Consider the following 212604-nt stretch of genomic DNA (forward strand, 5'->3'; position numbering starts at 1 on the left):
TGTGGGTCTCTCACAGGGTCACAAGTCCTGCCAGCAAACCTGCTCCAGTGTGGGCTCCTCTCTCCATGGGTCCTGCCAGAAGCCTGCTCCAGCGTGGGCTCTCCACAGGGTCACAGCCTCCTTCAGGTGCATCCACCTACTCCAGTGTGGGGTCCTCTACGGGCTGCAGGTGGATATCTGCTCCACCAGTAACCTCTACGGGCTGCAGGGGGACAGCCTGCCTCACCATGGTCTTCACCACAGGCTGCAGCGGAATCTCTGCTCTGGTGCCTGGAGCACCTCCTCCCCCTCCTCCTTCACTGACCTTGCTGTCTGCAGGATTGTTACTCTTAGATATTCCCACTCTTCTCTCCAGCTGCAATTGCTGTGTGCACAGCAACTTTTTCCTCTTCTTAAATATGTTATCCCAGAGCTGCTACCACCATCACTGATGGGCTCGGCCTTGGTCAGAGGGGGGTCCATCTTGGACCCAGCTGGCACTGGCTCTATTGGACATGGGGGAAGTTTCTAGCAGCTTCTCACAGAAGCCACCCCTGTAGCCCCCCTGCTTCCAAAGCCTTGCCACACAAACCCAAGACAGGTTTAAATTCTCTGCATCCAGTGTTTACAGAATGAGAAATAAGATCTTAATTTGCAGTAGAAGATTTATGTAGTACTGTCTGGGCTAAAGGAGCTCTTGTTCCTGCCAGCTGTCTGCTGTTACGCTTCCTACCCTGGGTCATCTTCACCCCAGGAGGTGCCAGCAGGTAACTGACAGCTTCTTGATATTTGGGCATTGTTCATGTTTAACAAGCTGGCAAGGAAACAGGGATCTACTGATTGAGCAGTAAAGAAAACCCCTGTGGTGCCATCATACACAATGCAAAGCTTCTGGTCTGTAGGTAAAGACAGTTTGTGGGAAATGTTTTTCCCCATTTTTCAGGGGCTGCATCATATTCAACTCAGGTTTTTCTTTTATTACCAGTAATTTTTAGATTAACTGCTAGAGTTCCTAGAAATTATGGGAGTCACCTTTGTCTTCTTACAGAAAAGAAAGATTTTCAACAAAGGTGTCACTAATTTCAAGCTCCCTGACCCAAGGAAAAATTCTGAGAGTTACTTGAAGCAGTGAGAAATAAGTGGGACAAAGGAAGTCACCAATACTGAAGATTCAGGAAGATTAATTTCAGGCAAAGGTAATGTTTTCTGTAGGTTTCCTATTCTGGGATGTAGTAACCCGGGAGATGCACAAAAGATGCAGGAAATAATTTTTTTTTACTTGACCGTGTTCAGCCTTAGCTGATGCTGTGTGTTGAAGTTGAGGATAGTTGGGGGTATTCTGAGAGGAGTGAACACCACCTGTAGAAGGTTTAGAAACCATAACCTATAAGACAGGGAACAATGGAGGCATTATGCAGAAGGTAGGACTCTTTGGGTGGGGTAAGTAACGTTTTTTACAAAAGGAATTGACACAGACAATGGCTAGCAGTTCCCCACATCCAGTGGTGACAGGAAAAGAGGTAACTAGCTTAGTTTGTGGTAAAGGAGAACTGAGGTGATGGATGGAAGAAAATCCTGGCCTAGGCATGCTTGATCCTGAGCTAGATGATTATTTGTCCCTTCCAGCCCTACACTGCTATATTACTTGTTCAAACCATCTCCAGTAAAAATTCCACCTACCTGAGCGCTGATCTGCTGAGTGTTATCAAGAGATACCATCTCTGAGGAACTTTCTTGGCTTATTCTGTCACAGAATTTGTGAAATACAAATGCCAGAAAAGGTAATTGAGCATGGACCCTCACATGAACATTGTGAAATTCAGTGAAGATCCAACTACTTGTTTCACCTGAGGCACTGGCTCAAGATGTGTTCCAGAAAGTCACTTATGCAGACTTCCCTAATATTTTCGTTTATTGTATTTATCTGAGGTGTATTTATTTTGGGGATTATTTAATCTAGTCTCTAAGTGAGACAAACCTGAAAAAATTTATGGATGTCTATGTATTGATGATTATTGTCCTTCATTCCCCTTTAGAATCTATTGGCCAGTTCAAGCCATAGTTGCTGAAATACTGTTTCTTAACAAGTTTCCTGTAAAGAGGCCTCACAGAGGACAGGGACTCTGTTAGTGCCTCCACTGGAGGAAGCATCACCATCTGAGTACTTACTAAACAGAATAGTCCTTTGTCTAGATTACAGTTCATGACCATCTTACCCTTCATTTTAAAGCATTGATGTCACTGTGAATGAGAGGTATTGTGTATTGGGACTCATTTAGATGATTTTGCAGGGGATGAATGAAATGCATTGGGACTTGATTCTCCTGGTTTTAGAACAAAGACTAATCTTGACATCCTGCAGACACTTGAGTGATGCCTGTAGATCTGGTCTGTAAAATTCACAGTCACAGATATATATAACTGTTTTGAACCTTAGTGCAGCATATTAAGGAAGTCAGTCACTTACTGTCGTGAAGAATCACCTACTGATTCACTCCTCACAATATATTTCACATTAGATTGCTGTCCCATTTACTGCGTTTCCTGTAAGGGCAAAAAGAGACTACACATTCCTATTGTCTGTAGCCTAGCATTGCTCACTTTTATGCATTGATGAATTAGTTCATATGGAGTGATGTTAAAAAAATTGTCATAAGTAGGAGAAGAAAAGCAGATGTTTGATACGCAATGAGACTTCTTTTTGATGTTTGTTACGCTGAGTCAGGCTGAAATGAAAGCGATCAAGGGAAAGCATCAGAAGTAAGAGATGACAGAGAACTTGACAAAAGCAAGATTTGGAAAATAAGTCTGAACTGCAAAAAATAAAGCTTATATTCCCCCTGGCCTTGCAGGAAAGAAGGTATCTTCCTGTTAGTGATACATTAATATCTGTCCTGAGGTAGTATTCTTCTTGAGCTTCTTCACACAGAAGTACTTGTCGGCTGGTTGCCCAAAAACTTCTTTGAAATTTGCCTCTGAAAATGAGGTTAGTTAAGCAAGATTTCTTCATTGTTACTGATTTCTAAGAGATAATTAGTTATCTTTCAAATAGAAAATAACTTGTTTCTAACAACAGATTCTTCCCTATCTGAATTCATTGTGTCTTATCAGAGATGCTCCAATCTTGAGCTCCCCTTTGTTCTCTATGTCTTTATTTTTAAGTAAGGTTTTTTCCAGCCTACAAATGGTTTCTCTCGGATAAATTCTTTGAACTCTTTCCGGCTCATGTTATTGAACACTGCACAAATCTTCTCACAGTGACAAAATTTAACAAACAGGAAGAGTAATAAAGAGGTATGTACGTTGAAATCATGAGCAGTTGAGGCCAGAGAGAAGAGCCGGGTCCAACTGCAAATAATCAAATTTGAAGACAGTTGCTAGCATCTCAATGGTAGGGTGGCGGGCATTTTATGTGCTTTGTGGGTATATGAAGCTGAGGTGTATGAAGCTGATGCAGTAGCTCTCATATTCAAAAGTTACAAGGAAATGCTGTGAGTTCAACTCTGGTATGACCAGATCACACTTTTAAGGGCTTTAAATACCAATTTAAGATTTTAGTGTCAGATGTTAATTTTGTTCCAAAATCTTGCCCTAAGTCTTGAAGAAAAGCAAGGAGAAACTTTGGGGCTTTGTTGCTTACCTAGAGTCAGTGGTATAGGAAATTCGTTTTGAAACTGTGTTGTGGTTTTTCAGCTTACGGGGTTTGTTTTGTTTTGAGGTTTTGTTTTTGAGAAGAAAATCTTTGTACATGGTTCTAGGTAGGAGAAATGTCTCCCCAGAGATCACCGCACCAACACATTTAATCTCTAGGATTACATTGCTTTGCACATTGTCATAGCGCATTGTGGTTGACAGATTACCTTGTCTGAGGCTTTATCCTGTGAAGACTTATGAAAATATTGGTGAAGGGAAAGTGTCAGCCAGCTGAACATTTCCAATCCTTACTTTTTCACAATGCACCCTGCCATTAGCCTGTTAATATCAGGCTTCCAGTTACAGCTCTGTATGATGGTACAGAGATACTTCATCAAATAGCACAAGGGAGCCCTGAGTATACAAGGAAAAATAAATGCACAAGTACAGAACTATGGCGATGAGCAAAAACTCAGACTTGATGCAATCTCCCAGACTTGATGCAAACTCAGACTTGAAGCAATGCAAATTCAAAAATGTTCTATTACTGGCCAAGTACAGTAATTGTAGCCAGAAATGGTACACAGAGGGAAAAAAAAGAAAGAAATACTTTATTTTAAAGAAAAGGAGTAGTGACTCAGAAAACAATACTTTGGTCATATCTGGTGTTAACATAGTGCAGATAAGCAAAACTTAATTCAGGAGTAGTCTGAGGAAAAATGCTTCCTGTACAAACAGGGAACAAAGCACCAAACGCGCAATTTGGCAGTGGTTGAATGTGTGAAGAGGTGCTCAGCACTGTGCAAGAGAGGATAGCAAAAAATTACAATGTTTTAGAAAGACGACAAATAACATCTCCTGGATAAGTTACTCCAAAAAGTAGGCTGCTTATGTCACTCAATCTGGCAGAGCTTTACAGACCACTTACTGAAGGAAAAAGAAGAAAAAACCAACAGTATTTCTAAAGCAATTGAAGAAATTAAGCAAATAGACAGTATCCTTGTCCTGAATTACATAGAGTCAGGTGGCCACCTCTGACAGCCCAAGGAAACTCAGCCAAGATGCATATTTGCCTAGGCTCAAACAATTTAAGCAGAACTCCCTAAAGAGTTGATTGTCTGATGCATGCCATGAAAGAAATATGATCTGATTTGGGGAAAAGCCACTATACTTTTACAATCTGGTGCAAAAAGGAGTATCAACAATTTGGATAGAGTGTTCCCTTAAGAACACTAGTAACTGGGAGGAGGGGTTGAGAATGCCCCTGGAGACCTGATTTAGGGAATATATGAACCCTCACAGCACAGTAGCTGCTATATTAGAACATCATCTACCATGAAAATTTGTATGACTGAGGACAACTGGTGGAATGATTCTTGTGTCTCCTAGAAGGAGCCAACAAAGCAAAACTAAAATGTCTGAGGAATAAGCACAACATCATACTTGGCAGACCTGCTCATCACCAGAGCCTACGGCACAAGTCAGGAAAAGTCACCACAAAAAGCCCACATGACTGTAGCTCTTGTGATATGGTAATATGCTGGCTATCCAACAGGAGAATTTGAGAACCAACCAAACCTATGTCCTCAGTCCAACAGAAGTAGGAGTAAATATCAGTCAAGCTATCTGTGAGACAATTTCCAGGCAGAAGCAAGGAAGAAATTATGAGCAGGCAAAGAAGTGGCATGAGCTTTACCCGTGTTCACACTTGTTCTGACTGGAGAGAAAAGAAGCTTCATCTTCCTATGTGTTTCAAAATATCACTATGGCTTGATTGTCCAGTATAGCATAGCTTAAGAAAATACTCACACCTTCAATAAATCTTATACCAGAAAGTTCAGGAGCTCATTGCAATGCATATTGGAGCTGTTCGGAAGGAGAAGAATGCCTCCAGGCAGAGACAGATGCTGCTTACTGTGCAAATATGACCATGATAGAGATCAGGGACTTGATGTCCAGTGGGATATACACATGGGGACAAGATAGAAAGAGAGACATGAAAATACACAACTTCCAAATGTACTACAGAGAAGTGGGAAGGATGAGTGGCTTAACTGTGGGAAAATATACTGAAGTTGAATGTTGCCATTTTAACTAGGGCTATTTGGCCTGCTCTTTGCTGCCTAGCCCAGAAGGCCAAACACCCTGTATGAATTTACCCACTACTTTATCACTGCAGATCTTTTTCCTGCTAACTCTACAAGCATTCTTCTTGTAGTCACTTTCTTGGTGTTCTGGGAACTGCGTGAACTCCTGAATTCCCAAGAGGTGCTGAGTAACAATGAAGTGATAAGGCTTTTTAGCAGGTACAGACTGCTATCTCACTCTACCATATCACAACCAACAGCATACTAATGATAAATTAGCACTTACAGTTTTAATTACATTATGTCCTTCAGTGTGGTCTTAAGTTTACTGTAAGTACCAGGACGGGTGTGAGAAACAGTCAAATGAGCCAGATAAAGTTTGAAATCTCCCTATACTAGTAAGCAAAAGACTACATGAAATCATAACCAAAATGCCTTGTTAGGATTATTTGCTCAGCATAAAAGAGGCAGTTTTACTGGGAATTGAGGAGATGTCTCTGGGGCTGGGAGCTTCCCACATTGGCAGTTCCTCACTTGAGGGCTGTTCGTAACCTCTCCTTGGGCACAAAGGTACAGGCTTTGATCAGATAAATCCTTGTCATGTGAGGGAGAAAAGGACTGGCACTGGGACTGCAGGTGTGGTCAGTTACCCACTAAAAGCACAAAGCCTGAAGATGAGATGTAATACACACAGCATGCCCTCAGCTGGGGGCTGGTCAGAAAGGAAAGAAGCACAAACCAGCTAGGTGACCACAGTGACCAGCTCAGAGCATTGCCTCCACAGCAGCACAAATTGCAGAGCTGTCTCCTCTTTTCCTCCTGAAACGTGGAGCTCTTTTGACTAGCCCAATGTTTTTTCCTTTTCTTTTTTTCTAATACTTTTTGTATACCAAGTATGAAACCCAGAGACAACCATTTCCACAGCAGTGAATAGGTGATGAGTCATGAAACAAAAACATGGTAGTGGTGGAAAATATGAGCGTTGGTGCAGGGATGTACACATGTATAGAAAGAGAGAGGGTTTGAAGGGCCCCTGAAATAATATTAACTGTCTAAACAGAGTACAGTATTTGAACTTGGGCTTGATAATTCAGATTGTGATTGGGGAAATGGTAAGGAAGAGTTTCCCAATAGAGTAATAAATATAAGCTTAATTGTATGTCTCTGTAGGGGTTAACAAAAGCCTAGCCTGATGAACAGCAGAGGGATTCCAGGAATGCTTAAAAACTTGCTATATGCAGCACTGGTTGATGTCAAGAAAGGAGAACAGCTAAACCCTTGTTCTACAGTGCCCCTCCTAATAAATCTGCAGTGGTAGCCTTGAGCTCATGGCCAGCCTTCAACAGGGCTGCAGGAAAACAGATCATGAATCATCATAGTAGCACCTGCTTGATTTCACGTTTCCTGTAGGAATAGGAATACCCCCTGTACACTGCTTGCATCCTAATAAAGCAATCTGGATAACGGGGTGGAGGTAGTGTAATGTATATCTACTTTTTTTCAGGAAGTCTCTAATTACCTGTCCTTTTAAAAGTGGAAGTTCAGAGCTCCCAAGTGCTCCATGACCTAGACAGGACCGACTGCTGTTACGAATGGAGGGCTGCAACAAAAAAACACTTTTCTCTGGTGGTACCTGAGGTTGAGGCAGTTCCAGTGTGAGTCTTCAAGCTATTTATGATGTTGTAGGTAAAAGTGGTAAGCTGGGACAAAAGGTGGAAGGAAAGAAGTGTGAGATGGCAAGTGCAGAAGCGAGAGCCTCTCTGTTCCTGAGTGAGCCTGTCCTGCAGGCAGCAGAACAACTGCTTGCTCTGCAGCAAAAGGGGAGTTACAGGCAGACCAGACGAGGAAATGGATACTTCTGAAGGTCTGAGCGTTAAAGACAGTGTCACCAATACTTGGGGTGGGAAGTCTGTTAAAGTCAGAAAAGTCTTGACACTTCCAGTGACGAGAGAACAAGGCAGGTGGGCCAGTCCCCCCACGCAGCAACTGTACTCCCTCACAACCTCTCTCTGCCTAATGAGAGAGCAGGAGGACAAGGAAGGGACACCTGCACCCCATATTTATTCCATGGGTTGTGTCTCCTCTCCCCATGCCTTGGGGAAGGGATATGTGAAGGGATGCAGCTCTGGGTTTTGTGTGTCATGAATGGAGTTTGAGGGGTAACAGATACTCATGAGGGCCGGAGGCAGCCTTGAGGAGGGAAAGGAGCCTGCCAGGGTGGTGTAACTCTTCCCTAGCATGTGGCCCACAATGTTTACCCAGCATCCAGCAGTGGATAATAAGGAGGAAAATACTGCTCCCTCAGCATCTCACATCACCCCCCTCCTTCAACAATCCATCAGTTCCTTTATCCCAAACACAGGAAATTTCATGTGGAAATTACTTTTGAGGGGAAGGACCACACAGTCAGCTCAGGAGACAGCACCTTCTGAGACAGTGCTGGGAGAAAACTGCCACAGTAAAAGCCTGAGAGAGGTGGCCTTACTTCTTTGCCACCAGAGGATGGTTGTGGGTGTGTGACTGACTATAGACAAAAGCAAGCACTGACTTTGAGAGGGTGCTGCAGGCTGGAGCCATCCAGCTTCACTATTCAGAAATGTCACCATCAATATGAGACCCGGTGCACAGCAGCACTGAAGCTTAAGGAGATACATACTGGACACCCTCAAACCAGTAGCCACTCTTAAAACTTTTATTTTGGGGCTGAGTTATAAACTGAAAATAATAATAATGTTGGTTTTCTCATGGAAGTTTTGCTAGGCTGTGTCATCACTAAAGCATGGAGAGACCTTCCATGCAAGCCGATATTAAATCAGAGTGTTTACTTAATATGTTGTTGTATTAACTCCATTGCTTCTATAACTGGTTATGTAACCACAAATCATGTGGAAGTCTTAGATATGGGTGGTTTTTTTTTCCTCTGAACAGGTAATGTGGGGTTTGTTTCCCTTTAGAACGGATTTTCTCTTCCAGCTCCCACTACCCAAACTGTCATACTGTATCCTTGAGTGTCTTTATCCATCCTCCTGTAAAGCAGCAGTCTTTGCGGGAGCAGTTCCTTTAGGGAACCTCTAAAGCCCATAGCACTGCAGGAAAGCTTCCTCTGCCCCTCGTGGGAAAAGCCCTTCTCCTGGCCAGCAAACACATCATTGAATCTGCTGGTGCTGACCAGAGACCTCTTCTTGCAGTTGGCAGTGACATCCACAGAGATGACTGGGTATTTCATTTGAGGAAGAACAGCCTCTGTGGGATGAAGGACAGCCCAGCTTCTACAATAACATCTGACAGTTTGGGTAAACATTATTAAAAAATGTAGAGTCCTTATGAATTCTTCTCTCCTTCAGCTGAAAACTTTTCCCTAATAGTGTCTTTCAACAATAAGAAGCCCCCATAAGCATGAGGTAGTATCATCCCTGAGAGCCAGCTGCTATGGTGGCGCAAACCAAAGGAACTCTGTTTTTGACAGAGCTAGTTCATCTGAAGAGATAGCCCTCCAACAGTATGGACTGATTGCCCCATACAAGTGTCCTGAGGCTCAAAGTACATTTATTCCCTATGCAGTTTTGGACAGCCAGTGGTCCATATAGCTGCGTTTGCTGAGGTGATATCCAACACCCTCGTGTGCTGCCTCTTGCTACTAGTGAAAAGTGGAGCTCAATCAGTTTACATACAAAATGCGCGTGAAGCGGCGGGATCAGGGAATTCATTTTGTCTCCCTAAGCAGTAACAAAAATGCCCTCATGATCCCAGCCCACTCACCATAATATAGTAAGACCACGATTAGCACTTAATACTATTTAATAAATATGCTGTTTAACTTAATCAGTAATTGCACAGATAAATAACAGACTTGACCAGTCAGCGAGGTGAAATAATCATAAGGAAACAATACGCTAATTCTGCTTTCCATTTTAAGGTTGCATTTGGGCTTCCCTCCCTAATATCCTGCAGAAGTCGTCTTCCAGCATTGCAGATACATTTGGCTATCAAAGGGGTCTGTGTTTCTTTATTTTGTATTTATTGCTGAATGGGCGACAGAACCTTCATCTATTATTTGGGGGGCAGGGGGCTGTGAGAAAGGGAAGAATAAAATTAAACTGTGGTCCGAAAGTTCATAATACCTTTTTTGATCGGGTTTGTAATTCAGGAAGGCTTTGAAAGAACAAGATTAAAAGTATGTTTCAAAACGAAATTACTTTGATAAATTCAAGTCATAGAGCAGACTCTTATGAGCACTCAAAGGCATTTTGCTGGGCTCGAGGACCCTGGGATTCTGTAAAGCATCTGCAGAGGTTCCTCACACCTCCCCCTTGGTCCCCACTTAAGAACATGGCCTGCCAGGTATCTGTCAGTGCTGGAGCTTGCTCTAACAGGGCATCTTGTTCAGATAGGCACACAGTGACTTAAAACCTAACTTCTTTTCACTTCCCATTTTGAGAACCTCCATCCACAGAGCCCTCGAATACAGCACACCCACCTTACAGCATCCTCCTTCTGCAAACTTATATTCTTGAGGTTAAATATTAGCCAGCAACAGCTCATGTACATAGAATTTGGCATTATTACTTGTGTAAATGTATAATCATTGAAGGGAGTTTCCGAGGGAGGAGGTGTAAGCTGCGCAGCTCCTCCTGGGTCCCTCTGATGTTGCAGAGCAGTTGAGGCACGGAGCAGCTGCGTGAGTGGTGTGCTCACCTCACCCTCCTTCCTTGCCTGCTGCCAGCGCACAGCCCATCACAGGGGCTGTGATGGGCAGGGGATTTCAGACTTACAGTTGTCATGAGATTTACCCAATTCTGCTGTCTCATTGGCCCTGTATCAAAGGCACCCGATATACACTGTATCTTGAAAATTCAACAGAAGGCAGCCCTATAAATGACTCGCTGCTGACCTTTGGTTCGAGTACCAATATTTAGCAAGCAAATATTTAAAACTGTGCCGTTAAGAAGGGAGGCACAGCTTTACTGTGGGGTGCTGCTGAGAAGCACCCAGCCTGTGCATGGGAAGGGGCAAGCAGCCTTCTTCCCCTCCTCTCCCTCCCAGCAGAGCAGCCAGCCCTGCCCACCATGCCCGCACCGGGGAAGGGGCAGATGCTTAGCCCCCAACAAGGCAGATGGCTGCTGTACCAAGCAAGTCAGGAGTTTTAAAGCTCTGGAGGGCTGGGTGAAGCTGTTTCAATGCCAAAGGCAAAATAACCATGGCCATGGCAGACGCGGAGGCTCTGTGATCCACCTTGCCGATCCAGCTGCCCGGTGTGACCAGAGCACAGCTGGCGCCAAGAGACTGTCCCCAACCACTGGTCTGTTGCCGTGGCTGGGACCCACATACTGATGAGTCTTCAAGAAATCAATTGGTCTCAGTCAGGTGCAGCAACAGGCCAACAGGGTATTTTTCCCTTGGGAGTGGCGCAGAATTAGCTCTGTTGGTCAGTGTATAATTAGATACTTGCACCTAACAGTATTCTTTCTGTTGGATTTTTATAGTTTTGTCTCTTCTTTTTTAAACATGAAAAATAATCAGTCTTAAAATAAAATAATAAAAAAAATTACCCTGGAAAGAGTCATCTATAAAAAGAGAAAATCCTTGCCAGGGGAATGCCACAGCAGTGAGCCCAAGCCGCAGAAAGCCTCATTGCAGGCTTCGCTTTTCCACAGCTACTCAGAGGTTAACCAGGGTCTGTAAGCAAACAGCTTAAAGAAGGAGCCCAGCTTAGTGCCTGGGTGTCTGGGTCTGTCCCAGGGACCGCCAGCCTAATGCCCTCCCAGCAGCCCCTCCCTCCCAAAGGCGATGCTGGGCAAACAGAGCCAGCCCTCGCCCTCTCCCTGCGCAGCAAGGAGTCCACGGCGGGGGACGGACTGGACCCAGGCTGGGGCTCAGGGACATCACAGAAGCGGATGTTTCACTTCAGATGGGTGCGGAGCCATGTCTATATAAACCCTGGAGCAGCAGCCCGGGAGGATTGTTAAGCACACCCACACCTCGGCTCACTTGGCAGTGTGGCGAGGTGCTGTCAGCTGTCCCAGTAGCTGCACGCTGGTGTACAGGAGCTCAGGAGCATGGGCTCCCGCCTGCTGCTGATGCTGATGCTGCTTCAGGCAGGTGAGTACCACCTCTCGGTCCCTCTCCCTTCCCATGCCTACCCCCATCCGGGGACAGCCTCTCCCCTTGCTGTCAGCTTTGCCTGCTTCATGGCAGGCACTTTGATGTGGTTTGACCAAGTGAGAAAAAAAAAGCACTGCTTGACTCTTTTCAAATGTGTTTCGAGGGGCTGTGTAAGTGAGCTGCCTGCCTGCTTTGCTTCCCTGGCGGTTTGCATAGCTGGGGCTGTATAAACATGGGTCATTTTTCCTTTTGGATAGTTTTTTGCTACATGGTTGTCGGCGTCTGTGTTTCTTCATAGAAATACCCTCTTTTTATACCAGTGACCATGGAGTCAGCAGTTTTCAATTTATCTGAATTTAAAGTAATTTAAAATAAAAAAAACACATCAATGTCTGCTAACATAAAGCCCCTACACACAGAGACAACGTGACAGTAAACCGGCAGGTCTGAGGTTATACCTGCAATACAGTTTTAAAATAAAAAACAAAACCTTGCCTTAATCTACAGCAAAGGCTGTCCATTTAAGCAGGAAATAGAAAGTGTAAGTTGTCAGATCCACCTCCACTCACCTCCCTGCAGGTATGTTCTCTGCTAAGGTGCCCCATTAGTAGTATAACTAATGATTGGATGTGCTCCTAATGGGAGATGTGGCTAAATGCAGGCTGCTGTGGAGACTCAGACTTTTCAAGGCTTTCCCAGCTGCGTTGACTCGGCTGCACAGCATAGAAAACGCAATTTCAGTTCTTGGTCAAGTTATTAGCCATGTACCTGAATATTGAAAGGTACTTGCTGGGGCTGACCTCTCAGCTGCAGTGACCCACCGTGGGGTCAAAACCCAGCCATCTTTCAAAGAACAAAACAGGAACATCAGAGGCTGCTTGGATGCCCATGTTATTTCAAGCTCTTGCAGAGCATGCAGCCCTAAGCACACTAATTGAGTCTTTTGGACTTAATTCCCTTTGGGGCTTTCTCTCCAATTTCATGAGCAGCTCCACACTGTAATTACAGTTCCTTGATCCTCAGAGATATCCCCAAAAGAAGAATGGCCTTTCTTCTTCTGGGTGAGGTACAGTTACCTTAGACCAGCTTTGGCTGTTTTCAGCCAGTGGCCAATAGAACAAGTCCATCAGTCCTGGCTTAAGAGGTCAGCAAAACACAGCTGAAAATTTGCAGGCTGCTCATCAGGAGGCCTGAATTCTTACAAAGAAGTTTTTGTCTCCATCGGAACATTTTCAGGGTCTGCAAACTGCAACAGGTTGAAAAAGCAAGATTTTTAACCCAAAATCCTGAGCAACTCTCTGCTTGTGATTTCCCCTGGGGTGCCTGAGGGCTGAGCACCCTTCTAACTCTGGAGCCCTGCTTTTTAGACAAGGGAAATAGGTCACCTCTTTAGTTTCGCATAACACCCGTCTGATGTGTTTTTAGCACAAAAACTGAACACTCAAGTAGTGTTTAGGTGAGTAGAGCAGTTACTTTTTCAGGAATGTGCATTTAATCCCTGAGGAATGCCCCAGAAAGCATAAGGAGGCTGTGCAAAACCCTGCACTGGGACAGCCCGAAGCATCGATCCCCAGGGCGAAAACGGTTGAGCGCAGTGTTTGTTCCTGCTGCGGGCTCAGGCTGCAGAAAGGGAGCAAAGCCCTGCCTTCTCCTGCGTGGGGAGAGACCCTCCTTGTCCTTACTGGCATTTGGATCAGGCTAAGAGGACATGCCAGCCCAGGAGATGCAGGGAGAAGCCCAAGCAAGGCGATTAGAGGCTAGGTTTTAAAAGGAAAGCAACCGTTTTAATAATAGTATTGAGTTCTTGGATGGTTTAGGGGATTAATTAGTCCGTGTTTGCACAACACTGAAGAGGTCAAGCGTGCTGCAGTAGCTGGGGGCAGGTGGCAAAGCAACTTCACTGGCCATTTCCCAGCTCTCAGGCATTACCTCCCTCTCCATCCAAGCATGCAGCAAAGTCCCTCCATTTCAGCAGGCTTTTCTTTTTGGAGCGGCTGTGCCAGGTGGGATGAGCGGATGGATTAGGCCGTTGGTCTTGAGGGGTTTGATGCTACTGGTGAGTAGCTTTGCCATGTAGGACAGATCAGTGCAAAGTGCACTTGGTCCTTCACAGTAAATCCAGGCAATATATGTACTGTCCTGTGCTGTGGTTAACATGATAAGCACCAACATTTGTAGCTGAGCATCACAGTGATTTGGATGTTAGGGGCAGGGTACTCTTGGTTTCTGTAACAGTCCCTGCAAGGTAGAGTCTGTGGTTTCTAAAAAAGTTGCAAATTAACATGTGAAATCACAACACTGTTGGAAAGACTTTTAACTCAGAAAAGTTCAGCCTGGTTTGGGTGGCCATCAGCTCACTTCAGCTAACACAGAGCTCCCTTTTTTTTCCCCTCAAATTAATGCAGCCAACCTGATGTTATGACCTAAATGGAACATAGTAATGGAAGCAGATATAAGTGTTGCCAGCACCTCCAAACTCTCAAAAGAAAGCTGGTATACATACATCTTGGCTAACATAGGCACTCTATCCTTGACAAAGTATACCTTACAGGCTCAGGGACTTGTAGCTATCCCTCTACGCAAATTAATAGTACTGCCAGCTTTTTGCCTTCTGGAGAATGTGTTAAAATATCCTCACTAGTAGGGGAAACTTGGATAATGTAAGACATCTTGGGCAACATAGAAACCACATTTTTTTCCGTAGAACCCAGGTTAGGTCTGATTGTGTGCTTGTCCTCTGCTGCTTCACATCCCACTTGGGACCACAGCGTAGCTAGTAAGCTTTCTCAGGTTTGTGAGCTCTGGGGTGCAGTGAAGGCTGGCTGGCTCTGTGTGGTGCTGGCACAGGCCCTGCAAAAGCTTTACAGCTCAGGCTGCATGGTGTGCAAAACTGAGCACACTGCTGCCAGGTGCAATCCAGCTGCAACCACACACACTAGCGCACCAGAGCTAGTAAGTCTTGCTTGAATCAAGCTCCCTCTGCAGAAACAGCCTGCGTGGGTACTTCTGCATCTGCCTCCTGGTTATCCCAGCCTGCAGGTAAGGCCCCTGCAGAGTGCCCTTTGCAGAGTGAATGTCATGGCTAATTAGATTGTCAAGGCTGCACCCAACTAACCAGTCAAAACCAAAATGCCCCCCTTAAGAACTTTAAGAAAATCAGCGTCAGGCATGTTTAATCTTTGTGTGAAACCATGTCCTGTCTTTGCAGTTTGGAAAGGTGTTCTGGGAAAATCCCATTCACTGCACACCCGAGGAATCGTCGAATTGGCAGGGGCTATATCATGTGGCACAGGACGGTCTCCCTTGGCATATATTGGCTACGGATGCTACTGTGGACTGGGAGGACAAGGCTGGCCTAAAGATAGAACAGACTGGTAAGAACTTCAACTATGTGTCCAGAAGCAGTGCAGACCTCCCCGCTCTTCCCTGTTGGTACTGCTGTGACCCCATGGATTTGTTGCTGCCCTGTGGAGAGGGAACCTAGTACATATGAACAGCACCGGGGAATTGTGAGTGAGGACCCACATATCGCTTGGGGTTTGAATGAGGGTTTATCCACCTTCTGGATGAGCCCAAAGCTCTTGGGACCTTGTACTATGTGAGGTGGAGGGCAAAGGAGAAACCAGGATATGATTTAATGAAATAGCTGCATATTTATTCAGAGGGCAAGCCCTGCCTGAAAAAAAAGGGGACTGATCAAGGTATTTTGGAGGGTTTTTTCACCCTGGTCCTGAAAATGGCAGTGATGGGAATATCACCGTTTATCCTCTGGAAGAAATCCAGATCACTGCAAGGAGTCATCAAACCTGTTGCCTTCATTGCCTCTTAGTTCACACTGATCAAGGAGAACAACAACAGAGGAGAGCATGGTGTTATTTCCCCTTTTCTTTGTTACTGGGGAAGATGCTGTGCTTGTTATTCCCGAGGCTAAAAGAAATTAGTCTAGGAGGTGTTGTAATCAAAGGTTTCTTTCTTGTGCTTTGCGATTAGCATACATGCAAATCTTGAGCATTGTGGACTCTTGTGTGCACTGAGCCCGTTATTTGCAGCGTTTTTTGGTTTGAAACCTCAGAGACGGAGCACACAAGTCTATCTGTTTATCTATAGTCTACAGGCCAGGTGTTACTCATAAGCAAGCGCTGCTTTTAGCAGGGGTGAAGGCAGTGTGTAGCTCCCTGGGAAGGAAACCGAGCTTTGCAGAATACCCAGCTGTTGGAGACACTTCACATTGCTACAAAACCAAACTTTGCTAAGTTGGCAGGAAAGAAAAAGGGACAAAAATGAAGAAAAGGTGCCAAAGTTAAAGACCAACTCTTCTGTGGGCATGAAAGGGCAGGTGTCCCTTAAAACTAGTGGAGCTGTCTTCATTAATGCAGCGAGATGTTTCAATCCCAAAGCCCTCTCGTCACATCCCCGTTTTGTATCTATGAAATATTTCATCAGTGAAAGAGTCAATGTGGGACTTACAAATGATGAGTAACTGCCTACAAAGTGTCATAACTTTCAGCTGTAAAGATTTCTTTCAATTTTCAGTAATACCTCTTGACCTGCTTATCACCATCTACAGCAGTCTCTTTACGATGTTTATTATTTTTGTTAGCCCTTATCCAGCTCTCATAATCAGGCCTTTAAAGTAAAACATGACTTCACTAGTCTGGAGTACTTATTTTACTGAAGGGATGAGTGGAGTCACCTAAAAGCTGTTTTCACAGAGGCTGAGGGACCCCCAAGTTTAGGCGACTTTGGGAGATGCAAGTGGTCAGCACTCCTGAAAAACAGACTGAGAAAAATGTGGACACATGTTCATCAGCCGGTGTTTCTCCTACTGTTTGATTTCCATGGGATACAGATTTTGCCCTAAGGGCAGAAAATGAGACTCTGCAACTAGAAATGCCTCAAAATACCAGATAGTTTGTAACGGGAAGTTTGGTCCTTTAAATGCGTTCATTATTATTCCTTAGCTGCAATGCTTGGCTGAAAAAAACAAAACAAAACCCAAACGAAAACAAAAAAAAACCAGAAAGGTTTTTAGTTAGGTTCTTAGCTAGGAAGAATGGGCAATGCCCCACTAGATTTAGCCCTAAAAATTTCCTTTTTATGTTTGCTGAAGGAATCTTCTGATATCTGTTACTGAGAACTACTGGCAAAAATCAGTGTGTTTGAGTATCTCACGCCTATCAAAGTGACCACATTATTTTCCATATTTGCTATTCTAAAAAATAAAGAAGCAGAGTGGCAAAACTACTGGCTGTGAGTGACAAACACTCTTTGAAATTACCCTCTTGACACTTCTAGGTTTGTTACTGAGACCCTTAGAAGGGGAGTAATTTTCTTGTGAGTAACTCAGTCAATCTGTCTAGACAGAGCTAGAGTGCTTCTAAGCACCTCTCCTTTATGGGAAAAGAAAAAAAAGCCATCGAGCTGGTAATCCTTTTATAAGGTTTATTCCACACACTGGCTTTGATGTGGCATTGTCAGTAATTACCTTCTCTCTTTTGTTCCACTCCCACAGTCCCATCACTTCAAGGCATAATGGCATCTCTTCTGCATAGAGCCAGTAGGTTTGTTTCTCCTTCCCCTTTCTTTTCCCCTGGATTGCTGGCAGCACCCATTTTGTAAAGCAGGACCTGAGGATGCTCAGCATCTCCCTGAAAACACCAAATGCCATGAAAGGCAGGGTGGCATATATGGCTCATCTAAATCCTGGCAAAATCATAGGGAAGAGTAAGATTTCCCCTCAGCTGCTCAGTTAAAGCAAAACAAAAGGACACACAGTGGTGACGGTGCGGTTGACATGAAAAACACAACGTGACAAATTCTTAGCTTAATGGCATTTGCTCAGCAGCAGGGGTCTGGCCAGCTGATCCCTGTGGGGCAGCCAGTGCTGTCTGTAGTGATTAGGGCTGTCTCATAGCCCAGACATGATTAATAGGTTGATTGCTAACTAGATGACATAGTTGTATTTGTTTTCCATACCTGTTGACCAGTGCTTTGCCATAGTGTTGGCTGACTCTGTTTGTGTTGGTCTAACCAAGCGTTAGCAGGTTATTAAAAGCTTAACACCACCTCTGACCCAGGTGCAGGAAGGGGCATTTCCAGACAGGAGGGGACCATATGAAGGTGGGAAAAGACAACGATAGGTTTCCTCACTCTTCATTCCCTGGCAGATCTTTCAACGCATCTGAAAGATGTTTGTAAAATAGGAGCCAAAGTCTCCTCACTTTGTGTTGGTGTAAGCTGCATGACATCCCACTGCAGTTATGGGCATCATCAGGAGGAATTGGTGTAAGGGAAAGCAGAATTGTGCCCCAAATCCTGTGGTCCTGCAGAATTTATGCAATCCCCCTGTTTTTGCCAAGCCAGATAAGGAGCAGCAAGTTCCCACAGCTAGCTAGCACACCTCTCTAGTGCTCATTTGCTTGTCCTTGCCTGATTCACAAACCATCTTTTGCCCCCTCCAAGGTCTGTTCTCACTTCTCCTACCTCTTTTTCTGTTTGTTCCCTCTGGCTCTCCATGAAGAGCAATTTCATTCCCTTGGCACACAGGCTTCTAACTCCTCCCCTTGCCCGTCTACCTCCATGTTGTTCCTCCTCCCCACACTCCTCCATCACTGACACCAACTTTACCAATTTGACTACTCATTCACTCCCCAGACCTCACCAACCCTACAATTTCTACAGCTGGCACTCTGCCTCAGCTCAGTCTGATTCATGCCTCTCCACCATGGCCTCTTGTGCTCTGTGTTCCATATACGAGATGTCAATGATAGGCCTGCTCTGCCATCTGTCATCCCTTTGAGGATGGATGAGGCAGCTTCAGGCATGTTAGCCAGGGTGCCCTGGGCTGCAGCAACTCCTCCAGACAACACATGTCCCAGTTGTAGCTCAGTGCCATAGTCCATCCCTGTCATATCATATGACACATGGCATAGGGACTCAAACGTTCAAGAAAGCTGAGACTTTCACGCTTTCTACAAGTTTGGAAATTCTTCTCTCCTTTCACTTCCAACCTCTTCAGGACAAGACCAGGAGTGAGGTGTTACTGGACCAACAAAGATCTGACCCACAGCCTGTTACTGCAGCTATATCCAACAGAACCAGTTGGGCTGAATAAGCTCTTCTCAATTACAGCAATTGCTGTAACTTCTCATGGGAAAACTTCTGGCTAGGTATATCCCATAGGGCTTATTCCCATTCTGAAGTCCTTTGAGGAGGCAGCATGGAGGGGGACACTAGTCCGCTCTGCTAACTTACATTTCTAGGTTTCACAGTGCAGTGAGTAGTCTGGTTGTAAACATCACACAGGTTTCATCACTACAAGCTGAGAAAAAAAAGCATTTAGTTTGCAGACCCATCTGTGGGCCGGAATTCCTACTTTTACTACTAAATAGGGAGCTCAATCATTAGGGAAAACACACTGGACTAAATTCAACTTGTGTGTAATCACAGGGTTTACCTGAAGGCTGAATTTGATCTGACTGGTCTGATTCTGTTGTTTCTTTAACATGATTCACCTGATCTAGTTCCAGTCATTTCATGAGTTTGCATCTTCTTTGAACTTCAGAAACTTTTTTTTCCCTGGGCTTTATCACCTCACACAGCCCACCAGGCCTCATATCTGTCCTCCTGCAGCAGCAGGTGATGAAGTTTGTGATGTTCCTGAGCTCTTGGGTAAGGTGCTGGCAGCTTCTGTCAGGTCCCCAGAGAAGCCCCACTTCCTGCACAAGGGACTTTTTTCCTTCTTGCAGGGTTGTTCCACTTTTCCAGAGGGATATAATGACGGATCCCAGACTTTCATTGGCTTTTCAGGTACACTGGCCTCAGTCCTTGAAGAAAAAAATCAAGGTCTTCAACTGGATTTGGTAATCTAGGCAGCCAGCACAGCCATGTTCCCTTTTAGCCAGCTCATCAACCTCTTGAAGACATTCAAATCTAGGATGCAAGAACTTCTCTAAAAGCTGTCTGTTCTTCATTTACCCCTAAGATCAGCCTGCCTCAATGCTTCCCAATCAGTAGAGCAGTTTCTGCGTAGTGTCCATGTGATCTTTCATGGACAGCTTCTGGAAATGCAGTTCACTCCTATGGCTCAGGCCTCTGGCCTTGCATCTTTGTTGAAACAACCTTTGTTATCTGGCAGAGGACCTCTCTAAGTGCTGAATCTTTTCTTGATGTATTTTGAGCCGCTAAATTACCAGAATAAAATTCAATTGGGGTCAAGTTTTCCTATAAATTCTGAAGTAATCAATAGTGGAAATTATCTCACTGACTAGTCTGTAGGGCCGTTATCACCACCTGAGCTAGTCGCCCTCCACTCCCTCTATGGTGAATGAAAAGCAATTGCACATTCAAATGCAATGTTTTTCACCTATGTTAGCTCTCTGCGGTATGACAACATGAACTGTGCTCCAGACATGCATAAAGGCAGTATAGATTGATATCTTAGATGTAGATGTTTACATTTAGGGATCTGAAATTAACTTATATGAATCCCACCACTGAGGCTGATGACTTTGTAGCCTCAGAAACTGGATGGGCCAAGAAGCACGTGGCAGGTCCAGGTGAACTGAAGAGATGAAGCTGCTTGGTGATGCTGAGAAAGGCAAAAACCATCCTGACTCCAGATTCTGAGATGGGTCTAAGCCTAAGCCAGTGAGCCACGATCATGCATCCCACAGGAACGCTTCAGCTCCCTTTGTGTGGGATTATCATGTATTGACCATACCTGTGTTTCTGAGGGCAAAAGCTTGGAGGAAGAAGCAGGGTGGTCATAGGAGCAAATATGGCATTAATGAGCTCCTGAGCCATGTGAGCTTTCAAAGAGATGCCAGGAAGCTGGGTTCATCAACAGATGATGTACTGACTGCTGGGGCAAACATTGCTGTTGTGAGTGGTGCGTAAGTGGAGCACTCCTGGAGTACATCCAAACACCCCTGAGCAAAACATGCAAGATGCAGGAGGACGCCCCAACTCTACCTTTTATTCTCTTCCAGGTGCTGCCACAGGCACGACTGCTGCTATGACAAGGCAGAGAAGGAAGGTTGCAGCCCCAAGGTACAGCAGTACCAGTGGGCGTGTGAACAGAACACTGTGCAGTGCGGTAAGGAAAAGTTTACTTGCGTTGGGTTCATTTTACTCCCTCCTCCGCAGATGGTAGGCTGACCGAAGAGCTTTTGTGGGCCTCAGAGGTAGGCCAGTGTATACTGACCTGGTTTTAAAGCTGCTTTAGGCAATGTCCATAATCCCCTGAGCTCTCTTCCCACCCCTTGTCTGGATTTCTAGGCTTGCCCATAGTCCCCAGCTGGAGCTGGGAGGAACGCTGGAACCCCAGCACCACCCATTCCAGGTAACCTCAGTCCTCCCCAGGCTGAAGAGTGGGAGTGTGTGCCATGGAGCTGAGAAGCCATCTCATTTTGGCAAGGATGCAGATGCCTCTCTGGAGGCCCCCTGCCCTCCTGCATTACCTGCTTATCACTGTCGCCTTCCCACAGCTGTGCAATGGTCTGCAAGGGTGGTCCTCCTGTGGCAGTTTTGGCCCTCCCTCCAGCAGGACTGTTCACTTTTTATTTATCATTATGTACAAGCTGTTATGCATGGCTGCAAGAAAAGTTAAATAGGGCACCATCCTGCATCTCTGCCTCTCATAGGGCTCCAACCTAAAGCCCTAGAGCTCCAGCAGGGATTTTGAAGCTTGCAGAATTGAATGCTCTTGAGTGCTGCAGGCATACAGCAACTGTAGGCTGTGCTCAGCTCTACAGTTGGTACCCAGTCAAGAAGGTCTTGAATTGCACAGTCACAGCCCGTCAGTGGCTCGCACCAGTTTGTTTTGACATACACCAGATGACTTGAGTCTTAGAATTTGTCACATCTATTTCTAAGTCTCCAAAATGTCCCTGATGGTAAAATCCATTGTAGAACACTTCAAAAGTTTGAAAAGAAACTTGTCCCCATAGCATCAAAGCTACTTGCTTGAACAATAAAAGACTCTTTCTACCTTGTCAGAAGACTATACTCTACTGGTGCCATCCTCAGCCTCTCCAGCAACTGAAAATGTGCCAGCAGATACAGGATGTGGCACAACACATCCTCAGTTGCTCTTTTCCCAGTGCCAGAACAACCTATTAAATACCAAGTGCTGGCTAAGGAATGTATTGCTTTAGTTTCTAACTGTTCTCCCTCCCACTTACCCATATTTCCATAGCTGGCTGATGTTTTCTGCTAGCTATTTTTATATGAAAAAAAAAAAATCCTGGGTTTTGTTTGTTTGTTTGTTTTTTGCTATGAAGGAACAATCCTAGTTGCAGATGTGAGATGTGTCATCAAGTCCATGAGACATGTGCAAAGTATGTCCCATAAGAGCACACTGGGCTGCAGTTGCTCCAACCTGGCTCACAAGCATTAAACCAATGCCATTAATTCCTTAACTGATGCCCAGGCAAGGCCTGAGAAGCATCCATCAACTGTTCTCCACAAGCCCTCAGCAGGCTTCACTTCCCCTGAATCCCACCACGGGGAGGAACAATAGAATTGCATTCTGAAGGCAAATTTCCTACCCCAGGCTACAGCAGAGCAGGTGTTACTGAGGTGTGAAGATATAATGCCTGATCCCATTCAAACAAAAGGATGAAGAATTAAATTTCCACGTGTGTTTGCTGGGCCTAGGGTAACAACGTCCAGAAACATTAGAAGCAGACCTGCTTGCGCTGTCCTTTCTATGGAAGAGGAAGTAAATGCCTGTTACCTGGCACTGTATCACACAGATATTTTCAGGTAAATTAAACCAAAACTCATTTTACCCGGGACTTCTCCTTTTGCTACCGTTAGGCAGTTTTGTTCATGGAATGAAAAAAAATTGGCAAAAACCATATTTTTCAGTCCAGATATGCCATCGTGTGTAGGCAAATTCCATTCGATAAATATCTGGAATATAGAAACGGCTTTAAGTTGTGGGGGCTGCTCAAAAAAAATTTTCTGCTTTAACAGAAATGACTGCCAAGCCAGGCTCTTGTACCCACATTAGACTGACAGTGGTTGGCACAGCATAGGAAGAACTCAAGGGGCAGAGGGCGAGGAGGAAGTCAGGCAGGACTGGTAGCTGCGAAAAAAACTTAGTGCTGAGTCCTTATCAGTGGCACCCTTGAAACACTTTTTACTGGTAAACATATGATTCTCTTCAGAAAAGCTTAAGAAATATAGGCTTTTCTTATATATCAGATACAGGGTTGATCCAGCAAAGTCCAGTGAAATCTGGAAAGATTCCTGTACTCTTTGCAGTTGCTTTTGGAGCAAAGCCCATGTGCACTGGCATGAAGTCACACTTTAAACTTTGCCTAGTGCAGAGTATGATAGATAATCCATAGGAGCAGCCTCAAATAAACAAGGCACTGTGCTTTGAAATAATATTAGCCCAACGGCTTCATTTAACCCACCTATAGGTGGGATTCGGTTCATCAACCCAAAATCAGTCATTTGCAACCTGAGCTAGTTGCTTTGATATTCCTTATGGTCCTTACCTAGTCTTGTAGTCATATAATTGCATTATAAATAGTTCCATACATATGATTTTGATCAGCTTCATTAGCTGCTGACTCATAAAAGTCAGGTACCTGACCCTGCTGTGGAGTTCCTTGGCTCCTCTGCCATGATCTAAGAGATGTAAGAGCAACTCATGGAGCATGAGTGAATGATGCCCAGTGGGTGCTTCTATACCCTCAGGTTTCCGAATGTCCCTCCAGGATACTCTTCCTTTCAAAGCAGTAATTTTTTCTTTTGAAATTGGTCTGATTTGCAGAGGGAGAAGTAAAAAGGGAAGTTGACTGACTGAAGGAAAATTGAATATTTTTAGCTCAGGCTAAGCGAAAATAATTATTTTTTTAATCTTCAGCCACTGAAGTTTTACTTCATTGTTCACGCAGCTCTAGAAGCAGGGAGCACTCTGTGCTGGGCAAATTTTTGTAAGTATTGTCAATTTACATTGAGCTGCTACTTTTTGATGCTCTTGGTCACAGTTAAGGTCAGACTTGTTGATGGAGATAGGAAAAGGGAGGGTCAGATCCACACACAACACGACATGTTTGTCCTTCTCTCTTCCTGCTACCACAGCCTCTGTTCCCTAAAAATTCCTTTATTAGGGAATTGTTCCTCTTGAAACTGTTTTTTCCTTCAGTGATACAGAATCTCTCATCCTCCACTCACATTTTCTTTTGCAGATAACCTGACTGACCGATGTGAAAAAATGGTGTGCCTGTGTGACCAAGAAGCAGCCAAGTGTTGGGCAGCCGCACCGTACAACCCACTCTTCATCCTCTGGCCAAACTTTTTATGTGGACAGACTCATCCCACCTGCCATTTCAGATATGGGGGGCCAGAATAGTATTTTTAGGACTTTGCTTCTAACCCTCTGAATCTGTAGGTGCTGGAATAAAATTTTACCTCTTTTACCAGAGCTAATAATGGTGTGAGAGAATTTCTATCAGGCCAGGGTTTATGGGGAAGAGAGACAGGGTAAAATATATGCTGAAGTAAGGATAAGATCCTGCTCTGATTGCTGCTTTTGCAGAAATGGAGGGTTCGGTCTGCAGTGCAGTGAGAGCACATTACCTGTCACCAAATGGCTTTTTTGTCCTTTCACATTGCCTGACCTTCAGCTCCCACACATTTGCACGTGATCTGGAAAATATGTAGGGACTTCTGCTGGACTGTTTTTTTTAAAAAAACCCCAACATCTCTGTTGAAAGATATGCTGGCCTTTGAAGACCCTCCTCTACTTTTTTGTTAAGGATATTAGGAGCTTATATTGAAACACTATGTTTCCTTCTGGCAAGAGTAAACCAAAATCCCATTCTTTCAGCCAAGGCTAGCTATGTTGAAGCAGGCCTTCTTTGCCTCTTGGTTACAAGCCTGTAGGCTGGAGCAAGCCAACGGGTCAAAAGCCTCTACACCAAGAGGCACAGACGGGAGCCACTGTTGCATCCCCAGAATCAACACATTCCATTTCCTCGGGTAGGTGACAGCAGCTGGGGAGCTGGGGCGCTCAGGAGGGCAGGCTCCTCTGTCTCTTCCGAAGCACAGCTGACAACCTTGGACTACCACCTTTAAAATAAGAAGTAATTGCAAGGAAAGACCCAAGGTACCTCATCAGAGTCTAGAGTCAGAGATACGTGGCCAAACTAAGTGGGGTTTTGGCGGATGATAATAAAAATTTCTTTACAAAAGCCTGTTTTGCCCCTCGCTGCAGGAGGATGCTGAATATGCCACTGTGGCTGCCAAAGCTGCAGGAAAAAGCAGCAGACTAACAAAAATTAAAATGCCAAAGACAACATGTACTAAGGTGAAAGCTTTTATTCCATCTAGAGCTCAATTTTTGGCTTACATCAGAAGTTGTTCCACCTGTCAGTTTTCCATCTTCCAGTGACTCCTGTAATGCTGCACCTCAAGCTATGCAGAGCAAGAAGGAAAAGATAGTGATTGAGCAACACAGAGTTAGTACCACGCAATAAGATCTTCCAAGGCTTTCTGGCAAGTAAAGAAGTGATGAACTCTGTACCTTCAGAGGATTTGCAAAGGGATGATGCTGTGTGAGCAGCATCAGCCTACGGGTGGGGGTGCGCTTCTCAGCAAGGGTTGGAAGACCCTTCCCGATAAGCAGGGGCAAAGCTCCTGGCCATGTCCCTGTCCCTGCCAGGCTGGCCATCAGGTGGCGGCAGCGCTCCAGCGAACGGCAAAAGCAGGTCCTCTTTCATCCCTTCAGGGATGGGATTTTTTTCAGCAGGTGGAGCAAGCTTTTTGAGTGCCGGGAGAAGAGGTGCAAAACACACGGCTCCCCACTGAAAGCAAAAAGTCAGCTGAGCTCGGTCTGAAACGCAGACCACATTTTGGGTGTCACAAAGCGGGAACTAAGCTTGTTTCACAATCCAGCCTTCAGTGTCAGACTACTCTAATAAGACCAGCTGACAGAGCTGGAAAAAACAGGCAAGCTTTCAGGTACTTGAGCCTCTTCTCGGGTCATTCTTTTGGCTCGTGTGACGAAAACATCTAGTTTTCCCAACCTGATCAGTTGATCTAATAAAAGATATTACTGGGCTTTACAAACCACACCTCAAACATTCACTTAGGCCATCACAGGCTTTCTGTAAGCGAGCATGACAAGAATATGGATATAAACATGTAGTTGGTGGGAGGAAGAACCATCCTTCCTCATAAACCTAAAAGAACCGAAGGAGACCCAGGACTTTGTTAAAAGAAGAAGAAGCATCTCATTGAACAACTCTGCCAAAAGTGGCAGTTAAAGAAGATCCTATTATTTTGTTTATAGGTAACTCATTAGGCCCATGCATGAAGCTCTACCCAACATAAACAAAGAACTATTTGAAAAAGAGATGGAATATAGAGCCAGCCCTCTTAGAGTTCCAGCCACACCACTTATTTCCTGAACCAGATGCCCTGCCTGACCAGAGGTAAATAAATGGCTAATTCTTCCTTAAGTTAAAAAAAAAAAGGTACCTTTGGAAACAGGCAATTGGGTTCATCTTTCTAGCAAGGGATTCCAGAGTTTGGTTTGTGTTCCTTACCTTGGCGAGAGCCTTGTCTCATGCAGAGGACGCACCTCCTCAGCTGTGGGGTTAAAACAATGATCAGAACCACTACGCCTCCGATACCAGCTGCCACAACCCCAATGATGGTTCCAATGGATTCTTCTATACCAAACAAGCCTGGGGGAGACAGGAAAGTAGAGAGAATAATGTAAGATGTCGTCCAGGCAGGTATATGCAATGCAGCCAGCACACTTTCTGCAGTGGCTGCAGAGGAAGTTACTATGATATTGATTATGCTGATGTCTTGTCTGACAGGAAATCATGGGCTTCTACATGTACTACATGTACTATGAGTTACTGATTTTTTTTGTTCCTTTGTAGGAAACTGCTACGCTTCCTGGGGATTTAGGGATAGGACAACCCCATCTCCCTAGCAATCTCCCTTAACAGCTGGGTGCTGTTAGGATGGCAAAAGATGCTGCTGCCTGACTTAATGGGACTCATGCCCATATGCTTTATTTTCAAATGGAAAAAAAAATACTTTGACATTTGAGAAAGTTATCAGCCTTCCTGTCTACCTCCAAAGGAGAGAGCAGCAGAGGGTGGTCAGAGCTCCACTGAAGTCCTTTCTATGATTTGATGCTCTTTGGGCCTGTTGCATGGCAGAGGTGGGATAATTCCATTTTCTTTGAGATAAGAGCATATCGGTATTCTGGCTTTTTAATTTGTCAGGACTGAAGGATGATTCAGGAAGAGCCTTCAGTCAGGTGAGCACAATAGGATGGGATGTTACAAGGGTTATGGAATGCAGCATGGAGAGCATCTGTCCCATAGAGTCGAGGCCATCGGAGTAGGAGTGTCTCTTTAGAGAGAGGGAGCTGACTGGGCAACAGCACAAGACTGACCTGATCAGATTTTAAGTGACTGCCTCGTGCTCATGGTAGTCATTTTGCCATGTGACTCACCCAGCAAGGGTAATAAAAGAATGCTTTAAAAGCCTTCCAGTTTTATGTACAATTACAGTACAATCAGGCATTTATTACATATCTCTGTGTGGTTGTATTTAAGCTTCACTAGAAAATTTGGACAGTTTTGCTACCATATTCACATGCAGATTTCCAAGCATCAGGCCACCCGTTCACAGGAGTAGCTGCTACTCTGTGCTACCTAGCCAAATGGATGGACAACAAGCAGCCCACCAGTAAACCAGCTGTAGGTCATCAGTAAACCCCACTCCTCCCCTTCTTCTGCATACAGGGAGGTATCCTGTAGCCTAAATCTGTTTGTGGGGCTGCTCATTTCAGCAGGGAATTGAGGGCAATGAAGGTGCTGTAGAACCATTACTTACCTTACTCCAAGATATATGTAGTTTGCTTCCTGTAATGGACAAGTTAATAGAGTCAGCTAATTTCTCCCTTTAATTTAAGGTAAGTTTTTGAGCTGGATTTGTGGCATGTAGCTTTTCTTTATGAACTGTATTTCTCATGTTCTCTTGTCCCTTTAATTCAGGCATAGTGCAGAAATTATATATTTAATCTTCTTGGAAACACAGGAAGACAATTACACTGGCCGGGGTGCACACATTGCAAGAGTAACCTGTGCTACTGAGACTATGAGATCAAGCCAATGGGAGACCTCATCAGACACATGACCAAACCCTTGCAGGGGGGCACAGTTTTCTTGCCTTGTTAGTGCTATGGTTTAAATTGAGTAGTTCTATAAAAATTAGTAAGGGAAGAACTTGGGCTCAAAAGGGCAAAGGTTTAGTGAATCTTGGTGAGCTAGAAGCTTTGGTAATGAATAGGGGAAATGGCAAATGCATAATTTACTCTGGACACAGAAGGTACTATTTTTTGTTAATTAGATAATAAGATAATAAACCTTCTGATGTGTTGATTTATTGAGACCGTAATGTGTTTAGCCTATGTAAAAAGGAAAGCTGCTTTGACATTTCCAGCTGATAAAGGCAAAGCAAATTATCTCCTTACTTAATATGCTTAGTGTCTATTTGTGAGGCTAAGAAAACATACCATGGCACTTCTAATGCTACTTTGATTTTAATGTGAATGAAGTTAAGCAGAAATGATGCAATGTGATCCTCATGTTTATTGTGGGATTACTTATGTCGTCCAGAGCTAAGGAATGAATATGCAAGTTGATGGGTTGAAGAGAAGTAATGTTGAAAAAAAGGAGTTTGGAGCTGTTACCCAAGACAGTATCTTGACATTTGTCACTCACAGCGGTTCTGCCACATAAAGCTGTGAATACAAGAGAACTCGTCTGACTGTTTCATTCTTAGCACTGACACTGATTTTAGTGACAAAATTATTCCTTCTTCTTTTGATTGTAAATGCCCCTCCTTATAATAATACCTGTGTGACTGTTTATAGAGGCAAGCCAATCCAAATTAGCTGGCCTAACAAAAAGCATGAGAAATCCTATAGAGCAACTACACTCCACGACACCAGGCCCTACTTGGTAGAGGCCAAACAGGCCAGCTTCCCTCTTTCTACTAGCGTGCAGACCAGCTTTGGAGGAGAAAGAGGGAGAAAAGTAAATAACTTCAAATATTACCCAGAGCCCTCCTGATCCTGAGCTTTGTGCCATCTCCTGTCACCACCTTCCCGTCTGGAAGCATAACCTCACAGAAATAAATACCATGGTCACTGGTTGTTACATTGAGGATCACCAGGGAGGCATCCCCTTGGGACAAGTCACCACTCATGAAAACCCTGGAGTTATTTGGCAAAACGGTCATGTTGTTTTCTAGCAGGTCCGTCTGCCCCTTTTCATCTTCTTTGTACCACTTCACCACCAGGTCAGTCAGGAAGGGACGTCGTGGACTGTTAAAGTGACAGTTTAAGACCACAGTTTCACCCTCTTTGGCTTTTTCCTTGGCTGGTGTTTGAGTCACCAAAAGGTTCCATGGCTCAGTTGTTGTCAACAAAGAAGGTTGTGCTGTTATATGAGTTACAGCTGCATCCTCCTTGCTTGCACTTCCACCACTAACACCAATATCTGTACCAGGAAAGAGAAAGAAGAGGAGGGTTGAGGGTGATAGATGATAAACCTTCGAGCTGCTCCTGACCTCTAACCAGCACAAAGAATGGCTCCTGGAATTATGACTTGAGGGTAGTCTCTGTTATGATGATAGGGATTTTTTTTCCTAGTTTCTGCTTAGATTATGTTCATGCATACAGACTGGTCTTTTCCTGACCCTCAGTTCCTTTCTACTGCCATACCAGAGGAAGATTAATGCCATTGTCCAATGGCTTTGGGTGAAATTTAGAGTTCATTCAGCCACATTTCCACCTAGAACACTAACGTCTTTCTTCCTGCCCCAGACAGTCTCAACTGCTTGTGAGGCAATGCAAAAAAATCACGTACCTTTACACACAGACAGCTCTGTTCTGGCAAGTACAGTGAATATGTCTGCATCCTAATGCAACTGCCTGCATCCCCAAAAAATAACATGAGCTTCTTAGAAGTTTTGGCATGCAATTCCAGTTTCAGGATAGGAAATCTTGAAATTGTGAGAAGAATCTCCATTGCCAGAGACTGAACCCCCAGCAGAGGCTGTCAGCCACCTGGGGGATGGCACTTTAGCATTCTGTGGGTACCGATACTGAGGGTGACACCTATTCTCTGTGAAGGAGCCCCATTGTGCTGTTACCCTTTGTTAGAAAAATACGGACAACACATCTGTAGTAGAGATTTAAACCTGCCTTCTCTCACTCAGCTGTTAATTGTAGTATCGAACAGCCTTGAGCTAAGAGTAGTGTGAGTGGATCTCATTTCTGGAAACAAGCTTGGGCTCAGAGATAAGGGGAATAGTTGCTGCCTCAAAAAGAGGGAAAACAAACTCTTAAAAATAAGCCAACAGCTGTCACCAAGAGTTCAGACCAATTTTTGGAAAAGTTCCTTCTGTTGTTTCATTTTCTTCAAGTGAAATAGTCTCCCGTCATACTAGTCGGTGCCTTCTCAAGGGTTGCAGACCATTCCACAGTGAAGGTCTTGCCTTTCCATTGTCTTGAGTCTTCCATTGCCATCCAAAGGGTGTGAAAGGCTATTGTCTGGTTCTGGTAAAGCTTCACAATAACAATAGCCTCTCTATGCTGGGGGACAAATGTCTCAAGGCAATGGAAAACCAAACCCCTTGATGACTGGTTTGAGAGTTACTTGAATGGCTCCTCTAGGCAGGCTTGTACACAAAATCATAGTTGCATTCGTAGTTATTATTATTTATGACTCGTATGGGAGTAGCACTGACAACTTATGTCAGACAGCAGGGCTCTGTTGTTCTAGGTGCCTTATAAAAGGATGGTGTACGGAGCTTACAGTTTAAATATCAGATGAGAGATAACTCATGGATGCAAAAATATAGAAAATAGAAGCTGGCTATGAAACTAGGCAACAACTTAGCATGTGAAATCCCTTCAGAGCTGTTCGGTGCTCCAGGCTTTTATCTCAAAGTCAAAATTTTGCCCTTGTAACTGGAATACTCTGTTCATTAACCATTATCTCCACTGGATACTGCTGCTCTAGCTAGAGCAGTATGAGCTGCTGCTACCTTGTTTTCAAGGAATGGCCACAGAAATTTTTCTCCACTGTAGCTATTCCAGCTTTACCATACACACCCTCTGCAACACAATTATAATTTTTATTCCTTTCAGTGATATAAAGGGTCTCATTATTACACAGTCACTTCGTGGCATAAAGAACAAAACCGAGCAGGAAACAATGTGCTTTGATGTTGCATCTGCTCAAAGTAAGTTTTATTTGCACCTCCTGTCATGAAATAACTGGCCTTGGCATCTGTGTTATCCCACATTTTTGATTCAATACATATCATGTAACTTACAGATAATCAGAAAAATGAAAACACAAGAGGAGTAGGCTGTACCGTTTCACCTCAGCTCTGTTTGGGGGTTTCACTGAGAAGGTCATAGCAGAGCCTCTCTTTCTTTCTCTCTTTCTGTCTCTCTTTTCCTCTTTCCCCCTTCTTTCCCTCTTCTTTCCCTCTTCTTTCCTTCTTTCTCTCTCCCTTTTTCTCCCTCTCCCTCCTTCTCTCTCCCTTTCTCTTTCTCTCTCTCTTTCTTTCTCTCTCTCTTTCTTTCTTTTTCTTTTGTAAGGTTGCAAAACTGGAACATACTAGTTCACTGGTACTCAAATACACAATTCCCTTATCACATTGGCATCTGGGAGCATACCATGCCAAATGCTTTGTTGACTCTGTTTCAAAGCTCTTTTTAAGCCAATCACTTCATTAGCAGAGTGATGTGTAGGTCCCAAGCCACAGAGGTTGTAGGGCTCAATCCCAATGGAGAGGAATGCAAGGCTTTTCGGTGAAAGCACTTGAGCTAGACACAGTCCAGAGAAATACAGCATGGATGATCTTGTCATGACCTGGAAAAATGATTAGATGATCTAATAGTTCATTTTTGATATGAACTCGGTAGTTCATGACCAGTTTTCAACAATGGAGGGGAGAAAGCTCTCTGGGACTCCCTGTAATGTGACAGTATGGCCCCATATTTGCCGGTACTAGTAGGGCACCTCCCCTTTACGTAATCTGGAGGTTGATACTTTCCCATGTAAGGCCGTATGGTTGGTTGTGAATGAGAAATACACGAGGCAGACTACAGGAGGTGGGGGGACAAAAGGAAAGAATAAAATTCACCTGTGCTCCCTTCCAGTCCTGGAGCCTTTAACTTATTCTTTGGTGTCTGGAGTAAACCTGAGCAGCCCTGCAAGCTTGTTCTGCCAGCTGCCAACAGCATCAGGGAATCAAAATGTTGGGTGGAGGTTAGCACAAAATTTGCCCTTCCTAGTTGAGCCTCCTCTCCTTTGTTCACATACAATACATGGAGGAGAGTTTGAGGACAAATAGGGCTTGATTTCCAACCCACCCATGAGAGGATAAATCCTCTCATGCTGGAATGACCATTTTTCAGATTTTTTTTTTGCTTTAGAGCTCAGCTTCACACTCAGCTGGTGTGAAGCCATGAGGGTGCTCTACAAGCTGCATCCAGCTCCCAGTCGTCTATGATTAAGTGATCAATGACTGCACATTGCTCATCTTAATTTATATGACTTTTGCCCTGGACTGAGGTTGGCTTTCACAAATGGATATGAATAACTACCTTGTGATGATAACCGGTTGCTAATACATCAGAGAACCAAAATAGAAATGAAGCTTCTAGCAATGATGATACACAGCCCTTCATCTTGAAAAAGACAGGCAAACATACTCTCTCTGAACATTTGTATTAGCTAAACAGGAATGTATCAATAAAGAAAAGCATGTTTTAATGTAGTACACAACACTAGATAGTTTTCCCGCATCCAGAGGAAACCCTCAGCAGAAAGCTGCTTTTTGAAAAAAAAAGAGAACCCCTCAAGCCAAACTCTAGGATTAAGCTATATTTCTTCTAATTAAGGAAGGTGGTTTAGTACTCACCCACCAGCAGGAAGAGGAGGAATGAAGGCATTGCAGATCTATAGAGCTTCCCAGTGTGCTGGCTCATAGCTGCTGAAGTATATGGCCTCACTGTCTCTCCCTCCAGTAGCACGGGTGAAAAAATATGTGTGTGTTATTGCAACAGGACCTCACATTCTGCCCAGTGAATGTCATGCTTACTAAAGTTACCACAGCTCCAAGCTCACAGTGGTCTGTCTACTGCCTGGATGACAGCCACATTTGAAGTGACAACAATGACTTCCTGGGGGCTGTTCTGATCTCTCCCAGAGAAGATGCCGAAAATGCTTGTGGAGAGAGCAGAGGGAAGATTATCTGTTGTTTTTCGCTTTGGCCTTGTATAAACCAGAACTCTGGGCTGAGTACAGAATATCCAGGTATTCGAAAGGAGACCTTTCTTCTGCTTAACCCCTCCCTAGTGGAGGTGAGAAGAAAAAGACCATTGGCTTAATTTTCTGAGCAGCTGGACTCCTTACATCCTAATACACCATGACAGGAAGTCACAGGAATTCAGTATCTTTGTGGCTATATGCACACAGTGTTTATAGGTGAAATGTAGTCCCCAAAGCATTTTTTTTCAGTGTGGAACAAGTCCCTTTGCACCAAAAGTTGATTACTTAAACCCCATTTAAGTAAAGCTCGTCCATGCCACCAGGGTGGAGGGGAAAACTGCTAAGGCAGGTGGCCTGTCTGCAAAACTAGTGCGGGTGCTCTGGAACAGTCTCCGTTTACACAAAGGTACAAACACAGCGCTGCTTTGTGGGAAGAGCTGCAGCAGCTCCAAACCCCCACCTGTAGCATCTCACCCTGCTAGCTGTGCTACTGCTATACCAAGCAGGTGCCTCTCTCTGCTCTCACTAGCTGTCTGACATCTCTTCCCCCAGGCTCAGGACCAGGGATTACGGCACACCTTATCTAAGGACTTTGCATATCTTTAAGACTCTTCAGATAATGGAATTGTACTTGAGTATCCAGTAAAGACTCAACTCCCAAACCCCTTAAAACACATACAAAACACAATTCAGCTGAGAGAGGCACGAGTATTTCTGCTTTTCTTTGCCTTTGAAAGCAAAAAGGACCCCCAAAAAGCCCCCACCACACGGAAATCTGTCATCATGCTACTGTCATATGGCTTTCTTGAATAGACTTTTAATAAATTCTGTGGTCTGCATCTTTGCTTGTGGATGCTCCACAATAACTGCTTAAAAAAATTCCACACCTGACTTGCAAAACTCTGCTGACCAAACAACGTAAAGAGAAACAACCCATTCCTAAGTCACCACTTGTTGCTCTAGCTTTGATGTGGTGACACCTCTATCAGGGAAAGAGGAAGTATGTCTAAAGGAACCTAAAAGGGAAATATTTCTTCTCTGAAATGGGTTGGGAGAGTTGGAAGACCTGGGATTACCAGGCAGGAATCACTCCAAAGTAAACGAAGGGAACAAAGTAAAAGAAGGGAACTGGGACCAAGTGCAGAGCAACACAGCACTTCAGCAGAAAGCTGGAAGGTAGATTGTGAGAGTACTTCTGAAGGAAGTACTGACAAAGTGTTAGTGAGAAAAACCAACGTATCTATGAAAGGAAAAAGTCAGATGAGTCAAAAACAATCAAGAGTTTGAGGAGGGAATAGCCAGGAAAGTCAAAGACACCTAGCCGATCAAGAGGAGCAGGGACCTAGTTAATGGCTTAGAGTACTGGCCTGACTACGTCAGAAAAGTCAGCGTGGGAAGATGGAGCTTCACCAAAGGCATTCCAAACAGTGTCTGATTTAAACCCAAGTATTTGGTGTGTTTCTAAAAAAAACCTTCAAGAGTGTTTTGATGGACATACTACCGTTGTTCCTGCAAATGCTGTTTATCTTAATTTCATGCTGTAACAGCAATTCTCTTGTGAATCCTCCATTAAACAGGACATGCCTGAGCAAAACTGTCAGGCCAGCCAGCTTTTAACTGAGGGAATACAATGGGTTTTTAGTGTTGCTGGCAGCCATCAGTTGGATGTGAAGCTTCTCCCACTTGGATAACCCAGTATGAAACAGAGAGAATCTCAACTTTTGGGCAAAAAGAAAAGTAAATTGGTCCCCTGAGGGTTGTTGAAAAAAGCCTAAAAAATTTGAACTTCAGAGGTCTAAATCAAGATAGCAAGCAACAAAAATGAAATAAAAAACACATTCATTTTTGTACTGACCATAACTATGACTCGCAGTTGGTGTGTTACAGCTCTCCTGTCTGGGCTGATGGCTGGGAGGGGATGTCAACCACAGGGACTTCTGTCACCTTTGCTAACACACCGGTGGGCAGGTATCATAGAGGCCAGAGATGTCCCTCAAACCACTTTCTGGGGAAGGAGTGACAGAAAAGGAACAGCAAAAAGAAACAGCGCTGCCAGGCCAGGCCGGTCTACTCCTCCTTCCCTCAGCTATTCATCCATCCCTTGTCATCAACTACCAGCCAGCCACCCAGTAAGCTAGAGGTTTCTTTTAATGTCACAGGGCTTTTTTTTTTTTCCCCTCCTTCAAGGTGTCCTGAGGGCATAAATCTGCAACCCATCACCGCTCCACCTAGGTCCCCTAATCTGAGGGTCACCGTTTGGTGCTAACTTGGAGTCCAGCTTTCCAAACCCCTGGGCGCTCACAGCGTGGGCAGAAACTACTTGGCTGTGCTCGGCAGCCATAAAAACGAAAGCCTCGGTTTCCCGAGATGAGTCCCCCACCATTTATTTCCGTTATTTTCCACCCCATCCCGGCTCGGCCTGCGGCCGGCCCCCACGACGGCTGCTGAGGAACGGCGGGCAGGCTTTCCTTCCCCTCTCCCCCCCTAGGTGTCCCCCTGGAGCGGCCTCTCGGCGAAATTTTGCGCTGAACCCCAAATCCCCCTCGTCAGATTTAGGAACTGTTTTCACTCTCCGGACGCTGTTTTAACCCACTGCCGGGGCGTTGCGCAAGGGGAGGGCGGCGAGGCTTTCCCTCAAGGGGGAGGCAGATAACACACACCCCCACCCCCCACTCCCCCGATCCCCGCAGCCAGGAGTTTTTCCTGCCACAGTCCTCAAACTTTCCACCGGTTCTGAGGCTTCGTAATTAACCCTTCTGGAAGCCGCTGAGGGGTTTCCCGAGCTGGCCGAGGAGAGGATCAGAGCTGCCGTGGCCCTCTCCAGTCGTCCCCCCGCCCTCGACGGCTTCCCCTCCTCAGTAGCGGCGGAGCCGCTCGCCCTTGGCAACCGCCTCGGGTCGGCGCCCCGCGGCCCGGCCGGCGCCTGCCCCTTTAAATGGCGGCCGCGGCCCCGCCGTGCGCCCCGCTGAGGCAGTTAGCGGGCGCCGCGCCGCCCTCGCCCCCCTCCATGGTAAGCGCTGCGGTCTGCGCTCTCCCCGCTCGCCCCTCTGGCCCCGCCAGTGGGCTCCATGCCCCCGGCTGTTGGCCCGCCGCCGCGCCGACCCCCGGGCAAAAGCCGGGCGGCGGCGGGCTGCGCAGGTAGGTGGGGGACGGGCGGGAGCCCCGTTCCTTCCCCCGGGGGATGGGACGGGACGGGCGGGCCGAGGCCCGGCGGCGGGGCGGCCCCGCGGGCAGCGCTGGGAAGCCCGGCGCGGGGCCGCCTCTCCGCCGCCACCCCCATCCCCCAAAGTTTTTAGGGGCGAGGCGGGCACGGCCCAGGGTGGCCCCGCCGGCGCTGCGGGCCCCCGGTGAGGAGGTGCGGGCTTTCGGGTGCCCGGAGCCTCCTGGGGAGAGACCCAGCCCCGCTGCGGGGTGGCGGCCGCTGAACTCCGGCGACATGGTGGGTCGGGAGCGCCACGCCCGCGGCACGGACGGGTCCGTGGGCTGTGTGGGAAGGCGGGGCGGTGGAGCGGCCGCGGATGGGGGTTGCAGCGAGTCGTGTTTGCGTGGAAGACCTCCGGATAGCGGCCCTTCTCTTACGCCGCGCAGCGTGGGGTGTCTCGTCGGGGTGGTGAGGGGGACTCTGTGTTCTGTGCTTTCCCTCGCCCCAAGCCTGGGCCGCGGGCTGGGCTGGGGCCACGGGGGAGCGCTGGCCTGCTGGCGCGGTGGTCGCGCCCCTGCCCGCATTGGTTCGGTTTTGGGTCGTTCTGGACTTGAAGCCCAACTTTGTCTTTTACTGGTGGATCCTGTAGTGCAGGTGGTGGTAGTTATTGGTTCGGGCCCTGGACTGGTTTTGTCCCAGTTTGTTCGGTGGGTTGAGACAAGTGTCTTTCTGTGGTCCAGCTTCCCTTTGTAGAGTAGAACCGACCTCCCAAGTGAAGAATATTGATATCAAGGGAGAGTGGTACCGAAGAGTGCTTATCTTTGTAAGTGTTACGGGTAGAAGTGCTTGCCTCTGAAGAGTTGCCCTTGTATGTATGTATATGTATATATATGTACATATATGACAAAATTTATAGTGTAACATTAAATATAAATATTTGATGTATTTGTATAATAATACTATACATAAGTGCTCTGGTAAATGCCACACCTGCATGTCCTTTCTCAAGTTTTGAAAGGTCCCACAGGTTCTAGAGACATGCTGCATGTCATGCACTGATGTCTCATGTTGATGTTATTCCAGCTCTAAATGTCCGTGCAGCTTCAACGTGCAAGTTGAGGGGCTGCTGTGGAAATAAAATACTCTGATAAAAATGTAAGTAATAATTAAATATAGTATACTCTGGACAAAATGTAAAATCAATGAAAAGACTGTCAGTGGGAAGTTTCCATGCCACTTGCTTGGTGAAACTAACATGTCAAGTTTCATTTAATATATAGTTGTTAAGTGGATTAACCATCGTCTTATTTCACCTTTCTCCTCTGTTGTTGAATTACATACCTTGCATCTTTGTTCACAGGAAGTTCATGAAGTGGATCATGGTCTTATTAGCCAGCTACTTGCTGATTCAGAGGAGACTCTTAGTTCGTGCACAGAGAAAATGCAGGGTCCTGCTCAATACAGCTGGAGTGCTGACTGGAGCTTTTGGGTAATGTGTTTTATTTTTCTTGTAATTTGTGTTTTTTAATAAATATATGTTTTAATTTATGTATTTGTGCATATATACTAGCTTTATGTCAACAATTCTCAAGTTGCTTTGTAGTCATAAATTAGTAAAGTGTTCTCCACCCATGTAGTGAGCTAGGTAATTTTATCATTATCAGCTTACTAAAGTGTAAAGTGAGACTGAGGGGGGTGTGTGAATTTGTTTACCTGATGTCATGTATCAAGTTAGTGACAGGGCTTCTGGCTTCTGTGCCCAGTCCTGTCTCCCAGTTACTTCAATGGTTCATTAACCTATCTGATGTCTCTTTATGCCTTTAGTAAGACAGGGTTGATGCTTTTTAACAGTAAGGGCTGAATTTTGATTCTCAGTGTTAGGTAGTACTTCTGATGTGCTTTCCTAGTGTCTGGTTTTTGTCAAGTAAACATATTCGTTTACCAGAAAAGTAAATAAGCTTCCTGTGTTCGGTGTAAAGAATGGGATTTGAGAATAAGAAGGGCAGAAAGGAGGGGTTTAATTTTGCTCCTCTCCAGGGGCATGCCTCACTGAAAGTGGAGGGTGTAATAATAAATGCTGTCTTTAATACTCTTGTTATGCTTTTGATAAATTTCTCTCTCTCTTCTTCCCCCCCTCCCCCCCCCCACCCAGTGCCATGAGAGAAGATAAACTTACAGGTGTAGACTTAGAGCATATTTTTGCTGTTAGTTTAGTGGATGGGTTGCTGCTGTTAGATAGGAAAGGGGAACACCTGTGTGTGTGGAGCCACAGGCAGGCTAATACCTGATATCATGAGATGTTGATTCCCTTCCTCACAGCTCTGACAGTCTGACTCAGGTGCTACATCAGGTGGCTGAGTAAATTGGCGTGCTTCAGCTTGTGCATAGGAACATCATCTAGACTACTGTGTCCTTGTCCTGATGAGGTCATCAGAGTATCCATTGTGTTCAGCAGGTGAAAGATTAAGTAACTAGCTAAGGCCATAGTGAATCTGCGACAGAGCTGCGAACACAACTGGGGGGGTCAGATTTCCCAACTCCTTATTTATAAACCTAGCTTGTATGTCTCTTCATCCCTCCTGTTCAAACTCAGCAGATGTCCTAGTGGTCAGAACATTGATTTTTGCATCTCAGGCCCTAGCATAAACTTCCTCTAAAACGCATGTGTACTTTTAAACTGAGCAATGGTAGTCTAGAGCCAATGGAAATGGGACAGGCCAAATGAATCGCAGTAGGTCATAGAATTATGTTGCTAGACAGTGAGTGCTTGGATTGTTCATTATTTTCTCCACTATCCCTACAGCGTCAAAGGTGATACAGAGCCGTCCTGCCTGTGCCCAGCTGTATCTCTGTACTTGATAGCAAATCGTGCTTCGCAGGCATGGTAACTGCCAGCTATGCTCTCATTAAATGGCAAACTAGATTGTGTAAACTAACTCTTGGTGGTTTGTATACAGCAGTTAATGCAGTTGGTAGTCTATGTGAGGAAGAAACTGTTTAGGTTTTGGGGTTAGTTTGTTGGACTTGCAGTTAGCACCTCAGTCTTTCCTTAGTAAGCTTGACAATCTAAAATAAAGTCAGTCAAGTATAATATGTGAAGAATATAACTGGCTTTGCATTTTTAGGTTTGAGACGTGTGCTGAAGGTTAGAAGTTTCTTTGAGCAGAGCTTTAGGTGTGCGTCTGCTCAGGGTATTGACCTGAGGTATTGCACCTCACAGTGCTGCTTTCTGCTTCCCATAGTAATGTGTGCCTGTAACTTCAGGGGACTGGGATTCCTCAGTGCAGTGACAGCTGCTAAGAGAGTGTGAGGTGTTTTCCAGTATGATTAAATGGTTGCCTTCTGTCTATGATTTATACTTCAAGACCTCAGTATTTGTTTGAAGTTAGCATTTATTTGGTTCTGCAAATATGACCTTGCAGTTAAAACAAAGGAATTGTGTAAATACTTGTCTCTTGCAAGTCAGTGCTGTGGCTTGTAAATTTCTAGCTATGCTGTTTATGTTGCTGATTAGTTTTAAAAACCTCTATCAGTATGGTGATAGGAGGCTGTGGTACTCATTTTCTCAGCCTCAAGGGGACAGAACTTAGAAGTAGCAAGAGACAGAAAGTCACAAATTCATAGGTGCAAATTAAGATCTAATTAAAACGTTATGTCATTGGCATCTTGCCCTGCTGCTGTAGACAGAAAATGTGTTTTAATAACTTGCATGGTTGATGATCAGCTGCTGAGTATATAAACAAATCATTAAAACTCTCTAAATACTGAGTCATAGTAAATGTGTAGGTGATAACATGGAAGGCACCTTGTTGCAGTGTGCAAAGCATGTGTCACTAACATTTGGCAAAGGATGATCTTGGTGTCCTGTGGCAGGCGTGGATTTGTTATGCTCCTTCCTACTCTTAAGTCAGTAGAACTAAGGAGTTACTACAACAGCAAGGCTGGCCTGCAGTAGCATCCAGGGATCAGCTTTGGTTGCCTGGGTTGTTTGCTTTGAGAGGCTGCATGTTTGACAGCTTTGGTTTGCTCCAAGGATTCGTTTCTTCCAAGTAGGTGCTCTTGCTTCTCTGATAGAAACCAAATGTGGATGTTAGAGCCTGACTGGTTTGACTTCAATTTTTCATGGATTTGAGTGGGAGTAGGCAGTTGTGCCATGCCTCTGGAAGTCAGGCCAGGTACCTTGAATGCTCAATAGGTGCTGTGAGCACATGTAATTAGTAGCAAGCTTGGGTTGGGAGCTTCTGGGATATAATCTCTTTTCTGATGAGGATGAGTGGGGAGAAGGAAGGGTAGCAGAAAAATCAGCAGGGAAGGAAGAAAAGAGAATCTTACTACACATAACTTTCCCCATCTCAAAAAAAATACTTTGGATAGCTTGATTGAAAAATTTTGAGAAAGAATTAATTTTCTGACTACTGTAAGCAATTCTTAAACTGGTAGTGTTAATAACTGCTGTTTTTAAGGTGTACTTTTTTGTGTTGGGTTTCTTTTGTTGTGTGGTTTTGGTTGGTTTGTTTTTTTAAGATCATTCCCTGGAAGTGGAAAAAGCTAGGTTCTTATAACCTTACTGGAGGAAGAAGAAAGCTTGCTTGCAAACTTAATCTCAGGGGTTTTCCTCTTTACTGGAACCTGCACCTACTTTTGATTAAATGGTTCTAGTTTTGGCAACTGCAAATAGAGATGATGAGAGTCAAAGACGCTTTGGAAATTAAGTTACATCTGGAAGCCCTATCTCAAGATTCTGAATTAACTTTTTTTATCCTTTTGACACTCTTCATACTGAAATATAATTAAATTTAATATCCTGGGAAGAAGAAACTTGGGAAAATCTTAAGTGTTAAGTTACTGTAATGAAGAAGGTAAAGGTGAATGAGGAAGCTAATGAAAAGGATCCTTATATCAAAAGTGAGGGTTTTCTCTCAGGGGACTCTAGCTTCTCTTAATAAACAGTCAAAGAAAGTTCACATTTGTCTACAATAAGAAGAATGCCTGTGGAAAGAAAGAACAAAAAAGTAAGTCCTTCCCTTGCAGTGAAAAGGTAGGTGGAAATTGTTGAAATCAAATGAGCGTCTCTCAGAAAACTGCTTTTATCTGGATGGTTTGTTTAAGAATTTGGAAATGTGAGGTGCCAAAAAGGCATTGGAAAGAAAATAATAAAAGAGGCTTTAGAAAAGCCACTTTGATTGCAATGTAATGTCAGTTTAAAGGGTGGGTTAGTGTGAAGGAGCAAGAAGCAGCAAACAAATAGTACAGTGAAAAGTGGAAGTAAGCCTTCTATTTTTCATAATACAAGAACAAGTGCAGATGCACAAGATTTGGAAAAGGATTTTGAATTCTGACAAACATGGATTTGGTTTCTGTGAGGAAGAGCTAGTCTGTGGGAGCGTGTGAGAATATGGATGCCAAGAGTGTGATAAACATATATGACTCAACCCTGCACAGGAGGGATGCAGATACACATTACAACTTGAAAGATAACTTTTTGCAGCACAGATAGAAGTTTGGGGCCCAAGACTAGTGAGGGTTAGATGAAATATTTCTTGCATCTATAGTTGTTGGAATGCTCCTGTCACCTTTCTCTGACTAATGTTCACTCTGGGAATGGTTTACTGGGCTTGTTAAATCCGTGCCTGTGTTTTGGCAGACTGATATTTAAGGTTGCTTCATCTCCTGTGTTGTGTATTTGGTATGTTACTTCTGAAGAAAGCTTTTCTCATCTGTGCCTCTGAATGCATGTGTTGTGAAGGAGAGACATTATAGCTTGTGACATCAGAGGAGGATTTTTAGCCTCCTTTTTATTTGCTGGTATGAAGCAGTCTGCTAAGGAGGATGAGAATTGGATAAATGCTGTAGGTCTCTGAAGAGAATAAAAATCTTAAGCACAATTATGCTGTTTTTTCTGAAATGTCATAACTTCAGTATAGTTTTTGCTGTACTTGTAGCACTGGTAGTTTGTTTACCTATCTGGAATTTCTAGAATAGGTGCTTTTATAGCCCTGTGATAGCACTAATTTATACAGAAGCAGTGTTTTAGAATAGTAGAAAAAGGTAAACTGTAGTTCTGACTAGCCCTTGAATATGGCTGATGAGGCTGAAGTGTTTTTCTCACTTATTTTCACACTGGGAATCTCTTTATTGCTTTTGATGCAGCTCCAAACTGAGCACTTGAGTAGATCTGACTGCCATTGAGTTTCAGCCTGGTCTTAAAAACTGGCAGTTGGTGCCCTGTCTAAATAAGCTTTCCCCAGCTGCAGCAGCGGGAAGTTTTATGTAATATGAATTACTATTATGCACACCTAAATAACTAGTCTAGAATCTGAAAGTTAAGTTTAATAGATGAGGAAGAAAATACTTCAGATTTCTGTGATTTACTTATTTTGTAAGTCACTGGGAGCAAAAATGTCAGAAATGCAGTATAGTTCAGAAAATCAGCATGAAGTTGGTTGAATTATGATATCCATTCAATGAAAGAGGAGTTCATAGCTTATGAAGTGAAAGCTTTGATAGCAAATGTAGTAGATGGGAGTTAAGCTCTTTTTTTATTCTTTGGTTTGGTTACAGCTTTGTTGTTCAGTATTTCTGCAAAGAAGCAGTGGTGTAACATTCTTATTCCACTCTGCTACAGGTGAGCTACTTGCACCCCTTTGGAGGGAAAGACAACAGGTAAATGAAACTGCATAGGATGTGGTTATTCAGTGGTACATTTAATTAAGTAATTAGCAGCAACTAGGGGTAGAAAATTCTCCAGGACATGTTTAAGAAGAAAAAAATTCAAAACCTGAAATCTTTTGAGGTTTAGATGATTTGGGACACATATGTACCTATCAAAAAATATAAGAGCATTCTAGACAAGAGTATATGTCTTTTCTGGTAATGACTACGCTGGAAGTTATATTTTGTCTCATCCTACGTGGCAGATGCTTATGCACTAATTGAGCTATGTCAGGATTCTGTGGTGATATCAACAGTGCTTTAGAAATTACATGGAGTAAATGTTTTTTTTAGGTAGTGCTTTTTCTTATGAAGTTGCTTGCAGAGTCTGTAAAACCTACACTTGGGATATTCATGCACAAGCTTTAACTTTGGTAATTGTGTATTTGGATTGTGTATTCGTTATGGCATCCTCCTAAAGCCCCTAGGAAACTGATGGATAAAGTCATTCAGGACTTCAGCTTGCTCATACCACTTCTCAGTTTCTCCTTCTGTTTTCTGCTATGCCTACCTGCCAGGACTCAAGATATCCCCCCTCGTTCAGAATGAGTGGAGGTATGTGATCATGAACCATGGTGTGTATGTAGCTCTGATCAGCTTGTACTGATATACGTCTCCCAATAGCTGACCCTTTATGTTCCATTTTTGTATAAAGTTCAAGAAAAATTATGTATGGCCTGTCTTTGAGAATGGTTCAATCAAATCTGGTAGCATCTTTTAATATAGAAATGACTAAGTAAAACCTATGCTTGGTTCCAAGGTGGAAAAGGAAGCGATCAAATTATATATTTCATAGGAAAAATAGTTTGGGGTCAGTTGCTTGTTGAGTGTGATTTGCTGTGTCATTTCAAATGCAGTAGGGCTTAGTGACATGACTAGTGTAAATTATACCAGCACAGTTAATGTAGTTGGCTGCAGTCACTACTGCATTAACTGTGTAACTACTGTTGTAATTTGTCTAATATGCTCCTACAGGTTGTCATCATAGTCCTGATCCAAAATATTTGTGTATCCTTCTATGATTTGCTGAAAAGTAAAAGATCAGTTATTAAATCTGAAGTGCTAAGTGAAAGTAGAATAAATCTTTTGAAGTCATATTTTTCCAAAATATATCTTGTTAGCACTCTTACTACCAAGAGGATTGTTTGTTTTCTTCATGACCTTTTCTCTGCCCAATATTTGGGAACTGTTACTGAACTTAAACACAGATTGGAGATACCAGAGTCCAGTTCTGGGAGAGGAAGGAGGGAAAAGTGCAACTGAGGTATACCATGCTTTTGCTTCTGTGTTTAGCTACTTTTGTATTAAGTAATGTTGGTGGGACCTTGTTGCAGGTAAGGAAGCTGAGAGTTCGGGGGTAATGTCTTGTAGCTACTTTATTGTATGAGGTCCTCATTGTCATATGTGTGTGGTGTCTGTCCAAACACACCCCAACCCACACACCCCCTCCCCAGTCTGGATTTTTTCCCCCTAATTATTCAGTGGATCAAATAAGTCTAAAGGTAAGCAGTCTGAATTTTTTTCATTACTTAGGCGGTCTACAGTGAAAGATCAGGTGAAGGAACAGATGTTCTTAACAAATGACGTTGGCTAATTGTTTCACACACATGCTGTAGGAAGAAATATGAGTCAGATGAAACTGCTGTTCAGAAAGGAATGTATTTTTTATCCTAAAGGAAATCATCTTGACTGAGCTTTTAATTGCCATTGCATCATGTTAGTTAGTACGCTTATGGTTGTTGAAACCTGGACAATGTAGTTACAGGACTTGAAATTAAACTGGGGAGCAGACAAATTATTTGAGCTAAAGGATAACTTGGTGTTGGGAGGGTGACAAACTAATTTTAATTGCACAATGTTAAAATAGGAACTGCGGAGTTTATACAAACACACTTGTTTTATTTGTGTTAAGTTTGTTTTAGAACTTGATGTATCACAGGATTTGGGGGGTATTGGTTTTTAATCCCTTAAATCCTTGAAAAAAAAGCCTTTTTTAAAAATACTCTTAGTAATTTTATCACCAATCCTGTGATAAAGTTACTTGAAAAAAAATTGCTTGAATCGTAGGTCCACATTTTTTCCCCTAAAATGAGAAGGAGCTAGCTACTTAAGACTCTCGTGAACTTGGCTTGGACTAGTGCCTTGGGGAGGCAGTATGGGACATGGTCTCTGGCAGAGGCATTATAGGTATAACTTTACTACCAAGTCCAAAGAAGTTATTGTCAGCTTCGCATGGTATTGTTGAGGATGTTGGCTAAATCTGAGATTGGAGCATCTTGCCTCCTGGAAAAGCTAAAAGCACTTTAGTTTCCAGTTCAGAGTTGGGGAAGATGTTTTTCTGTGGAAGTGTCCAAATTGAACATTTTGTGTAACCTTCTTATTTAAAATGTAAATGTTTTTCATCCCAACTCTGAGTTACTTGGTAGCAGTTACATATATAATTGTATTTGAAACTGGAATTATCAGCCTTATTGCTAACTGCAAACTTAGACTCAGGTGTTTAATCAGCTGAATGTTGTGTTATAAACAGGAAATGCACTTAAATTACTGTATGCTTATGCTACTTCTGAAGCGTGAGTTACGTTGGTACTCAGGCTTTTGGGAGGGCCTTTCCGGGATCACCTGGAGTCCTCTCACTGTCTTTCTGATGTAAAGAAATCGCCAATGAATATTTTTCTGTATAGATTTGCCTTGCAATATCTTGCTCTGCTTTGGGATTCAGGCAGAGATTCCTTCTGATGTATCCTAGCTTTGCTTTGGGAAGGCAGAAGAGTTGCCAGTTTTACTGGTGAAACTAGTTCCTGCTATTTACGTACTTAGCTGATCTTGACGACAGAACTGCAGGCCATCTAAAGCACCACCACCCAGCTAGGTGCACAAAGACAACGGCTTAATCCTAATGAGCAGCTGTAGCTGGCAAAATGACTAATTGAATATAGTGGGGCCATATTTATCTTTTCCTTTTAGACATTCAGCTTTAAATCTGATTATAGGAGTGATTAAAATGCCTTGAAATGTGTTTTTCTGTTTCTTCTTTTGGCTTTCTCTGTAGAGCTGTGCTAGGACAGGGATCTGTTTCCTGCTGTTGAGTGAGTCATTAGCTCTATCTTCAGCCAAGTGCCCAAGGGGATCAACCTGTAGGAGGCTGGGCCTTCAGTGAGGGAGGTGGATGCAGCATAGAGGCACTACAGGAGAAGAGCCTGTAGCTCTGAAACTGTATGTGTGTTGTGATAGCTTCTAGGGACCCAGTCTTGCAGCTGGGGATGGGTGGGTGGTGCCATGCAGCAAAGAGGGGCTCTGCAGCCCCTCGCTGCTGTAGTGGTTTGTGGTCTGTGTGAGGTGAAACTTGTATGCATCCTGCTGTTTCCTATGTAGTCCCCCTCACTTAGAGAATGGTCCCGTATGCAAACTGCAGCTGGAGCCTGACTTCATTTAGTTATTTGCAGAAATGCAGCAGACAGATCCTAGGTAAGACAGATGGAAGGGGACAGACAGCACAAAGAAAGCAGAGTAGATGTGTGCCTACTGTTTTTGTAGCAGGCAGAGGGGTCTTACAAGCATGCAAAGACCTATATGTCTTGCCTCAAAGTGTCTGCTCTGTGCCCACAAAGAAGTGGTGGTAGCATACTCATTTTGGGAGCTTGGGTGTGCATTAAGCATGCCCTGATCTCCTCCCCTCCCTGCTCTGGAGCTCAGACTGAGGAGGACTCTTAGCCATTGTTCGCTTTATAAGTCAAGCCACTGCTAAGTCTTGTGTAAGAGTAGATTTGGGTCCACACTGAGTTACCATGTATAGATGTACTCTAGCTTTAAGACTGGTGCACAGTAGGTCCATGGGCTGTAGCCTTCAGTGTTGCAGAGAGGAGGAGCGCTGGGCGTGGAGTGTTCCTTTCCAAGCTGGTGTTTCCCTGGTGATGGTGCTTTCTTCTGCTGTCCCCTTTGGGACTTTAGTGAACTTGAAATGACCTATGCCACTGCAGTCTGCCTCCCAAAATCTGTTTAGATGATAGCGGTTTTAGACTAGAGCTGGGCAGCTCTGTGCCCTGCCCTGCCACTTAAGTTTTCTTTGACCACTTGCTGCAGCATTTGTATGCAAGTTCTGCAAGGCTGGTGTGTTTCAGCCTGTTTTCCAAGCTGGCATGCAAGCAGAGGCTGGCAGAACACTAGCTAGCTCTGCTGGATGGTGTCCAGTACTGGCTCTGAGCAAGTGGGTGAGAGAGGGGGGAACTGTAGAGGCTGCCCGAGTGTTGGCCACAGATTTGCATGGGTTGGAACAGGCTGCAGGCAGCTGGAGGAGGAGGAGGTATGTGTAGGGGGTGTGTGTCTTCTGACTTTACATTAGCTTCATGCCTCAGTTTTATTTCTGAAATGGAGCATATGCTTTGATCCTCACTGTACATGTCAAACTTGAGATTTTATATCCGAATCAGAGTTGTTACGAAAGTGCATTGCCTTCACCACTTAAAAATGCTTTAGAACACTTATTTGCAGAAAGAAAGGACTAAATACTACAAAGCAATTTCTCCAGAATAAGCAGGGGATATTCTCAATCCCAACTACTTTTTTTCTTTTCAGGGAAAAGTCTACAATACTACTAATGACAAGAGGCTTTCTTATTGTTGATAAGGAGGCCTTCTCAGCTGTAACATGTTCCCAGCAGGCTTATTTTTTTGTATGCTTGAAGTGTATTTCTTCCTGTGTTTGCAAGATGCATATTTGTTAGGTGCTGTTCCCTTTTGATAGAGGGTACTTGGGAAAACTGTACCCTGAGCTGTCATCTGGTAATGTGTATAGTTAAATTGCATCTCCATTGAGTGGAGAATAGAGCCCTGTGAGGTTAAATATAGACTTTGTTGGAATAGCTTCAGATGAACCCTGAATCAATGAAATGTAATGGCTGGTGAAACTGGGCTAATTCCAGTGCGATCTTGAAGGAGAAACTTGAGAATGGTCCTCATGTTCTAAACAGAAATACTTTGTTACAAAATTATTCTAGACCTTGTCTACTGTTTTTTCTAAAGAAAGATATTTTTTTTCTTTAAATGTTAACTGGTTGCACAGTTTATAGGTGTGTGTTTGGAGAACTTTACATTTTTGATCTTTTTAAACATGAAGTCTTTGAGTTTTCTGCTTGGGAAGGAAGCCAAATTTAAAATTCTTCACAAAAATGATACTTTTGTTCTATTTCTAATTATATAACCTGATGTTAGCAGCATAGTTCCCAGTATATCATATGATGTTAAATTTTCTTGTCTGTCGAGATCGTGACAACTTTGATTGTAGATCTTGTAGGCTGTTTTCCAAGCCGTGCTCCAACGTGATTTGATATTTGTACTTAAATAGGCAAAGCTCAAGTATGAGACCACCTTTCCTACTCTCAGAAGGGCAAGGTGGCTCATGAGGTGCAGGAGATGACCAGGCCTTTTGTGAGCAGGATAGCAGTTAGCTGAGTTCATGTCACACTGCGGGGGGGAAACAATTGTTAAGACAGGCCTCCCTGGTCAGTAGTCAACAAGAACTGCTTTTCAGAAAAGCAGGGTCTTACTATGTGCCAGGTCAATGATGGCTGATGAGACTGATGTCCGCAGTGGAGCAGGTGGGGGCTGGACTACTGTTGAGGTGCTGTGGGGCCCAGGACTTTTGATGTGCGTAGACCCAGTCTTTAAAATAAATAGGAGCAGTCTCCCTTTAGGAATTACCTAATTTGGTCCATTTCATTTCACTGAGTGTCAAATACTTTGTAAGTGGGCATCCAGTATTTTAGTAGCTCTCCATAATTAAATAGTTCTGAAGAGTTTCTATATGGATTTTTTGGAAGCCACCAGTGTTAGTGGTAAATAATCTTAACATTTTTAGTGTGCCTGCCCATGCATCTGTGAGAACTAGTTAATAGTAATGCTCATTTTGGGGGTACTAGGGACTCTGTCTTTAGCCTTGTTTATGGAATCTGATAGGATTTAAAACAAATAAACATGTAGAAAACAGAGTAACTCATGACCTGTATTTCGGTATCCCTTCCTTGAAATTTTAGATGGTGTGCTTCCAACAGAAGAAACACATAGTTGCACCAAAATTCGTATTGGATGCAGCTCTGCCTGTAAACAGATGCCACTGAAGGAGAACTGCCATTGGTTTGTTTTCTGCTCAGTCACGAAGAAATGTTAAAGTCTGTTTCTTCTATAGCCTCTGCAAATAAGAGGGGGGCTGGGCCACAGAAGGGGACATAATGACCCTAGTGCACAGCCATGTGCCTGTCAGTGGCCCACTGGAAGAACGCCCTGTGCTTATGAGATTCCCCTCTCCAGAGAAGTTAAGGGTGAATGAAGAAGAGCATACAAAGAATGTAAGTAAAGTAGTCCTGGCTGCTTAAACTCTTCCCCCTCCCACTGTGGCCATGAGCTTGTTTCCATTTCCTTGAGAGAATGGGAACTTTTGGAAAGCAGGCTCCTAGGGAATACAGTGTCTGAGCCAACCCTGGCAACAGTTGCTTGCTATTCTTTTTTTTTTTTTTTTAGTTGGTTGACATGTCTGATATGACCTATGAATTAAATACAACTCTGTGGATCATCAGGTATGATCAAATAGCTCCTTATTAAAAAAAAAGTGGACACTGTACCCATCCAGTCCCAAAGTGCACAGTGTACTGTACATGGCACAGTAAGTCACCCTAAGTAAGGTGGTATTGTTCTTCAGGTCCTCTGAGTGGTTCTTTCCCTGGGCAAATGTAATGTTTTTGTGCTTCAAGAGAAAGAAAAGAACAGTAAGTTACTGCTAGTAAAGCTTATGAGTACTCAATAATTGAAAATTAATTCTAACCCAAATTTTTTCTGTGGTTCTGTCAAGGAATGGTTAGTGAAAATAGATCACTGTAGCAGAGTGGATCCAGACTGTTTGCTTGTGACAGGGTAAACAGAGAACAAGTCTGACACTTTCAACATACATCCTTGTGCTTGTTTTCAGCAAAAATGGAAAACCATGCCCTAGAACTGTGAAAAGATAAGGGATACTGGTAGTCACATGGACGTGAGCTTCCACTGTGATTCTGTGCCTGAAAGCAAATGTGAGTCGGATTTATTTGCAATGACTCCTGCAATGCTATGGCTAGCTCTCAAGAAGCACATTGAAAATAGGAGGGGATTCAGAAGAGCCATGAGGATAAATCTGAAAAATATAATTTTTCCTAATCGATTTGAGAAGCTTAATCCCTACCCCAAAAGAAGATATGGGGTAACTTGCTCACAATCTGAAAATAACTCACAAGGTGAAGATAAGATTAACCAACAGACCACTAGAAGAACTATCGATAGCTAGGATGGATTTATCCATCAGTGGTGGCTTTTAAGAAGGTAAAATATTTTTTTTTCCTTTCCCAAGGGGAAATTTGTCGATTGCAGCTCAGGTTTTAAAGCAGGACCTAAACTGTGGGATAGCTGTGGCCTGTGCATCACAGATTAGATTGGAGGGTCATAATGAACTTTTCTGGACTCAAGAAATGGCTGCAGTGAGATCAACATTTCTCTGATGGAAAGGCTTGTCAGACTTGGTACGTTTTACAGGTAGCCTCAGCAGAGAGACCATCATCTCGGTGTGCCATGGGAGTTGTTCTTAGGCTTACAGATAAGTCTACCTGAATCTATTTTGGAGTATGTGAAACCTTAAGTTTGCCTGCCTTATACTGCTAAATGAAGCTCTTGTTTGGGGCTGTTAACTTAGCTCTCTCCTAGCCTAGTGGGGCTTTAGACTCACTGGAAGTGGAGTGTTGGTTTGTTTTGGTTTGGTTTTTTTAATGCCTTCCTTACCAGATAAGTTTCAAGAATACTTGTTGGGTTTGGTTTTTTTGTTGTATAAAATCAAACTCCTCGCTGACTGTATGTTGTTCTTCTGGAGGCTATTTTCTTTTTCTTTCTCCTGATGCTAAGCAAGGTTTGAGATGAACGTGAAGGGGAGGAAGACAATGCATTCTTCAGTAGAAATGCAACAGTTTTTGCCAGGATACTTAATGTTTGTTTTAATGTGTTAGGGTAGAATTATAAAGTACTTTCATCCTCATCTTAGTATCCAAATTTGTTTTCAACGATGTCTAGAAACTTCATATGAAAGTAGAAGTCAAGCTCCTCCATCTTTGGAGACTAGCACATCAGGTGGTCTTTTAAGTGGGAGGTAGAGATGGTGTGGATTTGCTTGCTTGTAGACAGAGGAGCAAAGCCATGTGTCCCATTAGCTGTATTTTGATGGTTTAGTGAGGTTTCTGAACATAAAAGGGGAGCAGGTCAGGCAGCTTGCTTATAGGCTTGTTTGATTCTGGGACCCCATGTATTTGGTGGTAGGTGATACCCAAGGCTGAAGCTCAGTGAGAGGCACACGTGCATCTCTAAAATGAGGTGACATCAGAGTTGTGTTACTCTAGTGGTGAGGTCAAGTTAGCTGTGTTCTCAGCTGTTTGTATTCACAGCTGCATGTCAGAATTCTAGAATGCAAATTGTCAGTTAATGTGGTTTTCGTGGTGCCTCAAGACAAGGGGAAAACACTAACAAAGCAAGTGCAAAATTACTGTCATTAGCAAATGATAAAAAAAGGTGTGCACCATTCCACTGAGGTTGATTGACTATTTGCATGCTTAGTTATATGTGCAATCAAATAATTTCCTAATGATTAGCATTTTTGCTGTACTCTTGGGAGAAAGTCTAGCTTAATTTTCTTCTGCAGTTTACTAAATGGCTCCAATTATTTACAGTGTCCACACTTTGAAGATGTAAGTGTGAAGGGAAGCTGTTATTTATATGATAGAAGTCTGTTAAAAAACTCAGCTTAGTCCTGTTTAACACTTTTTTTTTTTTCTGGAAGAACATGATTTTATATAGCTGGACTCTGGTCCATTTCTAAACAAAGTATGAGAATCGCTTGGGTTATGTGTCTTCAAGTAGTACCTGGTTCTTGTAGAACTCTCTTCTGTAAAACTTCCTGGATGAGGCTGAAGGAGTTTTTCTGCTTATGCTGTTTTACAGGTCTTTGGTGTATTTTGTGGCTTCAGATAAAGAATGCTAATACGTTGTTGTCTGGACTTAGTGATTAAATATAGCATACCCAAAAATGCCTAGGATTATATGCAGGCAAAGTGTTTGCTGTTGACTTACAGTTAAACTTAGAAGTGTGCAACTGTTAAAAATTAGTTGCTGTTTTCATCTCTTATATATCTTACTACAACCTAATTTATGCCTTTCTTTTAATATTTGATGGTAAGTTTTATAACCCAGAGGTGGCAACCTGTCTCAAATGCAGTCATGTCTTGGATATTATAATGGTGATTGAGAGATGCTGTATTCATATAAATGGGAATGTTTTGTTTTCCTCACTTTAAGGAAATTGATCATGCCAATAGTGTTAATATTGTCCCTGTTGTTTCCCAAGGCCATTGAGTGATCTCTTAATCACCAAGCCACATACTGAGCATGTAATAATTGGAGATCTAAGTGAGCTAGTTAGTTTTCATATGAAATAAGGAAAAGATAAGGTTAAACTTCAATGTGTTCACTTCCCCCCCCGCCCCGATTAGATGAAGATTCAGAGCTGGCTCTTCATAAATGTCATAAGAGCTTAGTAGAAATCTACAACTAATAAGAGGATGTCTTATAGCCTGTTTGTCACTTGTGACAAGGAACACTTTTAAATGCCAGCAAGGGTTTCTCAAGGAAGCTATAGCAGGTTTTATGCTCTAGAGAAATTCTATTTCTAAGTAAAACACAAGATATCTTGGGTTTGGATTCTTGGAGATGTTGAACTGGCTGATTCGGGCATTAAAATAAACACATCTGTGATACTGTAATGTTCCTATTCTACTCTTCCTGATTCCTTTCATTTTATAACCACAAAAGTGATTCAGTGTCGCTCTTATCTCTTATCTGTATTCAGCGTGTTTGAGAAAGTACTTCCCTCCTAAAAGCTTGGCTTCTTAAATCATGGCTCTGTAAATCAGGCTTGAAGATTGTGAACTTTCTTTTGCTCTCATGGCAGACCAGTTCTTTTTTCCCCCCCTTATTTTGTGTTAGCGCTGTCCTCGTAAGCTCAGACTTCAGTGAGTTGAGGTATGACTCTAAATTGTAGGGTCTCTGGAACTACAAGTGGCAACTTTACAGATCCACGTTAGGTTTTCATTCTTCTCTCTGTCTCTTTCCAGAGTAATCGCAAAGAACTCCGGGTCTTGAAAGTGGTGCAGTCATTGGATGCCTGTTTCAGATGATCAGTTAAAAGCATGCATTTCAGGGCACGATAAGGCTATGGTTTCTTGGCCTTGCCAATCTACTTTAGTAGATTTCATGCTCTAAGAATGATACTTTTGTAATATCAGAAATAACTGAAATATAACTGGAAGCATACAGCTTAGAGGGCATGTTGCCCTCTTAGTTGCACCTAAAGCTTTCATGGTTACTTTTCTCAGAAGGATAGGAATGGATGTATTTTCTGTCTCCTTCCCTCACTGCCTTTTTACATAGCAATGCTCAGAATATACGTACATGCTGTCCATGAACTTACCAGTGGTCAGACATAAAGACTTTCTTCTATTGGTTGTAACAGAAGATAACGTTAACGTGTTTCTTCAAAGCTAAACTGAGTCAGGGTGACGTTGCCCTCTCCTGTGTTACATGCACTTAAACGTGAGCTTGAAGTAGCACTTATGTGTTTTTGGAACCAAAGAGCTTGATTCTCAAGTATAGGTAGATGGCAGACCATTGTAGGTTGTGTGCGTGTAGGGTGGCGCTCAGGGAACTTTTCTGAACTGCAAGAAGCAGGAATATCTTCTGTGGAAAATAGCAAAATGTGACAATGTTGTTGAGGTGGGGGCACTGTTAGTACTAGTTTATTAAGACTCTCAAACTGAAGACAAGTCTATCTTTGTTCTGGGATTGTTTCGACAACCAGCACAGACATAATGAAAGGGTAATGACCAACGAACATACTCTTAGTGTGCTAAAACTGGGTGGCTTTTCAGTAAACATGCTGCAAGGTCATACAGTTAAAAGTATTCTTTGCTTCCTTTCTTCTTTCTTCCCTACCTTAAATGTAAATAGGCTCTGACCTTATGGTAGAGATAGGTTTAACGGCGAATGTCAAGTTTTGGAGTAATACAGGTGCTCAAGAAGAGAATAGCAGCCATGTGCTTAAGATCTTTAGAAAGGTTAAAAAGAAAAGTGTAAAAGAGGCCTTTATAGTATATCTTTATACCTGATTTTGGTAACACTTGAAAGTGACTTCTTCCTGTCTTAACTATAGTCCAGCTGAGTCATTGCCTTGTACAGTATTTGGTTAGGAAAGCCCCTAAAATAAGTGGCCAACATCTGTTAAGAAAAAAATATAGCCTTGTTATTACTGAAAATGAAAAACAGGGTATTTACAGCAGAACCATTTCTGGAGAACATGCTGAAGCTCTCCATTTGAATGGGAGCAGGGGCATTTGTTTATAAGAATAAGGAGTTAAAGTCCATCAAGATTAATATCCTTTGCTGTGAGTTTACTGCCCAGTTTGAATCTTAAATGAATGATAGACAATGATCTCTTTAAATATGGGGTAAAATGTAGAGCAGGGTAGGAAATCAAGAGGTGATGGTGGTGCTGCTATTTGTGTTCACTGGAGGAAACTTTGGTCTTTATTCCTGTAGGTCTAATCACAGCAACTGGCAAAAAAAAATCCACCGCATTGTAGCGTTCCCAAAATGGTACTCACATTAGAAATTGGTGTTCTAGGTTGTGCTTCTGTGTCCAGCTAGTGGCGTGTATGAGGGCTTGTTCTGTTCTGCCACCCCATGTGTTGTGGCCTCGATACCTCTTTAGTCTGTGCTAGAGGACTTAGCCCTGGAAAGGGCTCTTTTGCCCTTATGAGTGGAGTAGGTTGCCGTCATACAACTGTAATACCTTGTGATTGGCAACTGGCCTGAATTGGGGAACAGTTTGGCCCATCCTATCCTAAATACTGGAAGCATACTCTTACATAAGCAAGCATAAAGTTACAGAGATTATCACATTTAGATACCACCTATTCTTCATTGCTCTTTTGATGTTCATTTGTTCTTCAAGATAAAATTACACATCCAGTATAAAGACAGTTGATGGCTGAAAATAGATGTTTGCTTAACCTTTTACCATTCTTTGTTACAGCTCTCAAGTTCTACTTACAAATATAGGAGCGAGGAATTCAAGAGACAGTTTTCTCATCTGCCGGACTCAGAGAGACTCATAGTAGGTAAGATGTAATCACACCAAAAGTGCTTGTCTTCTGGCTGATAACTCCAGTTTGCAGCAGTGCCAAGGTGGTGTTTTTTTATGGCAAGTTGTAACTACAGCTGATATGTTCCTATTCTCCTGTCTCTGAACTTCAGGGAAAGTCAGGGCCATATTCTGCTCCTGTAGTGCCTGCATGGTGAAAAAAGATTCCTTTTGGGGGTTGAGAATTGAAGGAGAGGATGCAAAATCCTTCAGTTCATCTAGATACAGGATGGGAGCCTCTTAATGTCTCTTCCTGCTGCTCCTTTTTAGTGTTTTTTTAGACAAAATGCTTCCTGACAGCAGTGGAGATGTGATTGTCAGACAGCTATTAGCTGACAAGCTGCAAAGAAAGATCACTATGCCAGGTCAGGATGAACACTGAGCATGTGAACTCGGCTTACATGCGTTGGTGGGCCTGTGTGATGCAAGTGTGAGAACAACATAGGTAGAGTTAAATCCTGAGAGCATTGAATTTGTTTTAAGGTCTTTCCAGTGTGGACAACCAGCTTGGTACCTCTTGCTGTGTTATAATAATTTATTTTCTATCCTGTGAGCGTCTGAGTGGTGTCTCTTACTTTAAAGAGGCAACTAATTATGGCAGAGTCAGTTGCTGTAGATATTGAGGGAGGAGGGAATGATTCCACAGTTGTAATGGTTTGGTACTTGGATGCAAAGGTGAGGGATGTTGCTTCAGTGACCCTGCTAAGTAGGTAGATCATCCTTAGCAGAAGCTTTTCCCTTGCTCCCTGGAACTAAGCCTAGGCCCTTGCCCTAGGTACGTTGATTAATGTGACTTCTGAGATCAAGTGACACAATTGGTGCTTGTAATTTAAAAGACTTTTAAAAGAGACAAATGCCAGCTATGTGGTATGAGGACATAAAATTCAGTATTGAAGCATGTAATTCCCATCAGCCATCATAGGCCATAATTGGAAAACACAAACCAGTCTTCATTTTATCCTGACTTATAATGCTGTGCACTCGCATGGATTGCATTTGTCAACATCGTATACTGAGGGCAGATAAAAACGTCTTATGCCACAAGCTGGTCTGTGCCGTTGTACTACTGCTCAGGCTAGCAGGCTAGCACTGAGCATTAAGTATGTTATCTGTTGTGGTGCTGTGCAAACCTGTTCTGGGTTGGCTCATGCCTTGAGCGGAGGTTTTTCACAGCCCAGTGTAACCAGGTTAGCTTATCCTTATCCATAGGCTGATGACATGGGTGTAGGCATAGTAGTACAGCTCAGCTGGAAGAGCAGAGTTGATAAGTGCATGAGGTGGGAGGGGAGCGAAGCAAGTGGCAGAGAATATCAAAGTATGGTGCATAACTTCTTAGCACTGAAATGTTCCCTTTGAGCTCTGACTCCCTGTTTTGTTCCACTGCAAAATCCAAAGAAGGCAAGTGTATAACCCTGCCTCCTTTGCATGCAGTGATGTACCTTATTCCCTCTTTTATCACTTGCCTTTCAAGTAAGCCTGCCTGCACTGCCTCAGCGCTGTGTGACAAACGTACTGTTCAAGAATTGGGTGTTATTTTTATACAAAAGTGGCAGTGTAACTGTTTAAAGTTCAAGTCTCATCTTATGCAACCCTTAAAGTGAATATTGAGAGGCTGTCAGTATATGCTTGCAGCACGCTCAGTTCCTTCCAGGTTAATGGAAGAGAAATTAGAGCTTTCACTTGCAGAGAGTTAAATCCCTATGTCTTTTTCTATACTCAGAAGGAGGCAGTTGTCTGAAATGCCTTCTGCGTTTTTAAAATACTTGAGTTCGCTACAGAAGTAAAACAGAAGAAAAGGATGTTACTTCAAAGTGTTGGTTTGATGTTTCTCCTTACACAGGATTGATTTAGAAAGCCATGGAGCAAACTGAAGCACAGTTTCAATGAACAGACTGCCAAGGACTTGAAGAAAGATTTAATAATGGGTTAATCCCAACAGTGTAGCACCTGTTCCATCAGAAGCAAATTAATTATTTTATATACCTTTTTTTTACCCCATAAAAAGCAGTGCTCCTTTGGAAGGACTTTTTCCATCCTCCAAGCAAAGAGCTGCTCTTTTGCTTGATGCAAAGAAACTTATCACAGACTTTGCAGTGCTCAAAGAAGCAACTACTTGCTGCTTTGCAAAAGAACTGTAACTGCTCCTGTTCTGAACTTAGCTGTTAAAAAAAAGGCAACTATTCTACCGTAATGAGCACTGTACATAAAGATCATATGAAATGTGATTCTTTTCTTATAATGAAAGAGAAATATCTTAGACTTTTGACATAGGAGTTTAAAGGAGTGCCGCTAACTTTAATTTGTCTGAAAATGTTTACAAGCAGCATCTTAAGTTACTGGATCTGAAAACTTAGAAGAGGAAATGTTAATCTCCTCCATTTTGTTTTGATATTTGCTTTTGTTTAGATAGGTCATGGTGTTGCTCATGACTTCCTCAGTGCTCCAGTATTTATAGGTCTAAATCCCTCTCCCTCCCCTAAACATGGAAGTTGGATGCAAACTTCCTGGTAATGCTTTCCACTAGTCCTTAACCTCAAACTCCTGATGCCTTCCCTCTCCCTCCTTTCCCAGCATTTTGGCATCTGACTTATCTTTAAACATGCAGTTACAACTTACTGGTTTGTATTTCTTTAAGTTTATGTAATTCTCCTTACAGTTATGCCTCCAAGGGCTTGTATACATGCCTTAAGCTTGTTGCAAGAAACTTTATTTCCACTTGATTATTTGAGGGGAAAACCCAAGAGAATTTTAAAAATCATAATAAAAGCTTCTGTAGGTGCAGGCTTACCTTGAAGTTACGATGGTGAGAGACTCCTGAACCTCTTGGTACTTCAGTAAGAACTGTATTCATCTTCCTGTTGTACACAAAATCAAAATTCTGGTTTAGACAATACCAGATAAATGCTTTTCAAAGTAACTTCAGAGGTTTCAGTGTTTTGTTAAAATCATTAACATCCTGCATGAATAGGTACATTCTAGGTATTTTCTATACATAAGGTAGCCTTGTGTAGGTTGGAGCTTCCAAAAGGGGTCTGCCTGCCTTAACTTTCTAGCAGTAGTGCTTCTGAAAATTCCTCTTGTTTGAATCTTCAGGCTCTGAAATGATGAAAGTTCTCTCAAAGAGGTTTTTAAAAAGTGCAACCAAATCCTCTGCTTGTGTTCTTAATTAGCAGGTGTCTGATGGTGAGTAGTTGCATTCTAGATTAAATCTGTTTCTCAGTAGGGATGTTGCAGCCAGAGGCAGTATCAAAATAAAAACGACAGTCAGCTTCTGAAAATATCCTCTGCCTGAAGAACTGGATAGCTTCAGGCTGCTGTTTAATGTCTCACTCTAGATAGTTTTAGCTAGTGATAGGATCTGTTTAGTAGAAAACGATTATCTCACTATAACTATGAACTACCGTTATGTAGGAGTTGACAGTATAATCTGTTATACTATAAAATGTTTCTGTATTCTGTTGTTTAGGTGCTTTGAAGTTTGACTTATGAATACTTCTCCCATATATTCCTGATCTTGCCTGATACATCTTCTCTGAAAACATAGGATAATGTGCAGAGGGTCGATACGTGGAATGCTGTCTTCAGGCAGATGCTTCCATCAGCTCTGGCATTGGGGTGTTCCCAGAACAATGGTCTGGACACAACCCAGTACAAGTCTGCCATCACAGACTTTTGAAGAGTGAAAGGAATAGCGTTTTAATTGTACTGTAGTACCTTATCTCATTTTAAGTTAAGTTTGGGTCAACTGAGCTGCAATAAGTGAGTAAATTTGCTCTTGTTCTCTATGCATAGATTACGCCTGTGCACTCCAGAAGGATATCCTGCTGCAAGGACGCTTGTATCTCTCTGAAAACTGGCTTTGTTTCCACAGCAACATTTTCCGATGGGAGACCACAGTAAGATCTCTTAGCTCGTTTGAATCCCACCTCTTCTTTGTCCTGTACTATCAGGATGTGAGAGTCCCTCCAACAAATCTTATCCTGTCAATCTCATGCTAGTAACTGTGCTGAAAGAAACAGCCTGCATCCCTGAGTAGAAATGCAGATCTATTTCTCTGTAAAGTGGGAGTAGCAATGGAGACATCTGAATGCTGAAGTAAGACTGCTCAGTCAGTCATTCAGGATAGAAAGGAGTTCAGGACTAAAGTTGATTCTTTACATTTCTGGATGATTCTCTGCCTCTCCTTACCAAGAAGAGTTGCTCTATAAAGAGATGCAACATGTAACGTTCTCCTGTAAGACCAGGAGCATGATACAGTACATGGTGTTGCCCTGTTCAAGAACTCTCCAGTACTGAACCTTAACTTGGTTTAGTCTCACATGTAAATAACAGCATCTAAGAATAGCTGAAGAGAATCTATAAATGACCTCTGCAAGTTCTCATATTGTGGTATGTAGCTTCTGAACAGTGTGAGCAAAAGTAGATATTCATGACATGTTGGCCCTCTATTTCTGTCAAATTACGTTAATGAGTTGAAATTTCTCATTCAAGCGGTTGTTCTATCTGCTGTAGAAATAGCATGAGGCAGTGAATGAGAAAGGAAAGATAACCTAGTTAATAGCTGGTGGAGACGTGTCAAAATGTTCTGTGGCAGTGAGACTGCGCATACCTTAACATCTTAAGTTCTACTCTGTGTACTCTGAAGTACAAATAGCCCATGTACGTAAGCATTTCTGCAGCCCCTCTTTGTCTTGACTGAAAACCAAGCTTAATTTCATCAGATGGATTTGATGATGGAATGTTCCTTATCGTAGACTTGAGATCAAAAAAAAAAAAAATTCCCTTTGAGGTGACACCCTTGAATATATAAACTGTTCAAAGACTGATGTTCAGCCAAAGCAGCATACCTCCTGGTATCTTTTTCCTGCTTTGCTAGCAGAGTGATATCTTAAGCAATATCTTAAGGCAATCCCAGCTCATCACCTACAGCGGTAGAGCCAAGTTTTGGGATCTGCTTAGCAGTCTGTGTTGATGTAGACAGAATAAGTGGAGGACCTTCTGCACACACAGGGAGAAGCAAGATCCAGCTATATGTTCTTACTCTAAGCTGAACAGCAGCACAGCCATATCTTCAATGGAAAGGGGGTAGCCTGAGTGGAAATGGCTTGTTGCAGCCAATCGGACCATGCTCTTCTAAACAGAAACATTTCAAGTATTAATATGCAAGGCAAACACACACAGCAGGAAGATTTCTTTGAAGTGTCTGGACTGCAAATAAACCTCTGTGAAAATGGACTAGACTGCAAACTTCTGTGAGATGACATAGACAAGGTAGTCTGTTATCTGATCTATGTCCTGCCTTACGTATAGTGTACCAATTGGGATTGGCTTTCAGGTCTGTGGTTTGTATGTGTCTGAGATTGTGCCCTTGATCATCAAGTGTTGCTGGAGGAGTGGAAGGAAAGAAGAAAGAACTACTTGCTTCCCTAGTCCTAGCATGAAAGAAGAGGAAGTTACTCTTAAGTCATCTTAAGTCATCTTTGGAATGCTTGCAGTTAAGATAGGCAAGTAGAGATAGTAATTGTCTTTATGATCTCAACTGAACTGCATCCTGGGGTTTGGGGTTAGTTTGAGTTCCTCTGGCACGTTCTGTGACTTCGTAAATTTTTAGTCTTAACACTTATTTCTAATATGTCTCATGAAATCTGTTTCTGCTTAGATTTCTATTGCCTTGAAGGATATCACTTTCATGACAAAGGAGAAGACTGCTCGGCTCATTCCAAATGCCATACAGATAGCGACAAAAGGAGAGAAGGTGAAATCTGTATTGAAGTATATTTGGGTTTGTTTTTTTTAATGATAGTGTCTGGGGCAGAGCACTTGTTGTAGAATTAAATTTGTATTACTAGCTTCCCTGTCAAATCTTTAAATGCGATTAGAAGATGGACTTGGTGGTTTGATCCCTGTGTGCATTGGCTTGATAATTCATCTTTCATTTCATTGCAGAATCCCCTATTAGTGTGATGCAGTAACCAGAAAGTAAGAGAATTTTTGTCCCACTGGTTCTCGAAGGCTATTTGAAAACTAAAAGTTCAGGGCCTGAATTCAGAATGTGTATCCTTCAGTTTGATATTTTGTGATCTCACTGGATTTAGAGTGGCCCTGGAAGAAAACTGCTGAAAACAAAAGGACTGTGATATCATGGGTTTCAAGTCATGGAAAAACCTACCCATAGAATATGCAGCTTTATGTTCTGGGAAAAGTAGTTTTTTGGGTGTGTATTTGGAAATACTGCAAAACATTATGCAGAATGTTCTTATGTGCAACACACTTCATGATACTTCTGTAAATGCCTTGAAAATAGTAATTCTTGGCTGAATACAGGTAATAGCTTTCCAGGGTGAATCTGGAGCTGCTGTTTGTGAAGGGACTGCGATTCCTCATATTTGGCTGTTCCCTCTCTATTTATTAAATGCTATCTTTGATCATCAAGGAAGATAAACCTCTTTCACTGCTAAACAAACTTTCAGATGATCTCTAGAGGTCCCTCCCAATCCCTGGGATTCTGCAATCCTAGTGGGAAAGATTTTAATACTACAAGTGATGCATCTAATTTGATTTCCTATTTTAATTATTTTAATTTCACATCTTCTCATGTGAAAAGATCAGTAAAAGTAATATGTGGCAGAAGAATGGAAAGGGCTGTAGCCTGTTAGAAATAGGCATATGCATCTCTGACTTGTTCCACCTCCTGTTTGGAAGTGGGAGGAAGATGTAACTGTGTATTTAATTGAGGGGGAGCTCTTCCTTTATGCCAAAGGTACAAAAGATTGTGACTGGATGCCCGGAAGAGCAAGTGTCTTTATATATTATGTGGGTATTGGGGAACTAACTCTTGCTTATTAAAAGTGATAAAAAGTATGGACTGTGAGGAGTATGAGCCCAGGTTTGAGTGAGACGAGCATGCCATTGCTGAAAAACTTAGGATATTCAAGATACAAGAAAGCATTCTGGTTTTCTTGAAAATACCTACAAGTGAGCTCTTTGCACCTTTTTTTTCCCTGCAGTTTTTCTTCACGTCATTCAGTGCAAGAGACAGAAGCTACCTCAGTATCTTTCGTTTATGGCAGAATGTGTTGCTGGATAAGGTAAGCTTGTAAGTGCCAGTACCTGTGGCTAAGTAACAAAATAATCTTTTTCTAATGTAAGGACATGCAACTTTGGAGGATCAGAGACTTTGCTTAAGAAGTTAGCGTTTCCTTTCTTACACAGAATTCTAATCTGACGTTCCCTTCATCTCTTTGTACTTTAGATCCCAGATAAACTTTTCCTCCTTTCCTTCTCATGCTGCCATCTACTACCTTGCTGTTGATGGGGCATTTTGTCTTTGAAGATAGGTTGCATGCTTCTCTTCACTACCAACTCAAACAGATATTACTAAACTGGCATTCATATGCTTCACACTTTCTATGGCTAATTTGCGACCAAAAAGGCAAGACGCATTTTTTCTTTTTAGTGAAAGCTTTTTTTTCTTGTCAAGGAAAAAGCCAAAAGTCACCTTCTCAGATAAGTTAGCTGAACCTTTGCCAACCAACTCATTACAGCTCCCTTGACCTTGAATAAATGCAACAAAGCCAGGCTGTATGATATGGAAGTGTATTTTGGCAACCTCTGCTAGTTAGCTTGATTTATATTGCAATTTATGGACGCTTAAGCTAATCTTTCTAAAAATGTACTGACACTTTTGCAGAACATCACTGTAAGTAATGCAGTTTATGTAAACCAATTCCTTCCTGTTATGGCTCTTGTTGCTTAAATATTTCAAAACAGTTGCAATTGAACACTGAGATATCCATATATAACTCTGCATTACAATGGTCCCCAAAGGCTTAAAGCTGTTGTACTACTTATATATAGTACCCACACAAGTTTTTTTAGATGAATTTTAGGGTAGACTAGAGGCATTTTATCAAACAAAAGCTGAAAATGAAGTAAAGTGCCTTTTAAGACAAAACTAATGTCTTCTGCAAATATCCTTTATACAAACACTATTTGCCCATAACATCATAACCATCTTGTCTTCAATCCATCAGTAGCACTGTAAAAACCTGTACAGTGTCATCTTTTGACTGGAATGTACAACTGGAACTAATCTTGTTTTCTTTTGTTAGGCAAAGTTTGTCAGGAATGGTAACTGACTTAGTTCATAGAATCATAGAATGTCCTGAGTTGGAAGGGACCCACAAGGATCATCAAGTCCAACTCCTGTCCCTGCACAGGACAACCCCAAATTTACACCATATCTCTGAGGGTATTGTCCAAGTGCTTCTTGAATAGTGTCAGGCTTGGTACCGTGACTGCCTCCCTGGGGGGCCTGTTCCAGTGCTCCACCAGCCTCAGGGTGAAGAACCTTTTCCTAATATCCAACCTAAACCTCCCCTGGCACATCTTCCAGCCATTCCCTTGGGTCCTATCATCAGTAACTAGAGAGAAGAGATCAGCGTCTGCCCCTCCTCCTCCCCTTGTGAGGAAGCTGCAGACTGTGATGAGGTCTGCCTTCAGCCTCTTCTCTAGGCTGATCAAAGTTGATTGTTTTGTGGTGCTGGACAATGAATGTATGGGCGCTGGACCAGAAGCAACAAGCTCTGTGCCATTCAGTATTAGTTTTTTCCCATGTGTTTCTACTCCTTGCCACTGAAAGTGTCACATTAGGAACAATTTTTCTCTTCAGAGCAGCAACAAAAGGATAGATCTGAACATAGAAGGGCATGGACTTCATGCAAAATGAGATGAATTAAGCCAGCAGGTTGTAGGGACCAGTGCATCTGAGTACCTTGGGAATTCTCTTGTACTTTTTGTATCTAAACTTGTTATTAGCTTTTTTGCATCCTCACTGAAGTATGTTGAAAGAAAGAAGTCTGTTATGTGAATTTGTGCCTGGAGTTCTCAGTTATAAAATAGAACATTGCCATGAGGTGTATGCAGGGCTCTTAATGTGGTATGTTTGCAGCTACTTTTTGAAACAGGATGTCTGTTAGGTTAAGTTCCTGCTTCTGCAATGTAGCGGTGACTTCTGATTCTCAGACAGAAGGAGTTTGAATCAAATCTCGGCCTCCTTTATGATTCTTTACTTCTGAACCAAACTAGATCAAGCTATAGAGGGGGCACTGAGGAGGTGGAAGTAGAAATGGATGTTGCTAGAGATGGGTCCACTGACTCTGCTACAATGACAGCTCTCCGTTGGTTTGTTGCTAAAAGAAAGCCCTTGGTGCATCCAAGCAGTTTTACTGCTTTTTCCCCACCCTTGCCCATGGCAGGGACAGCATACATTTGAAAGACATCTCATATGTCTGAGGCTCTGGCATGGTATGCAGCGCCCTGAGTACGTGAAGCCTGGTGTTACTGGGCTCCTGTGGTCAAAGGGATCCTGTCAGAATTTAAGGCTTGTAACCAAAAAAACAAATCTCATTCTGGAACCAGTTTCAAAAGGAGTTGGTTTTAATGTTTCCTCTGCAAATAGCGAAGTATTTTAAAGACTATGGATACTTTAATTATCTGGAGTACATCTGCTAGACCTGGAGATGACATCCAAGTATAACTGTGAATGTGGCTTTCATAGTGCTGATTTGCGCCACCTGATGGTAGATACTCCCAAATTTTTAGGATATGGGTGCAGGGGATCGGAATTGCATTTGCTTCAAATCGTGTTTGTGCAGAGGTCACTTTCTGTCACTGGCTCTGGCATCTTCAATGCTTCCTGGGCATAACTTTGCGTTACAAGGTCTCACCTCTTCAGAGTTACTTATCTGCTTTACCTGATATACTTTAAGCTTTCACCCTCTTGCAGTAGGGTCAGTATGCCCTTTCCCAGATCTCCATCTTGTGGCCGTTCTGCCTTGTACTTCATAAGTATCGCGTGACCTAGACAGTTGAACAAGTAGTCTTCTGTAAAGTTTGCCTTTCTATTAGAAATTACTTGTTGCTTACCTTGCACTGTGTAAGAAACAGTAAATGGTTATATGCCGTTCCATGCCTAAGCTTACTTAGTCCATCAGGATGCTCTCCCGCAACTTTGTGTCACTGTTCTGATAGGACTGCTGGTCCCCTTAGCTGAGTAATTGCAACTCTAGCTCATAGCTGCTTCTTCAGATCTTGCCCAGAGTCCTATACTGTGCATTTAGCACCCTTTAACTTTGGCTCCTCTGGGAACTAGTGGGTGCCTTCCTCTTAAGATGGTCCTTTCTTAGTCTATTTTTTTTTAATGTAAATGTGAAGACTTTTTTCTTTCAAGGAAATCTTGACTTTTTTTCTATTCCTATTGCAAAATGTGCTCAGAGTGAGTCTCTTAGGCTTTTGCCTTGCCATTGTCTTTTAAATGCTCCTGGTCAAAGGGGAAGCATCATGGAAAATAGTCATTAATGTAGGTCTGGAAGAGATATGACACCAGTCTTGATAAAACAGATAGCTGCTTCCCCATCCACTGAGGCTTTCAATAATACATCAGTTTATAAAATCAGCCAACATTCCTGTTTTGCAACAGACTTTCCAGATTGATAAAACAAGTTTACTAATGGCTGCTACTGATAACAGAGCAATGCCATTTGTACTTTTTGTTTATTTTCCTGAAGTTTGTGGGTGTCAAATATCCTTCCAGTTTAAGGGAGAAGGAACAAATTAAAATCTAATTAGGCAGGTCATTCAAATCCTGAACAAACAGAGTGCTCCTTATTTCTAATGGAACAAGGTCTTAACTTAATCAGTCTCAATTCCCATGAGTCCTCTTCCTTAGAGTTGGATTTATTTTCCTGTTGTTCTTATACTTTGCTGGGTAGAGATTTGCACCTGTCTCCAGAGGTATTGTAGTAGGTAAGTCTAGAGGTGTGAGAACCCCAGCTCATCAGAAATTCTGTGCAGTTGTTGTGACAAACATCTACCAGGACAGCAGTTCTACTTTCCCTGGCAGCTTGTTAGGGAAGGTTGTGAAAAAGAAATGCTTGTTTGCACCTTTGTGCACAATGAGGGTTGTTTTAGAGATTAAAGAGGGCTTGGGTTGATTCTGACCTTTGTGTTTGGGCAGCTGGGGGGAGAGTTCTCTGTATTCCCTCGCAAACAAGCGATCATACAGAATTCCACGTCAGAGTTGCCTGGTGGGAGTGTGGGTTGTGGTGGGCAGTTGTCTCTGGAGTAAACCTGTACAGAGTGTCTTGTTCTTATTTCTGCATCTGTCCATAGTGTGTGAAAGTGGTTTTGCTTACGTCAGGGGTATTCTGCATTATTGCTTGTGCCATGCCACCACTTTGTCTAGTGTGAAACAGAGTGCTGATGTTTATGCTCCCGATTGAAAAGACAAAAAAGTACTTGCTGATTCTTGTAGCCTTTGTTTTTGTTTACAAAGAGAACTGAGGAAAAACGCAGCACAGACCATCACCTTGGGATGGCAAAGTAATTCATGTTTAGATTCAGCCTTTCAAGCTTCAGGGTTCCTCAAACCATCCTCTCAGATGCAGAAGTCTAACCCAGAAAATTTGTGCCCTTTGCCTTCAGAACTAATCCTTTCTGATACAATAAAGCAAGTCTGGTTTGATCTTGGGCTGTGACCATTAACAACTTGTTATATCTAGCTCAGCTAGGAATAGTTGAGCAGTGTGCAAGAATCCTGTTTTAGAAGCAGAAGTTGGTAACACTGACTTCACAAAACCAGCGGAAACAGCTTTATAGATTCCTGAAATGCGTAGCTTAGTTCCCCTGCTTCCCTCAAGCCATTGAGCCCTCTGTGCAAGGGCAGTCCAATTTGCCCACAGACTGGTGCCAAACATGCTAGTGAATTTAATTAGCAACATGAGCTATTTCCTAGCTATTTTCTTATGACTGGAAATAAAGGCACTGGCAATATCGGGCAGTAGAAGTGAAAGTGGCTTTGTTTCTGTCCTTTAATTTCTGGTTGAAAGGTGTGCTGTCTCAAGACACATGGTTTCAAAATATGACTGAGGTGAAATGCCTACTCTTGTTTTTAGCCATTTAATGAAAACAGCTGTAGGTAGTTGTTTGTGGTTGTGAGTTTACTGCTCCTAAGTACAGCATGCCTGGGGAAAGTGAGGCAGGTGTGTGTCGATGCTAACGCGTGCACTGCGTAGCTCTGCTGAGCAAACCCCCGTGGCAGAGGGAGGCTGGCATTAGCAGTTATGACCCTTGCTTTATATGTGCTTGTCCTGCGTTTTAATGTTTACTTTGTCCTCGTTAGGTTCAAGTACCTTGTAACTGATCTTTGCCAATAGGATGCTTGTGCCAGCCGCTTGCTGAAATGCCTGAAACCTTCTTGTGTCGGAAAACACCCGAGGGGCGAAACCCCAGTCGGAGAGAGCGAGTTGGGGACAGCCGCCTCCTGAGCTGGCCTGGGGTTGTCCTGACCCTCGCACGCTTTCCCCCTGTTTTGGGGGGGGTTCCCTTGCGATGCAAGGCGGGGGTGCCGCATGGAGGGCGAGGGTGCGGAGGGACGCCCGTGGGCCGCCGGGGAAGGCGGGCGGGCGGCGGGGGGGTGCGGCCCCGGGCGGGCCGGGCCGGGCCGTGCCGTGCCGGGCCCCGCCGCCCGGCAGGAAGTGGGAGCGCGGCGGCGGCGGCGCCCGGCGAGGCCGGGGCTGTCCCGCGAGCGCCAGGTTTGTCGCGGTGCGGGGGGACGGGGCTCGGGGGGCGGGTGGGCGGGGAGGGCGGCCCCGGAGCGGGGAGCGCCGAGGGTGTACATGGGTGCGCGTTTGCATTGCTGCTTGTGAGTCAGCTCGCTTATGTCTGTCTGGAGCTGCGGGTAGTGTAACACTCCACAGGTGGAGCAAGGAGGTGGAGGGGATCGTTTAAAAGAAAGCGCTTTAAATAATGCATGGGTATTTAGTGTGATCATTTCATGCAAATAGTAAGCAGTGCTTGTGTTACCACCTCATTAGCATAGCTCTGTTCCCTTGATCAATATGGATTGTGGCTGAGGCACGTTTTTTTTTTTTCTTCTTCCCCCTTTACAGCTGAAGTGGACTTTGAAACTAGCTGCTTACGTTGCTGGTATCAGTTTGTCATGCTGCTTTCACTTCCTGACTTTCCTGATGATCTGAGAAAACTTAAATGTATCCTCGTAGAGGATACATTAAATGTATTCCATGAGAATTCATGGAGCAGGGCAGAGAGGTTGTAGAGAAAGAGAGGAGTAGCTAGTGATGAGTGAAGGTAACTTCTATTACTGAACAAAAGCAACTATTTCACGTAAAGGGAGGGGGGGTGTCTAGTGCAGTTCCAAAGCAAGGACCCCTGTCCCACCTTGGCAAAGCGGGCAGTTGGCTGACCCAGACACCGCTGTCTGTAGTGACTGAAACGCTAGCCTGTCACCATTTGTAAAGCGCCCTGAGCATCCTGAGGAAACAGGCATGTATCTATTAAGCAGTTTGTCCAAGATCAAAGAGGGAGTCCCTGGCTGTCTACTAGTTACTGGTGTTCTACAGTATCGAGTGAAATTCAGGAGGGAGCTACGTTGAAGATATCTGTGAAAACACTGGTCTACATGAAGAAGCAAGTAGTGGCTACAAGTGTGTGTTTTCTTGAAATAACAATTTTTCTCATGTCTGATGTTATTGGTTGAACAGCGATGGGTTGGGAATATGGAGTAGGTGGGAGTACAGTTCCCCAAAATGCTGAAATCCAATCTTGAAATGTGATACCTAAACACTTTCAGTCCTTGTCAGAATTGAGGTTAAAGGCTGTGGCGTAACTCAAACTTCTTACTGTTTTACCTCCTATGCCTTACTATCCCATGCTGTAGTTCTTGACTAGTTTGCTTTCTTTCAGAGGCTGACCAAGCAGGAATTCTGGCAGCTGGTGCACCAGAGCTATGGCTCTGAGCTGGGCCTGAACAGCGAGGAGATGGAGAGCTTCCACTCATCATCTGAAGACAATGGGCAGCCTCGGTAAGGAGAGGCTATAAAGCTTATTGAAATACTCAGGGAGAAACAGTGTCTTTTTTAGAAATCCTTCCTCCAAAGTGATGCTGTAGCCTTACCAGGAAGGTTAAGTCTACACTAAAAGGATTCAAAGAACCAAGCTGCATAAACTGCGCATGCATAAAAACTTACTTGTATTCGTTGTCTAAAATATGAGGAGCACAGCTGAGGCCCCTTAAAGGAGGGAGATTGGAAGACACTGTTCTCCCTGGATCTGCTTGGGGATATCAGTAGGATAGCTTAAAGAGCAACATTTTCTCATGATGATATCTAATTAGGATCTGTATGCCCGTCAACAATATGGAAGGGCTGAATGGAATGGAGCTGTATATGATGTTCAGACATTTTTTCCTCTCTTCTGAGAGAATGAAATGCTTGTTTTGCTTTGTTCTTCTGATGTCTGAGGTCTTAGCTTATTTTTTTGTTGTCCTCAGCTTGAATTAGGAAAATGGAATAATCTATCTGTATGTGGATTTTTTAAACGATTGCCTTGATTTTTTTTTTGAACAAATATAGACTAACTTATGAAGTGCCAGTGTCAATGTAATAATGGGGCTTTAATTTTTGTATCTGTATGTAAATAAGTATGGCTCTACAAAATGGAACAAGGTCATTTTTGTCTCTTTTCAATCCTGTGTTATCTGAGTATGTTTGATAGGGGAAAAAAAGTCTTGCAAGCTTCAAAAGATGTGCTATCAAATACTTCCTGGGTGTTGGGGTTTTGTTTGTTTTTGTTTTTCTGTAAAAAATGCACTACTTTGCAACTCTGGAATAAAGGATGCAGGAAAAAAAAATTTCTCAAACTTAAAACATTTTCTTTCCAAATTTGTTCTAAGCTATCTATTTCCTCTTTTCCCACAGCACTCACTTTCTCTCTGATTCACCAGTGGTTGGTTTTATTAGCCTTACGTTCAGAAGCTGAACCTTCTGAGAGCTGGCTAGGATGAGGAAAATGGCTTGAGAGATTAATGAGCTGTATGTGGGAAGAATGACTTGGTAGTTTTTACTATTAGCTGAACAGCCATGGTTTGAATGTAAAAATCACACGTGAGAAGCTTCCTCAGATTTTTCAGCACTATCTCCAAAGGTATCTTCCTTTTTGCTTTGGACAGGTCCAGTATTTGTGATGATTCCGGAGAAAGGGATGAAAAACTACCTAAAATGATTGGTTTAGTTCGGGAACCCACGCTTCAAACAGAAGGAGAGTCACTCAATAGCCACGCGTTGCTGGGAGTAAGTGCTGACAGAGCCTTTCTTACTATTTGTAAATGATAAGCACGTATGCTTAGCTTGTATATCTGTAAGCATGTATCTGTAATGCATGGGGATAGTAATTTCTAAAGAAGGCTGTGAGAATTCATGGTAGTCCAGAAGGCTTTCACATCAGAAATTTAAGATTAATATCTTCAGGTTTCAGGAATGCCTTTAATTTGGAAATGAACGAACTTCTATATAAGAGAATATTGTTGGTGTGAGTTTCAGCAATGTCCTAGCACTGACTCGCTGCATAACCTGGCTAGAATGCCAAGGCTATGCCTTGGTCTTCCCAGCTGCAAAACCAAAATTAACCATGTCTTATTCACCTTCCTAGGGACCACGTGCATTTTTATGCACGTACCTTTATGAAAGTAATGCCTTTGTTCGCTTCCAGTGCTTTCTTGTTTGTGCTATTTGTTGTTAAAATATATTTCCTCTTATACCTCTCTCTCCTATACATGAGGATTATTAGACAGTAGTTATGCTGTGTTATCCTTGCTTTCAAAGGTCAGTTAATCTGCTGCTGTGAATATATGAAACCTTTTTTTATTTGGATTTGTGGAAATGTTTCAGAAGAAAGGAGGAAAAAAACACACTTGATATAATAAAGATGAGTTTTCCCTTAATGCCTTGGGTTAATACAACTGAATGAGCATGGGTTCCTCACTTATGATGTTGTATGAATTCATAAATCTATTTGGCTGGTTGGGAAGGCAAGCGTGTTATTAGTGGCATCTGAGGTGTGCACTGTGTCTAACACAGTTGCTGGGACTCCTGCGTGTAGTTGTACTCCTGAAAGGTTACAGACGTTTTCTCTTGATTGATACTCCAAGGGAAAGATTCTGGAAAAGCAGATAAAGCACTGAAGTGTTTCTAATAAAGTTTGCTAGGGTTGGGTACCTAATTGCTGTTTCTGCTTTGGAGAATTTTGGGGGAGAGAAGGAAAGAGTCACTTGTAATAGTTTTTACTACTATATAAATGTTCTGACTTTTGTCACTTGCTAAAACTGATCTGGAGGTTAAGCAGGCTTTAAATAGTTTTGCCAAAATCCAAGCTAAGGGCTGTAGACTCAAACCCAGTAAACAATACTGGTATTTGCTTGTCAGATATTAAAAGCTTCGTTAATCAAGATGATGGGTATCCCTCATGGAAATCCTAGCAGTATAAAACAAGATTTTTATTTTTTTTTTTTTTGGAGAGCTCTAAGGGAGGCCTGTGGATGCTGCTGGAATTTGGGTTCTTTAGGATAACTAAAAAGCTACCCAGGTAGCCTTGGTTTGGACTTGTAAGTCTTATTTGCACAAGAACAAGCCATTTAAAAATAATTGCTCTGCCTGGAAAAGTGTTTTGTTTACCTACTGGGTGCCACACCCAGAGGTGTCTCTTGCAGGTGCTAAATCTGACTGGGCATGTTAGTAGGCAGTAATGCCTAGGGATTTGGTTTGTGTGCAAGGAAAAACGCTAGAATTCACCCTTGAATAAACTGCTTTTAAAAAGTCCTTTAATTACAGTGTAGAAGTGCAGTCTTGATAAATGTGTAACTAAACTATGTAGCTTACTGTTCAGTGTAACTAAAACATATAATGATTGCGTTCAGCTATGTGTGTCGCTTGGCTCTTTTCAAAAACGTTGACACACTTTCTACAACCCTAGGATTACAGCGTATGTTGTAGAAGCATGGGGGCAATAGGAGGAGGCAGTAATGCTTAGAATGTATTTATCAAAAACCATGGTGCTGATGACACAAAACACATTTAATTACCTTCTGAAGACTGGACAGAAACAGGCATAACCCCTTCTGTCCTGCTCTGATATGCAAAGTAAGTCCCAAAGCTCTCTTCAGGGGGAGATCTGAAATGATGGAGGTATTGGCTGTAGTGCTTGGCCTGTCTTGGAAAAATACTGTTGATAGCTGTCTGTAGTTGATTAAAGAAAGTCCGTGTGTTAACAGCAGTCATGGCACATGTTCACAATGTGGGAATCACCTTATTGCCTGTCTGAATCAACCAACACCTTCCTTCCACCCCTTGTAGGGAGATCTTAGTCTTCCAGTCCTGGAGCCTGCTGTTCACAGGTTAAACTGAAAAACCTTGGCATGGAGTTTAACGGTACTGGGCTAACTCAGGATATAAATATACATAAGGAAGAAATTATGCATCTTTTGTTCCAGCTGACAGATCTTAAAATCTTTATTCTTTAGGGGAAAAAAAAAATAAAAGAAACAAGAAAACTGTGTTTCAGTCGATGAGTTATTCCAAAAGCCTCAACATGAATTTCCTCCTCTCTGATGTTATAAAAGGCTTTTTTTTGTAGGAGCTGTTGCTCTAGCCTTCTGACTTAAGCCTGACTTTCCTGCTCCGCATATGGCATAGTGGGGCTGCTGTTGTGCTGGTGGTGGTAGCTCCAGCCGTTCACCAAATCCCAATCTTCATAAAAATGCTATGAGAGTTCCTTGAATTTGTGCTGGATCTGTGTCAGTTTTTAGACTGTTAAACTGCAGCTAGCTCCTTTCTGCCTTCCATATGTATTGGTAGAATATTTTTGATATTGAGATCTTGGTTCTGTCCTAGTTCCTCTTGTGTGATTGAGTATAATCTCAGGCATGGTAGCTCCTATTCAGTAGGAGCATTTGTTAATTAATCTGCTTTTCTGATGCAGTCTGTCTTTTTTTTTTTTTTTTGACCTTGAGGAATTATTTTTGCCTGCTTATACTGCAGTCATTCATGCCTGTCACTGTGTTTCAGCCACCCACCTTCTACTAATGGCCCTTAGTTACACAAAATAGTAGATGGTCTTTATTTTGAAAAAAGCCAAGTAGTACAGGAAGTACATTATGACTATTCAAGCAGTGGATGCTCTTGCTTTTTTGAGTCAGTGCTGAATAATCTTTAGGGATAATGGTATTACAGATTAATTGGAACGACTCAGTTGAGGAGGCCTGATCTTATTTAGTATGGTCCATGTACTACTGTATATGGGGGGCCTGTACTACTATTGATCCCAGCTATTCCACTGGAGGTGATGGGAGCATTGAGGAAGGGTTTAGAATGAAAACTATGATTCATAGCTAGTAACCAAGCTTTTTCAGTGGCATTTTGAGATGTACAAACCTTGGGCATACGGTTTCACTAGAAATTACTTCTTGAAGTGTACAGGGGCACATAAGCTTAGCCACCAGTTGTTATAATTCAGGGTTAAGAGCTGCATCATTGATTCAGTGACTGATGTTTTGGGGGCTGTCCTGCTTATATATTGGAGATGGCAAATGATACTCCATTGCTTTGTTGCCAAGAAGTAATGTTTTATAAGTAGGGTGGCTCTAGACGGTGTTTTAAACCCCGTTTTTGTCAAAGGGTAATGGAGCCCTACAAAATAAAAACACCTTTCAAATATATAACTGGGATGATCTAATCCTGCTGAAAAAGGACCCCCTTGCTAAACTGGTGGGGGGGGAAAAACTAACCTCATCGATAAAAAGTAAATAATCTGTGTTAATGAATTTATAAATGCTAGCGTTGGTGCAGGGAAGGGGACCAAACCATGCAGGTGGGTGCAAGGGGCCCGGATGGGGAGTAAACTGTCCCTTTTAAGGCAGCTGTAGGTAGGACAGTACAGATAAGTAAGTCTGTCCCTTGTTACAGGGTAAAGTGAAAGTTTGAAATAAAGGGGGAGGTTGGTTGGGGTAGGGGAACAAGGTAGAAATTACTGCCTGACAGTGTGGTAATTGAGTAGGTAGAACTTGTGGCTTCCTTGTATATGGGCTTCCTTTTTATGGCTTTCTTCTTTGAAAGTAACTTTCTCTCCCTTTTAAATCATCTGTGATTACTGATTGCAATTTTTTCTTGGTTGTTTCAGGTGGAGGAGTCCCCAAGTGAGAAGCAAATAAAGAAAAGCCCTCTTCTATCTTCAGAAAGAAAACCTGTTAAGCTAGTCAGGAGCAGGTCTTTAGAAAAGTCCTTAGACCTGAATGAGAATGAAAATCTTCCAGACAAGAGCAGTGCCTCAGATAGTGAAGAAGGTAAATCTCTTTAACAGTTGAGATCTGTAAGACAACCCGACTCTGGTGTTCCATCTCACTTGTGGAGCAAGTTAAAGAACTTTCTGATCGTATGAAACTTGTTTGCTCATTTGTTTCCCAGAATTACAGCAAAAACATCTTTGAGTCTTACTCAGTTTCTGTGGAGGAAAAAGTTCCTGTTGAGGTGTTTAGAATGAAGGCAAATTGTGATTTTGCTTTTTCTTCTTTGGGTGGGTAAAGAGTTGCTAACAGCTTAAACAAAAAACTCCCACAACTTTCTTGACAATGTGGTGGTGGTGATTCACCTTCCATGCTTTCACAGGTATTTCAAATATTTTTCTTTCCTTTGTTTTTACTTCTTGATAAATGAGGGGAAACATTTCAGACTGTCCTCCAGTTTCTGAAAGATTCCCTCACTCTCCCCACCACCGCTTCTTTACACTTCCACTTTCTTAAGGCATATAGGTTCAATGCTATTGATTGGAGTTAACTGGGGAACTCACTGAAAGTCCAGGGAAGACAACTTCTCAGCTTTCAGGAGTATATTTTGCATATTCTGAATCTGGTCTGAAGATGAAAAACCTTAACATGTATCTTGGAGCAGCTTATACTTTGTGTGCCAACAGAGTTAGTTATCTTAACGGATCCTAATATACCGTCCTCATAACTCATACCTCATTACCTACTTACTACAAGATGAGAAGAAACTAGGATACCACAGTAGTGTAGACATTGTAACTTGGCTGTTATGCACTTCCTTTCCCCTTCTTACCGTAGAAGAGAAAAGTGTAGCTGTATGTCTTGTAGTGGTTTTGGTACGTGTGGTTTTTGTATGTCTGGGGAGATAGGCCAGATCGTGGCTTCCACCCGGGTTGTATGACAGTGAGGCTTGTGCTGAGGTCTGTGGGTGCTTGTTCTGTGGACTCACAGTAGCCCCAGAGAAGTTCTTGCTCTATAACGTGAGCTTTTCACTTACCGTGGGGAAGTTTTCTGTGCTAAAGGGCAGTAATTGTTCAGACAGCTCACTGAAGTTGTGGTGGATGTTCTGTTAAATATCCCAATCTTGGACTCTGTAAGTGCCTTTAAAACGAGGTGTGCACAACCTGGATTGGCTCCAGAGTTGTATGGTGGTGTGCAAATGAAGGATAGAAAAGCTCAACAGTAGCAGTGTGCTCAGTAGCAGCTGAATATTTCTTTCAAATGCAAAGAGGTAACATACTTTCATCACATCTTGGTGGGAATAGAACAGTTGTTGAGGCCAGTTCTTAATCTGGCTGAAAAACTTTGTGTCTCATGGTTTCAAACACAGTTGGCAAATGAAGCTGCTTGCAGGTGTCATTATGTTGGGATCGCTGAGGTGTCCAGGAAAGCTTTCAAAGTCATGGATTGAATTGACTGCCTGCAAGTTGATTGTTGCCTGAGGATATACTTTATATTCAAGTAACTTTTTTTTTTGGCTTACCCACACTACTCCTATGTTTGCTTGAGTTCAGATTCAGCTCCATGCATGTGAGGTTGTATTGTTTTTGTGAATATACCTGCTTGAACAGCCTGCTGTTTATGCTGTACTCCTACACACTTAACAAGCTTTACACATTGTTTACTCCATCACAGGTGTATCTTTTAGAGCAGTAGAAAGTTTTGGCCTTTGAATGTTTTAGAGGACAGGAAAACTGCAAGATATCTTAATATCACACCTCTCTTCTGTCTCTGGATTTTATTTTTTCTTATGGCAAAGGTCTCCAGCAAAACTGATTGAAAATTGTCCTGTTGTCTTTCATGCTGCTGTTTGCCTAAATGAAAGCAGTAAATACTCCCTGTCATCCCTGCATTAGTGGTGTTGAGTAAATAGAGCATATTAAACTGGAGATGTCTCTTCAAAAGAGAACCACTGCTTTTCTTATTTCTCCTCCCTCCCCCAAGACTAGTCTTCCTTATTTAGAGCAGGATTTTCTAGTCCCACAACATTAATCTCTTCTCTCAGATTCCCTTCCTCATGATTAGAATTTTTTTCTTCTGTTTCTCTGTCTGTTTTCTATTGCAGTTGCCCCCTACATTTACAAGGTGAATTCCTTCATGCAAACGAAAGTAGCTTTCTCGCATGGCAAAGGTTTACCCATGCGATTAATCTCTCATGTCCTCTGGCTCATACTTAGGCTGCCCATGGAGGTGTCCTGGCAAATAAGGTGAGGGGCAAGCTCAAGACTGTTGTTTTCCAAATCGGGGCTCACCTGACACCCAAAGCTGGAATGCTGGAGCCTTAGCAACAATAGTTCCCTTGCCCTAAGCAAATCTTAAATGGCTTACTCGGGGATGGGGGTGTGCACTCACTTCATGCCACTGGCCTGTTGACCTGCTTGGTGCTCTTGTTGACTTTCAAAAATTGGAGTGTAAATCTTGAGACGTGACAAACTTTTGGCTTAGCTAAAAACTGTCTGCAGACTTGATTCCAAATTTCAGAAAACAAATCTTAGTTTAAGCACAGAATATACATTTCCAAAATAGAGCTAGGAGCTTCTGAATTTCCTCAAATGACCCTTTTGTTTGTAGGGTTTCTGTATGCAGTGACAATGTTCAGCAGCCTAAAATACCTAAAGAAGGGGGAAGCAGGAAATTGGAAAACAGTCTTTTCTGTTAGAAAGCTTTACTGTATATGGGGACATCATAAATTTCTGATCTCCTTGCACAACTGGACAGGCTTACTGTGATGTTTCTATTTGTACTAATAACCACCCTAAATGTGTGGCCTGCAGGAGAGCATAACTGCTTGCACTGTAGTGATGTGAGATGAATACAGTGGTGGCTTGACTTTTCTTGCAGGTAGGGGTATATGGGACAGAAAACATTTGAAATACAGACTGGTTGAGATTAGTTCAGACCTGTTTGTTGTTTGGGTCTTTTTGTTGAGTGTTCCCACCCCCCCCAAGATATGAAATTTGGGACATGCAATGTACGTAAGGAAGGAGGAGCCCTGTTGTCTTGTTGGCATTTTAATCAAAAAACTGAAAGCACGTGTTTTGTTGAATATATAACTACTAGCTATTTGATGCATTGGTGTTTGGAGGATATATGCTTGGGTTATCTAAAGGCAAAAGGCACACATTTTTTTTTATCTTGTGAACTGGAAAAAGCTAGCATTGTCACAGTATTTAGTACCTCCTCAAGTTAATTTTGTACTTAGTATTTTAAAGTATAGGAGGACTCTTTGATATGATAATGGTTAATATTGCTGTTGCAGTCTTTAAATAAATGGCATCTGGAACATGTTCACTCTAGGAATTGGTTTTATTTACTTGATCTCAGGTGTATCTGGTTAAAGGCTCCTACCTGCATATTCTTCATGCAGTGTGCAATTTTCCCTGTCTGCAGTGGCAGAGAAATCCTCAACAGTGCCAAGATTTGCATATATACTTTTTTCCTCCTGATCCTCCCCCAACTCCATGGAGTGGAAAAATCAGCCATTTTATTAATTTGTTTGATACCGTCTGCTTTTATCGGTTCAGCTTTCCTAATTTGATTGTGGTGTGTTTCACTTCAAGCTGTTGGCTCTTAAAGGGAATTTTAAGGACAATTTTTTTCTGCCCCTTCCCCCCGTTCAGTTTTCTGTCTGTGTTTTCTTGCACTGTTTTCAAGATGTTTTCAAACCTGCAACCACTGCTGCATAACAGTATTATATTCAAACATTATTTCACAGCTTACCTTGCAGTGATGAAAATGACGTTATGAAGTGCAAGGCAGTAGTGGGGGAGGGAACAGACTTGCTGTCTTCATGCTGAACCAGGACCCTCTGTGTAATGTGTTTGCTTCTGGATTTTTGGGTCCCTAGGGATCCTAATTTAAAGTCGGAATAATCTCATGTTCTCTTATCAGGCAGTAGCTCCAATTAATCTATAAATGTGTTCAGGCTAAGAGAGTTAGTGGTTGATAACTGCATGCTGCTGAGGGGTTAGAACAGCATTAAAAGTTAAGGAGTTAGACTGATATCTAGACACCTGCACAAAACATTTTGGTCATAAACAGTGTTTCTAAGCCATTCCTAGGTAAAATGCTTGATGTTGCTCTAGTATTGAGATAAAAGGCAGGTAGGTTTACATGTGGGAGTTAAAACAAACAAAAGAGTAGACCAACATGCATATTCATTTGTAGCAGAGATGAGCTGTTAAAGCTTTCTATTCTGTTCAAATTGTGTTTATACTGTACACTTATCTGTGCTATGCTACTGTTTCTGCTCACTGCTTCATCTAGGATTTGTACACATAAACTCTGAGAAGCCCAGAGGGAAGTGACTTGAAGCTTGTCAAGCTCTTGGTGTGTGCAGTGACTTGCTTCCACAGATGTGGAACTCACAGCAGCATTCATACTTGCACTTTCCAGACCTATCATCTGAAAGATTTCCAGGCTTTCTGGAAAACAGTTACTTGAATCCTAGCCTCTAAATTGGCTGATGGGCCTGATATGTCAACCCAGTTTCTGTTTGGATTTTCTGAAAATACTGCTTTGTGTGATAACACCATTTTTTTAAATTGTGTTTGTTCCAAGAACTGAGAGAGACTGTAAGTAAAAACATTTCTCAATAGATACTCTGATGCACTTGGCACTTCATTGACTATTCCTTATTAGAGACATGACTAGATAGAAATAGTGTAGGTAAATCAACTAAAATGAAACTTTGTATAGACCCATGCATGCTCTTGCTTAAGACTTAGTGCAAGGACAGGCTTCATGCTTGAAGAGTAAAACATCTTAGTAGCAAGATCTGCACCTTAAGGTAATAATGCATGGGCTTTGAGCATATCATAAGTTGCTGTGGCTTACCAAATTACCTCACATCAGCAGAAACATATTAGCTGTCCTCAGGCATTTGAGGTGAACATAATGTTACGTCATTTAGCGAAGCCTCACTGAGGCAAAGGTAACTTGTATTATCTTGTATTCGCCAAGACATATACAAATAGCTGTCAAAGCTTATCTGATTCATGGTGACTTGATCATGTGTCTGGGCCTTTGTATTTTTTTTAAGTGGTAGAAGATTCCTTGGGCATGTCAAGGTCCTTCTGAATAAGACTCAATCAGAGTAACTAGGTTTGAATTAGCTGGTACCTGACTCCATGTGTGTTAGCTGATGTGCAGTAGGCAAAGGGGATGTCAACATCAACATCTGAGGCTTCCTGTCTCTGAGGAAAGAGAGGAAGTGGGGAGTGCACTCTGAAAGGAGAGGTCTGTAATGTTGAGGTCTTGTTAGCTGAGGTCAAACTTACAGTTCAGTTGGACTGCATTTTACTGGAATTAGGTTCAACTCTGAGACGAAATACAGTGAACATAAGCTGAAAACCCAGGCTGAATTTCTGGCTTCCCCCAGAACATTTCAGCACAGCAGAAGCTGTATTCTAGCATGTAATGACTGCATATTGGCTGGTTAAATAACTCTTAAAATGTGTGCTTGATTTCTGCCCCACCTCGCAATTATATAGACTTGTATCAGCAGACCATGATGTGGGAAGGAAGTCTTTCTCTTGTGCATGACAAAAACATGGCACTCATGCTTCACTTTTTGGGGCCCTGCACTGGAGCCTGATTAGGTCAAAGAGAACTTTTTTGGAGGCAGATGTATAACAGGGACTTCTAGCAGGCTAGAGGCAGCACTAGAGACAAAGTCTGCTCAGAGTCAGAATTGGATTTCGTTGGGGCCTGTTGTGGTGGTTAGTTGCTGCATTTGCATTTATCAATACTGACTGTTACCAAGCAGTGTTTTAAGTGTTGTAACCTTAGCCTATAGGCAGCTTGTGAACTATAGCTTGATATTCAAGCTACCTTTGCATTGGTGGCTGGCACTGACCTTTGCTAGCTCTGAGCATTCATTTGTATCAGTTGAAAGGTTAGGCATCCTGACTTCTGCCTTGTGTTCCCCTAGATTTGCTTTCAGGCTTTGTTTTGTTTTAGTGATGTGTGAGGGTGGGTCTTTTGGTTTTTGGGTAGTTACAGCTTAAGATGGACTTGTTTCTAAAGCATAAGGCAGATTGAGTTGGGGTTGGCATAGGAAACTGCTTGCCCTCCAAGATGATAATTTTATCCCTTATCTCTTGGAAGAGTGGCTGAGACAACCACAAAGCTGAGTCGTGCCAGCAGCAAACAAGAAGCAGAAATAGCAAAGATCGGTGCTGCAGCCACAGAATGTCACTTGGGCGCCTGTTGGTGGTTTTGAAATAGGGAAGGGCGATTAAGCATCTTGGTGTGCTTTTCAGGACTGCAAAATGGAGCAGGGTACCTCTTGCATTCCTCTTATAAACAGGTATGGAGGGAGGAACAGTTTGAGGATCTGTTTGGGAGTCTGTACCTGGTCTCTTTATGCTGTGGGCAGTACCAGCGTTAGAGACGTTAAAAGCAGAATTCTGAAACTTGCCACAAGTAAGAAGAAAACTAGTATGGTTTCACTGTCCTACTTCTTATGCATGTGTCCTTTATACAATAGATACACATACTAATGAAGATTATGGTAACTTTTTGTCTTCCCCAATGTTTCCTGTAGGATTAGTAGAATAGTGAAGGCAAAACTAAAGGGATGGGACCTTGTGATGTTGATTTATCAATTTACGTTTGTACAGGGAAACGGGTGAAGGGGCTGGAAAAGCAACTCTAGACTCTGCTCCTGAAGACAACCTCCCTACCAAATCATGTGCTGCTATCATTACTGGGTTTCTGAGAGTGAGGAACAAATGCTGATGCAAGCTTGGGAAGGATTTGAGCTGTAATAAAGCTTGGGATATTATAAAGTTTCTTCATAACACTGGTCTTTTTGTAACCTGATCTCTCTGCCTTTCCTTAGCTGTGAAGGAGACTGTCTCTGAGAATGATCTCTATGGGAGACTTTTTATCAACAGAGTTTTCCACATCACTGCAGACAAGATGTTTGAAATCCTTTTCACCAATTCCCACTTCATGCAGAGGTTTCTCAGTTCCAGGAGTATAGTAGGTAATATACTCTACTCCCTCCTGTCCATGTTGCAAATTATCCTGAAAATTTCAACCTCTGAGAAATGTTAAATTAGGGCTAAGTTGAATTTTAAGTTTCTTCTTGCTTTAAAATAATTTTGAAGATTTAAAGTTCCACTATGAGAGAGAATATTTAAAGCTAGCCTGTTGTATCTGTAGATCAGTCACGTTTCGAGTAAAAACCTCATTTTAGTGCGCCTTAATGCCTGAATTTTGGGTAGGCTATAAAGTTGATGCATTCTGTCAGACATTTCTGATTACTTTGTGTCCCAGAAATAGTGAAATGTGTACAGCTGGCACGCAGACAAGATCATTGCATCCTCCTAAACGATACTCACAGGCTTTAATTTTCTGGATGAAGAAATTTTATTCACTGAGAATATGAACAGAAAATTAAGTCAAAAAGGGTAATATTTATTCAGTGTCAGCTTGGAAGGCAAAGTGGCAAAAGCTTTTTGATACTGCTAAGTGAATCTATTAAACTTTAAGCAGATGGGAAATGACATATTTTCTTTTCATGGCTTACTCTTCTCCCCACCCTCAAGTCTCTTTTGGTAGACTCACATTTGGCTACTTAGTGCCTCACTTTGTTCATCAGCGAACTACAATTTTCCTTTTTCCTGCAAAAAACACATCCATTTGGAATCAGTTTTCTATCTGTTTCCCCACCACTGTTCTTAAACTGTTAAGATATGAAAGGGCAGAGATAATGCCTTTTAGGTAATCTGTATGTGAGATTTTGCATAATTTCTTCTGTAGATGCTGTATCAACCCCTTGGAATAGAGATTCCAGTGGCAATCAGTTGAGGACTTTGACATACACTGTAACAATTAACAATCCGCTGTGTGGGAAGTTCACAACTGCAACTGAGAAGCAGGTACTGTGTTGCGTGTGTGTCTGTTTGCCCTCTAAATCAAGGGAGAGGTCAACTCTACAGTCTGTCAGAGATCTAACCATGGATTAAAGTTCAGTGAGCTGCATGTGGATCTGCAGTTTAAACGTAGTATCTCTAAGGGTAGCATGCTGCCCCTGTCATTAGTGAGCAAATGCTGATGAAATCAGAGAGGCTTTCTACCCTTACAAATGGCTGTAAACTTCTCTGACAAAGTCTGTGGGAGGAAAAAGTGTTAACATCTCTTATGAATTGCGGGGTGAGAAGAAGCAATGAAATGCTTTCAGTCTCCACTTCTAGGCTCCCCAGTACAAGGGAGGGATGGAAAGAGTCCAGTGAAGGGCCACTAAGATGATTAAGGGACTGGAGGGATCTCATGTGAGAAACAGCTGAGAGCTTGGACTGTTCAGTCTGGAGAAGAGAAGACTCAAGGGGGGGATCTTACAATATATATAAGTATCTGAATGGAGGGTGCAAAGACCTAGCTGGGCCTCCACCACCAAAGGCCACACCTTTCAGTGGTGCCCAGTGACAGGGCCAGAGGCAATGGGCACAAACTGAAACCACAGGTGGTTCCCTCTGAACATCAGGAAATGCTTTTTTTACTGTGAGGGTGACGGAGCACTAGAACAGGCTATGCTTCTCCTTCCTTGGGGATATTGGAAAGCCATCTGGACATGATCGTGGGCAACCAGCTCTAGATGGCCCTCCTTGAGCTGGGTTCTTGGACCAGATGACCACCAGAGGTGCTTTCCAATCTCAACCACTCTGTAATTCTGCTTTGGGAAAGGTCTTATAGGCCAGTCTCAAAGAGCAGCTGTGGTCATAAGTCAGTGGCCAGCCTTGTATCTCGTACTTGAAATGGCAGTAGGGAAGTACTGCTGCTGCCTGTGTTGGCTTTGCCAGGAGGCATCTTCTCTTTCCCCACTCCATCTATACTTTCCATTCTTAACTGCTTTTTATTGTGGTTATTCAGGCTTTCTCCCTACTCTACTTCACTTGGAGCTGGTTGATCTAGCCTAAGGAACTCAGGCCAAGGGGCGGGGGGTGGTAGAATGTGGTACCATGAATATACCTTCTTATTTTTATTTTCTTTTATGGTAGATCCTGCATAAGCAGAGCCAGAAAGGACAGTCTTATCATGTGGATGCTGAGGTACTGACCCATGATGTCCCCTACCATGATTATTTCTACACTGTGAACAGATACTGCATCAGCCGCACATCCAGTCACAAATGTCGATTACGGTGAGCCTGAGTGGTGCACAGTGGGAGGGCAGAAGCCAAGGCGTGCATGTTATGGGTTGATGAAGTGTGCCTATCAAAAGATCTGCCAACAGCGTAGATAAAAGTCAGTTTCTCTTGAAGCTGGGGATCTCCTCTGAAAAATGAGCTTGGTTTATCTCTTGTCACATGAATGCTGTATTTGGATCTCATTAATTCAGTGCGAAACGAACTCTTAAGCACCTCTCAACGAGGTACAGAACTCATCTCCAAGACTGAACTGGGTTCTGACCAGCCTTGCTTTTTAGAGTGCCAGCTGTGTGAGTGGGATAAATTGAAGCTACCTGGGATGTTTTACTACAAAGTTTCCCAGATATCCTTGTTAAATAAGGACCTGTGGAGGAGGATGGTTTTACAGGAAGGTGCAGGGAAGATGGAACATACCTACCTTTGCAGGGAGGGTACTTCAGCAAAATCAGTCTCCATTATTAAACCCTACCTAGATGGGGGTGTCTTAAAAGGCACTTCCCTTTCCCCTTTCATTTGTTGAAAATGCCTGAAGTGATCTAGTTCCATGTTCACACTCGTGTGACTTTCTGACTGTGTAATCCTTGATAGTTCTTGTGCTGTCTTTAGTAAGACCTTTTATCTCAAACTTCATCAATACCCAGGAAAGGTAAGCAAGCCTGGATTTTGTTCCGGCTTATCTCAGGCTATAAGAGTGCTGAAGACTCCATCTCTACTGGGAGGAGAAGGGAAGTTGTCCGTGATGCAACTGTTCTGGATGATTCTCTTGGTGGTTTTTTTTTTTTTCTAGTGAGTCAGCCTTTGTCTTTGAGGGCTATGTTTGTTTTATCTGAGACACATGGCAACCCTAGAGTAAGAGCAACCCTAGTTCTCAATATGGCACACAGAGAATGCCTGTATAGAACAGAAGGTGCATGGTAGTGTTACAGCTAGCTTTATTGTACTGTGTGTAAAATGGCTCAAAAACTTTATTTGAAAGATGCTGTTTTGTCAGACTAGAAACACAGTGAGCTTACATTGATTTGGATGATTATTTGAAAATGTTGAAAAAAGTGTATTCTAGGACAGTCAGTGTTCTTGACTTAAAATCACAGGCTATCCTTTTGTCCTTTATGAAGAGCTTTGGGATTCATTCAGTTATTAGAAGCAGCCCTCTGAAGGATTCTACTCCAGTTCATTTCTATTCTGGAAGCATTATTGATTAGCTTGACCTGGGGAATGCAGGCAGGAATCTCACTTCCCCTCTGTCATGCTCACAGAAAGATAGATTTTAATTTCTGTCTGCTCAGGGTAGGATCTGAGCATTTGGTGGATGAGTGGTGGTAATGAATTTCACCTGCTGCCCATGTAATAAATCATGTGTACACATACAGACTAAAAAGCAGAACTTCATGGTCTGGAAGCCCAACGCCTATTTTAAATATATGTTAAAATGGGAAGACTTCAGAAGAGAGAAATTCTCTGCTAGTCTGAGTCTGAAGGAAAAATTTAAAATGTTTCCCATCATTTGGACACTTAATGTCCTGAAGCTGTAGCTAGATATGTTGTCTTTTGCTACTGTCTCCTGCCTTGCTTCAGTGTAAGCGCTGCCCCGGTGGAAAGCCAAGGCAGTTCCAGTGGATATTTCATATTATGGACATAAGGTAGAGGCCTGCTTCTGCTCTAGAGAGATTTCTGATAGAGATATATAGCAGAAATAGAGATTTCTGCTATCGCTGTGCTACCTAGAGAGCACTCTTTCACTATTGCATTCTGTTTATTAGGGTTTCTGCAGAAGTAAAGTATAAAAAACAGCCCTGGGGCCTTGTCAAGTCTGTAATCGAGAAGAATACCTGGGGAGGAATACAGGAAAACTTCAAACAACTTGGTGAGGCATTTTCCTCTTTGGTAGAGTAATAAGGCTACCTTTCCTATGTAGGTTCTCATGTCTGACAAACTTGATTTCTCAAAGAATGGTTTGAAAAGAAGGCAACACCGAAGCAATCTCCAGGTCAGAAGTTCCTGTCGTCAATATATCTGCCAGTTCTAGGCAGTAGAAGAAGCCTGGTAGCTTAATGCTGACAAGGAGCTCTTGTACACCTTGTCAGTAATTGGTTTCTGAAGGAAACATGAGCAGCAGCAGGAAAGCTGTTAATTTCAACTGCACGCACCTATCTTTTAAGTATTTCCTTGATTGTGGGTATGAGAAGAGAAACACTTGGCAGGCTCCCTGGCTATGTCTGCTAACAGCCTGGCCAGCCACGCCTGCAGGCTCACAGTCTAACACAGTTCCTAGTCTCAGTCTAACAGTGTCTCGAAGTGCTCTTCCAACTGCTATCTAACATATCATTAAACAATCCTGCACAGGCTGAATGTACATCATATCCGAAAAGCATTCTAAGTGCCACCTAGCAAATAGGACAGGTAGTACAGGTCAAGGTGTAGTTTGTCAATTGCCTGTTTTAACTTCTAGTAAATGAACTTGCACTTGCCTCTCTTGCTGCCACCCTCCATATCTCAATTTAAGTCTTCAGTGCTAGGCTTTCCAGTTTTTATTTTGAAAGTTCAATAACCTCACTTTTCCCACTGCAGAATCAGATCTCCTAATGGAGGAATATGCAATTAATCAGTCCATAGAAGACTCTGGAAAATTAGTTGCCCTGAGACGAAGACGACGCACTTTACACCGGAGTCTGGCAGAATCACTTCCCAAACGCTCTTCCCAACACCCCTCTGGTGACATGGGAGTGGAGTCCCAGGGCAGCATAATAGGTGGGAACTTTTATATCAAGTGTTTTCCGAAAGGTGTGTTCAAGAAAGTTTAACTCTTCTAAGAGCATATATGTTACTCTCACTGTCTAGCTAATTGGTGTGATAGCAAATGCTTTATGTGTTCAAGCTTGTGTAAAAGATACTTGGATGATGAGTATCTCATGAAACCAAACCTTAATCTCACTCTCTGGTTTTAAAACAAACAAAAAAACCAACCAGAGCCTAAAATGCTGCACTGAACCTGCATAGGATTGGAAATGAGATGGGATCAGAAAGAAATTTAACCTGGCTTGTGTAATGTTGTGGAAAATTGGCTTTATTTCTTCAAATAACTGCACACCCAAGTTGTGAGTTGATTAAACTGTCACTCACCTCTTGACCCTGTCACCTTGGTTTGGGGGTTTTTTATGTTAAGGAGTCAACTTCCTGTTGCTTCTGTAATTTCTGCGTCACTGAAGCATTTTTTGCAGTTGCACTGCTCCTAGGCATGACAGACTTGGCCACTAGCATATACAGTATTAGCTACACCTTCAGTGATGAGGAACATCTGTGCGCTAATGTGTGCCAGAGAATGGTGGATTTCATGATGCAAGCTGATATGTAGACACTGAAGTAGGAGCAAGTGCTCTTTCCTAAAGGGAGGAGACAACAATGAGTGTAGCATTTAAGAGAGCGCTTGGATCACAGCATGTGTAATAGACTCTTATCTAACTGAGATTACTTCCTATAACTTAATTTTGCTACTGCTGCTCCACCTTTTCAGGTGAGTATGTCTGCCTCAGTATACATTACAGCTTTTGTGTATGCTCCTTGTCCAGGGCAGTAGGTGTGAAGTATGTTCTAGGAGATCAGGGAAATTCTATTTAAAGATCATCCTGCCCACAGTGGTAGGTGACTGCCACTCAGTTTGGAGAGGACGTGGCACAATTCTCCCTCACTAGTGTCTGGTTCCTGTTGTCTGATGACTAGCAGATGGCCTTTTGAAAGGCTGTCATCAGGCCAATATATAAACGAAGCTGGTAAGGATGGGACAAGTTAAAGGAGCACTTGATTTGACACCAGTTGTCAGGAGGACTAATGTGGCCAGGATAACAAGCAGAAGAGAGCCTCTTTGCAGGCTGTCTCCACTAGTGTGTGACTGGCAGCCCATGTGCTGAATGTGTGTTAGTAATGGATGGCCTGTAGCCTTCTCTGGCTATCTAGGTTTAATGTGAACATGCCCCAGAGCTGTGTTCTCTGCAGCACACTAGGGTAGGGGCAGTCTTCCTGCTGATGGAAGAGCCTGACTGTCCAGCTGACTTGTATGAGAGGACTGCAGGAATGCCTTGGTGAATGTTGAAGATTATCTTGTGCACCCACATGATCTGTTATTTCTTTCCATCAGAAGCTGTTGAGCTATTCTGTGTGAAATGCTGGGGCACTGAGATGTATCTGCAGGCATCATTTAGGAATGTCCTTCAGTACTTTTTAACCTTCTTCTCTTCCATGCCCTATAGGAAGGAAAAGAGATGCTGTAAGTAGGACCACCACCATCATTGTAGTAATGAGTGTCTTGTAAGTACTCGCATTAAAATGTGGCTTGACTCAAGCTCATCTTGGTCTTTACCTGTATTTGCCTGTACCTCACTTGCATGTCAACATTGCATGTACTGTGATAGATCCTAACCTAATTTAAATGTAGGTATAGGAGGGGAATGGATTGACTTAGTGACGCATGGAATGAAAATGCTGGCTTGCCAAACTAGTCTACCTTGCAGGTTTATGTATGTCGGATCCTATAAAAGCATCCCTAGAATTTACTCATTCCTAGCTTTTAAAAGTTCCAAGACGAGACACACTTGTCATTCCTACAGGTTGCTATTACACAGCTTAAAGCTAGCTGCTAAGAATTGTTTGGATAGATCTTTATTTTCAGTATACCACTGCCTCATGCCCTTCTTTGTCCCTGATGGATTCTCTTTTCATAGCTGTTTGTAGCCCAGATCTTGTTTCTGTAGCATTACAGATGAAACTGTTACAGGACTTGATTTTTTTGTTCTGTTCTCTCTACAGTTTGCTGTTCTTGGTCTTGCTGAATATGATACTGTTTCTCAAGCTGTCAAAGATAGAGCATGCAGCTCAGTCCCTCTATCATGTGCGGCTTCAGGAAGAAAGCTCTTTGAAGTAAGTTGAATTCACAGTCTTTGCTTTCTTTCTTCCTTAGCTTATGTCAAAATCTGACAATGAAACTTGGTGGTAAGTTTTCCAAAGCTGCTGGGTCTTGTTGTGCTTCTGTGGTCTATGCACATATCCAGGACATGCCTGACTGCATCTTGCCGTAATAAATTTCTCCTTTGACAAGCTGTTTTTTGGGGGAGTGTTAACCTTAGCTTGCATTTATCACTCTGCTGTGACTCATCTTCTGTGAATATCATAGTGCTGATCACAGAACCGAAGTGTTCGCTTCATCCTGTGTGAACCAGAATGGTATCAAATGTAACATGAAAGATTCATTTAGCTTCTTGGCCTCTTCTGTGAGTCCCCTGCTAAATCCCTCTCCCTCTCAAACTTCCATATTAGGTGCCTTTTGTATTCAGACACATGGAAGAGGCTCAGATATTGCTCTCTGTCTTGACTGTGGTATCAGCAAACAAGTTAAAAACCATAACCTGATCTTGAGTATGAAAGTGGTGTGGTGACCTCCCATAGTGATCATCTCGGAACTGATTAGAGTAACTTTCTTGATAAGAAAGATCTTGCCCTCCGAGAACTTACATCGTATGCATAATGCGAGCACATTTGTTCTTGGTGGCTGTTGTCCACAAAGGTCCGAGGTAGTATCTTTAAGGCAACAGAGATTGAAATTCAACTGCAGGCAGCTTTTTATGGGGCTTCTGAAAAAGGATGCTTTTAGCAATGGCAGAGCAATGGTGGCAGAGCAGTTGCTTTCAGAAAGGCATGGAGGTGCTTGCTTCATGTTTCTGATGTGATCTCAATCTCTTTCAGCATATCCCCAGAAATGGTATCAAAAGAGGAGATCCCTCAATATGATAAGGACCAGGTTAAACATGTGAAGGGAGTTTTAAGAGACTCAATTGAAATGCTTGAGCAGGTAGGTCTGCCAGTCTTTCCTGGTGATACTCTTTGTTTCTCAACTCAAAGTTTTTTTCCTTCTGCCATCATAGCTTTTGTTTAGTTAGCACCAGAAGAAACCAAACTTTTTGTGACGCCTTTACTTGTTTTGTCCTAGGCTTGAATTTGGCACAAAGGCAATGCTTGCATTTCTGATGGTTTTGTTGGTTTGGTTTTTTTCTTTCCCCTTTTGGACTAAGGTTAAACATTTGTTTCAATTTTTCTTAAACCTGTCAAGTACTTTTACTGATGAGATACATTGATGCAGTTCTGAATCATGACAGAGCAAACACGGGAGTAATTCAAAACAGATCCTCTTTTCAAAGAAGACTTAAAACATAATGTTAAGTATTTGCCCACCTCATGAGGCTTCTTCATTCAGGTTTGTCCTGGCTTTTTCTCACCACTACTCTTCTAGATATTGGCGAGAGCTTCATATAGCCTTGGGGTCAGTGAACCACCTAATCTCCAGTGAAAAATAAGTTCTACAGACCATATGTTTCTGAGAGGTTCCATAGCTATGAAGTTAATCTTCCTTCTGGAATTTACAATTCCAGGCTCTTGCATACTATAAACACTATATAAAAAATGAGGTGGTTAAATACTGTTGTGTCTCTGATCCTGAAGTCCAGGACTGGTAAAACCCTAGGCTGAAATTTCAGTTCAGTAAGTGAGGGATAGTAAAGTCATACTTTGGAGTTTTTTCAACTTATAACCTATGAATGTTCTGATTTTTAAGGTCTTTTATTAAATCCTAAAATGTGACAGAAGAAATTATTAGACTCGGAAAGCTGTGGGGGAGTTCACATGTACCTCTATCCATCACCAGTTTGCTCTGTGTTCTCCCACACACTAAAGAAGCGTAGAAAAAGAAGCCATTTTTGATACTCCTTGTTCAGAGGTGTCTCTGCACACAAAATTGCTATTAATCTATTAAGCATTTTGGTCACAGCTTGAAAAAGCTTCTGAGTGATAGAAATTTCACTGTAGAAATGCATTTCCTGGTTTCTATGACCTTTTCAATTTCTCTGCTTGCTACCCAAAAAATTCCTAATTCTGAAGTGTTAAACTGCATTTTGAACAAACAGTGCTTAAAAAAAGAAACCAAACTAAGAATTCAACCACCTTTTTCATCCCAAATAACAGTTCTGTTCGGAAGTCATTGTAGTGCCTGTTACCTTGTGTTTTCTGAGGGTTGTCAGTAATTTAAACACATTTTGTGCACCAAAATGGCACTGGGAGGGCTAGGTATTAGAAGAAAATTAATGCTTTGCTGCCATGTTGCTTAGAGTATTTGCTATGAACATGTGGCTAAAAATGAGTGGGGTGGCTTATCTTCTGTACTGTTGTCTGGTGGAGTGGCAAGACCTTATCATACTGGACTGTTACTAATTATAAACTCTACAGAGTATAGCTGTTAGTGCACAGTAAAGCAACTCTTCATAGAGAGAAGGAAAGTGCATGAAATCCTTAAAACAAAAGGAGGAGGGAGACATTGTTTTCCTGATATCATTCACCCATGCAGGAGACTAACTTCAGTAACTGGGGGGTGGGGTGTGATGGTTGTATCTTTGCAGCTGAAGATCTCCCTTTCCATGCTGCAAAGAAGCTTTGACCACTTGAACAGGACACAGAGCAGCAAGACTGAGAGTTAATACCTACATCAGCTTTCCATTCAAGATGTCAGAAGAAAAGATGTGTGTGTGAGGACTTGTGGGGTAGGAATTGTAACCGTCAACTTTGGACTCTTTACTACTATTTGGCTTTAAAGCTGCATGGAATAAAGGTTGCGTTCTACATTCCGATAACCTGGTGATATGTGTCTCCTGCCAGCCCTGTATCCTGTGAGTGAGTGAGGGCAGTTGTACTGCCTGTTAATGGATCTGCAGATTTCAGAGAAGGGGAGAACACCCTCAGCAGAGAGCTGGGCTTGTCTTTAATGAAATCACAGGTTCTGTTATGTCAGTGAAGAGTGTATTGGAGAAAAAGAACAGGTAGTGATTTCACAGCCCCAGGATCCTTATAAGCTTTTTTTTTAGCCACAAGGACCTTGTAAAAATATGTCACCATCTTTTAAGGATGAATATTTTTGAGATTAATTAACTAAACAGGAAAATGCTTGATACATCTTTGCTCTATCTCTTGCATACTGTGAGCTTTGGCAGACTGCCTTTTGCCATATGTTTCTAGCTCTAACGGAGAAATTTCGGCCCTCAGTATTTTCCCTCCATCATGGGCTGCTCTTCAGTTCTGTAGCATGGTGTGCCCACTGATGATGAAACACTTTTTTTTTTTTTTCTAAGCAGGCTGGGAGAGAAGGAAGATGAAAATAAAAATTGGCAGCAAGGAAAAGGGCAACATCCCTACAGGTTCAGACTGTGGTTGTGGGGTAGTGCTGGCTGGTTGTGCAAGCTTGGTCTGGCTTGCAGTGGTGCAAACAGCTGAGTGCCTCTGTCAGCAGCCTAGGGTAGGTTTGGGGGTGCATATGTGGGTTCTTGAGACCCTTAATACAGGGTCCTGGGTGAACCCCTCCAGGAGGTAGGTTTAAACATGTGCTGTGGTTGTTCTGCAGAATGGGAAACTTACCCCGCCGTATGTGGGAAGCTGCTACTCCCCCGGGGAGCAGCAAAGCCGACCACAGCCTGATGTCGCCCGGCTGTGGGAGCTGGTGGCGGCGGGACCGCGCTGTGCCCTTCCCACTGCCACCTGTTGCGCTGGTCCTTTAAGCCAGGTGCCGGCGCGTCACGGCCCGCCCCGCCCCTCCCCGGCAGGCATTGGGCCGTTCTGCCGTCAGGTGGATGGGCCCGGGGCGGGGGGGTCCCTCATTCCCCCCACCCGCACACCTCCGCGCTCGGGCTACGCCCGGGCGCGGGTGGCCAATGGCGGCCGGCCTTCGCCGGGGGGGCGGGGCCACCGGGGAGGAGGTGGCGGCGGGCGGGAGGCGGCGGCGGCGCTGCCGGGGGAGCCGCGTCCCGGGCCCGGCGGCGGCGGCTGAGGGGGGACGCGGGGAGGGGCGGCGATGGAGGAGCCTCTCTGCTGCTGCGAGTACGTGGACCGGAGGGGCCAGAGGAACCACCTGGCGGCGTGCTGCTGCGACTGCGAGGACCTGGATGAGGGCTGCGAGAGGTAACGGCTCCGCGACCCCAGACCCGCCGGGTCCCACCCCGCCTCCCCCGGCGCCCCTGGCGAAGGGGTCCGGCTCCAAGGCACACAAACAGGCACCCTCCGCCCTGCCAGCGGTGTCCCCCCGCCTCGTGGGGAGTCCCGTGTGCAGCCGGTCCCCCACATCCTGAGGGGGCTGCTGCCCTGAGGGAAACTCGACCGGAGGGAGGGAAGGGGGAGGCGGGCGGGGGGCGCCCGGGACGGGCTGTGGGAGCGGGAGGAGGCAAGGGAAGGGCCGCGGGTGCGCGGCTGCACCTCTGCTAGCCGGTGTCTCTGTTTTCCTTCCCCTGACAGGTGGCTGACGTGCAAATCCCTGCCCCCGGGGGCTCTGGAAAGAATCGCCGACACCGTGGCGGACCGGGTGCGGGTCCCCTGGTTCGCAGGGGCCGTGAAGATCAACATCAGCCTCGTGCCGCCTCTTATTCTGCTGCCCGTCTTCCTCCACATTGCCGCTCTGCACTTCCTGCTGGGGCTGGTCATCTTGACATCCCTGCCCGTGGTGGTGCTGTGGTATTACTACCTCACCCACAGAAGGAAGGAACGGACCCTCTTCTTCTTGAGCCTGGGGCTCTTCTCCTTGGGCTACATGTACTATGTGTTTCTCCAGGAGGTGGTTCCCCGAGGCCATGTCAGGTATTCCCAAGTGGTTACTCTCACGTGCGGGTTAGTTCTTATGCTTGTGGCCCTGTCTCGAGCCAAGAAAGACCCTGGCTACCTTCCTATCCCAGCAAGCAACAAGAAGTTATCACAGCAGGGTTTGCCCAACAACAGTGTTAGAGGGAGCTCCAACGGGCTCCATGGCGTCACCACACTGGGAGCCGCCAGCGGCCGTGCTGCGAATGGGGAGGCTAAAGGCTATTTCAGGATGTCAGCTGAGGAGCCAGAAGGTGTGAAAAAGGACTGGTGTGCTAAATGCCAGCTGGTCAGACCAGCCCGAGCAGGGCATTGCCGGCTTTGTGGCAGGTGTGTAAGGAGGCTGGACCACCACTGTGTCTGGTAGGTTTTGCACTGCTGAGGCTACATGTGTGTTCTCCCTCTCTCTTTCTCCTCTTCTTCCTCCTGCCCTCTTTGGAAGTTAGTGTCTTTTTTTACAGTCCCTGTCAAATGAGGTTGCTTTTGTTACGTGCAAGACCTGGTGACATTCTTCAAAACAGTAAATTTGTATTTACCATTTCAAAGAACAATTTAAACAACCTGGTTTTTGTAAGTGGGTTGACCTGATAGCCGTTAACTTCTACAGCATACTTCTGCATTGCTTTTGGTTCTCTACTGTTTTTTGTCTGGGGATGGGTTTTGGTTGTGTGGGGTTTTCTGTTGTTGATGGCTGGTTTGGGGAGGGTGGGTTTGTTTGTTTTAAAACTTGGTCTATGGAGCACTAGCAACTCTGCAGTTGACTTGCATTAGTGCTCTCCTGGGGCAAGGGAAGCCAAAGCTGCATGTGTGCATGCAGTACTGGAAGCAAGGAGCAGTAGGGTATAGATGTGTCTCAGTGAAGGATACCATACTTGTTCTAAGTTTGAGGCAAACAGTCTACTACTGTTACCCTACTGGTCTGTTGACTTGTGCCTATAACCTTTCTATAAAAACCTATAAAGCTGCTTTGAATGTGTTTCAAAGGTCTTAGCCTGTATTTTATAGAAGCACCTTGGAAATCAGGCTCTGACAGCTGGGGGAGGGAGGAGGAAAGAGAAGCCAGTTTCTTTTCTTCTTAAGCAATGTCTTCTTTCCTTTTGGAGGATTAACAGCTGTGTAGGAGAGCAGAACCACCAAGCATTCATCCTTGCACTCTCCTCCTTCATGCTCACCTCTGTGTATGGGATTACGTTGACCCTGCACACCGTCTGTAGGGGCCGAACTCCATTTGTGGCATTGTTCTACTGCCCTGGGGCCTATTCTGACTACAGGTGAGATGTCTGTCTGGGAGAGAGCTGGGGTGGGAATGGGCTTGGTTGGGCTGGCAGCTTAGATCCTGTTCCTGGTTCTGTGCTCTAGGCCAGCGCTGTTGGCTGTCAAACCTGACCAAAAAGTGCTCCCTAAAAAGCCCTGGAAAGCAGGGATGCGTTGCTGCTTTTGCCAAAGTGGGGAGCCTGAGACTCGGAGCTCACCATTCATTGGGAAAAAGTTGTTGGAGGAGCTGGGTTTTGAAGTCTTTATTTATTGTGTCCCATATAGATACACTCTAACATATGTTTGCCCCCAGATGCAGGAAACCAGTCTGATGGTCTGGAATCTGTGTGCGCGCTCTCTCTCATCCCTCATTGTTTTTCTAGGGACTGACCCTCAAGGTTACCCACTTAGAGCAGACAGCATTAATATACCTTGTCTGGTGGGGAGGGTGGTGAGAAGTGTTGGACACAAGTTCAGAGACTGGCGCTACCACTGATGGGCAGAGTACACTAACACAACTGACTCTACCTTCTTCTGTGCTCCATTTCATGATCTTTCAGGTGTGAGCATCATTGTGTCCTTAAATGAGGACCAAATACCAACAGTAAGAGTACAGAGCTAGGTAGTGCAACAGCAATGTACAAGAGTAGCTGTGGTAGCGCTGAAAGCTTTCATTAAGTAAGCCCTGAAGCTTTAATTTTGAGAAAGCCTTTAAGGATTATCTGATGAAAGCAGCAAAGTGAGATCACTGTGACAGATGTAGACAGGGATTTGAAAGGATAGTGATTACCAGGGAAAGTCACTCTAAAGCAGCTGCTCCAAAACTAAATGGCTTCCTTCCCATCTTTTTCCCTGCTGGCAGCTCTGCTCTGTCGTTCACCTGTGTGTGGTACTGTGCCATTGTAACAGCTGGCATGGGATACATCCTCCTTATCCAGCTGTTGAACATCAGCTACAACGTGACCGAGAGGGAAGCTCGGCTGGCTCTGCGGGACAACACTGGGCGCAGGCTCCTGGGTGGGTTAGTAATAGACACCGGCCAGTATAACAGGGGTTTCCTATGCAACTGGGGCCATTTCTTGAGCCTGGGGTCTTCTCCTCCACAGCGTTCTGCTGAAGACATCGTGTGATGCCCCTCTTTCTGGAGATGATGTTGACTGACTTTCTTTAGCAGGGGAATGGCCCCTTCCGCTAGGACTCCCTCCTTCCACACCCTTCCGTTGTGGTCGGTGTACGGGCTGCCTATCCTGTCACTGACAACATCAGAGGCTTTCCCAGGCAGAATGGTTCTTTGTGTGCTGTCAGCCAGCAATAGGATGCAGAAAGCAGTAAGCCATATGCAAAAAGCTGGAGAGAAGGAGCCTGCTGCCTTTTTCCACTGTGGGAAACTCTGTGCAGCTCAGCTCAGCAGGAAGAAGAGCACGAGATTTTGGGAACTTGAGTTTCTGTTAGGTGTGAACCCTGGCATCAAGAGGAAACCACTGCTGGACTTCAGAGTGTGCACTGGTTCATTCAAAGGTTAAGGAATCCCTGGCTCATACCTACGTGTGACATTTCAGAGATGTCAGGAGGGTGAACTTTTAGTACGGATAACAGATGGACCGCTGCAGAAGCCAGGCTCTTTGGCTGAAGGAGACTGTCTAGGCCGTCACTGAGCAGCTTGCTCCTCTCTGGTGCATTTATCCCCCTACCCCCCCCCCGATCTTCTATTCCATCCAGCTGTATACATGCTTGTATTAAGTGCCTCTGTGAACAACATTCCTGTAGGGCTTTTTAAGATCCCTTCACCTCTTGGCCCCTAAAGTTGTTATTCCATCCCCGTCTGTCTGGGTGAGAAGACACTGTCATCTTCAATGTTGTTCTTTCTGCAAGCTGGGTCTATGCTGGTTTGAAGGTTTGGCTTATCTCCCTCAACATGTTTCTGCTCTCATGACAGATTGTGACACTGAGGCAGCAGGTAAACATACCAAGTAAGGAGGAGATGTTTTGAAGCAATGTGTAACAGCGAACTCTGAGGGGGAAACAAGAATTGTCTCCAGTGCTACTGTAGCTTTATGGAGCTACCTCTCTCCCTCCCTCAATGGGAGAAGGGAGTCTGTGGGAGAGTAGATAATTCTGCTAACAGCATTTTTGGTAGGTAGCATCTTTGTTGGTTGTGTTGCTAATAACTCGGTGATCTGGTTTCCTCTCAACCCAGTCACTGTGGAGCTGCATGACTGTAGATCTGTTTTCTCAAGCCAGGAAGCCAAGGAACAGTTCGGTCTCTGTGTACGTAGGGAGAGGATGTGTTGGAACTGACTGTTTTTTGGGGTAGATGACCTGCACTGGCAGGTGAATGAATGCGTTAGAGGTGCTCTGCAAGAAGGCAGCTTGTTCCTCATCAGCCTGCAACTGTATCATTGCCTCGCCTTGAGCTTCAGCTGAAATCACAAGGTTTTGGTGGCGATGGTTTCTGCGGTTTGCGGGTGGGTTTTTTTTTGTTGCTTTTTGTTTTAAACCCTATGTGCATGTGGTGCAAGAGTTATGGGTTCGGCCTAAGATGCAGAAGCAGAGGGAAGAGCCTTGTCCTAGCTATTGATGCGTGTGCAGCATGCATAGGTCATGCCTACCCCTGACTCCACCTGTGTGGCAGGCAGCTAGGGGATGTTGCCTGAGTGATGCAGATTCACTGTGTGCTGCTGTGCATTATCTCTGAAGAATGGACGGATGGTGTGTGGTGCCAAAAGGTAGCAGGGTTGGGGTTGTCCTTTGAGATCCCTGCCGTATTTGGTGTGTGTGCTCCTGATTACATGTCCCAGTTTAAGGTGAAGACCATGCACTGTTTGGTTTCCTCAAGTGGCACTTTCTAAAACCAGCAGATAACTGAGGAGCAGTTGCACTTGCAACGTGGGTGTGCAAAAAGTTACTGACTTACTGAGTGTCCCTTATTTCCTCTTACCCCTTTTCATCCAGTGAGCAATCCTTTATAAGGAGGTAAAGGGGACACCTCTCCTGCTTTCTGTCAGTAACTGAAGATACTGAGAGGTTTCTGACCACTTTCCTGGCCCTAATAGGAAGTAAAAGGCACCCAGCTGGACTGTGCTAGCTGTTCCTCTATGACCTTCTGACTGTTTGGAGCTCGAAGCCTGACCCTAGGAGTTTAAATTCACACAAAGACCTCACCTCCACATGAGTTGCCTGTAAACGTTTCCATGGCACACGTGCATTTTGTGGTGCCTGCTGAGATGAACTGGAACTTGGCAACTCTGGAGACAAGGGTGCTGTGGGCTAGCAGGTTTGTGATCTCCTCAGGTCTCATCCTGCTGGCGCTTGGGGAGATTAAGGCAGAATGACCTCCTGGGCTTAAACAAACCCCTGCAGCAGAGGTAGCCAACCTCTCTGTCCCCGAGTTACATGTGCAGAAATCAATCATGCACTCATGAGCTGAACGAGCTCTGGCGTCGTTTACAGGTTTGAGATAAGCGGTTTATCGGAGTCCTGATACACTTGGTTGGGAGAAACCAGAGCAGATCACAGATCATTTCCCTGGTAGCACCTGACCCTGTTGTGCTCACTTTCTCCCACAGACAGAGACTGGTAGCTACTTTGCAGCCTGTCTGTCAGTGTAGCCTTGTCCCATGTCTCGTAGTGAGCTCTGGTGTGGGAGATTTCATCTGAACCATTTACACGGAGACCCAGATCCTCTCAGTGGTGTTCTCCCAGGCAGCGTGGACTTTGGAGTACAGATTAGGAACAAAGGGCTGTGGACTAATGTAATCATTCTGTACCTTGGTCGAGCCCACTCCAATATAGTAAAGTGCTAAAGTAAATTTTATTTTTGCACACACTACAGAGGGAACTGGAGCCACTGAGGACACTAAAAGGGTTGCAAGGCTGTGGGTTTTTTTTAGAAGAATGCAGTGCTGATTCCCCAGTGAACAGGAAGTTCAGTGGCTGTAATGTGCGTAGCAGTGGTGACTTTTTCTTTAAGGGCATGGCTTTTCTTTACCATCCTGACCTCTTCCTGAGAGGATTTACCTTGTGAATGCCTTGGGAGATGGGAAGCATAAAGTAACAGGATATCTAAAAGGTATCTAAACGAGTGGAAGAGTTGCAAGCTTCAGATGCATACTTTGGAGCTCTCCTTTTAATAGCCCTGACAATCAACAAGAAGCCCTTGAGGAGTAATGTTCCCTTTTGCACTTTGCAAGGGCAGACTGTTGTGATCTCTTGTGCGCTAAAGGACAGTTTCTTTTCTGAGAATTTTCTTGCTGTTTTTTTGCTGAGCTTATCGGCCGTGCTGGTAGAAGATGTTAAAATCTAGACATAGTCCTTAGGCTCACTCTGTTTAGTAGCTGCCTAGATCTATGCTCCCTGGGTGTTGGGGCAGTGGGAGCAGGCTGCATTTGACAGGTGACTTGTGGGTCGTGTGTGCATGGCTTTGAGGCAAGGAGCAGTGTCCCACCTGTAAAACCGCATGCACGTACCTGGCACTGCAGAAAACAGTACCCTGCTGGCCCTTGAAAAGTTTTCCCTGTGTAAGAAGAGATAACCCAGAGCTGGTCAGAAGCAGGGAAGGATTTTGGTAATAGCTAGCCTTGATGTTTCTCTGCCCAGACTTGAAAATTAGTTTATGCTGCTTTAACCGTGACCTTTTAGGAGGCATTTGTTGTTTCACAAATAGTGTGGACTTCTGCAGACCAAGGTGACTCTTCAGGGGCCAGGGTTCTGCTGTTGTAGTGTTAAACCCTCCATGACCAAATGCCAGCACCCTACTGTTTGGCGACTGTGCTGTTAGATACACCCTGTAAATGGTGGCTTGGCACTCTTTAACTCTTCTTGCATCGTGCTTTTTTGTAGGCAAGTCACAGGTCCCCACATCAACTGTTTCTCCATTTAACTTGTCCTCAAATGACAAAAGTCACTGGTGAGCCTGAGTTGGAGCTGCTTGTGACTCCTAATCGCGTTTCAGCCTTCATGCTATGATGGTGCTTTCTTTTCTTCAAAGTAGGTTGCTTTCAAGTGTCTTAATGAAACCATTTGCTGTAAAATTTCTTCTGAAGATAAAATGGATACTGCCTCACTGCCTAATGTCTTAGTAATGCTTGGTTTTTTCCTCCTATATGAATGTATATTGCCTCATTAGGGCAGGAAGCGTGTGTGATTATGGATGTGTTTTCCTGTATTGCTTTCAGTGAAGAACTCTACAGTTTCCTAGGATTTCCTGCCGCTATTGGGATGTTTGTACAGTGAAAAAATCTTTCTGCAGACAGGTGAGGCGCTTTCTGAAATGCGGGAATTCAGCCTCCCAAGATCCTTCTTTATGGAAGTCCTCTAATGATTATGTGAAGAACGACAGGCTCTAGAAAAACTGTCCACCTTGGAGAGTGGGGTGTTTGGAGTTTTTGGGGTGTTTTGTTTTTTGTTTTGGTTTTGGGTCATGTCCCCTCTTCTTCCCCCCCTTGCCCCCACCCCCGAACTTTAGGAAGAAACTTTGTGAAACACATTTGTGAGCTTTTTTGGAAGGACTGGTGTGTGTGTGTTTGTGTCCGTTCTGCATTGTATTCAGTGTTTCCAAATGGATGCAATTATGACTCAAAATAAATTATTAGAAATTATCTGTGGAGTGGCCTGTTGATTTATGCCAACACACTCAGCCTGGTCTAATGACCAAAAGCTGCTGTCATCTCTTGGCTGTTTAGCTGTGAGCTGGACTTGGGAATAAGGGACCAACAGGTTGTGGAGAAGCTAGGAAACAGGTAAACAAGTGTTCTTCCAGTTCTGTGAAAGTTGACCTTTGGGTTTGTTGGTGTTGGGGTGAAACAGACTTGCTTTGCAGTTCTCACTGCCCTGGAAACTAAGGATATTCCCCCAAGGTGGGGATTTGAACTGGGATCTTGCATCCCAAGAACAGTCCATTGTCAGATACTGAGTGTGTGTATCTGGTCAAGTTCCCAGCCTTTTTACCCAGTGTCTTGCTTTCCTTCCTATGCCTACCCACACAATACATCCAGAACGCCAAAAAGGAGCAATCTTTTCCTTTTAAACCCTCTTCTAAGCCATGTTTGGAAATGACGTGGATATTATTTGTACAGATAGTGGGAAGACATGTAGCCTTTGATCCTGTTGGTGTCTTGGGACATCTGCTGAAAGGCAAGATGAGTAGAATCACAGGTGCCTTTGATTGTTCCTAGAGCTCTGCTTTGATTTGCCTGAGTGGCACTTCTGTCTGCTGTTCAGCTATTTCTCTTTGAAGATTACCTTGCACTTCCTGACAATAAGGACCTTGCTCTAGCAGTGAACCAGGTTTGTAGTTAGGTGAGAGTGGTATGTGCAGGAGGGTGTCGGGCTTCTGACACCCCGGTAGCCACCAGTTTCATTAACTCTAGTGCCAATAACAGGACACATGAGACTGCCATCTCTCCCTAGCTTTTATTGTTTTCCCCCTTTGTGGCTTGCCATGTTGTCCCCACACAGCAGGATCATGTCTGGAGTGGCAGCTCATGTAAGGCCAAGGTGTGCTACTGTGGCTGGTGTCCATAACACATAACAGGTCTGCAAAGATGTGAGCTGTGGATCAAACTGCGGTAGTTCGTAGACCATTCCCAGGCTAACTACGGTCCCCAGCTACAACCTTGTTTGCCTGGGGGGAGCAGAGGAAATTGTTCAATACTTCAGGCATTGTGTCAAATCCAGTTTGAGCTGGGCCTAGGAGACTCTGAAGAGGCAGATTTGCTAAGAAGAAGGTGTTTCTGTAGTCAAGGTTTTTGGGGAAGTGTGTAAGAACTCTGGAGGGCAAGTGTCAGCTGGGAATGGGGTTGGGGAGATGGGGATTTTGTGATCATTTCGGGGTTCTGCGTTTGCTGTTGTACCCAAATGAAAATACCCCCTCCCAGTGCAGGAGAAAGAAAGTCTGGCTCTGCAGCCACCGCCCTCCCTTGCTAACAAGAGCAAGGAGCTGACAGGCAGGAGTGTGCCTGAGCTGTGAGAGTGTGGGCTGATGACCAGCATTAAGGCACTGACATCTGTATTTAACCAAGCACTGGAGCAGGAGGGATGCCCTGGCACAGTTGCAGGCTGAAGCTGTTTCCTCGGTCTTGACAAGTTCTCGTGTGTGTCACCCTCCTGCTGGGAACTGTTTGCTGGAGCTTTAATTTGCAAAACGCTAACATCACGCCAGGGATTTTAGGGGTGTCCTGTGCAGTCTCTCAACAGCATCATCAGACACAGCCTTGCTTCTGTCAAGGAAGTATGAGTTGTTTCAGCCAGGTGTGGATTGAATGGGGAAGTGGAGGAGCCCCTCCAACTTGCCTTTGATTCTGACCAGGTTCAGTATGAATGTGCTTGATCCCTGAACATCATCCCTTTCCCTTAGCTGGATCCAGCTGAGGCTTCAGCTGTGTGCTAGCATGGAATTAGTAGTGGGCAAGGGCAAAGGGGTGTCAGAGTACAGCTCCTCCTGGATCATCTTCTTGGCTTCTTACTGTCCAGCAGAAGAGCATCTTAATAGGAGAACCTTTGTCAAAGCTGCTGAGATTAGAAGAAAACACTAGAAGGTAAGAGTATCGGAGACAAAGGCCAGCTTTCAAGAGTGTTGACTACTTCAAGTTTTGGGGGGGAAGTTGTGCTCCACCTAAACAGCATTATTTTCATGGATGGTGAGTGGGCACTGTGGACCTCACAAAATGTGCAAGTGTGGCATTGCTGTGAGAAGAATCTGCAGTTCAGTAAACCGGATGCACCTGAGTAGCCAGTGGTTTGGGGGACCCTTTTAGTGTGTGTGAGATGTAGATTCAGCCCCTGCTCAGCGTGTTGCTAGGGTCAAGACCAGGCTGCGTATGGGCTCATTCACTCTACTGCTCCATACTCATGCTATTCCCCCTTAACAGCTGTGGCGTGTCCCATCTCCAGGGGCCTGTAATGGTATCTTCCCTCTAGCTGAAAAAGCCCTTGTGTCCTCGCCCTTCATTCTCTGGCTCACTATCCTCCTTATGCTGTGAATCCTGATGGAGAGTGGGCCAGAGACTTTCCCTGCTGCATTCGTTGCCAAGCCCAGGAAGGAGGAAGTCAGTGTAGGGAAAGGCCACCAGTAACTTGGGAGTGTAAGGGCTGGTTCAGTGTTCCAGGAGCTTGTTAGGCACTACATGGGAGAGGGTGGACTAAGAGAAAGCACATTGCTGCTGTTGTGCTGCCACAGCTTGCTGCTGTTAGCACCAAGCATGGCTGCTGGCTGCACTGGGGCATTAGTTTGGTAGCTCAGCCCTCAGCTCTGCTCCTCCCTGCCTCTTTGGCTCAGTCCTCTGCAAAAGATGCTACCCTTCTGCAGTGCCTGTTCTTCCCCGCATGATGAGTTATTCAGCCCTCTCTCAGCTTGTTGCTTCCTCTCACAATCTGCCTTTAATGCAGCCAGATGGTCTGTACTCGCCCACACTCCTTGCAGGCACCTTCAGCTCCCTGTGCTTGGATAATGCGCTCATCTCACCTGCTGGTGGTCAGGTCTGTAATCAGCTGTTGGGAGATGGCAAATGTTCGTGTGTTGTACGGGATGGATGTGGGAGGTAAACTGTGACAGTCATCTTCAGACCTTTACTGAGTGTCTGCTTGACAGCCTGGCTTGTGTGGGCAGGGAGGCTCACTGACCACATAGCTGTGAGCTCTCTGCATGGGCAAACTACTGATTCTAAAGCTCTGGAGTCTGCTGTGCCTGGGCACCAGACCTGTCCTATATACCTTTGTCTGCACTGCCTAGTGCTGGTCTAGGTCCCTGATCTTGGACTTCGGTCCAGTGCCATTCAGTCAGCTTCTAACACATTTGTACCAAGGACTCAGTTGTCTTCATTTCAGATTTGGGTTTACTGGAAACTTTCAATGCATATACAGATTTTTTAAATATCCAAGACAATGGATAACAGTAAACAGTCTTCTTCCTGGTGTTAGCTAAGTGCTCACTGTACTGCCAAATGCTTTTGGAGAGAACTTTGCCTATCTTGTTGTGAGGGGGAAGCAATTCTAGATTCCTGCCTTATGCTGTTGCTAAGACAAGACATACTGTACCTTAACGGCATTACCCTATCTGCACTTGCAGCAGGTTAAGGTTAAAGAGTGATAAGAAACTTTCATTTTAATCATGTCAGCTTAGCTTATGTAAAAATACAGTCTGCCTTTTTCTTGGATTCTTGCTTTTTTTGAAGTGCTGGATTGAGTGAAAAGGCCCAAACAGACTTGCACGATACATCCTTAACCAGCTTAACAGTTAACCAGCTTGGAAAATCTTCACATGACAAGAAGACAGTGACTCATAAACTTGGAATCACCACTTGCCACCAAAATCAAAGCACTGTGCTTGTGAGATGACCAGTGCTATGAACTAGGCAGTCCCTTGAAAAAGAATCCCGGTTTTAGATTGTCTGTATGTGATGATGTGATCTGGACCATTAGCAAATATGATCTGCATGAATAGCTCTTCCCTTTCCTCCTCCCATCCAAACTTTCCTGGCACAGTTAGCTAGAAACTGTTCTCTGTGCGGCCAAGTTCGCAGTAGTGGTTAGGGGTCAGCTGCCAGTCAGGTCTGTTTGCTCTCTGATCAAGCTGTGTCACCCTGCAGAGTACTGGCAACACAAAAGCATCAGGTTACTGCTTAAGGAAAAATAGGTGCAGTTCAGTTCTGTGCTTCCTGTGATGGAGGAGGATTCATGTCAGTGCAGCAGCTCTGCATGTAGAAAGGGTCTTGGCCTGAAACACACCCTGTGCTTTGGTTATCTAGGCCTCACTGCCACCAGCCAAGACACCCCTACGGCTTCACACAAGGGGGTCCTTGTGGAGAATAACCCCCTGAAGTGTAAAGTAAAACCGTTAGGTAAGTTTCTATATATGCTTAGTTTATGACAGCAGTGGCCCCAGGGAGTTTCCTTTGGCTGTAAGACCCTTTGCACTGGACAGGACTTCCACTTGGATTTGTTTCAGTCAGTAGGAAGATTGCATGGAACAGAATCAGTCTTTTTGTCCCCTTTCCCAATCTCCTTTGACTCTCTTCTGTCATGTCTGAAAGTCAGGGAGAATTTCAGCTACTCTCCTGCGTAGCTGGTTTCTCCTTTCCTCTCGCTCTCTTTCCTTTTTCATCAGTAATGGGTACTGCCTCCATGCCTTGAATGCATTCAGCATGAGCCTCCTTGAAGAAATTGGGGACACAAAGAACAAAGTGACAATACGCAGATGTACGCATAACATAACAGGTAATCAATAGATGACTTCCATTTGAGGGGGGAACCTCCCCTAAAATACTTGTGGGATTTGTCCTTTCTGCCACTAGTCAGGGCTGTGATATGGTAAACATCTGCATGCAGACTACTCCATCAATATGTCAATCATCCCAGGGAAAAATAACATTTTTTTTCTCTGTTCTGCTCCCCCAAGAATTCTGCTCCTCCCTCTGACAGGATTCATTAGCTGGTGTTTGCTCTAAAGATGAAAGCTGTCTCTTGAAGAATAAACAGGGTCTCTGAAAGCAGTTTCTTTGGGGAAAAATGCAGGTGGCTTTGGTCCAGACCAAGCACTTGGAAACACAGGAAGCTGGGCTCCAATTCTTACCTGATTTTAATCACCCCACCAAAGGTGCCTTGCCCTGGGTTCCCATATGGGCAATGGGGAGCAACAGTCCTTTCTAAAGACAAGTTTGCTATGTCAAGGTCTAAACTGGCTTTTGCCAGTCAGTGGAGGAAGAGGTAGTGAGGAATGACAGATGACTATGCTCCTAATATGAAGTCATACATAGAATAAATCTGGTCTTTTCCTGGGTCTGAATTTTCCCTGCTTCTTCCAGTTTGCTGGCTTGTTGAGTTAACTCATACATTGTTCTGATCTTACTGACACAGCAAGCTAGAACAGGTTTGTTCTACCACATAAGAGGTGAATTTAATTCCTCCTCCAAGGTGCTGCAGATCCTGTCTGGGCTATGCACAGGCTCAGCCTATTCATGACTGCATGCAGCTGACATGCTTTCATGGTGGGGCAGGTAAACATGCTTCTGTTTTTCTGCTGAACTTTGACAACAGCATTTTCCTCCTGTTAAAATGCACAGCATTTATGCAGTTATGGGACAATGAGTGAACTGGGTGCATCCAGCTCCAGTCGTGATCGGCAGAGCTGTCTGCTGTAGTTCTCACTGCCAAGTCAGGCTGACAATAACAAAAACTGAAAGATTCCTTAAGCAGGGTTTCTAGTTGAACAACTTTGGATTTGTGAACTAAATAATCTGCTGCGGACAAAACAATACACAATAATTCCTGCAAAGTCATTTGGCTTGCTATAATTGTACTTAAAGACTTTCCTAAGGCAGCTTTTAGCAGAAGCTGCATGGCCAGTTCTGCTAATCAGCTTAGAAAGTTTCAGCCACTTATCCACTTCCACTGTATTCTTTCAGCAGGCTTATAAGCCCTATGAAGGGTAACACTAAATTTCCTTTTCCAGGCTGCATGGAAAATTCTTACCACAAAACTCTGCTGATGTAGTCTGTGCATATCACAGAAGCAAAATACCAGCAGTAAAGAACCCGTTCCATGTGTTCTTGGGGAGCAGATAACTGACCTGTCAAAAGTAGTCTCTAAAATAATCTATAGAGTTTATTAAACCCAAGTAAAGAACTGCTGGCAAGAGAATGCACTTACTTGTTACTGTGTTCATTAGCAATCTTCAGCTTCTCCCATAAGGTACTCTTTTCCTCCATGATCAGATCAAACCATGCCCAGAAGTACTTCTTCGTGAGGCAGGCTGCATGGAGGGTACTCGCTCTCTCCTCCAGAGTAGAGAGATAATTCTTGTACTAGGGAAGGAGGACAGAGAAAGAGGTGAGAATGGCTTTTTTCTCCCAACCCCCAGCTCAATAAGCAGAAACAGAGCATTGCTGAGACTGTGGCAGTGAAGGGTAACAGGGACATGAGTGGAGGAAAATCAGCAGGGAGCAGGGTGAGAGAGTGCAAAGGTGGACGTGGGGAGCAGTACGTAGGAGAATGTCCTTGAGTGGGGAAAATGATGGACAGTAGAGAGCTGAAAGAAGGTCTCTGAAGAAGGAAACGATGTTGCTGGAAGGGGGACAGGTGTAACTCAGCAAAGGTTGGGCTGCGGGTATGTGAACAGCACTGTGGTGAGGGGAAAGCACAGTAGCAGCTAGCTCGCTTGGTATTGTTCCTCCAGTATGGTGCAGGCAAACCTTTAGCCAGTTCCTGAAGCCCCATCTCAGCAACTTATGGGAATAGAAGTCCTTAGCCCAAGACATCTTCTCCATGAGGCTCTCCTGGGTGTGCTGGAGCCAAGCCATCAGGCATTTCCTCTGCAGGTGCAAGCAGTGGTGCCTTTGTGCCACCTAAGTCAAGACAGTGGAGACAGCAGCTAGTTACTTGGGCTGGTGACTACATAAACATAAAGCTACAGAAAACTGGGTACACTAGAAAATTACCTCAGCTTTTTGGGGCCCCCCAAAATGTAGATGTCTGACAGTTGGAATAATTTACAGGGTAGGTTCCACCAAAGAGGGGTCAGCATAAGGAACAAGACCAGTCTCTCTATCAGGCTACTGCTGTGTCACTTCTAGAGAATATCCTTTTGAATTAGATGCTCAGTTTAACCTATTGTGAATGGAGCAGAGGCATGGCTTATAAGTTTAGTCCATGTCCACAACTCTGACCAGCAGGGTGGACTTAAGGAGCAGCTGCTACCCCTGTTTCCTTCCATACATGCCTATGTGCGTTTGGTCAAGTACCATAAGTAGCTGCAGTTCCAGTGACTTAAATGGAAGCTTGCCAACTTAGCCCTGGGCTCTGGCTAAATCTTCAGGATATGGTTGAGTGTTATTAGTCCACCCCAATAAGGCATGCCAATACAGTCATGTATGGAAATGCTTCATTAGCAGTATTTATGTTTCAGGGTCTCAGAAGCTACCATTTGCTATTCTGCACTGCACAGACCACTGGATTACCACCTGTGGTGTCCTGCCTCTAGCAGCGGCTGACACTGCCCAGCAGCAACTCCAGAGAGACGGAAAGCCCTAGTGATGGGCTGGGGTTATCTACTGTAGCTACAGTGGCTTGGCAGTGTCTTACTGATTAGCTTTGCTGTGGAGCAAAAGAACTGACAGGCTCATGTCATATAACTTCAATTTATTTTTTTGCCTGTATCATACTAAACTAACTCCCACTCCGTCGTTATTGGCATCAAATCATGTGGCAGTTAGTACTGCAGACAAGTGGAGGCTAACAAAAGATGACTTTGATTAGACTGGAATTCATTCCTATCTCTGTCCTTTTGGTTCCTGTTTAATCAGCTATAAATGAGGCTGCCACACTTGTGGGTTTTTCATGACCTTTCATGATTATTGTCAGATAGGCTAATTTAAAGAACTAATATAGGGCAAGGTGTGCAGGGAGAATTTCTTTTTCCGTCTCTTACCTGGCTTAAGAGCCTGTTAAGGTTTCTGCTAAATGCTGCATCCATTCTTTTTCCCTTTCTCCCATGGCACCAGTCCTTTCCTTTATCCTTAGCACTTACCAGCAGATTTTCCTGGGCTTGTTCCTTTAGCCTTTTCCATGGCACCATTCCCAGCTTTCTCAGCAGGACCTTCTCATAGTGATCTCTGGCCTTTTTCTGGAGCTGCTGCTCTTTCTCCAGCCTCTTTTGTTTATCCAGTTCTTTCTACAATAAAAAGAGCAGTAGTTTTAATTCACTCTAGATGAAGAGGAAGTTAAGCCGTGACAATAGATTCTCATGTTGGAGCTGGAGGTCCTGACCTGACAGGAAACAGGGATTTGCATCATCTTTAGCAGTGCAGACCAGACAAGGTATGACCCCATGTACTAGAACCTGTGGTAGAAAGCAGAACAAACTGTCTTGAAAATCCTCATGGAAGATGATGGCATTTCTGGACGTTTCCTTGGGCCATGTATCAGCATGTGACCTTTCCTTAGCACTGCAGTTTGGTGTTACTGTAGCAGACATATTATCTGTGGCTACCAGCAGTGCTGATGTAGCAGGAACCTCCTTCTGATGGGCCTTCATCAGTGTGGGGAGGGGTGCTTTGGTGAGCTCAAGGAGGGCAGATTCCTATGTTTTTATAAAACTAGATTGAAAAACTGTCCAAAAATGATTCTGAGTTTATGCATGGGCACTACCACTTAATCTAGCCTAAATAGTAGGGGAGGGTTTTGGGTATTATATAACTGTACAATCTTACTTCTGCATGAGACTTGGGTGAAGGTCAAACATCCTAAAACACTCAGTCCAAATAGAACAGTAGTTGTAGGTCAAATTCCTGTAGGATTTCAAATGCGCTATTTGGGTTATTAGGACAGCTCATTTCGAAGTAACAGTAATGAATTGGGGCTATTCCTAGGCTAGCTCCAAGGAGAGGATGCTTCTGTTCTTCACGTGGAAAGTTGCCCTTGATATATCTGTCAGGCTTGTTTACTTTTAAGTCGTGGGTTTGTGACTGGTATCATTGTGAATGCTGGAGTGGGTACAAGTGGAAGGAGCAGCCTGAAAGTAGGCCAAACATAGAATCATAGAACAGCCCAGGTTGGAAGGGACTTTGAAAGATCATCTGGTCCAACCTTTCATGGGAAAGAGAGCCTAGATGAGGTTATCTAGCACCCTTTCCAATTGTATCTTGCAAACCTCCAGCGATGGGGACTCTACCATGTCCCTGGGGAGGTTATCACAGCAAATGATTGTTCTCACTGTAAAACATTTTTCTCATACTGAGATGAAACCTTTCCCAGTGCAACTTGTACCTGTTTCCACTAGTCTTCTCCATGTGGCTCCTTGTGAAGAGAGCACCTCGGTCCTCTTTATAGCAGCTTATTAAGTACTAGAAACATGCTGCCACTGTTGGGGCTTATGTGGCTATATCTCAGCAGTGAACGTCCACCAGCTGGGACGTCTAGTCCTGCTGATGAAATGGAGACAGTATGTACTTCATAGCATGTTTGGTCCACAGCCCTTCCCCTAATGTTGCCAAAAAGGGGTAAATGGTCATAGAGCGGGTGCTGTGCTGTGGAACCTGGCTCTACTAATGAAGACCACAGTTCACATTGCTCTGGCTGCTGACTGAGTACTAGTGGGTCATGGCTCTTCTTCCCTACCCCTGCTAAAGTGGGGGAAATGGGTGAGGTGTTTAGTCACCAGCTTCTGCTGCCTTCTTTCCTCCCTTCGTTTTTCCTGCTGAGCTTCCTTTTCCTCGGCCTCCTTCCTCTGTCGTGCTGCTTCTTCAGCCTTCAGCTGGGCCTTGAAATGGGAGAAAATCGAGGAAGGTAAAATTTAATTTGGTGCATGTGACCTTTTCAGAGGACATAGACCTCTAAGCTTTCCAGTATTCCTCTAGTATTGACCAGCACCTGAAGCTTCAGAAGGAAGCAGACTTTGTCACATAATAGACATGATCTGTGCTGGACAATGAACTGTGGAAGGGAGAGGAAGGAGGGGACTGTTCTTTCTGCTACCTATTATATCTATACATATGTGTGTGTATATATATCTTTGCCCTAAGTTATAGGAGTTGCCCCCTCTTCCCCTAAAAATGTAAACCATACACCAAGTTATTTATTGATAACATGGTTGCTTAAGTGAGTTCTGGGCTCCTGGGCTCTGCTCTGAAGTTTTTACTTCTACATGCCAAGCAGTGTTACAGGTACCCAAACATTTCTTTCCCCAAACACTGCAGATCAAAGATGTTGTTTTACTTCAGTACTGGTCATACCTGGTGCAAAATCCTTCTCTGAATGTTTACCTACTCTCCTTGCAGAGCCCACTCCGCTTTCATTTCACAAAGCTTTTGCTCTTGGTGTATGCATCAAAGGCCTAAAACCCACACCAACCATAATGCATGACTACTGTGACTGTGCTTCCTGATCTCTAAGATCACAGCAACTGCAGCTGAGGAAACCTAACCTGACACTTGTCTGCCCACTCTAAGGTTAAAGTGTTCTCTGAGGCTCACTTCAGCCTCCTGTGTGTGACTGCATCTCTCTCACTTGAAGAAGGAAGAAACACTGGCTGTTTTAGGACCCCAGTTCTGAGCTTTCATGTCCTAATGCAACTTCAGTCAATGCGTTCAGTAACAGCTCAATGCCCTGAAGCTAAGAAGGCTCCTCTGTTAGATGTGTATCACAGAATCTTTATATTAACTATGCAAATATTGTCAGTATCTTCTCTCTTCAGCAAAGCTTTGCTAGAAAGATGCAGTTTGACCTAGTAAAAATCCTGCATGTCCTCAAGCTGTGTGTGACCAGACAGGAAAGGCAGGGGAGGGGAAACCCACCATTGCCAGGTCCGATCAAGTGGATCTCTGCATGCCCTTCCACCCTTCCCATCCTCAGCAATGACAAGTTACAGTCATGAGGTAGGTGTGAAAGAGGTGGTTGAGGGGGGAGGTAAGGGAGGCTGCTTCTAGAATTGCAACTGCAACAACATGAAGTGTCTGCCTGTGATATGGCAGGGCCAGTGGGGTCACTGGATGCAAATGCAGCAATAACTACTTTTGATGTGTGCCAGACATCTGCTTTCTCACAAGCTATAAACCTCCTGTTTTGGATAAAGGGCCTTTTCTTGGTCCCTGACTCTGGAGTTAAAACAGCATTTCTTGTAACAGGAATGATATGAAAGAGACTTTATTTCATTTTCCACTTTCCTTACCAATTTTTCCTCTTCTCTTTGTTGTTTGGCGGCTTCTAGTTTCCTCCTCCGTTCTGCCCGCTGAGTTGCTCTCTCCTCCATAGCTACAGAAACAGAGGACATAAAGCTTAGTGGAAATGAGCTACAGAATAATGACAGAAGTTTGATGAACAAGACCGACCACCCTACTGCCAGGCCGTCACTGACCTGGCAATGCCAGCACAAAGGAAGGGGCTTGCTTTCTGCTGCCTCCTATGGCTGGCACTGTCATGAACAAGGAACCCATAAAAATTTATAAGACGATTCAGGACTGTCCCAGTTAGATTCACTCCGCCCTTCTTGGTTGCCAGTCACAGCCATGAGGCCCAATTATGAAAGGAGCTGTGTCCAGAGGTTTTATCCCCATCTTCCCTGATTGAATGCTGAGGCTCAGGGCACCCAATTTAGCAGCAATTGCTATGAGGTCTCCAGTAAGCTCCAACTGCTTATTTAAAGAACAACTTCATGATGGAAACCATCCCTGTCTTAGTGGCACACAGGTACTTGGTCCCACCAGTGAGAAACTGCTGCTTAATGCTTCTTTTGGGAGATAAATTGCAATGCAGTGATCTTGCTGGCTGTCAGTGAAGGTGTTACAGTGCTGATATGACCACACAGAACTCGCAATGGAGTTGAGAACCTGTGCTCCCTTCTTCTGAAGTTGCAAACAAAGCACAGGCTGGAGCAATAGATAGCTGGGGGCATTTCAGTGTTTTGACTACCATAGTTTTCCTCAGTTTCTTTTCTCCTCTCAGCTGTCTCAGAATTCTCTGCCAAGAGAAAAATCATCTAGTGTCAACTTATTAATTGAATTTTTGGGGGACCTTCAAACAAAGCACTTCAGTGCTCTGAAAATATGCTTACGGTCCCTAAGCTGTACAGAGTTCAGGCAAATCAGAGTGAGTGATGGCTTGGACTAGATAGCATTGGAGCAGAACACAGTCAGTTAATGAAGGGCAACTACTAATGCCCAGCTATTAACAGCCAAAAAGCTCCGTTGATCCCAAGACTGTTAAAACGTCGCAGTGATTGTATTCCAATCTTTCACACAGACTGTGACCACCCCCCAATTGATATGGAAGAACATGACTCAGGGATATAACAGAACCTGATCTTAATTTATGGCATGAAAAGGCTGTACCACATGTTTAATGTGTATATGCTGTTCCACTGTGGCCAGAGAAGGGGAGATATCTCACAGAGGGCAGGGATCTGGAGCTCCTTCCCCTGCCTAGCTACTGTTGTCTCACAAAACCTTGGGTAGGTACTTAATTCCCTTTGAAATACCTCTGTCAAAGTTAGATGAAAATGACTGGTCACTTAAGTGTGACTTTGATGTGCAATGAAGGGTATAAGATTGACAGCAAATCCCTGTAGAGCTGCTCTCTGAGCCTTTTCATGCTAGAAACAATCACAAGTGTTAGGAGTAACCTCTACCACAGTGTACTAAGCGTGGACTTGAGGGGCTTGCAGTGGCCCAGGTTTTACAGACGCCTGACTTGGGCATATAAACAGCTCACCCTCACAGCACTGGTCAGGCTGGGAAGGTGTGCTGAGTTTTACTTGCATACTGTCATCAACCAGCAAGGTCAAGGCAAAGAAAGAGAGAAGTTTCCAGACAAGCTGTTGAGAAAAGTGGTCCAGAATGGTTTCTGCTATCTAGAACAATACCTTTCAGTATGGGATGAGCTGAGGTCAGCTGGCTTGAAGGCCTCCTGCCTGGCATCACTGCCCTTGTATTTTCTGGCCCATGAGAAACAGGTGGACTATGAAAGGAAAGAGTAAAGAAATTCATCAATGAATGTGGTCAAATGATGTCTCACACCTACCACCTATGGTTGAGAAACAGACCTTGTACTTTCTATTTTCCATCGTGCTGCATTTTCATTCTGAATCCCTGATACACCTTTTTTTCTGCTTGAAATGGGATTAATGATGCATCCTTGCAAAGGAGCTGAGTGCCCAGGGCTGCTGCATGTTCTGAAATACTGAGGATGACACTCTTTTCTCCTAACTAAATAAATCCCTGCTGCTACTATGTGTGATGCTCTAGTGTTGCTGTTTCTAAGTGGATCATGTATGGATCACATGGTGTCGAGCCATTGCAAAAAGGGAGAAGGATGGAGAACTGTGGCCAGCCTGATACTACCACTGAGGCTAAGTGACAGGTGAGAGGAAGAGCAGATAGCCTTGGCATGACTGAAGTGTGCCTGGCAAGTTCTGGCTCAACTTGAGTAGGAATGAGACATGCTGACTAATTAAGCCTGCTTTATTGAGGGCATATACCTCAAATGGGCTGTATTCTTGCATCTGGATTGGTTTTCCTCCCTGGTTTGTGAAGCAGAGTTGTTAAGTGGCTGGGTTACAGCTGTGGCTTGGGCTGCCTCTTCTTTGACTCTGCTCAGCCTCTGATCTTCCTGCAGTTCAAGGATCAGCTCTTGCTGTTTCTGAAGCTGCTGCCTCTGTTCCTCAATGAGACGTTGCTGGAAGGCATAACGGTGCTCAAAACGGCTACCATAAGCAGGAGTTGTCTTTGGCCCAGGTGCCTGACATTGCTGGCGGGGAGTGGTTATTTGACTCCTGTACACAGCCTGGTCCTGGGTACCCAGGGCTGCATGTTTTAGGGTAATCTCCCACGCAAATTTGGGTTTTCTGTAGGAATGAGATGTGTGAGCAGCACCCCAACAAGACCGGTCTCTGGTCTGGTCAGGTTCTTTCTGTATGAGGCAATTTTCAGTTGGCTAGGGAAAAAAAGAGATGAGGGAAATACAGCATTGATTAAAACCAAGCACCCTTCTGCCCTTGCTGCACAATGTTTCTTTAATGCAAATCTAGTGAGATGCCTGAGAAGCAGGGTAATCTCAGCTATGCAATCTTGTATCCAGTTACTAGCCAGGGAAGAGGGGCCTTGTTATGCACAAAATGGGAGGCTGTGGGAAAGAACTGTTAAGGAGCTGTGTGCCATTTCACTGGGAGGAAGAACTGATCAGGCAAGAGCTCTGGCAGCAATATATCCTGACTCTTGTTAAGGAGCACACCTCAGGACAGCTCATCTCTCGGGGATTGGCGCATTCACTTTTGGACTATATGTTGTCCCTACTTGGCACTCAGGCAGAGAATAAAGGAAAAAAAACAGTTGTTGAAGTGATCTACACAGCTGATCTACTGGACAGTCCCTTTTCAGACAGAGAAGTCTACAAGGTCCTGCTTCCTCATGCCTCTTCTCCAGCTTTGATAAATATTACTGTGAAACTGGTACACAGTGGGGAATGAGGCTGCACCTTTTCTGACACATGGTCTGTCTCTGAAGAGGCATCAAATGTAAGGTCTGCTTTCTGATTCCTAGGTCAAACCCCAAATTCAGTCCCATCCTTCCAGCACAAATTTTACCAGTGCATCGGAAGAAAAATAGGGGCCTACTAGGACGATATAAGCACTGTAGGAAATCAACTTTTGCTGACGATTAAGCAAATGAAAAGCTTGACCTGTAATATGTGTGCCTGAGCTCTCATGCTGCGATCAGGACACTGCTGTGGTACAGGTTTTATAGACAGAAAGGAAGACCAGGCTCTGACCTAACAATGACACTTCAAGGAAGCAACCTCTGATTCTCCTCTCCTACCTTCTTGTGATGCGCATTATCCTGAAACAGCCAGTGACAACTTTTTTCCCCCCACGCTTAAAAGCCAGAGTGCTGCACTGGCATGACAGAATCTCTTGTCATGCAGTCAAGCATTATCCTTTTTCAGTCTAAGCAGGCATCAAAGACATAACTAACCTCTCAGCAAAAGCAATCTGGGGGTAGGATGCTCATTGCAACTCACAGTACATGAAAGGTTTGTTTTCTGCCATCATTAGAGATTGATTATTTTTAAAACTGATCCACTGTCCTTCACGTTTGACTCTGATTTTTAAAGACTTCCCTCCTAAACAATCGCAGACAGGTATTTGGGGGTTACCCTGGCAAAGAAGCCTGCCTCTGGGACAACGTACTCTTTGTGCAATCTGAAATAAACAAAGTACTTTATTGGCATCTTAGTACTTATACAGACAAAACTACATGGGAAGGATTTACCTTGTCTTGCTGCACATCTTGATGATGGTTTACTTCTGCTGTGCCAGGCTTGTTAACCTCCAGTGGCCTGTCCAGACCACCCTTCCCCAGTGACACTGCCTCCAGCAGCTGTGCCATCTTTCTCTTTGTCTCTTCCCTCTTGATCTGCAGCTCTCGCTTTTCTGTCTCTGCTTGGCTCCAGCGCTGCCACGCCAGAAAGCAGCAGCGCAAAAGCCGTCGCTGGTTATGCTCTGCAGACAGTTGGTTTTTCCTGAATGAGAAAGCCTTGTGTAGTTATAGGAGCGAGGCTTCTGCCCAGGCTTGCCTGAAACAATTGCATCAAGTACAGCAGTCCAGACTGTGGCACGATGGCCCCATAACTTCCCAGGTCTTTTTGTCACTTAACTCTGAAGGCCCTCCAAAGCTGTACAGGGTTTTCTCCAAGGAGAAGTGGGAGGGCAGAAAGGATGCCCATTAATTTGAAGTAAGCTTCCCTGTTTCCCCTAGTTCATGTTTTGCAATTTCCTGTGTTGTCCCTAGGCTGTAGGATAGGCGCACAAGAAGTATCCTGTTCTCCAGCCAGCTGCATGGGGGGAAGCAGCAGTCCCCCACCACACAGCATGCCAGATAGCTGCAAGGACAAAGTTTTCTGTGGCTGATAGGGAATTCATCCCACAGCCTCCTTAATGAAAGGCACTGACCAAAATTATTTCTGCTATACTACTACTGAAATAGGAAATAACTACATTAATCACAATAAATATGGCACCCCATATTCCCTGTGGTCCAGAGCAAGCCAGGGTCAGATTTCCAGGAAAGATACCTACAGAGAGAGTGAGATGCAGGCTTGTTGGAAAGTGCTAAAGCTCCTGTTTATCTCTGTCCTCCTCTTCGTCTGTGCCACAATGCCACTGACAGACTACAGGCTACGTAGCAGTTTTCTCAGAAAGCCACTGCTTTCCTCCTGCTGTCTAACCGGCAAGCCCCTTTCACAGTCCCTGATCACCGCACTGCCCAAGTACTGCTGCAGCAGGAGGAATCCCACACTGTAGGGTCAGTACCTGTTTTGATCTTGGAGATGAACTTGTAATCGCTGTATCTCCTGCTCTACTTTCTGGGCCCAAGTGTAGTTTCTCCAGGCTCGCAGGGCCTTCAGTTGGCATTTCCAGTCAGCAAAGGCTCTGGCTTTTCCCATTTTAATTCTGTGCTCCAGAATGACTTTCAGCCAAGCAGAGAAATGTCGTTGCATGCACTGCATGGGAGAGTTTCAGAAAACCAATGGGTAAGATACAGCCCATTACACAAATGCTGATCCTCTCTACCCTTCACATTATCTGACTTTAGTTTTTGAGATTCTTTTTAGACTCTCCACTTTCCACAATTACCTAGAGGGTAAAAAAAAAAATAATGCAGAGCAGGTGCGGGTCATCTACAAAAAGCAGAAAGAGACTAGAAAGATAACCTCATGGGGCTCTGTGCTTTTGAGTGAAACACACTTACTTCAAGTGTAAAGGAATAAAATGGGTGAGGAACATAGAATTTCTAGAGATGGAAAAGATGTTTCAAAATCTAGAAAATGTCTAAGATGCTACAGGTAAGAATACTTCTATGGAGAACAGTTCACAAATATCTCCATGGACCACTTGGGGTTTATTTTTGTTTGGTTTTTTGTTTGTTTTTTTTTTTTTTTTTCAAATTTAGACAAAAATCAAGACACTTCCTAGCATGAATTTATGACACGACCGAAGTTAACCCTTATTCCAGTAGGAAGCCAAACCTTTCCCTTATTGTGTAATTAGACTTGCTGCCTCTGGGGGTGATTTACATTGTACAGAACAGCAATTTGCTATCTAATCTCTTCCACGTGGGTCAACTCACAGGACTTGGCTGTTCCCCTTTTCTTGTAATGCCTTATTTTAATTTCATTCCTCTCACTCACTGAAATCTCCAAATGGAGGTTTACAAAAAGGACAAAATGTCAGTACATTAGCTATTTCTTTCTGCTTTAGGAAAATAATCAAAGTGTCAGTATTGCTTAGCTCAGCTAAGCCGTGGCTTCTCACATTTTGCCAGCCCTAAATTGTTCTGTGGTTTCATTCAGGCTTATCTTCATAGCTTAGATTGTGCTGGAGAGAGGTTGGGTACTGCTAAATAGTAGCCAAGCTCAAATCCAGCAGATGGGCAGATGAAGTGAGCCACAGGGAGAATCACCATAAAAGCTATTGGATTCTTCTATTTAAAAAATTCTAGATGTAGATAAGTAGACACTAACGATGATGACTGCTCTATTAATTAAAAATATTATGTGATGGATGGCATTCATACCTGCATTTGGGGAAACTTATTCCCTTTGCTGAGACTGCCCATATAAAATTATTCAGTACAAAAAGATTGCTCTTTAATTGCATGTATTTTATACAACTAGGTGTTTAAGTAAGAGCTGGCCATGGTATCGGAGTAATGAGGGTAAAAGAAATAGGTTCCTACTAGGAATAATTAAAGTCTGCACGTTTGCCTCAAAAGAGCTTTGTGATATTACAGAATACCCTACTGCACCCAGTGGGAGTGGATTCTTGGGGAACCCATTACTGTGGCTGTGCTGGCATACTTCAACTCTTGGGGACCCGGCTCAAAATTCATCCCAGGCCTCAGCACTTCTCTTTCCTTTCCCTGCTCCTGCACCAGGGTCTGCAAGACAATATTTAAAATATCTTCCCATACACACAATACAGGCTTCTCAGGCCCATTTGTGCCACTTCCTCCCTTTTAATTCCTTCCTGAAAGGAAAATAAATCTTGCCCCACTGCCTCCTCTGTACACCTGCCTATTTCTCAACTGCAGAAGCCTTTACATTCGCAACTGTCCTGAGCGCCTCATCTGTTCCACAATTCTAAATGAAACCTCCCACTGAGAACCCTTGAGGTACACACTGGCGATGAAGGCTCAGGATTTCTTGCTCCCAGTCTTACAATATACTTTTTGCCCTGTTCTTCTACTTCCATGGTATCAGGAAGAGGGCTTGGAAGATGTAAAAATTTCTGACAACCATGACTTTTTACTTAAGTTTTGCAAATGGTAACTGAGGGCAGGTAGCTCAGAGTCTCAAAGAAAGAAGGGTGATGCTCACTCTCTGCTTATTGGCGTGAATCCTGCGCAGTAGCTCCTGAGCCCTTTCCTGTTTCTCCTCTTCTTGCTCTTCTTTCTTCGGGACCAGGGGTGATGATGCAGTAATAGATACCTCCTGCATTGACAGCTTCTGACTTTTTTCTTGTCTCTTCCCCTCCCTGGAAAATGAACAAACATACGGATCTAATACAATGAGGAAAGTACTGTAGCACAGATTTCCCTCTCTTCTTGGCCAATTCTAAGTGCATCATCCCTACAGCTCAGAAAGTTGCTCATTATTTAACTCAGCCTTCTTAGGAAACTGACTCTGTCATGATTTGAGGTTCCAGAGATTAGAGTCTGGAGCATTTCCAAAATATAGCAGGCAGAAGAAATAGTAAGATTTCAGTAAAGCACTTGCATGAGAAGATTTAGGATCTCAGGACTGCCTAAGTAAATAAATGGCATCCCTACAAGTCACATCTCTGTGACAGTCCAAGCTCAGCAGAAGGAAAATTATGTCTCTGCAGAACTGTCAGCCAAGAATGTTCTTTATTCTTTCATAGCAGAGGAAGTATTGTAAGTCCTAGACTTTCAACACAGACTATTCTTTTTTTGTGTGTGTGTGTGTGTGTGTGTGTGTACTGGCTTTCATGCTGCATTAGACCCTAAAAAGGCTGATGTGGCCACAGAGTTGATGAAGAAAATGCACAGTGGTGCAAACACACTCCTACTTTGTGAATCAGTGTACATACTGGTAATGGCTGAGGGGAAGCTAACAGTATCTTTAGCTCATCTTCCCACTAACGATAAACTCTGCCATTGATGTTGGCAACAAAGGAATAAAAGGTTTTAGGAGAGTTTGGAGACAGAGGAATAGCATATGTTTCCTTTGGGACCACCATGCCCTTTCCATGCCCCCCTCTCCTCCTTACGTTCTCCATGCTTCTGCCATGGTGTGCCTCTTCTCAGCCATTTCCTTTCGCAGCTTCACCATTTCCCTCCGGATCTCCTCCTCCTTAGCCTTCAGAGCCTTCCTTCTGTCCTCCTGTGTTTGGAGCTTGGCCTCAGACACAACTGATTTCTTCAGGGACTTTTCTTGTCTCTGAAGCTGTAACGCCATCTGACGCCTCATTCTGTTTTCTTTCACCTGGTGGAGAGGAAAACAGCAAAAGTCAAAGCAGGCACCAAAGGCTGAAGAATTTGAGGTTCATTGTACACTGACAGTGTGGGGCACAATCCTCCTTTCATATGAAGTAAGCAACCATATCCATAGCTGACAATGACTGGACTGGTTCTGCTCCCAGACCAGCAAAACACTCCAAGAGAGTGAGGTTAAACCAGTATTACTTGATGGGAGCAAACTCAGAACTGACTGCCATGGCAGCTTTTCCTGACAGTGTTTGGAAAAGGGGAAAACCCGAGCAGACATAGTGACAATTGACTGTGCAAGCTACTGTGAATGGCTAATGTGCACACCAAAATGCAGTAATGTTTCAGCTAAACTGTAGAAGAGTATCCTTGGGTATTTGCCCCCAGGGCAGAGATTATTGCAGGTTGGGAGAGAATACTAGGGAAGTATCAGCGAGCATTTACTCTAATCCTGTAATCCTCCATCTTATTCCTTTTAACTCTGCTGCCTTGCCTCCTCACCTGCTTGTGTCTGACCTCCATGATTATTCGTGGATCTGCAAGTTTTTGTTTTTCCTTGATGTCTTCAAGCCTAAGGCCTTCCACTATCCCACAGTTCACATCTTCACTCTGCAGAAGATGCTGTAGGTATTCTTGGACAGAAGAACTTTCCAATTCATGTTCCAGATAGCTGCACAAGTCTGAAATGAGGAATTCAGATTATCTCAGGCTAGTCTGAAATGAATAAACCCCTCTGTCTCAGATCACAAAGCCTAACGTAATTAAAGGGATCACTTTCCCAGACTGTGAATGCATTTCTGATGAAAGCGGACACACTGACTGCACTCCATTTATCCCCAAAGAGTCTTAATCAGTCTCCCATTGAACACACCAGAGCAGTAACAACATTTTATCCATTTTTTTACTGCCTTGTCTCTGAGCATCTCAAAAGGCTGTATAAATTTGACAGTCCTCACAAATACCCACACACAAAGGAAATAAAGTTTTTCTTCTACAAAGGGAGACATCGGAAATTTATGAGGTGCATTTGTGCAGCCCTACAGTAAGCTGCTGTAAGAGCTGGGGGAGAAAAGTCATCACCTCTAATCTTGTTTTTACTAAGCCCACTATCCTGGCCTTAAAGCAACTTTTACCTCTCAGTCTGACAAGCCGTGAGGCCTGGCTCCCTTCCCCAGCACATCCTCAGAAAGGAAGCTTTGTTGTGCTCTCACCATCAAACCGCTCGTACTTCAGAGGGGCTGCAGAAGGCTCTTCCAGGAGGGCAGAGTCAACTTGCTCTTCTCCATCGCTAACCAGCTCCAGCTGCGGTTTGGACTTCATCCAGTTACTGAGCAGCTCTTGGGCTATCATGAGGAAAGAGACCGATTACTTCACTTGCTTAAAAAATATATGGTAAGTGTAAACTAGCAAGACTCTGTCTCTGGGATAATTACATCACATGCTGGGAAGGCTGTCTAAAATGACTGAAAGCTGATCTGCAACAAAAAATGGAATAAGGCTAATAGTTCCCATCTTCTTGGTCTATAAAAGAACAGGAAGAGAAGGTGGCAAACTTTTTCCCTGTCACAAATGAATTCTTCTCCACCCCATTTTTTCCTACATGATTCTGTGGACATTTAGATCACTTGTGTGATTATTATAGCATTTATCAAGGAGATGAAATTCACATGATGTAATTCATAACTCAGGTAGCTTTCATATGTTTTACCACTGCACTTGCAGACCCTTAGGTATTTTCTACATGTGAACAGTGAAGGTTGTCAAATACAAAAAGAACCACTGTTCGGACAAAATGTTTGCTTCATGTGTATCAGTACCACAGCTCCAGGAATAATTGGTGAGTCTAGATTACATATCTGTCAGATGGCAAGCTTCACCAGAGGCAAACAGTACTCAGGATTAAGACTGCAACTACAGGAATGCACCCATGATGGATTTGGTACTCCTCAGTGAGCTCAAATGCCCAATGAATAACTGGGTATAAAATCTATCTGTGGACTTTATTTGCGTCTCCACTCTTCTGTAGAAAAAATGCAAAAATTCCTTTTTCAGAGTTCCTACTCAAAAGCAAGGACAGCTAACATGGCTACTGCCTCAACAAACCACCTGGCCTCGCCATATGGGTGGCCAAGCTGTTCGTGAAGCAGAACACAGGGCTTTAAACTGCTAGGCATCAGGAGCAGCCCTGCGAGAAGCTAAGCCATCTTGAGCCACCTGTGTGGTGAGGATGGGCAAAGAGCAGGGATCTCTGCAGCCACCGCACTGCAAGTCATGCCCTGTAAAGGCATGCAGTCGGCAGACAGGAGGAAGCAGCTGCTCCAAATCTCTAGTTCTAACACAAAAGAAAGATGCTCCCATTGACTCCTGGCATTTTAAGGCAATAAAGTGTTTTTAGAACTTCCTTAGAAAGGACTAGGATTTTGAAGAAAACATAAATCTAATGTTTATTGTCCTTCAAATAACTTTTGTTCTCTTTTATAATCTCTCAGGCCAGCTCAGGAACAATGAAATTTATCTGGTAACAGAAAGAAGAGAGAAAAACAGCTTATCACTTGCGGAAGGGTTACTTCTGTGACAGGGCGATGTGAGCTCATAACTGCAGTAAAAGAGTCCTTGCACTTCTCTTATCAATACCTTTCCTTGCAAAGTGGACTATGTGTAGTTAATACCATTAAGGATTCTAATAATAGATTCCAGATAAAAGGCTTTCAGCTGAGCTAGGAACAATCCTGAGGGATTGATAGCTATAAAAAGGAAAATTCTTAACAGAGAAGGGCAAACAAAAATAATAAAGGAACATGAGGAAAGCAAGCAACTTTTCCACCAATTGCAAAGACAGCTCCTTTTGAGCCACTATGCTGTATAATGCATTCAGACAGTGCACTGTAAGCAGATAGGTGTACTCAGTGCTATTAGTTGAACCCCTCACGATTACAAGTGAAAAAGCTGACTTCCTGTATTGCAGTGGATGCTCTTGAGACGTGTCTTTGTTCCATTCTGAAAGGCTCACTTTTGAGTCTTAAAAGAATGGTTAACTCAGTTTTTTAAAATCCTGTCTCCTATCCGCTTTTACACTGCAGATGTACTTCTAGCACTGATGGGAGATTCCTTCCTTCTCTTTTTTTTTTTTTTTTAATGTATCACAGTTTTATTTTCAAATTTCCTTAAGCGCTTGTGGTTGCAGGCATTACAAAGGAAATATTTAGTTAGCTAATTAGTAAGGAAAATTTTGTATGGGAATCAAAGCAAAACCACACAATTATTCATAGATGAGAAAGTTACACAGAGCAACTCCATTTTCACATCTGGCCTGCTACCAAAAATATGTCGGGTGATTTCATCCTGTTTCCTATAGCCCACTAACTTGTATTTGACCATACAGAGTGTCTTCAAGGGCAGTATTCAACCTTGTCTTGACCTGAAATCCCCAGGAGACAGAGTTTATCCTTCTCTTAGGTATGCTAATTAAGATCTACCTTGAACTCCAGCAATTGATTCTTCTTATGCCTTTCTCCACTAGATGAAAGACACCATACTGTGAACTGTTTCTTACGGTCTCAAGCTTTGCAAAAGCCTGTTCAGAGCAGAACCACAATGCTGAATCAAGAATAGTTCATTTTAGGCAGCTTGGGGCAAGCAGTATTTCAGCTCACCTTCCTCAGAGGCCTCATCATGATCCTGCAGCTGTTCCAGAGGTCCCAAACTTGTCACAGGACCACAAGGCCCCGGTGGACGCCTTGACTTTTGAAGGAAAAAATCTTCAGAGACAGCATACTCAGAGGCTTGGTCCACTCTCTTTAAATTAAAGAAAGGAAAACATTTCTAAGGATTGCTGGATATTATTTTAAACTTCTATATCCACATTTCTCTTCCAGAAAGAGCAAATATCAGTGGGAATGTAACACAAGACAGCATGGCTGTTATAAGAAATAGATTTCTTTCAAAACACGTTTTTCTGACAGCTCAATTGACTGGAGAAATTGGACTTAGGAATCATTAAGTAATAAGCATTCATTTGGCAATTAGTGCCAATCATAGTGATTGGAGAACATGTAGGGAGAATACAAACACCCAGCCCTCACAAGCTGGATGGAGACTTGCTGAGCTAGTCCCCAGCAACCACCAACTATGAAATTTGGTACCAGCATTTTGTCACAACCAGGCTGGCCACCGTGTAAATAGTCTTAGTGATTTTTCTGTCCCATATTTGTCTGTCTCTCTGAGGTGTACACGGTCCTGACGCATCATTGTGTTTTCACGTGTAACACCTGTACCCCAGCCAGACTGTGTTTCTGCAGAATTTCTTCCCTTTGTGCTAGGGCAACCACAGCAAGCTGCTGCCAGCAGCCTTGGAAGCTGCACGAGATGGCAGATGCGCCCTCCCACCCGCCATAAGAAGCAGGCTGAGGGTGGGGTGTCCGAGGAAGTGATACAAAGGGAACTTCACCCTAAAATTAATTTCCCTTGATTTCAGGTGGTTGTAGATGCAGGAAACGGTGCTTTGGGGTAAACCTCTTGAATTACTTGCCCATACATACAACCTGCAGTACAGCTCAACAGCAAGCTTTGTGTGTGACCCCTGAGTTTTATGCACAGCAACAAGTACCCTACTCTTGAGTCAGTTACTGTGCAAGTTACTTCAGCTTGATAACGGTGTTCCAAGTTATCAGAGTCAAACTCTGACTGGAAACGAGATAGAAAAAAACCCCAACCAACCAGTGTTTCAGCCACCTGACCCTTTTCTTGAACCAGTGTTTAACGCTGCCGTGCTCAGCGCCGTGCACCCGACTGCAGCCCGTCGACCCCATCCACTGGCAAACCGCACGGCCGCTGCTGCATTTCCCAGGTCCCACACCTGGGAACGCGGTTTCTGAGCCCGAGCCCGACCCCGCTTTAAAAAACAGTGGGGGGCCCGCGTGTGCAGGACCCAGGCCGAGCCGGGCCCAGCCGAGCCAAGCCCAGCCGCCGCTTTCGGCCCGTGGGGCGTGGCCCCGATTGGACAGCGCCCTGCAGGGCGCGCCCCGATTGGACAGCGCGCTGCAGGGCGCCCCCTAGCGCTCTCCGGCTCCCCGGCGGGCCCCGTTACCTTCTGTCGGGCCGCGGCGGTGAGCCGCCGCCAGCGGAAGAGCGGGTACCGGCGCCCCGGGGGGCCCGCGGCCGCGCTGGGCGCCCCGGCGAGCCGCCCGCCCCTCCCCGCGGGGCCCGCAGCGCACCGCGCCGTCAGCGGCCGCGCCATGGCAACCCGCCGCCGTCCCCGCGGCGCGTGGCGGAAGGGAGGTGTCTCCCCGCCGGCGCAGGCTGATGATGCCCCGTGAGGCGCTGGGGGCGGGTACGGGAAGCGGGGAGGCCGCCTCGCGCCCAGCGGCGGTGCGGTAACGGCGCTGCGTGGCGGAGGATGAGGGTGTCGCTGCGCGGAGCGGGGGGCGGCGGGCGGCTCGGGGTGCTGGCGGGCCTGGGCCGGGGCGGGGCCGCCGCCCTGCCGCTGCCGGGCTGCCTGCTCTACACGCGGACCGGCTCGGCGCCCCACCTCACCCGCGACACGCTGCAGGCGGTCGGCGGCGTCCCCGCCGTGGCGCAGCTCGCCCTGCCCGCCATGTGAGTGCCGGGTAGGCGGTGAGGGGTGTCCCCGGGGGCCAGGCGGGCTTCTCGCTTCCCCCGGGGCGAGGCAAAACGTCGGGGTTGGTCGCCCCGTTGTTGCTTCCCCGTCGGAGGGAGCTGGGGTGGCTCGGCGGGGAGCAGGGAGAGGGCCGCATAATTTGAGTGTCTTTTGGCCAAATCCTTCGTAGCGACTTCACAGTCGTCTTCCCAGCAGAATAACAGGCTTTAGAAACAGCCAACTCTCAAATCTAGTTAGGTAAGTGGCGACTGAAAGGAAAGATTAACATCATAAGGCTTGCCAGGAGGTCTTCCCTCCCGAAGTTGTATAGTTGTTGAGTGATGCACGTTAGTAAGTCGCAGCGTAGCTTCGTGCTCTTGCTAGCAAGTCAGTGGCAGTGGAGATAAAAGCTCTGCCTTTTTGCCACAAAATCAGGAGTGCCCCGGTTTGTAAGCTGTGATTCTCGAGCTCTGTGTCTCTGGCATGTAGTACCATCCGTCCCTGCTTTGCTGCCTGATAGCTGGATGGCAATTATCGGTGCCTAAACCAATCCAAGTTTGGATAACGCATAAGTATGAAAACAGAAGCCTTAGTTATGAAACCACTGCTCTTTCTTGACAGTTGTTTGCTTAGTTAATGTATTTCTGTATCTGGGTGCAGGGCAGAACTTCACGAGGTCCTGGAAGAATATAAAGAAGGAGCTGCAAAATTTATAGGTAAAGTGTGTGCGTTTGCTTGCATGTCTGGAGAGATGATACAGGTGGATCCTACTGGTGCATTTTTAGGCAGAAAGATGTAGGTATAGGCTTTCCACATTTAGGTGTTTTCATATTCAGTGACAGTAAGGAAGATTTGAAATAGTACGTTGTCGCTAATATGGCCAGAAACCCTTCAAACAGGATACAAAAATACGTAGTTTTGCTTATTTCTCTTTTTCTGCACCTAGCCTTCTTCTTGGGAGCTTCAGCACTGACCGGGATGGGCTTTGCCCAAAAGCTGGGACTAGAACTGAGAGAGGTTTTATTGTAGCCCCCAGTCACTGCTGCAAATGAATCTGCAATTTGTGACATCTTTTGATGAGAAGAATTAGAAATTCTCATGAAAATGGCCTTCCCCATACAGCTGTTCAAATATATTTCCTGAGAGTATCTACGTGCTCAGGCTGGCTGTTTTGATTCTTGTAAAACAGTTGGTTTCATCTAAAGATTTCCAACAGGAGTCTTCGTCCAGTATGAATAAACAAGCCAAGCATCCCACATCAAATCAGTCTCAGCTGGTGCTCAGTCTCTGCTTCTGAGCTATTCCTGTTCTGAGAAGATGTTAGGGGAAGGACCCATGTTGGATTTTGTGGGAGCTTTGAGGAACTAAAGAAGCAGATGGAGGGGCTCATTCTTCCCCTGTTCTTTCTTCCTGTCTGTTTAGCAGTCGGACTGTACTTGCTCCCTGTCTTCTCCTTCCATTTTTCTGTGTTAAAAGAGTCAGTTTTAGGAATAGACTCATTTTTACTTATGGATAGTCAAATGCAAAACAGTCAACGTTGCCATAGCCCTCAGCTACTGCACCATGCCTTTGATCTTCATCAGTCCCTGAAATCCATTTTTGGAGCAGTCCCTGAATGAAATCTTTGTCTTAACACCTTGGTGATAAGAATGAGTAAAGCAGCAGTTCCTGCGTTTGCGACTGTCCTGGATTTTTCCTCTGGTTGTTTTAACAGATCAGTAAAAGGTTGACTGCACACATTACGCAGCCAAAGATTGCTGTTGTCAAGCTCATGTGGCGAAGGAACCTGAATGCACAGTGAATGCGGGGTTAGCCTGTGTTTACATCTTGGGTGGTTGCTCGGAGATCTGGAGGACAATCAGCCATGTCAACAAGCTTCTCTGCGATGCTTGTTTGTCTGTGTTTCTCAGGCTACACTGGCTACAGGGTAAGCCCTGTTGAAGTGATGGCATGACTTTAATTTCTGTAATTTACAGACAGTTCTTTGGAATGTAGCATACTTTGCAAGAAAAGAAATCTTTGTCTGAAATTTCTTGGAGGCTTCACCAATTTCAGTGACTATCTGAAGGGAAAAACTGTCATTGAGATGTACTATCTAGCTTTCTGACATTTGAAATCTCCAATCTGGCAGGGATGATAAATTTCTCATTTGTGTAGCTCACCTGTCCTCTCACTGTATGTCGTCCTTCCTTAAAAGTTATAGGCTTGAGGTTGTTGCTCAGTTTAGATTGTGTCAAATGTCAGATGTCTCCAGTTATCAGTTGACTTTTGATCAATTGATCAATGGTAAAGTGAGTCAGCTATTGGGTCTGGCAAATGCTAGTAGCAGGAGTATTAATCAAGAAGAAGCATAAGTAAATCTCAAAGGAGCTACATAGGCTGCAGAATAAAAGGGTATTATTTGATGCTTTGACCTGATGCTGCATCCTCCTCCCTCCAGCTAGTAAAGCTGGGGAAAAGGTCTGCCACCTGTGGTGCTGAGAGATCAAATGAACAATATTTTCTTTGTTAGAATGGATGTATTTGTGTTTACGAGAATACCCTGTTCCCTTTTGCAAATTTACAAACCACATCTTTATATTACCTTTGTTTTGGTTCACAGAACTCTACTCTCTGTCTGTCTTTCTGTCCCCAGGTATGCCAGACACGGTGCTGTACTGCTCCCTTCATGACCCTGTCACTCCCTGTCCATCTGGCTACAACACAAACAAGGTACATTGTAAAGACTTGAAAGGCTCTGCTTAAAGTTCCCAAGAGAAAGCTGCCAGTCCTCCCCTCACGTGTGTAGGGGTGCTTAGACAGCCACAGGATTTTTTTTATGCTTTATAGAAAAATAAATCTTTGCACAAAGAGGGGTGTCATTTACGTGCTCATAACTCCAACTGAATAAAGCTGGACACTTTCTTACTTGGCAGTGCGTTCTCTGGACAGTTAAGTGGCGATTCAGATAAAAACGAGAGCTGTGGACTCCCATGCTGTTGCAGTTAATATGGTGGTAAAAGAAAATACGTGTGTTTTAGCTTATATGCTGTACAAGCTTAAGGTGATGCCACCGATAAGCAATAAACCTGAACCTCTGTGTGTCTTTACAGTCTGCTGCAGGCCCACAAAGGGGGAGAACTTAGTATTTCTGCAGGAAGGTGGCTCAGCAATCGCGGAGTGTGTGGTATTGCGGATGTTTGCCCATTCCGTCCCACAAGCACGATTGTTCCCCATGCAATCCACATGCTACCTGCTGCCTGCTACAGCTTTGGCTTGGAGGGGCCGCTCCTGGCCCCTGCTCAGATACAGTCAGTCCTAGGCCTGTATGGGTATGGTCATATTTGGTGAAAGGTACTGAATGGCAGAGGGTATCTACTGCCATCCAGCTATAAGTGCATACTCTTTGCTGCTGGGAACCAGGCTGAGTCCTGTCTCTGCAGGGAAGGAATTACCTGGAGCTTGTCTCGCTGTTGGGCAGCTGTGAGGTGACAGCAGCGATCTAAGCCTGGGTGTTGCAGGTTTGATTTAGCTTTTTTTTTTTTTTGTTAAGATTTTTGTCACCTTTTTGCAAGGACTTCTGCAGCTGGATCTGTGCTGACAAATGCTTATGAAAACTTATTGAAAGCAGCGGGATAGAAAGCTCTGGATTTTGTGCCAGAAAGCCTGGCACAGGCTGGATTTAAATAATCAGGAGGTAATGCTCAGTGTTCTAAGACACGTGGCTATTTTATTTATTAAAGCAGGTTTTTTTTCTTTGGAAAGCAGAATGAAGGTAACTAGACTTGATTACACTTTGTGCTCTGTGGCTCAAACAGCTCTGACTTCCCTTTGCCTGCCTGCAGCAGCTGTTCCTTGGTGCTGCCACATAAGAGGCAGCAAGTACCAACTGGCCAACATGCTGCTGCAGAACAACATAGAGCTGCTGCGTTCCAGTTATTCTGCATGTACCAATTTGGGATCTCCCTCCTTTGGAGTTGCTTTTTTTTTTAATGGGAAATCGACAAAAATGTTACTACTTTGGACACTGCTGTCTGTCTTCGTGACGCAAATTTAGTGGAATTGGCTGATGAGGCCAAAAGTAATCAGGAGAGATGGATGGATGGACAGACAATAGATGGGGTGTATTTGCACAATCCTTTTATTTTTTGTGGAGACCAGGCAAAAAAAACCTTTGTTCTGCTCATATTTTTTGCATCAGCTGATCGAATTCCATTTGTGAATTAGTATGCACGAGAACTGCACTGCTTAATCGGTCTGTCAGGCATAGGCTAGGAGAATGTATCTAAATCCTTAAGCCCCAAAAGACGCCGTAACACTTCAAGCTGTAAGCTATTTCTGATAGTTGAAAACCATTCCTCATTTAAAAAAGCAGTAATGGAGTTGCAGATGAAAAGAACTAACTTCTAAAGCACTCGAGCCCTATACTTAACCTACTTGAATCCCCCTTTAAAATTTTGGAGCAGCAGTATCACAAATCTAACAATAATACAACAAAAGCAACTGCCAAGCTGCACTTATAGGTTAATTACAGATCCTGCAGGATAGGATGAAACATGGTAGCGCGCATAGCTGCAGTGGCTGCAGTAACATTTTGTGAATCTGAATGTTTAGTGAATTGAATGGTGACATCTGCTGGCCCAGAGGCATTCAGGTGACATAACCTCTCTGTGCAGGTGCTTTTGTCTTGCTTTAAAATCTTTTGAAGGTAACATGGAGTAATGATGGAAGATGGGGGCCCGTGTGCACACACAGAACAGAAAGTGTGTGAAAATACTGAGAAGACTCTGTGTGAAATGAGCACCTGCCATTTCATATTTGGCTCGGTTTGAAAGTTGTATATTTCTTTTGTGCTAGGTATTTCAATCCTTTCTTAAGAGGCTGGATTTGGGACCTAAAATAACATTGGATTCTGAGATGAAATTGTCTAACAACCTTTTGTATTCTTCCCAGGGTGTCTGTGTGGTTTGTATATACACGTATGTTCACATGGGTCTTACGAATTCGCTGCTCAGAAGAGGAAATAGTTTCTTGGTTTTGTAATGTGTACAGAAAACTAGTGAGCTGTATTTCCCATTGCAGCCTTTGCTGCTTTCTATGAGATGACAGCATAAGTTTGATGGGAATTAAATCTTTTCTTCTTTTAATTTTGTTTCCAATTCTGCCACTAATTTGTGTGATGATAGGCCAGCTGCTCTATCTCAGAGACTTCCAAACATGCGAAGAAGTCGCTGTGTTGAGCATGATGGCTTCACTGAAGAGTATCACAGAAATCCCAGTTCAGTCATTTACTTTCACTCATTGTGCCAAGTGCAGCTGATTATCTGAGCTGTGCTCCTGGAGAACTTATCTGTGAAGTATCATTCCAGTACCTGGTGTTTCACCAGACCGATTCCTTCTCTCCTTTGACCCTTAAGGTCTGTTAAGCTTTGCAACTAACATTCATCCCCATTCTTCCTTGACAGACAGTGTCCCTGTGGGGAAACTCGGGGCGCATGGAAATGACAGCTCCTAAGTTCATGGACATACAGCGGGCCATCCAACCAGACTGGTTCCAGTGCATCTCTGATGGAGACACCATTTCTGGGGAAGTTGGTAGAAAAAGGGCCAAGAAGTCTGTGGATAGGTCGCTTTCCTTCTTGGATGTTTGCCTTCAGCTGTTAGAAAAATCACCGGTAAGGTCCCCAGAATATCAGGGCAATAGCACTGTGGCTGCTTTTTGGTCTGTGCTGTATCCTGGGCCAGTCCCAGGATGTGATTTAGTAGGAAATCGTGTCATGCATATGTATCAGAGAATGCCCAGGTGACAGTCCTGAATGAGGTATAACCAGTAGTGCAGTGGGTTTTCCTTCTGCCACTCTTCTGATAACTTGCCTTCTGCACCAGGATACCCATCTCTGCTAGGTGAGGAGAATTTTCCCCCCTCCCCCCTTTTTTTTCCACTTCTGGACTGTAGTACGTTTCTTTCACATAGCTTCATGCTATCTGTATAGGTGGGCAAGGTAGCATCTTTTCATTCAGATTGAGAAAACCCATCTTTTTGTTCTGAAGTCCCCTCAGTTCCAAGTGAGGGAGGACTTGCTAGAATTTACCAGTGCTATTCTTTATTTCTTCTAGCAGCTTTGAAACTTCCCTGCCTTTTGAAAGGTGGCATACTTTCTGAGTCTGTACTACGTTGGAAAACGGGTGACAGGAGCTGGTACTGATATCCCCTGAAAGGCAATTCGTTGTGAGATCTGGTGTCTGACAGCCAGGATAATGGCTCCTGCTTTGTATTCCGCAGTGACATGTGTAGTGCTGAGGGGCCATCTATAAAAATCCATGTACAAAGATGGTCTGTGGTTATTGCCTTCTACAGGGAGGTGGGAAGCATGGCACCAAATTTCTCAGTGAGTTAGTGTCAAGGTAAGGAGCAGAATCTGTCCCTCCTAATCCCATTTCTACCTTATGCTTGGACTTCACAGTGTTCGGCGGGGAATAGTCTTACATGGGATGAAACACTGTGGCTCTGGCAAGTTCCTGGGAATGCAAGGCTTAAGTAGCAGGCATCTGGAGTCTGGGCTGTGAGATGTCTTGTGTGTCTTTGGCAGAGCACACTCTAACACTTGTAGCTTTCTCCTGGGCCAGGAACTACAAGGAAGTGTAATGTTTGGGGCAATTGAAGGTGGAGATGTCTTGGAAGAGAGGCTCAGATCAGCCAGGGAGACTGCCAAGCGACCTGTGGGTGGCTTTCTGCTAGATGGCTTCCAGGGATGTGCCATGGCCAAGGAGACCAAGTTGAAACTGATAGCTTCTGTCACAGCAGAGCTGCCAGAAGATAAACCAAGGTAAGTTGTGTGGGCAACATCCCAAGAAGTCCATCTGTCCTATTTTGAGGACTGTCTACAGGCTGCTGTGCAATATCACTGTAGGAAATAATCACTGTGTTGCACAGCTCTGCATGTGTGCCAGGGTGCTTAAATTCTGCCACTGTCAGGCTGCAGTCTTCAACCCTTGTTTCAATTTTTAGCTGCAGTTGGCACCAAGCTGTACTCATGCTGCGGGTTTGAGTATTCCCCATATTTGGAGAATAATCAAGATTTTATTTCAAGTCATCTTTACTTCTTTTTATGAAGAATGACAGTAGGATATTTCTGGGCTGCTTGCATTTGGCCTCTGAGGCGATGGTTTACTTGAAGTTCGGCTTGAACAAGAATGTTACTATCAACCTGTTTTACAGGGCCCTCTTAGATAAACTGTCATGTTTCCAGTTCTCTCTGGTCTGAACTGGTGGAGAAGAGCAGAGGGAGGTGCTGACAGAACCAGCCAGTGCTTACGCGATCTTATGGCAGCCAGCTCTGACCTAGTGCTTGAGGCACTGAGCCAGTGAACTACCAGAGGTGGTACAGCCCAGCCCAAAACAATTGTATTCTCTGCTTGGACTGGCATAGCACGGGGATTGTTGTGTGTTACGACTTGTTAGTTGCACCCATCAGATCCATGCCAGAGACTGGACAGGAGTGGCAGCGTTCTTGACTCTTATAAATGACAAACAGTAACTAAAGAGTTCCATAGAATGTGTGCAGTATTAGCTAGTGGTTCAAGAAGTGGAGGGATTTCTTAGCACTGTGTTGAGCTTGCTGGCTTTTGCATGGGTTGCTCTTACAAGCTGCAACAGAAGCAGTACATGTGCTTTTTTCATCATTTTGTGAAGAGCATGACTCAGGCCCCATTGGCTTTCTGTAGCTGTGCTTCCCTCTGCTAGCTGAGCATTGCTCTGACCTAATGGTGTTCAAAAGAAAATTAAATGCAGAAGCATATGTCCGGTGTTGCAGCTTGTTCATGCTTAGTGGTGTCTGGGGTTTGAATTTTCCTGACAATTAGAAGGCTTGCTGTGTTGTTGCCATCCTGTCTGGTTGAGCTACTTAAAAAGGTCTCCTGGGAGCATTAGAGTCCAATCTGCTCAGCTAACCTTAGTGGCTACCGGTGCATCTGCCTCATCTATCAAATAGTTTGCTTCTCTGGTTAAGACAAGTGTTTCTGACCTCTTTGTAGAAAGCAAGCTGGTTAGGGGGTCTTGTAAAAACATCAAGTGAATTTCAGACAATCCTGCTTTCCTGAATCACCTGTGCCATTCTGGCTGGAGAAGTTGTTTTGCAGCTGTGTTCTACCCCAATATGAAATTCTCTAGAAGACAAACACTTTCCGTGCTTCACCCAAGAAGGAACTGCTTTTTGTGTGGTGGTGAAATGAGCTTATGTATTTACTCTTTAGAGTCCTTTCATGTACCTAAAGACGCTGAAGGTCTCTTGGTAAAATTTATTTTCCTTTTCAGTAGCATCAGAACCCTTGCAAGGACAAATGCTTGTCCTTTACCTGGGCGAAGATAAGTTCTATCAAGGGTTTCAATCATATATGCAGAGCTACTGTTTCAACTATTGAGTATAATTTTCTCCCTGCCATGAGAGCCTGAAACATAAGACACTCATGCTGTAAACTTCTCCCGTCCTTATTCTGTGCTCATCAATTTAATTGGAGTACTTAGAAAAGTGACTAAAAATGGCACCTTGTGACTTCATTTATCAGCCCCTGTGTATTTTCCTAATTATCTGTTTAGATCATTGCCCTACATAGCTTCTACTGCTGTCAGCCCAGCCATGCACCTGCAGGAGAGCAGGCACTGCTCTATTCTCTTCTGCTTCACCCACCCTCAGGGAAGCTGCCAGCTAAATTTGGCTAACAGCAGGATCTATATTGATGGTAATCCAGCTGGGCTCTTCCTGGCTTCTAATGCCATGTCCCAGGAGATGTTAAAGCCCAGGTTTTTGGGTAAATCATTTGAGCAGGTAGAGTGTAAAGAGGAGGGAAGAATAAAGCAAGGAACTCTTATCTTTCCAATGACATTTCTCATTAGTGCATTCTCCTTCAGGCAGTTCTCCAAGTGCTATATGATGTGTCTCTCACCTGAAGGACTTGTATCTTTGACCAGCTATCTCCTGCTGTCTCTGCTGCTCTTGATCAAGTCTTTTTAGACTGTCTCCTAAAGAGTTACCTGGCAAAGTGGTCCATGTGTCTGGAAACTGGTAGTTCCCTGGGGCACAAACATGACTGAGGAAAATGCGTGTTCCATGGCAAAGATGTTAGGTGAATTTTGAATCTCAGTGTATTTACGTGTGTGTGAAGGAAACCAAATCACTTCAAACATAATGAACAGAATGATGTTTATCCGCAGTAAATGAGGGATTACTACTGCCTTCCAAATGACAGATAAAGAAAAGCCTGCCATGTACTGGATAGGTTGGAAGCGGGGAAATGGAAGCACAGAGGATTCTGAGTAATGACTGTTGTACCTGCTTGCCTTCTGGTTAGCAGCTGCAGGGATAAGCTACATGTGCTGCACATGTGTCCTTTCCTTCAGGTACCTGCTTGCTTCTACTCAGAATATTCTAGATTTGTCATCTTGTGTGTCTCTTACAGAATCATCCATGGTGTAGGCAAACCAGATGAGGTGCTTGAGTGCATTGAAAGGGGAGTGGACATTTTTGAGAGTTTCTTTCCCTTCCAAGTGACAGAGCGAGGCTGTGCCTTGGTTTTCAGTTATGACTGCCATCCAGATCCTGAAGCAGCAGGTAGGCTTCTTGATGGTCACTGTAGTTTTTACTGTATCAGCCAGTATTGTGGCAAGCAGAATTAATGCTTTGGAGGAACCTATATTTGAGTTTCTTGTTTCTGAAATAAGTGCAGTAACCACTGGAAAAAATGGGATTCAACTGTGAAGTGTTGCACTTTTGAAGGTGGGTTATTTTGGTGTGAAACCTGTTGAGGCGAACGTGAGGCCTCAACCTAGGAACTAAATGTCTGATTAGCCAAACTACGCTCAAGTATTTCTTAAACACCTACTGAATAGAGGGGAGTTTTTGTTCGACACCATTGGCAAATTTTCTGCTACCGTTACCAGTGAAGGCTGGACCTACTAAGTGGAGATCTAATATACTTGATCTCTAGAATTAACTGAACATCTGTCTGTTTTAATAACATATTTTTGAAGTCTTTTCTTCTAGCTGACGAGGTTAGGGATCCTAATTTTTGGGGCAGCTTTTCTCTCTGTCATTGCATTCATCAGTTCGTATCAAAACAAAAAGGAGATGTTCATAACTCATAATCTCATTATGCTGTGAGATGGGAGCATGTGTATCACCCATTAAAGCATCTATCAAATATGTTTCAAGCAGCCGTTTTGTTTTGGCCTATTAAATGTTTTTAATACAGAAAAGCACTTTACGTTTTTCCTCCTGGGTAGAACCCAGCGGCTTCTCATGCCTGGATAATTCAAAACCAGCTGAATAGAACAGAACATCTTGTTTGCTTGTGCTTGCTGCTGTTTTTTTCACCCTTCTCTTTGTTATTCTTTACCTTGTCTCACCTTATTCTTAAATTGTAAGATTCTGGCCAAGGACAATCTCTTTGTTCTGTGTCTGTTTACCACTCAGTAGACACGGATTATGCAAACAGTAATACTGATGTTTCCAGATACATCTCCTGCTTAAAAATAAACCTAAAAAATGCAAACCTACAAAATTATGGGGTGATTTTTTATCTTTAAGATAGACTGCTGAAAAGGCAAATGTGGAACATGTGGAACCTACATCTTCTGCATTAGAGCCACCAGCCTCTTCTGATTCCAGTTGCTGGAAAAAAAAGGCATCTAAATCTCCGAGCCTGATGACAACATGGAAAGTAGAATGGTTGAATGCAGATGAGTTGCCTGTATACTCTAACAAAATCTCAATAAAATCAATTTGTTCAGGTGATTGCTTTGTATTCAGCATGCAGTTCAGACTGGAAATATTCTTGACATTTTATCAAGAATTCAGCTCAGCAGAGCAGCAAGAAGTTATACTGTTGTTTCAGCTCTAACTCATTAGGTTTAGTAGATTAGTTTTTACTTGTCTCCTGCTGTTTTAATCATCTAAAATTGTATTTGTGTTAACTAACCTATGACAATTAAAGTAAAGTAGTTGCTTACTATTGGAAAGAGGTGGAAACTTGTGGCAGGAGTTTTCATCTGGCAAGAAAGTAGCAGAAATACCTACTGTAAGGTTGCTACCCTTCCTCTGCCCTTGCTGTTAGTTCATAAAAGGCTGTTTTCTTTTTATTTAAAACAGTTTTAAAACAAAATGGGGCCCAGGACCTGGAGAAGAATGGTGCTAAAGAAGACCAGGATGACATCTCCAAAGCTGACCCAGAAATGACACCATTTGAGATATTTCTGAAGGACAAAAGGTGCATGAGTTTGTGAGGAGGGTACCTGCGGCTGTATCACTAAATATGATGCTTTTTTCCCTCTGTATTTGATTGTATGTGGTCAGTAGCTAGATGGTAGACTTCATAAAACATGATGGTTTTGAAGACGGTACTTCTGGACGTTGAATGGAGGTTGTTGGACAAGCATTCTAGCTTGTTACCAGGCAACAGTGTACGGCTGAAAGTGCTGTCTTCTGCCTGACCTAAAGCCAGGGATTTTCTGATCTCTCATCAAGCAGCAATACTGTGGTCATAACTATGTTCCAGCAGAAAGGCAGTAGGTTCACAAAGGTTGTCTGGGGATCTTTTTGTTCTTCCACATCTAACTTGGGTCATCTTGAAATGCTAGATTTTATTTAAACTATGGAGAGCTTCCACTTTGTGATTCAGTTTGGGCAGCTGCAGAGCATTTCTGCATTTTCAGGATACTTCACAAAAACTTCAGCCAGTATTGCCACCCATCCTCCTCTTTTCCAAATCTATGGGTAGGCTGTCTGAGTAGACAACTGTGTTGCTTTGCTCGATCCTCTCCACTGTGTGAGAATGTTGCCTCTCATGGTAGAGGGGAATACTATTTTGAGAATAATGGAATCAGTAAATCCTTGTTTCTGATAGCGTCCTCCTTCATAGACTGTGTGATAGTCTTGCGCTGCAGCTTTTCTATCAGGGAAGGGACAGGTAAGGTGTCTCTCTGCTGTTCACTGTGATGTAGTCGAAGTTGTCCTCTGACTTAGATCTGTGGCCTTTTGGCTCTGTAGCGAGTTCTAGCGTGATATTTCAGTACTTAAAGAGGGACTATAGGAAGGACGGGGACAATCTCTTTAGCAAGGCCTGTTGTGACAGGACAAGGGGTAATGGATTTAAACTAAAGGAGGGTAGATTTAGACTGGATATAAGGAAAAAAATTTTTACCATGAGGATGGTGAAACACTGGAACAGGTTGCCCTGAGAGGTTGTGGAGGCCCCATCCCTGGAAATATTCAAGGTCAGGTTGGATGGGGCTGTGAGCAACCTGATCTAGCTGAAGATGTCCCTGCTCACTGCAGGGGGGTTGGACCAGATGACTTCTAAAGGTCCCTTCCAACCTGAACCATTCTACGCTTCTGTGATTCTATGATTTGAAATCCTTTGTGCCAGTGGTGCTGGTCTTAGATGTCAGCACATCTTAGAGCAGCTGGATTCAGGCCCTCAGGACTTCAAGGCTCAGGTCCCTGAAAAAGACCATGTACTAACTGGATACTCCTTATTGCTCAAATGGGTCTTCTTACCTTTGAGGTTAACCAGTGTTGCTTCCTCCTTAGGTACCAAGATGATTTTGGTCCTGTGCTGGAAGGATGCACCTGTTACTGTTGTCAGAGGCATACTCGTGCCTACGTCCATCACCTCCTGGTGACCAATGAGCTGTTGGCCGGTGTCCTGCTCATGATGCACAACTTCCAGCACTACTTCAGTTTCTTCAGTGCCATACGGGATGCCTTAAGAGACAATAAACTGGATCAGCTGAAAAAGCTTGTCTTTGGGCAGGCTCTTCAAGGCCCAGCAAACACGAAGCCAGGCCAGTGAGTTCAGAGACAATAAAGGAGGTCGTAGGCTACATCCTCATCCCGTGGGACTGTGTAAGGTGGACTGCCAGCAGGGTCATGTGGACCTGTTAGTAGTAGAGTGCATTCCTTCCTGGAGGGAATTGAAGGAGACATTTGAAGAAGATCTTGCTTCCTGGCAGGGAAGGAAGATCTTATTCAAATGTCCCTATTGGTTAATTGGCTTGGTGTCTTCTTGGGCTATGGAAGAGCCTGAACAGCTCACAAGACCAGTATGGATAGCTTTGTTTTCAGTTACTTCCTGTTGGTTTTCCATGTGGAAGGACAGAATTAATGAACTTGCGATTGAAGAAAAAGCAGGGCATATCTTTAAAATTAATCCAGCTGCTGACAGGAGGCTCAGCAGCTGTTTGGGACTCTCATTCCATATCCAATGCATATTACAGGTAATTATTTTTCTAGAAAATCCCAGTGGTGTGGTTGTCCCATCATGCAGCTCCTTGATGGAGATCCTGCCTCAGTCTAACGCCCTGTTCCTTGTGGCCACTGGCAGCATCTGTGTCCCTGAAAAATGCTGATTGGAAGCACTGCTGTGTTCAGTGGCACAGGGGACTGTATGTTTACTTATCTCTCAGGCCACCTGCAGGGCAGAATGTTCTCTGGGCCAGGAGGAGGCCCTCCACCTTGGCCTGGCCTTGAAAACCACTGCCTCAGGAGTCCTGCTCTTTGACGTTAGACCCAGAAAGAAGAAAAAGTGTTTCATTCACGTCCTGCTCTAGAGAGTTTTTTGACTTTGTACCCTTTCACCTGTATGGACTAAGATTGCACTTCCTAGCTAGCTTGTGGATGATAATGAATGTACCATTCTTTCCAACTGTCCTAGTGCTGGTCAAATAGCAGGTTACTTACACAAATGTCAGTGTGAGATGGAGCTGTGGAAGAGATGTATCGCAGGAAAAGGTATTCAGAAAAGATTCTTGTGGGTCCTTGTTTTAAATATGACTTATGTCACATTTCTCTTATTCAGGTTTTTTTATGCCCTTTACTTTGGAATCCTGGATTTATTCATTTTGTTACAAAGCAACAATAAAAAAATTTATTATTTGTTGTACGTGCTGCTCAGTGTGTGACAGAGGTGGTGTACTAGGGAGCTTGAGTGCAGCACTCAAGGAGATGTCTCCTGGGAACTTGACCTAGCAGCCTGATGGAGGACAGTGACTCATCTACGGGTAGGATCCTGTCATGGAGCAGGGGTCCAAATAAATTGCTTCAAAAGAAGCCCTAATAGACATGGAAGCATTAGACACCTGCCCATCCCTACCCCTATAAGAACTCTACTACCTGAATTCAGCTTAAAAAATACTACAGTTAAAGTTGCTGGCCTTAAAGCAATTAACGATTAATCTGCAGTTTGCTGCTCTTCACCATTTCTTTAATGTTTTAAGATTCTAATATCTCGCATCAGAATGACTTTATCATAAACTATAAGGAGTTTCTAGCTTCCCTGTCAGCATTGCCTGTATATCCATGTTTCCTTGGGCAGATACACCATGGTGTCAGAGTCCTTTCTACCATACCAGCCTTATCCACTGTCTTGCACTAGCTACATTCTTTTCCACGTGATTCTAAAGAAACGGTGCAAAGATTGCTTTACTGTTGTCTTTAAACAGAGGTTAAGGGGAATAATTCAGCCACAGAAATTATGTAAAATACAGGACTAATGTCCTCACTCGAAGAAGTATGTTTCAATAATGTTGATGCAGCACCAGGCAACTTGGAGATGGTCCCCTGGGCATACAGCCTGAGGTAGAAGGTCTGACATTTTCAGGATCCACCTATCTTAAAGGGCAGGGAATTCTAATGAAATAAAAATGTTTTGTGCTTCTTTGAAGAGGAACGCAGGATATGATGGTAGTGGGGCCTTGCAATACTTGTTCCTGCAGTGTCTGTTCCTATGTTGTTGTAAGCGTCAGTGCAAAACCTTATGGGAGGGGACAGTGACTATTTTAAAACCTCTCCTTCACCCACATTTTTGAATCCACATGCTTACAATCACCAGAATACCTGAGTCTGCCCAGCATTTGGGCACCAAGGTGCTTGTGTCCAAGAGGTCTGTCAGGGATGCTGTGTGAAGACATGGAGGATAAGGGGTTCTAGCTGTTGTGTCTTTGCGTTCCCTGCATTCTTCTTAGGTTGGTAGCCTTATTGCTAGTTTTGGAAATGCTGTTTTGTACCCTTTGGGAGCTGGATGTGATCAGCCTCATGCTGCCCCACCTCTGTGAATCATTAGGATTCATTCATTCTTCTTTGGTTCCAAACCTGGGTGTTGTGAGAAGCTGCACATAGTTGTACTGAGGTCTTAGTGACCTGCTAAGCGAAGTGCCAATAACGTGCCGTTCTCAATAACCCTTCTGCTCTTCCTTCTGGCCTTCCAGTCTTCCCATGCTGCTGTGTTCCTGTTCATTCTCCAGTCATACCGATCAGGTTTTCTGGTTACGGTTCTCTGCCTAGCTTGTGGCCACATGCATGTGTGTACCAGAGCTGCACAAAGTGAACAATTTCCTATTTGGCAAAATTTGGTCAGGTACGTGCGCTTATTATCTAACAAACATGGTCACGAACTGCGCTAACCCTGAAACAACCTTAATGTGTTGTATTTACACAAGTTTTCAATCTGTCAGTCCTCCTAGTTTGCTAAAAAATAAGCAGCATTTTTCATGCTAACTTAGAAAGTTTTAAATTTTATTTCCAAGCAGAGATCTAATTTATTTCAAAAACCAAATTCTTGCCCTAATACAGGGAAGAAAACTACATGAAGAAAGTTTTAAATTTTATTTCCAAGCAGAGATCTAATTTATTTCAAAAACCAAATTCTTGCCCTAATACAGGGAAGAAAACTACATGAAGAAAACTAAACTTTTCATGCAGAAGTGAAAATTGAAATGAATAAGGAGTGGAAGATTTTCTGTGCTAAATTAACCTTACTTAGCACAGAAGACTGCAAAAGCATCTTTGACTGCCGCCCATCCCTGAACTGCCGAATGCAAAAGACCAGAGGAGAATACAAAAGAGATGGTATGTTTGAAAAACATTAGACCCTTGAACATCTCCTTAGCAACTTTTACTGTAACCTTCCCCTCGATAAAGAAAAATCTTTCATGCTCTTCCGTTTCTGATGAGCATAACTGGCAGGGCCACATGTTAAATGTTAAGTCCTGTGCCTTTCTCACTGCTTCATCAGTATTCTGCTCGGTAACTTGCTTCTTTCAGAGCTATTTTAATATTGCAGACTTTATAGCAGTTTCAAAGGTATTCAAAGGTATGCTTTTAAATGTGTTAAGGGAAAAAAAAAGACAAATTGGTTTATCACAAAAATGTTTTCTCCTTTGCTTTAGGTATGTCATTTCTTCCCGCATACATTCACTCACTCATCCACCCTCTAAATTACTAGGACACAGTGTCCACGACAGGTTGTATCAAGCCTTGTCTGGCAGTTTCTAGGTCTGTTGTTCTGCATCTCTGTGGGATTGCAGGAGCTGCCCAAGACTGGAAGTGTTCCAGCAAGGAGTTCAATTTATTTCTGCATCTTTTAGGTCCAGAGGGCTTTCAGATCATGGGGTTTTTATGCATAGGAAAATCAGCTCCAGGTATGTTTCAGAGGTACTTCTAAGCATTGGGTAGCTATTTTTATCTTCCTGAACCCTGTTGATTTTTGATTCATAACCTGAGCTGGCAGGCAAAGGGCCCCAATAAAATGTTTAAAACCTTCCTCTCTGTAATTTCAAAGAGGTTTCCTCTGTGATATAGAAGGCCTACACAAAATAGATTGTTAATGGTCTTATTTGTAGTACTCTGGGGTGATATGCATAATTCACTAGGGGCCTCATCTCTCTTCTGGTAATGCAGCACTCACTTCTTCAGACTATTAAAGAGGTTCAAGCACGTTACCATCCTTCCTTAAGCATATCCTGTAGGCATGATAGGACTTTTCAAACAAAAAGGGAGTGAAGCCAATTCCCTTTGAGAAGCTGGATCTAGACTGGCAAAGTTGGTGCCAGCACAAAAGCAGTTAACATCTTCCTGTAGCAAAATGTTCTTGTTTCCCCATCGATGTTGCCAGTGTGAATGGTGTCTCTCAGAGTGCAGAGTCTCCTCCCTGGTGGCGTATTGGCTAGGAAAGGCAATACCTTCCCTGCCTCACAGTGAGGTGATGATGAACTGCCTGGTTACTTCTACATGTCACCTGTACGATTTAATTCCACTGGCTGGGTGAAGGTGCAACACAGCGGGATGCTCTGTCACGCTTCTGATGTACCTTTACCAGCTCCTGGCCTCACTCAGTCCCCATCATTTCAAAGGCTTCAGAGAAAGCCTGCTCTGTTTGGCAGCTCTTTGTGTGTCCGAACATCTTGCAGAGCTCTCTAGGAAGCCGGTTTGGATGAGAAGGGGTTATCTGGTTAACAAGGGTTATTTCAAACTTCAGCCTGAAAATTTGAGAAGCTATGTAGTGGGGGCAGGGCCATATGTAAAGCAACAATAACTAGAGGCATCTGGATCTGCCAGACAGCTCAGGATTAGCCAGCTTCCTGTCTTCCCTATCCCCCTGCTACTGTGTAAAGCATTTTCTGGTCAAGGGGATGGTCAGTGCCCTGCGAAAGGCAATGGCTATGATTCATGCCTGCAGCTCTACAGAGCAAGATGTATCTCACCTGTCCATACTTGCAGAGCAGGTGGATTTTCAGATTGGTGGTCAATAAAAGATCTAAAAACTATGGCCTTCAGATGTAATAGCACAGCACAGATTTTCATAAAAGAAAGGAGTGGTTTCAAGGTCCTTGGCCAGAGTTCCTGGACCCCTTCCAGTGCTCTGTGTGTGATAGTTTCTGCTCTTGAGTTGACTGTCTTTCTGAGGTATTTATTGGACATGTATTGCAAAGCATGACAGGAAGGTGGCTTTGTAGCAATGACTTGTGCTCGTTGCTCCCTCCTTCTGCAGGAGAATGGCTGGTTTGCCTTTTGATGAGGTAATCGAGGGGATATTGAAGCAATATAACCAACATCTTGCAGGAAGTCAGCAGAGGCTACAAATCTGTCCTGGGCTTTCTATACAGCCCTTACCAGACTGGAATGGAACCATCTACAATGTAATGCCAAATTTAATGCTACTATGCTGAGAAACAGCTGAAGAAACCAACCGTTAGGAAAGCCAGATGCTTTCCTCAGACAAAGCAGAGTGAACTGGGATGGGGGGGAACACAGAGGCTGGCAGACAGCCGAAGCCTTCAAAGAGAGGCAGCACCTTCAAGGAAGGGAGCAGGAGATGGAGCATCTGGGAGGAAGGAGCATAGGCAAACAGGATGATTAGGATTTGGCAAGGCCAGCAAAGAAAGGAGTGGGAGCTGTGCATTATGTCCACATGCATCATTGCCAACACTGAGCTGCAGAAGACACTGGCATGTGCCTTTTTACATCCCTTGTTTCGCACGTCTTGAGGAGGAAGAACCATTCTGTTGTTGTTCAGGAAGTTTAGCGATGGCTGCTAACATCCTGCTCACAAAGGCAAAAGGCTACAGAGTAATGCTCGTGGCCTTCAGACCTGAGGCTGAGGGGGGACTGCATGTTGGACTCACCCCTGATACCTGGCTCCCCTGTTCTCCGTGGCCAGTGTCCTCACAAATATTCAAGGGAGTCCTACAGCACTGTCAATCCGCCCATCTCCCTCTGCCTATCCCTCACAGACAGAAATGCCGCTGCCTACCAGCTGAGGCATAGCAAGGTGAGCAGTCCTTCTGCATCACAGCCCTTCCACCATGGCACAGGGTGGCAGAAAGAAATGCAGGGTCCCACAGTAGGTGTGCTTCTGCCCAGTGAAAAGTAGCCTTTATTTGTGCTGTTCAACTCACCATGTTCGCAGCTGTGGGGCAAAACTTATTAAAACTGACAAGAGTCCCCAGGGCAGGGAACCAGAAAGGTCTTCCCCACATCGCCAAACATACAGCAGCCTGGTGCTTGTCTCGCTGAGATGCTAAAATTGTTATACTGAAATTAATTTTTAATTATGTTCGGTTTCTTCTTTGGCTCTAGAGGTTTTCTTTTTCTTTGCCTCACATTTCCAGAGGCATTCGGGGACAAGACAAGACCAGTGTCTGGCAGGTTGAGATTCACTGATGTGTGGCCAGAATCATCAGGCTCAGGAGAATTCCTCGCCTGGGCCTGGGAGAAAGAGAATCCCTGTTGGAGAAAGTTGTGGTTGGCATCAGAGCTGATGGGGTCCCATTCCAGTGTTTGAGGCACTGTGAAACCAAGGAAGGGTGGCACAAGTGATGCCAGGAAAGCAGAACAGGGTCACCGCTCTGTCTTGAGTTGAGATTGACTGGAGAGTAACAGAGCACAGCTGAATCAGTGGCATTTGAAATTGAAAGGCAGGACTGGCCTAGGATATATCTTCTACCTCCTGTTCAAAGTCATTCAGCAAGATGTATGTAGCAGCTGATGCTGACTTTGAAGAAGTACTGTTTCGAATCCCTCACACCTTGAATTGCCTGCAGCTTTGTGAGCCTTCCTTTGCTCCTAAGGCAGCAGTTCAGGTGGTAAGATACCATCTGGAGATGACAACTATGTTAATTCATTATTGCCATTAGATAAGGAAAAACTTTCAATGGCTCACTCAAAGGCTAATTCAGGTTTAGGGTACTCGCACTGGTCTGAGAAAGAACTGATGTGCCCATTCTCTTTGGGAGATGAGATACCTCACAGCCAGGAGCATTTGTAGGCTGAAGGCTGCCAAAGCCTGTCATCACTTCATGAGCAAACCATTACACACTTGGCTGAAACTAATCAGATTGGTACCCGTGTCCTCTGGGTGTCCGCAATTCCTATTTGTAGTTTTCTGAGCATCACCACATCAGCAGGCTGCAGCCTGTAGATGCTTCCTCAAAATGCTAGCATTGATTAGGTTCTTCAAAAACCATCATGTCAGTAACAGTGACTAAGACAGGGCTTTGCTCTGCAGTAAGCTTAAGCCAACCTCCATCTTGCATAAGGCTGCCCCTCCCAGAGGAGCTGCTAGGCTGAGCAGGTTGTGCTGACCCCTGCTGTGGACAGAGGACCAGCCTGGGGAAGCAGGTCCCCACGTCACTCCGATCACCATCAGAGAGGCTGCAATAAGGCAGACTCCAGGTGTATTTGCCAACAAGGGGTAAGCTCCTCATGCGTAGACCCACAGCGGGGTATAGCTGAGCCCAGCTGAGCCGCTGGCCTGCCCATTCCTTGCAGAGTCTAAGGATGATTACCTGGGGGAGTGTGGCTTTCTGCAAGACTTTGCTTTTACCTTGTAGTCTGGCAAATGTGGGGTTTTTTAATGTCTGGCTGCAGCTGGGATTGTTAAAACAATGTGTCCAACAGCTGCTGCAAGTTGCGCTGGAGCATGTTAGCTGAGCAGTGTCACCTGCAGAGGAACAAAGCCACGGTAGTGAGTGAAACCCCCCTCCTCCATCATCTCCTTGCCTTCCCAGCAAGCAGCTTTCCCTCATAGAAGATTGTTTTACCTTCTGCCCATGGGCCTTTGTGCTCTCCTGCTTAAAGACTCCTGCATGACCTTGTGCCTATCGTGCTGACTCCGATGGGGGAGATTGCTTTATGGTTTCTTCTCTGTTTTACAATGTAAAACTCAACATAAGAACTGCTGATTTTAGCTCTGGATGGCTTCAGTTTGGTGCCTGGTACCATTTAAGGTTTTAGTAACTTGGGTAACCAGTTTTGTTGTAGTTTCGCTGCTACTCCTGAAGTTTAAATTGTGGCCCTTGACAACACAGCTGAGAGCCATGGGGCACACGTGGGGCTCTGCTCTGTGACGGACATCTGTTGCACCTGCGCTCAAGTAAGCCACAGAATTCGTTTCAATAACCATCACATAGCAGCCTAAATAGAAATTTTTGGTGGTCTGTGAAGGGGTAGCAGTGAGCTATGGAGTTACTCTCTGCTTGCTTCTGCCTCTCATGCTTGCAGGAGTGAGTGACTGGGAGCTCCTTGGGGCGGGTTGTCTCATCTTGCCTTGTTTTCAGATGATTGGTACCCACCTTAAATACCCTCTACTATCATGCTACTGCACATCAGCCTGAGGAGAGGTTGCAGATTGAGAGGCATCATGTGGAGTAGGGTGCTGCCTGGCTGGCTGTCCTTTCCAGCTCAGGGTCAGGCTCTTGCCGCTTATTCTGAAAAAACTCTTATTCTGAACTATAGATTCATAACCCATTTTATTTACATGTTTTATGCTCTAAAAAACCAAAAGCGCCTCAGAGCTGCAGCCGTTGTCAGGGTCCCCTGTGTCTCTCCAGGGACGGCACTGGGAGGTGCATGCACACACCTGGGTGGGTTGTGTTGTTTAGGACCTCCCCCAAAGAGCAGCATCACAGGCAGGAGCAGCAAACTTGACGCATACAACGTGTGGCATACCTACCACAGCCATACCCCTGGGGAGCCCCAGGTACGTGTGGAGGAGGTAAGGGTCTCTGTGACTTTGTCCGAGTCAGCGTGTAGTGCTGCGAGGGAGATGTGTGCGCCTGCCAACCTGAGCGAGCATAACTCACTGCAAGCCTGCTGAGCAAGCCGTGGGGGTACATGGGCCCAGTGGCTCATTCATCTGGGCTCCTGCAGCTCAGTCAGAGCCTATGGCTCTGCAAGCTGGGACACATGTCTGCCTGGAGAAACGGTGGAGGCAGGGGATAAATGGTGTTTTTCAGTCCATTTCTCAGGCGTGCTGTAATTGCGTCTAGACAGGCAGTACTTGGATGGCTGCCTTGTACCTTGCAGGGGGGGCTGCTGCTCCCAGTGGGTTTTGCCAGCTCTCTGTCTCCAAAGGGTCTTAACTTCCCTCAGCTACAGCAGAGATGCTTCCTGGCTATTCTGTCTGCTGGCTCATTTACAAATGGCATCCAGCACAGGGGACCTTAGTCATCCCATTCCTGCTTCCTGGTGGAGCAGAGTGAAGGTGAGCACAGACTGCAGGACCCCTTGCTGCGCCTGCACATCTGCCTAACGGTGCTGTCAGAGCAGGTCTCATGACACCAGGAACTATTTACAGCCTGTGGCGGTCTCTGAGCTCCCTCTTTCCTTCTGTGGGAGAGGAGCTTTCTGCATTCTCCAAAAGCTCTTCTAATGTGAGTATCAGCATGTAAATGACACCCTGTACAACGCCTGTGGTTCTTCAGCAGAGCACAGAGTCACGGCTCACCTCTCTTCTTCCAGCTAGTCCTGGAGCCAGGGGAAAAAAACAGCAAAGATGGAAATGTTGTAGAAAATGAAGGTTAGGAGGAGGCATTTCCGTTAAAAAATGAGGGAGTGTGGATTATTCTACTGCAAATAATGAGTGGGGGTTTGTGAAGCACAGGTCCTGGGGGGCTCCTCAGCTGTCCCTCTGGCTTGCTGGGGAGAGTGGTGGGGGCATCAACTGGTTGCACCTTTGATTGCTTCTGTTCTTTGGCCTTTCCTGTGAGGCCACCTGTGTTCATATTGCCACAGTAAAACTGGGCATGGAGCTCAAGCGGTACTTGAGATGGGGAGAGATTGTTTTCTTTTGGTGCTAAGTTTTTGTAATTTGGGTTTCTATGATGGAGTGACTGCATCAGTAGACAAGGGAAAAACAATGGATGTCATCTATCTGGACTTCTGTTAGACCTTTGACATGGTCCCCACAGCATCTTTCTCTCTAAAGTGGGGAAATATGGATTTGATGGGTGGATTGTTCAGTGAATAAGGAATTGGTTGGATGGTCACATCCAGAGGGTAGTGGTCAATGGCTTGATGTCCAGATGGAGACCAGTGACAAGTGGTGTCCCTCAGGGGTCCGTACTGGGACCAGCACTGTTTAACATTTTCATCAATGACATAGACAGCAGGATCACGTCCACCCTCAGCAAGTTTGCAGATGACTCCAAGCTGAGTGGTGCAGCTGACACGCCAGAACAATGGGATGTCATCCAAAGAGACCTGGACAAGCTGGTGTGGTGGGCCTGTGAGAACCTCATGAGGATCAACAAGGCCAAGTGCAAGGTCCTGCACCTGGGTCAGGGCAGCCCCCACTATCAATACAGGGGATGAAGGGATTGAGAGCAGCCCTGCGGAGAAGGACTTGGGGGTACTGGTGGATGAAAAGCTGGGCATGAGCCAGCAATGTGCACTCACAGCCCAGAAGGGCAACCATATCCTGGGCTGCATCAAAAGAAGCAACGCCAGCAGGTTGAGGGAGGTGATTCTGCCCCTCTACTCTGCTCTGGTGAGACCCCCACCTGCAGCGCTGCATCCAGCTCTGGGGTCCTCTGCACAAGAAGGACATGGACCTGTTGGAGCTTGTCCAGAGGAGGGCCACAAAAATGATCTGAGGGCTGAAGCAACTCTCCTACAAGGACAGGCTGAGAGGGTTGGGGCTGTTCAGCCTGGAGAAGAGAAGGCTCAGGGGAGACCTTATTGCAGCCTTTCAGTACTTAAAGGGGGACTATAGGAAGGACGGGGACAATCTCTTTAGCAAGGCCTGTTGTGACAGGACAAGGGGTAATGGATTTAAACTAAAGGAGGGTAGATTTAGACTGGATATAAAGAAAAATTTTTTTACCATGAGGATGGTGAAACACTGGAACAGGTTGCCCTGAGAGGTTGTGGAGGCCCCATCCCTGGAAATATTCAAGGTCAGGTTGGATGTGGCTGTGAGCAACCTTATCTAGCTGAAGATGTCCCTGCTCACTGCAGGGGGGTTGGACCAGATGACTTCTAAAGGTCCCTTCCAGCCCAAATCATTCTATGATTCTAATTGTGGGTGAGTTTTGTGGTGCGCTTTTTTTTTTTTTTTGTCCATAGCAGGTTATAGTTTAAGAGGTTGCTGTCAGTCCTGTGATCTGATTTTTCAAATCTTAATTATTAAATAAAGGACCATGTTTTTAGATACAAAATTCCTCCCATCCCTCAGAGCTGGGTAGGTACCAAAATACTGCTTGGTCTTCTGCCACACCTCCTGTTCCTCACCTCTATCCTCAATTGCCTTGGGGATCACTGCTTGAAGAACAGGTTCAAATTCCAGTAAGATCAGACTGAACATGACACCTGAGAGATGCTAGCCAGGACTTGAAGTGGACCAAATCACCCTTTAAAAAATCTTTTTCCTTATTTCCACTTTTCTGGCAATTGTGTATATAAAGCAATTGAAACTGGTCTCTGCTGGTCTGTGTTATGAAGCATCTTAATGAGAATGACTTGAGCAGCAATCTGTCCACAGGTTGAATCACTCAATTGATACCCCCAATATCCTGTGTGCCGAGTACCTCCCATGCTCCAGCACCTTTGAGCAGATGGAGTAACACTACCGCACGCCTGCCTGGCATAGCTGGGAAACTAATTGACCATATTTTCAGAATTAATCTGCTGGAAGTACTTACAGCAGCCGTTGATTTCTCTCCCAATTGCAAGTAAAATGCAAGTAATAATAACACTTTCTTTGTACAAAATTATCATCTGCCTGGACACCCACAAGAGGTTTTTAAGAGGGCTCCAGGTGAGAAAAGGCTTACAGAAGGGCTATATTCACCACAAAGATACCAAAACTTCCAGTTACATTTGTGGTTTATTGGATTAATGCAGTTACAATGCAGTATGGAGGGCACCTCCCCAGGCAAACAACACATACTGTCCATGAGCATCTCCTCCCAAAACCCAGACAAACAAAAGAAGAAGCTAGAGCTCTGCGATGTGCTCCAGAGGCAGAGGACAAAGGTTTTGGCTTTATATTAGGAAAGAGAGGAAGCCCTACCTGGATGGAGGAGCTGTGGCAGACACGGGCGGAGACAACACACACAGTTAACGCCCAAAGCTGTCAAATGAGCGCAGCTAACAGCACAGCTAAGCCTAGTCTTGGGAGTGAGAGCTGAGGCCTCAGATCTAGTAGAGTGAGGGGGGGAAATGAGGGAAATGTGTTGAGATTGTCCCAGGTCAGATTTGCCTATACAAGGAGAAGAGCATTAGAGTGCCCTGATGACCAGCTTACATGGTATGGCAGGGCTTGTCTGGTGTTTTCATCCAGGAACTACTGGAGATGGCATCGTAAGATACTGCTGGGAAATGAGACCGTGGCAGGGCCGTGTTTGGCCAGCTCCCGGAATCTGGGATGTACAGACACCCTGTGTGCTGACAGGTGTATCGGCAAGGGGAGCCAGGGAGAGCCCTGGGTCTGATCTTGAGGAACATGTCCTTTCTTACTCAGAGGGGTGTTACTGAAACAGCTCTCCCCCAGGTGTGGGCTGTAACAGGAGTTATCGCAGCAATCAGACAGGACAAATCCTTAATCTAGCCGTGCTCCTGATGAGGAGAGGAGCACAAAGGGTGATTGGTTCCAAAGAGACCACTAACAAGTTTTGAGACAAGGTGCATGCAACCTACCCCAGCTGAAAAAACAGGTTTGAATCTATTGCAGGCATGACTGGAGCTATCCTAGGCCTTGTTCATTATTTAGTGGCCCCAGTAGATGACTGGGTGTGTGGTAGTTTAGTAGCTAATCTATTGGTGGTCCTTGGATTTGGAAGAGGGGGGACACTGTGATAGTGTTGCGCTTCTCATGCAATCTGATGTACCAGAGGGATGGTAGCCATCTCTCTACCTTGTAAGCAGCAACAAAATACAAGCTGGCGGCACCGGGGAAGGTTTCATTTGCAACAGGGGCAATTTTCTCATGCACTGAGACTGACCCAGTTTTATTGGCAAACATTTTGATGCAGACAAGAGGGATGTTGTCATTCTTCCATCAGTGCTCTGTTTCCAAGTTTCCTTGCCAAATGTTTGCTCTTGGCTCCTGATCAAGAGATTGGGATCCTTATCAAAGAGGTCGTGCTCTGCCCTCTTATTAGGACTGCTCTGCATGAGCTGGGTGCCTTCTGCAGGCTGAGGCTCCAGCAGTGGGAGAGCAAATCCGTTCCCAACACGTAGGCGGGGGAGAGGAGAGATGCTGTCCGCTTGGGTCCCATGTGCTCAGTGAGCCTGGCAGCTCCCAGGAGCAGCACGCTGCAGTGGCTGGGCTTCCACTGCACGCCCAGGTCTGTCTCTCCGTGCTGCTGGTCCCAGTGCTGAGGGACCCACTGATTTGCCTCTGTGACTTTGTCCCCTCCCTCCCAGAAATGAGAAGCACTTGGGCTCTCTTAAGCAGGAGCATTGAGGCTCGGTGTGGGAAGCCAGCCGTGCAGGTGGGGCATGTTCCTGCTCTTCATTCTGGTGCAGAGGGTGCCTGGCTGTCAGCAACGACCACATCAGGCCGACCACCACTCACTCACAGCCACTCAGAGCCGAGCGCAGTGTATCAATCCCCACAGCATGTAAAGCAGAGGGAGGGAAGGGCCCCATGCCTTGTCCCCAGCCCAGGAGTCTGCTGCAAACTGCAACCCATGCAGGCCAGTGCCAGCCCCATAGTCAGCAGCAGAGGATCTTGAGGAAGGCTTTGCGGAAGTCGGTGTTGAAGGTTGTGTAGATGATGGGGTTGAGGGCACTGTTCACGTAGCCAAGCCAAGTGCTGGCACTGTAAAGCCCTGGGGGCACGTGGCAGGACAGGCAGTGGGTGTTGAGGACGTGAATCAAGAAGAAGGGCAGCCAGCAGACTATGAATGTCCCTGGGTTTAAAGAGAGGGAGAAAAAAAAATCCATTACTTCAGGGAAGCAACTCCTTGGAAAGGGGCCTGCACCTGTGCCCTCTACCTCCACCCTCTCGCTATTTCCATGTACATGTCTGCATTTGGTAAACACTGAAGGTGACATTTGTTCCTGATACAGAAGGACTTGGCAAGGGGTCAGGCTCCTTGGGACCAGTTAGTGAATGGATGGATGAGGCTTCAGAAGTGGCCTGGTGACAGACAAAAGCAAGTGGCCACAACTTAGAGGGAAAGACAGCTGCCTTAGCTGCTTTAATCAGTTATGATGAGGGCTGCATTATTTCCATGCTACTACTGAGTTAATGAGGTGAAGAAATGCATCTGGTGACGGTGTCAGGTGACTGGGGCACCAGGCTCCTGGCACCCTCTATCCAGAGCTGGTTCCTCTGCTGCTCCCTGCCCCAGTTTCCCCTTCTGTAATTGGAACTAAGAGCTGCTGCATGTATGGAAACTTAGGATTGTTCCAGCTATATCATAATAATATTATCAAAATAAAGGAAAAGGGAAAACAACGGTGTTGGCTGTTGCTCCCTCCAGCAGGGCTTGTTGGTCACTGATTTGAAACAAAAGGGTAACAAAACATAGCGAATAAAACACTAACGTACTTGGCTCTCAACGTCTGAGAGCATTACCCTAGACCCCTAAATGCCCCACCATTGCCTCTCCTGAGTCTGTGGAGCAGTGACAGCTGAAGTCTGGGCCTGGCTTGCATTTTTTTAATCTCAATACTCTGTTAGCAGATTCCTTGCTCTTGCAAGTCCCAAACCATCACCCCCTGGCACCCCACTAGACAGAGTGGCTCTCACTCACCCAGGACAATAGCTAGCATCTGTGTAGCTTTCCTCTCCCGAAGCTGGATCAGCCGGGGTTGCTGATGCGCTAGCTTCAAAGAGCTGATGGTTTTGCCATCGCTGAGCCTCCGTACTTCCAGTTCTGGCTTTGTACTCTTTCTCCTCTCTTCCAGCCTGCTGTGTAGTGTAGTCCCTGGTGTCTTGGGGAGGGATGCCTCGTGGCAGAAGCTGCGGTACCGCTGCAGGCTGAAGACAGTCAGCAAATTCCTTTTGGTAGACATCTCCTGGCCTGAGCATTTGAGTGGGAGACAGGGGGAAAAGGTGCCTTGGCATCTGTTTGGCAAAGCTTTTCTCTCCATGTGTTCCTGCAAAAGAGGATGCCACAGAGGAACTAGGAACCATTCATTGGGTCAAAGGATGATGAGGAAAGTTGTAGGAGTCATCCTTAGCCCCACTTGCTTCTTAGCTTTGCAGCATACCCTCTGGACTGACTTTGGCTTATCAGAGGAGTGAACGAGCACTGGCCAGCTCTCTGCCTCCATCCCACCAAGGAGAAGCATGAAAACCAGAAGAACTGAAACACCCACTCTGCTAACCTTTTGTTTGTATTTTTGTGTTGGCCCTGCTCCCCTCAACATCTCCACCCTTTTTTAATATAGCTTCACTGTGAGAAAATGGGTAAAACAAGTGGATATGCGTGACCAGGTGATCCCTTTCAAACCATTGTGCTGGTTCCCATGGTTGCAGATATTTCATCTAGAAAGGTCAGTGGAACAAATGCTCCATGCACTATGAGCATTCTGACCTCTTAAGTCTGTCAGGTAAAGAGGGTTGGTTTTTTTAAAACAATCTAGGTTAAAGCCTGCGAAGCCCTGAGAACGAAGCTTCATAGAGCAAATATCAATAAATGAAGACATTAAAATCAATAAATTAAGAAATTAGCCAGACTTCCACATGGCTGAGAAAGCCCTGCTCTGAAGAAATATTGAAGTAGGCTGTGCTCTTTTATAGTTGCCTGGTTCTAGAGGGCAGAGATATACAGGGAGTATCCTCTTTCTAGAGGGCTGAAAAAGGTTTAACTGGAGCTTCTGCATCTCAAATGTCATGGTGTATGAGTGAAGGATGGGATGAAAACATGCCATGTCCCTTCTTTATGCTTTCCATTCTGTGCTTTGACCCTTTGAGGATAAGAGATGATGCATGACCTGTCCTTTTCGACAGCTCCTAGTGCATTCATGGGGATCTTACTTTGTGTGCATAACACGGTTTGGTGCTGGCGCTGTGGCTGCCCTGCCGGGTGAGGGTTCGCTTCTTTTGTCTTTGTCTTAGCACGAGGTAAATCCGGACATAGAGCAGCAGGGTCACCATGAAGGGGAGGTAGAAGGACACCAAAGAGGAGTAGATGATGAAAATAGGGTTGGATATGGAACAGACACTGGGATCTCCTGGGGAGGAGAAGAGAGAGAGAGAGAGGAGTGGCTGAGCTGCTTCGGTTTATTACAAAGAACTCTGGTGCATTGGCAAGTTGAAAGGTGGCTGCGGGTCAAAGGCAGTCTAAGGAGTGCAAGTATCTCCTACCTCAGTTGTTGCAAATTATACTGTGGCCTACCCGCATGCCTAACTGATGCTTAAAACGGACTCTACTGAGGGCCATCCAGTATGACCCAGCATGCATCTGCTTGCTTTTCTGGCCATCAGCTCTGCCCTCTTCTCTCATGTCTATTCCCATCCTTTCTCCGAGGATCCTTTCGCCTTTCATCTTTACTCCTATCCCTCTGACAGCCTCTGAGCTGTCTAGATGCAGAGGTGTGCCTTCACCAGAATCTGTTTGGACCAGGCAGTGGGAGACAGCAGTATTTCCCACCCCCTGTCCTCTTCTCACCTCAAGCACTGCATAGAAGATGGATAGAGAGCAGAGGACTTCAGCCTGTGGCCCAGGGTGGGAGGAAGGCTCCCCTGCCCCTCTGCCTCCAGGGAGAATGGGCTGCTCTAGGTTTAGGGGAAGGAGAAAAACCAACCTGCTTCCAAGCAGGAGGCTAAATTGTTTACTTCCCTAAGGGATTAGGTGAGGCAGCAGCCAGCCGGTTGGATGGGAAGAACGTTTCTCACAAGCAGTGCCAACACACCATCCTTGCTGTTTAGAAATCTGTCTGGGGTCAGACTTATAACTGTGTGTCCGGACCTGTTGATATCAGCAAGATGCACTAAATCTGATGTGTTTGTGTGTTAGATGTGCTGCACGTCTGGAGATTTGCTCTGTGTGCACAGAGTGATTGTTTGGGGGAATCTGTAGACCTGGACACTTCAATGGGCATTGATTTGGCAGTAAAGCAGGCAGGTCTATCCTCTGAGCAATAGACAGTGTCTGCCTGAGCAAATGGCAAGTTTATAGACAAGAGCACATCTGCTCTCCAGCACTGGAGATTTTTCTCACCTTCATAGCGTGCTTTCCAGTTCCCTAAAATTTCCTGTAACTTAGAAAGTCTGCAGGACCCACATTAAATGGCCTTGCCATACACAGGGCAGCACCATTTCCAACCCCTCCGTGTGTGCTATTGTCTGGGACATCACCTACCTGTAGTATTGAAGCCGAAGAGGAGAGGGCACGACACTGCGAATGCCAGCATCCAGACTATCACTATCATGAGAGAAACTCTCCTGCAGGAGCTCTGCCCAGTGCTGTACTGGTACTGAACTGGTTTCACCACTGCAGTATATCTGCAGACCAAACCAGCTCCAGAAAGAGGAGAGGTAGGAATGGAGGAAGGAAAAGGACCGGGTTTTAAAGGGAGAAATGAAAGCCATGCAGGGAACATTGATGGTGAACATGGTGAAAAAACGGAAGAGGAAAGGAGAGAAGATCAGATGATGGCATCAGCAGTTTGTAGAAATGGTAAGTGGGGCATTGGGGGGAGGAACAAGAGAAAGCAGAGTTAGTTGGCAGCACTGCATAGAAACACTCTGCAGAACTGCTGTCATTGTGAAGCTACAAGGTTTGGGATACCAGATGGATCTAGAAACCCCAGGAAACCCCCTTCCTTCAAGCCCCTAAGGTTATATGTGCACTGCTGGGAAAGAACAGTCTCTGGAGCAACCACAGCCTGCTACACTCTGTGCCTCAGCTGCCTGCTCTGATGTCGGCCTCACCGGAGGGTGTCCAGGGTGAGTGTCCAGGGCTTTCAGCTGCCAGGGTGGCCCAGGGGATGCAGCTCAGCAAGGCTAGTATGTGGGGATGTGGAAGGCACAGGAGTCATCTTTAGCATAGCCCGGGGCCTGCTCTTTGTAGACAGAGCCAAAATGACATGGTGATAAAGATTCCCAAGGAGGAACACCAGACCAGCCCAGCATTGAGAGCTGCTTCATATGGTTACCCTTGAACTACATATTACAAAGGTACAGCATGCACTGTCCTTTCTTTCCCCCATCTTCCAAGGTCTCAGCTCCCGGCCCTCAGTGTTGCTTAAAATATGCTGCTTTAAGGTGCAGGAAAACATGGCAAGGCTGAAGATTACACAACAATATTCTTCACCCCCAACCCCCCCCATGTATATGGCAGTAAATTATATGGCATGATAGTAAAACATCAAGAGTGAGGTCTCCAGAGGAGAAACCCTCTTTGAGACTCAGTGGGTGTTAGATATTTGAGGCTCAATGGGAATTAGATCACCAGTTCTGGTTCCTGCCTTCAAAAACCATAAGGATGTAGTTGACTACCTACTGGTGACGTTTTATTGCTTGCGCCTCTCTGCCCTTAAGTGCAGACATCTTCTAGCACATGGTGGGCAAAGCCCACTAATAGCAGTAGTGGCAGTGATAGATTTGCAGGGAGGTTTGTGTTCCTGAAGATGCTGATGCTGCCTCTGCAAACCCCCCTTCCTTGTCCCTGCCACGCTGGGGTATGGGGCCGACCCCCATCTCTAGACTATCCCCTGGATGCTGTTGGCTCTCACCTGTCAATGCTGATAGCACAGAGGTTTAAAATGCTGGCTGTGCACATCATTACATCCATGGTGACGAAGATATCGCAAAAGATGCGGCTGAAAGTCCAGACTCCTCCGGTCACCTACACCAGCAACAACGAAACTGTCAGCCTTTTTCTGCATCAAGTCCTGATAAGTCACATATAAAGAGGTGCTCTCCTCCAAGTGTCTCAACAGATAGATGAGTTCATGTCCACTGTGATGTGCAGAGGGAAACTGAAGCACCTATGTTGTGCACAAGATAACACAGTGGTAGGTCATGGAGAAGGAGCCACACTTTGATTTCAATCCTTTAGTTACTCTTACAGAGGGAGGCAGGGTGAAGAAATAGATAGCAGCTATCCCTTTCCTTAAGGCCTAGCATGATAAATTGATTTAAATTTGATACCACTGTATATATCATTTGTTTAAGGCTTATCTGAGAAAATATAAGGGCTAAAAGTGTTTCTCAGCTTAGCTGCTGGAGTTCTCCTGCAGGCAGCAAGCTGGAAAAGTACTGCAAATTTTATGCATTTATGTATGAAACAGAGACCTGAGACTTCAGGCTTCCCTAAAACCTTATTTGGATTCTTATCTCAGTTACAGATTTTGATTATTAGATCTGAGTGAGAACTCACAAGTTATTCAGATAAAGGGATTTGGTTTGCTACCATGTTGAGCTTTTGTTCTGGTTGTTCTGAATTCTTAATCTGAGGTGTGTAATTGTAAGAGCTTAGCTGTGGGCAATCTTTGTGATGGAGAAAGGCATTTTTTGTCCCACCCATCAAGTTCTTGACAGTGACCTTTTTGGTTGACAACAACATGCTCCAAGCACTGTGTATCACTACTCTCCTCCGGGCTGGGGTGACAGCCTGACTCCAAGCGAGGTGGTCTGGCTCAGCACTCACTCCTTGTAGGAGATGAACAAGGAGGCAGCCTGCCCTCCAACAGATAAACCCATTGGATGAGTACAACAAACAAATCTAATGCTGTGCTGGTTGGAGAAGGGGTGGTAGGAGAGAAAGGGGGAGGAAAGTCCTTGCTTGGAGGGAGCCTGCAGTTTAGCCTTCAGCCCCATAGATCCTTCTGGTTCAGCTCAATCCTGGGAAGCTATCAGGAACCGGCACTAGTTCCTGGTCTCTCTGCTTACATTTAGACCACATTTGGAGTATTGCATCTGGTTTTGGGGCCCCAGTACAGACAAAACATTGATAAACAGGAGCAAGTCCAGCGAAGGGCCACCAAGACAGTCCCCAGGGGCTAGAGCGCTTGTCCTGTGAGGATCTAAGGGAAGAGGGCTTGTTCATCCTTGAGAAAAGGTGGCTTTGGGGTGGGGCACTAACAGCAGTCTCCTAGTGCCTAGTGGGAGGTTGTTAAGAAAGTTGGAGCCAGATTACTAAGAAGATGGAGCCAGGTTTTTCACAGTGGATGCACCACGCAGTGCATGGTGGGAAGACAAGAGGAAACAGGCATAAGTTGAAAGAAGAAAGGTGCAAAGTGGTCATGAAGGTAAACTTTCTGACTATGAGGACAGTGAGGCAGTGGAGCCAGTTGCTTGGTGAGTCTGTGCAAGCTCCATCCTTGGAGGTTTTCAAGTCCCACTCAAAAATACCTATCCTAGATCAGGCTGGAGAGGGTGCCACAAGTAAGCTTGGCTTCTAAGGCAGTGGGTCAACCCCTGCCTTAGAATCCCCAACAACCATTTCAGTGAAGTAATATTTCCTAATATCTAGTCCAAACCTCCCCTGGTCAGCTTGACACCATTTCCTCTCATCTTATCACTTGTTATTTGGAAGAAGAGACCAACACCCACCTTGCTATAACCTCCTTTCAGGTAGCTGTAGAGAGCAATAAGGTCTCCCCTCAGCCTCCTCTTCTCCAGGCTAAACAACCCCAGTTCCCTCAACCTCTCCTTGTAAGACTTGTGTTCCAGACCCTTCACCAGCTTCATTGCTCTTCTCTGGACATGCTCCAGTAATTCAATGTCTTTCTTGTACTGAGGGGCCCAACACTGAACACAGTACTCGAGGTGCGGCCTCACCAGTGCCGAGTACAGGGGCATGATCACTTCCCTACTTCTGCTGGCCACACTATTCCTGATACATGCCAGGATGCTGTTGGCCTTCTTGGCCACCTGGGCACACTGCTGGATCATGTTCAGGTGGCTGTTGACCAACACCCCCAGGTCTTTTTCTGCTGGGCAGCTTTCCAGCCACTCCTCCCCAAGCCTGTAGCATTGCACAGGGTTGTTGTGATCCAAGTGCAGGAACCAGCTCTTGGCCATGTTGAACCCCATACAGCTGGCCTCAGCCCATCGATCCAGACTGTCCAGGTGCCTCTGCAGAGCCTTCCTTCCCTCAAGCAGATCAACACTCCCACCCACCTTGTTGTCATCTGCAAACTTACTGAGGGTGCACTCCATCATCATCCAACATCCAGATCATTGATAAAGATATTAAACAGAACCGGCCCCAACACTGAGCCCTGGGGAGCACCACTTGTGATTGGCCGCCAACTGGATTCAACTCCATTCACCACAACTCTTTGGGCCCAGCCAGCCAGCCAGTTTATCTACCCAGTGAAGGGTACACCCCTCCAAGCCATGAGTAGCCAGCTTCTCCAGGAGAAGGCTGTAGGAAATGGTGTCAAAGGCTTTACTAATGTCTAGGTAGACAACATCCACAGCCTTTCCCCCATCTACTAAGTGGGTCACCTTGTCATAGAAGAAGATGAGGTGAATTAACCAGGACCTGCCTTTCCTAAACCCATGCTGACTGGGCCTGATCACTTGGTTATCCTGTACATGCCGTGTGATGGCACTCAGGATGATCTGCTCTGTAACCTTCCCTGGCACCAGGGTCAGGCTGACAGGCCTGTAGTTCCCTGGATCCTCCTTCTAGCCATTCGTGTATATGGGTATCACATTTGCTAACCTCCAGTCAACTGGGACCTCCCTGCTTAGACAGGACTGCTGATAAATCAGGGAAAGCAGCTTGGTGAGCACTTCTGCCAGGTCCTTCACTATTCTTGGGTGGATCCCATCCGGCCCCATAGACTTGTGTGTCCAAGTGGTGTAGTAGGCGCTAATAATTTCCCCTTCGATTATGTGGGCTCCATTCTGCTCCTTGTCCCTGTCTTCCAGCTCAGGGGGCTGGGTACCCAGGGAACAACTGGTCTTACTATTAAACACTGAGGTATTAAGCACCTCAGCCTTTTCCTCATCTTTTGTCACTAGGTTTCTTACCACATCTCATAAAAGCTGGAGATTCTCCTTAGCCCTCCTTTTGCTGCTAATGTGTTTATAGAAGTATTTTTTATTGTCTTTTATGGCAGTAGCCAGATTAAGCTCTAGCTGGGCTTTGGCTCCTCTAATTTTCTCCCTGCATAACACTGCTACACCTTTGTAGTCCTTCTGACTTGCCTACCCCTTCTTCCAAACTTTCCTTTTTTTTGTCTAAGTTCCAGCCAAAGTGCCCTGTTCAGCCAGGACAGTCTTATTCTCCACTGGCTTGTCTTTTGGCATATGTGCTCAGCCTGCTCTTGCGCCTTTAAGACTTCCTTCTTGAAGAATGTCCAGCCTCCTGGATTCCTTTGCCCTTCAGGGCTCCCTCCCAGAGGACTCTGTTGATCAGTCTCCTAAACAGGCCAAAGTCTGCCCTCTGGAAGTCTAAGGTTCTGCTGACACCTGTCCTTACTTCTCTGAGAATCTAAAACTCTATCATTTCATGATCACTATGCCCAAGACAGCCTCCAAAAATCACATCACCCACAAGTCCTTCTCTGTTCATGAATGACAGAACCAGCGTGGCTCCTTCCCTACTTGGCTCACTCACCAGCTGCGTCAGGAAGTTATTTTCCACATGCTCCAGGAACCTCCTAGGCTGTTTCCTCTCCACTCTATTGTATTTCCAGAAGACATCTGGTAAAATTAAGACCCCTTTGAGGACAAGGGCTAGCAATTGTGAAGCTTCTCCCAGCTGCTTGTAGAATAATTCATCTGCCTCTTCATCCTGGTGGGGTGGTCTATAACAGACTCCCACCATGATATCTGCCTTGTTGGCCTTCTCTCTGATTCTTACCCATAAACACTCAGCCCTATATTCACCATCATTAAGTTCCACACAATCAAAACACTCCCTAACATAGAGACCTACCCCACCACCTCACCTTGCCTATCCCATCTGAAGAGTTTATAGCCATCCATTGCAACACTCCAGTTGTGTGAGTCATCCCACCATGTTTCTGTGACGGGAACTGTATAATAATTTTCATGTTGTACAATGGCTTCCAGCTCCTCCTGTTTATTGCCCATGCTGCGTGCATTTGTGTAGAGGCACTTCAGCTGGGCCGTTGTCCAAGTCACCTTCTTAGAGGAACACCCCTTAATTCTTTTGAGGTGTCTCACTGGTGTTCCCCTCTTGGCTCCTATTACATCAGTAGCCTCTGGCTCATCTCCATACAACTTCAACTGTGCCCCAGTGAACACAGCACTTCTCAAAGACACAGGCTGAGTGCCCTCACTTAGCATCCCATCCCACTAACCTTGGTGTGTCGTCCCTCAGCTTGTCTTGGGCAAGCCTGATATTAGCCCCATCTCTCTTCAAGTCTAGTTTAAAGCTCTGTCAATGAGCCCTGCAAGCTCTCTTTCCGCTTTGAGAAAGGTCAAGTCCACCAGACGCCAGCAAACCTGGTGCTGTGTAGACCATCCTATTGTCACAAAAACCAAAATTGTGGCGATGACACCAGCTACAGAGCCATATGTTAATAGGCTGGATGCATCTGTTCCAGTGTCACTGCCCACAGCTGGAAGGAGGAGAAAATAACCTGTGCTCCAGAGTCCCTTACTAGCTGTGCCAAGGCCCTGATGTCTCTTTTGATTGCCCTTGGACTATGTCTTGCTGCTTCATCACCTCCTGCATGGAAGAACAGTAATGGGTAATAGTCCGAGGGCTGTACCAGGCTAGGAAGTTTCCCAGCAATGTCCTTAACCCGGACCCCAGGGAGGCAGCAGACTTCCCTAAGAGGAGGGTCTGTCTGGCATATTGGACCCTCTGTTCCCCTCAGAAGGGAGTCACCTACAACTATAACCTGTCTTCTCTTCCTTATGGAGGCGGTTTTGATACTGGGGCTGACCCTGGCAACACCACTGCCATAGATGGGCTGTTATCCACATCTACCATGGACTAGTCTTCCACCTGCAGAGCCTCATACCTGTTATACAGAGGCCCCTGGGAAGGTGAAGTGGGCAAGGAGGGTGTTTGCCTGCCGCCCCAAGCATGGAGTTGCCTCCATTCACTCTTTTCCTTTGAGCTACTGCCTTCAGCCTAGCTGGGTAGGGATACAGGTACCCCTTGATCTTGCGTATTTTCTGGTGGCTGCTCCTGTTTCTGTCTCAGGGAGGGCAGAGCAGGGCACCACCAGTCTATCTCTTCCGCAGCCTCCCTGACGCTCCTTAACCTTTCTACCTCCTCTCATAGCTATGCCACCATGCTGAGCAAATTGTCCACTGGTCACCCCTCACACAGCTGCTCTCACGGCTGCCATCCATTACCAGAGAAAGGCTCTGGCACTCCCTGCAGCCTGAGACCTGGACAGCTGCATGTTTTTGTGGGAGCACTGTCTGGGTTGCCACATCCATTCTGGTGAGTGCAGAGGGCACAGCTTTCAGCTGGGTGGGTATCATAGCTAAGTTCCTACTGGAAGGATGATGGCTTCTGAATGAACTCACCTCTTGGGATGATAGGGTGACTACGCCCTTCCTGCGTGCCCTTCTGCATGAACTGCCACGCCACGCTCTGTTTGACCGCCCTGTTTGCAGCACTCCTGGTTGCTAGCACTCCCTAGGCTGCTTTTTCCTAGCTTTCTTTTTTTCTTTTCTCATTTTCTTTCAAAAGATAAAAAAATAAAAGGGAAGCAAAGGAATAAACCCCAAACCAAACCCTTAGAGATTTTCTGCACAATTAGGTGGGCTACAAGATGTGCAGACTAAAGGCTGTCCCTCTGAAATTATGGACCTTAGTAAGTAGGTTCAGTTTCAAAGAAGCCCCACACCATTTTTGCTTTAATTACAGATCTGAGATCTGCTTGACTACCTCAAAATACATTAAAAAAATTATAAATGCTGGAAGCCTTTTCAGTGGGACCCAGTAAGGGGTGTTTCTGTAGTCTGAGGCAAAATGCAATGCAATGTCTGTGTGATCTGTAGAGTTTGAAGACTATTTCACCAGGAGCTGGTGCCAGGTGTTAACATGAAAGCCAGCTGCCACTAGCCCAGGAGATGTGCAAGCACTTAACTGAGGGAGTTTCCAAGGCCCTGAGCACATTCAAATGCTAAGCCCAAGAATGTGAACCATTAAAACTGAACAAGGCGATGGTGGCAATGGCGCTGAAGTGAACCCTCTCAGGATAAGGCATTCAGATCACACCACCTGCATACTAAGCTGTAGCTTTTAAGAGAGTGCTTGACAGATCAAAATGTTTGGGCTTAAAACCCATCCTCACTTCCACCAGCTACAGCTTCTAAAATGGGGAGCAGCTCTGCTGAAGTCGGTGAAGTAGTTAATATTTACCTGTGGGGTATGCGAACCCAGAATTTATTCCAGAATCTAACAATGAAGAAGAGCCTTCTTATTACAGGCCTCGTTCATAATTTTTCAAATCCTATTTCTGCTCTTCTTTTCATTGCTCTGTTCCACTCATCTTTGCTACAGCAGCTAGAACTTGCTACTGTGCATTTCTGGTTTTCATGTGCTGGCAGGGTACTTGTTCTTTATCCCTCTGGTGGCTTTTGTCCAGGAATCTCAAAGTACATCACAGGTATTAATTGAATGAATCCTCACAACTGCCTAGGTGAGGTGGATGGTCAAATATTATTCTCTTACAGCTGATGAGAGCAAACCACAGAGAGATGAGCTGATACAATCGCTCATTACCACTCAGTGTGTGTGTGGCAGAAGCGGGAATAGAGTCCAGGATCAAATTCTGGCTCTGTGGAAGACAACGCTAAAGCTACCTATAGACTATTGGGTCAGGTTCTCACCTCATCTTTCTTGATGATCAGTCTGCTTTATCCACAAAATTGTGGTATTATTATTTTTAACTTTCCAACCCTATATGAAGTCTTCCAGTTTAAAAAGAAATAAATCACTGTGCTTTCATAAACTTATGCAAGTCCACCACTCTCCTGAATCCTTAAAAATAAACAAAATAATCTCTGTAAATCAGGTATGTATGATGATGCCATATACAGATGGGAAAGGATGAACACAAAGCTGCGTCAGGTGATGACAGGCTACTTACAGTAGCGGTGCATCTAAGCATGCTTACTTAAGTAGTTTGTGTTTAAGAGAGTGTTCTTCTTTGGGGTGCTGTTAACTGCCTGCAGCTGTGAAATGGCTGCTTACATTTTTGCATGGCAGGAGTAACTAAAAGCATTTGTGCAATCAGGCCTGCTCGCAAGTGGTAAGCTGCTGAGCTGCAGTAACTCAGTTGTCCGTCCTCCCTTTGACAGTAGTCTGGAGAGCTCCTTGAGCCCAAAGAGCGTTGCAGGTCTCGCTGCTCCGATGCGAGAGCCACAGAAGAGGAGACAGCATTACTCTCACATGTTCCGAACAAAGCTGCAGCCTGGACCTCAGTGACAATCATCTTCTGGGGCTTTTTTCCCTTTGGAGACAGAACTGGGTGTTGTAAGAAGACCGAGAAGGGTGCTCTAGGCCATGCTGCTACCTGTTCTCCTCCATTTATACAATTACTACGAGGCATGACGGTATTTAATGCCATCAAACTCCAGTGGGAAGGGTCCTCTAATGCCACTGTCTTAGAAACCTTGGTGAGCTTCAGTAGTTGTGCCAGCCACAGCATCAGAGGTCAGTAAAGAACTGGGGTAGCAGTACTGGTATATTAGACCTACCTGTTGACCCCAGAAGATTGCTAGACATAGAACTGAATAGCATTTTTGTGCCAGAAACTTCATTAGGTGGAAAAGAGGATTTTGAGGTTATAAAAATGCTCCTATTGTTGCTCTGTCACAGCCTGCCCAAAAGACTTCTCAGAAAGAGACAGTTCTGGTCTGCGTAACTGATAAAATGACAAATTTAATGGAGAAGGACCAGGCCACAGATGGCTCTAAAAATTGAGTGTAAAGCCCAAAGTTCACAAGTGACATTTAAATCTGAGGTATTCATCCACCTTTAGCTTCTCCATAAATAATGGCCAGGTCTCAGATGTCTGGTTTGGCAAATGTTCAGTAGATTAATAGATATTGTACACGGTTTTGGGGACTGAATGATTTCTTGGCAATTTCCAGGCCCATAGTGTACTGAAGCATGATGCCATTTCCGCCTCATTGGTAGCATCGCTGATCCATAAACAGCAGTAAATATCTAAACGACTTTGGGGCTTTTTGGACTGTTTTTTAAATCTTAGTCTTGCTGGAGTCCTACAGCCTAGTTCTCTAGGAGATGCTGTGTAATGCTGGGAGTGGTAGGTTGGGTTTGTGATGTGTTAGGGTCTTCTCCCTGTTGTTCGGGTGACTCTTGGATCAGCTGCTTTGATTATGCAAGCTCCACAGATGGAAATGAATCTTGAATGAGTCTACAAACACAACTGGGGAACGGACATACTGTCGAGCTCACAAATCGTAACCACAGTACTGCATGGGGGCAGAGGCTGCTTCACAGCTGTGCCTCAGTCCCCACCCTGTCCGCGTCGAGACCGAGTGCTAAGTCTTTTCTAATGCAAAGCATATTGTGATTTCCTTGAAGATTGGAATACACTTGAGGTGATGGACTATTCCAGTCTGAAATAAAATTTGACTTTTAATAATATTTTTTAGTTGCAATCAAATTGCAGAGTCTAACTCTGTCTTGCTGGGATGGCTTCCCCCGACACACTTATTCCTTGCTTTTTAATCATTTCAGTGTAACACAACTGAGCCGTATGCACCCTGCAGGCCAGCTCCAGGACTGCCCCACACATGCAGTATCTTGGTGCTCATTCTGTTCTTCCACTCCACAGCAATGCTATACAAAAATAATTAACCATCAATGCCCTTATTAATTATTACTTATTACTTACTATTTGCCCACTTATACACAGAGCAAACCCTTAATTTCTCTTAATTGTTTAGCCTTGCTGAGACTGCAGTGGGCACAGTTTGGGAGCATGGCTTGAATTAACACAAGGGAAATGCCTAGGCTGGGTGCCAAAGCTTGCGTTGCCTATTCCTCTGCCATACTCCGGTGGCAGAGGAGAGCTGTAGGCCACTGTCAGTCCCCTGCTACTTGATCAAATCTGCTTGTACCTGCATAGTAGGTCTGGCATTTGCTGGTGTTGTCCTGTCTTGTCCTACTTTCTGTTCACGTACTGCGCAGTCCATATGCACAAGTCAAAATCCCTCTCTGCTTCTGCTTTGTTTTCTGGGAAAGAGGTCGGCCAAAGGTGGGCAGCTGCCAACAGAATATTTACCCTTACCCTTCAGCCAGATCCTGGCTTGCCCCTTACATAAAGAGCATGAGGCTTCAGCAAGATCATGGCTCAGAGGCTTATTCTGTCTCTGTTAGCATGAGAACAAGGTACTAGGGCTCAGCTGAAAGCTTATTGCTGATAGATGTTCACTCTAATATTTCTAGACCTACCAATTTTTATGAATTAGTGTAAAAATGCTGAAGAGAACAGATAAAAATGTCAGCTGTAGCATACCTTCTTGTATTTACTTTAGTAAAAATATTTGCCTCAGCAGTGGCTACAGTAATTCAGTATTTTGCCGTAGTGTGTGGGGATTTGGTTTCCATCTTTGCTGCCCTATATCTGATGGTGTTGTCCATACTGTGCATGGTCATGTCAGTACATTTTTACACCAGCCAATGTGCAAAGATCAGGGAAAAGGAGAATAAGACCCTGAGGGCTTGATGGGTCCTTTGAAGTTATTGTGAAAATGCTCACATGACCTAAAGAAATTTTGGAGCATGTTCTTCAGCTTCACCTCTTTGTCAGCCTTTTTGGGGAATGTTGCTTGGAGCTGACCTAACATCATGGGTTATAGCCATGATGGTATAATATATCATAATGTATGGCATAATATACCAATAACATTAGGCCATAAAGATGGCATAATATACCATAACACATGTGAAAGCTCTTAAACTCTGCAGGAGAAGAGGATTTGACTGCCCTCGCTTGTATTCTGTTAAGCAGGAATACGGATTGATCTGGGCTTTAAGATGAGTTCCTATGAGGTATTTCTACCCTATTTCCTCCCCCACCATTCCTGAATCATCATGGTGCTCACTGGCAACCCTTCTGGCGGAGGGAGTCAGCTTCAAGGATGCTCAGATAAAAGTGGTATTAGCCCATCAGAAACTACAGTCTACACTACTGGCTGTAGCAATTCAAGCTCAGGGAGACTGTGCTGTGCCAGGAAGAGCAAGGCTTAGGGTATCTTCTCACGGGTGGGACTGTGGTGCATTTATTCGGCATGTGTGGGCCACCTGTGTGACATTGTGGGTTGCCACATACCCCACAAGTGCCCAAGAGCTAGCTGGGGGGTTAAAATGTGAATGGACATTTTCTGTACCAGAGCTGGCCTATCCTGAGAGCATGCTCTAACGCCAGTGAGCTCATAGTGCGGTTCAGTTGTGCTAATCTTTCCTAAGGTGTACTCACCTCCAGGTACACCACCCATGGCATCACCAAAGTAGCCACCAGCAAGTCCGCGACCGCCAGGCTCACCACAAGGTAGTTTGTTGTGGTTTGCAAGGTGCGCTCCCTCAGCACGGCTAAGCAGACCAGCACGTTTCCAAAGATGATGGCAAAAATCAGGATGCAGTAGCAGAGGGCGTAGTAGGCATGTGAGTGTGGCAGGTCAGACTCTGTAGTGTTGTCTGCCCCACAGGGAATGGGGTCGGTGGTGTTAGGATGACTGCTGATTCTTGTGAAGAGGGCCATGGGGCCACCACTGCAAAGAGAAAGAGATGACTGAAAATCACAGTAATTCAGAAGAACAGTACCTTTTGTGGATGGCGTGCAACTTTCGTACTTCCTTCATGAATGCTACTTCAAGCCAGTTATAGAGGTCTTTTTCTCTGCTCATATATAGGCAGAGCTTCATGTAAAGTCTTGCTTGGCCTGTGTTGTTTTTCACTGAATCTAAGCCAAGAGCAGAATGCAAGATTTCACCTTCTGTGTGCATCTGAAAGGTGCATCTTACCAACCAGTGCAGCTGTATGGAAAGCAGCAATGGTTTTAAGATGCACCAAAGTCATACCACAGTACAATTCACCCAGGCAAGAGAGCAGTCTGAAAGCCAAAAATTTGTAGTGCTGAGAAACACCCAATGCATTTACTCAAAGTAGGTCTTGCTCAGAAGCTTGGACCTAGTATCTTTTCTTCTGGGAAGTACCATCCCCTTCCCTCGTCAAAAAATGTCTTCAGTAACTTCACGCACTTGAGTGCTCAGCAGCCTGGCAGAGAGACTGCACCTGCAATGCTCAAGTAGCCTCTTGAACCCTGGCAGTACGCACCACCTACTAAACTACTCTTTTCCTGCAACGTTTTTCAGTCCCAGGCCTTCTGTTCAAAGCAGAAGTCCCAGGCCTTCTGTTCAAGGCAGGCCCTGCCTGCCTTGCCAAAGCTTGACTGTCACTGCTGCCCCCATTTCATCCATACTGTGCTCTGTGTTTTCCATGCTTGGCCAGAAGATGTGCTTCCTGTGCTGAAGAGCAAATCAAGTTGTCATTTGGGATGAAATAATGGAAGGATGCTTGCAGGGTACTCGGCATTTCTTTTCCTTACAATGGATTCATGATTGTGCTCAGGAACCTACCCTTCCGTGATTTAGGAGGATGATTTTTGCCAGGCATATGAAGGCTACTGTCCCAGGGTTGTTCCGTGACATTTAGTTGCTTGTATTTGATTTTTTTTTCTTTCTTTGCTAGTGCTCCCATCGCTGAACTCATCATCAATATGACAGGTACGAAAGGCAAGGACAAAATGTTGCAATGCCGATGGTATAAATATTACTCCTTGTTCAACCTCCCAACCTGAACAGCAGCATCTGTGATGAACACGTTCCTGGAAGAGTAGCTGTGCAATAGGTATAAATTGCTCCAGCACCCTGGCATAGATTCATCCTTAAAACTGGTGTCACTTGCTCCTGCTGGTTTGTAGTTGGGAGCGGACAAGGGCTGAATGAGATGGAAACTGAATTTCCCTCTGGCCCGTGAACACAGATGCCTCGGGACAGAGGGTGAAACCATGTCTTATGGTATGTGTCCTGTTTCAAAGTGCCCATGCTTGTCTCTCCTTCTCTATCTGTCTTCTGCCTGCCCCTGACAAAGAAGTTAAGCCTTCCACTGGATCTGAGGGATTTCCCATAGCGTGAGCACTGCTGCTGAGTCCAGGACTGCTTGTTCATAAAACATTTCAGCTGCAGCCACCCAAAGACAGGACTCATTTTGCAGCGTCCCCTGCACCGACACAGCTCCCGCTCTGGGAAATTTGTATCGTCTGGGGCCATGAAAGGCTAGTTCTGTAGTGCTGGAAAAAATCTACATTAAGCAGCTGCCTAGCTGATAAGCAAAGCCACAACAGGGAAGAACAGGACATCAGGCACAATATAACCAAAAGGCTTAAGGGACCACATTACACAGTTTGTCTGTGGGTTTCCCACCCTGGCACCTGCACCTTACATCCTTAAAGCACTATTTTCGACTCTCACCCGGCGGTCAACCTTCCCTACCAGGACCCCTCCCAGCTCGCCAGGGCCCCCCAGCCCTGGACTGTCCCACTCTCCCCGAACCTGCTCGCCCTGCCCGCGGCCAGGGTGCTGCCAAACCAGGCGAGGACCCGGGATACTGATGTGCCGGGGTACCGGGATAGACGCATACGGGGGTGGCGGGACCCAGGGGTACAGGCACACCGGGGTACCGGGGTACCAGGGTACCGGGATACCCGCCACCCGGGGCACCCGCGCAGGGAGCTGCGGCAAGGACCAGGGTCGCTGCCGTGGGGAGGGGCAGACGGAAGGGAAAGGGGGGGATGCTTCTCCCGTAGGGCTCAGCCTCGGAAGGGTCCGGGTGCAGGTCGTGGTGCGGCCGCGGCTTCAGGCGTGGGGCACAGGGTGCAGAGGAGGGGTCCGGGCTCCGAGGGCAGGGTCCAGGCGTGGCCGCGGCTGTGGGTCCGGCTCCGGCTGCGGCTGCTGCTCCGCGCCCGCCGCTCCCGCACCCGAGGGGCAGCGGCAGCTCCGCGGCTCCCCGTCGTGGCCCCGACCCGGGGGCTGCCGTGTGCCCCGGCGATGCCGCGGGGGGCGAGGGAGGCTCGGAATCCGGGGCGGGGTGGGGGTGCGGGGAAGGGGACCGCCGGCCCCGGGCGGGAGGGCAGCGGGGACGCAGCAATCAGGACTTACCCCCGCCCGCCGGGCCGTGGCACCGCCGCCGCCGCCGAGCAGGGCTCGGTGCCGGTGCCGGTGCCGGTGCCGGTCCCGGTCCCACCGTCTCCTGGCCCAGCGCACTCCCTCCTGCCGCCCTCCCGGCGCGGAGCCGCGGGGCGGGGCGGGGCTGGGCTGGCCGCCTCCTTCCCGCCCGCCCCAGCCCCAGCCCCTGCCCCAGCCCCTGCCCCTGCCCCTGCCCTCCTGGCGGCGGCAGGCTGGGACCCCGCAGTGCCCGGGAAGGGAGCAGCCAGGCTGCGGGCTGCGCTCCCCCTCCCGTACTCAAATGTCTTAAAGATTGCCCCAAAGGAACCTGGTGGAGGGGTTCTTGGCTAATTTTGGAGCCGGGGCCGCAGCAAAGGTGTGCTTTGCTGATGGACTGACGTGCTTCTGCGTGGGAGCCGAAGCAGAGCACTGGGAACCCAAAATCTGGGCAGTGCACTTGGCCCCAAAGTGCCCATGTTGTGGCAGAGCAGGAGGGGATGCCTTGGCCGCAGCTGCCCACACTGCAGTGGATGGCAGAATCATTGAATCACAGAATGGTTGGGGTTGGAAGGGACCTCTGGAGATCATCTTGTCCAACCCCCCTGCTTGAGCAGGGACACCCAGAGCAGGGGGCACAGGCCATGTCTCCGGGGAAGGAGACTCCACAGCCTCTCTGGGCAGCCTGTGCCACTGCTCTGGCACCCTCACAGGAAACAAGTTTTTTCTCATGTTTAGGTGGAACTTCCTGTGTTCCAGCTTGTGCCCATTGCCCCTTGTCCTGTCGTTGGGCACTATTGAAAAGAGTCCAGTCCCATCACCCTGACACCCACCCTTTAGATACTTACAGGTATTGATGAAATCCCCCCTCAGTCCTCCCTTCTCCAGGCTAAACAAACCCAAGTCTCTCAGCCTTTCCTCATAAGGGAGATGCTCCAGTCCCCTGGTCATCTTGGTAGCTCTCCGCTGGACTTGCTCAAGGAGTTCCACATCCTTCTTAAAAGTGGGGGGCCCAAAACTGGACACAGTACTCCAGATGTGGCCTCACCAGGGCAGAGTAGAGCGGGAGGATAACCTCTCTCGATCTGCTGGCCACACTCCTTTTAATGCACCCCAAGATACTGTTGGCCTTCTTAGCCACAAGGGCACAGTGCTGGCTCAGGGTCAGCTTGCTGTCCACCAGCACTCCCAGGTCCTTCTCAACAGAGCTGCTTTCCAGTAGTTCAGCCCCAGCCTGTACTGGTGCCTGGGGCTGTTCCTCTCCAGGTGCAGGACCTTGCCCTTGCTCTTGTTGAATTTCATCAGGTTCCACTCAGCCCAGCTTTCCCGCCTGTCTGGGTCTTGCTGGATGGCAGCACAGCCTCTGGTGTATCAGCCGCTCCTCTCAGTTTTATATCATCAGCAAACTTGCTGAGGGTATGCTCTGTCCCTTCGTCGTTGATGAATATGTTGATCAGGGCTGGACCCAGCACAGACCCCTGGGGAACACCACTAGTTACAGGCCTCCAACCAGACTCTGTATCGTTGATCATGACCCTCTGAGGTCTGCTGTTCAGCCAGTTCTGAGTCCAGCTCACTGTCCTCTCATCTAACCCACACTTCCTAAGTACCTATGAGGATGTTATGGGAGACATGGTCAAAAGCCTTGCTAAAGTCAAGGAAAACAACATCCACTGCTCTCCCTTCATCTACGCAGCCAGTCAGGCCATCATAGAAGGCTCAGGTTCGTCAAGCATGATCCTCCCTTGGTGAATCCGTGTTGACTCCTTCTGATAACCTACTTTTCCTCTACATGCCTGGAGATGACCTCCAGAACGAACGGTTCCATCACCTTTCCGGGGATGGAGGTGAGGCTGACTGGCCTATAGTTTCCTGGGTCCTCCTTCTTGCCCTTTTTGAAGACTAGAGTGACATTGGCTACCCTCCAGTCCTCAGCACCTGTCCTGTCCTCCATGACCTTTCAAAGATGATGGAGAGTGGCTTGGCAACAGCATCCTCCATCTCCCTCAGCACTCATGGGTGCATCCCATCGGGGCCCATGGGTTTGTGAGGATCCAGTTTGCCTAAATGATCTCTGACCCAATCCTCCTCAACCAAGGGGAAGTCCTCCTTTCTCTAGATTTTCTCTCACCTCTGGGGGCTGGGATGCCTGAGGGCCAGCCTTAGCAGTAAAGACTGAAGCAAAGAAGGCATTCAGTAACTCTGCCTTCTCTGCATGCTGTATCACCGGGGCACCCACCTCATTCAGCAGGGGGCCACAGATTCCCCAGTCTTTCTTTTACTGCTGATGTATTTGAAGAAGCCCTTCTTGTTATCCTTGACATCTCTTGCCAGATTTAGTGCCAAGTGGGCCTTGGCCTTCCTCGTCACATCTCTGCATACCCTGACAATGTTCCTGTATTCCTCCCAAGTGGCCAGTCCCTTTTTCCACATACTATAAATCTCCTTCTTCCATCTGAGTTTTTCTAGAAGCTCTTTGCTCATCTATGCAGGTCTCCTGGCTCCTTTGCTTGACTTCTTCCTCATAAGGATGCACCAATCTTGAGCTTGGAGGTACTTGAATATTGACCAGCTCTCTTGGAACCCCCTACCTTCTAGAGCCCTAGCCCATGGGATTCCTCCAAGCAGGTCTTTGAAGAGGCCAAAGTTGACTCTCCTGAAGTCCAGGGTAGTAATCCTACTTGTCACCCTGCTTCTACCACACAGGATCCTGAACTCCACCATCTTGTGGTCACTGCAGCCAAGGCTACCCCCAACCCTCACATCCTTAACTAGACCTTCTTTCTTTGTTAGGATAAGGTCAAGCAGCATATCTTGCCTCATTGGCTCCTCCACCACCTGTGTCAAAAATTTATCCTCGATGTTCTGCAGGAACCTCCTGGACTGTGCACTCCTCGCCATGTTGCTTTTCCAGCAAATATCAGGGTGATTGAAGTCCCGCACGAGAACCAGAGCCTGCAATTCTGAGGCTACTTCCAGCTGTCTGTAGGAGGCCTTGTTGACTTCCTTTTCCTCATCAGGTGACCTATAGCAAATGCCCACAACCGTGTCGCCCATATTTGCCTGCCCCTTAAGTTTTACCCATAAGCCCTCAACTCATTCTTCCTCCACCCCTAGGCAGAGCTCGATACATTCCAGTTGCTCCCTCACATAAAGAGGAACTCACCTTGCTGGCCTGTCTTTCCTAAAAAGCCTGTAGCCATCCATGACAGCATTCCAGCCATGTGAGCTATCCTACCTCATCTCTGTAAATGCAATCAGACCACGGCCCTGCGACCGCACACAGATCCTCTTCCTCCTGTTTATTCCCCATGCTGCATGTGTTGGTGTACAGGCACTGCAGCGAGGTAATTGAGCATGCAGGTTCCCCTGGAGGGGTGCATGAGGACCCACTGTAGCCATGCACACCCTTGAGGTGGTTGGTCTTCTGACTGTCATCTCATGAGGCAGCTAAGGCACCTTTGTCGCTGCTCTGGTTGGCCTGGCTTATTCCTCTGTGGGCAAACCCCTTGAGGGAAGCACTGAAACCCTGCAGCTTGTGACAGAAAGTTTGCACTTAAAAAATTATTAGTTTAAAATAAATAGAGATTATTTTTAAACTGAGAGAATTGAAAAAAAAATCTTCAAATAAACTACCTTAAACCTGAGATGAGAGAGTGCTGGGTAACCGGGGAGGAAGGCAAGGGATGCTGGGGAAGTGTCATTCTCCTGGGACCACTGCCTGTAGGCACAGCACACCACATCTACCATGGCCAGGGCTTGATTGCAACCACTGTCTCTGAGATACGGCTTCCCCTGAGGTCTGAGATCAGGTCTCTGAGGCCCAGTTCTCCTTGGACTGTGGTCCCTGGGAGGGCTCTGTAGGGTATGAATGATCCCAGTGGGCCTTCTCTCTTCCAGGTTTGGACTGTGCCCACCATCAATTCTGGCACAGCAAATGGGGCTCACTGTGGGTTGTCACAAGGATGCAGAAAGCTCAGCTGCAGGGCTAAGGTTCCCCTTCCCAGGCACACAAGAGTTGCAGGAGCAGCACTGCAGCCCCAGCAGGGAGGAGGGAAAGTGCTCTTTCCCCTTTATGCACCCGCTGGTCAGAGTGGCCATGGGCTAACTTGTAGGTGGGCAAGAAGAAGAGGAGATACTGCAGAGAGCAGAGTTTATTAATCTATTTATTTTTAAGAAATTAATTACCTTAACAAGCATGGTTTCGGACTCTGGGTACCTGGATCATCTCTCCTGATTGCAGCTATCCAAGCTAATCTCTTTGTGGGTAAGGGTGGTAAGAGGGAGAAGTGCTGTAGAGAGCACTTGTACCCATGGGGTGTGAGAGTATCTTTGGCCTGTTTGGGGATGGTGGAAGTGCCCGTACAGGACTTGATGGGGACTAATCAGTGCCAACACCTTAAACCAAGGCTGTGACTACCCAGAGGCAGGTTGGAGGATGGTACTGGATGAGTGTAATGAGTCACTGCCTAGTCCCTATAGGTGACATATTCACAGGTGTCCTTGGTGGAGGATGTAGCTGCCAGGCTATAAACCAAATGACCCATGAAGGGCTCTACAGTCTCATTGTCCCCTTGGGAGCTCCAGAATGGTTTGACATGGACTACATTTACCTTGCTTATATTATATGTGTACAGCTGAACTTCTGCTGTCGTCTGTCCCATACTGCTTACCTTCAGGGAAATGCATTTTCTAACTGTGCCTGGAGCAATCCCTCGATGAGTAAGCCCTCCCACCCATCTCTAGTAGAGGCTTCTTTTCTTCTTTTCAGTCCTATGTGTCCCCAAGCTCTTTGGTAAAGATTTCAAATAACTTGGATAAATCTCAGTGTTCCCTCCTAATTTTTCCCATCTCCTTGCCCGTCAGTCCCAGCGCTAAGTTTATCTAGGGAGTGTTTTTGCAATCCTTTTCCTTTGTGTGTCTCTCTCCTGCCCATCCTCATGTTTCTTCCTTCAGTTTCTAGCCACAGTCTCAGCATCCTGTCCAGTTCCCAAACCTCTGGCAGCTTCACCCAGCCTATTTGTCCTTCCCCACTACTGCACCTTCCCAAGCTCCTCACTCCCCACCTTGCCATCTCTGGCTGGGTTGCTAGTCCCCTCCACTCCTGCACCTTAAAGGATTGTTTGCAAATGATATTTGTTGTGCTTTCGCACCACGGTTGCTGTCACTACAGCCAGTGTTTGAGGCGCAGTGCCTATTACATGCCACTCAGCTGGAATAAACCTTCCACCACTCATCCTGCAAGTCAGGATGTCCCCCTGACAATGCTATTGTTAGAATACTCTGTATCCACGGACGTTTTCAAGACCCGTCTGGATAAAGCCCTAATCTGACCTCATGGTTGACCCTGTTCGGAGCAGGATGCTGGACTAGATACCTTCAGGGGACACTTCTCAACCTGAATTATCCTATGCTGCCATGAATATAACCTTGCCCACTGGATGTAAACAGAGCTTTCCTGTTTAGCACAACCTGCAAAATTCTTATGAAACTTAAGTTCATACCCATGCCACCTAAACAGGATATGCCTATTCAGCCTCAGTCCCTTTAATTTTTTTACAAAACTCGCTTGTTTTCACAGCAGCGACCAAAAAGGAACTCAAGCAGCTTCAGGATAATGTATGCACAGCAGCTTGCAGAACCAGTATAGACTCCTTGGAGAAATGGGAGGAAGCTACCACAGCGCACATCAACTAAGATTCACAGGAGATACAGATCCTGCCGATATCGATTCCCTTCTGCTCAGCCTTTACCTTCCCTCTTCCCTCTTCCAGCAGGCTGGAAAGAGGTAGCATCCCGAACCCACATAGCACACAGTGATGTGAGCTTAGCCCACAGGGAATATTTGTCATGTAAATCGCATCCACAGCAGATTTTATACAAAAAATAATATTAATACAAGGGTAGGTGGTAGCATAACAACTCTATTTCTCCTCTGGTGGCTAGGCTGGGACATTCAGGTCCTAGTCCTTCTCCTGCTTCACTTAAGGTGTAAACTGGAGTAAAGGAGCTCTCTCTGTTAGGCAGAACTGGGATTTCAGGCTCTGCATCCCATAAAGCAGGCTGATCAGGTAAAGCCAGCGTTCCACCAAAACCCTGTCTAAAATTACTGTTTTGATCCTATTTTCCTTTCTTTAAATTTTGGTCATGTTAGAACACATGTTTTGCAGCATGTTCATGAAAGGATGGATCCTGCTGCAGTTAGTTTTCTTCTGCATCCAGTCTCAGGCAGTCGGTGCTGCTCGTAAGGACAAGACATGGCGCTTTTAAAAATGAGAAGGGTGATTCTGCAGGGATGCCTGTCAGAGAAAGGGCTGTGGAAGGGCCTGGGGGATCATACTGCCATACCTCACCTCATGGTGTCTCCCCACAAGGTCCATGCTGTACCGTGTTCAGGGAGCCTAAGGGCCTCAGCCAAGTGGGACAGTTCCAGTTGATATGGGAGGAAAAATGCTGGAGGCTCAATGCATATGTGAGAAAAAGGGCATCAGTGCTCAAAAGTACCATTCTGCTCTCCAGGGAAAACTGTTCGCATTTTTGTGCAAAGAAGGTGTGGAACTGCAGGGCTGCCATTACCTCTGTCCCTCCTTCCCACCTCAAAAATGAACCTGTCTGGTCTGTGATGGACTACACTGCTGGGGCTCTCGCCATGCCCTCTCGTGAGGCACAGTCTTTCAGTAGCTGGGGCTGTCAAGTCGTTTATCAAAGTGGCCCTAAATCTCAGAAAGTCTGGTTATTGCTAAGCGCCTGTTGCAGTTGTGCCTGGGGGCAGGGAGGGGTTATGTGAGTTTTCCTCGGGTAGTGTGACTGCCCCTTCTGCATGGGACGGCTCTCGGTCGCTGGAAGGGAGCAAAGCCCCGCTGGAGGCAGGGATGGTTATGGGAACTGGTGCTCAATTTGAACTGGAGGAGGGGTTCTATGAGCCAAAGCCAAATGCTAAAGCTACATTGGCTCCTCAGGTCAATGTCCTTCCTTCTCCCATTCCTCCCCTCCGCCTCAGCCTGAGGATCCTCAGCAAATAGGATCCCTCCTTAGCAAAGGTCTGCTGCAGCATCAGCTCCTTCTGCAGTGACTGTGCCTCTTTTCTTCCCTCACACCTCTTCTGTCCTAAAGGGCTCTTGGGGCTTTCGCATTGTCACTTAACAGTACTGATGATTTCTGTCCTACACCTGGGATTCCTGCTTAAACCCAGCTGTCTGGCGCCCACAGCTCTGGGGTGTTTGTGCTGGTTTTCTGACTCCTCAGTTTCTCTCACCACTGGTCACAGCAATACACTCGTTTCACTGCCAGCAGGAATTTTTAATCCTCTTTTCCTGTTTGAGGCAAGAGACTGTGTGAACTCACATGTGCATGCAGGCAAATTGGGAGGCCTGTCACTGACCGGTGTCTGGCCCCAGTGTCCACCTAGAGTTACGTCTCCCTTTGGGTGGCACAGTGCTGCCACACCACAGGGAGTTTTCACTGGGCAGTGGCTCTGGTCACCTCTCCTTCCCAGACTGCAGTGTGACTGACTGGTGGACATCCGTGGCACTGGGGAGGATGTGGGGAGATGCCATGCTTCCTACTTAGGACTTGAAGTGTCCTAATCACCTCTGGCCGGGATGCTCATGTATCCCACAACACACACCAAACACTTAAGCCTCATGCAAGAGTGTTGCCTCTTCCAAGCTTTGACTTTCTAGCCCTGAGTCAGGGTAGCCCATGAGTAGAGCAAGAATGCTTCAGGAGATTCAGTTTCTATTTTAAGAAACACAACAGAAAATCCCATTTCCACTTTCTTCAGGAATTAGTTGTTCCAAGAGCAGTGGCAGGAGCAGGGTCTACCCTGCCATGGGTTTGATGCCTCTGCCTTCCTCCCACCATTGTAACCCTGGCTGCTCCTCTTACTCCCTGGCTGAGTGGGAGAGTCGTACCAAGCAAGCACAGCAGCACATTGGGGAGAGTAGGCAGCAGCAGAGCCTGGTCTGCTGCCTTTCTCCTCCCCGTGCTGCTAGTTTGCATGGGGCTTGAAGTAATGCCATCCTCTTTAGGTTTGTTGTTACTCGCTCTGTCAGGCTTGGGTCACTGGGCTCCAAATCTTTGCTAAGGGCCAGAGAGGTGGTATGATTGCACAAACCGTGTCTCCTTAAAAGAGCAATGAAGCTAAAAACATCTGAACCATTTTTACTTAAAAGCACTGAGAACACTGCTGAGGCAAGACCGACAAAATTATAGCCCGAACAGTGAGCCAAGAAATTAGGCTGCGTTCTGGTACTCTTCATTATAGCTTTCAGAGGTACTTCAGCTGCTATATACAGACACACCATGAAATGATCTCAAGTGAAAATTGCTGGGGTGGATGTAGCGTTTACGCTTTTCCCTGGCTGTGAACTGAAATCTCTCTCTGCTTCCTGTCTGCCTCCAAGGCAAACCTCCTCGCAGACCTCCCCTTTCTCTCCTGCACCCCCTCAAATACCTGCCCTAAGTCCTACCCATCTACCTGCCTCAGTGAAATCTGTCTTACCTATGGTTTCTTGTGGTCTCTTCAATGTAAACCTCTATTCTGGGCTGTCTGCCAGGACAGAAAATGGTGGGACCTGCTGCTGCCTCCTTGGTTTCCTGCTCTGTATCCCTGAAGTGCACAAGACAAGGAGCAGCTTAAGGCGCTGTTCCAAACTGCATCTTCCTATCTCTGTGCCATTTGCATGCTGCTCAGGTTATAAAACCTTGCACTAAGTGCTTTTTCCTGAAGTTGCAAATAGCAGCTTCATCAGAGTCATCTGCAGGGCAATTGCAGTTGCACAAGCATTGTAGAGCGACGGGTTAATTTATTTATTTTTATTAAACCAGGCCTCTGAGAGCCAGAAATCAGGGGTTTCAGTGTGCACTTGTGTTTGACTTTGGGGCTGTTTTCTTCCAGGACCCAGTCACAGAGTGAGTGCCGTGGGTGCAGGGCTGTAAGCGTGGTGGGAGCAGGGCCACCACACCTCCATGAAGCCACAGAGTGAGTGTGCTCAAAATCATTGTGATTTGTGGCTGGTGACAAGAGGCAAAGTGGTTTTTTTTGTGGGGAAACATCTCATTATGGAAAATTCCCACTTCCATGGACTTCCCATGCCTTGAAGTAAGCCCTGGAGCAGGGGACTTCAGCTTCAGCTCTCCTGACCCCAGCTCAAGAACTGTTGTATGTTTTGCACAGACACTGGTCTGCTGGGACGAAGAGGTCCCTCATTACTCAGCCAATCGAGTGGTATAAAGCACACCGCTTCAGTGCTGCACGCACCCTGTCGTCTTGAGCAACCTCTTTTCCCGAAGCACTCTGTCCTGAGTGTAGGATGGGGTGGTTCCACTAGAGGGAGATTTGCTGGGAGGCTGGATTTCAGGTGGTGGGTTGCTGGATGATGTGTTACAGACAGGTGAGAGGCATTTATATGACTGTGGAAGTCACTGCATCTTCTGAGGACATGGCTCTGCATTTAAAGACCTGTGCATCTCAGTGTTTGATGCACTGGAGTGCTCTGCAGCCAGGAGCAGAGCATCTCAGCAAGTTTGTTGATGATACCAAGCAGGCAGGAGTGCCTGATACACCAGAGGCTGTGCTGCCATCCAGCAAGACCCAGACAGGCGGGAAAGCTGGGCTGAGTGGAACCTGATGAAATTCAACAAGAGCAAGGGCAAGGTCCTGCACCTGGAGAGGAACAGCCCCAGGCACCAGTACAGGCTGGGGCTGAACTACTGGAAAGCAGCTCAGTTGAGAAGGACCTGGGAGTGCTGGTGGACAGCAAGCTGACCCTGAGCCAGCACTGTGCCCTTGTGGCTAAGAAGGCCAACAGTATCTTGGGGTGCATTAAAAGGAGTGTGGCCAGCAGATCGAGAGAGGTTATCCTCCCGCTCTACTCTGCCCTGGTGAGGCCACATCTGGAGTACTGTGTCCAGTTTTGGGCCCCCCACTTTTAAGAAGGATGTGGAACTCCTTGAGCAAGTCCAGCGGAGAGCTACCAAGATGACCAGGGGACTGGAGCATCTCCCTTATGAGGAAAGGCTGAGAGACTTGGGTTTGTTTAGCCTGGAGAAGGGAGGACTGAGGGGGGATTTCATCAATACCTGTAAGTATCTAAAGGGTGGGTGTCAGGGTGATGGGACTGGACTCTTTTCATTAGTGCCCAACGACAGGACAAGGGGCAATGGGCACAAGCTGGAACACAGGAAGTTCCACCTAAACATGAGAAAAAACTTGTTTCCTGTGAGGGTGCCAGAGCAGTGGCACAGGCTGCCCAGAGAGGCTGTGGAGTCTCCTTCCCCGGAGACATGGCCTGTGCCCCCTGCTCTGGGTGTCCCTGCTCAAGCAGGGGGGTTGGACAAGATGATCTCCAGAGGTCCCTTCCAACCCCTGCCGTTCTGTGATTCTGTGATTGGGCTTGCTAGATCCAACGAACAGCAGCTGTTCTGTTTAACATCTGAAAGCCTGTAAGTACTCACTGTACTCTTGCAGCAATACTTACTGATCACTTGCCCAACACTGCTTGCTATATGGCTGCTGCCTTCGCTTCTTTTAACTATGGAGGACATAAACAACTTACCATGCCTGTGGCCTGGTTCATGCTGAATATTTTCAAATTGTTAAGCTAGAACCAGAACATAAGGGAAGAAAAATAACAAGGTATTGCCTTTGTTGAATCCCTACCTCTTAAAACTGAAATCTCTGTGGTTTAGACTCAAACTCAAAATTAGGCTCAGACACAAAATCTAACAGCAAATTGCTGCAGGGCGATGGATGAACCCTCTCCTGCTCATGTAGGGGTTTGCCTGATGTGCCTCAACCCAGAGCTGAGGTTGCACATGCAGGAAACATCTCTTGAACAGGTTTGGGTCTGACTGTTCTGACCAGCACTTCTGCTCTGACCACATGCAGGCTCTGGTGCGCTCCTGTGCAGTAGCAAGACTAATTACTTTTATTACCACTGCCTCTAGGAGGCCCCAGCTGAGATAAAGACCATCCTGAGCAGGGCACTGAGCATACTTGTAGTAAGAAGAAGCTGTTTCCTTGTACACAGGCAAGACCTACAGAGCGGGATGGTTGTGACTGGAGGACAAGGCTTGACTCCTGCGGTGTAAGGGCTGTAGAGGGAAGTGGGGGGTCGGGAGGGAGAGGTGGGAGGTGCAGGTAGCTGTCACAGGCCACATGGGGTGACAGCAGGGATGTGCCTGGAAGCACTGCTGGCAGCCCACGAGCCTGTCTGTGGAACATGAAGGGACAAAGAAGAATGGATGCACAGTATAGAAATGTATTTAAAAAGTTACTTTTCTGGTAGAAGGTGCCCTGTGGGGTTTGATACATCCCTCTGTCTTCATCCTTCCTGCTAGTGGCAGGTGGCAGTGAGCAAAACTGCAGCCCTTGGAGGTAAGCCGGGACCCCACGGGGGACAGAGCACCCCTGGCCCCAGCTAACATGGCCCCATGTCCCGACGGATGGGGCCGGCCCCACGCAGGGGCAGCAGCTTCTGCTGAAGGCACCAAAGCATCCTGGCAGCAGCCGTTGGCCAAACACCAGCCCTTTGTATGGGAACAAGGCAAGTGCCCTGAGCAGGGTCATGCTGATGGCTCACCTAATGGGGGGCAAACACACAGCCCTACCTTTGTGGAAGGAAGCCAGCCAACCAAAGCCAACCACTGAGGTGTGCAAGGGGACCAGCAGCCACACATGAGCAATGGTTGTCGTGCCGCAGCATGCTGATGCTCTGAGAGGGGTTTCCTGCACTGGTTTTCCTGTATAACACAGCTGCATGAACTCTCCTGACTCATATAAACACCACTTTTTTTTTTAAAAAAAGCTATCTAACCTCTTGGTAGCAATGATACAGCATGGCGCTGAGTCACACAGGATAATTATGGTGTTTAAAAAACAATCTTTGTCAATGCCATGTCTTCGCTTTTAATTTCACCAACTACCTTCTTATGAGAGAAGATTAATGACACCTAATATCCTTGAACAGGGGCTTTCTCAGGAATGGGCTCTGTATGCACATTTCTTACACGCTCATCAATGGATTACAGAGTGCGGGGCCCTTTTTCACTACCATAATGCATATTCTGGCATTGGTTTGGCTACTTACAAACTTTCACTATGCTTAGGCTTTGCTATAGGTTACTTTAGCTTTTTTGGTGCCAGCAGAACAAGCCCACTCTGTAACATGAGGTGTTTGAAGACCACCTCACGTGCTGATCATCCTACAGGCTTGTCTTCCCCACATTCCCCAGCAGTCTGCAGATCAGCCAGCCCTCCCTGACCATGAGCTTTTTGAAGGGAAGCTCCAAGCTGCCCTTCAGCTTTCAGCTTAGCTCAGTCAGTTCATCTGAATCCTGCACTTTGCATTGAAGGAGACTGTCCCCTCAGTCCCACAACCCACGCAAGAAGGTGGCTGCTTCGACCCGCTCTGTAGAGCTGCTGGGGCATGTTTTGGTCCATTTGACAGGGAGCAGTGGGAGCAGGGAACCTGTCCTTCTGCCAGCATCTTCCCTGAGGGGCCTCCAGGGAGCTTACAGCTGGGGGAAAGTGCTCTGCCCTCTTGAAATAGCTCCAGAGGCAGTCCCACATCCAATTTCTGTTCCTCTGGAGTGGGGTGATTGCGGTCTCACTCCAAAAGGCACAAATAAGGAAATAAAAATGCAAGTTCTGTGTGTTTTCACCTTCAGCATAGAAGCACAAAATAATATTAGGTGCTGTTTGTTATACTTATCAGTAAAAAGCCAGTTGCTGTCTAGCAGCTCTGACTGGCTTAAGAAAGCAGCAGTGGGAGTATTCGTGCTTTTATCACTGACCTGGCTCTGTTCTTGGCCCTGATTATTCTGTTATTGGGTCATAAGATGGTGCTGCTCAAAGAAAGACCTGCTGTTGTGAGGCCCATCTCCCTACCATGTCCAGAAAGATTCAAACATGAACACCCAAGGGAGATTGCTAATCTTCTCTCTTAGGTGCTAGAAAGAAGTCCACAAATAAACCGCATTTTGCCAGGTGTTACAAAGTCCATAGTTGCTGGTTCACTTTAAACTGCTGAAACTGTACCCTTGAGTTCCCCTTATGAAAACATTTGGCTGTATAGAGATGCCCAGGAGAACAGGTGAGGTCTCTGCACTGTAACTCTGGGCAACCTCCAGTCTAGACCCAGACCCCTCCTGGGCCAGCCCCCCAAAGCCACAGCGCACTCCCCTGTGGACTCACCAGCTCTCTGTAATGCAGAGCGGGCTGTCACCTTGCAAGAGGTATGGTCCCAGGGGATCCTCTTTCTCCAGGGGCTACCTCTGATCAGCTGAGCCAGCTGTCTAGGGGTTTGCTCTGCCAATGCAAAAAGCGGGGTGTTTTTGCTTTCCAAAAGTAATCTTCCCATTAATTGCAATCAGTCTGCAGCCACAGGAAAATCTGAGTCCATTCTTTCTCCAGTTTAATACGTGGATGTAACAGCGCTGAGATCAAAAGACAGAAAACAATCTTGTTGCTGCTATTAATGCTTCTGAGGCAAACTCTGGGCCATCAGCAACTCAGTTGACCAAATTCCTCCTGCTGCGCAGCTGGGATCAGTCCCTGCCCCCTTGCCTAGTGCATATGTTATTCGTCCAAGCAAGATGTGGGATAGCTATAGTCTGTTTGGATTAAGGAGCTTCACATCTACAGGATGACCATGTCAATCAAAGGAAGGAAACCTTCAGATATGCAGAAATAAGCTGTAGCGCTGATTAATTATAAATATCTCCAAAAAAGTAAGACAAGACACCAAATGCAGTGAGAGAAGAGAGCTAGCTGTTCTTTCTAATCTTTTCCTTTTCAACACAAAACACTAGTCTTTTCAGTCCCTCATTAGAGGTGTCTGTGTGTGAGCTTGTTCGACTACACCTTCTGGCAAAGGGCTCGATGGTGTGTAGCGCATGCTGGCACACACCGGTGACACAGCTTTCACACCAGTGCTCTGTGGCAGCGCTATCAAGGCAGGAGGCATGCCTGGTGTGAGAGGCTATGCTGCAGCCCAGGCTGGGCTTGTCCCACCAGAGCTAAAGCAAGGGTCCCTATGCTATGCCACAGTAAAAAGTTGGCTGTATCCCCAGTGTTTTATTTCTTGGGTGGGCTTTTTTTTAATTTTAGGAGGTTTTTTTTCTGTTTTTATTTCCCCCACTTTTTTTTCTTCCCCACAATGGAAACTGCTCGTGAGCCATTCCTTCAGTAAAACAAAAAGCTATGAAGCTTTTAAGTGCCCAGACTTCATCGCAGCACTGTGCAAGACTTGCCCTCATTCTGGGATGGACTGGAGAGAACTAAACTGCTGTTACCCGCCTTGCTCGCCAGCTGCTGTTGCCTCAATGGCTCAGCGCTCGTCAGTGTGGGCCAACCGTAGTACAATATTTGGGTAATTAATTCCTTTCCGCAGCCTTCCTTGGGGTACTAAATATTTCCATGAAAGCTCTTGCTGTCTGTATGCTTCCCTCCGGAGTCTGAAAGTATTTTAACGCATTAGAGGGAAAGTTAAATTATATCAAGCACTTGCAACAATAAGGACATTTGCAATTAAGGAAATACATGCTTTGGTGCACAGGACCGAAGGATGGTCTCAAGTCATTTGCTGACGTGGATTTGTAACGACAGGAAAGGAGACACATTACTTTGGAGATTTCACCGTGAACTTTTAGAAAACACAGGAATTGTGTTTGATAAAGATATCAAATATAAGAATGGTAGGTACTAACCTATTCTTATCCATCGATAAGAAGGCAGGTACTAATCCATTTTAATTCTCTCTTCTCTTTTGAAAAACCAGTGCCAGGTAAGGTGTGCTAGCAGGTTGTTCTTTCCAGTTGAGCCTTGTGGATTTGGATTTTCTTTTCAGTTAAGAGCTTCAAAACGGTGAAGTATTTGAGTAGTTTGTAGAAAGAGCATTTTAATATCGCTCAACATTACACAAACTACCAGTACTAAATTAGGGAAAATAAATGACAAAAATCCCCTTTCATTTGAGTCTTTAAGTAGAAAACTCTCTATGCCTGTAGATATTTAATTAGTTTAAACAGTATATTTCTGATCTCTAGGATTTTACTTGTAACAAACAAGCAAGCATTAATAAAGCTTTGAGTTTTAGGGGCTTAGTAACGAATTCAAAGGATAATAAGAATGTAGGGAAAAAAATGACAAAACTCAGTGTGGGATCTTAAAGAAAGGTAAGATAATTTTTAAACTAAATCTTTAGCAGGTTGATGTTACACACTCACAGTCATGTACTAACAAGCACCAAGATGTATCGTTTCAGGTGATCTGGCCAGGACCACTTGTGTGTAACTTGGAGGAGAAGGGACAGTGACTATCAGGACAGTGCCTCAAGTCCTTACCATGCTGCTGGGGTTTTTCTTGACTGTCAATAACAAAATAAATTTTGAACGGATGCTGAGGGAGGGCTCCCTTGGCAGTCAGCAGCTGCTAGGGGCTGGTCCTGTACCCGAGGCTCTGGCTGGCTGCAGCTTCCCCAGCCCACGGGCTGGGCTGCTGCCTGATGTCTGACCTTCCTTGTTTGGCCCATATATTTGAATTGTAAGACCAGACACTAACCTTCTGTCAGGCCAACAGGAAAACAAACGGTATATGTGATACGCTGCAGCCTTGTTGCTGTCATCCTGGTGTTCGGATGCTGGGTGTTCTGCTGATGAGTTCTCTGTGCTGCAGTTGTAGCAGCCTTTTGGCCATGATGAGACCAATGCACTCCTCACAGTGACCTCATTACCAGTTCAGGCCTTTCTTGTAACCCTCCTTCTGGTGCTTTCAGTCATTTCCATTCACGCTGCATGTGTACCAAATTTCTGTTACAGTGCTGACTCTCCTATTATTATGTAGGAGGTGAGACAGAGAAGGCTTGTCCGGAGTCCTTCCCCAGGCTTTGATGGTGTCACCAGATGAGGAGGTTACCTCATGCTGGCTGCCTTTCCTTGCCAAGATTTCCATCACTCTGTGAACTGTGAGACTGGGGTGATGCTGGTTTCAGTCCCGAGCTACTAATGCACTTGAACAAAAATTTAAGAGTGCCAGTGTCTCCTTTGGGATCACTCAAAGTCAAATGGATGCACAGGTGTTTTTTCTGGAATGGGACCATGCTTACTTGCTCTTTCAGCATGTGCAGCTATGGGCTTTGGCCATGATCTGCTGTGGCCCATGTGGATCTTCCCACCTTGCACAAACATGGCTGGGATTTTGAAATTCCCTCACTGTTGTACTCCTTTTCTGTAATGAAGTCAGGGTGAAGGGCCAGGGAACGATGAGGGTCTGGGCAGGGGGGTGGAGGCGGGGGCGGGCGGTGAAGGAAGGGAAAGCAGAGAGGAAAGATAAATGAAAAAAACATGGTTTGGATGGTGGGGCAAGAGGAGAAGGTGAAGCAGCATGTAGGTTATGAGCTTGCCTCTTTAAAGGCATCAATCAAGCATGACAAGTGGAAAAGGAGCAAACAGGCAGGTAGATGAAGCTGTCAGGGGAGAGGCATCCTGAGGTGCTTGTAGTATTGTTCCTCAGGGGCACCAGCACAGCCCAGAGAGGCATAGCAAGGGCTGGGTGGACATGGCCAGAGGAGGGAACTGGGGAGGACTGTGAGGAGACAGGGAGCCTCCAGCATGGGAAAGAAGACATAAATGCACAGATAGGCCTTGAGTGTTGAAAGAAGGGAGAATTTGGGGAAAAGAAGAGAGGAGATGGCACAAGAGGCAAGTGTGTGAGGGAAAGGGCTGCGGAAACATCCATCTGACCTGTCCATCAGATTGCATATTCAAAGATGGGTCATACCCACTTTTGCTGGAAGCATTTAGAGCTGGGGCACCTGATACACCTGGCATGGCAAAACACAGTCACCAAACCTCCTCCTAAAATTCACCAGGCTAGCCAGACTGTGTCAGAGCCTGGCTGCAGGGAAGGAGAGGGGGACATCTGTGTGCTAAGTTCCCTCCTCCAAAGAGGGAAGATGGGATTAAGCTGCCATGCAGCAGCCGCTGAGCTGTTCCTGTTGCAGTCAGGAAGAGGTGCTGGTATTTCAGTCCTGTCTGGGATGGGCCTGGTTGTGGCACTGGACTTTGCCACACTAGTCGGCTCAAGATGGAGGTTTCCCCTTGGGCTGGAGCCCATGGCAGTTGGCTACTGCCCTGTTGTTTTTTTGCTGGAAGAGAAACCTGCTGGCTATCACCAGATCTCCAAACAGCACACACAGCACGTGGGCAACTGGGGAATTACAGCTCTGTGTTCAATGTGCACATCGAACACATAAATGCCACTAAAGCTTGGCCGTAGAGGTCTAGAGCTGTTTTGGCTAGAAGACACTTCAAGTGTGGGCACCAAAGGAGAGGTATTTCCTGATGGCCTTTCCCAAAAAGTCCACTCAAGAGCATGTTCAGATCACCATATTTTTTGGACAAATGCTTTCAGGGTCAGGCCCTACAGGGTCCATGGCTTATGAACCACATGTGTAGAGGACATATGTGTGCTTGCCATGCTCGGGTCCCTGCAGACATCCTAACTCCTGGACAATCAAAAGAGAGAAGGTGCAGAGGACACTGAGAAGCGCAGCTGCTCTGCAGTGCCAGCATCACTGCCAGGAACTTAGAAGGACGCCAGCACCTAAATGTCCTTGGCATTTTTTTCAAACATCACCCGAGGTTGGTGCAGGATGGTCTGGTAACATTTTTCTGTCTCACATATAATTGCAGGCCAGTGGCCTTGTTAAAATACTTGGTTTTATGATCTGTTTTTCTCCTAAGCAGCTGTTTAAACACTTTATTAATGGTGACTAATTAAGTCCCTTGGATAAAGTCCTTTGGAGGCTGTCCAAAGACATAAACCCAAATAAGCCTGGGCATTGTGATGAAACACAGTCACTAAAATATCTTCCCAAAAGCCATGTAAACAGATTGCAAACGGACCAAAGAAGGGACTGGTGAAAAGAGGTGGGTGGGAAGATATATAGATTCATGTAGGCGTCATCTAAAACCTAGGAGAAGAAGGGGAAGGAAGCAGGATTAAAATGCCTTGAAGTTCCTTTTGTGCATGAGATCTTAAACTCAGCAGCTTGTATTTATGGTCACCTCAGGTCGCTAATGCACTTCTGAGCCAAGGGGCAAATAGGAGACCCTCAGCCCTGAGCCATCACACTGCTGGGCTTGCAAAGGCCACAAAGCATCCTGAAAGCCACAAGTGGCTGTGAAGTCAAGCTGTTGACCTCATCGTGCTGGATGGTAAATTCCCTTGGAGGCAGTCTGCTCAGCTTTAGAAGGCATTTGGGCAGACAAAAGAAAAAAAAATTAAGAGCAGGTAAAGTTTTTGTGCACTGTTAAGCTGGGGAAGGAGGCAGTGAGCGGCATGAGGAAGAAATATAATTTGACCACTGTCGGAGTGCTGGCAGCTGGCAAACCCTTCCTGCAAGGCAGTGGGCACTTTCTTGGCCAAAGCTGCCTTTGAGCAGCCATGGGTGTGGGCTTAGCAAGCCTCTCCAAGCATGACTCAAAAGACAGGTCTGGGCACATGCTGCCAAAAGTTTTCAGGGGTCAGCTCTGTGACTGAATTAGCAGCTTTTCTTCTGGGAAGCTTCAAGAGAGTTTCGAGACCCAAGAATGCACAAGTTTTGGCTGCAAACTCTGGAGGTGGCTTGCTGGCTTGCTCTATATCTTAAGGCTGGGACTTAGGTAAAGGCAAAGCAACCACTGCCCAAATCCCTGGGATAGGCTTGGCTCCCATGGGCACGGGTGAACTGGACCACCAGCTGGGCTGCAGCCCCATGCTCTGCTGGGGGCCAGGGTGAGCATAGAGGTGCGACACCGCAAAGCCCATTGCTTCATGGCACAGGGTATGCAGGTCTAAAACTTCAGAGGTCAAGAATGTAGTGGGCTGAGAACCTTTCCTACTACCATCACTAAAGACATGAGCCGGCAGATGCTTCTTCCCTCTTCCTTCCCCCCCTGAAACAGCAGAGTAGTCTTTTTATGGCTTATTTCCATCATGGGGGATGCAGGAGGAGTTGTCTCCAACCTACAGCTGCGATGCTAGGAACTAGAAATGCATTTGCAGATACTTGCAGCTGATTGCAGGTCAGCAGCATGCTCATTTATGCTTCTTTCAGACGGTAGGTGAGACGGCTGCTGTTTCCAATTAGCTTTTAAAATAATCCAGCAATGCCTGCTGGAATGGGAATTGTGCGAGCTATCACTCATTAGCTCTCATGGCCTGGTGGCAGCATGGCTTAGCTGCTCCTGCCAAGGGGACTGTGCTGGTGTGTGGTCAGCATCCTCATATTCTCTGGTCCAGGTATGGGTTATGATGGCTTTTCTGGGATTCTGGCAGGGAATGAGAAATCTTGGGGTTTGTCTGAAATGCTGGCATTCATCTGCAGTGGGGGCAAGTTTCTTTCATCACTCAGTGCCTCCCTTGGTGCTGCAGGCCTCAAATATCATGCAAGAAAAAAAAAAGGAGGATTGTGCTGTTGTCTGGGGAAGTTGTCTGGGCTCCTGTTGTTTGCTTATTTGCTTGTTTGTTTGTTTTCTTTCTTTCCTTTGATTGTTTTGTTTTTAGTCTCTTCCAGACAGCTGGCTCTGTCTCATTCATCAGGCTAATTGATGATGGGCAGTGTGGCTATATGGAAAATAGGACTTGTCTGAATAGCTGGATTCTTTGTCACTTGCTTGTTTTAATGAGATGAGATGAGATGGAATAGATGGGGTTGCGGTCAGTAATACTGCCAGTGACATTATTGTGCACCTTTTCTGGCTTGGGCAGAAAAGCCTGGCATGAAACCCCTGCGGCACACAGCCTGCAAATTTAAAAGTGAGTGAAGGCTCACCCACGGTGTTGGTGTGAGTTTCATCAGTGCTGTGCTACAAGGAGAGTCTCTGGGCGAAAGAAGTGCTAAATCAGTGTTGCCTATGATTTGTTGGTAGCACAAGGGCTGCCACCATGGGGGACGTGTGAGCTGAGTACTTTTCTCCACCCAGGTTTGAGTTTGAAGCCCATCAGTGGGACCCATGTGGGCAAGGAGACCATTGTCTGCTGGTTCATAGGCACAGAGAGCTTTGTTAGCACAGCTGTTTCCCCATACACTTTTAATTGTTGGATTAACGATATTTATGCCTTCCCTTCGTCCTAATATTACGACTTGGTCTGCAAGCTGTATTTCACAGCAATTGTAAGAGTGTTGCAGAGCTGTCATTGATGATGACGACGATGATTACTAAAGGAAGCACCTATGCCAAGGCCTTCAAGCACAGTGGACCCCATTTCACCAGGGCCGTGGGGAGTATCTCTGATATTCAAAAAGGTGTGCAATGGGGGCAGCCATGGCAGTATTCATCTGATCTATCTCCACGGAGTTGTGTAAGGGCATCCTCCTGTGTCTCTTGAAGGCAATCACATTTTTTTTGTTCCTTAGATGAAATGATGTTTTAGTTTCCCTTTGTGCTTCAGACTTGGGTTTCAGTGCACAGACCCACCAGTGAATTGGTCAGCCAAGGAAAATTGCAGGAAAGCAGGCTCTTGACAAGCAAAGCAATGTTTCAAAAGCAGCTACATCCTGCTTTCAAAAGGGACTGGAGCTCAACTCTGAGGAGCTGCACAGATGCTTTGCCTGCTTTGTAATGGAGCCATGTTAGAGACAGAATGGCCCCGTGGACCTGGCCTTAAAGTGTTTCATAACTCTGCCTGGGCCGCCGAAATCACAGAGCTACTGTTCTGCATCCCACGGATAGTCAATGGGAACATTAGGACTTCAGCTCTTCTGAAAAAAACTAGCTAATTTTAATGAAACTTGACTATCTTGTCATTTTTTATCAGCACTTACCAAAAGTTACAGTTTTGATAAAAATTACTTGAACTCTGCACATTTTCTTCAGAAATGGGGGTTGGTCATCTTGGTTTTCGCACAAAGAAGCTTTTCTAGTTCTATGAGAAAGTGGCCTGAAAAACCTTTGAGGTTCCTGGGTTTTTTTTGAATTATGTTCCATTTTCAATACTCTAAATTATGCAAATGTGAGGCTTTAAATATGCATTTCTGGGAAAAAACCCAACCTGATTTGGGAGTTGTGCTGCAACCTGAGCATTGGGCCACAAATCTCCAGACAAGGATCTTGCATTTCTTTGTTAATGTTGTAAACCATTGTGCATTAGTAGGATTTCTTTTTCCCTGTGGGCGCAGTTTAGCCATTGACCCTTGCTGTGAGGCGTCTTAGGGAAAAAAAACCAACCAAACCAAAACCCACCAACTCTAAGGCTGACCTTGACAGAGCTGCAGCCATGTCTGCCAGCCAGCAAAGAAGCTTCACCTCCCTGCTGGGGAGGCTAGAAAATGCTGTTGGCTGTTTATGGTGACTCTGGAGGGGGTTGCTTTCTGTTGTGGCTCTGCTTTATCATATGGTTTGATGTACACTCCTTGCATGACCAATATGCTTAGCCGTATATCTGTTTTGTTGTGTGTCTGGACATAGAGGCCTGGATGGAGATGCCTGCAAATGGCTTGTGCAGTCAAGCAATGTCTGGTCCCAGCCAGAGGAGGGGATGGAGGTGTTCAGGATGGAGGCTATCAGGTGGCTGAGCTGGTGATGGGCTGCAAACAATGTCCACTGCCCAGTTTCATGGCTGAAAGGAGCCTGTGGGCTGGGGGAAGGGCCTGCAAGGAGTCCTCTTGGACCATGCTTAGCTCAGGAAGACAACTCTGGACCCCCTTTGCCAGCCTTGCAGGCCGGAGAGGGAGTAAATGCACAGCTGGTAGATTCAGGCTGTTACTTCATCCCAGCAGGTAAGGGAGAGCCCAGCCCACCTGTGATTATTACAAGCATGAACTAACTCAACAGGGCAGGGCTCACTAATATCTGTCACCTGTCTCTGACTAGGGTTGGACCCATGAATGGTGGCATGAAGGGACCATGCAGCCAGGTGGCTCTTACTGTCCTGGAGGGCCACTGGTGCACATCCAGCACCCCATGTTGGGCCAAGGAGCCAGACCCTGCCTGAACACACCTGAGTCCTGCCTGCTCTCCCTGGGGTGGCACCTCCCCAGCTTAGCTCTTGGCAGGCAGCTGGAGGATCAACCCAGCCAGCAGAGGTTCAGTTGTGTGTTTCAAACCAAAATGGATGTCTCCTGGCCAAAAGTTTCCGACTTTAGAAAAATCTGAAGTAGGGTCTTAAACCCACCCTAATTCTGTGCCTCTATGTTCAACTGCATCTTCTGATCCTCTTTGGGGCCTGAGGACCAAGTCCTCAAGAGGGCTGAGCTGGGGCCATGACTCAGGACCCCCTGCGGCTCAGGGTGAGGAACCTTCTCTGAGCTATGACTGTAGAAATTAACATCTGCATGTGTGTATGTGTGAGCTGTCCCCCCATGTCCTTCTAAGTGCTTACTGAGCACATGCAGTGGTTCCCCAGAAGCCTATTTTTAGGCAATTTCCCAGTTTTCCCACACCCAGCTACTACAGGTGCAATTCTGAGGCGAGGCTCATGTCAGGATCCCCATTTTAGGCTTATCTGGTGTGCTTAAGTGTGCCAGCATATCTTACAGCTGGGCCCCTGCCCCATAGAGAAGCCACAGGGGACCCTCCTCTCTCTCACAGACCAAAGGCAAGGGCACAGCTCAGGTGGTTTTATTTCTTCCTTGACTGGGGATGGGTTTCCTGTAGGAGGTTCTGCCTCATCGACTGTGTGACACCTCTAAGGAGCACTCCAGCCTGTGGGGTTGGTATAGGGACACATCCAAAATCACCTCTAGTCCCTATCTCCTCCACTGAGCTCCCACCCAAAGTCTCCTCGTGAGAGAGTATGATCCTTTGTTGGGTCATACCAATGCATTGCTTAAAGTCACTGAAACCCTGACACCGGTCCCACCTCCAGCCTGGGGAAACTTGCTGGGTTTAGTGGTCCTGTGTGTGCAGGGGTGTCTCCTCTGGTGTGGAGCAGTTTGGTTTGAGAAGGAGTCTAACCTGGTTTGCCTTGCAGTAAAAAAACCACCACGAACACCATGCTGCCATGGAGAGTGCTTTTGAGGGATGCCAGGGGACCAGGCACCATGGCAGAGGAAGGGGCAGTGTCAGCCCAGAGTGCCAGCGTGCAGATGGGTGCTGATAATGAACCTGAGCATTTAATGTTTTGCGCTACAAAAGCCATGTCAGTAGTGTGAGTATTGCAATAAAAATGGGCTGATTTGGTGAAGAGGGAGGAAGGGGAGGCTGAGAGGGTGTGGACGTGACGTCAACCCTGTTACTCCTGACATTAGTTCTCTTTTGGGCTCCTTCACTCCTCCCAGGGCTGTCGAAGGGGGGTCCAGAGTTTGGGAGAGTGTCGTAGATGCACGAAAAGGACCTGTTTGGTGAAATGAATGAAACTATTGTGGGGGCTGGCTGAAAGGAAAACTGGCAGGGGCCCCCACTGGAGGGCTAGCTTGTCCTCGAAGGGAGGGTCAGAAGGTAAGTAACTATCATGCATCATGAATGACTGTGTCAGTAAGGCCTCTTGACTAAGAGGTCAGGTAGGACCAAGCCCGGGTTCCTGTTGTCTCAGCCCACCTCAGGGTGGCCACTGCAAGGGACACACAGGAGACGTGTCTGGGAAGGCTGTGACTTGGGCCACCCATGGCCCAGCGAACCTCAGTGTCTAGAGCTGATCCCTGCAAGTGTGTCCTCCTGACTCTGAGGGAAGGGTGAGGTGTTAGACGTGAGGCTGATTGATTGGCATTTTTGCTGACAGTGCCTGAGAACTAGGATTTGAGTTCCATGCTAAAACGTCCCTTGGAGCTGTTCATGGAGTAGGTCGCCCAACATGGTTTCTCCCAGGTGGGAGCCCTGACTCATGGGTCAGAGGACTGTGGGGAAAATTGTCCTTCACCCCATTATGGAAATGAAGATAATTGTTTTGCACACAGTGCACGCAGCTGAAAACAAAAGGACAAAATGGTCCTAATTTTCACAAGTAGAAAATTAAGATAGGGTACCTCAGTCTCACCTTGGGGCTCTCAGTCTGCTCCAAGCAGAAAGCTGGTTATCCTAAAGTTGACCTAGCTGTTTGTAATATGTGACCTTGAGACAAAATTAGGGGCTTTTCTAGATCCAATATGGTTTTGGTTAAGTGCGAGCAGTGTTTGGGTAGTGAGCAGGAGCTTAGCGTAGGTCTGCATGTCCAGTCCCGGTTTGTACCTAATTCTAATTCTCAGCCTTAGCAGCCAGAGCTTGGCGATGTCTGTGCCCTGGTTTTTACACCACTTCTGCCGTAACTTGCAGGAATTTTTTCTGTATTTTTTATGGCATTGGTTCAAGCGTGACCTGGGAGTGAGTTTGGTGGGGCTTGACTACTCAATGTTTTTAATGAAAGTCGTCAAATGTAGGATATTGCAACCCAGCGGTACTGGAGGCAAAAGCGTAGTGAAGGCATGGAAAGCTAAGAATGCCATCCACTATGAAAATGGCAGGGCTGAAAGGACAAAGCTGAAGGGCAGGACTGCGTACATCTTCAGTAACTTTTAAAATATCATAGTTAATAAAATTTGCTCCATCTTAAAAGTCTGCTTTTAAGTGTTGCTTAAGTGTAGCACTGGGTCTGTTTCATTCAACGTCCCTGTTGCACAGAGTGCCTGGGGGATTCTGACCATTTCAACTTTTCTGCAGGAAAAATCACTAGCGATCAGCATGAACCCATATGAACCATCAGCTGGCATTCTTTGCCACTGTTCAACACAGTAATTAGTAGCTTCTAGGGGCTGTCCTTTCAATGTGCTTGTTGTAACGACCGAGGAAAACATTTTTACGGAAACTAGAGGGCTGAGGGCTAGTCCTTGTCAAGAAGGGGCAACGAGACCCTTCAGCGTGAGTGCAGATCCCAGGGAGCACCTCACTCTTCCAGAGCCTGAACCAACAGGCAGGATCTGTTTCTGATATTTGGAGAGGGCTGGCAAGGGCTGAGCAAGTGAATCGTCTTGCTTTTGTAGACTTAGTGCAGAGCTGCTTAAAATTGGAAGACTGGGAAGTCGTTCATTTTATTTTGGAGTGACATCTCAGGCGCCAGTGCCCCAGACTTCCGGGCATCCGGCCTCTCCACCAAATACTGCTGATGTTCAGACTTGCCAATAATCCCAACATGATGCAGCTTTCAGCTCTTCTTGCCGACAGCTGCCCGCGGGGCTCGCGCCACGCTGCGTCAGAGCTCAGAGGGGTCCTCAGGACACTCACCATCCACCTTCCGTGTCCTCCAGGGGAAAAGAAACGCACAAAGACGCCTGCCACGTTCTTTTGTCTTTTTTTTTTTTTTTAATTATTCCTTCATATTCAAACTTCACAAACAGTGTGAACTTGTACAATACCTCAGAAAGTGAAACTTACAAAAAAAGTGCTGGTAACATTAAAAAAAAAAAAACAAAAAACAAACATCATTCTTAGCAACATCAATTACTCTTCCACACAAAACAGAAACCTTGTAAAATTTATTTCCGTATTTTTTTTAAGGCGTAATACTTCCGTATAAAGTATATGCAAGAGATAAAACTTCACAGTATTCCAAAATGTCACAATAATAATAATAATAATATAGTATAATGAAGCGCTACAGTTAATTTTCTTTTTTTATTTTTTTTTCCTGTTTTAAATAACAAATACAAGTCACAGGTAAATATACGTGAGAAAAATACGAGGCTAATATTAAATGGCAGGTAAGGATACTCTCACTGTAAGAAAAAACTGGCAGGATGTGTGTATTTATTCTATATTTTAAAGCACTTGATAGAAAAGGCGTATGCAAGGTAATTTTTTTTAACAATTTTCTATTTGCTTGTTTTTGATAACTGACATACCATTTACAGAGTATAATGAGAGAAAAAAAAGGAACTTAACCACTCAAAACTTTTGACCTGCTCTTCACATCGTCACAAACCATGTTTCTCAAGAGATGCCTGTACAGCGGTGTGTGTGGGTGTGTGAGAGCGTGTGTGTGTGTGTGTGAGTGCAGGCGGCAGTGCGCGCGCGTGGGTGTGCGGATGGGTGGGCGCGTAACGACACATACGGCCACAGCAACACGCGTCGGTGCTGGCAGAGACCCGTCTCCTGCGGAGGATCTCCGCCGCTCCGGGGCCAAATCCTGAAGTCTCTGTGCTGGCAAGACGGCCCCCAGGGTCGGCGGCGGTGGTTGCCTGCATAGAGAGCCCAGGATTTAGGCCTGGGTGCAGCTTCCCATTCACTCAGGATCGAATGACTGTTGGGAATTTCTTTGTCCCCAAGAAGAAAATGTCCCCTTTTTAATGTATTCTTTAATTTTTTAACATCCGCACACACGAGTGCGTGCTCCCCCCTCCACCATTTCGCTCCCCCTCCTCCCCTCCATGCAACAGAGCAAAGACCGACCAAGAACTTTCCGCCTGTATCCAAGACAGTGCCGCGAGGAACGGGAACGCGGGTGGCCGCCCCGGCTCCGCCGCGGGGCTGCGTGCTCAGGTGTGCGTGTGTAGCGTTTTGCAGAGAGGCCGGCGTACACGCGCGTGCGGAGCGCAGCAACACGTGCCCGGCCATACCGTCGCCCCCCACCCCCACCCCCGCGCGCGCTCGCGTGTACGTGCTAACAGCCAGCCACTCGGCCCACGGGTAACAAAAAGACAGCAGATAGCATTAACACATCAGTAAGGTGCTCAAAGAAAAAAAGGTGGCTCCCACTCCTGGAATGGGAAGCCACGTAAGGTGCTTCAAAAAGGTTTTTTTTTCTTTTTTTTTTCTTTTTTTCTTTTTTTTTTCAGTTTCAGACATTTTAAAAAAAGGACTGATTGAGCATGTGGTACGTGAGAGCAAGGCCGAGAGTTTTGAGACTTCTGACATCCTCCATAAACAAGAGCTTCCTCAGGGCAGGATGCATTTTTGTTTGTTTGCTGCTTTTTTTTGTTGTGGTGGTGGTGGTGGTGATGGTGGATCAGTTTAGATGCAATTTTTTTTTCATGTAAAAGAAAAAAAGTAACAAACCAACCCAACGTGAGAATTAGCGTAAAAGTCAAACTGCGTTATTGGGCTGAGTTTTTGCTTTTGTCTTGTTTGTTTGTTTGTTTTTGCCCATTCATTCAGTTAGCACCGTTCCTTTTTATTCTGGTTACAACCCAATTCCTTCTGTAATTATTGAACGTACAGAAAGGACCAAGTAGTTGTTTTTATTTTTTGTGATCTGTTTCAAGAGCCCAACCGTAATTCCTCTGCTGCTGCTGTGTTTGTGTAGCATCTGGTTTCGTGAGCTTAAGGAGAAAGGTTAGTCTGCTGATATTTAAGGTTGACGTGTGTGTTTGTATGCATACACATTGTTCTATACATACACACTGCATGGATTACATTTTAACTGGAGATAAAGTGAACTGGGTTCAAACACATATGCACTATCTTCCCCTATGTATTTGAAACAGTCTGGAGCTTTGATTTAATTTTTTTTTTTAAAGTGCATTTAAAGCAAAATAACTGGCATTCACATACCCCATGGAAAACACGATAGCAGTGGGAAGCTTGACTATGCTAAACTCCTCAGACTTGACAACGCCAAAAGCAAATGGGGCAGTGACAGGCCTCGGTGTAGGCAGCTATTCTTGGGCAGCACCATTGGCAAGGAGGGAAGGCAGGAGGTGGTGGAAGGGAAATTGCTTTAGAGGTTGAATATTTGAACTGTTTTCGATTCCGACATAGCTGTGTCATTCCCAATACAGCTTCCTCTACGATGATTAATGACCACTGTCTTACGGATGTACACGTCTGACTCTCCCTAGTTGTGTCTTTCATCGTGTGTGTGTCCCAAGTGCCAGCATCTATTAGGAATAAGGCACTGTTGAAATTACAGTTTTACAAAAGATGCAAAATAATCCAACCCTAACGATCCCGACTGCCCGCACTGCTCTCTTCCCCCTCCCTCCCTTTTGTGGGGGAAATATTGCATGTGATAAGAGTTTATTCTTATGTTCTCTAAGTGTGTCAAAAGTAGGCCTTGGACAAATGTCTTAAGTCCATCAGCACCAAAGATGGGTAGGAATACACCCTTTCTCTTGTATATACGTGCACACATGCAGACTGTTAATTGGGAGCGGGGAATATAACTGCATCGCTCCCCTGCTGCTCCTCCCTGGCTCCAGAGCCTGGCCTAAAGAATACATTTCCAGTCCCCTGTCCACAACACTTCATGTACTGGATCATTTATGGAAGTGACTGAGGGATTTTTCATTCCCATCACCCAGGTGCTACAGGCTTTACAGGTGGATTGCTGAAAGGGTAAGCTCCTGAAAAGTTTGTGTGGAGCTTCCTGCTGTGCAGAGGAACAGCATGGGTGGGCGCCCACCCTCGTCCTTGCCTGCCAGGTGGACACTACTCAGGGGTTGCTTTGCGCCAATTCTTAAAATCAGAAAAGCCTCTACATTGCAGCTGGCTCCTCCATGGAGTCAGGGACACTGATTGTGCAGAGGGCAAGTCTGCAGAGGAGCCGGGCAGCAGTTGGGTCCCTGTCTTTGCTCACGAGCAGCTGTGGATTGCAAGCCACTTTTCCGTTATGCCAATGTGCTCTTTTCTCTCCACAGTTTTGACCTGGGAACAAGCCATGTTCCAGTAACTGGGTGGGGTTTATTGGCCCTAAAAATACTGCGGTCAGCCCATCATAATATGCATTTGCTGTAGCAGCTGGTATATCCTTCTCCTGCTAAAACGCTGAAAATGATCCATCAACTACCTTCCCTGAGCCACGATCCCACTGGCTCCTCTCACCCTTCACCAAAGGCTAGGGCTGGCTCCTAAAGCAGAGAATACAGCAGAAAGTAAGAAAAGCAAGCAGAGAGTAGGGGTGGTTATAGCAAAGAAAGCATGAGACCAGACAGTCTAGCATTTAAGCTGCAGGCTGGCCAGTTTAGCCACCATCGTTAAAATGGACTGAAATGAGTCTAAACTGCTATGGAATGGGTTTTTAGAAGTGACAGAAACCTTGGGTGGGAAATGAGTTGCCTTTTTTTCTTTTAGTGGTTTAAGTGTCATCTTGATAAGGCCACAAACTGCATTTGTCTTGTCAGTGTAACTGCTTGCAAATGGTGTGAATTGAAATTGAGAGTGTGCTTCACTCAGCTAGGATAGGAATGGGAGAGAAGAGCCACCCCATGCTCACTATGACTGCTCTGTAGGAGAGAGGAGCATCTGAGGAGGTGGTGGTGGAGGGTGTCTCCTTGGGAAGACCTGCTACGTGTGGAAAGGGAAGGGAGCTAGTAGCATCTCTCCACTCCCCTTCCCCTCACCACCACATTACTATTTTGCTGGACACCTATAGACAAGTAGCACTTCTAAAGAGCCTCCTCCTGCGTCTCTCACATGTGTAAGTTGGGGAAGGGGAGGAGCTTGGTATAATTACAAAAGGGGAAAAAGAAGGCACATGATTTTACTCAGTCCTGACTGAACCCACATTTTGAAAGCAAGGGCAGTTTAGGTGGAGGGCAAAAAAGTGCTCAGTGGAGCGGGAGCTCACTGAGAAGAAATCTCAGGGCAAAGGAAGAGGGAGAATAAAAAGGAAAGGCAGGAGAAATGAAGGCCACATTCAGCTTTCTGTCTGCTTGACAGTCTCAAGATTTGGCTGCATTATTTTCCAGGAAGGAAAAGAGTCTGGTTGGTCTCAAATGTAGCCCAGTTACATATCTCCAGTTTTTGTTATGGCTGTTGGTGTTTTCCTTCTTCCCTTTTCTCCGGTCCCATGAGTGCCTGGAGCAGTGCTTTAGTCTTTTTAAGCCAGTTCTTCAAAAATCAAGAGCATGGCACACCTCTTTGGTTGCCCTCAGCTTCTACTTCTCCTCAAATCCAGAACCAGTGATCAAACTGAGTAGTGCTCCCCGCTGGTCACTCCCACTATTGGGGTGCCAAAAAGGCTTGATTAGCAACTGAAAACGCAAACCATCCTCACACTTTCAGTTGGGTTGGTGAGCTGGTCGCAAAAGCCACTGGCTGGATGATGGGCACACAAGGGGAGCTGTTGACTGAGAAACTGAGATGTCATTTACAGAGGTCATTATGAGCATCGTGGCTCTCAGTCACTTAACCCCTTGCGCATCACCACGTCTAGGTACCGTGAGTTTTCTTTCTCTGCCAATGACTGTAAGACTTTCTCATTCCTGTGGTAGATGGGAGAAGAAGTAGAGCTGATGGCTCAGCTTTGGGATTCCAAGTGTGTTGCATTTTTTCCCCGAGTCTCTGCCTCAAAAATGCATTTAGTTTCTCTCTTCCCCTCCCAACCTCTCCCCCCCCCCCCCCCCCCCATTTTGCTCAGGAACTCATAAGGCAGAGTAATGAGAAGTAGGATCACCAACAGCTCTATGAAGACACAGGGTGGTAAAATGCTTCCACACAAACTCACAGTCCAGTGTTTGTGACATTTCATAAATAACTTTTTTAAAAAAAAAAAAAAAGAATAACACAAGAACAATCCCTTTACTTACTCATCTGAAACAAAATAAACAGCAGTGGCTACAAACTTCTTCTTGTAACAATTACAAAAAAAACTCCCAACAATACAATCCCCCAACTTTTAACACACGCCTTGAATGATTTTTTTTTTTAAATTTTAAACCTCAAAACTGCAGCATATCCTTAAGGGCAAACTTTTCAATTAGTTTTTTCTTTCTTTTCTTTTTTTTTTAAATAATGTGTTCACCAAAAAGAAAAAAAATTCCACAAAACAGTCTTGTACCAAGAAAATGCATTCAAAAATAGAAAATACTACACAACAAAAATATGTACCCCTCCTTTCCAAAAGAGTCTTCACAAAAATGTAGAAAAATGCCAACCATTTTTTTCCTTTCCTGAACACTTAACTTTCAACCTAGGGCACAATTATTTATTGACTTATAATGTCTGTTTTTGCATAAAATATGGAAGATACAAACCAACTATCAGGACTGTGAAGTTACAAACACCACCTCATTATTCTCCCCACCCCACATTCCCTCCTTAGAAAACAAACAGAGAAAGCCAATGTTTCAACAACTGATTGAAAGCTGTCAGGCTAGGAAAAACCATCAGCTGATATGGGGATTCAAAGATGCTGGCATAACAGGAAAATCATCTGCCTTTTAAAATGTATGCTCTTTGCATTTATCTCAACAAGAGACTCTGCCCTGCTGTACTCAAATGACCAGGCACTATGGAGACAGGACACTGCTGGGCACAGAAAGATCTGTGAAGAATTTGGGGCGATGAGGCCAGGGACCACATGTGGGTGCTTGCACATGTGTGTGCACGTGGTGTTTCACTCGCAAAAGAACTGTCGCCATTTTGAAAGACAGAGAGGATGTTTCCATATGCCTTAAAAGTGCAAGGGTCATTTCTGGATCATAGTAGTTAAATACGCGTAATTTTTACTATGCTTAATAGTCAAGTCCATTCTTCTGGCAAAGGCAGGCTCTTCAACCAGAGTTAGATCATATCAGTTCACAGCTGGGAGTGGGTAACAGCTGAAAGCTGGTAGGCAAAAAGTGTCACACCAAGGTGCATCCAGAACTGATTTTTTCAGCGGGAAAGTGTTTTGCCTACCTTGAACAACGTTCAAGGGGTATTATATGATTAACACAGCCAAAAGACCAACTGTTTCAACAGCAATAAAATCTAGCAGTGGGGACTTAGGTACTATGGGGAAGGCAGCTGTACCTTGCATGCACGTGGCTAAATCCATCCTTTGTGTACCTCCTTTGACTCCATTGCAATTACATCTGCTTGCACCAGGGATGAATTTGCCCCATGTGGTTCTGGATTTTATGACTGTTGGCCATTTAGGAGCCCGACCCTGCAAAGCACTGTGCTAAAATACTCCAGATTGCAGAGCTAGGATCAAAGAGGCTTCTCTCTTCTTTTGTTTGAGATTGTTTGTTTTCTTTCTAGCATATCTTTTAGAGGATGCTTCCATAATAAGGAAGAAGAGGGGAGCTTTTTCTTAGCCTTTTCCACTGCGTGGCTGTGTGTTTTCCGTTTTTTCAAATGGCAAAATGTGTTTGTGTTTACTTCCAGTGCATTTTTTTCTCGAAAATTCGAAACAAAAAGGAAACATTACTTTTCCCATCCTTCAAAAGGAAAACAAACCCACAACAGACCAATAAAGTACAATACAATAAAAATCAGGCATTATAAAAGACAACATAATGTGCAACAGCAATACCAAAGAAACAAAAATAAAATATATATATATATATTAGGATACAAGTACGAATGAGCCAAGAAAGCTATCTAACCCCACTACCAGATGATTGGTAAGCATTGGTTAAGAAATAGGTAAGGCTATTCTGAGATTTCTAACTTAACACAGTTAACCGCTGCTTCTCTCACACCTTCAATTCCTAAATTTTTCACCTTTCACTCACTGGTCTTTTATGTCTTGAAACTGATTTTTTTCCTTTTTCTTATTTTTTGGTCTACAGTAGAATTACATGTTAATAACAACAGCAAAACAAAACTCAAGCTTGTTGTGAGAGTAAGTTGGTGCCACATCCGTGATGCAGAAGAAAGAAGACAGACAACAGAACAACCGCAATCAGTTTTTCACACACAAAGCATATTCGAGGGGAACAGCATAGTTGACCAAAACAAGTTTGGAGGGGTGAGCAGCAGAGGCTGTAGGTTTACAACTGCACCAGCAACGAGAGCCTGGTCTTTTGCCTTTACCAGTGTCCTTTTGGACAACAGTAGCCCAGCTGCCATGTGGCTTGCCATTCTTGCCATCTGGAGCAACAGCTGACCTGCCATCTACCCACCACTAATTGCACACCTGGTTTGATGGAAAACCGAAAGGAAAAGGAAAGGTAAAAGGCTCCTAGCTGGGCCAAGGCTGTCTCTTGGTCATCTTGGCTGATGTGACAAATCACCAGCCAGTGTGATACTAAGATCAGTGAGAGAGAGCACCTGGCTGGCAGGCCGTTTGGGAGCAGTCCTGAAGCAAATTCAGACTAAGGTGATGTGACAGATTGTTTAGCCTCCTCCATGAGGAAAAAGTGATCAAGACTGACAGGTTACCCTGGGATCGTTCTATTAGTATAAAGTCTCTTAGTTCAGTAGGGATGAGAAAGCATACGCTCTCTATTGCTTCCAAATTGCCTTTGTAAATGTCAGCATCACCAGCCACCAGAAATGCGTTCCCTACAAACTTGGCTATAGCACTGTGACTGAAGCTCCATCATGATTCCTGGCATTTTCTTTTTCTGTGGAACTTCTGAAACATAAGGTTTTCCTCAAGGGTAAGCTCAAAAATTACCGTAACGTTGAAAATATCACTAGCATCTTACTCAACCATAAACACGCCACACAGTACCAGCAAAAACTCAAGCTGATCCTCAGTAGTGCTTGTCAACGTCGAGGAAAGGAACGTACAGAAATAAGATGATCAAACAGTACAGGGAAGTTCTGTTTTGGATCTAGCCCACTGGCCAAAGTGATTTTCATTCAAGAGAAAAGGTGCAACAATGAAGCAGGATGACAAATGGAGAAGAATTATGGAAGTTAGTGTTCCTCCATCTGGAGAAAAATAGGGTATTAAGTTATGTGGCATCTCTAGTCAGCAACATATGTTTTGGCTTCTTAAAATAAACCTCAAGTTATCCTTGGTTTCTCAGTCAAGCACTGTCTACATGGGGCTTTAGTACCATGCTGGAAAAAAAAAAAAGTTTGTGCTATATTTAAATGCAGTTCCAGTTAAACTAGTTTCAAACTGACCATGTAGAAAGGAACAACTTATTTAAAAGCCATTAAAACTATAAAATCACACTTATGCCCAGGAACTGATCTAGTCAAGCACTGTAACTCAGTAGGAACATAGGCTGGAATGTGGCTTTTAAAAAATGGTTTGGTTCCTGTTTGCATGGACTAGACTGGTTTTGTTGAAACTGAGTCAGCTGGAATCAGGTTTAAACAGGCTGAACTCAAACCTGGGTTTGGAGCATGGCTCAAAGCCCACTTCTTCAGGTTGCAGTACTTTTTAAAAACTAGTGCAAATGGAATCTTATCACAGCATCGCAAGCATGCAGGGTTCCTCTCCTTGTCCAAATATGGTTGCCATCAGGTCACACCACAAGGGAGGAATATGCAGCAATCAGTCAGCCAGAACAGCTCAAACTACAGTTCTTTATTTTACCACAGCAGGAAAGGCACTCTGGACACAGCAGGCTCAGTAAATCCTCAGCTTCACTTTTTTCCTGGAGCAGTCCACTACTCCTCTTTGACAATGCAAATCCTCTCTGACAGTAGCAATATATGCAGCTGCCTTAAACAAGAAAACAAAACAAAAAACTCACCTAAACAGAAAAGGGGAGTATTGGCTCATAACCTGAATTAACTTCAGCAGACAGACTTCGTTTCCTCCCATATCATGACTCTGTAGCTGTCACTACTCTTACAGAAGCAAATGGCACTTTACAAATTAAAGGTGCTCTCCTGCCACTGTATTATGCTGGCTCTCAAATGAACTGTGCTTGTATTGGGCATCCACTGCCTCATTACTGGACGATGACCTTCCAGTGGTTTTCATCTTACAGGATTCCTGCAGATGGCTCAGAAAGAGACTGCATGTTCTACTGTCCTGCCTGCTTTCAAGGGGAGAGTCATTCAGTAGTCCATCTAACACTGCATCAGGGGATACCTCCAGTTCTTCTCTTCCAGTCCTTTCAAGCCAGGATGGATAAAATCTAGGAGTGGAAATCTCAGAGCTTGCCAAAAAACCACATCCTTAACTCCAAAGTCTCTCCTGGTTCCAGACAGGTTTGTTCCTTCCCACCCAGGACCCATCTCTCGCATATTATTCCTCCTCTAGTTCTTGATACTCTTCTCAAACGAGGCAGGCCAACAGACTGCCCAGCCTGCAATCAGCTTTGCATTGTGCAACTCTGTGTAAGGTCTGTACTACCCATTCCTTGGTACTAATGAAGCCAAATGCCTTAGCTTCAAGTCTAAGGAGAAATTCAGGGCATGATCACCCAGTTACTCTAGACTTTCCTTCACAATTGGATGAGTACTCCCCTTTTTTGTCCATGAAACCTCTGGTTTCATTAGTACATTAGACAGGCAGTCCCTCCACTTCAGGACCAAAGTAGATGCACTCATGGTTTACATTCTTCTCCCAGATGCTATACAGAGCATTTTTTCATGATCCTTTTTTACCTTTGGGCTGAAGTTGTAATTATAGTCTTACTGAAGGAATTCAACAAAAACTTTTGAGAGTTTATAGACCACAAAGAGCTACATCAAAGATGGATCTTGCTGCACATTACTACTGTTTTCTTTTTTCTCATATTATGCATGTTACAAAGTTAATGACCAAGGCATAGGCCAACATACATCTTGACTGTAAAAATACTTTCCAATTTAGGATTACATTTGATTCCAGCCAAAAGCCTTCATAATGCTTGACTATCTGTTTGAGGAGATAAATCAGACTGAAGAACTTAAAATGTTACAGAACAGCTTTGCCTAAGCAGGAATATTCCTTATTGTACTGAATTCCAAGTCACCCTTTCTTGTCCAAATGTCCCTCCTGCTCCCTCTGCCACAAAGGCTCGACTGGAACACCTTTAATTGAGTGTTCAGGATGACTGTTTATTGCACTGTTCCCATAACAGCCTTGGAAAGAAGTGCTTTTTTTCAGTGATCTTCCACTTTGGTAAGCCTGCTTTGTGGATTCACTTCTTGAGCTGAGAGATCGTGCTTATACTGAAGGGATGCTAATCACAGTTGAACCTCTCTGAAGAGATCCTATCTGACAATGCAATTTTTGACATCTGAACTAGGAATTGGTATCATTAATTTGAAGTCTTACGTTGGTTTTCATGCTGAGCAATTCTCCTAACTGTCTCACAGCCCCAAAGAACACTGTCTAGGAAAGGGGGAAAAAGATCTGTAGCACCCTGAAACCTGTGATGCCTCTTCAGTTTCTATTATAGTGCTTTTTTTTTACTTTTTTTTTTTTTTTTTTAACAGAAGCTATCCAATACAGCTATCTCAGTGTCTGACTAGTTGCTTAAAGTAAAGGTAACCCCAGTTCTCTTTCAACCTGGTCAGGTTTACGGTACATCCTGTTTTCTGTGCCTATCCCTTTCTCTTCTCCCTTCCTGCTTAATTGGCCCCTTCCAATCCCACCACATGTAAATACATTTCAGTAGTGCAATGCAGTGCAGTGCAGTCATACTTAGTGCAAAAATAAAAAGCCTTATCTAGACCAAAAAAGCACAAACTCCCTCCCCACCCTACCCAGCCCCCAGGAAACGAGCTCTCAGTAAAAGTATTCGAATGCCCCAAAACAAAGGGGGATTTGCAGTCTCCCAGCCACACTTTCACATGCCCCATTTTCTCTCCTCCCACTCAATGCAGAGATGTCATTAGCAGATAGGACATTTATGGAAAACATAATAAGTTGAATGATAGAAACTGGAAAGGAGGCAAGCCATTGTTTGGGGGCTGCAGAAAGAAAAGAGAACTAAATGGATACAGCAAAAAGGACAGTGGTGGTTTTACACAAAGTCGTCAGGTGCAAACTCTGCAAGGGCACACCTTGCAAAGGGCATGTGTAAGTGTGGGTAAAAAACCTAAAAAGCTTCCCTGTTCCCAATATACAGTCCTTATTTTAACAGTGCCCAAGCTAAGGTTCTGTAGTGCAATGAACTCTTCAAAGCGGCAGTTCTCTGTAGCCACCCTAAAACAAATGGACAGATCAACACTAACTTTAGTTTTCTTCCATCTCATGCAGATATGCATGTGCATGGACAACTCCCTCCCCATCCTGCAAATACATGAGTATATATATCTAAAGGATTTTTTTCATGGCCCTCCTAGGGCTATGGTGGGAAAAGCAGGAATTTTAATGACAGGCATGTAAGCTTTTAAGTACCTCAAAATGAAAATACGTCAGAAAAACAAAATAAAGTTCACCAATAACCAAGGCAAGCAGGTTACTGAATCCCAATCAGCCATACCTCCCCTAGCCTATCTATCTCTTTTAACAAAATAAAACATCTGCCAGGGCTTGCCACTCATTAAGATATCATTTGGGAAAACACAACAAAGACTTTGGGGTACTCACTGGTTTGGAGATTAATTTCAGCTTGGACAGCCACAAGAGCCTCCATCTAACCCTCATAACTACTAGAAAGGAGTGTGGGGAACCACTAGAACAGTGTAAGAGGCCACAGCAGGGAAGGAGGAGCAAGAAAGGGAAACGTATGAGAAAAGGAATACATCATGGCAATGCTTCTGGTGCTATACTAATCTCACTGTAATTGCTCAGTATGTAGAGGAATATTGCATGCTGCTTCACTCAGGCTCAGGTACACGCTTGTTTACGCCTTCTGCCTCTTCTCCTACTCCCAGCCTCTTTTTGACAACAGCAGCCCACCCCAGAATTTAAACAAAAGCAAATACCAACAAATAAACCAAACAATAACTGAGAAGCAGGTTCCTCCTTTCTCTTTCTCTGGCAAAGATAGAACTGTATCCTTGCCTCCAGGCACACAGATACACTCTGTTTCATCCTAGTGCAGAAAAGACTAACAGCATTTCACATGCACAGAAATAAGGAAAGAACCTAGAAGAATCTAAATAAGGGTGCAGGGATCGTGAATATCAACGTCCAAAATAGAAAAATGCTAGATCAGAAGGATTCTTGCTGTTTGTCTTTACCAATGAGCTTATAATGAAAAATAAAGAGAGCACAATGGAATCATTAGCCATGGCAAGAGGCCAGCACTTAAACCCAGTCTCTCTGGGTGCAGAGTTACAGCGGTGTGTCCCATGCCAGAGCATACATGAGGCACCAAATGGATAGTGCTTACTAGCTCTTCTGTAAAGTCTATAAACATCAATTTAGCCCGTATCAGCAGCAGCAGTGAATTTTCTTGCTGTACAGCTGTGTGTACTTTGACTGTGTCCTACCTGTTTGCTGAAATGCTAAGTTCACCCTAGACTACATGGGTTTCCATCCATCCTCCTGCACACCCAACACAGTAGCACTTTAAAAAAAAAAATGTCCACAGAAAAGCTTGATGTATAGTCTGAATTTGGGGTTATATAATTGGATTTTACAAAGAAACAACTTTATTTCACCCACACGAATATGCAGTCACCATTACAGGAAAGGTATGGCCAGAACGCTTCTGGGTAAAGCAGTCACAAACCTAGAATCAAGTAACTCCAAATATCCAAATACCCAAATGCTTTTACATTGTTCTGGCAATAGAAAAGTGACACAGCAAGGATGAAAATTAGGGAAAAGCAGTTGCTGAGTATCATAGATCTACGCTAGCTGTTGTGGCTCACTATTTAAGATAAAGACACCATCACCCATCAGATACAAAGACGATACATGCTTGTGGAATGAAAGACTCAAGGCTGTTTATGGCGCTCTGGACAAAAAAGCGTCCCACACCTTGTTCATAGGGAAGCAGCTGTCCTGCCCTGTACAGTTCTTTTGAATTAAGCCTCCCAGCAAGACAGAGAGACTATTTAATCACATTTGCCCTTAACACAGGCAAAATTTGTCCGGTGGAGTGAAATAAAATCTTTAGTCAGCTTTATAAAGAATAGGAACTTTGGGCAGAAACATGCCAAATTATGGGAAACAGTCCTGTGACATCTTAAAGGGTGTATATGAAACTGCTTTTTAGGACTACCTATGCTTTCCCTGTCAGAGAAAATGCACTGAAGTCAACAGAAGAGCACATGGATCCCACCTGCAGAATTTGGCCCACAGAGTATTGGTCCAATAAATTTTCAGGATTAAGTACAGACCTCACTGATTCTGACAAGAAAGGTCACGCAGTACATCCCGCCTGAACTGAGCAGCCTATTTATCTTATGTTTGACAATAAAAGCTCATTATGGGTGGAGTTCATGGGAAACCACCGATTTTCTGCTTCATTTCATTGTAAGAATTTCTTTGAATCTGAACTTTGGAGCAAGGATCTAGGGGACTGAATGCTCAACACATATGAAACTAGGCGTAAATTCGAGATTTAAAGGATCCCCTTGAGTCTCACAGCAGTCCGACCTACATCCTGGCATTAGGACAAAGGAAACAGGGCAACCCAAAAGACAATGAAACCTGTTGAAGATACTTGTGAACAAGTAGTTCTGACTCCAATAAATGAAAGAGTGACACCTCTTCCACCAATAAATAGGAACTACAAACTTTTTAAAAGTTATTCATATGTTTAAAAAAGAGCAGCAGCAGATACTGGAGATTCAGTCTTTTCCTCTAAGTGGCACGGGTGAAGAGCAAGTCCCTTGTATGGAGTTCAAGCATTCCTCTCTCCTGAGAGGACCCCCAGTCTTTGGTGCAAGCACCCCCAAGGCGGGGGACTCTCCTCTTATTCAACCTTGCAGCAAAGAGCTTTAAAATCCCTTTCTGTCCCTGCACAGTAGCATAAAGCAACATTCTCTTAGTACAAGGTTCTCCTTCTCGAAGTGACAGTGTTACCTACTTCAACTATTGTGTTCCTCAAAAGCTGTATAACACAGAATAGAAGTGCAAAAAGGAGCTGAATATAAATGCTGTTGACCACAGAAATGTGAGACCATGGCTTGCATTAGCCCTGGAAGTCTACTTGGTCAACGAGGAGACGGAAAACAAAAGTAATAATGAAAATCATATACTAGAATAAAGCTAATATTTGGACAGAGTCTTCCCTTGAAGTTTATATCATTCAAGGAAAGTCTCCAATGCAAGATTCTATAAAACTGTAAAGCCAGTATCACCTTCTGTTTTCTCTCTCCTTAGAAAAGCAGAAAATATGCACATATGAGACGAGTTTCTTAGAACATCACAACTCTCAAGATTAGTATTTCTTCAGAGAATGAAAAAGAAAGGATACATTTTCAAAAAAGCAAGATTTCTGGATTCACAAATGACTGTCTTTTATGTAAAAGATATGTTAAAATAGTGTTCACCAGCTGATTATTTTGTTAGTTTCACTTTCCCTTAGGCAATTGTACCTGTACACACTGCATTCTAAAAGTACAATCTCTAGTGTGGATAATCTACCTGTTTGGTACCATCCTGTTTGTAAAACCACTTCTTAGCCTAAAAATATAAACTGTAAACTGTATAAGATGCAAAATGAACTGAGGTGTTTAAAAAAGCATTAGGAAAAATAAAAGGCAACAAAGAAGTTAAATCAAGAAACACATTAAACTAGTAATTATCCTAAATGAATTACTGAACCTTACAGAGGATTAGCAGGGGAAGCGTGGAATGGGTATGCAGCCATTTAAATGATCAGGCATTCTCAGTGAAGTGAGAACACTCTCTATGAAAATATGTATGATTCAGCATTCAGTCAAAGGAAAAGGCAAAGACCATGGTCAGAAAATGTGGACCACTGAATCAGCACTCTGTTGCAGCAGCTAACTGGAATTAATTTGGGAAATGGCACCTGTTTGGCTTAATGGGACAAAGCCCATCCTTTACATAATTGGGTAATCTAGTTTTGTTACCTGCGTAATTAATATTGAGAGGATAGTCTCTTCCTTCCCTTACAAATGGGCATACACAGAATAAAGAAAAGTCAGACTTTGAAATCACTGCTGGAAGACCATAACTTTTAAACTGCAAGTAGAAAGAAAAAGGATGAGGTGGTGGCCTCCATGTAAGTGCAAATGGCAGATGACAGGAGTCTGTAAGGAATGCCAGCACCTGATGATTCCCGTGCTTGAAGTTCTCATTTTATTATCGCAATATGTGGCATAGGTACCTCTTTCCCACTCCAAAATAACTTTCAAGTTTATTGATTTGCAGTGACACAGATTTCCTCATTCTCAGTGAAAGCACAGTTTGTAACTGATGTGACCATCTCTCATTTCTTCCAGTCTTCACAGTTAGGAGAAATGATAAATGATTAATACCTCCTCCACAACCCTCATCCACTTGATTTTGCACATTTTCATTTAGGAGTGATATGCTATCACCCAAAGGAATGAAGGTCAGCTGAGATGTACCTGAATTAGAAAAGCAAATATAAATCCTCATGCTCTTCTAAGTTTGCACTCTTACAAAGTTTGGATCTAAACTTGCTGCCTGGGCCACCTGTTGCAAGATGAGAATACAGAAAGGATGCCCCAGGCCACAAGGCTTGGGTGTTGATCAGCTCCCTCTGGGCCACTTGGATCTGGATGTTGACATAGCCCTAGTGACCTTTTTTTTCAGCAGCTCTGTAGTGACAATTAAAATCTAGTAGGAATGACCCCAAATCCAGAAGCAACAGCAATGTGGTGTGAAAACGATAAAGGCAACACTCACCTTGAAAAACTTTTGAACTGAAACTCAAACTTGCAGAGGTTGTTTTCATTTGAAAAAGGGGGGATCAAGTGGATAAATAAAGATGCAATTGGAATATATCAACAGTGGTGGATGGAGGTATTTTTTTATCCAATTCCTGGCAAAATCCACTGGCCACACGTAGCATAACTGTACAGAGAATATTTCTTCTACCCCACGTTAGTGCAGAGGATAATTTTAGGAAATCTTAAAACTTTAAAAAAACAGGACTTGGAAAGAGTGAAAGACCACTTGCGGCACCTCTCTCCCAAGGCTAGGAATGGAAGAGGAAAGTCTGACATATGCTTTTACAAATGAAATAACAGGATATCTTAGAAGAGAGCTAATAGATAACCTTATTGTCTTGATTAATTGTTCTTCTGATATGAAAGGGTAGCAGGGAACAATCTAACATTTTTTAGAGCCTAATACTGTTTTACCTTTTCTTAAAAAAAGTTACTTTCCTACATCTTGCTAAGTAGAGATGCAAAAGCCTGAAAAAAAAACTGTGTAAAGATGATAAAGAAGCCAATAATATGAAAAAGCACACTAGAACTGTAATAATGGTTGTTAAATGCTTCAAATAGCTGCAGCAGTTGATTGGGTTGTGCATGATACATGTGGAAAATAATTTTTCTATGATCATAGGCAGATGCAAAAGTTAAATGATTATACTATGTATATATATTGATATAGAATTGCTATATATAGTGTACTGTATGTTCTAGCTTTCAGAAATACTGTATTGTAGTGTACTGTACTTAACTAAGCAGATCTAAATAGCAACTTGTCATTTTCCACAAAGTCACTAGTACTGTTAACAAAAACCAAAAAGTCTATTTTCTCCAGTAAAAGAAATACATACTGTTACAGTCACAGACATTTTGACTATAGAGAGACAATGTACATTTAACCAAAGAAAAACCCCAAACCAAAATAAAAACCTCACCCCAAAATCAACCAGCCAAAATTGTTGCATTTATCGTCTTATTCAAAAGGGGAAGGGAAATGCCACCAATCTAAGAAGAGGAATAACATTTACTCAACTTTGTATAAGTGAAAATGAAAGAAAAAAAATCTCCCCAAAATCTCCAATTACCCTTTCTGGGACAAGGAGAATCCCCCAATCGGGCAAAAGATTTAAAAGACTAAAATGCTAATTTTAGGGCCAACATGATACCAAAATAGGCAGCTGTAGCTAAACGTACTTATTCATCCCACTAACTAAATGGGTGCAAAATGAGTTCTAGAAATCCTGCAGTTCTCACGGATTACATACTGAGTACTCTCACTGACCAATTCCTTCTCCTCCTGACAATCTATTGGTCTTCTAGACACACTAACCATGTTCCTGAAAAGATTTTGGCAAAGACCAAGGCAGAAAAAGTTAATTGTTAATTGTTAGTGACTGCACATTTCGAATGGATTACTCGGATTACTTATAAAGATATTCACAGTCTACATGTTTCAGAGTACACGAGGTGGGGAAAGAGCTGTTTGATATGGTGCTTTGGATACTGGGGACTCCAGACCTGGAGTATTTTAGTGCCTATCAATACACTGCATTGCTAACTGTTTCAAGACTTGATAATTTTTTACTGTTCTTTTGAAGGGGAGCAAACAGGCAAGTTAG

The 212604-nt window shown here is 45.0% G+C and overlaps 6 protein-coding genes across 16 annotated transcripts; 4 read left to right on the forward strand and 2 right to left on the reverse strand.

Moving 5' to 3' along the window:
- The first annotated feature begins 458 nt into the window (after positions 1 to 458).
- Positions 459 to 24243, forward strand: LOC142063051 (phospholipase A2-like). Of its 3 annotated transcripts, none has more exons than XM_075106392.1 (5): positions 459 to 9693; positions 11530 to 11798; positions 15010 to 15175; positions 20792 to 20898; positions 24008 to 24243. In XM_075106392.1, exons 2-5 carry the CDS (start codon positions 11756 to 11758, stop codon positions 24169 to 24171), a joined length of 480 nt encoding a protein of 159 aa, XP_074962493.1. In that variant the 5' UTR covers positions 459 to 9693; positions 11530 to 11755; the 3' UTR covers positions 24172 to 24243. The 3 variants fall into 3 exon arrangements, with proteins under 3 accessions (XP_074962493.1, XP_074962484.1, XP_074962475.1); XM_075106383.1 differs by having other exon boundaries at positions 459 to 8992; positions 9616 to 11798; XM_075106374.1 differs by having other exon boundaries at positions 459 to 11798.
- An 11535-nt stretch (positions 24244 to 35778) lies between these two features.
- GRAMD1C (GRAM domain containing 1C) lies at positions 35779 to 91248 on the forward strand. Of its 5 annotated transcripts, XM_075106451.1 has the most exons (19): positions 36565 to 36581; positions 37368 to 37439; positions 37645 to 37773; positions 55146 to 55230; positions 59046 to 59149; positions 60913 to 61008; positions 62261 to 62341; positions 69018 to 69136; positions 70282 to 70402; positions 74283 to 74445; positions 81269 to 81415; positions 82195 to 82313; positions 83433 to 83575; positions 85342 to 85445; positions 86150 to 86329; positions 87826 to 87883; positions 88382 to 88492; positions 89315 to 89420; positions 91018 to 91248. In XM_075106451.1, exons 3-19 carry the CDS (start codon positions 37726 to 37728, stop codon positions 91093 to 91095), a joined length of 1863 nt encoding a protein of 620 aa, XP_074962552.1. In that variant the 5' UTR covers positions 36565 to 36581; positions 37368 to 37439; positions 37645 to 37725; the 3' UTR covers positions 91096 to 91248. The 5 variants fall into 5 exon arrangements, with proteins under 5 accessions (XP_074962535.1, XP_074962525.1, XP_074962552.1 ...); XM_075106434.1 differs by lacking the exons at positions 36565 to 36581; positions 37368 to 37439 and adding an exon at positions 35779 to 36152; XM_075106424.1 differs by lacking the exon at positions 37368 to 37439 and having other exon boundaries at positions 36288 to 36581.
- A 1115-nt stretch (positions 91249 to 92363) lies between these two features.
- Positions 92364 to 111152, forward strand: ZDHHC23 (zDHHC palmitoyltransferase 23). Of its 4 annotated transcripts, none has more exons than XM_075106488.1 (4): positions 92364 to 92566; positions 92897 to 93598; positions 94339 to 94506; positions 110657 to 111152. In XM_075106488.1, exons 1-4 carry the CDS (start codon positions 92460 to 92462, stop codon positions 110850 to 110852), a joined length of 1173 nt encoding a protein of 390 aa, XP_074962589.1. In that variant the 5' UTR covers positions 92364 to 92459; the 3' UTR covers positions 110853 to 111152. The 4 variants fall into 4 exon arrangements, with proteins under 4 accessions (XP_074962589.1, XP_074962584.1, XP_074962597.1 ...); XM_075106483.1 differs by lacking the exon at positions 110657 to 111152 and adding an exon at positions 95352 to 100086 and having other exon boundaries at positions 92367 to 92566; XM_075106496.1 differs by lacking the exon at positions 110657 to 111152 and adding an exon at positions 95596 to 100086 and having other exon boundaries at positions 92367 to 92566.
- CCDC191 (coiled-coil domain containing 191) lies at positions 103288 to 124773 on the reverse strand. Of its 2 annotated transcripts, XR_012662621.1 has the most exons (17): positions 124562 to 124770; positions 123129 to 123270; positions 120687 to 120818; positions 119977 to 120155; positions 119259 to 119473; positions 118346 to 118502; positions 116280 to 116470; positions 115240 to 115489; positions 113451 to 113905; positions 112836 to 112930; positions 111147 to 111229; positions 109638 to 109739; positions 108248 to 108320; positions 108009 to 108152; positions 106675 to 106827; positions 106133 to 106287; positions 103288 to 104637 (listed from the first exon to the last, which is right to left on the reverse strand). XR_012662621.1 is itself a non-coding variant. In XM_075106407.1 (16 exons), exons 1-16 carry the CDS (start codon positions 124709 to 124711, stop codon positions 104505 to 104507), a joined length of 2736 nt encoding a protein of 911 aa, XP_074962508.1. In that variant the 5' UTR covers positions 124712 to 124773; the 3' UTR covers positions 103289 to 104504. The 2 variants fall into 2 exon arrangements, 1 of the variants encoding a protein (XP_074962508.1); XM_075106407.1 differs by lacking the exon at positions 108248 to 108320 and having other exon boundaries at positions 103289 to 104637; positions 124562 to 124773.
- Positions 124774 to 124794: 21 nt separating this feature from the next.
- QTRT2 (queuine tRNA-ribosyltransferase accessory subunit 2) lies at positions 124795 to 138985 on the forward strand. The gene is made up of 8 exons (XM_075106474.1): positions 124795 to 125070; positions 125732 to 125787; positions 127707 to 127783; positions 130516 to 130725; positions 131678 to 131877; positions 134507 to 134658; positions 136195 to 136312; positions 137635 to 138985. Exons 1-8 carry the CDS (start codon positions 124871 to 124873, stop codon positions 137894 to 137896), a joined length of 1275 nt encoding a protein of 424 aa, XP_074962575.1. The 5' UTR covers positions 124795 to 124870; the 3' UTR covers positions 137897 to 138985.
- A 10503-nt stretch (positions 138986 to 149488) lies between these two features.
- DRD3 (dopamine receptor D3) lies at positions 149489 to 167250 on the reverse strand. The gene is made up of 6 exons (XM_075106507.1): positions 166966 to 167250; positions 156295 to 156407; positions 154920 to 155062; positions 153593 to 153789; positions 152364 to 152709; positions 149489 to 151514 (listed from the first exon to the last, which is right to left on the reverse strand). The coding sequence occupies exons 1-6, from the start codon at positions 167245 to 167247 to the stop codon at positions 151318 to 151320; spliced, it is 1278 nt and encodes a 425-aa protein (XP_074962608.1). The 5' UTR covers positions 167248 to 167250; the 3' UTR covers positions 149489 to 151317.
- Between the last annotated feature and the right edge of the window lie 45354 nt (positions 167251 to 212604).

The sequence above is a fragment of the Phalacrocorax aristotelis genome, chromosome 1 (genome assembly GCF_949628215.1).
Source record: "Phalacrocorax aristotelis chromosome 1, bGulAri2.1, whole genome shotgun sequence".
NCBI lineage: Eukaryota > Metazoa > Chordata > Aves > Suliformes > Phalacrocoracidae > Phalacrocorax > Phalacrocorax aristotelis.

What these genes read in the sequence shown, in the direction of transcription:
- GRAMD1C (XM_075106424.1), top strand. Translation starts at nt 36,324, where the DNA reads ATGGGACGGGACGGGCGGGCCGAGGCCCGGCGGCGGGGCGGCCCCGCG. An exon ending in GTCCCAGGGCAGCATAATAG is followed by an intron (nt 86,330 to 87,825) that starts GTGGGAACTTTT and finishes CATGCCCTATAG; the next exon opens with GAAGGAAAAGAGATGCTGTA. An exon ending in CAGGAAGAAAGCTCTTTGAA is followed by an intron (nt 88,493 to 89,314) that starts GTAAGTTGAATT and finishes AATCTCTTTCAG; the next exon opens with CATATCCCCAGAAATGGTAT.
- QTRT2 (XM_075106474.1), top strand. Translation starts at nt 124,871, where the DNA reads ATGAGGGTGTCGCTGCGCGGAGCGGGGGGCGGCGGGCGGCTCGGGGTG. An exon ending in AGGAGCTGCAAAATTTATAG is followed by an intron (nt 125,788 to 127,706) that starts GTAAAGTGTGTG and finishes TTCTGTCCCCAG; the next exon opens with GTATGCCAGACACGGTGCTG. An exon ending in CTGGCTACAACACAAACAAG is followed by an intron (nt 127,784 to 130,515) that starts GTACATTGTAAA and finishes CTTCCTTGACAG; the next exon opens with ACAGTGTCCCTGTGGGGAAA.
- LOC142063051 (XM_075106374.1), top strand. Translation starts at nt 11,756, where the DNA reads ATGGGCTCCCGCCTGCTGCTGATGCTGATGCTGCTTCAGGCAG. An exon ending in CCTAAAGATAGAACAGACTG is followed by an intron (nt 15,176 to 20,791) that starts GTAAGAACTTCA and finishes ATTCTCTTCCAG; the next exon opens with GTGCTGCCACAGGCACGACT. An exon ending in ACAGAACACTGTGCAGTGCG is followed by an intron (nt 20,899 to 24,007) that starts GTAAGGAAAAGT and finishes TTTCTTTTGCAG; the next exon opens with ATAACCTGACTGACCGATGT.
- ZDHHC23 (XM_075106483.1), top strand. Translation starts at nt 92,460, where the DNA reads ATGGAGGAGCCTCTCTGCTGCTGCGAGTACGTGGACCGGAGGGGCCAG. An exon ending in CTGGATGAGGGCTGCGAGAG is followed by an intron (nt 92,567 to 92,896) that starts GTAACGGCTCCG and finishes TTCCCCTGACAG; the next exon opens with GTGGCTGACGTGCAAATCCC. An exon ending in CTGGACCACCACTGTGTCTG is followed by an intron (nt 93,599 to 94,338) that starts GTAGGTTTTGCA and finishes TTCCTTTTGGAG; the next exon opens with GATTAACAGCTGTGTAGGAG.
- CCDC191 (XM_075106407.1), bottom strand. Translation starts at nt 124,711, where the DNA reads ATGGCGCGGCCGCTGACGGCGCGGTGCGCTGCGGGCCCCGCGGGGAGG. An exon ending in AAAGAGAAGAGGAAAAATTG is followed by an intron (nt 109,740 to 111,146) that starts GTAAGGAAAGTG and finishes TCCCATTTCAAG; the next exon opens with GCCCAGCTGAAGGCTGAAGA. An exon ending in AAAGAAGGCAGCAGAAGCTG is followed by an intron (nt 108,153 to 109,637) that starts GTGACTAAACAC and finishes TTTTTATTGTAG; the next exon opens with AAAGAACTGGATAAACAAAA.
- DRD3 (XM_075106507.1), bottom strand. Translation starts at nt 167,247, where the DNA reads ATGGCCCTCTTCACAAGAATCAGCAGTCATCCTAACACCACCGACCCC. An exon ending in CATGGGTGGTGTACCTGGAG is followed by an intron (nt 156,408 to 166,965) that starts GTGAGTACACCT and finishes TTGCTGGTGTAG; the next exon opens with GTGACCGGAGGAGTCTGGAC. An exon ending in TGTGCTATCAGCATTGACAG is followed by an intron (nt 155,063 to 156,294) that starts GTGAGAGCCAAC and finishes TTTGGTCTGCAG; the next exon opens with ATATACTGCAGTGGTGAAAC.